General features: G+C 53.3%; 15 protein-coding genes and 2 pseudogenes across 16 annotated transcripts; 10 read left to right on the forward strand and 7 right to left on the reverse strand.

The window, feature by feature from the left end:
* Nucleotides 1–12,289: 12,289 nt before the first annotated feature.
* UBE2D2 (ubiquitin conjugating enzyme E2 D2) lies at nt 12,290–40,814 on the reverse strand. The gene is made up of 7 exons (XM_088522689.1): nt 40,693–40,814; nt 31,818–31,881; nt 27,064–27,095; nt 26,879–26,956; nt 26,685–26,790; nt 15,814–15,907; nt 12,290–13,918 (listed from the first exon to the last, which is right to left on the reverse strand). The coding sequence occupies exons 1-7, from the start codon at nt 40,714–40,716 to the stop codon at nt 13,873–13,875; spliced, it is 444 nt and encodes a 147-aa protein (XP_088378815.1). The 5' UTR covers nt 40,717–40,814; the 3' UTR covers nt 12,290–13,872.
* Nucleotides 40,815–53,638: 12,824 nt separating this feature from the next.
* On the forward strand, nt 53,639–58,016 carry STING1 (stimulator of interferon response cGAMP interactor 1). The gene is made up of 6 exons (XM_010220262.2): nt 53,639–53,883; nt 54,400–54,580; nt 55,355–55,463; nt 55,615–55,850; nt 56,808–56,994; nt 57,847–58,016. Exons 1-6 carry the CDS (start codon nt 53,639–53,641, stop codon nt 58,014–58,016), a joined length of 1,128 nt encoding a protein of 375 aa, XP_010218564.2.
* Nucleotides 58,017–65,576: 7,560 nt separating this feature from the next.
* LOC148595088 (SLC35A4 upstream open reading frame protein) lies at nt 65,577–66,089 on the forward strand. Of its 2 annotated transcripts, none has more exons than XM_088522525.1 (3): nt 65,577–65,606; nt 65,682–65,780; nt 65,885–66,089. In XM_088522525.1, exons 1-3 carry the CDS (start codon nt 65,592–65,594, stop codon nt 66,080–66,082), a joined length of 312 nt encoding a protein of 103 aa, XP_088378651.1. In that variant the 5' UTR covers nt 65,577–65,591; the 3' UTR covers nt 66,083–66,089. The 2 variants fall into 2 exon arrangements, with proteins under 2 accessions (XP_088378651.1, XP_088378652.1); XM_088522526.1 differs by having other exon boundaries at nt 65,587–65,606; nt 65,721–65,780.
* A 420-nt stretch (nt 66,090–66,509) lies between these two features.
* Nucleotides 66,510–67,618, forward strand: SLC35A4 (solute carrier family 35 member A4). Its single transcript, XM_088522527.1, has one exon. The coding sequence runs from the start codon at nt 66,615–66,617 to the stop codon at nt 67,584–67,586; it is 972 nt and encodes a 323-aa protein (XP_088378653.1). The 5' UTR covers nt 66,510–66,614; the 3' UTR covers nt 67,587–67,618.
* Nucleotides 67,619–69,330: 1,712 nt separating this feature from the next.
* Nucleotides 69,331–75,334, reverse strand: LOC148595089 (uncharacterized). The gene is given in 14 exon segments (XM_088522700.1): nt 69,331–69,504; nt 69,605–69,757; nt 70,532–70,669; nt 71,183–71,266; nt 71,492–71,709; nt 71,890–72,014; nt 72,199–72,397; nt 72,400–72,568; nt 73,370–73,447; nt 73,609–73,734; nt 74,260–74,307; nt 74,663–74,730; nt 75,036–75,087; nt 75,233–75,334. Coding segments are annotated over 14 exon segments (1,734 nt in total).
* Nucleotides 75,335–77,181: 1,847 nt separating this feature from the next.
* CD14 (CD14 molecule) lies at nt 77,182–78,580 on the reverse strand. Its single transcript, XM_010220263.2, has one exon. It carries the CDS (start codon nt 78,553–78,555, stop codon nt 77,182–77,184), a length of 1,374 nt encoding a protein of 457 aa, XP_010218565.2. The 5' UTR covers nt 78,556–78,580.
* Nucleotides 78,581–80,972: 2,392 nt separating this feature from the next.
* On the forward strand, nt 80,973–87,682 carry TMCO6 (transmembrane and coiled-coil domains 6). The gene is made up of 13 exons (XM_088522701.1): nt 80,973–81,105; nt 81,406–81,532; nt 81,842–81,980; nt 82,148–82,257; nt 82,403–82,586; nt 83,397–83,501; nt 84,051–84,136; nt 84,745–84,861; nt 85,452–85,563; nt 85,645–85,822; nt 86,248–86,342; nt 86,565–86,732; nt 87,551–87,682. Exons 1-13 carry the CDS (start codon nt 80,973–80,975, stop codon nt 87,680–87,682), a joined length of 1,686 nt encoding a protein of 561 aa, XP_088378827.1.
* Nucleotides 87,683–88,021: 339 nt separating this feature from the next.
* Nucleotides 88,022–89,127, reverse strand: NDUFA2 (NADH:ubiquinone oxidoreductase subunit A2). The gene is made up of 3 exons (XM_088522690.1): nt 89,036–89,127; nt 88,821–88,927; nt 88,022–88,218 (listed from the first exon to the last, which is right to left on the reverse strand). The coding sequence occupies exons 1-3, from the start codon at nt 89,125–89,127 to the stop codon at nt 88,127–88,129; spliced, it is 291 nt and encodes a 96-aa protein (XP_088378816.1). The 3' UTR covers nt 88,022–88,126.
* Nucleotides 89,128–89,251: 124 nt separating this feature from the next.
* Nucleotides 89,252–96,763, forward strand: IK (IK cytokine). The gene is made up of 20 exons (XM_088522679.1): nt 89,252–89,327; nt 89,533–89,599; nt 89,687–89,779; nt 90,160–90,219; nt 90,317–90,484; nt 90,567–90,681; nt 90,911–90,981; nt 91,064–91,110; nt 91,375–91,538; nt 91,634–91,742; nt 92,166–92,205; nt 92,564–92,741; nt 93,042–93,060; nt 93,574–93,649; nt 94,148–94,231; nt 94,762–94,819; nt 95,244–95,335; nt 95,645–95,753; nt 96,505–96,539; nt 96,633–96,763. Exons 1-20 carry the CDS (start codon nt 89,312–89,314, stop codon nt 96,658–96,660), a joined length of 1,629 nt encoding a protein of 542 aa, XP_088378805.1. The 5' UTR covers nt 89,252–89,311; the 3' UTR covers nt 96,661–96,763.
* A 477-nt stretch (nt 96,764–97,240) lies between these two features.
* On the forward strand, nt 97,241–99,717 carry WDR55 (WD repeat domain 55). The gene is made up of 8 exons (XM_088522702.1): nt 97,241–97,255; nt 98,019–98,212; nt 98,288–98,388; nt 98,463–98,550; nt 98,636–98,815; nt 98,927–99,026; nt 99,113–99,282; nt 99,411–99,717. Exons 1-8 carry the CDS (start codon nt 97,241–97,243, stop codon nt 99,715–99,717), a joined length of 1,155 nt encoding a protein of 384 aa, XP_088378828.1.
* Nucleotides 99,718–100,835: 1,118 nt separating this feature from the next.
* LOC104573075 (UDP-glucose 6-dehydrogenase) lies at nt 100,836–104,140 on the forward strand. Its single transcript, XM_010220256.2, has 11 exons — nt 100,836–101,012; nt 101,218–101,319; nt 101,471–101,671; nt 101,843–102,040; nt 102,111–102,258; nt 102,594–102,688; nt 102,818–102,948; nt 103,357–103,496; nt 103,618–103,709; nt 103,798–103,908; nt 104,016–104,140. The coding sequence occupies exons 1-11, from the start codon at nt 100,851–100,853 to the stop codon at nt 104,118–104,120; spliced, it is 1,485 nt and encodes a 494-aa protein (XP_010218558.2). The 5' UTR covers nt 100,836–100,850; the 3' UTR covers nt 104,121–104,140.
* A 2,955-nt stretch (nt 104,141–107,095) lies between these two features.
* DND1 (DND microRNA-mediated repression inhibitor 1) lies at nt 107,096–110,258 on the reverse strand. The gene is made up of 5 exons (XM_088522704.1): nt 110,127–110,258; nt 109,085–109,202; nt 108,513–108,974; nt 107,488–107,892; nt 107,096–107,164 (listed from the first exon to the last, which is right to left on the reverse strand). The coding sequence occupies exons 1-5, from the start codon at nt 110,256–110,258 to the stop codon at nt 107,148–107,150; spliced, it is 1,134 nt and encodes a 377-aa protein (XP_088378830.1). The 3' UTR covers nt 107,096–107,147.
* Nucleotides 110,259–111,178: 920 nt separating this feature from the next.
* Nucleotides 111,179–120,821, reverse strand: HARS1 (histidyl-tRNA synthetase 1). The gene is made up of 13 exons (XM_088522687.1): nt 120,732–120,821; nt 120,299–120,385; nt 118,528–118,647; nt 117,979–118,074; nt 117,621–117,746; nt 116,494–116,601; nt 115,310–115,408; nt 113,870–113,963; nt 113,585–113,712; nt 113,266–113,508; nt 112,232–112,348; nt 111,719–111,865; nt 111,179–111,238 (listed from the first exon to the last, which is right to left on the reverse strand). The coding sequence occupies exons 1-13, from the start codon at nt 120,807–120,809 to the stop codon at nt 111,179–111,181; spliced, it is 1,503 nt and encodes a 500-aa protein (XP_088378813.1). The 5' UTR covers nt 120,810–120,821.
* Nucleotides 120,822–121,237: 416 nt separating this feature from the next.
* LOC104573089 (histidine--tRNA ligase, cytoplasmic) lies at nt 121,238–125,989 on the reverse strand. The gene is made up of 11 exons (XM_088522692.1): nt 125,857–125,989; nt 125,652–125,747; nt 124,836–124,961; nt 124,477–124,584; nt 124,188–124,286; nt 123,658–123,751; nt 123,373–123,500; nt 123,054–123,296; nt 122,137–122,253; nt 121,726–121,872; nt 121,238–121,351 (listed from the first exon to the last, which is right to left on the reverse strand). The coding sequence occupies exons 1-11, from the start codon at nt 125,947–125,949 to the stop codon at nt 121,250–121,252; spliced, it is 1,353 nt and encodes a 450-aa protein (XP_088378818.1). The 5' UTR covers nt 125,950–125,989; the 3' UTR covers nt 121,238–121,249.
* Nucleotides 125,990–126,254: 265 nt separating this feature from the next.
* Nucleotides 126,255–132,753, forward strand: ZMAT2 (zinc finger matrin-type 2). Its single transcript, XM_088522693.1, has 6 exons — nt 126,255–126,383; nt 128,773–128,866; nt 129,365–129,488; nt 130,215–130,288; nt 130,705–130,850; nt 132,307–132,753. The coding sequence occupies exons 1-6, from the start codon at nt 126,366–126,368 to the stop codon at nt 132,448–132,450; spliced, it is 600 nt and encodes a 199-aa protein (XP_088378819.1). The 5' UTR covers nt 126,255–126,365; the 3' UTR covers nt 132,451–132,753.
* An 11,238-nt stretch (nt 132,754–143,991) lies between these two features.
* Nucleotides 143,992–146,529, forward strand: LOC104573091 (protocadherin-10 pseudogene; annotated as a pseudogene).
* An 18,691-nt stretch (nt 146,530–165,220) lies between these two features.
* Nucleotides 165,221–168,463, forward strand: LOC104573092 (protocadherin alpha-4-like; annotated as a pseudogene).
* Nucleotides 168,464–274,858: the final 106,395 nt, after the last annotated feature.

Here is a 274,858-nt window from a genome sequence, read left to right on the forward strand (position 1 = left end):
CGGGAGAGCCAGGGAGGCCCCGCGGAGGGAGGGAAGGAAAGAGGACGGGAGAGCAGGCAGCGCTGCACCGTGCCGGCGGCTCCCATTTCAGGGGCTGGCGGTCACGGAGCAGCTCTGGTTTCAGTGCCAAGCACGCAGCGCGGGGTCGGGGCTGGCCAGTGGCGGCGGGTAACGGGGCCAGGAGGCGGCCGCGTCACCAGGCTTTGTGCAGCCGTGTTTGTTTTACCGTCCTGCCCAGGGCTGGAGATGCAAAGCAGCTGGGGACAAGGACGTGAGCGGGCTGCGCAGAGTCCACCCAGCCACCCAGGAACGGCACGGCACTGCGTGGGCACAAGGCTGGTGACCCCATCTGCAGCGGGCACGTACACATGTCCCCCTACCCTGTGTCGCCCCATGTCGGGGCGCAGGGCACAGGGACGCAGATAGGTACTGCGCAGGCGCTCCGTGTGACCCGCAAGTCCCCGCTGTCACGACATGCCGTCAGGCACCCCAGCACGTGCTGGTATCACCACCAGTCGCCCCAGGGGCACAGGAGGCACCTCCAGCCCCTTGGCAGCGCCCCATCACTCGCTGCAGCCCAAAAACACGTGGCTAAGGGGCAGTGACAGGCAAGCGGGAGGCATGCAGGGATGCTTGGGCAGCTGCCGAGAGCAGGCTCGGCTGGAAAACGACCTTCGGCCGGGAGCAGCCAGGCTTTTTCCAGCCCTGCCCGGAAAAAAAAAAAAAAAATCCGTAACAAGCTGGCTGTAGCCGTAGTGAAGCGGAGAGGAACGGGCAGATAAGAGCCGGGTTCGGAGCGGCAGCTCCCTCGGCTGGAGCCTGCGTCAAGGCCTCCCGCAGATGAAAGGCGATTGCGAGAGAGCCTCGCCGTCCCCCGTGGCCAAAGAGCTCCTAAAATATTAACCAGGCCCTGCGCCGCCCAGTCCCCCGGCCCCGCAAGGCAGCGGGAGCCCTCAGCGGCCACGCTGCCGGCCCCACTACTCCTCGGGGGCCGGCGGCCCAGCGGGGCGCGGAGCAGGATGCTGGCTAATTACCTTCCCCGCGCGGTGCCGGGAAACGGCCCCCCCCGCCTTCCCGCGCCGCCCCGGCAAGCCGGCTGCAGCCGCGAACGCAGGGTGGGGAATTGCTGCCTTTCCACAAGATTAGCATTTAAAGAGCACGTACGGCTCCCGGCCGGCCCGCGGGGCCGCAGCCAGCGGCTGGGGTTGGCCAGGGCTTGGGGTCTGTCCCCCCGTCCACGAAACGCCCCAGCAACCCCCTGGGGTTGTGCCGGTGGGACGCTGATGACCTCATTGCAGCGATCCGGGGCCGCGGCTTCCAGGCTGCTGGCCCCAATGCCCTCCTGCGCTGCCCACCCCAGCACCAAGGGCTGCCACAGAGCCCCCTGTCCGGCTCCAGCACCTGCACCGCCCTCCCCACAGCTCGGTGGGGCAAAGGCCCCTTTCGCAACGGCTCTCGCGCTGGGGCGCACGGGCAAATGCCGCCCGGCGCCGGGCGAGCGAGGAGCGAGATAATAACGGCGGCTGTCGCCGGGTCCGGAAGCGGGTCTCGGCGCAGCCATCAAATGGGGGGATTTGCATAGCACAGATGGCAGCCCAGGAATTTCAAAGCGCCCCCCCTTCCCCCCGCCCCGCGCGGGAACAGCTGAAGGGCTCGTCGGCCGGCGCAGCTGCCACAGGCGACGCGCTGCCCCGGCAGCCGCGGGAGGCCGCGCAGCTCCAGCCCCCACAGGTACTGTGGCACCGGCCCCTTCCCAGCCTGTGGAGATGAGGGGCACCCGCATCCGTCGGGGCTCCTCCCGAGGGCCTGTCTGTCCATGCTCCCCGCGCGGGTGCCCTGGTCCCCCAGATCTATCAGGGCCAAGGTGGCTGGGGTGCTGCCAGCGGGGCGCCGGGCGGGAGGGCACCCGCCGGGACCCGAGGGCACGACATGTGAGAGACAGCAGGAGCTAAATTTACACAGCGGCGGAGCGAGCTGCCACCAAGGAGACGTGATCGCGGGCTATAAATACCTGCAAGGAAACAACGGGGACGCAGGGAGTGAATTATTCACAGGCGCGAGATGGCAGGACACGGAGGCAGCCAGGCTGGGGGAGGGGGAGCCGCAGGCGGCAGGGGGTCCGGGGAGGCAGGGCCGAGCCCCTGTGGGCATGAGGATGGACCAGGCCCCACACAGGGCGCCAGGACTGAGCCCCACGCGGTGCAGCCCGCCCCAGCCGGCGCCACGGCCGGCGACTCCTCAGCAGAGGCGCGAGGGCCTCGAGGGGCCACGCTGAGGCGCGAGGTGCCTCCTGCCAGCAGGAGCCTGCGCAGATGGCGTCAGCAGGGAGCAGGGCGCTCCGAAGGAGCCGCATCCCAGCCCGGGAGGAGTGAAGGCTCGAGGAAGAAGCAGGGGGATCAATGTGCACCATTAGGGCAGCGTGGAGACGCCTCAGCACCCGCTGCCTGGCTCGGGTGGCTGCAGCGCGCAGCAGCGCCCTGTCCCGCGCTCAGCCACGCTGCCCGCTCCCCTCGGCCCGAGAACGTTTCCCAGCAGCTGCCAGCTCCACCCCAGAGGCGGCCGCGTTTCAGCGGCAGTAAAACAAACCCTCGGCGTCGCTGCGCGACACCCCAGGGGACTATTCAGCGCACTGCAGCGTACAAAAACGTGGCTGCCCGCATGTGGGGAGGGGAGGAGGGAAAGAAAGCTCTCTTTAAAGAGAGGAAAAAAGAGCTTTCTGAAAAAGACCTCTCTGTACGCGGTCCCGCTCACTTCCAGGCCGCAGGAGAGAGGGAGACGAGGAAGGGAGGACCCCTGTTTCCTCGTTGGAGGCGATGGGGAGCAAGCTCTGGCCCCAGTCCAAGGAACCCAGCCGAGGCCTGAAAATGGACCCAGGCATTCGGGCCTCCCGCCTGCCTGTGGAGCAGCTGTTCCCTGGGCCTTTGCTGCCATCCCCTGGCAGCGCTGCAGATCGGTGGCCACCGCGGCTTCGCTCGCTGTGTAGGGACGCGCTGTGCCCACAGCAGCCTGGTGCTTGCACCTAGGGACACTTCCCACCCCCATGCTGCTGGGACCACATCCCTAGGGGTTGCCCCAGGGCCCCGTGCTGAGGGAACTCCCACCAGAGTATTTCCTATTTTTTTCGTAGGCCACTGGAGGATCCCACATCTGGGAGCACCCACGGGTGCCCCCATCTTTGCCCTCCTTTAACCTGCTTTTCTCCTTCCCATCGTATCTCGTCTGCCTCCAGGAGGGCAGGTCCCTGTTGATGGCTCAGCACAGATCCAGGAGCAGTCCCGTGGGAGATACTCATAGCTGGCATCTCCCAAGTTGGCAAGAGACCTTGCACTATCCCTCCCAGTGCAGGAGGCCCAGAGGAACAGCCTTTTGTGCAACTGCCTCCATGGGATGGTATGAGCAACCCAGAGATACAGCAGCCTCAGGGCAAGAAGGAAGGGGCTGCTGCCAGCCCCTTTGAAAGGAATTTGTGGATTGGGATGGCCAACAAATGCAGAAGCAGGAGATAAAACCCTTGTGTGAAGGCAAGGTCCTTAGGCTTCCTCTAAGAAAGATGGACAAAAGATTGAGCTAGGCCTCAAAGAAAGGGAGCAAGAAAGGGGCCATGACTTCAGTGATCACCTGTAAATGGCTGAGTGCTTAAGCCTGGAGGTGCTTCTCTTCACCTGCACTGGTGAAGAGACCCAAATCCAAGCTTCCCTCAAAGCCAGCCCAGCCTCTGGCTGCCCCTATACTTGGTGGAGGCCCACAGCACAAAGATGACTGGCTCCTCCTGTAGCCACCCACCCAAGGACTCCTCTCCCAGCAGAGGAAACTGGAAGAAGAGCCCACAGCTGGAATCCAGAGCTAGCAAAAATGAATTTAAGGGAAAAAAAAAAAAGTAGCTTTTATAGCACCTGTACAAGTGAGTCTCCCTCAGTCAAAACTGAGGAGCCTCCTCAGCATCAGCCAGAACCTGAGACCTCCAAAGCTGAGGGGGGATGAAAGCCCCAGGCTGGGTGGTTACCAGCCAGAGCAGTGCCTACTCCTGCTCCAGTGCCTTTGGGCCCCCAATGATTTCCCTGGCACCTGAAAACCTACTTGCAGAGCAGGTGCTCAGCATAGTCCCTCCCATTGCCTCTAAATGATTTAGGAATAAACAAATTTGGGAACATGACACACTCCTGACCTGAGGGGCAGGTCCGAGCTGGTCTCCATGGGGCTCAAGCCCCTTTCAAAAGCGCAGTTCTGCTGCTTCAGTGAAACGACACGTTCTCCACATTTTTAGCCTGCTGCATGTAAGTGGTTGCTCCAATGGCATCTCCCTTTGGTCCTCTCACCCACAGGGGTGACTCACCCAGGACCCTGAGTCCAAGCCAGAGCAACCCCAAAGCTGCATGTTGCAAATGCAGCTGCACTGGGACTCAGCCAGGGCAGGTCCAGGCCTAAGCATCAAAGCAGGGCCTCCACAGAGGGAGGCCAAAAACTTGCTTGGAAAATAAACTCGCAGAGAAGGTGTCCAGCCTGTGTTATGGGATACAAATGGGTGAATCCTAAGAAAAGAGAAGCTAGGGAGAACATCATATCCTACATAAAACACCCACAAGGCATTTATCCGGAGAGGCCTGGGGATACGGAGCTGCTGCTGAATAATATGACTCCGGCCTCCAGCTGGGGAGCAAAAGAGGAGACCTGCTGGAACCAGAAGCATCTTATCAGTCTGTTTCCCACTGCCCTGGGAAAGTGCAGGTACCAGCTGGGGCTGGACCAACAGCCTTGGTCTTGCATTTACTGCTGCTGCTGCTGCCCACCACAGGTTGGACCAGAGAACATGAATCCTCACAGAGGCCACCTCTAACACAAGCAAGGGTCCCTACTGCAGCTCAGAAAAGAGGCTAGTGCTGCTACAAACAGTCCAGCTGAACGTCAAGTTTGCTAGAAGGAAAACAGAGGTGGGGGAAAAAGCTACAGGAGGAAACTAGGAACAGTTCCTCCTGTAGGAACAGTTCCAAACAGGAGGAATGGGGCCAAGCATCCTTGAGTCTTAAGAATTTTATTCAGTTGGAAGGTAACGCACGACACTCCTGAAAGGCAGGACTGTGTAGTCACCTGGCATAATAGGAAGCCTGGTCAAGGAACGTGACATTGAAATCCCAGATCTGTCGAAGAGAAAAGCCCTCCAGTTTTGAAGCAGAGCTCCCCAAGGGCAGTGCGGCACCATTCCCATGTCACAGTGTTGGCTCCCACCCCTTCACGCCACAGCAGCTCCGCGCTGTCCTCGGGGTGCTCACGACATCGCTGCTGGGACATGCTGGGAGGTCTCCTCCATTCTGCTTCTGGCCTGATCCAAGCTGCAGCTCAGCAACCCCTCCAGTCTGTGGCCAAGGCCACGTTTTTTCTGGAGAAGCTGCTGACCAAGGGCACTTCCTTCCTACAAGTCCCTGAGCAACAAATTTCATTTCCCACTGGGGTGCTTTACGGAAGCCACGTGAACACATTACCTGACCAAAGAAAGATTTGACTCAAGCAAAGATGTTGACATTTAAATACGGGAGTGCCAGCAGTGTGTCTGTGCTTACCTTTTATATGTCACCTCAAATCACAGCATTTTACACCAGTTATCCCTTACCGACCCCAGAACTGTCCATTTGGCAAACACCCAGCCTCCCGCAAGGCATCTGGTGGGGCCCTGGAGGAGCTTTTTTTTCATCAGCAGTTTCCAACAAGAGGTTGCAGGCTGACACCCTGAATACTTTACATTGCTTGATAGGGTTACAGTGGGGAAAAAAAAGGGGGGCAGGGGTTAATGCAACATTGCTAAATCACCAGGGTCGATCCCAGTCACTGATTCAGCGAGATTAACATACGCAACATGTGCTGCTGACAGCCCACCACAGAGCATGGTGTCACGTATGGGCTGTGCACCCACTCCTTATCTTTGTAGCCGAGCTGCCTCTTGCACCTGCTTGGTTACAGCAAACAGTCCGAGCACCTCCACGGCCAGGCTGCCATCATGCAGTCCCTCGCCACCACACTCGCGCGTCTTCACACTGCGCTCCGCTCTGGCTGTTTTCCTGAAAGCCAGAGCCGTTACTCTGTGATGTGCCCAGCAAGGAGGAAGCTGGGCAGAGTATGGGGACCTGTGCACAGAACTAATGGGAGCAGAGCAGACGTTTCAGAGCACTGCTCCATGCAGACAGCTCGGCGGGAGGCAGGTCAACATGAAAGCAACATGCAACAGCAGAAGGCAACATCAAGACAAAGTCATAAGCTTTGATGATCTCTTCCTGTAGCTCTGATGACACAGTTATTCACGTGCTCACCATAACTCACAAACAGGACTACTGAATTTGCTGGGGCTGATCCGGAGCATGGCGTTAACGACGTGCATGACTCTGCAGAACTGAGGCTTTAATTACTGAATCATGTGTTGAAACAACATTAGCAAAGAGCCCATGAGCAGTCAGTCACAGTGTCACTGCTTCAACTCACAAACCCCTAGATCTAGATTGAAGGGAAAGAGATAATACTTCTGAGTTGCATGAGTTCTGATAAAACACACTAAAAACTGCCATAGGGGCAGATACAGTGCACAGATATTGCATCTCCCGAGCATCAGAGCTACCAAGGGCACCTCGGGACATGAGCCAGGAGAGGGTGTGGATGCTAAAAATCAGCTTCTCTTATTTAAGGGAAACAAATTCAGTCACTAGCAGCTGTAACTCCAGAGGATACCTTCAGAACCACTGCACCATACACGTATCCAGATGTACATATGCACATATTGCGTATTTAACATGTATAACACTTACTACCATTTTTCCTTGTCTTGCAGACGGCTTCACTCCAGGGTCTCTATCCTGCTCTTCCCCAATCCTTTCCCTCAAGGTAAACAGCCCAAATAGCCCCCAAAAGCTGAAGGAGCCCCAGGGAGCTGGCTGCTCCAGCTGAAATCATCTGCTGTCCCTCCCTTCAGCAGCTAGCACTGGGCAAGGGAGCAGAGGACCATCATCTGCTGGCTGGACACATGGGTCACGTACTCAAGACAAGAGGGGAAGTGGACATGTGGGGTTCGTGGCTTTAGAGCACCCCTCAGAGGCGCTTACGATTCGGATTTAGAGGAAACGGTTATAATCCCCAGCAGTCAAGGCTGAGACAGCTTGGAGAACTCCAGGGTGTCAGACAGCAGATGTGCTGCAAACAGGAGCCATCGGCGATGCCCAGCTCTGCAGTTGATCCCTGGCCACCTTCCCTTATTCCATCAGCTCGCCCAAGTGGGGTTGGGATTTGTTTGGTTCAAGTTGGGGAACCTCAAGGGTGGGACGCAAGCATCAATAATGCAGAGCTAGTGATCCACCCCACTTTGGGCTGAGCTCATCTCATCAGGAGGCTTTACACAGGATTGGTACTACTTTTTAAACAGGCTGAGAACACACAGCTCTGAGTTTACAACTGACACCTTCCTTAGTTTATTAGCCCCTCGTTTCAATACTACTTTATGAAGGATGTCACCATTTTCAAGTGTTACTAGGTTGTTTTCTGAAACCAAGATCCTGAAGACCATCAAGAAGAAAGCCTTCAAGAATTTCAGTCTTCACAGATGGTGCAAATTCACTGTTAGATTTAAGACCAAAGAGGTGGTCAAGCAGCAGATCTGGGGTACCTTAGCCAAGCCTTGGAAGCTGATCCCCCTTTTCTTGGTGAAGAAAGTCTTTCCTAATTACTGGTGGTTGATGTTTATAAAAGTTTAAGCCAGTTTACTGGAAGTTTGGTTTTAACATCAGCCCTAGCTGGTGATGCCACTTCAAACTCTCCAAATTCTCTCCATCGGCCTATTCCAAGCTCATCACATGAAGAACAGCCCCGGCTCCCAAGAAGTGCTGCAAATGCGGTCCACCTCATTAACCGACTTTTGGTTGACAAGATCAACTAAGAATAAACAATAAGGGATTACATACATTTAAAGATGAACAGGACTCATCTACAGAAGTCTACTTAAGATAACCGAAGATGTTACAGAGCCTGCATGACCCCTCACAAAGCTCTTCAGTGACTGCAGACGGAGCACCCTAGTTCTTGGGTTCTGTCCTGCCTTGCTGTGCACTAACAGTCACGCTGATCAGAGCCACAACTGCAACTCCTCCATATTCTTTCTTCGATAGCGAACAAAATCAATGGCCTACAAAAGCAAAAGGAACGAGGGAAACTAACACTGGTTACACAGCAACCAAATAAACCTACGTTCAGCTTTTTCAAAAAATGCTGGCTTGCATCTTTGTTCTTGATCTTTCAATCTCATCATTTATACTTCCATTCTGGGTCTCCTCTGCAGGCTCATCAGGACACACCATCTACAAGAACAAGTGCATCCAATCATGGGAAGAGTTGTCTTTTTCCCCATAGTTCAGGGGTCCAACAAGAAGAACGTGTGCAGTCACATCAACGACTTGCTAAGAGATGTGTCCATAGGAGATATTCATTGTAAGTATGCATATGGTCATCTTAAAAAAAGACTATTTGCTTACAGATGGGCAAGAAGAGTCAATACACTAGATCTATCTTCTCCCTGAGAAGTTCTCATCTCACCATATGACTGTAAAGCAAATGCTCAACTTCTCACAAAGGGAGTCAGGCTGAGAGAGGACCAGAACCAAAAGCTCTGTTGCCAAATTGGAGGAGGAACAGTAAAACATAGGGATAAGTCACTTGTGCCATGGGAGTCTCTGAACAGTCAAGATTCCTCTCATCTCCTTTGATGACAGATGCCTTGTGCTCTTGCACCCGAGCAGAGTCCAGCATGGCAAGACCAACAGACAGTACACACAGATGTTAGCAGCAGCTTACGTCTAAATCGGAGAGCTGAAACTTGCAAGAGCCAATTATAAAGACTGGTGATAGCCTATACATAGCTAAGACAAGTAGACAGAAGACCATCAGGGTTACTCACTATTGCTCACAGATTAATGCCCCTCTTTAGAGCGCAAGCCAAATATAGCAATAAATGAAGATTACGTAAAGTTGCTGGAGGTGATAGCAGAGGAAAGTTCAGAACTGAAGCATCAGGAACAAAGGAGACTCGTCACGAGGGAAGAGAGATAGAGGAAGAAACACAAACTCTAAAAGAGGGGGTAAAGGCACAGTTAGAGCAAAAAAATAAAAAGCAATCAAGCCACAATAAGTTTAACGGAATTATTTAATGGTGATCAAATTCCAACACATTACAACAGTACAGGTAGATAATGTTAGAATAGATCTATTCACACACACTTTCCAGATGAGGGTAAATGTAGGGGCAGCAAGATGGTAGTTGTAGGAATTTCTCCTAATACCTCTGATTGCTGTTACACATGCAGGGGTTGGTCTTCACAGATCCAGAACGCTGGACAGCAGGTTTTTCCTGTTTTTAACCCTGCATTGGGCTCCCTTCAAAGCACTTCTTGTCCCTGGGTATTCCCTGGAGTAAGCAGCTTCTGCCAAGCCCAAAACAACCAACATTTGCCACTTTGGTCATGAACTTGCTGTAGAGTTGAGCCTAGACAGAGGAGCCAAAAAATGTACAGAAAAAAAGAGCTTAAGGGGGTTGGGGTAGAGACTAAGTGTTTTTCAACCCTATGAGGACTCAGACAGAACTCCCTAGTGCTGAAGGAATGAGGGCGAAATCGCTCCAGGGGCAGGTAAGGAGTGGTTGTGTCAGAGGATGCCTTCCCTCTACTCCAGTATCTTCAGGGGCTTTTGTTCCAGCAGGAGGAGGGTTCTAGGCTGTGCGTGGGTAAGCAAGCCTGCCTCAAGCCAAAGGGCTCGCCAGGTCGAGCAGAAGTGCTGCTGAGCACGTTCTGCAAGGTCAACTTGTCCCGTTATTCTGACTCTTTAGAGCAAGACAACATGCTAATGGCAGCCGCATTGAGCAGAACCGCTCCACCCGCCGCGTGCATGGGTGTTGTGTCATGTTCTCTGCAGGCGCAAGAGCTGCTCCACACACAGGAGGAACACAGCCCGACACAGCAAAGCACTCATCCTGCCTTCAGGCTCCTGGTCGTTTACCACTTATAGGAAAGGAGATCAAAGAGAACAGCTCAAAAGCAGTTTTGCTGCTGTAAACAATGAAGACGATGACTAAAGAGGGTCAGAAAAAGTAGCCAGGCCTTCTGTCACTAGCTGCAGCTTCTGAAAACTAGGAAAGCTACCACTTGGCCTGAAATGGCAAGGGACAGGTTACTACTTGCTTTACTGAACACAGTAGGGACACACAATTGTATCTTAGTTTCACTGTGCTTAGCTACATCATTTGACATGTGCAGACAGCAAACAAAAGTCCGCAGACACTTCAGCACGCAGCTCGCTTCAGAGCATTGGTAGAGCAAAGTGACCCCAACGCAGAGTGACTCTTGCATTGCCAAAAGGCTACAACTACGAAACACTGCTAATACTTCCTGCCTAAGGATAAGCTAGAAACAGCACGTAGAGTCCACAAGCACCTCTAGGGTAAGCTTCATCCTGCCAGCTAGGAGGATTCTACCCAAAGGCAACAGCACCCGTTAAGCTCCCTGGCACTTCCCACATCCTGAGCTGGAGCATCACGGCGCCTCGTGCGCAAACACGATGGACGCACACGAGCAGCCCCCGCAAACTCACTTACAAACAACAGGCAGGAGAAGGGGGTAGATGTGTTGGCAAATAATGCCAGCTGCTCAATACAGGCAACGGTCCCAAAAGATCTACACGCCGTGTGGCCCACTGAGCTCCAAGTCTTTTGTCCTCTGCTTTATCCTGTTTTTGTAGATGGGTGTTGATGAGCGCATCAAATGCATCCAGTCCTGTGTTCCAGCTTTACATCGTTGCCAGTTAGAGGAATCTAAAGAGCAGAGGAGTAACTTTATAAAATGAGTCTCGCTTAGCACACAGCGAAAGGAGAACAGGGAACTGAACAAGCACTTACAGCTTACGCTCAGAGGAGTCTCAGTACAAAGAAAGCCATGCAAAGGGAAGGAATTAACCAAGTCAAAAAAAAGTTGGACAGTGACTGAAAAATGCTTCATCACTTGACAACTGGAGCTTCTAGAAAGGCAACAAACTACCTGTGGCTTCCTGTACTGTTTTGTGCTTTAAAGCACAGCTGGGCAATATAAGGTTTTCAAAAGAGCCACGGGACAGGCAGCCCTAGGAATGCCTGTGACAGTGGTGGCACTTGTGAGGTGACCGTGGTTGCAACACCACCCTCAACAAGGGGCCAAGCCCCAGGAGGGGCAGCACAGGACGCCCTGGGGCCATCCTGGCAGGCTGCTTTTGCCCAGAGCACGACATTGCGAAGCAAACCAGCAAAAAAAAAAAAAAAAAAAAAAAAAAAAAAAAAAAAGCCCTAACTGCTGCAGTATTTCATTCCAAAAGTGCCTGTCACTTCCACACAAGGAGGTGGTGACATGGCATTGAGCTGAGGTTGTCCAAGCACCCAGGACTTCACTGCTGCAGTTGATGTGCGGTTGCACTGCTGGCTCCTGGCATGTGCTGCTTCTGCACCTTCACAGCAAAGGAAGCCATCCCCCTCCGCTTCTGTTCTTGGTACTGTTCCTTCCTTTTGCTCTCCATCTTACAGCTCTTCTGTACGGGCCTCCTGATGTGCTCCGGGCCTCAGCAGGTGTAGTTACGAGACAGACCTGTCCCCAGAACGCTCTTGTAAAGCAGTGAAGGGAGCCCACCCTAAATACCCTGCTGCTAGGTCTGCAGCAGCCCCAGCCCAAACCTGTTTGTGCATCTCCAAGAAAATATGACCCTCCCTCCCTCAAGCCCTGGCCGGGTGTCTGCACTGCAGCTCACTCATGTTCTCTCCCCTATCGCCACGGGTCCAGCAGGAGCGCCAGCCTGCGCATTAAGATAGAGGTTTAGTGAGAAGTAAGGCTAGTTCACAATTAAAGGTTAACAAAAGACTAAATTCAGGCAAACTTGTAGCTATTGACCTACTTTCTAATTTTGCCGCTATAGCAAAAGTAGTTTTCATATTAGAGGCTACGTTTCCATGCAGGGCCACACTCCTCGTTTAGGAAACATTAAGTGGCCTAAGGGCAAAGAGACTTGTGGCCTAACACTGAGTGCTGAGTTTGAGAGGCCTCGAGGCAGCTCATGCCTCCGCACAGCACCTTCCTCCCAGTTCCCCAGGGGCTCCGCATCCTCCCTGCAGCCTTGGCGCCGGCAGAAGATGCTCCCACATCCAAGTCTCTCCTAGAGCGTGCTGCACAGAAGACTCCAAATAAACACTACTAACACTTATATCCAGAAGTGCATACACAAGGACATCGAGAGATGAGACGAGTGGAACAGATTTAGACCAAAAGCAGTGGACATTTATTCCTCGTTTGTGCAAGAGTGTAAAGATGCATTTGAAAATGGATGGGACAGACCCCTGCGGCCAGAGAGCTGGAGGCTACAGCCTCTCCTTTATAGTTGATGGCTTTGTTTACAATTATCTTAAGAGGAGATAAACTTGCAGACTCACCTATTTCACATGAATGATGCTGGCAAATACACTTGTATACAAAGAAAAAGTTTCAAACTACATTTTCACTAGATTCAAGTGAAGATTTTTGTTCAAAAAAAGACACATACAAGTACAATTTAAAACTGTATGAACATTTGCAAATGTTTAGTGCAAAGTAATTATGTAAAAGCTACATTTTATGAAAGTTTGTGCTGATGTGTTTGGTAAATTTTTTTTACCCTTTTACATCCATTATTTTAGTTACATAAGGTTTCACTTACCTACAGTACATATGCATTGTGTTAAGTCCCATGCAAGTGGGAATACCACCATTAGGCTTTGTAAAATGTCACTCAGATTCTCATTTAGTAAACTGCTTATTTGGTTTAACAGTCAAGTTCCTGGCACACTACACATCTTGATTTCATGTAAGTTTAAGCTGTCTGCCTTGTTCAGCTGCATAGCCTTGTGTGATGCAACCCAAATTCCTTCATGATTTTCAAATGCAACCATTTGTGAACGCTGAAGTTCTAAGGAAATCCACCATTAGTTTCAGCCTGTAACAAACTGCTCTTAAAATTAAAAGCCTATTCACACAAAGTTATATGTAATGACTGTAGTAATCAGTTTATTACACAGATTAATCATTCTTGAACGTACAAGCTCCAGGGGAGCAGCTGGGTCTTTAAATATACACAAGTTTTCTGTCAAATGAATTTTTACCCTTACATCCAGAAAGACCTAAGCAGTTAAAAAACTTAAGAAAAATAAGAGCTATTAGCTATGTATTAACTGAGAAACCACATACAAACCAAAAAAAGTATGAGGGAGGGGAGAGAGTTGAAACAAATCAACATCACTTGATGCACTAATAGCTCCAATCCATTTAAATGTTGACCAGTTAAACTTAGACCTTAAACACAGGATGTGGGTACAGTTTATCTCATTGGTCATAACATTTACCTAAGGTGTAGGTCCTTCAGAATAAAATGAATACAGAAACAGCTTCAAGTTCTTCACCTTGCTTTTCATAACTGTTGTGAGTTTAAAAGGATTCCACTTAAAATCCTTCATGGATAGGTAAAACTGTCCCTAGAAATATATAGCACCCACCAGAACTCTCCCATTCACACCGTATTACCCACTTAAGGAATGCTTTTAGGCTCACAAAGTTATGACTGAAGAACTAGCTTTTCACACACACACACTTCTTTGCTAGGAGTCAATATTGGTACGGGGAAATACAGTATTTCTATTTTGTTGTTCCAAGTATGTACAACACGCAGCACTGCTGTATCAGGTAAACATGTGCACAGGGGAAGATGAGGCGTGGGCTCATAGAAAGCAGTCAAATGGAAATCAAAAGGACTTTCTCTTTCAGAGTTCCCCTATCTTTATTTGTAGAGGTTATCCAATAATTTCTTTAATTACATCGCATACTTCTGAGTCCATTCCCGAGCTATTCTGTTGTACCTGCATGTATAAAAAGAGGATTTACTCAACATAATATCCAGACAGTGCACTTCAACTCCAGCAGTCTAGTCTATACATGGCACCAATTTACATTTCTCCAGTAATAGGGGTTTGTCAAATTTACGAGCAAACTGAGGTATGAGGCGAACAGGAGGGCGACTAATGATCCACAATGCTTCATGGAAAAGCAAATCCCCACACAAACTTGGCATGCTTTCAAAGGACCCGAAGACCTTGGGGACTAAACCCACAGAAAAGCCAGGGCATATTTCAGAGGCAAACATCTTCAGGAAGTTTTTTACCTGTTCTCTCCCTCCCCTGTGTATCTTTGGGGAAACTACTACCACATATATTCAAGTTGGTATCCTGGAAAAATTCCCAATTAGTATCTCCTTCCCACCCCAGTCTTCCACCCTAAGTGGTAAGGTTAAATCTAACTCCTAGTGTAGAGCAGGCACCAAAGCCCAACAGGCTCAACAGCCTTTCTGGCCTCTTTTTGCATGCCATCCAGCACACTTGGCTATTAGATGGCTATGGGGGCACAAAGCTTGTCCCCCTCAAGTCTTTACGCTGAAGCACAATATACTGCTCTCTGCAAGCCACCTCTTTTTGCACTAAAATGCCCTTTACAGCCAGTCACATCTAGAGGAGGCTCAGAATAGATATGTAAAGCAGAGCAATTACAGTGATTAAGAGCACTGATAAAAAGCTCTATTTCTGACAATACAAGCTGCTCTCATTCTACAGAATTTTTAGGAAAAAACACATAAGGCACCATGACTCTATAATGGCAAGAGGTTTTCTCGTCATATACATTTACTAATAATATGGATTGTAACTGTCTATAGAAGAAAGCTCTCTATGCCAAGAAAGTAAAGAAACTGCTCATGTGAAGCAGGAGAGCAGGTGCTGGAGTTTACTCAAAAGCAAGTCCAGTTACAGCATAGCAAAAACCTTTCATTCTGGGGAGGAAAAAAGTGCCCTGCACACATTAAGGGCCAGCCAGGCCCTGTTAACTGTGTCTCAAAAGAGGGACTGCTCCTCTTGCAGCTCTCCCATTAAAATCAGGCTGCATGCGTTTCCCAGCCCTCATTTTCCATCTTTCAGTATAAACAGCAAGTTTCTGGATTATTCCCCTTTCCTTCCCATCTTGTTTGCATTGGATGACCATGTAACTTCAGAAACTAATCCCACTGATCCAGTCTGGAAGGCAACAGGGAGATGGAGAAACATTCACAATGGTCATTGAATTGCTGCTTTCAAACAAGGCAGTTTAAAGCTTTTCATTAGTTCTGGGTCCTCTCCTCTTTGTATTTGTATTTTGCCTCACAATAAACTTGCAAGTCCTCCCACCCCATCTCTACATCATTTGTTCCCCCCTTGCATTATCAAATAAAAGCAAAACTTTTTGTTATTTCCTTGCTAGCTCAACTCCATCACCAACAGCTAGCATGGGAGTGTTTTCCCACTGAAGTAACTTGCTCTCCCTCTGCTGGTTGCAAGGAATTAAAGCACACAATGAGGCTTTGCATTATTGTGCACTGAGCACTTCCATTAAACTCCATCAAGCAAACCCATGATTAACACTAATGAAAAACTATTTTGTGAGGCAAGAACCTTCTTCTGTGCGTAACAAACCCACAGATCCCCACATACCTGCTTCCAACAGCAGATACACCTTGCTCCTACAAGCAGTGCTGTTAAAATAAGCGTACTAAAGCCCCAGGAATATCACTACAAAGACTAGGCTTTAAGGGTAAAGGCAAAAAAACAAACCAAAAAACACCCACACTCAAAGATTAGATGTTTCCCCAGAGCCCCTTTCCAGATCCCCTTTACTATTTAAATGTGGATTCTGCTCAAGGACATTACAAGCTCTTGGCTTCCATACTCACTTTTCTCTATCTGTTTTGTAGATCCGTGCAATCTCAGGCACTAAAGGATCATCTGGATTGGGATCACACAACAGAGAACAGATGGACAAAAGTACTAGGGAGAGAAAAAAACAAAAACAAAACAAAACAAAAAAAAAACACACTGCATTAGAGTTTACATGCAGCTAAAGACATCCGTAGAAGTAAATCCAGCCTCTGTTCTTCCCCCTTAGTCACAAGTATCCCTGTACAAACACCACGGAGCAGTCAGTCTCACACACTTGAACCAAGTGATTTTGCACGAGCGATTCTCACCGTTAAATTCGGCAGCTTTGCATGGCCACAAGCTTGATCAAGTATTACCACAACAAGCGGGAACCCCTGGGACAGGAGTACCCAATTACATCCTTAAACATCACAGCTCATAGAGAGCTCAGTTTGAAACATCATCTGGAGCCTTACAGAGTGTCCCTGCTTTTACATTTGAAATGCTGCTTTCACCAACCCAGATAATCCCCACCAATGACATGCAGAAGCGCTAATCAAAAGTCACAATGTGGAGAGGCCCAGGAATGAAGGAAGCCCAAACTGCTGGCAGCTGCTTTATTGCTGTTTTTTTAAAGTCTGCACAGAGAATTAAGGGGCTTTATCTAGTTATTTTCTCAGCATAACGTGGGTTGAGATAGCTTAATTATAAAATAGTGCTCGCCATGAATCAAGGAAGCCCAACCTACTGCACTCCTACCAGCCACAATGCCCTGAACTTTCGTGCTTTACTATAAATATGTACTGTATGTATTCTAGAAGCCCCATCTCGGTCAAACGCTGACGCTTTGTGTAGTACCGGCCTCTGGCCATATTAGGGGATGGAAGGCTGCTTGCAAAGCACATGCATGTTCCTACATTTGCAAAGGGGGCAAGAAAAGGCAGCAAGGCATAAGCAAAGCACACTGCAGCCCTCCATTGAGTGCGTATTGGGGCTCCTTGTCCCTTAAGGAGGGACAAAGCACCCTCCGATGGAAACACGTCGAGGACGAGCGGTGCAAACATCGCTCCACACATCCCTCCACTGCCAGCAGCAGAGCTGTCACAAGGCATCCTCAAAGGAAGCCAAAGACAACAGCAGTTCTCATTTTTAAAGCCTGAAGCTATAAACACTAAACTGATGAAACTTCCCTCGATTGCTACTGTTAAAGGGGAGCTGATGAGGCAGAAATACCAGAGTGCTGCAAGATGTCAGCTGGAAGTCAGAGACTAGCACACACTTAACCTGGCTTCACTCCTTACAGGTAGCTCTAAGCAGAGAGCACAGAACAAAGTGCAGAGATGTCGAGGAAGTCTGATGGTTGCTTAAGCTGGGCAAGTTCAAGTTAGGATAAAAAACTAGCTAAGATTCCGCTTAACTGAACTAGTTTCTAGCTAAGCTACACAAATGTGGTGGTGAAGAAGCCTAAGAACTCGCAGTAACCCCAATCAGTTCAGCTCTCCAGATAATTTGCACAGTTCATATGTGAACCACTTGAACCCAATCTAAGCAAACATGTTTCTTGCTCTGGAATTAAACATCCTTCTTCAAGCGTCCTGCTCCAGGGCTGAGCCAAGACGTCACTGCAACCTACAGGCAGTTCATGTTCTCCAGCTAGAAGGAACAGGTAATTCTTCAACACACAGGACATCAAGAAACAACCCTCCAAGACAGTCCTGATCAAATTATGAAGACAATATAATCATGTCCAGGTAGTTTTAATAGAGTTTTAGATACTTAAGAACTCAGTAGTATGTAAATACTTGGCCTTCTCTCACCAATTGTGCTTGTACAAGAGGTAAAAATCACCTCTGTGCTTGCATGAAAACTCTGCTCACACAAAATCCTCATAGCGAGTGGGCCATGCAGCCCAGAAAAGCAGCAAGGTCTCTGCTGCAAGCACCTCTAGGAAGAGCAGCAGCTTCCAGGCTTCAGCAGTGCTCCTCTTAAGAGGGCACAAAGACTTTCCCCTGCAAATGCCAAACCTCTGCAAATAACTTCTTAAAATAAAAAGATCCAGTTCTTTCAGGTCTCACGTCCTCTGGCGTCAGTCATCCCTTGCAGTTCCTAAACAGGCTACTCAAAGAAAAAGCAGGTTTTAAGTTTTTCAAGTGACTAATTTCCAGCGGCACTAGGTTCATTACTTGCGACTGTCTGCTTGTAAGTCACAGCTTATTGATTCTCTGCCATCAGTTGCCGCTTGGAACATTTATTCAAATCCTCCTTTGAACACGGCTTCACACGATGCCCTTCACAGGTAAAACCCAGTTTGGAGCCGCAGCAGCCTTCTGTGCCCAGCCACTGGGCATGGCTCCAGCTCGGTGCCCATGGCACAGGGCTGCTCCAGGACCGTTTTCCTGCTGCTCTGAAGCACGTTGCCCTTATGGGGAGAGAAAGGGGAGTTCATTTGTGTCCTAGCCCAGGAGTTCTCCGTCTTTGCTTACAAGTGAGGCGAGCAGCTCCGTGCTACTTCCTGGCCAGTGCAAACCCCCTGACATCGATATCCTCTTTTTCCTGAAATGGGCTGGGTTGTTTTAGAACTGAATCAGGAGCTAAATGCTTTCAGTTATGACTTCTGGGGACCTGGTAAATCAGAAAAGCCATTTCACAATTCAGTACTTTGTTTGCATTAGAGTAGCACTCCAGTCACCTAACACCAGCATTGCTGCTACACTTTTTTTAAAGCTATTCTCCATTATCCTTCCTCTAAAGGGGTTTATTAGCCTCCTGAACCCAGGTATTTGTCCAATATTAATTCAGGATGTCGTTCTGTTTAGGTTTCTCTTCAGAGTACTCCACAACTCCCATGTTTTCCACCAATATAAGCAACCTGCAGACCAGCCTTACAAGCTCTTAGAGGAAGTTTTCTCATGAAATTCAAGGAGTGAAATGCAAGGGGAAAGAGGGAGGAAATAATGAAGAACTGGCTAGTTATGAATGTGAATTCTTCCCTGATACCTAGAACAGCTGATGAAAGCAGCACTGTGCAGAAGAGCCTCTCCAGCCCGCCATGCTCTGCAGTGCAGCTCGGCATTATGGCATGGAAGCCACAGTAAGACTTGGATGTTTACTAGCCTTCTGACTACAAGACCAGCATGAGAAGGCACTGAAACACAAAGCATAAGCAAAGTTCACCAAACAAAACCTTGTGACCACAGAATTGGGTCGAGCAACTACACAAGAGGGGAGTCTGCAGTGATGCTGCCTTCCGCCGCACTCCGCTTTCAGGCGCCTCCTCGTCCCACTTACGACAGGCGAAGTCTGCTCCAGCGGTGCCAATGTGGCAGCATCCCTAACAGGGCCTTCCACAGAATGGAACACACAAGTTGTGAAGTTCTGAAGGGAAAATTGGATTTTTTACAATATTAGCAAAATAAAACTACACTTTCCTCCAATTTAAGGGGTTCTCAGATACAGAGCTGCTTTCTCACCTCTTCGGTTTTAACTGTCAGAGCAGTCCAGGCTGTAGGAAACACTAGGCTCAAACAGCCACATGGGAGTTTCAAGCTCCCTTGGATTCACAAATTGATTTTGCTCTTATCTTTCTTTGCCTGATTAACTCCTGATAACTTCAACTCTGCTCCCCATCTACCTACTGCAGACAGTGCAGAACAGCTTCTTCTTTAGCAGACTTACTGCTATAAACTAGTATGGAAAAAAGTGTTTCATGACACCTAAATGAGGACCTGGGGGCGGAAAAAAAGGGAAGAATTAACCAGAAAATGCTAATGTTCCTAAGTAATGTGCTTAGCTTTCCCTAGCACATTTACAAAAGGTCACGCATCAAGCCTGCTGACCATTTATTATTTAGCATCACGAATGCTCCAGCAATTAAGTTTTTTGAAACAGGCTAAAATCTACCAGAGTTACACTGCACATCTCCAGTTCTCTGAGACGGGTTTCCATTGCAAGACTTCCCTTGAAAGGGCACAGAGAATGATCTGAAGTTCAAGGACAGCTTTACTCAACGTGGACTTTACGTGCAGGGAGTTGCATCCCTCGGAGCTTGTCGACAAGCTGCAGTTTGTTGAATGAGGCTCCAGCTCATCTTCTCAGATGGCTTCAGCGCAGGGCTTGAGCCAGTAGCAGCAGTCATCGGTAGCAGTTATCAGTTTCTGATGAAGCATTTTGTCTTTCTGGTTCTTCCAAATTGCAGACTGAATCTGCACCTACCTGCAGCTTCCATGTGAACTCTGTGGCTGGGTCTCTTCAGCACACAGCACTGGAACCCGAGTGGGCTCAGCCATTTGTGGGGACACAATTCCTAAGATGAGCTCCCTGCGGACCTCCTGCCTCCCAGCACCAACTCAGCGAGCAACAAGGAGTACAGTTAATATCACATCTGCCCACCAGAACACATTACTGGCACACAGGAAGTCAAGAAGCCTGGAAAGCTCCTGGAACTCAGAGGCAAAGAGGCTCAGAAGCCCCAAGCTCCAGCTGGAAAGAGAGTTCCACAGTCAGAAAGAGCTTTTTCCCAGTGTCCCAAGAGGAACAAGAAGTAAAGCTGCCCGGTTATTCCCACGTGGCAATTCGCTTGGGCTCGTGGCAGGCAAGATTTGGTAACCCAGGGCAAATGTCACGCACCTAAGAGACAGCTTTGCACATGCCAGGTTTGCAGCCATGGCTCAGGGACCTCTTCAGATCCATATGTCCCAGCCCAGGAAGCTTCTGCATTTTAGAAGCAACTGGCCTAACTCTCCCGCTAGCCTGACAGGCAAGTCCAGACACAACTGAAAATTTCTATTTAAGTCTGGTTACAGCATGAGACTCTTCTAGATAGAAGACCCCAAAGCTGCATCTCCTGGATTCTTTGGATACCAGCACTAACAAGTGCCAGTATTAGGGCTTGTTGTGGCCTGTCACCCTACACGGTCCCGAGGCTGATTAACACAGACCCTTCTGAAAGAAGGCCGAGATTTCCTGCAAGGCAGGGATTCCAAGAGATTGCCAAAGGAACATGCTTATCGCTGTGTTCTCACTGGAGAAACAACCTTCAAAATTCAAAATGGAGCAATCGAGCCTTGTCTGCCAAGCCCAGCAATTCCAGCTGTCCCTGTAACACAAAATACTGATATGTACCTACACAAACTACTACTTAAGTCTATCTAGAACTGTGAGCATCAGGGTTTGCTCCAGTAATGCACTGGGCACTTAAAGAGTGACAGGGAGAAGCAACTGAGAAGCAACAGAATATCCAGCTGAATCACCACAAGGATCAATTCCTCCATGGGATGAGCTACCAGGAAGGAACATCCCAACTCATCATATTCTGACTCATTTCTTGGTAACTGTTTCCCTCCAGGGAAATACTAAGGGACCGATCTGAAATTCACCCAGGAGTAAAGGGATTTGAGGGATTCAGCTGGAGGGCACTAACAGTTTGGGTCAGGTAGGGAATATCAGGGGAAGTCCTGGTTCTCTCCCTGAAAACTCCTTTCTTAATATTTATGTTAAAGGCAAAGAACACAGAACTCTACATGCATTGGATAAGAAAAACAGACCTACTGCTTTTTAGAAAATGTATTCCTATTGAACCAAATCCTGCATAGGGCAAAAGGCCTCAGCGGTGACCAAGTCAGCCTCCTCCCACCCAGGGCCAGGGCACCTCTAAGCAGGTGTAAAGACTGCAACCAGGAAAATTCATCACAGCACTGAGGTGATGAGAGCAAGAGGTGGAGTTTGAGCAGCTCGTCAAGAAAGGGGGGCAGCCACCCACTACGAGCCCTGGCTGGAGTCACGCAGCAGTCTCAAGAACAACCTATAGTCAGTAGGTTGCACTGACACAGAGCAGCTGGGTAAAGCAGGGGGGCATCAACCCTTGCGCACGAGGCCAGCAGCTCGAGTTCACACCAGGGGAAGAAGCCTGTCCTTGCCTGTTCTGCTCCAGATACTGCTGTTAACATCTCCCACTTAAGCTCCTCCTGGGAGAGAGGAGTTGTCATCATCCTAGAAGACAGGCCACAGGCTCTGCCATGTAGTACTGGGCTTCCTGACCTGTCAACGAACACAAAAGCCAGTTTCTGGATAGGACAATAAGGAAACTTGTCAGCTGAAGCTCAATTCAGTTCGTTACTCTGGGGATTATGAAACACCCCTGCTAGCATAAGTTACAGTTGTGCATACACACCACTACTCAGCAATTAATTCTGTTTTGGAGGGTTTATTCAGCTGCCCCACTTCTCACAGCAGCCACAGCTCCTCCTGGTTAAGGTGCATCACTGAGGGACCTCAACATCAAAGTTATGGACTTCCTTTGGGGACAAGCACAGAGCAAGCATGTGATGGTTGAAGGACTAGCAAGATCCAAGTAGGTCTTCTCCAGCTGTTTGAGAACCGAGTGGAAAGGAAAATCCCTACCCTGCATGGATACATTCTCCTCACATGAGGGGCTAAGCTTGCCAGGGCTCCTGGGAGGACCACAGGGCCTGGAACCAGCACAGGCACAGCCACAAAGTGCATTAAAGCTCAAAGAGCCAGTGTGTCCTGGGAAACACATGAGTGGAAAGGGGTTGACTCAGATGAAACCATTTCACTGGAAGCAAGGGTGTCATATGAGTGATCAGCTGCCTAATGTGCTACCAAGCAGATTAAGAAATTTGACTTTATATTCTTTTTTCCCACTCATATTTTAATCTCGTATTTCAGTTAAGATGCTTTGTTTGATCATTTTTTGAGGTAACACTGACCCATTTTTCCCCACAGTTAAAAGCACGGAGTCTAAGAGCACCTCAAAGAGGCTCTTCTCCCAGAGACAACTTCAGATGTTAGCTCCTGAGCAACAGACTTGTGACTGTGAAGGGTCGGGATGCATCTGGGAGAACACTCAGAAAAACAGCCCTGGACTCTGCTCTGGACAGGTCCTACTGTGCCACATTCCCATTTCACACTTTCAGCCATCTTACCTAATCTTACAGAAGTGTAGCTTTAAATCTGAGTAGCTTCAACTTCTTGCTACAAAGTAACTTAAATTCCTGCTAAGCCAGTTGAATAATTTCTGGATGATAAGAGGAGAGAGGTTAAGTTTTGCCCAGTGCAACACACCTGGGCAGTTACACAAGCGATGACAAAGTTCACAGAAAAGTTGGGAGGGCTCCCATAAAGCTCAAACAATTTTGTGGCAAACCTGCGACTCCTCCTTCCCTCCCCCATATTTGGGGAAGCATTATGAACAGAAGCCAAGAGAATGATCAGTAACCAAGTTCCTCTTTTCTGAGGCTAGGACTTGAGAGATCTTGTGATCTGAGCTACAGAAATGCTGAGTCTTCACCCATGCAACTGAGGATGGAAGATGAAGTTCATTTAAAGAGAGCTCAGCACTTGAGATGTCCCAAAGCTGAAGAACAGCAACTGTTAAATACCCGCACCTTTAAGAACAGCAACACAGAAAATCATATTGCACTGTGCATGCGACAGCAAATGGTGTCAATCTGAGCTCACCGGGGGACACTCAAGTTACTCACAGACACTCTGTGCACAGAATTTCCCAGCACACTGAATAAGCTCCACGGGGTTCCTCAAAACACTACTTGTCAAGACACACTGGGGAGAAGTGTGAGGGGAAGGGCAAGTTGTCCCGACCTTTTCTAAAGGGCTACTATGGTTAATATTCAACTCTAGCACATCGCTTGCCAAAAAAAAAAAAGAGAGAGAAAAAGAAAAAGCGAGATATTTCCCAAAATGGTTAAAAACTTATAATCGGTTTAAGACATTTTGCTCACCCCTGATTTTCAGAGAGCAGTAATTCTTATGTGTGAATACGGTAAGAGAACATTTATACTCTCAGCCTATGGCTTCTGCTTCATCTTTGACATTTGAATCAGCTACCAAGGTGCACGCTTGAGACAGTATTTTAAGATAAAAATATTCACTGAGGAGTAGAATATTCACAGTAGAATATTATAGCATAACTATAGCAGCAATTTAGCTTTTACTATTTCATGAGATATTGGGGTCATTCTCCAAACCCTTCAAATCCCATTTTAACAAGTTTAGGAGGGGCAATCATTAAAAAATGAAAGCAAATCCAAGCTGGTAAGTCACCTCTACAGTCAGATCCAAGATACTTTAAGAAATTAGATATAAACATCTCTATCCTTTGATAGGTAGTGACCTTGCTAACCTAGCCAAGACGACAGGGACAGGCTCCCAAACTAGATGTTCCAAATGCCCTCTGGAGTCCCCTACCTTCCTCTGGAGCTCAAGGAACCGATATCCCTAAATAAAACATACATTGGATAGTTAAGTAGCACTGACACAGTCTTTTCCCACTATTTCCACCAAATAAAGCTACAGATTTAAACCAAGCTACTGCATTCCCCTTAACGTCCCTGCTGGCAGGATGGGGCAGGGGAAAATGATGTTCAAGAAGTATGGGCTACTCCACAGTAATTGCAAAAGACTATCCAGTCACACGAGCAGCTGACTGATCTCTCCCACACGCCTCAGAAGAAAGTGGCTTGTGATGAACTGGTTCCTAGAGGACAGTTTCTAGCCCTCCCTGTATGATTTCAGCGTAAATACTCCTTTCTGAGCTATGTTTCAGCCAAAGTTTTTCAACAGCTTGCTCCCACTGCTACTCCCTTGTAAAGGTACCACAAGCCAGGAAATATTTAATGAAATTCCTGCTACCAATATGAAGCTATTGCTTTTGAAGGAACAGCAACACAAGTTTCAAGCTTAACTACTAATATTTCTAATCTTGCTGTTCACCTAAATTACCTAATCTTACCGCTTTTCCTATCACAGGACACTTGCTCTTTGCCAGTGCTGTGATCAGGCGTCCTGAAGAGCTTGAACTTGATGGAAAAAGCTGCCTGCCCTAAAAGACTCAGGCTGCCTTTGCAGAAAAATATTGATGCTTGTTCAAGATAACATCTGTAGAGCAAATAGTTGGTCTTCCCCCGTAACAGGCTGTGTCGTGTTTTCCGACGAGCACCTCTGTTATTTTGGGGAGCAATGCTCCTGATTTCTATAAAGTGATCCATAAGAATTCCTCTTGCTGCTTTTAATTCTTCCGTGAAACAAATGCCAATAGGAAAGACCTTTCTCAACCTCTAAGTCATGCCACAAAGCAGTTTGTGGGCTCATACAAGTGAACGAGGAACAGTAATAAAGGCACCGGAGAAGAAGAAGTAATAAAGGCTCCGGAGCGCGTGGGCTCCACAGCACCACATGGCTGCGCTGCTGCTGGGGGTGCTCTAGCCGAGGCCCGAGGATGCAGTTTGAAGCAGACCCAGGAGGTGACAGAGGGAAAAAAGGACTTCAGGGCAGAGAGGGAAGCAGCTCGAGAGCACAGAGCGCTTTGCAACGCACATACAGTTAACACCAAGACTGGACTTTTTATGACTCTGCCAACTTACTAGGACAGCCATGGTGAGAAAGCGCATTCATTTCTTGAATTCTTGTAATATGCTTTTAACTCTCCTACTAACAGTGTTCTTGGAAGTACTAGAAAATACCCTATTTACCAGCCTCTTAGATAATGCCACTTTGGAAGCTCTGAAATGAATAAAGAGATACTACTGTCACCTATTCTCCAACCACAGCGTTACAAACAGACAACAATTTAATCCCACAAAGGCATCTTTCTGTCTCCAACAGAAGCCAGCACTTGACTGCCAGCACTGAGAAGGGAAGTGGTGCCAACCTCACAACCCTTTGCCCCTTACTACTATCATTTCTTCAGCTCTTTCAACTCACAGTGAAGACTCAGAGCTTCATGCACTGGCGGATTCCCTTGTGGCAAGGGCCAGGGCAGATACTGTTTTTGCCTTCCCACCTGCTTCTACAAATGCAGAAGCCTCTCTGGACACAGAAGGTAGGAACTTGCCTGGTTCACTTAGAGGGAGACAGCTGTAAGGAAGAGAAGGCCAATAGGAGCCACCTGGCTGAACCAAAAGAAACTGTCCTAGGAATAATAGCACATGTAGTTGGAGGGAAGTATTATGGGCAACAGGAGAACCTGCTAGAGCCAGGAAAGATGTGAAGGGTCCTCTAATACCCTTAGAGGTAATAACTTTAAGTCAGATACTTAAAAGTATTTCCCAAAAGTTGTGGTACTTGGCAGCAGTTTTAGTAACAGAGCTAATGTGCAGCTATAGAAGGGAATGATCAAGACATCATCCACTTGCAGAAAAGATCTAAAGTTTTTTTTCTGAATTGCTGTGCCTGCAAGGCAACAGCTAGAAGGCCAAGTCTTCTTTCAAGCAGTTTAGAATACCACTGACTTGCATTAAACAATGTGACTACTGCTTTAATAGGCAAGAGAGCTTCCAGGGAGACCTAAAACTCTTTGGCTAAAAGCAGCACTAAAAATACTGCAAGCCAATTACTTTTAAGAAATCTTCCAGTATTACAGACTCGTAAATCATTTTTCAAAACTAAGCAACAAATTCCTGATGTTCTCGAAGAGAGAGATCCATCTTCAGTGACCAAAAAAGTAGGTTTCAGATATTCTTTAAGACGCTTTAAGAACACACCTGTTTTCCTACATGGTCTCTCACGTGGCTTTTTAGACCCTGAAGAAGCCGTGTTCTCGCGCACGAGTTTCAAGCTATTTCTTAGTTCAAGTGTTTGGACTCAAGTGCAGTCAATCTGCTCCCCTCCCCATGGGGAGACCATTAGCCAGACCTACCTGCTCCGGGGGCAGAGCTAAACGGCCTCCCTATGGAGACAGGGAGGCAGACGGAATGCAGAGCATTCAGCACTCACGAGCCAGGCAGGAGGCAGATGTGGGGCCACAGAACCAAAGCTGTGGCCACAAGGGCAGGGAAGGGTAGAAACACAGCAGTTTTTCCAAACTCAATACCCAGATCAGCAAGTAATTCACTTCAGCAGTGTAAAATTAAATAAGTATAGGAGGTACCTTTTGAAATAGTTAGTGCTGGAGACCACTGTGACCGTAGAATATCAAGACAAATGCTGCCATTACTGTTAATATTTGGATGATAGATTCTTGTTGTAAATGCAACCTGGAGAAGAAGGGGAAGTTCAGTACAGGCTCACAAATGTACATTGCAACATATGGTGCTACAGGGATTCACAGCACAAGCCACTCACCTTAGGTGGTTTGAAGGGATAATCTGTTGGGAAGTGAATTGTCAAGAAAAATACGCCACCCTGATAGGGACTGTCGTTCTGTAAATGAAGAAGAATCAATATTGAGTTGGAGGAGTTGTTTACGAGAGAACTAGTCTTAAAAAGACAGTTAAAAAGTCTGTGAACATCAATTCTTTCATACTTACAGGTCCCATTATTGTAGCTTGCCAATGGAACACTGAAAAAGAGAAAAAGTGATTTACTACAGTTTCAGCCCAGAGAAGCTCAAGCAATGAGCCACTTCCTTGCAGACAAAGCGCTACAATGCAGGAGTCTATTTGTAAAACAAAACCTTCTGAAAGGCTGCAGGGAGGCGAGCCAAAGAGCCGAACAGAGACAGGATGAAGCGCCCGATGCTCCACTCGCACTTGATTTACACTTGCAGCGCCTGCCGTGGCGGTTTACACCCATCACCCGGCCCCAGACATCCCCTCCCGACAAAAACCCGGGCAGTCAGAGTCACTGTTTTAAACCTCCTACAGACTGGTACATTCAATTTTGTAGTTTCCCGTGGGTTTCTGCAAGAACCTGAACCAAAGGCCAGTTTCCAGTGCCTGCAGCGCCCTCTTAGAGCCACTTACAGCCAAGCACAAGCACATCCTTCCCTAGGCAGCATATCTCCCATATGGGCTCTTCGTTGAAGGGCCAACCCAAGGGCAAGACCAAGCCTTAGCCTAGAGACGACCTAAACCCAGCATTGCATCTATTTTAGCTAAGTCTCCACCCTGCCTCTATTTCAGAGGAACAGAAACCAAGATCATTTTTAGGAGGTAAGAATGACAAAGGAATACAGCAAAGCCAGCTAAGTATTTGAAAGCAGGATGTACTAGCCCATGCTGTAGGTTAAATCAATTTAATATTAAGTTTCATTCACATGTTCAAGAGAATACATAAGGCTGGTAATAGAGGACTGTGGAGAATGCCTTTACGGTGCAGAAAACAAGCAAGATCAGTGCTGTTAGAAAGGAAAAAAAGGGAATTCTCATGCAGACCAACATCGCCCTGGGATTCCTCTGCTTCCTCTGCAGGGTGCAGTGAGGGCCCACTCGAGCTGCAGCGCTTTAGCAGGTGCTCAGCAGTATTACAGGAGCTCTCCCTCTGCACAGACATCAGCTACGTATTTACGGTACCTTCGGAGCAGGGCAGCTGTACAGAAGATTGCCTGGCTGCTACCAACAGGTCTTCTCAATTCCTACTTACAATATAGGAGTTGAAACCATCCATGTCATAAATATAACCTGCAACTCCTGTCTGCTGCTTTTAAGGCTGCTACCTGTGTCAGAGTAATCTGGGCCTGTAGGGGCACTACTTGTTCTAGCACGAGTGGTTTTTAATCCCACAGTACAGGCCTCACTGCCGAGTAAGCTACCATACAAGGGCAAAAAAAGTGGACTAGAAACAGCCAAGGCTAAGGGAGAACAGAGGTTAGTATTAACAGGTTTGTAACAGGAGGCATTTTAAACACCACCAGCCAGCAAAGAAAAACTAAACTGATGCCGAGCTGCAAAATCAAGGTAATGGCTTGTGTACTCAACCAAAGGTAGTGTTTGACCACCTTAAAATACTGCAGTCAGCTGCAGAGCTGGCCGGCGCGACCTGAGGAACAGGCCGGAGCAAGGGGACAGAGGGGGTGGCCAAGGAGAGGAGAACAGCAAGGGGGCTGCAAGTATGGAACAAGAGCTAGGAATTTCCCAGGCACAAGGAGATGCTGCAGATGAATCCATAACCCTCTAGAAAATACAGGTAACAGTGGATGTTAACGTGCACACGGCCTGCACGCTTCAAAACAGACAAGCTGTTGCAACCAGTACGGCCCTACAGAAGCCACAAAGGGCTGGGAGGGCTCTGCCAGGGAGCCTTCGACTTCTACAGATTAGATGGCTGCTTCTTTCTGACACCCGTCCCGGAGCTGGGAAAAACAAAATGCTTTAATTTGACTTTTGATTCTCACAACATCCAGGACAAGTTTGAGGAACTTTAAGATGTAAAAAGCAAAACTTAAATCAATTATTTACTTGAAAGGAACCATTCCAAAAGGTTTAAAACAAATAAAAAAGGAAGCCTGACATTCAACAGCTCAGCAGAGGTAGCTGCTTGGGAGTGAACTAAGGCACTGGGTAGTGTTTGGGAACTGTATTAAAGCTTTGGCAGTGCAACCTCTTCAGAAGGGTCTTTCCAAAGCAAATGGGGCTGGGGAGAAGGAAAGAGGGAAATAAAGCAGCATTACTGAGAGAAAGAAGATCTACCCCTGAACGAAGCTAACAGGGTGCCAGCAGCTTTCCTCTCTTTACAAGATTTATGAAATATAGGGGCAAAAAGTTGGTAAAAGGGAAGAAATTAATCAGCTGGACTAGAAAAAGCAGCACCTGGTGCAGGGGGCTCCAGGCCTTGGGGAACTGCACTGGGGCAAGGGAGCCAGGTCGGAATCAGCACCCTGGGCTGCCTATGGAAGCAGGGCCGTTTCCAGTTCTGCTCAGCTCCTCACACCTCAACACGTCAGTTCTCAGCAAAACCCTTTCAGCAGCTCTCCCAGAAGGAAAGGTGCATGAAGACACATGAATTTACCAGCACTGCTGAACACAGGAAGCAACTTTCCATGACATTTATCAATTCATCTTCCCGCCTCCCCCAGCCGATCGTCCCCAGCACCTTTGATGAACTGTTTCACAATCGAGCAGAGCTGTTCCCCTTCAATAAGCAGTTTCCAAAGCCCAGAGCACGGCTCGAGCCGCCCCTGCAAGTGCACGGGACGAGCAGCATCCGGGCGGCTCCGTCTCTCACTCGTTTCCCTATGCAGTTGCACAGCTGCCCGCCCTCAAGTACATTTTGAAAACAAAAATTACCAAGTAACAAAAGGAGCTTGAAACAACTGTTAGAATCCTCAAAAATAAATGCAGCTTTGACTTGACCGAAAGCATTGCTAAAAAAAGGCTGCATTTTCGAATATTTTTCATTCTCGAATCTGTCTTTAACTTAGTCCTAGATTTTTTTAATAGCTTTGAGTGTCTATATACTTCAGCACTCAGGTAGTTCAAAATTGACTCAATCTCAGTAGTTCATTTTTTCCCCTTTTAGAAAAGGATACACAAACGTCACATCTTAAAACACAAAAACACCTTGATTTTGAAGTAGGAAACTTGAATTTTCATTATTTCCTACTCTTGGGGCAGCCACCAGGCTGAACAGCGCATTTGTCAGATACATGAATTTGTAACTTCTTGTTGTGCAGTTTAACAGCATGGCAGTCAGAACTGAAGTGGCTGAAGCATTCATTATATGGAATTTCCTATATGGCAGAGCTGCTAAATGAAAAATATGGATTTATTTCTACTTATGTGTTTCATATATTAAGTATTGATGCAAAGGTATTTGCAGTGCAAACACACGCATTTGCCCAGGAGCCCTTGCTAAAAACAGAACAAAAAAGCAAATTCAAAGCAAAAGTCATAGAGTTACTACAAAAAAAAAAAAAAAAGCTTACCAAAAATAAGTGTAAGCCTAGTTAGAGAAAAGTCTGCTTCCAAGTGTGAAGATGTAGCAGTTCAGTTTAAAATTACGTTATCCTATGAAAAAAATTCTGAGGGCCAGGCCAACAGCTCACTCGGGAGACCTATTCACAGCTAATGAGACAGGGAACATCACCTAGCGCTGATTTACAGCAGCATCCAGATAAAGACCACTTAGTTAACAACACAACAACTTCCTCTCCCCAGCCCAAGGCATGCCGAGATAGCAGCAGGTTTTCTTCCACTGTAAATGGGTGTACTTGAGAAGAAAATGCAGAGTAGGGCTTTGTAAGCAACACACATTTTTTCCTGCTTCAACATTTCTTGATTTTTAGGAGCTTCAAAAAGGAGAAAACAAGTTCAAAGCACGCACATCAGGAGAGCAACTTTCCATACGAATGAAACAGGAAAGACCACCAGCTGACGCGCATGCCAAACATTCCCAGGCATATGGAATCAGGCTGTGCCAACTGATTTGAGCACTATTTTTAACGCAGCAGGGCCATCTGATTTACGGACGTGCTACCTGCACTTCCTTATCTCATTTGAGGCTGGGTCCACATCAAGTGACAAGCCAGTTGATTACAGCAGGATTTAAACATCCTAATTTTGCTTAGCAAGCAATCCAGAAGCAGTAAGCCAGGATGGGCAGACTCCTGCTTAAAACTGGAGAAGAGCCAAGCCTGATTTTCAGTTCTTACACTCAGATGTGCCCTACAATAACGCAAAACACATTAAAGAACAAGGGATGTTTCAATGTTCCTATAACTCACTGACCATGGTAACTATTACAAACTACAAAAACACTAAAATTACTGCATGATTCAAGCTTTAATTTGCTAATTAGTTTCCCTTGCATTCACATTTTGCCCTGCTATCCCTCAGGATTACATGTAACCCTTTCACAAAAAGCAGTGGCAACTTCAGTTTCTGTGTTAAATACTGTTAACCCTGACCTCCCTGTACTAATGTGAGGACTAGACCGATTTCCTTACAGGATCCTAAGGAAATTATATGGACTAATCTCCATATAATTTAGATACCAAACCAACTTGAAAGCTGTAGGGAGCTGGTTTGCTGCTTTGCCCAGAAAGCTACTGCAGTTTAAAAGCTTCTAGAGAGAGCACACAGTGTGAAAATAGCAGACTCACTTAAAACCAAGCCACTTAAAGATGCATGTAGTGCCCACAGCTCCCAAACTGAAGAGTGATCTTCAGTGATTTATGAGGAATGTATTAAGGGACACGGAAGGGCAGGAGTATCAGGTTTATATGTAAAGTATTATTTAGCACATTTTTAACCAAAACACTGGAAGGGTTCTCCTAGATGAGGAAAGAGGAGAGTTAGTGACTCAAGTGTTTGGTGGGTTAATATTCAGATCCTGGAGTACTCACTGTCATCACCAACAGGCCCTGCTGAACACTGTGCTGGAGGATCACGTGCCAGATCATTCAACTCCTGAAAGAAAAAACAAGAACAATGTTTTTAATACCAAAGCCAAACACATACTAACTCCAAAAGCACCACTGGTGATGCTTCAGCTACCATGGCTATGACAAGATATGTTTTTCTGATACTGTAAGGGAATTAACCCTACAAAACCATTGCCAGTAGCCCAGAAAGCAAAGCTGTACCTTAACAGTAAAATATTTAGAAATATTTAGCATGCATCTCTGGTGCAATTTAATAGTTTGAAAGACTATGTGAATATTCCTCAAGAGCCAGTCACATCAACTTTGTCTTCATTAAGGCTAAAATACAGAATTTAAGAAACCCCAGCATTATCAGGGGGTTATATACACCATTATCTGCAGGCCACAGAAAGATAAGCCAGCTTCAATCCAGACACACTCTGTGTTAGACTTCTTTTTAACCCTTGTATTCCTGCAGCTCCCCAGTTGCTCCTGCTGTGCTGAATTTATCTGTTTCAAGGAGGCGGCTGCGTCTTTGCAGTGCAGGAAATTTCAGTAGCCCAGCTGCCTTTATCACCAAATCCACGTGTCAGCAAACTGAACAAAATGCAAGGCCTCATGCAGCTATGCAAGCGCTAGCCCATGAAAACTGTCACAATTCAAGTAAAACTATTTTTAAGAAGTATTTCTATTATGCAAATATTATTCTGAAGAGAGCCTATTAAAAACCTCAAAAATTCTCTAGCTGGATGTACCAAGTAATTCAGAATGCTTTGAGCCATACCATATTTCAGTTTAAAAGTACATTTTCACCCAAGTCACAAGAAAAAAAGCGCCGCGAACCACATTTCATGCAGAAAAGTTGACACTGCCACTAGTAATTCCCGTTAGCAAACTGCTCCTCCTAAATACATCAGGTATAAGCTGGTTTTCCTGCTCCTCTTGCTCAGGAAGTGAAGCTTTAATGGGAAGTGGAAATAGAAGTAAAGCTCTGAAATCAAGCTTAGCTGCTCTAATTCTGGCTCAGCCACTGACCTGCTTTGCGTGACTTTGTTAAAGAGGTAAAAACGCTGGGCCCGGCAGGCTGGGCTTTTGCTCGCGCTGGCTCAGTCTGGGAAGCTAAATATAAACAGCAGGGAACTATGACGAGAGCTGAATCCAGCAGCCAGGCAACACTCCCGTGTTCTCCCCAGCCTGCCGGCTGCTCGCGCTTATCCGCAGGGAGAGGGGTTATCTGGAGCCCGCGGAAGACAACTCGCTGAAGGACAACCATGGGGACAAAGGCTGCCGGGGGCGGGGGGAGACCCGCTCCCAGCCTGGCCTCCTCCTGGCCTTCACAGGCTGCAGTTCGGCCCTTGAAGAGGCGACGGCCTCTAGATGTTTCAACTTCCAAAGCTGGCCAACCCTGCACACAAGCAGTCAGACACCACAACACGGGGTGAAGCCCCACTGCAGATTTACCAGAGCCCTGGAACAGGCTGCCCAGAGAGGCTGTGGAGGCTCCTTCTCTGGAGATCTTCATGCCCACCTGGATGCCACCCTGTGCCCCATGCCCTGGGTGTCACTGCTGGAGCAGGGCATTAGACTATATGATCCCTAGAGGTCCTTTCCCACCGCAACCACTCTGTGATTCTAACAGCAAGTTTGGTTTCCGTCTCAGCGAAGGCTCCCAACTCTTAAAGACTCCAGGTGGGAACTTCCTTCCCTGCCATCATGGACACCTGAAGGTTTCTGGTGCTCCCACTGAGCCTCCTGCACAGCTGATAGGAGCAAACCCTGCTTATCAGCCTTGGGGTCCCACATGGGCGCAGGAACATGCAGTCAGTCACACACTGCTTCACCAACACCTCTACAGTCACCTGAAAGCCACGCACCTTCTTTGTGGTCACTCGAGTCACGGCTGGAGAGAATGAAGCAACTCTGCACATGCACAAAGTCAGGGTGGGCATGGAAGGTTATACATACATTTTCCATTTTCAAACACTGTTGGCCTCAAATCTTCTGGAGAAGACCAATGCTACAAGTACTCAACACTTTGCTTAATTGCATCCATTAAAAAACAAAATAAAAAAAAGCCAAAGTCTCTCCACCTTGTCACTTGTATCTCTAAGTCCCAGTATTATATATATGTGTATATATATATATATATATATATACACACACACACACACATATACACGGGATGCAAAAAAAACCACTAAACTTTGGTAGGGCAAGTAGAACTATAAGGAGATGGATTTTACTCACAAGACCACAACCTACTATTCGTCTTTCCTATGCAAGGGAAAATAGCTACACACTCTGGCCACAGCTTGAATAAGTTTATTATCTAATTGGACTCCGACAACCCCTTGTGTTTACCCTACAGCTCAAGGGCAGTAGGGCAGCAGGGCTCCCACATAGGGATGGGAAGAGCAGCCTTGATGCAGCGTCACGGGAAGAGGAGCTCATGACAAAAGTCGCCCAGCTCCTCAAAAATCCTACTCAAATATACTATTTCCCTTCAATCCTCAGTCCCAGTTAGAAGTACCTGTAGGTTTTGAAGCTTTGCATTGCATCTCACCAGAAAGAGGAGGTATGAGGAACACTCACACACACAGGGCTGGATTTCAGGTTCTGCTCTAAGAGTTGGCACCAGGTTTAAGCATCACAAACTAAAAGGCCTTTGCGTGGAGCGGTAGCACCGACAAGAGCAGCAGGTCTCAGCCCAGGCCTCGGAGTGTGGCAGAGCTCTGGACAGCAGCTCCGATGCCAAGGAGCAAGTCGCGCTCCCACAGCACACCTCTAAGAATCATTAGGGTTGCAAAAGACCTTTAAGATCATCAAGTCCAACCACAAGATCCAGCAGCCACCCCAAACGTGCTACAGGACAAGGCCCAAGTGACATTTTTCACCCTCTTTAAGCTGCCTCCATGCTATTAAGACTTCCACTAGTCCTTTCTCTGATTTGCAGAACCAAATTTAAGAGAATGATAATTGCACACAGCTGCCCTCCCCGTATGAACGCAGAGGAGCGCACGCAGCACGGCCCACGTCGGCACCCACCCAAGACGCTGTCTCGTCTTCTGGGAACACCGGGGCCCTTTCCGAAGGGCTCCCAACCAGCGCCCAGCAAAGCGGCTGTTTCCAGATGTTACTTGGGTAGACTGAGCAGCAGTTTATAACCCAAAAGGAATTACTTGAGTTAAGGAACACTTGAATTCAGCCTACACGCACAATTCAAGGGCGTTTTGGTATCCTCTAGAAGCCAGTCCTACCACATGTATCAGATCCCAAGTTCCAAGGGCTGCTAATATTTCCTAGCAGTAAGGAAGAGCTTTTTGCTCAATATGAACTCAAAACTCAACACCACTGATTTTTAACTAAAACCAGCAGCAAGCTGAAACTGATTACTGTTCCAGATTGCTTCTGATCTTTAGGCAAATGGAGGTTTTGCTTTTTAAAAAGAGTGAGGGATTAGGTACCCTTTATGTTAAATTCTTCATTTTCAGCTCGTGGAAGGCTACCTCACAGCAAGCTCTTTGCAGGAGCAAAGCTGAGTTACCTGGTTTTGATTCCTGTCTTCTCCCCTGCCCTTGGAGCTGTGCCCACAGCTGAGGGCACCAACTGGACCCATCTTTATAGGCTGAAGGCACCAGCTGGTTCCCCAGTAGCAGCGAGCAGGCTGGAGCACGCTGCAAAGCAGAGCAACACTCACAAAGTCTTGCCCAAAGACCAAGCGCTGTCACACACTCCTGAACTAGTTGTCCTAATTAAAAGGCACCAAACTCCCAACAACAAGTTAGCTGCACAGCTCCAAAAAGCAGATTTGTACTTCTAAGTTCCCAGGAAAGTATTTTAGGGACAAGGGGATACGGTTGTGCCACAGGCTCATGGCTATGCTACCCGTCACGAACACCCTCAGCTAGCAGGGAGGATTTTGGGCATACCAAAGAGCAGGGGCCACAAATCTCATGAGGATCGAGGTCAACTGCCACCCTTCTCCCATGACCCATCTACCAACTAACACTTTGTAATTAAATTTGCTGTATCAAGCAGTCCAAACTGCACAGGAAGTTTTTAAAGCATTGTCAAACACAAGTTTAATTCTAAATTTTAATCCTGTAATGTTTTTCAAGTTCCAAAAGGCTCTGTTAGAGAGGTTCAAAGCTGCTCTTGTACAGAGCAAGCACCCCACATACCGCAATCCTGACAACGCTGGAAGATCAGACCAGTTTTAAAGATTTTAAGTTAATGCTGATACAGCCTTCAGCACAAATAACAACAGGAAAATTAATTATGAAGTGAACCTAGCAAGCAGTAAACACCACTGTGCTGTAGCAGTCATTGCAATTTTAGGGAATTTTAGCAAAGTTTGTTTAAATACAACAGATACTCTTAACTATCTCGAAGCAAAATCCTCTTTTTAGGACTCTGTGGTGTTCTGTCTTTCCTCCTTATTTCCTCCTTATGGAGTTTGAGTACTAAAAATTACTCAGAGACACCGATTAGCCTCATAAACCTTTTTTTTTTTTTTACAGCAGTAACTCAATAAAGTCAGATTAAAAGCTGCTTTCCTGTCAAGTTCCTTTGCCTGAAAACGCTGGAGCCTTCCTGAAAAGCCGTTTAAGACTGTGGCGGGGCGGGGGGAGTAAAATTGTAATTTAGCTGAAATAACATTTGGAGCCTCCTGAGCACTGTCTGGCAGCAGCTGGCAGAGCGCTCGGAGCCATGCAGAACAGGGTGACAGTCAAGCTGGTGGCACCTCTTCCTCACCTCAACGTGAGCACCAAGATCCCGGCTCAGCTGAGCTCCTGGCCACCTGAACAGGTCAGACACAGAAGTTAAATGTCCTAAAAGGCTGCTGAGCATTTCTTAGGCCAGGGGGTTCTACATTTATGTGTTACAGAAGTCCCTACGTGGGATGGAGCGTAGTGGCCTGTCCTCACAATGCGTTTTGCACCGCTCTACAGATGTGTTACTGCTCACGAAGCAGCACCTGCCTGCAAAGCAGTACTCGCACACACCAAGGTCAGGTGAGCACGGTCAGCAGCTCGCTGGTCTCGTGTGACTCCACAGCACCTGCCACGCTAGGGCTATGTCCTCCTGTCAACAGAATAACGGTCTTCAGCGAGGCCAAATCTGCTTTTTTGATGCTTGAAATGACTCATTTGACTGCCTCGGACTTCTTACGAGTCTCTGCAGAGCTGTCAGAAGTCGATCAGTTAACTGAGTAACCTAAGAGCCAAGCTGCAATGAGTGCAAGGGAACGAGGCTCTAGCAGTGCCACGAACGCAGCAAAACGCCAGGCCTGGGCTCTCCCTACGAGCTCAAGTCCAGAGCAAGCGCTTGCTCAACGCGGGCAGCACGCTCACCACACACTTTATACTCCAATATCACTCAAATAACTGATAATAAACCTGATGGAAGCCATCTGTCAGCAGGCTTCATTTTGACAGAAGGGGACACTTAGGACCTGGGCGTTTTACAGGGTCAAGCAGCTCTGGAGCGCAAGGGAGCCGCGCTGGGGCCGGGCATGCCACAGACCATGCTGGCTCTGCACAGCAGGGCTGCAAAAGAGGTAACAAGCTTCTAAATTCTAAGGAGTGCCCTAGGTATAGGCAATATTCCCCCAAAATAAGTAGCGCAGACAGGAATGTAGCTGAATGCAAAGTATTTTGGTTTACATTGTAAAGAGAAATCATGCATTACAGCCCTTCACTATATATCTTATCCCATTTCTGGTTATATTTAAAATAAATAAGCATGAAGATAAGAGGAACATTAATTATCCATACACTTCACAGCTACTCTGCAGTTGTTATTATTACATGCAATCCAATTTGTCCAAAGTTGAATGCTTCTTAGAACAAGAGAGGCTCAAACTTCTTTGACCAGGGAGCACTCAGGCAAGAATTAAGAAAGTTATTGCCAAAAAGACCCTGCATAGCATATAATATACATCATCTACATAATATACGCGCAGCCAGCCGGATGTTTGAGACTTTCAGGAGCACATGCTTCAAGAACAGCTGCTGCTTCTTAACACGGACACGTTACACCCGCCCGCGGCTCTGGAGAAGTCCCAGGACAACTGCGTGCCCCGACGAGGTGGCCAGGACTAGGGCTGAGCACGGGGCAGGTTATGCCGACTCCAGCACCAGGGACAACATCGTGCCAGACCCTCAGCACAGCTGCTCTGCCCCCCATGCCACCCAGAGGGGATCACCACACAAGAGGCCATTTTAAGAGCCTCGGATGTGGTGCAAATGGTGCTGTTACTCCTCAAAGTTTCTGCTTTGGTTACTTCTCGAGTTGTCACCCCCCTTCTACCAAAGCGTAGAAGAACTCTGGAGGAAATATCACAGCCCATGCTAGAAAACAACTCAAGCTGCCAAGTATTTGTAAAGCCGGGGGCAAAACTGAGAACTGGACCCTAAATATACGGAGTATAACAATACCCTCCAAAAGCACCGGAGTATCAGCTTTGGTTGTCCTTTCTTGGACTCAGGGCCGTTTCGACTTAAGCCATGTTCCCCAGCTGTCTGTTCTTGGCACACAGTGCGGGAGCAAAGATGGGAAACTTGCTGTTCTGCTGCTCCCTCCAACAAGGATGGCCACTGCGGGTGAAATGCTGCTGCCTTCCTTAAAGGCCAGAAATAAATATATATACACACACACAGCCACGTCAATATACACACACTCTGTGCAGGATTTAAAATAGCTGGAGTACATACGACCAGCGATTACCCAAGTAGGAGTGAAATACAGCCACAGTAACTCAAGTCTGAGTCCTCTTTTCCATCTGTAGCCTGACTCCCAGATAACTTTAAAAGCAGCGACAGGACAAGCAGTCGTGTTTCTCTTCGCGAACTTGGTTTTGGTCAGAGATTTTGCCTGCTGCTCCCCTCAGTAATCACTCAGTCTGCTAAAATGCATCCTACTTGCTAGAGCCCCAAACACACCAGTGCTTTAACAGTCATTTTCTCATCCCCCACCCCTTCCCAGCTGTCACATTTAGTCCCTTCTACCATTCACACAGTTTAATGCCTGGCACAGGGGTCTTTTCAAAACACCTTTAAGTCCACAAACATTTTGCTACAAGAATTCAGAAGAGACTTCACACTGAAGAATTCACACACCAACACCAGATTAAAGCGTAACTTGTTTAAGAGCAAGCCCAGCTCAACAATATCTGAAGTCTATGGGGATTTTCTGCCAAACCTATGGGTGAATTAGCTTCTCCCTTATCTGTACTTTTTGATGACCAATTAAGTAAAGAACACTTAACTTATTATTATAGACTTGATAGGAAATTTAAGTTTCTTAAAAATTATACTCTAAATCCTTCCCTTTTATACTCTCCCTATACCTCCAAGCTCTTTTCAGTTTACTTCTAGGACTTAGCCTTGATTTGATCACTACCATACATTACTTAAATAGTACGTTGTCCAACAACATACACCACAGAACTATCAGGAGATCTGGAATATTTGCCATCAGGTTCACATTTATTTCTCAGTAAATGAGACCCACACGGATAATTCAGAGCAGAAACTGCAAGGGAGGACTAGCCTGTAGATCCCAACCTCGCAGGCGGATCCCGGCCTGGCAGCTACTCCTTTCAGGGACAGGGCACCACTTCCATGCCCAACTCACCACAGCAGGGGAAAAAGTGCTTGAACACTCCTCTGAGGGAGAAAGGACCTTTTTTGTGTGTCTAAAAGCTACTTTGATGAGCAAGCCATAGCTTCAAGATCAGAGGAGAGGTTCAGAAGCAGCATTTCATCCAGAAAACTGCCTATAGAGCATGGGACACCTTTTCCAGAAGGAAGATGCCCACATCCCCTATGAGCATACGAGGGTGCTTCATCAAACAGGCTAAGCCAACGCTGCTCTGCCATGTGCCACACTATTTTGACTGGCTGAACACAGTAAACTCACTATGTGTCTTTACGCTCCGCCATGCAGCGCTCAAGACCTTCCTCTTCCTCGCGGCGCCGCGACAGAGCAGCTCCACGCGAAGCTCGGCAGCAAGCGATGCCGAGGCCTCGCGTGGAAGCGGCGGTGCTGCGCGGGCAGCCCCCACGCAGCCAAACACCCAGGGGGCCCGCGGCTCCGCGACGGCACCGGGGCCCAGTGGAGCCCCCGCGGCTGCAGCCCCCTGGCGGCAGCGCCGCCCGCGGCCCCGGCCGAGGAGGAACCGGCCGGGCCCTGCTCGGCCCCGGGCTCGGGCCTCCTTCCTGAGGGCGTCGAGCGCTGGAAAAGGACGAGCCAGGAAGGCCAAAAGCGGCTCCCTGGGAGCGCTCGGCGGCGCAGAGCGGGATTTGAGGAGCGCGGCGAGAGCTTCCACTCCGGAGGAGAAAGGAATTAGCAGGAACAAGCGCCACCTCATCCCGGCTCCCGGGGCCTTCCGCCCCTGCGGGCCGCGGCGGCGCCAGCGCAGCGGGGCCTGCGCCGGAGCCGGCCCGCTGGGCCGCCGCGCTCCCCGCCCGCAGCCCCCGGCGCCGCGGCCGCTGGAACGTGCGCGAGGAAGGCCGCGCCAACCGAAAAATATAAATAAATAGATAAAGGAAAACAAAAAAAATCACGGAAATATTTACTTCAGTATAAAAAAAAAAAAGAGGAAAATAAATAAAGGAAGGAAGAAGAGATAGAGGTTAGCGCAGCCCCCGAGCGCTCCGGGCCCTGAGCGCCGCGCACCGGGCAGGGCCCTCCGTGCCGCGGGGCCCACGGCCGCGCAGCCCCGTCCCGCGGAGGCCGTGCGGGACCGGGGGGTCCGGCCGGGTTACGTAAGGCGAGCGCTAGGCCGGGCCGGGGCGGTGGCGGCGCGGGGCCCGCGGGGCGGCGGCAGGGCGGCGCGCGGCCCTGCCCTTACCTTGTGGATTCTCTTGAGCGCCATTGTGTGCGCGAGCGGCGAGGAGGGGCGCGCGGGCGGGAGGGGAGGGGAGGGGGCACCGCGGGGACTACTTTCCGAGGGGGAGGGGAGCGGGAGGCGGAGTGCGGAGGTGGCGGCCGCGGGCGCGCCGAGAAGGGGGCGGGGCCGGGAGCGCGGGAGGCGGCGGCGCGGGGCGGGCCCGGCTCTCCCGGGGGCCCCGGGCGCTCTCGCTCGCGGCCACGGCTCGGCGCGTCCCTCCGCGGGGCCTGTATGCGCCACCGCCTCCCCCCGCCCCGCCGCGTATCACTCCGCCGCGGCCTCCCTGCTCGCCGGCGCCGCGGCCGGAGTGCGCGGGGCGGTAACGCGGCGGCGCCGCCGGGCCCTGGAGCGACGCGGGGGGCGAGGGGGGCTGGGCCGGGCTGGGGCAAGGGGTAGGCGGCGGGACTATTTGTCGCGCCGCGAGTACAGAACTCTCCAGAAGGGGGAGGGGGAGAGCGGAGGGATACAGCGCGCGGAGCGGTTGGTGGCTCGGCCCGTGACGCCGTCTTCTCGCGAGACGGAAGAAGTTCCGGCTGCGCCGCCGGGTTGCCGCCTTGGCCATGAGGTGGCGGCGGTGGGGCTGGGGCGGCAGCGCGGGGCGGCCGCGAGCCGCGCAGGGCCTCAGCAGGGCGCCCCAGCGCCGCGTCCGGCGGCGCTAAAGGCCGTTTTTTAGGCGTTTCGTGCGGCTGCTGTCAAAAGTGGTGCCGTGGCGCTGCTGGCGGCTGCCGCTCAGCGTCTGTGAACGGATCTCAGAGTGCTTCACCCTCCCTCCGTGCCGTGTAACCCCTTCCAGCGTGCACAGCCGAGGCAGGAACGGATAGAGCTGCAAACTGCAATCCCGAAACAAAAGGACAGTGCTCTTCAAATAGCGAGAAACAGTGGACTAGGCCGGGAGGTGTCCCTAGGGCACAGCTGCTGGGCACTGCGTGCACCAACACCTGAACAAGCCGCGTTCTGCGCTCTGAAGTGGAGCGTGCGCTGCTGGCCTGCACCTCCTCCCTCTGCCTCCGGGCCCTTTGCCTGGGTGGTCGCTCCATGGGGATGGCGCTGGGCGAAGCTGCCGGCTGTGTGCATCCAAGCCAGCAGCTCCAATACTGAGTTTCTAGTCAACAAAATGCCCAGAATGTTTTTATTCCCTCTCAGAACAGCTAAGACTTAAAAGGAGGAAAGAGTTTGTGCTCCTCTGCAGGCACCCTTAGCAAAGCCTGGTCTCCTGTAGATTCCTGTCTTATGCAATTGGAGTTTATAGTGGGTTGTACTAAGATTTTCTGTTCCTGCCCCTCTTCCTTCTACTTTTCCAGTGCTGTGGTGCAGATATTTTCTCTCAGGCATTAGGTTTCTCCCCACAGAAATCCAGTTCTCCTGCTTTTCTCCCTCTGCCATCTCACAAACTCCTCTGACATAGCAGAGAAGATATATCACATACTCTTTTTTAATGTGTTTTTTCAGCAACTTTAATTTGTTTTTTTTTTTTTTTTTTTTTTGGGGGGGGGGATTCTTTTCTGTAGTTGTTGCTCCTCTTGGCTTGCCAGACACCATTCACTCAACGAAGCAGCGGTTCTTCCCCAACCCATCCCACTGTCGAGGGCACCCCCTTGGGGCTCCACTCAACCTGCTCTCCCACCTCAACGTGGATGGGGAGGGGATGAACTGCAAATTCCTCTTTCCTCGGATGCTCCTCGGGCTCTGCGAGCACCGTAGTCGTGAGAGCTTTGCCCACAGTTCTGCTCCAGCTCATGCGCAGGTAGAGCAAACATCTGAGGCAATTTTCAAACTATCTTTAAGTCACATCCTCTAAGAGCTGCACCTGCAACTTTCAGAACTCTGCACACTAGCTAGGATTAATGTCATTTGTTTTCTTTCCACGATTCTAATAATAGTTAAAAAAAAAAAAAAAGGGTTGGAATTTCTCCCCTAATTAGAAAACTACTTTTGGTTCTCAATAGTAGCAGCAACAATCTCGATTGCTGTTTGTTTCCTCACCAAGCTTTGAAAAATCTTTTCTGAGTAGTAAAGCAAATTCAATCCAGAGATCATAGATTTTGAAAGAGATAGGAGAATAGATAGATTGTGATTTTAGTACCAGGGATGACTATGATTCGCCCTCTCTTTCTAGAGTTGTGAACTCCTCTAAGAGATAGATGAATATATATCTCATTATTCACAAGGTCAATTCCCATAGATTGACTGAAAGGCCTTAATTTTCGTCTGTGACTTCAGAGGTTTGGCCTATGGCTTTAAAAAAGCTTGGAACTCCTTAGAGTCTGCAGAGGATTGAAGACAGGAATATGGTACAACCGGAGGGGTAATTTCCCCTGTGCTTCACAGATCTTCGCCTGGCCTGTCAATAGTTCAAACACTTTCCACTGGAAGTAGAAAGTGTTTTAAAAATCATCAAGAGCATCAAGAAACACTGGGCACAAACACATGAACCGAGAGCACAGGGAGCGGAGACTGCGGGGCATCCCTGGCCACACTCCCCTCTCATTTCCCGTTTTGCTCCAGAGTTTGCGCATGGCACAGGGGCACATCCAGCTGTCTTAGTGGTATCTCTAGAGGAGACTGCACACCTCTGGGCAGCCTGCTGCAGTGCTCTGTCACCCTCATTGGCAATGAGCTTTTCCTCAAGTTCACGTGGAACTCCCTGTGCTTTAGGCTGTGGCTGCTGCCTCACTGAAAATATGGTGGCCCCGTCCTCTTGGCACCCTTCCTTAAGCTGCCTGTAGATGCTGATGAGATTCCCCCTCAGGCTTCTCCTGCGAACCAGGCCCAGCCCTGAGAGAGAGTCTCTTCTCGCAGGAGAACCCTTCGAGTCCCATAACTGTCCTCATAGTCCTGCGCTGGACTCTCCAGTGCTTCCATATCCCTCCTGTGCTGGGGAGCCCAGAACTGGACACGGCTCCAGAGCTGAGTGGAGGGGGAGGATCAGCAGCCTCTAGCTGCTGGCAACGCTCCTAACGCAGGCCAGGAGCCCCTTGGCCTTCTTGGCTGCCCCATGGGGAACCTGTTGTCCACCGGGTTTCTCAGGTTCTTCTCCACAGAGCTGATTTACAGCACATGACCTCTAGCTGGTCCTGGTCCATGGGGCTGCTCCTCCCCAGGTGCACGACCCTGCACGCACTTTTGTTGAACCTCATGAGGTTCCTCTGTGCCCATCTCCAGCCTGTCCAGCTCCCTCTGGATGCAGCCCAGCCCTCAGGGGTATCAGCCACTCCTCCCAGTTTGGTGGCATCAGCCCCGTGCCGGGGGACACTCCGTCCCTTCATGCAGGTCACTGATGAATAAATCAAACGGGATTCTCTTGGGTATCCACACTGCTCCTGTTCCCCCAGAGCACCCTGGCTGCAGGTGAACCTTTCTGGTCAACCAGACACTGTTTCCTGCGTGCTTTGCTGCCTGTCTCTTGTGCAGGATCCCTCCAGTGCATTTCCAGGGATGTTCTACCTGCCGCTTTCTGCCATCTCACCCGCTGAGGGGGGCACGGATGGCCGTGGAAGTGTCCTGCACAGCCAGGTCCTGCACACCTAGGATGCTGTGGGATGTTGCAGTCCCTCACACCAGGAGCACCTCTGCACTCTTACCTTCTCTTCCCAAGGAGAGCATTTGTGTGACCGTCCCACACAGGAAGGCCTGGGAGCTGGTGCAAAACAACACGGCTTCCCTAGAGGAATGAGCTGGGCCCTGCCTTATCCTGGGGTGATTCCTGCCTCAATACGTCTTTCCTTCACCACCTTCTTCTGATCAGCTCTGTTCAACAGAGTTGCACTGCAGTGCGGTATTCAGGGGAAAGCTTGACATGCTTAGAAAAAAGGCACAGAAAGTTTAAAATGTGCTAACTTCCAGCCTACACAGCCAAATCCTTTTTTTTTTTTTTCCCTAGGTTTTAATAAGTATTGGGGCCCTGGTTAGAAGGTGAAAAAAAGGTTATTTCGAAGGAGCTGAGACACAGTTAGAAAATGGAAAAACCTCACACTTGAGCAGTGTTAGGCACACACTAGAGGATAAGCATCCACGAAAACTCCCAAAACCAGGGACCTGAAGCATTGGACAAAGCAGAGCTACGGGTTGAGGGGAAAAAAAAAAGCTGTCTGAGCCCTAGGGGCAAACAGCAATGGACCTGCATTTCTTTCTGTAGCCAGAAACTCAGGACAGTTACTTGCCTATGTAGCTGCTAAAAGATTAGTTTTTGAAAGCCAGGCACGGAGACCATTTCTTTCCCCCCTCTTCATCTTTGTTTCCTCTGGGGCATCCGAAGTCCTCTTGGCTGATCTGTCTGACCAGAAAGGTCAGCCGCCACAGCAGCAATTACCAAGGAGCTAATTCTGGTTTGATTTTCTTTCTCTTTTCCTCACGTGTAGAGCTGTAGAGATGCTCTTTGTAGTCTTGATCCAAGTCTGAAGAGCACACAGCCAAGATGGCGTGTAACGAAACATGTAAAAATTTGCAGAGTCCTTCCCATGGAACCTTTCAAGACCGTTGTCTGAGTGAAAATTTGAACTAGAGGCTTGGGGACAGCCAAGAAGCCACTGAGTTTATTGTGGTATACGACAGGAAGGTAAAATTAGCCTCCTGAGCCCAATGGATTTGCCATCCATCATCCACTAAGGCAACAGAGCAGCAGGACCCCAGTGTGATTCTCCCTAGAAAAAGGACAGTGTCCATCTTCTTTCCATGAGGCAGGACACAACTAAAGCAGGAGGAGTTCAGCGGGGGTTTGGCCATGCCATCCAAGCCCCTGGGACAATTTCCACACTGTAGTTCTTTGTCCTCTGGATATCCTGGACCTGTTGTAGCAAGTTTCTAGCAGGATGGAGCCCTTCTCTTTTTCACTGTTGTGCACAATCGTCTCTGGCGGTGGAAGCAGCAGGTCAGTATGAGAACCGCCTTACAAAGATCCAACTGCAAATTGTTGCTGAGTCCAACCACAGCTACACCCTCTTTGAAGTGCAGAACTGCTTAAATCAGATCTTCTAATCCAAAAGTCACTTTTACATTTGATTGTCATCCAGGGCTGAGAGCCGAGCTGGTTCTGCACATAATTCCTCATGTCGCTGCAAGGAAAGTGGCTGAAGAAAAGGCCAAGAGGAGTAAAACCAATATCCTTCATTGGCTGCCTATATTGCATTCAGCTTAAGCTCAGCATAGTCAGGACAGGATTTTCAGCAATCCTGTGGCAGATTCCTCCGAAACGATATTCCTGACACCAAAGAGCAGCCCTTGCCAGCAAACCATGGGCAGCCTCTTCAACAAGAACAGGACCTGCACTGCCATGAACCCCCAAAGGGATTTTCCATTTTCAAAGTGCTTTTGCCCCGTGCTGAATGATCTGCAACCAGAATCGTCACTGTTAGAATTCTCTCAAGGTGATTTCCTCTTGTCTCCGTTAAATGTGCTTAAAACTACAGATAGTCCAAGAAAGGGAGATTTTTTTTTCTTTAAGTAAAATAGGCTTTAGTTCTTTGTTTGTTTGTTTTATTTTAATGTTTTTTCACAAAAAAAGAGGTATAAATGGGAATTTCAGAGAAAAAAAATAACCAAAGCTTAAAAAGTATTGCCAATTTTTACAAATTGAAAGTGTTTGTCATGCTGTTTTGTTACAATTTTCATTTTCAGACAGAGTGACCCAAGGCCACCAAAGGCTTTGCAGTCGCTCCAGATCGGACGTGTGCTCTGCAGCTCATCTCCTCCAGGCCCATGTCTTCAGAAGGAAGGAGCACAGCGTCTAGCACCACCACAAGCTCGTGACCACGCTGATCTCAGCACCGGGTTTGAGAGTCGCCGTATGAGGAACAGAGTAAGAGAAGGGGATGTGGACCCAGAGCTTTAGGCTCAGTCCTGGGTTGGGAAGCTGCTGAGCTTAGGAAGCATTGAGGAATCCCCCATGAGACACTGAGGACAACAACAGGACAATTATGTAATGGTTAAATTGGGAGCATGGTTGAAGAGAAACAACAGGAGCTTTGAGGGCAGAAATACAGACAGTAGTGACACTTTTAGTCCCTAAATTACTAATTTCCACACTCCCAGCTTGCTGCAAACCTCCTGGGCAGCTGGGGTTGCCATGCGTGGTTGAGCGAATAGGCCGCCCACACGAGTCAGCCTGCCTCTATCTGCACCAGTTCCCACAATAAATCTGTCCCCACCTTTTTATTTTTTTGCCCTGAGTTTACCCGTCTGTGTTGCAGACCAAGCAGGTGACAAGAAACATCTTGTAAGTGTCTGAGAGAAGAGGAAGTTGGAAAGCTAAGATATTCACAGAGGGAATTGTATTTATTTCCATGAGAAGTGTGGCACCCCCTTCCAGCACGCATATTCTGTCTCCGTTTTCCACCTGGACATTGCTCCTTCCTGCAACCCTGTAGCCTGCCCTGCTCGGCCATCCCATATCCAGACGCTGCCATGCTGGAGCTCCCCGCTCTTCCACACATCTCCTCCCTGTACAGCAGCTCCCTCTGTATCTGACTCCTTTGCAGAGCTTGCAGTGAAGATCACTAGTCACTTTAAGCACTGTTCTTACGGCACTCCCAGCTCTTTTTTCTCCTTCCTCTCCCCACACTTCTTCTCCTCTCCTCATCCCCAAGTTCTTTTACCCACCTTTCATCCTCCTTAGCTGTGTGAATAGCCCTATTCCAGGATCTCTTGTTGCATCTCAGCAGGCTTTGGCCTTGCTTGGGGTTTTTGTGGCTCCAAGGCACCCCAGCAAAGGTGATGAGCCCACTGCTCATTAGCAGGAGGAGAGGGGACACAGGCACTGGAAGAAAATGGGTTAAAACAAGAGCCACTAGTTTTGAAGATGCCCTCGTGGCTCCTCTGGCTCCTCGGCTGTGGGGTCCCATCTTTGCAGATGATGTCCCCTCCCTTGCTGCAGAGACTGGACTCGAAGCGATGTGGTGAGACTGGGTTTCCTGCTGGCCCGCAGGCTGCAGGACTGACCAGCTGTCAGGAGGGTCTTGGTGGCTTCATCCCAGAGGCCAATTGTGCCTTTGCCTCTGAAAAGCAGGCCAGTCATAAGCTGTCCAAAGAAAGCTGGTCACACCCGAGCAGTACAGCCCATGGAGGAAAACAAACGCACTACACAGCAGACTCAGGTGGAATGAAAAGCACTTCTCATTCCCCCAGAACAAGCTGTTCCTTCACTTTTCAGGTCGTTGACCAACACTGCCTAAGACCATTTCACTTTTTCTCAAGTTGATACCGTCAGGTGCCCAGAGGACACAGGCCAAGAGATAAGAGAAGACCTAAAGATAACCACTTCCCTGTTTTCAGTGGCAGTGCCAGGGCAACTGGTGACAAAGGGTAGGAAACAAAGAGAAAGAGTTGCTGAAAGAGGGCAGGAGGACACATGTGTGCAGGGGTGCCCTCCAAGAGCCCCCCAGGGATCTCTGCCAAGACCTGGGCTGTTTAATACACATGACGTGGACGGGGAGAAGGGAGGCAAGGGGAGATCTGGAGCAACTTTGAGCATTTTGGCAGATGACTTCTTTTCACAGAACTAGTGAGGGCCTGAAGTGCTTCGGCTTGGCAAAGAGATGGTGAATTGTGAAACCAGGGGGACAGGGGCTGGTTAACTGTCCTTGTGTCTCTCAGGACAAGGAGAAGGGCATCCCAGACAAGGCTCTCCTGGCACCGCTTCCAAACAAGCAGAAGGAGCTTCCCCACATAATGTGCAATTGGGGGCTCTTTGCCACACCATACTGCCAGCGCTGGCAGTTTACAGGCAATTCAGAAGACTTAGTAAATCACAGGTAAGAAATCCACTGATGTTTATTAGAGGAATAAAACCCATCAGAAAGGATGGAGGAGCCTTAGTGGATGAGGGCCGCACGGCAGGCAGAGCAGCCCGAGCCGGGGGCACCGTCTGTGCTGCCATCAGCACGGTGAGCTCCTCACTGCTGAAGGATAAATACCCGCAGGGGAGAGTGTCAAGAGGATGAGGCCAAACTCTTCTCGGTGGTGGCCAGTAATGGGTACAAATTGAAACCCGGGAAGTTCCATCTCCGCATGGGGAAGAATTTATTTCCTGTGAGAGTGCCAGAGCCCTGGCACAGGCTGCCTGGAGAGACTGTGGAGGCTCCTTCTCTGGAGATCTTCAAACCCGCCTGGATGCGACCGGGTGCCCATGCTCTGGGTGTCCCTGTTGGAGCAGGGGTTGGACTGGATGGTGTCTAGAGCTCCCTGCCAACCTCAACCACTCTGTGATTCCATGATTCTGTGATCTCCACCTGAGGTCAGGATGGGACAACAGGTCCCTCAGGCTGCTCGCATTCCTGGATAGGTGTCCCATGCCCCACTACTCTTTGTGAGTGGAGATCAGGCACCCACACAATCTGGGGGCAGATTCACCAATCGCTTTGGTCACTAGAACTCTGTGGCTCATGGGACAGAGTGCTCTTGCTCTGCAGCAAAAGTGCTGGCTGAGGAGGTGGGACGCTCCTGTCTCTGCAAGATTGAGGGCAGCGCAGGGAGGGCTCCGCAGCGCGTCGCAGGGATCAATCCCGTGCACAGCCCAGCACAGAACTGAGTGCTGTGCTTTTTTGCTAGGGGGGCTATACAGCAGCCCCCAGGGACAAGTGGGATCCCCGAGAGTCCATCGGCATCGCAGCTGCGCTGTTAAAGCACCAGGCCCAGCTGCAGCGCTTCGGAGCCAAAGGACCAGAAGCTGCTCGGAGCAGCAGCTTAGCACCTGGCTCCTGTCCCGCAAGCATCCCCCGGCTGAGGCTGTCACGCGGATGAAGCCAGCAGCTCCCTTGGCTTTTTCAGGGCAGCAGCCCATGACACACACACACAAAACAGGGAGTGAGCAAGCTGACCCACAGAGCCTGTTCTGCAGCAGGAGGGCTGTGCTAGCCTCGGGAGCTGCGGGGAGGGCATCGTGCTCCCAGGCTGCTTCTCGCCGGGGAGGCACCGCAGACACCCAGGACCTTCTCTCAACAGCTCTTCGCCCCTCAAGACTGCAACCTTCCATGCACAGAGCAGCCCCACAGAAGGCAGCAGCTCGCTCCTCCACATTTTTCAAGGCAGCTTTACTTTAAGGGCAAAGCCAGAAAACCCTTTCCTTGTCTTCTGCAGGTCACTGCTGACCGGGGCCGATATGCTGAAGCTTGGCGCTGCGGAAGCAGCTAAGCCACCTCATGCCACGGATCCACCAAAAAAGGCCACACAGATGCAAAGGCACTGCCCTGGCCTAGATGTGAGCTGAGACACTTCACCAGCCAGGGTCACAGGGCATGGGGACAGCCAGGATACTCTATGTGTGCCCCTCTGCACACATGGTGGTGTTTACGGGCAAGCACATGCAGCTTCACACTTAGTAAAGTGCTCCGGCCCATGGCATGTGAAGGGTTGGCACTGCCTGTCACACTATTTGAAAATAAAATCCCTCTGGGGTACAAAATTCTAATCTCAGTGGGCTCTGCAGTGTGGGTGCATTTTATAGATTGATTTCTTTGCCCAGCTGAGTCTCAAGCAGAGCTCTCAGCAGCACCCGTTTCGGAAGCACCATTGCATTGATGTGGGGAGATTGCTTGCTGCTTTTTTCTTTATATATATACCTCAGAAAAAAATGTTGGCATGATATGGGACTTCCTCTTTCTTCTCTTGAAAGAATAACAGCAAGTACCGAAAGAGGGAACCAGAATCAACTCCCAGGCTTAAGGAAAGACACCCTTAGGAGGAGGCCAGCCTGCCACTTGCTGCCAAGCCAGGCACAATCTGGAAACACCTTCCAGCTGAGGCAAAGCCCAGGGAGGGCAACACAGGCACCTGCAGCGCTCCCTCCTCGCCGATCGTGCCGAGGTGCTGGGCGGCACTGGGCTCTCCCTGTTCGGAGCCGAGAGGTGACTCACAGCCCTTCCTGGGTGTCCCGGGGAGCTGGCAGGTGCCAGTGAGCTCCGCAATGGAGGCGAGGAGGGAGGTTGCCACCTGCCTTACGGGGAGATGGCTCGAAGGTCATGGTCTCCTCTGAAAACATCAAGCCCTGTGCATAGAGCCCAGACTTGGCTCTTGGGCCCAACTCCACAGCTCTGCTCCAAGCTGGGCACCACAGAGAGCCTCCAAAGGTCTAGGTGGCCAAGGGAACATGGCTTGTTGGGTGATGCCAGGTGGGTCGAGACCCCAGGAGCCTGGCTGGGAGAAGAGCTGTGAATGCATCCGAAGGGCCTTTCAAGGTCCAAATTCCCAAAAAAAGCACCAAGATAGTCCTTTATGTTGCAAACAGCAGCCTCTCCCTGCTGTCTCAGGAGCCAGACATGGCTCACAGAGCTTTCATCCATACCTGTGGCTGGCCTGCCTGCTGCGGACGCGATCACCCTTCACCGGGACCGTCTTCCCTCCCTAGGCCTGTCGTCTCCTGCAGCCCGTAGCAGCCCAATGGCTCTCCGTGCTGAGGCCTGCAGTTGGCACCCTGGCAACCGCACTGCAGGCCTGGGGCTGCGGGGCAGCATCCAGCTCGAAGCAGAAGTGAGAGAGACGGAAACAGCCCATGCCTTCACGCTCCAGAGGTACAACGGAAAGCAGCTGCCCAGCTGCCCCACACGGGAGCACAGGCAGCTGCCAAGGACCCCGCTGGATGGGAAGTTGTGGGATGCAGGGCAGCCTGCTCGGCACAGCGGGAGAGCCTGCCCGGCCCCGTGCACGCGGGGACGGTGCAGCGCCCGAGGAGGCAGTGATACGTCGTGATATTCTAGCCAGCTTCTATGACGAAGGGGAAAACTGGACTTGGGCTAGAGCAGTGAGGCGTGCCCAGACCAGGAAAACAAGTCAATGTCCCATAGAACAGGTTTGTTGGGCAGTAAAACAAGACTCCAAGACCTTCAGACAGGCGCAGGTGGCCTTTATTCTGGCTTCCCAGCCTTCTGTTTTGCAAACGCATGAATCAAACGTGACCCGTAGGCATGGCTGAATCGGGATCCTGTGCTGTGTGCCTCCTGCAGTCCGTCTAGACCTCCTGGCAAGGGATGTGCGGGTCTTTGGCTCTGCAAGGGCTCCTTGGCCATCTTGGTGTCCCATGGGCTTACGTGGAACGTTCACTTATGTAGTCCACGTTCCCCAGTCTGGCTATGGGGTGAATATTGGAGGCCACGCAGAAGGCTTTGCTGGCATCAGCCTAAGCCACTGTTCAACCCCATAGAATCATTAGGGCTGGAAAAGACCCTCAAGATGATTGAGCCCAACCGCAAGCCCTTCAGCACCATCCTGCCAAACCATGTCCCTAAGCACCTCAAATAGGAGGTGTGCCCGATAACACTCGCCTACCAAAGACCCCATGGCCATGCAGGAGAAAATTCTAAGCCAGTAATAATTTCCAAGTAAAATAGATGGATGTTAAAGGAAATCACATAAACCGCTTGTGTGCAGTGTCTGAATCCCAAGTGCTGCAGCACTATGCGCCCAAATCAACTGCACCCAAATCAACTGCACCACTGCCTGGGCTGGTGCGAAGGGGGCAGCTAGGGAGACGCGAGATGAATGTTTATAGTTTCATCTGTTCTAATGGTTTATGGTGTTGTTAGCAGCAGATGCAAAGAAATGTGAGTGCCCATCTATCTTCTTGTAGAGGGCAAACTGGTTGGCCAGGCACAGTTTGCCCCTGGTAAATCCCTGCTGGCTGTTCCCAATGCCATTTGGTCCTGCAGGCACTTGGACTGCCGGGAGGATTCACTGGCTTCCCTGGGGCTGCCGCTTGCTCAGCCTCGATGTGGAGGGTGACACTTGCCCCTTCCCATTCGCCAGGTTTCTGTGACCTGCCCGAGCGATGGCTGAGCAGCCCCGCGATGGCCTCGGCCAACTCCCGGCCAGGTGCCATGGACCTGCGCGTGTGTCCCACTAGCTGAGGTACCCCCTAAGTCAGGCAAGGTCTCCTGCGCACTGAGACCAGAGGCCGGGGAGGTTTGAGGGGGAACCTCAGCAGCACGGAGCGAGTCAAGGAAGGCCCTGAGAACCCCAGGTGCCAACACGTACCGCTGCCCACCCAGGCGACATCCCTCCAAGGGACAGTAGCAGAGCTGGCAGCGAGGCCGGTGGGCAGCAACCCCGGCCGGGCCACAGCCATTCCCTGCTGTGCTGCTGCTCGTCCCCGTGTGCAGGTCCAGGCTGCCGCGCGTCACCCTCCTTCCCAGCTCTTTGCCAGGAGGAATCTGCTTCTGCCCAGCTCCAGCTCACCCCTGGGAGCCTGTGCGCTGAACAGAGCCAGGGTTTCTGCTTTCCTTTTCCATTCCAACCTGCTTTTCCTCATGATGAGCTCACTGCCCTGCTAAGACATTCAGCGGGGGTAAACATCCTGGATGTTGAAACCTGGTTAAGTCCCTCTGCCCTGCCCAGCGCCTGGATTGCCTGTGGGCACACAGAGCTTGTGAGTGCCTGACGTGGGAGGGCTGCAGCACTCCCGCGCTGCCTGCAGCTGTGGGCAGCTCCTTCCATTTTCATTTTCATTTTGTCAGGCACTTGATTGCTGAGACTCCTGCAACTCCCACCTAGGTGTCTGGGAGCTCGGCAGTGCAGCGGCCCTGGGCCTCCACCAAGAACCAGAGGCTGCATTTGGCCAGGCCGGGACGCAGAGCTCGTTAACGGCAGCGTCTGCTGTCGCGGCTTTAATTGCTCAGGCGAGTGCGGCACTGGGAGTGGCAGCCCTGCAGGTACCGAGCAGGCGAGCGGTTGTGGATGCTTTGGGAGTGGGGTGGCCAGCCAGGATCTGGCTTGCTGGCCCGCTTGGGCGTGCGGCAGGCACCAGGTAGGGGTCGACATTAGCTCTGGGCAGCTCGGGTGCTGTCTCTGCTGATGCCAGCAAAGCAGGGGGGGGTTAGTGCTGCTGGTGGGAGTTTATCCCTCTTTGGGTTGCACCTGCTCACCAGGGTGCTGCTGGGGGGCCCGGAGCACAACGGGCACAGCTGACACCCCCTCTCTGCTGCAGATGGCCTCGGAGTCAGGGACGCTGAGCGCCACTGCTGCCTCACTCATCCCCAAGGCCAGGGCAGGGCGGGCGCAGCGGGCTGCGGGCCTCCTCCTGGCCCTGTGCGCTGCGGCGCTCTGCCTGGCCGAGGAGCCCCTGGCGCACACCGCGCGTGTCCTCACCTCCTACTTCGTGACCCTCCAGATCGGGGCATTGCTCAAGGGCGCCTGCTACTTGGCGGAGGAGATTTTCCACCTGGAGACCAGGTGAGCCAGCACAGAGCGGGGCTGCATCTGCAGAGCATGGCCCACCGCAGCCTGCGTGGTGCCCTGCAGAGAGCCACTCCTGCGCTGTCCCTACCTGTCCTTTCATGCCGCCACCCTGCAGCAGCTCAGGCTGCTTCCTTCAGCCTCACCCATCTCACAGCTCCTCCTCCTCCTCTCCTGCCCTCCCAGTCCCTCCAGCAGTCTATGAGCCTCTCCATCCCTTCTAGACCACAGTCCCCAGCTTGCCTGTAACGCCCAGGAAATAGATCTCAGCTCCCAGGTGTCTCTCAGCTTCAAGGCCCCGGAGGGTGCAGGGATCTGGGAGGTGATGAGTTTGTTGCTATCCAGGGCAGTGTCACATCCTCTTTCAGACCCCCAACCCGTCCAAGCTGAGGGCACCCCGGGGTGCTCCAAGCAGCAGCCGCCTGCTCTGGGGCTCCCCAGCGCTCGCAGAGGTGAGCGGCGCAGGCAGCGAGGTGGGAGCTTGTGTGGGACCCACGGCCCTCTCCCACGCAGGCACCGCGGCAGCTTCTGGAGGGCCCTGGGCGCCTGCCTGCACCTGCGCTGGCATGTGACCCTGCTGCTCGTCAGCGGCTCGGCCTATGCGGCCCTCCTCGACGGAGACAGATGCTCACTCGGCCTCCACCTCATCCTCTCCTGCTTCTGCCAGCTCCTCTTCCTCGCCCTCGGGCTCCATGTAAGGCCCCAAGATGGGCAGCCCGGCCCCGCTGCCCAGGCGCGGGACGGGGCGCGTGGGCAATGCCACAGGGCAGAGGGCCGTGCACATCCCGTGTGCCTGGAGCAGCTCCCTGCCAGCCAGTTCGGGCCACGCTGCTGCAGAGACCTTGGGATGAACTCAGCACTCAGGAGCCTGTCGCCTCAGCCCCGCATGGCCACGCGGCCTGGAGAGAGGCTGCCTGCGCTCACGCAGAGGTCAAACGAGCACAGATGCCCCGGGGCACTGGCAGCAGCCCCTGCACGCACAGAGCTCGGCTGAGCTGAAAACATGGGTGTTTTTAAACCTGTCAATTGAGCGAGCGCTCAGAGGGGAGAGCGCAGCTCGCATGGTCTCCATAGGGTTAATTAAGCACCAGGCACGCGGCAGAGCCGGGCTCGTGCCCTCAGCCCAGCTGCGGTCTCTCGGGGAAGGCTCTGCTTGATCCTGGTAGAGCCAGAGGGGGAAAGAGAGCACCCTGGTGCTGCAGGGAGGGAGAGGCTGTTGGGCGCCTGTGGGTTCTGAACACCGTGTTCCTGTGACACCAGCACGCGGTGCTGGTAACAGCCATCAATGGCCCTGGAAAGGTCACCGTGCCCTCCCTCCTACAGGAGCAACCCAGTAGACACTTGGGTGCCTCCTCCGGAGCATTCTGGAGATGGCAGCGTCTCTCTAGCCCTCGTAGGGAAGCCAGCTGTTGTGGAAGAGCCAAAGCAGCCACCCTCACCGCCAGCGTCTCTTTTCTTCCCTCCACAGAAGCCCTCAGCTGTGGAAATATCCGAGATGTCTGAGCGGTCCAAGCAGAACGTCGCTCATGGGCTCGCCTGGTCTTATTATGTTGGGTACCTAAAAATAGTTCTGCCACGTACGTAGCTATTTCCCTGCATTCCCTCTCCTCCAGATAGAAATAGCTCCTAATAACAATTCTCCCACTTTTACAGTGTTATCAGGGAAATGGGGAGCAAACTAGAGCTGTTCTCACCTCAGCACCTCTTCCCAATGCCCTCTTCCACCAGGCCTGAAAGAGTCAATGGAGAAATTCAGCAGAGCCAACCCCAACGTGCTGGCACACAGGGAGACCTGGAAGCTCCACATCCTGGTCCCTCTGAGCTGCAGCATCTGTGACGACCTGGAGAAAGCTGACAGCAACATCCAGTACCTGATGGACCTCCCAGAAACAACTCTGACTCGAGCTGGTACGAAAAGAAGGGTCTACAAGCACAGCCTCTACGTAATCAGGGATAAAGACAAGGTACGTGGAGGGAAGCATCAGGGGAGCAGTGGCCATTGGGCAGGACAGTGACCCCTCTCCCGTTAGATGGTCACAGCTCCCAGCAGTCTTCCATAAGATGGGGAGCTCCCGTCCATGCCTGCCATCCTCCCTGCTTCCTCCTGCCTCTGCAGCCTTTACAGCGGGGCTGGGGTCATTTAACCTTTCCAGGAATTGTCTTCAGTCAGGAAAATGGCAGAAAATCTCTTCTCCAGGGAAGGCTTCCCTGTTCCTGGAAGCATCCACTGGATTTTTCCCATTACAGTGCAGGCACTCATACCATATTCAACCTGACAGTCCCTGCTGGCCCCCTTGGTACCGAGCAAGCTGCAGCAGCTCTGAAGCCCAGAGCTGTAACCCACTCCAGCCACTTGACCCACTGTGTTGTTGGTAAAATCAGCCACCTCCTTTGGCTACCTGCTCACTTGTGAAGAGGCCACATAGCCCAGCTCCCACCCTGGGACCTGTTTGCAATGACAAAGCACGGTTGTCCCTTCTCTTTTCCCTTTGGGAAAGGTCTATGTGCTCCTTGATCATCCGTCAGCCCTCTTAACTCCTCAGCAAGCTTCGGCCTCTGATGTATCGACACTGATTTTCTGAGGAATTTTTATGGCTTTAACAAATCTCCCCCTTTTTTCTTTCTTTATTCTTTGGGCTAACCTCCTTCTGGCTTTGCATCTATCTTGTTTTTTTGCTCTCCGTGGGATGCTCAAGCATCCCCCTCTCTAGCAAAAGAGCTACCCAGAAGGTGTGATCAGAAATGAGCCCAAAAAGGGAGGTGTCCACAAGGACCCAAACTCCACGGGGAAAATCTGCCCCCCTCGGCTGGACCAGCCGGAAGAGGCTGGTCCAGGGCTGCCCCAGGGGCTTTGCCCAGGGCTGGGCTTTGCCCAGGGCTCAGCCCCTCCCCTCCAGTGCCTTCCTCTTGCACCCCTGCAGCTCAGGACATGTGCGGTGGAGTTTGCCACCCCACTGCAGTCTCTCTACGCCATGTCCCAGGACGAGGCTGCAGGCTTCAGCCGGGAGGACCGCGTGGAGCAGGCCAAGCTTTTCTACAGGACCTTGGAGGAGATCCTGCAAGGGGCCAAGGAGTGTGCGGGCACCTACCGCCTCATTGCGTACGAGGGTGAGCGAGCAGGGCAGGAGGGCAGGGGCACCCAGCACTGCGCCGGTGCTTTTGGGTCTCTAAAGTGACCTCGGATTGGAGCAAAGGAGGGGAAATGTGCAGGAGACGGGCAGCGCTTGCCCGATATCCCGGCTCCCCGGGCATGGCGAGGCCTGCCACGGCAGAGGAGGGAACGATCCCCCCGGCACATGAGGATGTTTCGCTGGTGGTGTCCTCACAGCAAGGAGGATGCAGACAGGGCTGGCCCCTTCCGAATTCCCCAGGGGCACCCGAGAGTGGCAGGCGACACCGCTGGGGCGGCAGGGATGCCTGCCAAGCACTAAACCCAGCAGCAGCTAAACCCAGCAGCAGAGCCTCCGCGGAAGGGCTGCCTCCCGGAAGCACTGCATCTCCCAGGAGAAACGGCTGCCACGGGAAAGCCCTTCTTGGCAGCGGGCAGGATGTGCACATGGTGCCTTGGGGCTTCGCTCCCTTCTTTCCTTTCTCACCTCCCCAGCTCTGCCAGGGCTTGAAAACAGCCCCCGGGATTCTCACGCAAATGAAGCTCATTGTTTTTCAAAGCAAATTCCGTGCACTCCCTGATAGAGAGAAGCTTTTCCACGCAGTAGCGAGGTGGTTCCCATCACAACAAGCACTGCTGGGAATTCAGCACACGACGCTTGCATTTTACCCCTGTTCTGGCGTTTCATGCTTATTTTCCTTTCTCTGGCGTGGGGAGCAGGAAGGCAAGCCCTGTATTTCGGCTTCGCAGGCAATTGTGCCAGTGTTGAGGAACCCTGCAGAGCTTGTGCTCCCCGCACAGAGCCATCCCTAGGCCACAGTGGTCACACAGGGTTTTGTCTCCTGCTGCAGGGTCGGGCGAAGCTGAAACCCACTTCTTGTCCCAAGAGATCCTGCGGCACCTGCAGCAGCAGTGTCGGGAGGAGTATGCAGTGTGTCCCGGCTCCTCCTGCTCCACCGACCTCAGCCTCCAGATCAGCGGGTCAGACCTGCCACAGCCTCTGCAAAGTGACTGCCCCTGAGCCCCTCTCCACAGCCTCAAGCCTTCGCTCCTCCTTCTCCCGGCCTCAGCCCTTTGCAGCAGTGGACGCGCATGGCCGCCTTCCCCGTCGTCTCGCGAGAGCTGTGACTACCACGACCTCCCCGGGACCAAGTTTGCCGACTCCAACCACAGTCCTGTGACCTGCTTCCCATTTTATTTGCCCTTTATGTTACGTATTTCTCATGTGTATAAATTCACCCGGGCCTTTTTAATTTGCTTTGACCGGTAGCGGGTCAGACATTTTCCCCTGGGGGATGTTGTGCTATTGCAAGTGTGGGGCGCACTGCCCCCACAGGCCAATGCCACCCCCACGCGCTCGTATGCCTCCATCCCCAGCAACTCCCGGCTGAGCGGCAGCAGCCGCCCCCCCGCCCACGCGCCAGTTGGGCTGGGGAAGGCACCGCGCGGCAGCGCTGCAGCGGGAGGATCTCGCGGCATGTGCAGCTCGCGGCAGCTCTGCGCTGAGCGCTGCCTGCGGCAGCCGCCCTCGCCACTGCCGTGCCCTCTGGAAGCATTCCCACAGCCCTCGGTCATGTGCCGGGCGCCCCGGCCCTGCTTTGTGGTTTCCTCTAGCGCTGTTGGCCTGACCCTCCGAGGGGCTGGACAGATTCCTCCCCACAGCTCAATCCACCTGGTGCCAGAGGACGGGGGCCCTCGAGAAGCCCAGCCAGGCAGGGCCCCTCTGGGCACTCAGGCCACGAGCCTGCAGGGAGCCTCGCCGGGAGAAGCCTCGGGAAGCAGGGAAGGCTCCTCAGGAGCTGCCATGCAGGGGGATGCTCTGAAGAGGCTCAGGGTGCTGGAGATGGCCCGGAGGCCCCTGCACCCAGGTAACTCCATCAGCAGCAGCTTCCTTGTCTCTCCAGGAAGCCACCTGTGAACCAGCCCCAGCTCCTTCCTTCGCTCCCCACTCTCCTTCCCAGGAAGAGCTGCTCTTCCCCAGCAGCTGCCGCTCAGCAAACAAGCCCGGGCGAAAACCTGGGTCCCCTCCCTCGTGCCCGGGGAGAGCAGGCGGCGGGAAGTGCCTCTCGCTGCCGCGGCCTGGCAAGCACACGGGGGAGGTTTGGCCGCACATTAGTGCCGCCAGGCCTGGGAATCGGAGCCTGTTTCAGGATTCAGTAAAACCTTAATCCGCAGCATAATCTCCGGGTGCCGTGTCTGTGCGGAAGACACAAGGGGCAAAGGAAAGGGCTGCAAAAGGAGGGGCTGGCACAGTGAAGGCTGCTGCAAAGAGCTGGCACCTCAGGGCCTGTGGCGGTTCCAGTGTCCTTGCTGAGGCCACCGGGATGTGCCGAGCGCGCGGTACTGCATGGGGCAGGGAAAGCGCAGGAGCTGCCAGTGGACACAGAGCTGGGCGCTCCTCAAACACCTCACAGCATGGAGCAAATCCCGCGGGAAAAGGCTGATAGTTGCACAGTGCTCGGGCTGAGCTCGGGAACGTGGCCGCAGTCAGGCCAGCGCCCAGAAGCTGAGCTCAGGTCAGCTCCGGGCTGCCAACCGCCAGCTCCCAGGTCCCGAGAGCTGAGACCGAGCACTGCAGCAGGGACGTGTTTGTGCAGAGCTGCTGAATGGGCCCCTGCACAACCCATCCTCGGCACCACTTTCCCCTGCAGCTGCTTTGAGCCACCCCCCACCATGTCCCTTGTCCTGCCCAGCAGGGTGGCTTTGCAGCAGGCCCAAAGCAGCCCTGGGACACCTCACGGGGACTTTCATCTCTGAAGGAAGATGTGTATTAAAGAGAAAGGACCTGAGAGACCAATATTCTGCTATGTCCTGTAACCCCCTGCCCAGGGGCATTCCCTGTGGGATCACACTGTTGGGAGCTGGAAATCCCAGCTCTTCCGGGAAACCACAGCCCATCTCTTGCAGGGCTGCAAAGGACATTGGCAGCTTGGCCAGGTTGGCATTGCTCAAACTCCAGAGCTGGAAGGCCAGAGAAGTTCACAGGGACGACTTGTGCCGCACAACAAAATGCTGCCGTCACGCAAAACAGTTCCCTTCATCTGGTGGCTTCTCTTGGCCCGGGCTGAGCTCTCCTCTGTCACAGCTTTTGAACACGTCCACATATCAATCCCCAGTTATCCGGCACCGCTTAAAGCCTTTTGGGGTGAGCGCTATAACTCAGCTTGGGGAATTGACCCTTTTCATCTCCGGATTTCTAGAGTGACCCTGTTTGTCCCCAGAATGTTGCACAGTTCTCTGGCCCCAAGCTATGGATATATCAAGGCTCTGCTTAAAATTGGAAGAGCTTAATTTTGAAGCATGTAAGTGAATTCAGTTCATGGTGGGAACTGGACCTCGGCTGGACTCACAGCTCATTTTGAGCAGCATAAGAAAGACCCACGGTCTAAAAGGGGAGTGAGGGACAATGTTGCAGCATTCCTTGCTCTTGGCTATACTGTCATTTGTTTACAAATTGAACTGATCCTGATGCTGGTCTTTCTCCCTCTTGCCCACGGGACCTTGTCCTTGCAAAGGCCACTAAAAGGACTCTGATTGTTAGCGAACGGATCACGAAAAATGGGTAGCAGTTCCCATTTCTGCCTTCACTCTTAGTAACTTCTGCCTGCTGTGCCTTGAAGTCTGTGCCAAGTAGATGTCTTGGCTTTAACATTTCCTTCTAACAGAAGAGCCAGAGCGACTTTCAAAGCTTTGAAGATGTTACGCAGTGGCTTGGAAACAAATGTTGGCATTAATAACAGATCTTCTGGAAGACCCCAAAACCTGACTCACTGTAAAACCATCTCCAAGTGGCCCCAAGTTTCCCCACACTTGCTAGTGCACCCGCCCACCTTGTCCTCACTTGGGTATTGGAGCATTTGGGCAGGAACTTCCTGATTTTTATTTGCTTTTTAAGTATCAAACTGGGGAGTTTGTGAACTCAGGCTGCTGCTTTACCTGGGCGGGCAGGTGAAGGTGCTGGGCGCAGTGGCGGGGCTGCGTTCGTGCAGTGCTCTGCTGCCCTCACGTGCTGCTTTCGGCCTCATCCCACTTCCCGGAGCCGGCTGTGCTGCTGGCGCTTCTGGAGCTCCAAGCAGTGCTCCAAGGTCCCTCGCGCGCAGCTTCTTTTTTTACCTTTGTGGAGTCAAACTCTGCTATAAAAGTGGGTTTATTGGAAGCGATCAGGGAGGACAATGCGTTCCCCAAGGGCCATCTCCTGCCTATGGTTAAATTTTGCATCCTGTGATTTTTCTACTTAAAAAAAACAGGGCTTTAATTCCCAAATGGCATGGAGCTGAAAGGACCAGAATGTGGAGTACAGCTCTTTCTCTATGCAAAAATGGACAAAGCATTTCAGTGAGGACCCTCAAATGGGCAAATCAGGCAGACAGAAAACCACACTCTGCCCTTGTACGTGATGCTGGTGGGTAACTGATACCTCGTATCTCTTGCCCATCCTTCGACCAGCTGTTTAGGACCATCTTGTGAACTGGCAAGGAGAGCTGCAAAGGGTAAGTGAGCTCATTTTCCAGACAGGCCCGTGCAAGGAGCAGTAACCAGATTTTGCATCATTGGCCCATGGATAAAACACTGCAGAAGGGAAGCAGACAGGGCGGCTGCGGTTACGAGGAGGCAGCTGAGAGCCATCTCCGTGTCCCTACTGCTGTCTGCCCTCTGCATCTCTTATTTCCACAGGCCATTGGGGAGGAAGGAAGTGTTCTCCTAGGATTCCTTCTCTCCTTCCCCATTACATTTGCTTTTCTTGTCCCGCCTTGTTCTTTCTCTCTTTTCTATGAAGGCAGGGAAACTAAAACTTCTGCTACTTCTTTACTCACATTTTATTTACAAGGCTGTAAAGCACTGTCATAAGAGACCCTGTCTACTCATGTTCCTTGGGTGGGTAAAAAAAATAGCTTCTGCTCTAGAAACTCTATCAGACACAGGAATCACACTCCCACACGCCGTCTTTGGAGCTACTGGAGACCCTACTTCTGGCAGTGCCCAAGAACTGTCCCGCCTGTGACTCTCTTTCTCAGAAACAGCCGATTGAGCCTCCCACTGTGCCCCCAAAAGAGCTAAGTGGAGCAAAATGCCTCAGTCCTTGTGTGGCCCAGTCCCTTGTGTCCCTGGCAGAGCTCAGTCCCAAGCTCCAGGAAGAAAAGCCACAGCAGTTTGTGCAGGATCCCCTGCCAGCTCTAGCCTGGCTCATTTTCGTTCTTTCCTCACCTCTTTCCTCACCGATTTCTAACCGGCTGGATAGACGAGGGGAGAGCGGTGGATGTCGTCTATCTCGACTTCACCAAGGCTTTTGACACCGTCCCTCACAACATCCTCCTGGGCAAGCTCCGGAAGTGTGGGATAGATGAGTGCACAGTGAGATGGATTAGGAACTGGCTGGATGGCAGGGCCCAGAGAGTGGTGATCAGCGGTGCAGAGTCTAGTTGGAGGCCTGTGGCTAGTGGGGTCCCCCAGGGGTCAGTCCTTGGTCCAGTCCTGTTCAATTTATTCATCAATGACCTGGATGAAGGCACAGAGTGCTCCCTCAGCAAGTTTGCTGATGATACCAAACTGGGAGGAGTAGCCGATACCCTAGAGGGCTGTGCTGCCATCCAGAGGGACCTGGACAGACTGGACAACTGGGCGGTGAAAAACCTCATGCAATTCAACAAGGCCAAGTGCAAGGTCCTGCACCTGGGGAGGAATAACCCCAGACACCAGTACAGGCTGGGGACCGAGCTTGTGGAGAGCAGCTCTGCGGAGAAAGACCTGGGTGTCATGGTGGATGACAAGTTGACCATGAGGCAGCAGTGTGCCCTCGTGGCCAAAAAGGCCAATGGGATCCTGGGCTGCATTAAGAAGAGCGTCTCCAGCAGGTCGAGGGAGGTGATCCTGCCCCTCTACTCAGCCCTGGTGAGGCCGCATCTGGAGTACTGTGTCCAGTTCTGGGCTCCACAGTACAAGAGGGATGTGGAGCTGCTGGAGAGAGTCCAGCGCAGGGCTACAAGGATGATCAGGGGCCTGGAACATCTGCCCTATGAGGAGAGGCTGAGGGAGCTGGGCCTGTTCAGCCTGGAGAAGAGAAGGCTGAGAGGGGATCTAATCAGTGTATATAAATACCTCAAGGGAGGGAGTGCAGAGGACGGTCATGGTCTCTTTTCAGTGGTGGCCACTGATAGGACTAGAGGAAATGGCCGGAAACTGAAACATCAAAAATTCCATAGGAACTTAAGGAAAAATTTCTTAACAGTGAGGGTGACAGAGCACTGGAACAGGCTGCCCAGAGAGGTTGTGGAGTCTCCTTCTCTGGAGATCTTCAAAACCCGCTTGGATGCAGTCCTGTGCCACGTGCTTTAGGTGTCCCTGCGTATGCAGTGGGGTTGGACTAGATGATCTCTAGAGGTCCCTTCCAACCCTAAGCATTCTATGATTCTATGATTCTATGATTTTGTCTCCAGTAAAAGAGAGAGCCAACCAAGCTGCTACTCCTGTTGTACCTAGGCACTGCCCCAAGTCTGGGGGAGCGTGAAGCTGTTCAGGGCAAGAAGGATGATCTGAGGAATCAGGGCAGATGTGGATACGGGGGAGATGCCTTCTATCCTCAGGAAAAGCAGCACTAGCTTTTAATCCACTTTGGTTGGTGAGGAAAGAACCCACAGCATCATCTGCACAAACACAGGTATCATGTTCCTGGAAAAAAAAGGCAGGGGGAAAGGGTTTAATAAGGATGGGAAAGGTTCTGCCTCTCGTTCCTGCTGCTGGCACTGAGCAAACGTGTTGCCAGAGAGCAGCTACTGGTTACAGGGGCTGCACCTGCGTGGGCACCCACAGCTCTCCCCGTATCCTCTGCTGGGCTCCAGGCACTGCCACAGCTGGGTGACAGGGGTCCCCACCCGCCCCCTTCCCAAGCTCTCCTTCGGGGGGATGTGGGTCTGCTGCCCAAGTAGTATAAATCACTGTTTACCTTCAGGAAGATCGAGGCAGAGCTAAAATTTATTAAAATGCCTTTCAGTCATTAAGCTGTATCTATTAATAGACTGGAGCGGGTATCACCAGCAGCAGACAAGCAGTCCCGCAACGCGGGGGCTTGCGCGGGTCGCTCACATTCACCCTGCCGCCACCTGGGCACCCACCCCGGGCCCGAGCCCAGCTGCCACCTGCAGCGGCCCGGCCGGAGGGTGCCTGCAGCATCAAGGGACTCTCCGCTCGGGAGGCACTTGCGTAACCCTGTAGTCGCTGTGTGCACACAGCAGCCTCCGCATTCCTGGGACGGCTCCAAGTCACACAAGCCACAGCTGCCGCCTCCCTGCATGAGCGGCCACGCGGGACCCGGCAGCCCCGCGGCAGCCCCCGTCTTGGCGGTTCAACCCCATGGCCAGACTCCAAACCTCATCAGTTTGGGGGAGACATTCGCAATCCTTCTCTCTCAGCATGGCCTCTTCCTCTCTCCAGCCTCAGGGAGCTATATCTCCCTCCCCACTGGCAGTATCTGCTCACACGGACTGGTTGCCCCGTGGCTAGGAGCACATTCCCCTGCCCGCAGTGCGACCACAGCATCCTCGGGAGACTGCAGGTAGAGGCATAAAGTACAAGGCTTAGGAAAGGACTGGGGGTCTATAAGCCGGGTGCCTGTATATGTACTCTTAAGGTCCACTGGTTAAGAGGGCAGGGAAGACAGAGACCCCAGGGCTGGGCCTATCTGCTCCGGTATCTCCGTCCCTCACTGCGGAGCCGATCCCAGGCTGCTGCGGAAGTTCCTGCTCCTTGTGACAGCACCGTCCCCGCGGAGCGGGCAGGGAGAAGGGGCCCGCGGAGCGGGCAGGGAGAAGGGGCCCGGCGCCATGAGGGGGCTTCTCTTCCTGCAGCAGGCCAGGAAGCACAGGCGGCTCCCTGTCTCCACCTCTTTCCTCGTCTCCTTTGCCTCCTTCTCCGTTCTCTGAGCTCCTTCCTTCTCCGTTCTCTGAGCTCCTTCCCCAGCCCCGCACCAAGGGAGGCTATGGGGCTGCAGGTGATGCAGCCCCCAGGGGCCAACGGGGATCCCCAAACCCGCAAGCCCGAGGCCGAGTTTGCCAGAGCGGAAAGTGGCGCAGAGGGGCAGGAACGCAGGGCTACTCCGTCCCTGCAGCCCAGCACCAGGGCAGAGTCCCCAGGACAGGGCCACGGTGGCTCTGCGAGGGCCCGACACGGCCGGGGGACGTCATCCTGCTGCTTCGGCAGCCGGCAAGGGGACACCCCTCGTGGCAGCCGGGGGAGCTGCTGGCGTGGGGGGACATTCCCGCAGCGCTGCCGTGTCCCCAGACCCTGCCCGTTGCCCAGACCCGCTCGTGCGCCCCGTCGGCGCCGGGGCCGAACGCGGCCCCCTTCCAACAGCCGCCCGACCCCGAGGCCTCCCCGCACAGCGGCCTGGCCCGCGCTGGATCCGGGACTCTGCGGCGGTACCGCGGGGGGAGGGGGTAGCGGGGGAGCAACCGCCCGCCCGGGGCGGGCGGTACCGGGGCGGTACCAGGGCAGGGGGCGGGCGGTACCTCGGCAGGGAGGGGAAGGGGGGATGCCCGGCCGCGCTCCCTGCGCCCGCCTCGAGATGGCGCCGGGCGGGCTGTGAGCGCGCGGCGGCGGGAAGATGGCGGACGACAAGGTGAGCGGGGCGCGTGGGGCCGCGGGCGCGGGGCCGCCGTGGGGTCGCCGCTTGCAGCGCGTGTGTCTGGCGCAGGGCTCGGCGGCACCGCTCAAGGACCTGGCCTGCCTCAAGGAGCAGCTGGAGAGTCTGCAGCGGCGCGTGGAGGGCGAGGTGCGCGCGGGCGTAGCGCAGGTGAGCGCGGCCCCGCCGCCCCGGTCCGGCCCCTGGGTCCCCGGGGCGCAGCTCGGCTCCGTCCCGCCGCGAGGCGGGCGCTCAGGGCTGCTCTCCCGGCGCAGGACGGCTCTCTGCTCGCCTCCCCCTTCCTTAAGGGCTTCCTGGCCGGCTACGTGGTGGCCAAGCTCCGCTTCTCGGCCGTGCTGGGCTTCGCCGTGGGCACCTGCGCAGGCATTTATGCGGCGCAGAACTACGCTGTGCCTGATGTGGAGAAGACGATCCGCGACTACCTCAGCTCGCTGAAGAAAGGCCGGGACTAAGCGAGGTGCCCCGTGGCCGAGGTGACCCCAGGAGGTGCTTAGGCTTCTGGGGACAGCTGACACATGCACTGGGATTTTCCATTAGAAAAATGCTTTCTATGAGGTACTGATGGGACATCAGCAGGTCTGATGTTGGGGTGTTTACTAGAGTATCACGGGAGAGGTGATGGCTATGATAGCACTTCATAACTTGGAAGTGTTGGCAGCCAAGTGCTTCCCAGATGCTTTTTCCCCTCATCCGTCTCCCCAAATGAGGGAAAAGCTGTTGGTGACCTGTCACCCCATGTGCCCTGCCACCTGCTGTGCCTGAGGAACAGGCCTGGGGGCGCTTCTTGAGGGGCAGGGCCCTCTCCTGAATGAAGAACAAAACTGATCCTGTCCCCTGCAGCAGAAGTGTAATGAGTAATGTGTCTTGAAATAACTCATTAAATTAATGGTATCCAATCTTTTCTTGAATGTTGCAGAGTGCGAGTGTGTCTGGCCTCCCTGCCCTTGTAGGTAGCTGCTTGCCCTTGCTGGTGGCCACCCGAAAATGGGACTGCTCTCTGGTGATGCTGCTGGCTTTCTGCTCAGGCCTGCAAGCTGGGTGCTTCACAGGGGGCTGTGGGCACTGATGCTGGTCCTGTCTGTAGCCGTGTATGGCTCTCACGCTCCCCTGTTAACCCTGTGCAAGGTGGATGGGAAGATCCCCTTCAGCTCCTCGTCTGTTGTGGTTCTTATCGAGCTGACGAAGCTGGTGTTCTCCCTTCTGATCATGCTGATCCGGGACCGAAAGCTGCTGGGAGTCACGGTGTCGTGGTACCATGTTTTCCCCTTTGCCCTCTCTGCCCTGCTCTATGCCGCAAACAACAACCTGGTGGTTCACATGCAGCTCTTCATGGATCCCAGCACTTACCAGGTCTTGAGTAACTTAAAGATCGTCAGCACCGCTCTCCTCTACAGCTTCTTCCTGCGCCAAAGACTCTGCCTGCGCAAGTGGCTGGCTCTCCTCCTGCTGACAGCTGCTGGGGTGAGCTACAGCTGTGGAGGCCTGCAGGACCCCCACGATCCCGGCAGCCCCTCCAAGATGCAGCTGCATGTCACGCCAGTGGGTCTGCTGCTCATCTCTGTGTACTGCTTCATATCAGGCCTGTCTGCTGTCTACACAGAAGCTATCCTGAAAGCCCAGGCTCTACCTCTCAGCCTCCAGAACCTCTTCCTTTACTTCTTTGGGGTCCTGCTCAATGTGACTGGCCACTTCTGGAGCAGCACAGAGGCAAGTTTCCTGGAAGGCTTCTCCTCCTGGGTGCTGGTCATCGTGGTCAGCCAGGCTTTGAATGGCTTGATCATGTCTGTGGTCATGAAGCACAGCAGTAACATCACCAGGCTCTTTGTGATCTCCTGCTCCATCTTGGTCAACGCCCTCCTCTCCGTCACCCTCTTTGACCTGCAGCTCACCCTCTTCTTCTTCATTGCTGTTGCAAGTATCGCCCTTGCTGTTCACTTGTACTATGGGGTCACGTAGCTGCTGCCTCCTGCCCTTCATGCAGTACCAGGGCAGCCTTTAGTTGTTATTTAGGGGTGTCATGGCCATCCGGGGGCTGGCTCAGCCCGTCAGCCTCCCTGCCTCTGTATGTGCATCTGGTAAGGCAGGATGGCCGAGTAAGACTTATTGCTGAGCTGGAGCAGAGGCATGTGAGGGTTTTGGGCAGTGCATGTAAGATGAGCAAGCATGCCAGGAGGAGTGCTGAAGGCGAGTGCCCTGTCCCTATTTCCAAGGGACTGGAGCCAAAAATGGCTTGGCACTTTCCTCTTGTGCCCTGCTCTTTGCAGGATCAGGTCCTTCTTGAAGGGGTGCTTCAGCCTATAAAAGATGGGCCCAGACCTCTCTGCCCCTGTGTTAGCTGTGCACTGTGTGTGCAAAGCAGCAGTGACCCCAGGCTGTGTCACAGTGACCCCAGCCTGGCACGCGCTCCAGCCTGGCCTACCCCAAGCCGGGCTCCAAGTGCCTTTGGAAGCAGGGACGGCTCCGTGTCCTGGGGTTCCTGTGCCACTGCGGGGGGCCCAGCCTCCGGAACAGATCCCGGCATGTGGCATCAACCAGCTGCTCCTGCCCGTCTGCTGCTCACCGAAGAGCGTGCTCTGCCCCGTGCCACGCGGCGCCATGCACGTTTAACAAGCTCTGCACCCCACATTGCTCTGGGGCCCTTGTGATTCCTGTGACACTGTGGGCTCCTCTCCAGAGGAGCCTGGCACTGTGCTCCTCACGTACGAGGTGCCCTGCGCTGGTCTGTGCCGCCTCTGAGCACCCAGGCATGCGAGGAAGAGGCTTTTCTCCCGCTAGGCTTTTAGAGGTAGGAATCCTCTACACGGGGCTGCGTGTTGCTCTCTGGAGAGTCTCATGCCCTAACCTGAGGTCTCTTCCCCCACCTCCTCCCAACACGTTTCCAGCCCGTGCCTCTCTCCAGGTCCCGGCCAAAGCCTCCAGTCCCTGGGGGCCATTTTGCCCTTCCTGGGTGCCATGAGGCTGCCTGCCACCTTGCTCGATGTTGAGCAGAGGGGCAGTGTGAGGACACGGGGACCATTTTGTCCACTCCCCACAGGGGAGATGGCACCTGGATTTGCACGGACTCTGCTGCTGGCAAGTTCCTGGCAGGCAGGGGTTGGTGCTGGCTTTGCTGGGGTTATTAAAGTTGCTATTAAACAGCACAGTGTGTTTGTGCTCCTTGCAGGACAGCATCTGCTTTGCTTGGCAGAGCCCTTCGCTGTGGCCATTCAAGGGGCCAGTGGTGCAGCTGTGGGGGAAGGGCACCCACTTTATTCCACATGGCAGCACCCCCAGGGCAGTGAAAGGTTCCTTGGTGCCTGTCCAGCTCCCCCTGCTTTGCTCATCTGCATCAGCGCGGGGCCTGCGGGCACCTGTCTCGATACCTTGGCTGCCTTCGAGGTCTGGGCTGCAGGTGGAGCCTGAGCTCCTGCAGCCGCCTGCCCCACCGCAGGGCAGGGCTGTCCCAGGCTGGGGGAGAGGGATGAAAAACCCTCATGCGTGGAAGAGCCCCGTCCCGACACCCCCGCAGGACTCCTGCCTTCTCCGGAGCCAGAGCAGGTTGGGTTGGAGGACGTGCCATGGGAGGCTGTTCCCACCAGGGCCTTCCCTCCGCTTGGCTTCAGGGCTGGCAGGTCGTGGGGTGCAGGCCCAGGTGGCAGGGACCTGGGGATGTCGCCGCCTCCCTGTGGAGTGGCTGTGCCCACCGCCCCGGGCTCTTGGCTCAGGGTGTCTGCGTGGCAGTGGTGGCCGAGCTGCGTGACCCGGCTGCCTGCAGCTGCTGGTTCTGTGTGGAGAGCTCCGCGGTGTCCTGGAGCACCTCCTGCAGCAGCATCTGGTACCGGCGATCCAGGGCCTCTGTGCGTTCCTCTGCTGAGCGCTGCTGGGCCTGAAGCACCTGGGGGGACAACCAGGGCTGCCTATGGCGGCCCCAGAGCTGCCCCTGTGCCCTGCAAGCAGGGTCGTGTTGGCAGCGTGGACACGTGGCCCAGGCCCACCCGCAGTGCGTGCTGCCTCCAGGCCTGCCTCTCCTGCTGGTGGCTGTGCAGCAGGGCTTCCAGGTCCTGCTCGTCCGCCTCGTGCTCTCTCCGTGCTGCCTCCAGGCTCTGGCCCAACACGGCCACCTCCCGCTGCCGGCGAGCCGTGTCCCACTGCAGGACAGAGACGAGGACAAGGACAGAGCTGCTTGAGGCTCTGGCCTGCTGCCTTGCTGCAGGAGAGTGGTTCCGGGCAGGCGAGGGAGCTGGCCAAGAGAGCCAAGGGCCTCCTGGCTGGTATCAGGAACGGTGTAGCCAGCAGGAGCAGGGGAGTGATCATCGCCCTGTACTTGGCGCTGCTGAGGCCGCCCCTTGAATCTTGTGTTCAGTTTTGGGCCCCTCACTGCGAGAAGGACATTGAGGTGCTAGAGCATGTCCAAAGCAGGGCAACTGAGCTGGGGAAGAGGCTGGAGCACAGAACTTATGAGGGACGGCTGCAGGAGCTGGGGCTATTTAGTGTGGAGAGAGGGATGCTCAGGGGAGACCTTGTCGCTCTCTGCAACTACCTGAAAGGAGGGTGTAGTGAGGCGGCGGGGGGTGATCTCCTCTCCAGAGTAACTATCGAGAGGACAAGAGGAAATGGCCTCAAGTTGGGCTAGGGGAGATTCTGGTTAGATATTAAGAAAAAATTCTACACGGAAAGAGCAGTCAAGCATTGGGACAGGCTGCCCAGGGAAGTAGTAGAGTCCCCATCCCTGACAGTGTTCAAGAAGCATGTAGATGAGGCACTTAGGGACATGGTTTGGCAGGATGGTGTTGAAGGGCTTATGGTTGGACTCAGTCTCAAAGGTCTTTTCCAACCTAATGATTCTATGCTAAGGGTTTAGTTCAGCTCCAGTCTCTCCCCAGTTCTGCTCAGGCCTCCACTGTGCCCACCTTCCTGCTCACCTCGTGGCTGGTCGCTGCCTCGTCCTCGAGCTCCTGCTGGAGCAGCAGGCGGCGCTGGGCCTGCAGGCGCTGCCTCCGGACCTTGGCCAGGGAGAACTGGACCTCGAGGGGCAGGCACGGCTGCCACAGGCTCCGGGCCTGGCAGAGAGCAGTGAGGGTTCAGGCCAAGGCTTGCGACAAGGCTGCCAGGGCAGCAGCCCCTCGCCCAGCCCCAGGCAGGGACCTCGCTTGGTGGCCACGGTGCTTCGCCCTGTGAAGGTGCTTCTGGCAGGCCCTGTCCGGCGATCCCAGGGACCTGGCTGTTCCCTCCGCAGCAGCTCTTGGCAGCACTGGCTTCTTGTTGGGAAGAGGGACATGGGGAGCTGGAGAACCAGGCTAAGGAAAGCCGTGAGCCTCTCTCCCAGCCCCTTGCCCGTGCCCCAGCCACCAGGGCACAGTGGCACACCTCTGTCCCCATACTCTGTACCTCCCTGCTGCTGCCTGGCTCCATCCAGGGGCTCTTGGGTCCCCGCGTGTTTGCCTGGTGCTCGTTTCCCTGCAGGGACTAGGTCCTGTGGGAGTAGGAGGGATCATTATGGGAATGTCACCAAGTTGGAGGGTTTCTCCTGTGCCCAGGTTGTTCCCACAGAGGATAACTTGTTCTGTGCCCACCTCAGCACCAAACTGATGCATCTGGTTTGGCTTGAATGCCTGAGTTGCCATCTGTTTCTTCTCCCACCTCTGGCTCTTCAGCACCTGGAAAAAGGGTGCTGGAGAGACCTCCAGGCACAGCACAGATGCATGGGCACATCCCACCCCACTGCACCCTCCACCAGGCAGGTCACCCCTGGCTCCCTCACATGCCCACGATGCCAGACAAGGGTTGTGACACCAGGAAACAGCCAGGAGCTCATCCACGTGGGCCGACGGTGCTACCCTCGGTCCTAGCTGAGGCACGTGGTGCCCAGGGCATCTCCCTACCCGCAGCTCCCGCAGGGCTCTCTGCAGCTGGGCCACAGCTCTTTCCTGCTCCAGGCGGCCGGCTCCAGCCAGGAGCTCAGCTCGCAGCCCTCGGATCTCTGCCCGCCGTGCTGCAGCCTCCCGCGCCGGGTCCCAGTGGGTGGGTGAGACCGTCTTGGCCAGCCCCTTCACCCACTCGGCCAGTGCCAGGGCTGCCAGGATCTCTTCTCCTGAAGTGCCTGCAAGAGAAGCCAGTCCTGGATGCCTGGGTGGGGGCCACAGTATCCGTGGGCACCAGGAAATCCCAAGGCCTGGCCTGTTGGTCACCACAGGCATCCCCAGGCAGCCCGAGAGCAGAGTCCAGGTGCCAGGAGGCCCAGGGCAGGCCCTCCTGAGGCACTCGGGCCCTTCCCGGGTACCTGGCAGCGTCATGCACAGCAGCAGGAACGTGAGGCTGTTCCCCTCCAGCAGCCGCTCGATGATCCAGGGCAGGGAGCCGGCACTGGCCGGCGGGAGTTCCGTTGCCAGCACCCCAAGAGGGAGCCTGCAGAGCGGGCAGTGTGGGACACCCTTGCAGTGCCAGCTCCCTCCTGCCCTTCTGAAGCCCAAACAGTCTCTCCTCCAGGTCCCAAATCCCGTCCTCCACCTCCCGCCCAGCTCCATGGGAGTCCCTGGCACAGGACCATGTGCAGCCCCGAGGCCGTGGCAGTCACGGCTCCTGCACTTACAGCTCAGGGCCCCCGGGCACTGCCAGGATCCTGAGAGCCGAGCGCTGGCGCCCGCCTCCCTGCAGCTCCCGCTCCAGCGTGAGCGTGAAGAGGCTGCCGGGCCTGGGGAGGGCAGGCAGGTGAGGCAGAGCCCTGTGCACCACCCCGCCGAGCCGCAGAGCCCCCCGCGGCGCCCCTGCCTGCACCAGCCAGGCCCTCACCCTGGCGCAGCCGAGCACTCCTCTGCCACAGGCTGCTGCCTACCACCCAGGCCCCATGCATAGACGCGCATGGCGGCTTGGGCGTCGGGCACGGCGATTTCTGTCACCTCCTCCACCATCCTGGAAGCAGAGAGAGCCTCGAGCGAGCGAGCAAGAGGGACCACGTTCACCTGTGCCCAAGGGTCACCCCACGCTTCCCCTGGCTGGGCGCTGCACGCTGTGCCCAGTCTCATCCCCATTGCTGTCTGGCAGCGCCCACGTGCAGACGCAGGGAGCATTGGGTACCTACAGGCCCAGGGGTGCCACATCCATCACCTGCAGGGCTTGGCCGCCGGGATGGAGCAGGTCTCGTGCTCCTCCCCGCGCACAGACCTGCAACGGACAACACTGGGCACAGAGCTGTGGTCACTGGAGCCCCCGTTTGCTCATGCCCATGCAGCCGTGACAGCTGGGAGGGGATACGTCTTGGAGCATCTCCAGTATTTCCAAGACCAGGAATGGGGACAGTCACTGCCCTGGGACATGCAAGTGCAGGCAGAGCCTGGCAGGTCCTGGCTGCTTCTCAGAGCCAAAAACAAGGGCCTGGCCTGGCCTGGCAGGGGAAGTTGGCATCACCTTGGTGCCAGCTGGGCACAGGTGGGAGGGTCTTCCAGGCCACCAAGAGGGGTCAGCGCCAGCAGAAGTCCAACCACATGGTGGGAAAGTTGGCATTAGAGGGCTCCCCGTTCCCACTGTGCTGCTGGAACAGGGCAGGTGACAGCCCCTGCGGAAGGTGGGAGACACCCCCCGGGCAGCCCCGGCCTCCCTCACCTACAGCGTCCTCCGAGGAGGTAAGGAAACCCAAAATTGTGATGTCTCCAGCCTCTGGGCTTGGGTACTAGTGCTGTACCAGCCACAGAGCAGAGCAGGGGCCAGCTGGTGGCAGCGGGGGACTGGGGCTCTCTGCCCGGCCAGCCCGGCTCCTGCCATACCTGGACCAGGCTGACAGTTTGCAGGCGCTGCGTGTCGCCCTCCGCAGACTCCAGCTCTTGGAAAATGCTGTCGAGCACCTGAGGACAAGCCAGCCACACTGGGAGCTATGTGGCCCTGGCACGTGCGGCTGGGTCTTGGTGCCAGTTGGATGAGCCTGGCACCCCCAGCCAGCATGGGAGCCTGGAGCCCAGCAGGGCATGTTGGACACACTGGCACATCCCCACAGCTCTGCCTTTACCTGCCAGACAATGTCCTGGAGTGGCAGCTGCGTCCCAGGACCATGGGGATCCCACAGCAGCAGGGACATGCTATAGCCAAGGGGCACCAGGGCCAACTGGGGTCTTGCCAGCTCCAAAACCTTCTCCTGGAAGGAGAGACATAGATGGCATAGCAGGAAGGGCATGGCCCAACTGGCATGGCCTGACGCAGATGGTACAGCATAAATGGCACGGGCACAGCATAGATGGTGTGGCATGGATGGCACAGCACAGATAACATGGCACAGGAGACATGGCACAGCATGGCACAGACAGCAGGGCACCCATGGCATGGTACAGATGGCGTGTCACAGATACCATGGCACAGATGACGTGGCACAGGTAACATGGAGCAGATGGTGTGGCAGAGATGGTAGCCACATCTCAGCACCCAAGAGGAGACAGGAGATGGTAAAAAACAGCAGCAGAGCCACACGGAGGACTAAGCCCCAAGTGCCAAGCACTGCCCGCAACCCCTGAGAAGATGGCAGTGGCACCGGATCCGTCTGGAGAGGAGTCAGGTGAGCGGCAGAGCCCCTGGCCCTTGCTTGGGACCAGATGGCCCTGCAGCACCCAGCTGGGGAGGGACATGGGCGTTGGTGTGCAGAAAGAGGACCCAGGGCCCACAGTACCTGTCCTGCATCCAGGTGAAAGACGCCATCGATGGTCAAGCCGCTCTCCTTGCATGAAGGAATGAGCACGTTAAGGGTCAGTTCTCCCTCACCCCAGGGTGACCAGCACAGGCTACAGGAGGGACTTGGATGTGGGCAGGGTCCAGAGGGCCGGGCACAGGCCTGGAGCCTGGCAGAGACCCCCTTCTTCTCCTGATGTCCCTCAGGAACCCCCCACTACAAAGCGCCCCAGGGAGGCATACAGCAGATCAACCAAACCCTTCAGCACCCACTGGCATCCCGAGTGCGACAGGCCTCTGCTGGGGCTCCTGCTCTGGCAGGCGGTTGGGATGGGGACCCCTGCTCCCATCTCATCCCTCAGGAACCTTCATCCCCTGAGCGCTTTTGTCCCTGCTGCTCTCACCTGGACCCCCGTCTCCACAAAGAGAAGCTGCTTGGGGTCTTCGCTGGTGGCCTGGCTCTCCCCTGGGCCTGTAACACCAAACACGGTGACGTGGGGAGGAGGACACCCCCATCAGGCCCCCTAGCTACCCCACGCAGCCAGGCCCAAGAGGGTTCCCCTCTCCCGTCGCCCCGAGCCCTCCCGCTGTGCCCATGGCACACGACACTGCTGCATGGTGCAGGATGCCCTCTCCCCACCACCGCCCCCAGGCCAGTGCCACCAGTACAACCACTGCTCCCAGTGCCACCACAGTTGCTGCTGTCCCCAGGGTGGCAGCACTCAAACCTAGTTCCCTGGGGAGGGTTTGTGGCAGGGTCCCACGCCCTGGCCCTACCTGGTCCCTGCTGCAGTCCAACATCTGCTCGTACGTGCATGTCCCACTTGGCCTGGAGGGACACACAGTGGAAGTGGAATGGGTCCTGCCCCACCTGGACGAGCGCCTCGGGCCTGGGCAGCATCAGAGCACCCCGAAGGCAGAGGACAGCCCCCCTGCCCCGCACCAGCCTGCACCGTGCCTCTGTGAACACTCACCTCCTCAGCGTCCATGGGCAGCTCGGTATGAGCAGAGCCGGAGCTGGCGTTTGGGCCAGGGCAGGCGATGAGGTTATGAGGGGCGATCGCGTTTCCGTGCATTATTGATGGGTGTCAGGCACGGCTGCGCAGGCAGAGCCACGCAGGGACAGAGCCCAGCCTGGCGGTGTCATCTCCTGCAATGCTGAGCCCAGCGATGCCAGAGATTATCTAACATGGGGCTCTTTGGTGGCAATGACCTCCATGGGACTCCTCCAGACCCTCAGACAAAGAGGACAGGGAGGGTAGTTGTAGCCAGGGCTCTTGCGGGGGTGTGAGGCCAGATGTCCCCATGTCACTTGTGCATAGTCGATGCTGGATTGGCAAAGTGTCCTGGGGCACCTGTGCCCTGTGGTCCAGCTGCCCCTGGCACTGCCCCCAGCTCCAGAGGCCGGTAGGACCATGAAGGCCAGCACGCACCCGGCTCCGCGAGTGACATCGTTGCAGGCTGGGAGCAGAGACAGAGGAACTTGGGACCATCATGGAGGTTTTCTAGGCACAAGGAGCAACCACAAACCATGGAATCATGTTTATTTGAAATCAGTCACCCCAAGAAAGCACGAAAGGAAGTGCTGAAGCCAGGGTCTCCACGGTGCATGGAAATGCAGAGTGAAGGATGCAACAGAGAGGTCCCAGGACAGCCCCTGCATTTGGGTGGGACCAGGCCCCACAGGTAGACACACACATTTGTCTCATGTCTGCCACTTTTCTTTTGCAGAAGGAGATTATGGAGCTGCTCCTGCTTCCCTGAACCTCTGCTTCCCTGAACGCCTTCAGCTATGAGGGTAATGTCAGGTCGTGCATGAGCCATCACTATAAAGGGGTCAAATGGCACCTTGGTCTCTGTCAGCAGGAGCATGGACAGTGAAATGGGGGTTCAGATCACCCCCTTTCCTTGGCAGAGGCTTCATCTGAGTGCTGCCAGGGGAAGGCAAGTCTTGGGGTTTTAAGACACAAGGATTTCTCCTTCCCGGTTCACTAGATGGAAGGTGCTGCTCCCCATTCCCAGGCGAAGCCAGTGGGGAGGCCGAGTGCCAATTCAAAAAGTGCAAATATTGACCTGAGGTGTGGACATAGCCAGTCCCATGGATCAAACATACCTTAGCCAGCACCACCTAAACACCTATAGCATTCACAGGAACACAGTCACCCTCACTCCATCCTTTCCCTCCAGCTGATCGGAACTGGAACTTGCTGGTGTCACGTACCCTGTGTCCCCAGACACGTCCACACCTGCTGGCCCTCGAAACCTTCAACAGACCTCGGAAACCATGAAGTATCCATGCCTGGTCCTTGGGCCCGATTTATCCAGTCTCCTGCTCTGACCTTGGGTCTTTCTAGACTCTGATTTCCTCCTCCATGGATCATCCAGTTGGGGTTTGCTAGCAGGTAACACGCAGCCAACACACATGCACAGAGGCACAAAGCGTGAAGAAGCAGTTCCCACCGAAAATGTGGGCACTGGGTACAAGGGTTAACAGGGCTGGGATCATCTGCACAAGAGGAGTCTCAGGGGGATCCAAGAGGAGCTACTTGGAGGGAAGTGCAAGCATGAGGGAGCCAAACTCCTCTTGTTTGGGACAGACAACATCAAGGGGCAATGGGCAAAAAATGGGACTCGTGAAGTTCCCTCACCCTCTCGGGGAGGCTGCAGCCCTGGACAGAGCACATAGAGGACAAAGTCCACGCTTGAGGCTTTCCAAGACTTGACTAGAAAAAAGCTATGGCCACCCTGAGCTAATATCTAGCCCTGCTCCATGGGGGAGGCTGGACTGGGGACCCCAAAGAGTTTCCCACCAGCACATTAGGGGCCTGTGAGATTTCCCCTGGACAGCTCCCGGCCTTGCAGCCCCTGGAGCTGAATGTGCCGAGGTCGAGGGGCTCTGAAGGATGCGCTGATGGGGATGGTCCTATGGCCCCTTCACAGCCCTGCGGCAGGCCTGGAACAGCCTGTACTTGGATCTGGCCAGGCAGACCACTCCCGCCACGCAGAGTATGCCAAGGATCACACAGATGGGAGCGATCACCGCAGCCCTGTTGCACTGCAGTACTGAGACAGACACATCCTTCACCAGAATGTCCCGGTAGCGAGGGGGCGAATGACACATGTAGTCCTGGGGCCAAGCTGGTCCAAGGTGCCCCGTTGCTGCCAGCCTCTGGATCCCCGCAGCCCCAGAGCACGAGCAGTTGTAGGGGTTGCCAGCGGCACCTATGTCCCTGAGGTGCCCCAGGAGCCGCAGCTCATCCCATGGCAGTTCCGAGACCAAATTGTCATCTAGATAGAGGACTTCCAACATGGGGCAATTCCTGAGGAAGGAGATGTCTTGCAGCATGTTTTGGCTGACGAGGAGCGTTTTCAGAGAGCCAAGAGAGATGTCTAAAGTACGGAGGTGGTTGCAGCTGATGTCCAGCACCTCTAGATTGGGAGGCAGAGGCGTGAGCATTTCATCCAAGCCTGTGTGAGACAGGTTCAAGGACTGGAGGGACATTGGCCACTGGCAGGAGGAGGTCGGGTGGGCAGTGAGCCTGAGCCTGTTCTGGCTGATGTCTAAGCGCTGAAGCTGGTGCAGCAGCTGCAGGCTCTCGCACACGCCGTGGTAGGACGTCAGGTTGTTGCGCTGCAGGCTCAGCACCCGGAGCTGAGGGAAGGCACCCTCACAGAAGGCTACCGCCAAGCCGCTGTCCGCGAGGCCGTTGTGTGCCACGTCCAGGGAGCGCAGCGCACCGAACACCCTGCCGACGGCGCAGGGCAGCGCGGTGACGCGCGAGCCGGTGACCGCCAGCTCCTGCAGGCTCTCCAGCCAGCGGCTCAAGCTGGAGAAGCCCTGCTCGTGGCCCGTCACCGGTGCCGCTGTCACGTTGCGGAAGCGCAGTGTCGTTATGGGCAAGTTTCGCCCAGCCATTTCGTCCCAGTTGCTGCTCCCCATGAAGGTGCAGCTCTCAAACACCAGCTCCTGCACCTGGGTGTAGGAGAATAACTTCAAGACTCGGGCGAGGAGGACCTCAGGCACCAGGAGGTCCCCAAAGACGAGTTTCCTGATGCTGAGGCTTTCCAGTATCTCGATGGCGGAGGGCTGCAGGTCGCCAATGGGCAGGGCTGCGTATCTCTCCAGGTCCCCTCCCCAGAACTCCACAACGGAGGCCGGGAGGCACTGGACAATGCTGCCCACGCTCTCCTCAGACAGCTCGCGGCACACGCAGTGCTCCTCGGTGCGGTTCAAGATGCACCGGCCTCCCCCTTCCACCAGGCCCAGCGCCAGCAGGAGGAGGACGGCCCCAGTCATGGCGAGCGGCCTAGGAGGGAGGAGAGCAATGGGGAAGGGCTGTTGCAGTGGCTGCCGAAGGGCTATAGCTCAGCCTGGCAGAACCTGGGCCCAGCATCCTCCGCCGGCACCCAGGGCCTCCCCAGAGGCTCCCCAGCTGTGGGATCCAGGTCTGTAGCACCTGAGAGCTACGCGAGGGCTCCTCAAGGGCCCTCCCCTGGCCCAATCCCCCAGATCCTCCAAAATGGCACTGAGACACCAACTTCGTGCCTGAGCCACCCTCCCTGTTACTAAGCACCCGGCAAAGCTTGCAGATCGGGAAAAACTCAAACGGCCCAGCAAGGTGGAGCGAAGCCAGAGCTGTCAGCGCAAGAGGCAGGAGAGCCACAGCTCTGAGCTCCTGCCCGGCCTGGTGCCGTCCGGGACAGGAAATTGCAGAAGAGTGCTTCATATTTTCCATTTTTCTTTTTCCGTCTCAAGCAGGAATTTGATTCATAGGCAGCTGCCCCGGGGACAGTTGGAAATTCTTTCCAAGGCTCCCTAACAGCCCTGTCCAATGCATATCGCGTCTCTGCCCAGCAGAAAGGAGAGTCTTAGTAACAGCTTAAGAAAAAGCCACAGTCAAAGATGAAAATTCCTAAGGCTGAGCTGCCCCAGCCCACAGAGGAGCCCTGGGAGAGGGGAAGGATCTTTGGTCCAGCGCAGGCCTCCAGCTTGGAGCAGGTCTGCGGCTGGCACCAGCCCAGGGTGGCCCCCAGGGTGTTGTGTGGCTGAGCCTCCAAAACCTCCGCGGACGGTGATTTCCCCACCTCCCTCATCATGGTCCATCACGGGGCTGCACCACCCTCCAAGGGAGAATCCTACCGTCCCGGTGCTGAGCAGCCCTTGCACGAAGCCTCCCCGTGCCAAGGAAGCAGCGCGGAGCCAGGCTGGCTTTGCAGGGACTCACCAGCCAGGTGGCTCTCTGGAGCGGTTCTCGCACGGCGGCTACTTCCTCCTGCCGCTGCCAGCACCTCAGAGCAGGTGCCAGCGGCTCCAGGAGCGCTCTGCTCTCCAGAGCCAGCCCTCCCGTTGCCGCTTCCTTCCCACCGTCCTGCTTGCGTTTAGTGACCCCCCCGCACCGTCCTGCTGCACTGCCTGTCTTTATTCACGTGCCGGGGCTGGCAGGCGCCTGGCAGCTCCCGTTGAGGAACTTCCTGAGCATGTGGAGCCTCCCAAGCCTGCAGAAGCAACCGCCCCAAGTTGCTTCTGCTCCACTTCCCTGTGGCAAAGGGCTCCCAGGTCAGCACAGCGGTCCCGGGCTGCAGCAGGGGGTTGTGCTGTGGATGCCAGCAGTGCCAGCCTTGCCAGGAGGGAGTGGGAACAAGCGGAGTTGGGGCACCCTGAATGCAGCTCAGCCCCTGCCTCCAAACGCTCCCCACATCCCCATGTCCCACCTAGGACAGGGACAGTTAGTGACAAGATGTTCTTTGTCCCTGTCTGCCCCTCGCGCAACCCTCTTGATGCTACAAAGGGCACTTCAAGGCTGGGCGTCCCCGGCCAGGCAGGCTCCTCAGGTTGGCCAAGGCAAGCATGACACCGTGCTCCAGATGTCGTTACTGCCGGTGGTGCCTGCTCCGAATGGAGCTGCTGGCTGTTGCTGAGCCGAGGTCATTTTGCAAGATTCAGCTTTTCCTCCCCAAGGATTTCTCTGCATCGCTGGAAGATTTCAGAATGAAGATGAAGTGGCACTGCTGGAAGATGCAATCCCTGCTTGGCTGCCGTTGTGACCCAGCAGGAAGAAGCCGAGGGCTCAGCACAAGAACTTGCGGATGCCAGTTGCCTGGTCGCTGTTCTCCGGCATTATGTAGGGCAGGCGAAGGAAAGAGCTCTTTCCGCTGGTTACGTGCATGGCAGTTCCTCTTCTTGCTCTCAGTGCTGTGGGCTCGAAGTTGCACTAATTTCATTTCCTTTTTGTGAGCAATCCAGTGATCCTCCTTCTCTGGCCTCTGGTTATGTGAAACCACTTTCGTGCAAATTGCTGAAAAGTCGTAGCAGCATTTTTGAGTTCTCCTTGCTACTTCCCTTGCGGAAATCAGTGTTTCTAAATCGCGGGGTCTGACACTTTTTAACTCTCTTCTCATGCTACCTGCTACAGATTTGCCCAAACAGCTGTTTCTGGGGAAGACGGAGCTCCTCTGTCTCCTCAGCATCAAAGACATTTAATTTTGCACCCGCCCTTTGGATGACATCCTCCTGGAGATCATTTCAATCGTGGAAGCTGCCAGGGACACTTGAGATCTGTTGTCCTACATCTTTAGTCCTGCAAGGCTGGTGTCCATCCTGCCAGGAGTCTCCATCACCCGCGTGCGCTCAGCCCTGCATTCCCATGGGAGGCCCCAGTACCTCACGTACGGAGGCCAGGGCAGAGAGTGATCTCACACTCACATGCACCGGCCATGGAGGCCATGGCCATGCGTGCCATGGGCAGGGATGTCGTGGCCATGGATGCCATGGGGAGAGATGCCATGGCCCTGGATGCTGTGGGAAGGGATGATGTAACCATGGATGCAGTGGATGGCAGCAGCCCAGGCTGGATGTCCCCGGTGGCAGTGGGGGGCAGACGTTCACGGGCACTTCCAGTGCCACACGAGCCCGTAGGGAAACGGGATCCCGGGAAGGGGGTTCGGGTTGCCGGGACACGGGGCGCCGTGGGGGCCGCGGCGCGCCCGGCCACGCCCCTGGACAGGCCCCGCCCCATGATGACCACGCCCCTCCTCCCCGGCTCTCCCGCCCGCGGCCCTGCCCCCGCCCCTCCTCCCCGCCCCCAGCCCAGGTCCCATCTCTCCGCCCTCCCTCAGGCCCCGCCCCCAGCCCAGGCCCCGCCCCCAGCTCAGGCCCCGCCCCCGGCGCCATGTGGGGCTGGAGGCGGCGCCGCGCTCCGGGCGGAGGTGGCCGCGGCCTGGATGAGCTACGCGCGCGGCGGCGGGAGCGGGAGGCAGGTCGGGACCAGCGAGATGTGAGGGCGCCCGTGGGGCCGAGAGGGCGGCGTGAAGGGCCCGGTGGGGTCCCTGCAGCGCCGGCGGGGAGCAGGGTGGACGGCGGGGGCGGGAGGGCACGGAACAGCGCGAGGGTCCCGGTCCCGCCCCGTGTCCCCAGCTGGGCCCTGGCGTCCCCACGGCATGTGCAGCCCCGGAGGCCCCACTGGGCTCTCCCCGTGCCGGGCTGCGAGGTCGGAGCTCTCTCTGCGCCTCCCCCGTAAGCTCCTTGGCCGGGGCCTTCTCCCTCTTACGAGACCGGGGCTGCTTGGGGCTGGCGCGCGTGGTAGTGACGCTCCCGGCCGGGTGTCAGCCCTCAGGAAGGCCCGGCGGCAGGAGCAACTGGTCAGCAAGCGGCTGCTGCGGGAAGAGGCACCGGGCGGGCAGGATGGAGCTGAGTGCAGCCCGGGCGCCCTCGTCGAGGAGGAGGTGACAGGGGAGCGAAGGGTGACGGGAAGTGGGGCGGGGGGACACGGGGATCACCAGGAGGCAGCGGGGGTGTTCTGAGTGGTGGGAGGACACGGTAGCGGGATGGAGTGGGATGACGCCTCCAACCTGGCACTGCTGGAGATCCCCTGTCTCTCGGTCCCTGGCAGGTTGTGGAGCTGCTCAGGGGCGTGCAGAGAGGCTCGGGGGACAGGAAGATGTCGCTGTGCCGCCTCCGCTGGGCTCTGCAGAACAAGGAGACGCAGCAGAAGTTTGTCAGGTCGGCCTGGGTGGCTGCTGGCTGGAGCAGCGCTACCGAGGCTGTGCCCAGGGTGCTCTCCGAGCCCCGCTCTTCTCACAGATGCGGTGGCAGGTGGTTGAGGCCGGGAAGGCAGGAGGTGATGGCACGGTTTGGGTTCCTGCAGGCTGGATGGCAGCGTGCGGGTGCTCACGGGGCTGTTCACCAGCAGCCTGGCCGACGTGCAGCTGGAGGCAGCTCGCTGCCTCCACGAGCTCTCCCACTCCAGCGACCCTGCTGTGGCTGAGGCTTGTCTGCCCGTCACCCCGTATCTCCTTACCTACCTCTCAGGACACAGCATTGAGTTCATGGTAAGATCCAGGCCCACGTTTGCCAGGGCTCTCGCTCCTCATGCTCCTTGGGTAGCCATTGGGTTTCCCTAGGCCCTGTTTTGGCCTGCTGCTCCGGCAGCCTCCACCTCTGCTGGCCTGGAGGCTCCAGACTGGGTTTCCCCAGTGCTGAGCAGAGGGGATAACCCCATTTCTCACTCTGCTGGCCACACTCCTGGTGTGCTTCATGAGAGGGGAGCGGGGGTGGTGGCACTTGGACTCTATCAAGTCCTTGGGCTTCGTGTCTGTGCACCAAGAACCAGGTGATGCAGGTTGCTTCAGATGTTTAAAGGACCTTGGAGTTAGCTTTCCAAGAGCTGCTGAAGGATATGAGCAGTTGCAGCCCGCAATGAGAGAACAAACACTGTGTTGGCCGCCCTGTCAGGAGAGAAAAAAAAAAAAAAAAAAAAACACCAGACAACTTTCATCCAGGTGGGAAAGAGCAGGGTGCTTGTGTCTCTGACCCGTGGAGCTTGATCCACGAAGGTGTGAAAGGTTGGACCAGCTTTGGGACTAGCTGGACTAGCTGGGTGTTGGCCAGGTGGGTTACCCAGTGCCTGCCAAAGACAGGGATATGGGATGGGAGTAAGAGAATTCCCATCCTGAAATGGGAATGATCGGATGTTCCGCTAGTCCCAGCCTAAGCTGGAGAACGAGGATAAGCTGAAGGCAGTCTAGCTGGGAACGTGGGAAGCTGGGAGAGTCCTCTCCCTCTGCAGCCAGATCCTGTTCTGGGCAAACATGGCCCAGGGGGCGGGTGCTGAGGCTCGGGAGCGGTGACCTGTGTTTCAGGAGCTGTGTTTGTACACGCTGGGGAACCTGGTGGTAGAAAGTGAGGCCGTGAGGAAACAGCTTCTGCCCCAGGGCATTATTCCAGCACTGGCATCCTGCATCCAGGTGGGTGAAATAGCTCTGCCAAGGCTCTTCCCATGCTGTATTCCAAAGGAGGCATCCCCTTGTGCCCCGTAGACACTGCCTGACGTTACCACGCTGCGTGTGGAGACCGCTCGGAGCAGGGCTGCCTCTTCCCAGGCGATGGGGGGCTCGCGTGGGCCTGCCAGGATGCCACGTTAGGGACTTGGAGCCGCCTTGCCCTCGGTTCCAGCTGACTCTCTCGCACATGTAACTGCCGTGCGGATGAGCTGTCCCCTGTACAATGACCTGTGTTGGAGAGGCTTCTCCCCACTGCATGGGCCAGCGCAGAGCAGGCAGAGCTGCCGCCTGCAGATGTGAGTGTGCAGAGCAGCGCGGCTGTTTTGGCCTCTTTGTGCAGGGCCTGGGCTGGCTCCGTCGCTGCCAGCCCCCAGTGTTGCCCCTTCTTCCCTGACTGTGCCCCTTAGCTGCTGGCATCACGTAGGGGTATTGCCCTTGCCCCCCGTGCTGCCCGGCGCCCTGTGTTCCCCCGGATCTGTTTTGTGGCATTAGCTTCATTCTCTTTAATTGCAGTCCCCGCACGAGGCGGTGCTTGAAGGCCTTGGCTACGTCCTGTCGCAGCTGCTCCAAGCCAAGGAAGCCCCCACGGAGATTGTACCGTGAGTCTGAGCCCCTTCCCGCCCGGCAGGATGGGCCCTGGGGCCCAGCGTGGCATTTGCACGCAGTGCTGCACCTCCCATCCTGGTGATACTAATAGTTCAGAGCAGAAGCCTACCAGAAATATGGAGATTTGATGCAGATGAAGGTGTGGGGCTTGGCTCTCTCCCTTCAGCCTCATCCAAGCAGACAGCCTTGATATTTCAGTAAAGGCCAGCGATGAGCCCACAGGGCTAATTGGGGGACTCTGGCCACGTGCTTCCTGCCAGGAGAAAGATCAGCATGACAGTGCCCAGCGCCGGAGACATGTCCCCAGCCAAGGTGTCCTTGAGGCGCTGCCGTGGATGGGGATGTTAGTGCCAGGCTTGGTATTTGCTGTGACAGGCATGACCGAGCAGTCTGGATTCGTTAATCGAGGGGCTATCAGCAGGCAGCGGGTGTTTGGGGAGCACTGCCTTCCAGCGCACCTCAGTGCGCCCCTGTTGGAGCGTGTGTCTCACCCAAGGGAGAGCAACTCCCCGCCTGCCAGCGGGGCTGATCTCTGCCTGTCCTCTATCTGTCCTGCCTGTGCTGCAGCCGTGGCTCCGCTAACTCTGCCCTCTGCCCCCAGCTTGGTGCTGGATGCAGGTCTCCCCCAGCACATGCTCCGCCTGGTCTGCGCCGGCCTCACATCTGGCATTGGAGCCGCAGTGGAGTTCGCCTGGGGTCTCCACTACATCATTTGTGGGTAAAAATGCTTTTCAGCTTATTTCAACCCCCCTGGGGCAGCTGAAAACGGAAATGCAAAAGCTCTGCTGGCTGGAGCGCAGGCCTGTGCATCTCAGTGTACATTTGCTGTTTGCAGGATGGCCGAGTTTGTTTCAGGTTTAGGCTGTTGACGGGAACGCAAGGCTGCTCCTCATCCTCTGAAAACCCCTTCCTGCCTCCCCGGGTCTGGCCCTGTCCTCCCCAAGCTCCCTGAATGCTCAAGGTTGTGGGGCTGACTCGGTGGCCACTGGGCAGGTTGGCTTCGGCCAGCAACCAGACAGGCTGAGGCAGACACACTTTTGGTGCCACGTCTATCCCTGAAACAGAGGGAGGGAGAGTCTGCAGGTTCTGGGAAGAGGGCCAGGCTGGTTGGCACCAGAGGCACTTTGAGGATTCATCTAGTTTTCCATGGGATTTTAAACTTTCTCAAAGCACCTGCCCTGAGACCTGCTCCTCTTGGAACATGGAATGAACCCGTGGCAGTTCGGGAGGGCAGGAAGCAATTCCAGGCCTGGGTGTTTGGTGAGGGATGGGTGCAGAGAGCAACTGCGTTGTCCCTTCCCGTTGCAGCCACATGGCCAACGCGGCATTGCTGGCGCTGGGGGCCGTGCCAGCTCTTGCCTCGCTCCTGCTCAATGTGGCCTCCCAAATCTCCCCAGGTGCTGCCGAGGGCCTGGAACTGGTAAGAGCCGGGCAGGGCTCCTGCCATCCTCAGCAGCGCTGTGGGGTCCAGCTTGAGGACGTGGCGTTTTCGCTCTCGCAGCTCGTGTGCCCGGTGCTGCGGTGCCTAAGCAACCTGCTCGCCGAGGAGAGCGCGGGCCGTGACGTGCGAATCCAGGATGAGCGCCTGCTTGTGGCCCTGTTTGTGATCCTGCAGTGCCTCTTCCAGGAGCACCCATTCCTCGTGCAGGAGAGTCTCTGGCTGCTGAACAACCTCACGGGTGAGTGTCCCTGCATGGCCATGAGCAGAGCTGGGGCTGCTGCTGCTGGGACCTGCTCTGATGGATGGGAGACACGGGGAGCCAGCAGAGCCAGCGCGGGGGGACTGCCACGAGGGGCCTCAAGTCCAGCATGTGGCAGTGCCTGCGGGATGAAAAAATTCTCCCTTCTGAGATGTGAGAGCACAAACACTCAGAAATCCGTCAGGCCTTTCCCCTTAGCCCTCGATCCAGGCCCCGGGAGAGGTTTTGAATGTGGTTGGATGTTGCAGGCAGGGATGGCCTGTGCCCTGGCGCTGCGTATTTGAGCGTGCCAGCCCCTTCTGTTGGCCACACACAGCTGGCACCAGCCGTCTCTGTCCCTTCTCTGCCACCTCCTGCCCTGAGGCCAGGGCTTCACTAACATGTTCGTCCCGTCCCTCTCCTAGCGGACGAGCCCTTCTTCTGCTCCGCTCTGCTCGCTCTGGACCTGCTGCCGGCCCTGCTGCAGCTCCTGCCACATTCCCAGACCGCGAGTGTCTTGGTGAGAACTCGTCCTGCACCTGGATGTGGGGAAAAAGCCCTCAGCTTCCAGGGACGTGAATCCTGCACATGCAGTGCTCGGGTTGGAGGCTGGCTTGGGACAGGGAGAACAGGGGATGGGATGGGATGGGATGGGATGGGATGGTTGTTTGCGACCCTCCAAAACCTGTCCTAAATGCCGTGTCCTTTTAACAGTCCTGCTGGTCACGGCTTTTTCCTCCAGGTCCTGACCGTGCTGTGCAATATCGCAGAGAAGGGCCCGGCCTATTGTCAGGAGCTGCACCGGCGCGCCGGGACGGCCCCGCTGCTGGGCGCGCTGGCGCTCGCCGACACGGCCGCCCTGGGGCAGTGCCTGGAGCTGCTGCACCTGCTCTTCCTGCACTGCCCTCAGGTGAGACATGGAAACGAACCATCTAGTTTCAGCCCGTGCAGCCCTGGCCCCTGCACGCGGGGCACTGCCTGAGGAGGGACTGGGGCCAGCCCTGTGACAAAGACAGAAGTCCTTGTCCTGGCTCTGGGATCCTTTCTGGCTGATGGGGGTTTTGTGGGCAGTTTTTTTTTCTGCCCTTAAGGAGTCGCAGGTTATTATGGGGCTCTGCTTCGCTCGCTCCAGGCCTCTCTCTTCCCTCTCTTTTTTCCTCATTCTCTCAGGCTACATGGGAGGGGAAGGGCACGCGCCCTGTTACTGGGCCCTTCCTGCCACCCTCCTGCCACCGGACAGGTGGATTCCTGGAGCGTGTCCAAAGGAGGGCAATGAGGCTGGGGAAGGGGCTGGAGCACAGAACTTGATGAGGGGCGGCTGCAGGAGCTGGGGCTGTTTAGTGTGGAGAAGGGGATGCTCAGAGGAGACCTTGTTGCTCTCTGCAACTACCTGAAAGGAGGGTGTAGTGAGGGCGAGGTTGATCTCTTTTCCAGAGTAACTATCAATAGGACAAGAGGAAATGGGCTCAGGTTGCACCAGGGGAGGTTCTGGTTGGATATTAGGAAAAATTCTCCCCAGAGGAGGTCAAGCATTGGGACAGGCTGCCCAGGGAAGTAGTAGAGTCCCCATCCCTAGCAGTGTTCAAGAACCATGTAAATGAGGCACTTGGGGACATGGTTTGGCAGGGTGGTGTTGAAGGGCTTACGGTTGGACTCGATGATTCCAAGAGTCCCACTTCCATGTGAGGCCTTGGCTCGCAGCCACCACTTACACCTCTCTCCTCACAGGCTGCTGTCGACTTCATCCATCACGGAGGGTGCCAGGCCCTGGAGCAGCACCAGGGCCACGCGGAGCTGGCGGAGCGAGCGCGGGCGCTGCTGCACGTGGCCTCGCGCACTGCCCAGCCCGCGCTGCCCTAGGCGCTACCCTGGCACCACGAGGAGGAGGCTGCCTCTTGCAGGGCGCTCTGCTTCGCCCTCCGCCCGCCTTGGCACGGGAGCAGGGCTCCCCTGTGACGGGCCATGGCAAGGCTTGCCTGCTCCCCACTCTCCCTCCCCAAGATCCCTACCACCACCCCGTCGGAACCAGCTCCAGCAGCTCCTCCCCGCCTCGCCATGCATGGCCAGCCCAGAGCTCTGCAGCAGCCGCTGCACAAAGACTCCCATTCCTGGGAACATGGCGCATAAACCCCGCTGGACTTGCCGGCTCCCTGCAGTGTCTCCTTTGGGCACTGCAGCTCTAAGCCCAACACACAACACTCAGGGTCAGCATATGCCTTTATGTGATTAATAACTTAATGAGAGACATGTTTCACATTAAAGCTCATCAGAAAAGTTTTCAGCCCATACAGATGCATTTTATCTTCACGTCTTGTTTTTCATAACGTTCTCTAAGGCCTTGGCTACCTCATCCACGCTCAGGTTGTTCAGCGACACCCTCCTCTCCTTGCCAAACTCTGTAAGACAGAGAGAAGGTGAGAGCGGAACCAGGCACCCTGCTCCTGTCCAGGGGCCTGGCCTTGCCCAGGCGCCAGCTCTGGCTGCCGCTGCTCTCCTTTGTCACCCAGAGCCCTGCAGGGTCCCCGGCCATGCCCGGGTGATCGCTCCCGCCTCCCTTTCTGGTGGGACAGAGCCTCCCCGTGGGACAGCCTGTGCGGAGCCCATCTTGGCAGCTCCCGGGGCTTGAGGAGGTGGCAGTGCCGTCCCCCGCGGCTCCCGAACCCCCCGAGGCCCGGCTGCTCCCGCAGCAACTCCCGCCTTGCATGGGGGCTCCCCGCATGTCACAGCTGGGCCGAGGGGACGCGAGGGCTTCCCCGACCCTTCTGCTCGCGGGACGGCGCTCAGTAACCTCCGACGTTGTTCGGTAACCTCTGCCTAACGCAGAAGCCTTTGAGAGGAAATCAGGGGCTCCTCTTCGCGGGCTGCCCTACTCCTTCCCTTCTCTGAAGCAGGGACACAACAACGAGCAGGGGAGGCTCCGGGCAGCGCCCGCGGCCGGGAGCCGCCGCCACCGCCCTGGGGGTTTCCCGGCCCGGCGCGCCCGTCCCGCCGCGCTCACCGTAGCGCGCCCAGAGCGCAGGCTGCACTCCGGAGCACTCGCGGACCAGCACGGGCAGCTCGGGGTTCGCCGCCTTGAGCGCCACGTAGCGCTGCTCGATGAAGTCCCTACCGAGAAAGGCACTGTCAGGGCGGCGGCAGCGCGGCCGAGCGCCCCCGCCGGGATGGCGGCGCCCCGCCGCGGGCCCTGGCCGCCCCCCGCCGCCCCCGCCGCACCGAGCGCCGCGGCTGCCCGCCGAGCGCGGACACAGGTGGACGCGCAGCTCGCGCAGGCCGCAGCCCAGGCCCCGCGCGGCGCCCGCCGCCATCTTCCGCCCGCCCTTCTGCCGGTAACGCCGCGGCGGAGAGGGCGTGGCTCCCGTGCCCGCTAATCACCGCCGCCACCACCCCCCAGAACGGCCAATGGGAGAGCGCGCAGAGGCTGGGCGGAAGGGCGGTCGGTGAGGGTGGGCGGTGCTTCCTGCGCCGGGCTGTTGTGCGCAGTGGGACAAGATGCCGGAGCGGGATAGTGAGCGGCGACGGCGGGGCCGGGGCCGGGGCCGGGGCCGGGGGAGCCCGGGGGCGGCGGAGGGAATGCAGGAGCGGGCGGGGATCGGGGCGCCGGCGGGGGGGAGGCCGCGCGGCGGCAGGGGAGGGACACGCGGACGGGGCCGTAGCCGCCGCGCAGGGGTGACCGCGGGCGATTCCGAGCGCTCTCCTCCCTCCTCTTCCAGGCGAGCCGTTCTCCAACCCCTTGGCCCCCGACGGGCACGATGTGGACGACGCCCATCCCTTCCACCAGTGAGTACCGGGACTGACCCCTCCTGTGTCCCCTCCGGGTTCCCCCTATGGCTGGTGACTGTCGCTTTTCTTTTGCCCCCGCCGCAGGTCCAAGCTCACCAATGAAGACTTCCGAAAGCTGCTCATGACCCCGCGGGCTGCGCCCACCTCTGCGCCCCCCTCCAAGTCTCGCCACCATGAGTGAGTAGCTGCGGCCCCTGGGGCGGCCCAGCCCTCTCGCCCGTCGCTTTCTGTCCGTCTCTCCACGTCTGCGCTCCGTAATGGGGCACTTGAAGGCTTGTGCAGGCAGGGTGTGAGGGGAGGGCTTTGCCCCTACTTCGTGCTCCGTACAAGCTGCCTACGCATTGATGCAGCTAACTGGATAAATAAGCTAGAACTATTAGGATTGACAGAGTGGAATTTGATGTGTTTTAACCTCTGTGGAGGATCTCCAGAGGCAGCCTGGGCTTTCTGTGCTGTGGAAGCCTTTGGGTACCTCAGTGCCCTGTTGTGGCCGTTCTCTGTCACCACCTTTGTGGCGGCGCAGCTCATGGCACGCGTGGCTTCTTGCCCCTCTCCAGGATGCCCCGGGAGTACAACGAAGATGAGGATCCGGCTGCTCGCAGAAGGAAAAAGAAAAGGTAAAGGGGGAAATCGATGTGTCGGGAGATGCTTTCCCATTTCATCCCCTTCCCTGGAATGCCATCGCTCTAACACCGAGGTCTTTCTCCAACCTAGCTACTATGCAAAGCTGCGGCAGCAGGAGATAGAGCGCGAGAGGGAGCTGGCCGAGAAGTACAGGGACCGAGCCAAGGAGAGGAGAGATGGCGTCAACAAGGACTACGAGGAGACGGAGCTCATCAGCACAACTGCCAACTACAGAGCTGTGGGGCCCACCGCAGAGGCGTACGTGAGCCCGGAGCCTGGCCTCGTCCTGCTCGTCTGCTCCGGTGCAATGCTCCTAACTGGCTTCCTTCTTCTTGCACAGGGATAAGTCAGCGGCAGAGAAAAGGAGGCAGCTGATCCAGGAGTCCAAGTTCTTGGGTGGTGACATGGAGCACACTCACTTAGTGAAGGGGCTGGATTTTGCACTGCTGCAGAAGGTGGGCCCGGGTGTTGCGCTTGGCAGTTTCACTTGTATTTCCCTGCCCATCCTCTTCTCTAGTGGCAGAGGGTGGGGAGAAAGTGATGGTCGCTGCTCACAGGCTCTTTGCTCCAGCGTGTTCCTGGAAGAGCTTGTTTTTTTGGTAGAGGATTTAGAGGGGCTGGGGATCTGGAGGAGGAACTTCTGGTGCTTCATGTGAGCGTTGGTCTTTAATGCTTGGTGGCCAGGTACGAGCTGAGATTGCCAGCAAAGAGAAGGAGGAGGAGGAAATGATGGAGAAGCCCCAGAAGGAAACCAAGTAAGTGGCTGAGGGCACTCAACCCCCTAGAGAGGAGGAGGAGGCAGACAAACACTCACTCTACGCTGCTCTTTCTTTTCAGGAAGGATGAAGATCCTGAAAACAAAATTGAATTTAAGACTCGGTTAGGTAAGACTGTGTGCACGTGGCTGCTCACCACCTTGCGTGGGTTGTGCCATGAAGGGTGGGAGAAATCTTGTGGGGTGGGTGAACAACTGAAAATCTTAGCTTGTTGGATGGGAGGCTCTGGCAAACAGGAATGTCTTTGTTGTGTAGAAACTGTGATTTTTGAGGGCTGGAGGAAGTATCTCTCCTAGCAGCTGATCTCTGGTCCGCTACAGATGCCTCAGCCTGGGCTTGTCCATGGCTCTCTGACCTGTTGCCTTCCCCCAGGACGGAACATCTACCGCATCCTGTTCAAGAGCAAGGCCTATGAGCGGAACGAGCTGTTCCTGCCGGGGAGGATGGCCTACGTGGTAGATCTGGATGACGAGTACGCTGATACCGATATCCCAACCACGCTGATCCGCAGCAAGGCTGACTGCCCCACCATGGAGGTACCCAGCTCGCATCCAGCTTTCCCGACTGCTCTGGATTAAATTGGCCAGGGTCTGGCTAGAGAATCAGCTGCTTCCTTGGGGGTTTCTTCCAGGCACAAACTACGCTGACCACGAATGATATCGTCATCAGCAAACTGACACAGATCCTCTCCTATCTCAGGCAGGGGACCCGCAACAAGAAGCTCAAGAAGAAAGACAAAGGTAGGAGCTCCCCTAGCAGGATGTTTTGGTTGAGGTGCAGCTCAAAAGAGCAGGGTGTGTTTTGGTGGCATCGGACTTCCCTGCATCATGAGGTGGAGGACGGTCACTTCCTGGAGACCCCAAGCACCAGCTCCTGAAGAGACTAGAAGGGACTGACTGCAGGGAGCTCGGAGCTGCAGCAGTTGCAGCTGCTGCTGTCTCTCTCATGGTTAGGTCACAGTTCCTTGGGGAAGTGTCCCTTGGCAGGGAGGGAGGACCATGGTAGCTGGCTGGGAGAGTCTCATGTGATGTAGGAACCTCAGGAGCTCACAAGGGCCTTGTAGGGGCTTAGGAAGCAGGGTGGGGGCAGTGAAATAGTCAACGAGTCTATGGGGTCTATAGGAAGTGAACAAGCTGCTTCCAACCCTTGCTGTGTCTTTGCAGGGAAGCTGGATGAGAAGAAACCCCCTGAAGCTGATATGAAGTAAGTGACTCCCCTAGGGCTGTTGGGTTGTAGCTTTCTGCTCTTTGGAATCTCTCTTTGGATTGGGAGAGGACTGGATTTAAGAGCAAGATGCCTCTTTGGATGTCATTCCTTTGAGCTGTTTTTAGGACAAAGCTTGGGGCAAGCCTTGGTTTTAGTTCAGATTTGAAGTATGCAAAGGCTCTGTTACAGGAAGCAAGTCCAGGCAGTAGGACTGGCCTGGACTATGGAAAGCCATGGGCATCCTTGGCTATCTGCTCATGTTCCCTCCTTCTTGGTTAGGCTCCAGTTCAGGGGGAGGTGGTTTTGGCCCCTCCTGCTGCACCACTCCTAACTGGAGGCTCTTTTCTCTCTCTAGCATCTTTGAAGACATTGGGGATTACGTTCCCTCCACTGCGAAGGTGCCGCGAGAGAAGGAGCGGGAGAGGTACCGGGAGAGAGAGCGGGACCGGGAGCGGGACCGCGAGCGAGAGCGCGACCGGGAGGAGGAAAAGAAGAGGCACAGCTACTTCGAGAAACCTAAAGCTGATGATGAGGTGAGTCCCTGCTTACAAAGCTTGGGCTTTCTGGGCATTAGTGCTCTAGAGGCTCTGGGTGTCTCCCTGGTCGTGTCACCACAGGTGGCCCTGTTGAGCAGTCACTGAGCCCTATGCCACAGGCTGGGGGTGGCTGGATAATTGTCCTCTTCAGCAGTAAGGCTGGACTGGAACGAGCTGCTGACTCTTGTGGCTTGTCCACTTACCGTGGACAGTCTCAGGTGGAGCTGCACATCCTGCAGCACTCGCCTGCCTCCAGCTACCCTGGGTAATGCTGATGTCTCTTCCTTTTCTTTCCAGCCTGCAGACGTCGATAAAGGTGAGTCGAGTCATGTGGATGTCTGAGTGACGCTGGATGTCTGAGCAAGCTGCAGGAGTGCTAATTAGCTCCATCTCTTTAGCCTGCATGAGCTCTCTGTGCTCTCACAGGCCAGTGCATTAGGAGGGACTGCCTGCCCTGAGGGATGGGGATGGGAGTAGAGAGCCTTGTGCCTCTAGGCTGGTGCATGCCTGAATGTGTGTGCAGATATTTTTCTGCTAGTAGACCAGCTTGTGCAGGCTGTAAATAAGGAAGTTTTAGGGTAAATAAGGAAGCCTTGGGATCAGTCTTGCAAAAATTGCCCCTCACTAGTCCTGCTTTGTCATCAGTCTGGAGTTTGTTGCTCCTCATTTTCTGCCTTGTGTGAAGCCTGTCCCTGCTGCCTGTTCCATCTTAGGATGGTCCATCCTGCATGGATTGGTGCTGCAGAAGGGAGTTCCTGGCAGCCTTGCATGTGCATCAAGAGGGGCTGTTCCCCCAGGAAAACTCACTCTGCTGCTCTCTCTACCCCAGGACCTGGCTCAGCCAAGGAGCTCATTAAATCCATCAACGAGAAGTTTGCTGGGGCTGCTGGCTGGGAAGGAACAGAGACATATCCTTTAGCAGCCTGCTGGACCGCAGGGCTGGGCATCCTTTGAGGCGAGCCTCGTGTGAGCACAGCTCCGTGCCTGCCCTCCCCCAGGCTCCTTTTGCTTTAGTGATGAAATGTCACCCTGACCTTGTTGCGTCTCTGACGCTACGTACGAATCTTGCAGCCTCCAAGTTCTTTGTGGCAGAGGAAGCGTACGGTTGTGGGGGCCCATCTCCATGTGAGGAAGAACTTCTTTCCTGTGAGGGTGCCAGAGCCCTGGAACAGGCTGCCCAGAGAGGCTGTGGAGGCTCCTTCCCTGGAGATCTTCAAGCCCACCTGGATGCCACCCTGTGCTCTGGGTGTCCCTGCTGGAGCAGGGGTTTGGACTAGGTGATCTCTAGAGGTCCCTTCCAATCTCAACCACTCTGTGATTCTGTGAATTGCTCTTTTCCTGGCTGTGCCCTTTGCTGTGGGGTTCCGGGGTGTTTCCCTGCTGTCGTTTTCCTTAACCAGTGTCACGCTAAAGAAGCCAGAAGACAAGAAGCAACTGGGCGACTTCTTTGGCATGTCCAACAGCTACGCCGAGTGCTACCCCGCCACGTAAGGGAGCCCCGGGGTGGGAGTGGGACATGCCACGGGGCTACTGCTCTCTGGCAGCAGCAGCTGGCGCGTCAGCCCCACTGGCACGTGCTGTCCCTGTTTGGAGGGGTTTGCCACCCTGTGCAACTAATGAAGTGCTCCCAGGTACAGGGGACTTCTCAGCAGGTCTTTGATAGAAACCTGCAGCCTCTTGCCTGTTCCAGTCCTTTCCCAGGTGGAGGGGGCTTGGAGTCTGCTCCGTGTCCTGGTAAAGGACGTTCTCGTTGAGCTCTGGGCACACTTTTCAGCCTGCAGAGTTATCTTGGCATAAGATAACTTAGTCTCACCTTGGATGCTCTTGTGTTCCGGGTTTACCCTTAGGGCTTGCAGGTGGAGTAGGGTCCCTGGAGCCTGTGTGTGGCCTGGGGCTCCGCACGGAGGGACGGCTCCCACCAGCTTGCTGCCTCGAGAGTTTTGTAGCTGCATCAGAAGGTCCTCGCCTGCATCCCAAGGAGCTCTCTCCAAGCACTCTCCTTGCTTTCCTTTTGCAGAATGGATGATATGGCTGTGGACAGTGATGAAGAAGTGGACTACAGCAAAATGGATCAGGTATACTATTTTTTGGACCTGGGAAGTGAGCTAGGCCACAGCGCAGGCTCAGAGGAGCCTGCAGGAGAGGGACTTTTTTGTGCAGAGGGGTTGGATGCTCTGGAGCTGAATGCTGACCGTGTTTCAGGGCTTGCTGAAGTGCTGTGTGCCTGGACTGTGAAGGAGCTATTGCCTTGGGAGCAAATAGGCTTTCTGCCAGTCAGCTCCTGGGGTGTGAAATAGTCTCTTGACTCTGTGTTCCACAGCATCTCTTCTTTGGGATTCCTCAGGGAAGGGATATTGGAACCAAATCCAGGCTTGGTGCTAGAGTCCTCTGTAGCATTGAACTGGAGCTGATGGGAGGTTGAGATCTCTCCTGGGTCTCCAGGGCTTCCCTGGAGAACACTGAGGAGCGACACGGGACTCTCTTTTTTCTTTGCTGCAGGGTAACAAGAAAGGGCCCCTGGGCCGCTGGGATTTCGACACGCAGGAGGAGTACAGTGAATACATGAACAACAAAGAGGCTCTGCCAAGTGAGTGCAGCACTTGCAAAAGGCAGGAGGATGGAGCTGGAGGAGGGGCATAGGTGGCAACCCGCCAAGGCTGTGCCCTGAGAGAGGTTAAATCAAGGCAGGACCCCTGGTGAGGGCTAGAGGAAGATACCCCAAATGTGGTGCCTGGTGGTTTGTCTCTGCTCTTGGTGTCTCCCTTTGGGATGTCAGCCCAGCCACTGTTCTAAGGGATCCCAGCCAGCTCTGTAACTGGAGCAGACCTGAGCGTCCATCCCGCTGTCAGCCCAGCGTGTCCGCTCTGCTTATTGAGTTCTCTGTCTCCCTCCTTCCTCAGAGCGGCGTTTCAGTACGGAATCAAGATGTCTGAGGGGCGCAAAACCCGTCGCTTCAAGGAGACGAATGACAAGGCGGAGCTGGACCGGCAGTGGAAGAAGATCAGTGCGGTGAGTGCCGCGAGCTGGGTGCTGTCTGCCTGGGCAATGGCCTGCTAACGACTCCAGGTTCAGAAGCGTCCTCACTGAGCTCTGTGTTTGCTGGCGTCTCTCTCTGGTCCAGCCTGTGTCCCTGCAGCAGGTCTGGCTCTCCAGAAACTGGGTCTGCCCCTTTGCCAGGTTGTCATCCAGACACAACTACTTGGGGCTCCAGGAACAAGGAGGTAGCCAGAGGCTCCATTCTCTTGCAGCTCCTGGTCTGGGAGCAGCCCTGATCGGGGGCCTTTGCTCAGGGCCCTGGAGCTCTGCAGCAGATGAGGGTTTCTGAGCCATCTGGTTGGGCTTGGAGGGGACGGTGTGTGTTACTGGTTCCCTGTTTCCCAGCTGGCAGTGCTGGGAGCTCTGAGAGGAGGGTGTCATGGCAGGATGAGCTGCCTGGGAGAAACTTGATGGGACAAGATGGCCTAGGAGAAGGCAAAACCAAGAAGGCTAAGAAAACAGAGCCTGTCCTTGCTGGCCTGGGTGGAGCAAAGAGGAAACAGGCTGGGCCTCTCTAGGGCAGCTCATGGCACAGCTTTCCCTTCCCCCAGCTGGCTCTTGCCCAGTGCTGCAAGACCTGAGCCCCATCCTGCCTTTCCCTTGAAGGTGCCTTGCCCTCTGGAAGGGAGTTGCCCCTGGGTGGTTGCAGGCAGATGTCGGCACTCAGGGTAACAGGAGCTTGTGTTTATTTTTTATTTACTTTATTTTTTATTTTTTTCTGCAGATCATTGAGAAGAGAAAGAAGCTGGAGGCTGATGGGTTAGTATATTTGCCTTTGCTGTTAGCTCAGTAGGTGGTCAGCTCTGAGGCCTCTGTCCCCCTCACCAGCATTGCTTCCTCATCTTGTTTCAGGGTGGAGGTAAAAAGGCCGAAGTACTGAGGCCCTGTCTGCCTTCCCACGTCCCATCCTCCAGCTCCTGGTGCCCTAGCTCCCTGGATGCTGTTTCTAGAGCTCACTGATGTGCTGCAGGCTGCCTTCTCCTCCTTGCTCTTTGCTCCAGCCTGCTGTGCTGGGGGCCTGCCTGCCCAGTTTCTTCCCCACTTGGGAGCAGCTGTGCAGCCTGTGATTTGTACCCCTTGTACCTGCAATAAAAGTGTACTAACTTTGAGGGAATGTCAGGGGGGCGGGTGGGTGCCTGGGTGAACTGAGAGCTCGTGTTCCTTTCCTCACCTAGGAGGGCTGTGCCTGTCCCCAGCTTGTGCCCATCCCCTTAGGGCTGCTGCTGCCCTGGACAGGGCAGAGCCACCTCTGCTCCCTTGTCCCAGGTAAGGACATCCTGTGGGAGAGCCACCTGGGGCCGAGCAAAGAGAGATGCAAGTTTGACCCAGTCTGGTGCATCTCAAATACAAGCCTAAATACAAATAATTTTGGGTTCCAGTATGTAATTGCTGCTGGCCCTGCAGAGAAGGTGGAAACGAAGGAGAAATGATCTTTTTACCCTTTCTATGAAGCGGGGAGCATGGGGGCGCTAACTGTGAGAGCCTGGGGAGGAGTGGAAGTAGATCCAGCTGTCCTAGTGCTTGGAGAAGTAAATCCTCTTTTAGGGGCATTTTTGAGCCATATCCAAAGAAAAACAGCTGCTGAGCCTACCCCAGCCCTTACCCCAGGCCCCTGTGTTATCAGGCATCCATTACCAAGGTCTTCTGCAAGGGGGTGCTGGGCAGCACCTTTGGGTGCCCCCAGGGCTGTCCTGGCCCTCGGTTGCTACCTGGCCCTGGCTCCTCCATTCCTGGACAAGGGGCAGCTGTGGAAAACGCAGCTCCCAGGGCTTTCCGGCCTGGCCCGGCTGCCCTAGCTGTGCTGCCAGCTGCTCCTAGCCGCCTCCGGCAGCAGGAGCCTCCTGCTGTACAAAGCAGGAATTAAGGAGAATCGAATTAAAGGAGGGACGGGCGCCCGCGGAATCGAGCCGCAGTCGGGGCGAGTCGGGGCGACACTGCGAGAAATTTGCAATCAGCCGAAGTGAGCGCTGGGCTATAGCCGGTCCCGGCGGCCAGCGGTGCCGCGCGGCCTGAGAGGCCGCGTGGCTCATGCAAAGAGCCCGTGACGCAAGGGGGCGGGGCCCAGGGAGAGAGACCGGAATGCACATTAGTGCGATTGTATGCAAATGAGAAGGCGTGACATGCAAATGAGGAGACGCGCATGCGCAGAGTGTGGCGCGTGCCGGCATGGCGGCGCCGAGCGCGGCGCGGAGGGAGGCGGCGGGCGGCGGCCCCAGCCCCGGCCCCGGGCTGCCCCAGGACTGCCCGACCGGCGGCGACAGCGACGGCGAGGAGGAAGCGGCGGGTGAGGAGGAGGAGGCGGAGGCGGCGAGGGAGCCGCGACTGCGAGACACCCCTGAGGACATCGTGCTGGAGGCGGCGGCAAACGCCATAGCCCTGCACCCCGCGCGGGCCCTGCTGGCGGCGGGCGACGTGGACGGCGACGTTTACCTGTGAGCGCCCGGGCGGGCGGGACGGGGTTCCTCGGCTCGGGCCGGCCCTCCTGAGTGGTAACGCGCTGCTCGCAGGTTCTCATACTCGTGCATGGAGGGGGACACCCGGGAGCTCTGGTCCTCGGGCCACCACCTCAAATCGTGCCGGGATGTGGCCTTCTCGCTGGACGGGCACAGTGAGTGCACAGCGCCGCAGGGCGCCCGTGGGAGCCCCAGGGGACCCAGGTGACCCTGGCACCGGCCCCTTCAGAGCTCTTCACGGTGTCCAAGGACAAGTCCATCCACGTGCTGACGGTGGAGGAGGGCCGCCTGGAGACGCGCTTCGCCAAGGCTCACAGGTGCGTTTGCGCCATGGGCCACCGCGTCCCCCAGGGAGGGAGGGCTCATCCCGGCGACCCTGCACGACCAGGCTGTTCTCCGCAGTGCGGCCCTCAACTGTGTGCTGCCCGTCACCGATCACGTCTTCGCAACGGGCGACGAGGGCGGCGCGCTCAAGGTGTGGGATGTGCGGAAGGGAGCCCCGGTCCTGGAGGCGCGGGAGCATGAGGAGTACATCAGCGCCATGGCAGTGGATGCGAACGGGAAGCTCCTGCTCACGGCCAGGTACCACCGGGCCCGGGTGGGCTCCCTGCGCTCCTGTTAGCCCTTTCCCTGTGCCAGGGCTCCTGTTGTCTACACCTGCCACCCAGGAGGCTCCCACTCTGTCTCCTGCAGCGGCGATGGCACTTTGGGTGTCTTCAACATCAAGAGGCGGCGCTTCGAGCTGCTCTCAGAGCCACAGAACGGGGACCTGACGTCTGTTGTGCTCCTCAAGGTAGGTCCTGTGTCCTGAGGGCCACAGCCCCATGGCTTGATCTCCATGTCCCTAGTCTCCACCCTATGTTCCTCTACTGTGCTCAGAGAGGGAAGAAAGTGGCTTGTGGCTCCAGCGAGGGGACAATCTACCTCTTCAACTGGGATGGCTTTGGTGCCGCCAGTGACCGCTTTGCCTTGAGGGCTGAGTCCATCGACTGCATGGTGCCCATCACGGAGAACATCGTGTGCACGGGGTCCCTGGATGGAGTCATTAGGTCAGAGAGGGCTGGGCTGGGATGAGGGGAGGCTCAGGGATGCATAGGGGACATGATGGGCCTGATGCCGCAGGGATGGGCTGGCAAGGTTGTGGCTGTCCCAGCTCAGCACTCCCGCTCATCCCCAGGGCGGTGAACGTGCTGCCGAACCGGGTGCTGGGCTGCGTGGGGCAGCACGCAGGGGAGCCCATCGAGCAGCTGGCTGTGGCACCGGGCGGGCGGCTCCTCGTCAGCTGTGCCCACGACCAGAAGGTCAAATTCTGGGACATCTCCTCCCTCGCCGCCATCGTGGTGGACGACTACCGCAAGAAGAAGAAGAAGGGCGGGCCGCTGCGGGCGCTGAGCAGCAAGGCGGCGGGCGGCGGCGAGGACTTCTTCGCCGACCTGCGCGACGAGCCCGAGGGGGCGCCGGGCGACAGCGACGACAGTGACTGAGGCGGGCGGGGCGGGCCGGGGGCGGGGTCGGCGCTGGCCAATAAAGCTCCTCTGCGTGCCCCTGGCTCCACCTCCTGCTGCGCGGGGCGGGGCGCCCGCCCGGCGGGGGGCGGTGGCCGCGCCGAGGTAGGACGCGAGCGGTGGCGCTCGGTGCGCCCGGCCCGTGCACCCCATTGGGCCGCGGCACGGCTAGGCCGCGTGCTCATTGGCTGGTGGCGGCGCCGCTCACGTCGAGGCGGGGGCGGGCCGCTGAAGGGAGCGGGTGGGGGCGGGGGAGCGTGGGGGTACTGGGGGCTCCCGGGGCGCCGGGGGCTGCTGCGGCTGGAGGCGCCCGCGGGGGGTTGCCCGACCTTGGGCACCAAGCCCAGAGTGCGGGTCTCCGGGCGGGGGCAAACGCGGGGGTCACCCCGCTGGGGGCGGGGGTGGCGCGGCTGGGTGCCGCTCATGAGGGGGGCGGAGGGAAATGGTGCTGGGGACACCGGTGTGGGAGCCTGGGCTCGGGGCTGTGGGACACGGCGTGTCCGGGTGCCTGGATCCAGCCCGTCCCCAGGGTCCTGCTCACCAGTGCCCCGCCCTGAGGCGCGCAGGGTGACAGGTGCCCCCTACCCCTGCCCAGAGCAGCCGTGGCAAATGTCACTCATTCGTTAGTGTCACACGTTGATTAGTGTCGCTCATTAACGTTACACGGCCCCCGCGGGCTGAGGTTGCCCGGTGTGCTGGTGCTCCACAGTACCCGAGGCCCCGCAGACTCGGTGCAGGGCTGGAAGTGCAGGCCGCACGCGCTGCCCGCACGCGCTGCCCTTTGCCACCAGCGGTGGCTGCAGGCGCAAGGGGGACTGGCAGCCTGCCCCGAGGCAGGGAGGGGACCGCTGCGCCAGGGGTGCCATGTGATGCGGAAGAGCCTCCATCCTGCATTCACATCCCATAAATCCACAGACTTGCTTGGCATGGAGCTCCCTGGAGCCCGGCAACCCCCTTGCACTCACCTCTGTCTCCTGCCTTGGTCGTGGCCGGAGTGGGATGTTGGCGCTGCCAGGACGGTTGTCCTGGGCTAATCCATGCGCTGGTTCCCAGGCTGTTTCCGACAGGCGCTGGTGAGTCCGGCTCTGCCGGCTCCGGCCAGCCCAGGGAGCATGGGGCCGGTGAGGCGCATTTGCTGCATCGGGGCTGGCTACGTGGGGGGGCCCACGTGCAGCGTCATTGCCCAGATGTGCCCAGAAATCACCGTCACCGTGGTGGACATCAACGAGGAGCGCATTCAGGCCTGGAACTCAGAGCAGCTGCCCATCTTCGAGGTGAGGCCCTGCCAGGTCGAAAGGCTTCGGTCTGCATGGGATGACCGGGTGTTCCTGGCTGCTGGGGAGCTGCTGTACCTCTTCCTCAGCACTTCCTTCCCCAAATTCCAGCTCTGGCTGCTGCTGGGTGCTCTGCAGGTGGTGCCCACCTCTCCGCCCTGCATCAACGGTATCAGGGGCCCACGCTCGTTCCTCTCCTTTGCAGCCTGGCCTGCAGGAGGTGGTGGAGGCCCAGCGTGGCGTCAACCTCTTCTTCTCAACTGACATTGACCAGGCAGTGAGAGAGGCTGATATCATCTTCATATCAGTGAGTGGGGAGGGCAGCCCATGGCTGAGTCCTGCCACAGGCTGTGCCCCTCTGCAGGGCTTGGTGGCACGGATAGCACCCCCCCCCCCTTTTCTTTCTTTCCAACCGCTGTGACCACTCAACTCTTCTGACGTGTTGGCTCCTCTGTCAGGTGAACACTCCCACCAAGACCTTTGGGCTTGGCAAGGGCCGGGCGGCTGATCTGAAGTACATCGAGGCTTGTGCCCGGCGTATCGCCCAGGTAGCCACGGGCTACAAGATCGTGGTGGAAAAGAGCACAGTGCCTGTGCGGGCAGCTGAGAGCATCCAGCGCATCTTCAGCGCCAATACCAAATCCAACCTGTCCTTCCAGGTACAGCAGGGTCTGGCAGAGTGCTCCCTCCCACTGCCACTGGCTGGGGAGTACAGGAAGATGTGACTTCAGCAGAGAGATCCTATTGCTAGATATAGGGACAGCAAGAGCTGGGAGAAAGAGACGCTGTGAGTAGCATCATCCCACACCCATGTGGCCTCATCTCCACAGGTCTTGTCCAACCCTGAGTTTTTGGCTGAAGGAACGGCCATCTCCGACCTGAAGAACCCCGACCGCGTCCTCATTGGTGGTGATGAGACACCTGAAGGGCAGAGGGCAATCGAAACCCTCAGCAGCATATACATGCGCTGGGTGCCCCAAACGCGCATCATCACCACCAACACATGGTCTTCAGAGCTCTCCAAGCTGGTATGTGCTGCTGTCCCCAGACTGGCCTAGTTGATGGCAACAAGGGTCCCATGTGTCCTCTTTTGCCCAGGCTGCCAACGCATTCCTGGCCCAGAGGATCAGCAGCATTAACTCCATCAGCGCCCTGTGCGAGGTGACGGGGGCTGATGTGGAAGAAGTTGCCCATGCCATTGGCACAGACCAGCGCATCGGCAATCGCTTCCTCAAGGCCAGCGTGGGTGAGTCCTGTGCCCTCTGTGCCAGGGGGGTGATTGCAGCCCCCTGGCCCCCACCGTTCTGTGCCCAGGAAGTTTGTGCTCCTCTGCCCCAGGAAGCATGAGCCTGAGCATGCACTGGCATCCAGGCTGGGACATCTTGTCTAGACTGATGAGACACATCTTCCTGTTAGCTCACTTGTCCCTTACCAGCCCTAGTGTCCCCCTGGCCTGTCCCAGCTTGTCATCTGCCCTTCCCAGTGCAGGGGTGGAGGAGGAGGTTTGGAGCTTCCCCTTTCCAAGGCAACCTTTAAGGTCTCCAATTAGCACTCCCTGACTATAGTGATCTGTCAGAGCAGGTTTTGGGGGCAGCTGTTTCCAAAAAGATGTCCTCAACCTGGTCTATCTCTGTGAGGCTCTCAACTTGCCCGAAGTGGCTCGATACTGGCAGCAGGTAAGGCCAGGCCAGGCTCCTGTTCCAGCCAGCGCGAGGGCTGGAGTCCTGCTCAAGGAGTGGGTCTCACCACAGCCCCTGGGCTGGGGCTCAGTGCCTGGCCTGACCCGTCACAACTCGTCCCACCAGGTGATTGAGATCAACGAGTACCAGCGGCGGCGATTCGCCGCCCGTATCGTCAGCTGCCTCTTCAACACTGTCACGGACAAGAAGATTGCACTGTTGGGCTTCGCCTTCAAAAAGGACACGGGGGACACAAGGTACCAGCTGGGATAGGGGTGGCGGGTCACAGGTTACAGGTGTGATGAGTGTGTTGCTCCAGCTCCACCTCAGAGCGGCAGCAAAAGGACTTTCTTGATGTCCCCATGATGTCCTGGTGATAGTGAGCCCTTTGGAGCCACCGTGGGAGGTGGGATTGGCCCAGCAAGTCCCCGGGCTGGTGATGGCTGAACTTGGAGCTAGAGAGAGGCTGGTCAAGCCATGGACCCTGTGGGGAAAGTCAAAGGCAGCGTTTAAAGGAAATGTGAGGGCCAGGCACAGGGAGGAACTGGGGCTGGCAAGCAAGGGCTGCTCCCCAACCCTGGGCCCCAGCTCCATCAGACGACTGATCACTACGAGGAGGGCGTGCAGGGCCTCTGCAGGGCTCAGCTCTGCCTCTCTCGGCCCAGGGAGTCATCCAGCATCTACATCAGCAAGTACCTGATGGACGAGGGCGCCCGCCTGCACATCTATGACCCCAAGGTGAAGAAGGAGCAGATCGTGCAGGACCTGTCGCACTCCACTGCCTCAGCTGAGGAGCCTGAGCGGGGTAGGGCCAGTGGCTTGCAGGCCGCTCTCCAGCCCCAAAGCCTGGCAGAGATCTCAGGCCCCGGCAGTTGTGTCCCAGCAGGCAGCATCCTGCTGTGCTTATGTTGGTTCTTGTCTTGCAGGGCTCAGCCTGGTCTCCATTGCCTCAGACCCTTATGAAGCCTGTGACAATGCCCATGCCATTGTCATCTGCACTGAATGGGACATCTTCAAGGTAAGGGGTCCCAATCTGGGCCAACTTGCTGCTCAACTTCCAGCCCTCGTTCTCACCAGCAGGAAGCTCCCCCTGTGTGTTATTCCAGGAGCTGGACTACGAGCGAATCTACCAGGCCATGCTCAAGCCGGCCTTCATCTTTGACGGCAGGAGGATCCTGGACAGCCTGCATGGCCGGCTGCAGCAGCTGGGCTTCCAGGTATGGCCTTGGTGCCCACAGGGCTGCAGCTGCTGGCTGTGGTGCCCAGGGTACTGTCAGGCCTGGGGTGCGCTCAGGGCTGGCACCCATGGGCTCTTGTGCTCCAGGTGGAGACCATTGGCAAGAGGATCAGCCAGCGTATCCCCTTTGCGGCCAGCACCATTGCCCAGCTGGACCTCCAGGCTCCCCCTTTGAAGAAGTTGAAGCTCTGATGTATCTGCAGGTGCATGATAAGATAAAGCTGAAGATGATGTATCTGTTCTGGTGTGCACTACTGGCCATGAATAAGGGGTGGTCTTCCTGGGTACAGGCACTGCTCCTCTCAGGGGTCTCTCTGAGGCTGAACTGATCTCTCTCCTCCCAGATCGTTGTAATAGAGAGACTTGGCAGCTGTATAAGCTGGAGTGAGCTGCCTCCAGCTCTGCTCCTGAGGACTCGTGGCTTCTTCCATAGTCCTGAGCCACACCAAAGCAGGACACAGCCCCGTGGCCCCTGTGCCAAGTGCAGCTGTGCGAGGTGAGGGAGTCCCCTGCTCCTGCACAGGGGGAGGGCCCCACGCTCATGGGAGCACTCTATGGCCAGCCCCATGAGCCAGGGGCTCATCCTATCTTCTGCTGGCCTGAGGTAGGAGGTGTTGGCTCAGGCCATTGGGTTTGGGGGTTTGTTCCTTCCTCTGAAACACCTCCCAGGGGCTATCCAGCAAGTAGCCACAGGCCCCTGGCCAAACAGGGGCTTGGGGCAGACGGGGAAGTTGCTGAGCCCTCCCTGTGCTTCACATGGAACCCAAGGAGACCAGATTCTCAGGCTTGAACTCCAATTCCTGAAGGATCTTGCTTCAGGAAGCCGTGGGGGAGTAGACCTGTACCTTCTGCTGCTCTGGTTCTGCTCTTGAGGGAAGCGGTCAGGCTCCTAGCAGGGCTGGGTGCCTTGTTAGAGGCAAGACTGAGGGAGGAGCTGGCGGTGGATGTAGAGATCCAGATGGACCTGCCTGTGAGGCTCTGGTGCCCCGGACACAGATGCTCCGAAGAGCTCCCACGGTCCCGTTGGTGGTGCAGCCTCTGCTCCGGCATCTCTTAGGCCTCCCTGGCTGACTGGAGGTGGGTGCAGCAGCATGGAGGGGGCAGGGGGTGGGACGGACACCACCTTGCAGACAGACTCCTTGCAGGGTGACCGCTCCAAGAGAGTCCCTGAGGGGGTCACTCCTGGTAGCAGAGACAGAGCCAGGGAAGCCCAGAGAAACTCAGCCCTTCGACCGGGGAACATGGGGCTGGGGCAGGGAGTCACCAAAAGGCTGGGGCTGGGGACAAGAAGGTGCTCCAGAAAGCAATTTGGGAGCCCTGGGATGCAAGCAAAGAGAAAACAAGGCCTCTAGGGAAATCTAAAAAGCATCTTGAGGGCTCTGGGTTGCACTTGAGGGCACAGGGATCTTCTCTGGCAGGCAAACAGGAGCTCTGTAGGGCTCAGTGAAGCATTCAAAGGGCTCCGGCAGCCAAACAGGGAGCCTTGGTGCACTCAAAGGCAACCTAGAGCATGGCACCTTGCAAGGCAGGGCCCGGAGGGTGCTGCAAAAGCAAAGAGAGGGTTCCGAGAGGCTCTTGGTTACAGGGAGGTGGTGGTATGTGCCAAAAGGCAGAGCTGCCTAGGGAGAGTAGAAGCCCTGCAGCGCTCCGGCTCCTGCTGAAAGCACAGGGAGAAGATCAGCCGCATCCACAGCTCTGGAAAGTCCCAAAGGCCCCAAGGTGGCATGGAGAGCTTATGAGTAGCAAGCAGACACTCTAGAGAGGCCTCAGGGATGCAATGAAAGGCAATGGAAGGGTTCTGGGATCACATGGATGGCTTTCAGCAGGGACATGGATGGTCTGGATAGCAGCAAGAGTAAACTGAAGAGCTCCTCTTGGACACCAAAAGCAAAACAGGACAACAGTGAACAGGGAAAAGGAGGCGGAGAGGCTTTAGGGAAACCAAAGGGCAGGTGGAGGGTGGTGGCTGGCACCAGGAGTGCAAGGCCTTCGTGTCAGGGCCTTTGCACAGTGTAGGGCATCACGACACCTCAGAGGGCGAGAGGGCCAAGGAAATAGAGTGCTCTGGAGCGCACAGAAAGCCGTGTAGAGGGACAGAGGGTGCACTGAAAGGTACACGGAGAGCTCCAGCATCACCAGAAGCCCCATCATGAGCCTTGGGGCTCAACCAAGAACATCACAGTTGCATGCCCAGTGATCCAGAAAGCACAGAAAGCTCTGGGTCTCACTGAGACATGGGGTTAAGCTTCTTGCGTGTTTTGTGGCAGCCGAGCCCACCAGTGATGCTGCCAGTATTGCTCCAGCTCCGTCCCTGGCATCCCAGTTCACGCCATCCTACCTACCTAGGAGGCCATGTCCAACTTCCCCTGTGGACCTGAGTCCTCACAGTACCCGGGAGCCCAGGGACAAGCTGTCACCCTGGCTCAGAGCCTGGGCAGACACGGAGCTCAGGCCCCCACATGCAGAGCTGCCCCTTGGGGCCACAGGAACGGCGGGAGCAAAAGACAACACGACACAGTGGGCACCATCCAGGCTGCTTTAATGCCAAGGGGCTGGCATGCAGCCTGTCCTCCTGGTGCTGAGGACTCATTCATAGATGGCTGATAGTCCCACAGCTGCCTCCTCCCAGCCCACAGATCCACACAGCCCCTCATCCCCCACAGCCTGCAGGCGCTCTCCTAATTAAAAACCAGCTCTGCGGCACATCGGACATGCTCCCTTTAGCAGGACAGTGCCCACGCATGGCCCCATCCCCATCTTGGCCATCGGCCCCGTGCCAGGTACCAAGCATGCCAGTGAGGAGAGCCACGGCCACGCACGGTGTCTGTGATCCCAGGCCAGCCCCTGCCATCCCCTCAGCCTTTCTGGCCTTCACCTGCTGCCAGGGGTCCCTTCAAGCAGGTTCCGCTTCTCCCAGGACCTAAATCCGGCTTCCTCACCGGAGCAGAGCAACACAAACCAGTTAAAGAAAAGCAAAATCAGGTGGGGAACAACACCCCCCCCAGGAAGAGAACAGAACCAAGTGCTGGCTGGGGATAGGGCAGTCATCACGGACTGTGACAGCACCTCCATCCTCTGGAGCCAGCTCTCAAACTCAAACAAACTCAAACCCAAACAAACAGGACCACATCCACGGCTGGGCCTGCGTCCCGCTCCTGTGGACTGGCGACGAGCAGCCTAGTGCTTCAGGCCTGGCCCATGGTTCGGTGGGACACCTGCCTAGGCCACCTCGCACCCTGTGACAGAGAGAACATCAAGATCTGTGTGGCTCTGCAGGAAGCCAGGATCTCAACATCCCAAGGCCTCCTCCCAGCTTCTCATGCACCCTCTGCATCCAGCCTGGAGCCCGCCCCACACTCCCAGCTCCTGGAGTTACGTAGGCCTGGGCTTTGGCAGCGTTTCTCAACTGGGATCCCTGCCTGAGCCACCAAGCTGGGCTGGTTCGTTCCCAGGTTGTATCCCAACCTGCCCTATGGAGCGCCAAACTCCCACAGTTCCGGGAGATGCTCCAGGATGTGGGGAGAGCTGGGGTTTGGGCTGGTTCTGCATGAGGACTCACCCAGTATCCTGAGCACCTGCATCGCCAGCATGTCCTTTGCCTTGTCGTGCCCACTGGCACCTGACACATCCTGCTGGACCCACGTGAACCCACTCATGGGCAGCGGGTACCCCGGGATCACCACTTGGCACCAGAAGCGCAGCCACCCGTCAGGGTTGGCCTGGACACACTTTGTGAAAAACAAGGGGGTACCCAGGTGCCGCCTCCAGCACAGGGTGTCCAGGAGGTCCAGCGCCTTGCCCTGCACTGGAGAGAGGGGCACATGCGCCTGCTTGGGGCTCCCTGGACACTTGCCATGGGATACCCAGGTGGCAGAGGACGTCTCCTCGCTGCATCGCAGTTTCTGCTTCAGGTCAGGTTTCAGCCACTCCACCCTCAGCTCCTCCTCCGAGATCCTCCTGTTCCCTGCATGAGAGGCAGACCCCAGGCTGCAGGAGACACTTGGCCACCAGCCCTCTCCCTCACAGGCACTGCAGACTGGGCAGCCCCCATCATACGGTCCCCTCCTGCTTCCCAGCATCTGGCAGGATGACCCAAGGGCTGGCCTAACTGCACTCTAACAGAGCCAAATGTTTCTCATTTGGGGCAGATGAAACTTGGGGACATGGATGCAAATTTGGACTTGAGAGGTTCAGGTTGGACTTTTGGGAAACGCGTCCCTTAGGAGGGCAGTGGAGCCTTGGGGCAGGGCACTGAGAGGGCTGATGCCTCCACCAAGGGTGTTTGCAGAACTTGGCCAAAGCCCCACCCAGCCCTCTCTTGTATTGGTGCCGTTCCTGCTCTGAGCAGGCAGTTACACTGAGCACCTCTGGGTGCCCCCAGCACTGTTCGATTCGCATGAGGACGGCCAGGGATCTGCCTCATGGAGGACTACCGGCCGCAGAGGGAACATGGGGAGAGGGCAGAAGCTGCCCCAGAGCTAAAGTCACTTCTCCACTGAGCCTGGAGCTGTGGCCAGTTCTTGCCTAGAGACCCCAGGAAGGCAAGGCCCCGCTCCATCCCACGCCACCCAAGTGTCCCAGTACCTTCCATGAGGCTTTTCTTGGCCATGGCAGCAGCCTGGTGCGAGCTGTACTTCAGCACAGCAAGCTGGGCCTGTTTCCGGTATGGGCTGGGATACAGGGTGATGCTGAGGATGCCCTCAGCAGCCTCCTGCAGCAGGATCTTCAGGTGCTTCTGGCTCAGTGAGGTGGCCAGGCCATCCATGCTCAGCTCACACTTCTCTGTGCTCTTGCACACCAGGATGGAGTAGCCTTTCTGCACCTCAAAGTTGTTGAGGGCAGTGACGGCCATCTTGGCACTGCGCCGATTGCTGTACTTGGCGTAGGCAAAGCCCCGGTTGAGCCCGCTGAACGTCATCATGAGCCGAAACTCGTAGAGCTTTCCCACGCTCTGGAAGAGGGGGATCAGCGTGTTCTCATACATATCTTGCGGCAACTTCCCGATGAACACCTCTGAGCCTGTTGGTGGGGGGTCACCCACCCAGCCTGTAGGGTGACAGTGACATGGTGCATGTGGGCAAGATCCGCTTGGCCACCAGGCACCTGGGCATGCTGAGCTCCCAGGGCACGGCAGGACCGGAGCACCCTTCATGTACCTGGTGGCGGGCCGCCGTATCGCCTCTGCCCGTTGATCTGCACCAGGTTGATGCCAGTCTCTTTCACCCAGGTGAGCAGGGCTATCTTATTGACTTGGTTGACGCTGTCAGGCCAGGTCTGCAAAGGCAGATATTGCCCATACAGCTCTGGGCAAAAAGTTTCCAGCCTCCCAACTGGGGGCATCCCAACCCCAACTTTGGAAACAGAGACACGGGCACCTGCTTGATAGCCTGCAATACTGCAAGAAAGGCTAGAGCCAAGATGGCCTATCTTAATGTAGAACTGCAGCATGGCTGGGATCCCCCACCAGCCAACTCTCTTTTCTGCCAGCATCTTCCCAAGCTTTGGGATCACAAGATTGTCAAGAAGGGACTGAAAACTCCACCTGTGTGCCCACCTTACATTTTAGCTCATTAATTGTTGCAAGGTCCCACTTGGGCCTCTGAATACCATGAACAGAGCAGAATTAAAGTTATCATTATCGGGTTTTAACCTGAGGCATTTTTGTGCCATCAGGCAAGAGCTACTTTCTCTCTCCAAGGCATCCGCCCTTCCTGGAGGGCAGCAAACTCTTTTGTCTCGAGATGGGGCCCTTGATGAGGGTCATTTCTGCTGAGCAGAAAGAGCAGCTCCGCACCCAGAGCCCCTGCAACCAGACCTGCCCGCCCCGCCGGGGCCTGTGTCCCCTCTCCCGGTGTCGGGCGGTGTTCCCGGGCAAGGGCAGTGCAGCCTCAGCCCGTTAGGTGCTAAGAGCACCTCCATGGTCCGCGAGCACGGCCCGTGCACGGAACCACCCGCTCCCCCGAGGGGGCTGCGCTCCCGGGGAGGATCCCGGCGCTCGACGGCGGGTGCGCCGCGGCGCCGTTTGCCGGCGCGGAGCACGAGAGGCCCCGGGGGCTCCCGCGCAGCCTCAGCGCCTCCCACGGAGCCCCAGCACCGACGGCGCCGAAATCGACGGCCGCGCGCGCCCGAGCGGAGCCGGTGGCAGCTCCGGAGCCCCGACCGCCCCACGGGGACCCCCCTCTCCCGCCTCGGTGAGACCATCAGGGGGCCCTTCCGCCCGTCGAAGGGACGAGCGGCGGCCTCGGAGCTGCCCCAGAACCTCGGGCTCGCCGAGGCGCCACCCGGTTCCCGTCGGGGCCGCTCCCCGACAGCTCCTACCACCTCCTCCATCGCCGGTCGCCGTCGTCGTCGCCTCTCCGCCCTCGCCAGGCCTGGAAGCTTCCAGCGCCGCCACCGCCCATTGGGCCGCAGCCTCCCCGCCCCGGGGCGGGAGGGACGGAAAGTCCCACCTCCCCCCGCCTCCTCCCCGCCCCGGGGGCCGCCCCGCGGGACACGGGGTTCCCCGCGCAGGGTCGGGGCGACCCGAACCCCCCGGCGGCTCCACAGTCCCAGGCGAGTGGGGAAGGGGGAAAAGGGGTATGTTACAACACACCCGCCGTGCAGAGCAGGGGGGAGCGCCGTGGGGGCGGGCAGGGCGTCAGGGGGCACAGAAACCAAGGCCAGAGCAGCGGCAGCCCTGCGGCAGGAGGCACCATCGGAGCCATAGGTGGCCACTGGAAGCCCTCCCTGTTGTGGGGCCCGGGGAACAAGCGCAGCTTAAGGAAGAGCCAAGCCGGCCTCAAACATCGGCTCCCTCGCTGAGGAGGTAACTCCCTTAGCACCAGCCCAAAGCAGGAGAAAACCGGAGAAAGCGACCGGCCAGACAAGATTTATTCTGTCTCTTGGAATGGGCTTTACACGTGGCTCTGGAGAAGGTCACCTCCCCACAGCCAGAGCGGAGATGCGAGGCTGGACGTTTATTCACAATGAAGGGAACAAGAAGCTGCAGCCAAGGCCCCGGGGGTTGGAGCAGAGCATAGGGCTCCATGTGTCACCTTAACCATCATGGACAGGCGGTGACTCTTTGCCAGGGCCTCTCACAAAGCAAATCACTCCGAGCCAGTGTTTTGTAGAGGGTAACGCAGCCTCTCTGCTCCCGTGGGGGAAGGGAGGGCACAAGACAGGAATAAATATAACTTTCCGAGACTCCCCAACCCTGCGCGCGCTGCCGCAGCTGTGACCCACGATCCAGTGAACAAGCAGACAGAGCCTCAAGACTGGCTCGTTCGTGTCTTGATCTCCTCAGCAAGGTTCTCCCTGCGAACATCAACCTACAAAGGGAGAGCAGAGAGTTCCAGAACACAGAGTGAGGGGCCTGATGTGCTGCGATGTCCCCAGGTCCCAGGGAACGGCCCACCCTGCATGCGCTGCTCTCCGTCTCCAGAGACCCCAGCGCAAGGCGCTCTGGTCCTTGCTCCTCCCCACAGATCCAGCAGCAAAGGCAGCTCTGGCTTCTAACAACCAGGTGCTCACAGGGCGATTCCTGCTGGTCCCAGAGCCAGACAGCCAGTGCACGGATCACTGCTGTCCCCGCTCATCCGAACGCAGCAAACCCCGAACGATCCATGATGTCCTCTGTGAGGGGGACATGAGCAAACGCTACCCAGGGAGATCCCTCCTACGCTCCAGACCCTGAACTGAGGAGGAACTGGGAATTCCAGGAAACTACGGCCACGTCCTCAGGGCTGCCCTGAGCTGTGGTGACGGGTTAAGGAGCTGCCAGTCCCACACCGAGGTACCGCTGGCCTCACCTCCTCCCTTGTGGCCACAACCCGCAGCTTCACAACTCCGTCCTTGAGTTCCTGCTCTCCCACAATGGCAACAAGGGGGACGCCCGTGTCCTCGCAGTACTGCAGCTGATTCAGTAGCTTGGGGTTCTTCTTGTAGAGCATCTCTGCCTGGAAGAAACCTCAGGTACAACACTGTGCTTGGCCCTGGCCTATTTCTTTGCACCCCCAGCACCATTCCTGCCACTGGGCAGGAGCTGGAGCAGTGCCTGACTTGGGAATCCAGCCTAAGCTGAAGACACAGCCAGAGCAGCCCCCGCTGTGCTGAGGGGTAACCCCACTGCATCCAGTCCTTCCCAGGGAACGTCCTATTTAGGATGCAGAGAAGAGGCAGGCTGCTGGCAGCAAGGAAATTTGCTGCCACCTTCTCCCCACAACTCCCTTCTCTCCAGGCAGAACGAGCTCTGGTCTCTTCCTGGCACAGGGAACAGGAGGGAGGAGCAGGCAGCTCCTCACTTGGCCACCAGTGGTTTGTACCTTGATTCCAGCGTCCCACAGCTCGGAGATGAGCTTCAGCCGCTCTTCGAGGAGCTTCTTCTGGGCAGAGGCCACAAGCACCTGTGTCTCTGTTGTCCGAATCTTCTCTGCAGAGGACTGGAGGAGAGGCAGACTCCATAAATGCCAGGCACACACAGAGATATCCCAGGCCCTATGAGCAGGGAGGGTCCATGTCCCAGGTTCATGTGTTCAGCAGAAGACCAGGCTCAGAGGGAGGAGGTCACAGACTCAGAGAGCTCCAGAGACCCCATCCTGCAGCCAAATCCAATCTTCTGGCATTGCCCTGTGTCCTTAACACAGCCTCCCTTCTACACCACAAACATGTGCAGGCTGCTGAGGATGAGCAAATACCTCTTACCTCTTCTCTAGAGGCTGTTCCTCTGCACCCAAGTTTGCAGCCTCAGAGGAACCTGCTTTGAGTGGCTTCAGAGCAGCCTGGCAGGAATGGGACAGAGCCAGTGTCTGCTCCACAGCTGGGCTCGATGTAACAGCAGCAAGAGGAAAAGCTTTGGCAGCATCAGGAATAATCATGAGCCACCTGCTCCCAAGCAAGACACTGGATACTCAAAGTGGCACTGCCCTCCCTCTGCCTTTTCTGGAGATGGAAACCTTTAAAGGTCAACTGCAGAAGGACAAACCTGCCCAGGATTTGTTTTCCATTCAGAAATCCAGATTTTGGCTGGCTGCCAGGAGCAGAGCTCCTCAGAGCTGGGCTCTGGGGGATGCAAATGGGAACCTGTGGGTTGGGAACCTACAAAGACAAGCTTGGCACTCATTGAATAGGATGGAAGATGAGGAATGAGCAGAGAAATGAGAAAAAGGGAACAGAAAAAAGAGGCTGGAAGCCCCTAGACGCACTGTGCTCCTCCATCTGGAAGATCCAACGCCTTTCTGGTATCCATAGTACCATGTGTGTGATGAGGACACATGCAGGGCTGCTGTCACCTTGTCAGCCTTGCACGTCAGTGCTGACTTGCCAAGAAGGGTCCCATGTCAAGCACCGAGGCACTTACCTCCACTTTCTGCTCCATGATGGAGAAGATGCGCTCAATCCCAATGCTGACTCCCACACAGGGCACCTTCCGCCCCTTGGGATCAAACATCCCCACCAGCCCATCGTAGCGGCCACCTCCGGCTACGCTCCCGACGCTGACTGGCTCCTCCACGTGGTCGTTCTCCTGCTGCACCAGGACAGCCTCAAAGATCACCCCTGTGTAATAGTCCAGGCCTCGCGCCAGGCTCAGGTCAAAGCAGATCTGCAGGACACAGAACCCCGTCAGTGGGCGCAGCTGGGCAGCCCAGGGCTCCCTCCTGCCCCCAGCACCTCCTCACCTTCCCCGTGATGCCAAAGAGTGTCAGGTACTCAAAGAGCAGCTTCATGTCCCCCAGCCCCTCCTTGGCGAGCTTGTTCTGAGACAGCTTGGGGTCCTGCAGGAGCTGCTCGATCAGCTTCAGGCCACCTGTGAGAACAGGGCATGTGTGGGCTCTGCTGTGGGGCAGCAGCTGGGCAGCACCAGCCTCTGCCTGACCTGGCCGAGGGTTGTCGCACTTGTAGGGACAGTGCGGGGCAGGGTGTAGGGTGGCTTTTCAGGAGAAGGGATCCACCCCAGAGCTCACCGTGGAGCCGCACGTATTCCCCGATGCGATCTGCAGCCTCGGGAGAGAGCCCCTTCTCCCCCACCATCTCGCTCCTCACGTCCTCCCACGGCATCTGCAGGGGGAGACAAGAACATCAGGGATCCAGCCTCTCCTGGGGACTCTGTGTCAGCCCCCTGTCCTCCCTCCTGCACAGGAACCAGCTCATCTGCCCTTGAGGACTGCATTAGAGAAGCAGAAAATCAAACGTAGCCAAAGCTGAGGCCTCTGAGGCATCCATGAATTTTTCTTAGTAGCACATTATTAATATATGTCCTTTGAACCTCCACAGAAACATGACATAACAACTGACACTGTAGGAGCACTTTGTAACAGTGTGACACTACTAATCGCATTGCCAGCAACAATGTAATAACCTTCTGTTACAGAACTTGGAAAAATATATAACAAACAAGTAACCACAAAGCAGGGAACAAACCAGTGGCAGTAGCACAGAGAGGTGAAGGCAGGCTGAGGCACGGTGCAGGATCTCTGCAGCACGGGATGCAGGATGCAGGCACACGGGACAGCGGGAGCAGAACAAGTGCTCGGGTTAGAAACAGGACAAACTATGCTGGGAGCAGACAAAGCCCCTCTGTTTTTGGGGGGATGGACTCAGGAGCCTAAGAACACCAATAACTAGTGATGAAAACCAGGAAGAAATGGGGCTGGCTTCTTTAGCTTCATCTTCCCTTCGTGGGAAGTTCGAGTTGCTTCCAGCCAAGCTGCTGGGATCATCAAGGATGGAGCCATCAGTGCATCCGTGTTGCTGGATGAGACATTGCCAAGCAGGAACAGCACTTGCTCAGCAGCCAGCACAAGCATTTCGGCAGCCAGTACAACAGTTTCAGTTTGACTTGGCCCTGGCCCCTGCACGGTTAACTGCCTTCACATGTGGCAGCTCCGCAGCTCTCTACTTCTAGACTACCACAGCAGTTTGCCAACACACCAGAACCTCTTCTCTGAAGTCCTGAAATTTCAGAAACAATTCCAGAACATAAATACAAATTTTTTAACCCACCATCCTAAAACTACATTAGAAAAGGCTTCTAGATGTTGTGGCTCATTCTGGAAGGTGAGATCCCAAGTTCTAGGTACATCAGCAGTGCCAGCTTAAGGTGCCTGGAATTTGGGATATTAATTTGAAAGGTCTGCAGAGCCTCTAAGGAGAGGGACACCCTTCCCTACCTCCCTCCTCCCCATTTGTCAGCTCCATGTGGAATGTTGGAGGAGAAAGCACAGAACCCAGTTGTGCAAAGTGCCTGCAGTGCACAACAGGCCTGGTCCTCAGCATTTGTGTGGGAAAAGAAAGGAAGCAACAGTAACAACTCAATTATTGGCATATTCCAGCCAATTTCCATGGTCAGAGACCCGCCAAAAGCCCAGTAGCAACTGCCACAGCCTAGGAGCTCCAGCCAGTACCTTATCCAGTTTGTCCACGCTGGAGCAGATTGTCCGGAACTTGCTGTCTGGGACACCACAAACTGCAAACATCCCATCCAGGATGCGGCGGTCGTTGACCTGAGGGACAGAGAACAGGTTGTTTGCTATGAATCCAAAGATGTGCATCACCTGAATCCAGTTTCCCTCCTCTCTGATTTTAGATATGGAAGAGAAAGGTTTAGGTATGGTGGAAAAGAAACAACACAGGCAACCTGCAGCACAGGTAGGTTTTACTGCTTATAACTCCTGGGCAATTTTTCCTCAATTCTGGGGGAGCAAAACTGCATCTCTCCCCACAGTAGGTCAACCAGTACAGCTGATTCTGACCAAGCCTGAGTAGAGCCATCAGCTTCTCCTTCTAGAGCCACAGGCACCTCCAGCACCTCCACTCAACAGAGAAAAAAGCTGAAGAAACTGGTGGGACCTACAAGGCCCCTTATACAGGGTGCAGGTTAAAAAACAGCTCAGGAACAGACCACGAACTGCGATAAATTCAGCATACTACCCTGTCCTCTCGAAGTGAGGACAAAGTGATATCTGGTTATGTTATAACCTTGCTGAGGGATTCTTTCTTTGATAGCACAGTAAATTCTATGGTTTAATTATGCTCTGCAAGCGGAGGTACTTAAGGACGAAGGCTTAGCTGGATTTAGTGTTTCTACGGCCAGCGAGAACATCTGCAGTTAAATCAGACAGAAGCAGAGACTGTTCCAAGGTTATAAACACTCCTGCATCGACAGGAACCAGATGGTCACTCCTGGAAGACATGGAGCTCTTCCCACCACAGGCAGCCTATTCTGCCATTCCCCGGTGTGTGCCTGGCCTCGAAGGGATCTGCTGGTGCCACTGACTAAAACACCTGTGTATGTCTTCTAAAAGAGGTCTCAGCTGTACACAGGAGCTGCTGGGAAGGCACCAATTTGTTTGTGCAAGAGTTGTCCCTACTAAGACCATATCAGAAGCGAGCACAATGGCAAGGATCCTGGGTTAGAGCCTATATTTTACTGCAGGCAGTTTATATGACAGCCACGTTGTTATTCCACCCGAAAACAGAGACAGCAAAAGAGCAGGGAGAGGCAGGGAAGGAACAGGCACTCTGGGCAGCGGCCACTGCTTTTTACTGCAGCAAAGAGTCCTGCCTGGGGACCTGCCTCTGCTCTCACCTTAATGAGAAAGTCTCCAAGCTGCAGCTCGCTCAGGATCTCGTGCACTATTTTCAGGCACTCGGCATCAGGAATCATAGGATCAAACTGGCCGGCGATGTCAAAATCCTGGGGACAGGAAAAGGCAGTGAGGACTTTGGCATCGCTACTATGGCTGCAGCAGCAGCAGTTCCCTAGGAAAAAAAAAAAAAAAAAAAAAAAAAAAAACCAGCCAAGGGCTGGTCAACTGTATTTAACAAATGATACAGAAAAAGCTGCTAGGCTGGGCAGAGATGAAAAGCACATCATGAGAGAAAGGGGGTGTCACGCTTTATTTACTCAGTTTTAGGAAGGTTTCTCTAAGGGAAAACTTGAGAAGAGGACAGATAGGAAAGGATGAAAGCTACTGTTTAAACAACTGCACTGGCACAACGGAAAAAAAAAACCTGTAATTTCATCTTGGATACTTAAAGATCACTTCTAATTAGCCTAGGAATAACATCTTGGAATGATCTTTCCAATGAGACAAATGAGGCAAATTCCAGGTATTTCGGAAATGGAAATTTGGCGGCACTGGGAGTTCGAAGATATCAACAGAGACTGTACGAAGAAACAGCAATATTCTCAATTAAGAATTAGTTTGTGAAACGAGGCCCTGTGGACTGTGTCAATGCAGTGGCACAAACCCACTCCTCGATGCTCCACAAAGGGAGCTGCCTTCTAACCTGTTCTGTAAGGAGGCGTCTGGGTTTTTCTGCACCTTCCTTTGAAGCAGAGGATGGACCAAGCACAGGATGGAAGCCTAAGTGCTGGGCTTGCCTGCCTGATCCACATGTCCTGCTGGCACACCCTGATGTTAACCTGGCAACAGGCTCAGCATCACGGGAGGAAATTCTTTCCCTAGGCCAGGCTGGCAGACACCGTGGGATGGAGTAAGGAGCTGCTCTCCTCTACAGTGTGAGGCACAGCCTGCTCCTGCGGCACTGGGCCTTTAGTGCCTGTGTTATGGCTGTTGTTTTCAGTCTCTCCGAGCATCTCACAGCCATGGGGACACGACTAAGCTCAGAGTAGCACAGACTCTGGGGTTATGTCCCCACAGCCACTGCCCAGCCCTGCTCAGCAACACCCCTGCCGACAGCCGAACTCACACACTGGTAGAACTCCCTGTAGCGGCCCCTGGTCATGGCCGGGTTGTCCCTCCTGTAGACCTTGGCAATGTGGTAGCGCTTAATGTTGGTGATTTTGTTCATCGCCAAGTAGCGAGCGAAGGGCACCTGATGACGAAGGGTTAAGGATAGACATGGAGAGGAATCAACCCACCCAGGAATTACCCACAGTGCAGAACCACCCCATCTGCTCATGCTCTCTGTGCCACTACAGGGCTGAGAACCAAGAGTGTCCTCCCTCCTCCTCCTCCCTTGCCCCCGGTCGAAGCTGTCCCAAAAGGAGGATCCCAAAGACAACAAGACCCCTCAGCACTGCAGGAATGGGGCTGTGGCAGGATACAGTCAAGTCGTAGCGCAGGGATAGCAGCTCTCCCCCCTGATCTTTCAGATCATAGATGAGTTTTGAGTCTTCTCCGTACTTCCCTGTCAATGTTTCCTGCAAAACAAGCACACATCAACCAACGACGTCTTCAGTGCCAGGGGATCACAGGATCACATAACGACTGAGGTCAGAAAGGACCTCTGCAGATCATTTAGTCCAACCCTCTGCTCAAGTAGCGTCACCTAGAGCAGGTTGCCCAGGATTGAGTCCACGTGGCTTATGAGTATTACCAACGTTGGACAGTCCACAACCTCCCTGGGCTACCTAAAAGCTCATCTAGCCCTAAAGTACACAGAGAACAAGAACATAAAGCAACGACACTCCAGGAAGTGGAAGAAAATACTCCTTGGTCCTCCAGTTTACTAGAGAGAATCCACTGCTTCCTGAGATCACAGGTTCCTTATGATCAGTGTTGATGAATTTCCCAGCCCGTAAGGGCCACCCAAGTAAGTGCTTTCAACTGCAGCATCTGAAAGGGCTCAGCCAACTTGCTGCACCCTTGCTCACCTTCAGCTCAAACACTGGCGTGTCAATAACCTCTGCCCCGTGGCGCTTAAAGCAGGTAATGATGGCACTGAAGACTCTCTCCCGAATGGCCATTTGCTTGGGGCTGTAGTCCCGCGTGCCCTTGGCAGACAAGGAAAAGAAGAGCAAACAGCACATCAGGTTAGAGGCAGAACATCCCTGGCAACTCTGTGTTGAGGACCACGGCAGCAGAGAGGAGAGGAGTGAGGTGCAGGATCTACTACAACCATGTCCAGAAACCGGGTGTCAGCACAGCTGGCAAAAAGCAGCACCAAGAATATCAGGACTCAGCGCATATGTGGACTGTCACGGTCAGCAGGGCTAAACATGAGATGGGTGTTTCAAAAAGCAGGAGCCAAAGGAGCTAATGTGGACCTAGGACTCAGAGAGCTCAGTGCTCTTAAAGCAGAGGCTACAGTCAGGATGCGCCTTTAGTTACACACTTTGATTTGGATGCACCAACCCGATCCATACAATAACCCATGTTAACTGCTGGGCTTAAAGGGGAGACAGCCTGTTAAACAAGCAGTAGCTTTATATTTTCCAAAGAAGTCACATAGAGAGGTCAGACACTTTCAAAGGATGCAAACTTCCCATTTATTGTTCAACTGGGGTGGGCTCCCTCCTAATTCTGTCACTATTAAGAGTCAGTGAATCACACTGATCACCCCCTTTGGGCTTTCAGCAACACATAATTGGCTGTTACTTAACAAAATATGTTTTCTAGGGACAGTCAGATAGGAGAAAGCAGGGAGGTCAGGCATATTACACTCAGAACACCCTCCTTGCAGGTCACACAGTGAAGAGTGGCTTTCAGTATTGCCCTGACATGGCTAAGACAGGAAGGAGACCGCAGCTGTGTTTCCCCTGGAACTCACAGGGCTGGGAATCCCCTCTCCAAACCTTTAAATAGTGAGATACTCATCCTCTTTCCAGGTTTCGGATCACAATTACATTTATCAAAGCATATGATAAAGGAAATGGAATAATCAAGTGAGAAAGTTCTTAGTTTCCCCTAAGTCATGGATGTTGGCATAAGCTGCTTTATTAGTGAATACTAATAGCTGTCTACAGGTCACAGTGTGGCAGAGCAGTTTGCTCAACTGCTAGTGAAGAAACACCCGGAATACAAAACTTTCAGCATAAGCTGTGTTGCAGACACTGTTCTCTGAGGCCTAAAGACTAGAAGGCTGTGAGAGAAGGGCTAGAGGACAGCGATGGTGGCAGCAGGCCAGACTCTGGAAACAGGGTGGCTCCACTCGCACAGACTGATGCAAGACCAGAAGCCATGAGAAAAAAGGCACCTTTTCTCCGAGCCACACAGTAGCTCACCAGAGGTAACACAAATCATACTCCAAACAGGGAAAAAATACTGTGTCAGAGAATTACATAATGGCTGAGGTTGGAAAGGACCTCTAGAGATCATCTAGTCCAATCTCCCTGTTCAAGAGCCAGGCAGATGCAAGACCTGCAGCTATGAAATAACTCGCTTGAACAGGGCCATATTTCCTTAGCTGCATGAGTTTGTGGTTGGCTTGTGGCAGATGCAACAGAAACCTTTAAGTTTTAGTAGAAATATCTGGGTTGGATGCTGAGGGCTATTTCCATCTTTGTCTCTTCTTGCACCTAGCCATTAGGAGCGCAGAGGAAACAGAAATGGCAGCAAAGACAGGCTGAGATTCTGCACATGTAGTGAGGGGCTGCTCCTGCAAGGAGGCTGTGTGTACAGAGCACACGCGCGTGGAGATGTCACCTTTGGGGTCTTGAGCACGAACTTGGACTTGCCCTCGTCACCCAGCTGCGCCTTCATCTCCAGCAGCTTGGCCACCTCCTTGGAGATCTGGGCCGGGAACAAGGAGGGAATGCAGGGGTAAAGCGGCCAGGTGGGCCCCGGCCCTGCAGTCACCTCATCTCAGCGCACCCAGGCCCTGCCGCCCCCGCAGGCCCTGCAGCCTCCCCAGCTCCAGAACATCGGGTCCCCCCCCTCGTGTGCCCCGAGCCCAGCACACCTCAACCCAGTGTCCCCAGCCCCCTCCACCCTCTCCCCCTCGTGCTCTGTCCCCATCTCGCCTCATCCCAGCGCTCGCAGTCCCCTCAGTCACCTCACCCCGGTGCGCCCAGCTCCCCCCTCACCCCGGCGCTCCTTGTCCCCGCAGCCTCCCCAGCTCCGGCACCCCGCACCGCACCTCGCCGGGCTCGGCCTTCTCCTGCTTGAGCCGCCGCACAGCGTCCGCCTGCGCCCGCACAGCCGCCTCGTCCGCCATGGCGCCGCCACCCCGCGCGCCTGCGCACTGCGGAGGCACCGCCTCCCGCCCGCCCGCGCCGAAAGGAGCGGCAGCTGCCGCCGCCGGTTTGAGAGCTTCGTCCGTTTATTCGGTCGTTCTCAGAAAACACCGCGCACAGCAGCGCTCCCTGCGCACCCCGGCAGCCCAACGCGGGAGGAACAGTCAAACCAGGCCCGGCGCTGGCCCTGGGCGGCCCCGGCCCTACGGGAGCAGCCGCGGTGCCCTCCCCTGCCCCAGTGCAGGGCACCCCCATCCTCCTGCCCCCGAGCTCCGTTCAGCCGAGGCCATCGCAGGCCTCGCACCCTTGTAGAGCTGCTGGCTCCTCCGAGCGGCTGCCCCGCTTCAGCGCCGCCTTGGCCGGGCTCTGGAGTGACCGTGGTCCGAGGGCGGCTGGTGGCTCCGCACTTGGTGGTTTCTGGCTAAACAGCAGCTCCCGGCGTGCAGCAGTGCTGCAGGGGTGGGCTGCAGGGCTCCAGCCTCCTCCTGATTTCATCCGCGAGCTTCTCTCGGGGGATATTAACCTGCAAAGCGAACAGCAAGGAAGAGGCAGCAGTGGAGACTGGCTCCTCCTGGCCAACCCCCGGCCTAACAGGACCCACTAATCAGGCTCTCGCCCTCCTGTACAGGTTAGGCTGTCCAAGAGGGACAGTGAAGAATGAAAGGGCTCATTGCCGCCCTCCTCTTGAGGGGACAAACGTACACAAGGCTGCTAAGCAGAGCGCACTTTGATCCAGCCCTTTGCGGCGAGGCTTTTCTGGACACATCTGTCCAGAAAAGATTTGTGATGCCGCTACCAAAAGCAACACCATGTACAAGGGAAAGACCGGAGTCTTTTGGTGACCGTTCCTAGGTTTTGGAAGCACTTTTGAACCCTGGTGTAAAAGGTTGTTCTCACCTCTTCTCTTGTTGTGACAACCCGCAGTTTGACAACTCCATCTGTCAACTCTTGCTCTCCTATGATGGCTACAAGGGGAATCCCTGTGTCCTCACAGTAGTGCAGCTGTTTCAGCAGTTTAGGGTCCTTCCTGTAGAGCATCTCTGCCTAGACGGGAGCAGAGCAGCTACTTCGAATCATTAATGCAAAATTGGCTCTGACATATCACGGAGCAAAACAGCCAGCATCGAAACCCTACAGAAAACTGCCTCATTACTCCTGCAACAAGTGGTTGCCTGTGGTGCTCACAGTTGCTTTCCCCCTCCGTCTGCTATATTTGCCAGGCTCGGGTCTGGACAGGCAGCGAGGTCGATCCCCTGGTCCTGTTACTGCAGTTGATGTAACAGGGCCAAGCCAACCTCCCTGCTTTACCTTGATGCCTGCATCCCATAGCTCGGAGATGAGCTTCAGTCTCGCCCCAAGTAAGTGTTTCTGCGGCGTAGCCACCAGCACTTGCGTCTCGGTCGCACGAACCTTCTCCCCGGAGGCCTGCAGGGACAGACACTTTGTGACTGGCTTTGAGGGAACCCACAGCTCTGCACAGGAGCTCACGGCATCCCTCCTCATCTCAGACCTTTAATGCTGGCTCACTCACACGAGTGGATTTAAAGCAAATCATTACTGTTCAGTGAAAGTTCCCGAGCACGGCCAACCTTGCAGAAGCCAAGAGAGTCCACAGTTAAGACAGGCTGGGCAAGTTTAATGATCCCCACAGCGAGTCTGCATGGTGACAGACTACTGTGCGCTGCTGTTTCTGTGGGATGTTGGCCTTCCTCTTTCCCAAATGGGACTTGGACAACCTTCCAACGTTTCTTCTGATTCTTCATGTACAAACGGATCGCCTTGGCCTCATTTACTATCAGTCATGAGCTCAGAACTAAATGCAAAGTGATTACTTTCCTCACGGGTTTTTTTGGCAATCATTACAAAGTGACTTTCACAGCTGTTACTGAATTTATAATTTCACAACCCCTAGGGGAAAACCTTCACGCGGGAGAGACAAGAGTGAAGTGACTTGGGCCAAGCCATGAAAGAATCACAGAACTTGAGGCCCCTCTCTGACACTTCTTAAGTGTCTGCTGTGAAATGTCTGCCTTGAGATGCCAAGGACTGCCAGGCAGCAGAAGAGAGGAGGAAAGGGCTCTGTCCTTCACAGTGGTATTTGGGTTAGTGTCCTGTCCTCAAAGGCCCTTTCTTGGGCACTACGGAGCTAAGTGTTTCCTATTGTGTGCAACAAATACTGGCTGTTCCTAAGAGCTCTCATATCAAGCACTGCCTGCCACACTTACCTTCACCCTTCGCTCCATGATGGAGAAGATGCGCTCGATCCCAATGCTGACTCCCACACAGGGCACCTTCCGCCCCTTGGGATCAAACATCCCCACCAGCCCATCGTAGCGGCCACCTCCGGCTACGCTCCCGACGCTGACTGGCTCCTCCACGTGGTCGTTCTCCTGCTGCACCAGGACAGCCTCAAAGATCACCCCTGTGTAATAGTCCAGGCCTCGCGCCAGGCTCAGGTCAAAGCAGATCTGCAGGACACAGAACCCCGTCAGTGGGCGCAGCTGGGCAGCCCAGGGCTCCCTCCTGCCCCCAGCACCTCCTCACCTTCCCCGTGATGCCAAAGAGTGTCAGGTACTCAAAGAGCAGCTTCATGTCCCCCAGCCCCTCCTTGGCGAGCTTGTTCTGAGACAGCTTGGGGTCCTGCAGGAGCTGCTCGATCAGCTTCAGGCCACCTGTGAGAACAGGGCATGTGTGGGCTCTGCTGTGGGGCAGCAGCTGGGCAGCACCGGCCTCTGCCTGACCTGGCCGAGGGTTGTCGCACTTGTAGGGACAGTGCGGGGCAGGGTGTAGGGTGGCTTTTCAGGAGAAGGGATCCACCCCAGAGCTCACCGTGGAGCCGCACGTATTCCCCGATGCGATCTGCAGCCTCGGGAGAGAGCCCCTTCTCCCCCACCATCTCGCTCCTCACGTCCTCCCACGGCATCTGCAGGGGGAGACAGGGACATCCGTCACTGCAGGCCACCCTCCTCTGTGCTCTCCACTAGGCCATGGATTCAGGGCACGTGTGGGAGGAGAGTAGATGCTTCACACCAGCATTTTCGCTAATCATCTGCATCCATGTCACAGGAATCCTGCACGGAAATCCCAGGCAGCGCTAGGCTTGATTCTTGGATGCTGCTACCAGCCCCAGAGCTCCCAGAATCTCTCACGAACATTAATGAGTTAAATGCTGTGATACTTCAGAACGACATTTTTCTTTCCTTCTCCCAGCCCAGACATCCAGACCCTGAGACTGCGGGTGAAGTGACCTGCCCAAATTGCAGAACGCTCATTTTACAACTTCAGGGCTACTTCCAGGCACTTGCTGCTATCCCATGCAGTCCTGGAGGCAGGTGGCAGAGCCCCCAGAGCCCCCTTACCTTGTCCAGTTTGTCCACGGAAGAGCACGTAGATATGAACTTGCTCTCGGGGACGCCGCAGACGGCAAAGACGCCATGCAAAATGCGTCGGTCATTGACCTAGGCGAAGCAAGCAGGATGTTCACGCTAGCAGCCATCACCTCCTTGCAGCTTCTCCCAGCCCCTGCCCAGGAGGTGCTGGAAGATACGGCTGTTGGAATCTCCTTACACCTTTCCAGTGGTCTCCAAGACCCGAAGCTGGAAAAGGGAATGGAAGACACACGTGAAAGTCCCTTGGTTCTCGTCTCACCTTAATGAGAAAGTCCCCAAGCCTCAGTTCGTTCAGGATCTCATGCACTATTTTCAGGCATTCAGCATCAGGAATCATTGGGTCAAAGTGGCCAGCAATGTCAAAGTCCTGGGGCACAAGAAAAAGCAGAGAAATTCCTGGCATAGCTCCTGAAATCCATCCCATCTTCCATCATCCACAACTTCAGGACTGCTGCGCAGGGCATCTGCTCCAGCTGCGGAGCTCAAGGGCGCACAAAACCACAGAACTGCAGGGCAGCTGAACGCAACCAGCCCGCCTTCCATTCCCAGCTCTCCCTCTCCCCGGATTCCTGGCTGGAACGGGCCCAGTGGCTCTCGCACAGCAGCTACAACACTCACGCACTGGTAGAACTCCCTGTAGCGGCCCCGGCTTGTGGCCGGGCTGTCCCTCCTGTAGACCTTGGCGATGTGATAGCGCTTCATGGTGGTGATTTTGTTCATCGCTAAGTAGCGAGCAAAGGGCACCTGGCCCCAAGGGGTTAAGGAAGAAGCCAGCGATTCCCCGAGGGACAACCAGATCCCAAAGCCACCCGTGTCCTCCTGTCACTGTGCAAGCTGCTCCCTGTGTAACTGGTCTCCAAAGCACAGGCTAATGCACAGGAACTGCGTTTGGCTCTTCTAATTCAGGGACAATTTCATTTCCTTTCTAACTGCAGCACGTTAATACCTTGCCGTACATCAAAAACTGACCTTTCCTGGGTTGTTTTAGTTTCCTGAGCTGCAATACAGAAAATTCAGCGTATAGTGCAGGACATATTAAAGAAAACAGCTTTTAGAGACACGTGGAAATGGAGAGGGCACAGGAGGGATCCTTGTTCCGAATCTGCAGCCATTGCAGATTGACCCCCAAGCTCTGCAGGGGCCTGGGAAGGTGGCAGGGAAAAAGAAGTTCTTACAGGTGGGAATCTTGGTCAGTCAGCAATAAACCCAGTGTCGTGGTGGACACGGGGGGCCGAGAGAGCGCATCCACTGCAGAATTTGCGGGAGGCAACTAGAGACAGGAGCTGCACAGAGAGAGTCAGACTGGCTGGGATCTCACCCACTTTGAGCCAAGGAATGAGAGTTCCGACAGGGACGTGGGAATGGGTCGGGGCAACGGCCCACAGGCACAGAGGGCTCCTGCTGCCACCGGTCAGCACCGCGGGTGCAGGATACGGTGAGATCGTAGCGCAGCGCCAGCAGCTCCCCGCCCTGGTCCCGGAGCTCATAGATGAGCTTGCCGCCCTCTCCGTACTTGCCCGTCAGCGTGTCCTAGGGAGAGCCGAGGCGGCCGCTGCAGATGCGGCACGGGAGCCGCCGCGGGGGCGCTCGGGGCCCTGCGCCCGGCCGGCTCCCGCTGCCGGAGCCGCCGCCGCCTCACCCGCAGCTCCAGCGCCGGCGTGTCCATGGCGGCCGCCCCGTGCCGCTTGAAGCAGGCCACGACGGCGGCGAAAAGGCGCTCGCGGAGCGCCATGTGCGCGGGCTGCTGGTCGCGGGTGCCCTGCGGGGGAGAGCGGCCCTCAGGCGAGGAGGTCCCGGCCCGGCCCGGCCGCCCCTTCGCCCTCGCCCGCATCCGTTACCTTGGGCGTCTTCAGAGCCGGCCCGGTCCCCGCAGCGCGGCACGGGGGGCCGCGCAGCGCGGCGCGGAGCAGCCGCAGCATGGCCGCCCGCGTCGCCATAGAGCTCCCCGGCGCTGCGGCGGGAGCGCCGCGCGCCAACCATAGAGACGAGGGACGGGCGGCCGAGGCGCGGCCTGCCGCCCTCCCGCGACGCTCTAGGGCAGAGCGGCGGCGCCTCGGTGGTGCCTGGGCGGACTGCCTCGCTTTACGGCCCGGGGCGGGGCGGGGGAAGCGCGACAGTCTCCGTTCCGCGGTCGCCTGCAGCGGCAACATGGCGTCGGGCAGCGGGGTAGGTGCCGGCGACGGCAGCCGCCCCCGCCTCGGTTCCCGCGGCCTCCTTGCGCGTCCGGGGCCCCTCGTCGCAGCCCCAGAGGAGGCGGCGAGGCCGAAACGCGGCGGGCGCTGCGCTGGGAGCCTCGGGGCCTTCGCGCGGGGAGCCCGTCCCGGCCGCTGGGGCACCCCGAGCCGAGGGGAGGGGGAGGCGGCTCCTTCCGCGCGCCGGCCTGGCGGCCTCTTGGGCCTTCCCGCCGGGGCTGCCCATCCCCCGGCCGCCCCCTGCCCTCCTGCCCCGCGCGCGGCCTCTCGCCGCCTGTCCCGGCCCGCGGGGACTCCCCTCGTCCCGGTGGCTTCAGCGGCCCCAGGGCTTTCTGCCCGCGCGCGTCCTGCAGGACGGCCATGGGGCCGGTCGAGTTTGGGTGCTGCTGCTGCCGCCGCGTTTGTAAAACCCAAGCGCAGAGCCAGGCCGCTGGGCACAACCCCAGCAGTGCCCGGGGTGGCTGTCAGGGCTGCTTGTTCTCAAATATTTGAATCCCTTGGGGCCCCTTGAGCCACGCTGAGTGAGGGCAAGAGGGGGAATGTCCCTTGGGAGGTGCTTTGGAGCACGGACTTTGTGTTCAGCCGCTTGTCTTCCTGCTGCTCAGCACCAAACTGGAGCCTGGTGAATTCTTTTACAGGCTCTGGTACTGAGCAGATCGTTCCGTGGCTACGTCTGCAGCAAACGGGAGGCTTTGGAGCCCTGCTCAGGCTTTAGTTGTTATTGCATATTTGGGAAATACTGAATGCCCCTCCCAAGTAGTTGTCAGATGAGGATTTGGCGCCTTGCAGCCACCCTTGCTCCCGCTGTGCCAGTTAAGGGAAGCTCCTTTGGATAAGGAACAGCTCAAATGGTGCTACCGATCGCTCGTGGTCGCGTTTGATTTGTTTCATTGTGTCTGGCCTGGGGAGGCTGGTAAAGATCTATGAAAGACGATTATCCTTTTGTTATAACCAGAGAGGGAAGCAGCGAGCAAATTTTTTCCTCTGTGGGCTCCAACCAGCTTTGATTTGTGGTAATAAGTGAATTCATGGGAGAATCTCGATTCTGAAAAACACCCTGAAACACTAATTTACACTGTATGATAATTTCTTTCGCCTTCATGCAGGGTGCTTAATAAAACCTGTTATGATACATTTAAAGCGCCTAAGCTCTGGGAGTAAATGAGAATCTCTCTCCGTTTCTCCAAGGCGTTTTTATTCTTATCGGTAGTTGTTCGTTCCATTCGAAGGAGTGCCAGAGGAGAAAACCTTCAATGATTGCGCTGCAGCAGCTTCAAATGGGATTTATTTTCCCTGGCTTGTGGTTGGATTCCTGGTTCGGCTGCCCTGGAGAAGGTGGTGGGTGTTTGTGGGTCCTTTTCTTCCCAGAGGTGGTTTAAAGCAGAACCGTCTTCATGCTCAGTGTGAAACTGGGGACTTAGTGCAGCGAGTGAAACGCAGCTTTCTAATCACCTGAGAATTCTCTTTTTTAGAAAGTAAAGAAGTATTGGAGCTGTGAGGTTGGACCTTTTCTTTGCAGCTTTTACTGCAGGAAGCGCAGGCCTCAAGAAGAGGCTCTAGCAGGTGGAAAAGGGGTTGTTTTCAGGCTGCTTTGGCCCTCGAGCATTGGTAAAATCCCCATGTGATGGGTGGTGACAGAGCTCCCTGCACAAAGAAGAGTCTTCGCACATCTCCATTGCCAGCCTCAACTGAATGTTGCTTCATCCCTGCAGTTTGTCCCCTCATTCCCTGTTTTGACAGCTGGTTAGAGACAGTCTTACGGAATTTCTTCCTTCCTCTGCTTGCCTGGAATTTGGAATTGGGGAAGTTTCCTAGGAGTTTAGCAGCAAACTCAGTGCTGGAATTCCTGTAATACCCACACATACTGCCAGTGTCCTTAAGAACAGATGTATGCGTCCCTTTGTACTTCTGCATATATTTTAATCAAACAGATTAATTTTTTTTTCTTTCTTTCTTTTTGGAACTCGCGTTGAATTGACTTTGGAAAGAGTAGGGGTAATGGCTTTGCTGTGTTTTGTCAGGTGGCACGTCCAGGTCCTTAGATCAGATGTTTTAAATCTCGTTTGTGCCTGGTTTTCAAATGTGAAACACAAATGATCTTGGAAACTTTCAAGATAAACTCATGACTTTGCTCATTGCTTTGAAATTCTTCTGAAAGAAGCAGATAGAAGTGTGCTGAGGATTATGCTCTTAAGCTGTATCCTTAGTTTCTGGGTATGAAAACAGAGGAGATAGGAATATAATGTAGCACCTCAATATATTTCTGTGGCATCACAGGCAAATGATTCTGTTTCTCCCACCAGTCTCTCATAGCTAGTCAAACTGCACAACAAAAGTTAATCCACATTTTATTTCCTTCCCAGACTAAGAATTTGGACTTCCGCCGAAAGTGGGACAAAGACGAATATGAGAAACTTGCAGAGAAGCGACTCACAGAAGAGAGAGAAAAGAAGGATGGTGGGTAACGTACTGACCCTGGGCAAGCTCTGCTTGTTGGCAGAGAGTCACCCAAACCCTCTGAGGTTGAGCAGGAGATAGCAGCAAAAAATGAAGTCCCAAAGGGAAATAGCAGCAGCGCAAGGCTGGCTTGCTCTGATCCTTGCTGTTGAAAATAATTGTTCCAAGAGCAATTACTGAGAACCTTTGCCTCTGTCTGCCTGTTTTGTGTGGAGGGAGGGAAATGATCAGCCTCTGGAAACAGGAAAATTCTAGAGGGTGACCCAAATGTGAGCAGAGGATGCCTTACTGATATGTTTATAAGAATCTTAATTCTGGTCAGCACAACAAAGAGGAAAGGGAACTTTTTGCTTGACAAAAAAAAAAAAGTAATTCCTGAATAAATCATCTAGTTCTCAGGTTTATCATGGGTCTTTTCTTCGCGAGGGCAACACGAAATCCGATGTGTAAAGCTGGACCTTTCCTGGTGAGAACTTGGGTTTTCTGCTTATGTTGCAGGCAAACCGGCCCAGCCTGTCAAAAGGGAGCTCCTGCGGCACCGGGACTACAAGGTGGACCTGGAATCCAAGCTGGGCAAGACCATCGTCATCACCAAAACCACCCCGCAGTCAGAGATGGGAGGGTAGGTTGTGGTCTGGGCGTTGGAATTGGTGTTGGATTGGGAAGATGTGGGAGTGATTTCCCCCTGGCTGTTGAGCCTGCTGAGCTGCTGCTTTGTGGACCTCCCCAAAATTGAGGCTTTTGGGGTGACGCACGGGAGCGAGGCAGCGGGATGAGCTCCTGCTTGTGTTGCTGCTCGCTACCAGTGCTGCGTAACCCTCCTGTGAAAATGCAACCGAGACGGATCCCAGGGGTTTCTTGGCCAGGGGAGAGACTCCCTGCTGCTGAACTGAGTCTGGGATTCCGATATCCTTGTGCTGGGAATGAGAGAATCAGCCAGAGGCCTCGTTGCACGAACAGCGTTTGGTTGCTGCTCATGAGGCTTATGCTTGGCCAAGTGCTGCAAGCGTTTTGAGCTCGTTCTGAGCCACTGAGCAGCTAAAAATCTGCTTTAAGGTTGTGCTATTCTAAGAATAAGCCTGGGAGTGACTCACTGGCACAGCCAAGTAGCCAGCAATGCCCAATGGCCCCATGCAGAGCACAGGGATGGAAGCGCTTACTTGTGTAATGGAGAGGGGAATTTTGGCTTTGGGCCATTGCTCTGTCCCTAGAGCAGCAGTCTGGGTTAGAAGCAGTGGGTCCAAAAAGCGTGTGGATTTTACATTTCAGAGGTTCTTAATCAGTTGCTTGTCCCCAGCAAAGTTTGTCCTATGTTTTGGAGCTGATGCCTCTCCCTTTCTCCTTTCAGGTACTACTGCAACGTGTGCGACTGTGTGGTGAAAGACTCCATTAACTTCTTGGATCACATCAATGGCAAAAAACGTAAGGACAATTTTTATGGGTGCTTATTGGGGGGTTGATTGATGTAGAGGGTTTCTCCGGGCTGTTCATACATGTTGTGGATCTGCATACCAAAGGTTGGGTGGTTGTAGAGTGTTGTGCTAGTGCCACACAGAAACATGAGTGATGAAACTGCTGCCTGCACTTTTGGTGGTTGTTTGCTTGCCCTTTGGCCTGGGATCCAGTGCAGGTAGGTCGAGTTGGCAGGAGCAGCTTCTGGGCTGAATGAACCATGAGCAACCTGTGCCTGAGCTTAGTGTGTCAAGAGAGGCTGTTTTAAGGGGATGGGAGGCAAGCAGCAGGATGATGCCATGTCAAGGTACCAAACTGGAGTCGAGGGAGAGACTGTGCACCAAATTTCAGGCTGAATGTGGCTGGCTCCGTTCCTTTCCCTCTAGACCAGAGGAACCTGGGCATGTCCATGAGGGTGGAGCGCTCCACGCTGGACCAGGTGAAAAAACGCTTTGAGGTGAATAAGAAGAAGATGGAGGAGAAGCAGAAGGACTATGACTTTGAGGAGAGGATGAAGGAGCTCCGCGAGGAGGTGAGTCTGCATGACAACACACTACTCACCCAGGGGCCCCCAAAAAACAGGTTTCCTAAAGAAAGCAGCGCCATTTCCTAACTGTTCAATGGAAATCTTGTTCTTGATAGCATGGGCCTCTGGTATGCGGCTTTCAGTTTGGTTGGTTGGGTTGTTCTGGTTTTCTTTAATTTTCTGCCAGTCTCCTTGGGGATCCTCTTCCCTCTTCATGTACAAGAGTTGCTTTTGATGCTTCTGCCCCCCACTGAGAGCAGTGCAGCTCTGACAGGGCCCTGGGTTTTCTCTCCCATCCCTCACGTTTGAGCTTAGATTCCCGGATCTGTGTGTTTGTCCCCTGTTGTCCGGAAGCTCCTCACGATCTCTGGGCTTATTGGGGTTGCTTCTGCATGTGGCCTCCCAAAACGGGGCAGAGGCTTGTGAGGGATGTGGGAGATGCCAAAGCTCTCCCAAATCTGGGCTTAAAGGGCAGCTTCATGAAACGAAGATTGAATTCATTGGGAAGGCAGCTGACAATGTTCTCCTGGGCACTGGGGAGCTTCTGGGGATGCTTCTCTTTGATCAGCGGTCATTTAAAAGCCAAATATTAAAACTGCTGCCTGTTTGAGCCTCTCTGCCTGAGCCCTGGGCTTTGCTGCACAGCTGGCGGCCCCGTTAGGGCTGCTGCTGCTGGAGGCCTAGTACAAAAAGCAGCCCTGGGCTCTGTCTGCAGCAGCCTTTGGTCTAATCCGTTTGGAGGAGGTAGGAGACGGGTGTCCCAGCGGTGCAGGGAGGGCTGAAAAGCCACTGCCAGTCGGTGGCAGCGAGGAAATCAGCAGCAGCTTTGGGCTGTAGCTCTCTGCACGGCTGCCGTCCGCGGACTGCGATGGGAATGATGCTAAATTGGGAGCCGGAGCTGACCTTCGACCTGGTGCAAGGCGGGTGCCGTTTCCCGGCCCGCGATCCCATCGTGGGAACGGTGCAAATGCTTCGATGGCAAAACCCCCGCAGCCGCTGGGTGCTCGGTGCCTGCTCCAGCTGTCACTCCGCCACTCAGGAAGGTGTCAGGCAGCGACACTGGGCACCGCAGCCATTGGGACAGGGCGTGGGTACCAGGGAATCACCTGCTGCTTTACAAGGCTCCTTCCTGCCTCTATGTTGACTCCAATGAAGCCTCTGACATCTGTTGTGAGGCAGGAGCTGACAATTTCATGGCACTTCTCTCTGACCACATCTGCTGTGTGTGTGATTTCACTCTCATGGTCTAGAGATGCTGGGAGACCTCCCAGGAGACTGCAGCCCGTGGTTTCCTCTGGCTGTTATGTTTCCTTGGATACATTTTGGGTTCTGGGTAGGTCTTGGGATACCTGTGCAGTTCCCAGAGTCCCAAAAGCTTGGTCACCTAAGGAGGTTCCCATTACTTGGAATTTCATCTCTCTCTCTCTTTCTCTCTCTTTTTTTTTTTTTTTGGTCACTGCAGGAGGAAAAGGCCAAAGCCTACAAAAAGGAGAAGCAGAGAGAGAAGAAACGAAGGGCAGAGGAAGACTTGACGTTTGAAGAGGACGATGAAATGGCAGCTGTGATGGGTTTCTCTGGTTTTGGTTCAACCAAAAAGAATCATTGAGCAGCTCTGGACTCTCCTCTTTTTTTGAAACAGATTGTTTTTAACCAGGGGATTCTGGATAACTCCTTAAAAGACTTGGTTGAGGACTTGTATGTAAATCTCCCAGTAGGAGGGGGCTGGAGGAATTGGAAACCAATCCCACGCTCAACCTGTGCTACAGAACACGCTGCGCCTGCCATTAGCTTCCCATTTTCTTCTGTGTCCTAGATCTGGCCTCCTGTCACTGTGCTCTGTGGCCTTGTATGTGCAGGGAACTGTTCTGCCGGGTGTGTTTTGGGGTCAATAAAGTACTGCGGTTCTGTACACACAGCATCACTCAGAATTATTTTGCTTGTCACATGGGTCCGGTTGCTTTGGGCCTGTGTGTCCAGGTTGCAGGGAGCGACTCGGTTTCTTCTGGGATCGTGTAGCTGAGGTGCCACACTGAGCGGTGCTGATTTGTACAGCCTGAGCCCCTACGGCTGCTGCTGAGCAGACCTGGTGGCCACTTGGAATCTGAGTTGCTGAAATTCCCTGTGTATTTTATCAGTAAGGAATCTGTTTTACTTTTCTGTTTTTCCTTGCATTTCATGGCGTAACTCTGGCGTCTTTAATCCAAGGGAGAAGTTCCTCCCCAGGACTGAGCTAGGATAGAGCAAATGGCAAAAAAAAAGTGTGTGCAACTCGCCAAAAAGTCAATAAATTGATAGTTTTAATTGGCCCGTTGATGGGAGTTTGATTGCTTTTCTGCTTGATTTTGGTTTGGGAGCTTCCGCACGTCACCGAGAAGAGGGGCTGGCGTCTCCCGAGATCTGCAGAGCTGGCGCTGCTCCCCTGGGGCGCTTGATGCAGGCGAAGGCAGCGCTTGTCGCCCGCCCCAGCCCTCGGCGGATCCTTGCTCAGTTGCAAACTGCCCTGTGCACGCGGTTGCCCTTGTTCTTTGCTTTCTGAAGCAGTGCTGGAGCTGTGTGTAAAACTGGGAGAGGGGGGGGACGCAGCTGGGGATCTCCGTTTCCATTAGGGAATCCCAGCACGGACCAGGTTGTGTGCCAGAATTTACTGTCCCCTATATGAAGGCCCGTTTCTTTCCCATCTTTTGAGCGTCATTTTGCCTCTGCCCTCGCCTAAATCCCCTTCATTGCTACATTTTCTTTACCTCAGTTCAACCTTGTGTGAATTACTTCATCTCCAGTCGAGCTTTGCGTTTTGTGCGGCTGGGTCTTCGTAGCTCTGAGTCTCCCTTTCTGCTCCTGCTCTTTCATGTATATTGATGGGATCCTTGTTCTTGCCCTTCTCTGTACCTTTATGAAATCTGCTACCTGAGAAAGGCTGAAGTGTTTTGAGCCACCTCTTTACAATATGCCAAAAACAAATCCTATAATGCTTTGCTGCTGTTTTAATTCCTTAATCTTAGACTGCTGACAGCTTCATTGCCTCGGGTCTTTCCACTTCAATTCAGATTATAATCCCCATTGAAGATGCCATTGAAATGATATATAGCCAGTCAGATACAACTGTCCTTGGAGATTTGACCCTTTCAACTCGGCAAGTCTTTGACTTCGGCAACCCCTCCCTCAGCACCCGGGCTCGAGAGGCGACTTTCATTCCAGCCACGTACCTGGCGCTGCTCAGACTGCACGTGGCTCGGGCTGAATGGGAGAGAGGAGCCGCTTGCGCTTTTGTGCCCTCCGGGGTGCGGAAGGCAGGCTGCCGCGGCGCCGTTTCACGCACATTAAAAACTTTGGGCTGTTTCAGATGAGATTTAACAGCAGTCATTTTACCCCGGGCCCCAAATCTGCAGCCAAACGGGCCCACGCTGCAGCCTGAATGAATTCGCTTTGGGCTGGGAGCTGCCATGCAACAGAGGCTGCTTTGCACCCTTCAGCTTCCCTGCTTTGTGACCGTGGAGCAGTGTTCAGGGCTGCTGCCTCAGTTTCCCCGGGGAGCAGCTCCTTCCTTCCCGTACACCCAAGGGGAGAGGTGCAAAAGGGGCAGCCCAGCTTCCCCTGCTTCCAAATATCCTTCCATCCTTTCCAGAGGGAGATGGACAAAATGGAGCAGCTTCATGTTGATGAGCTCAGGCCTATATGGGGCGACCTCAGCCTTTTGGAAGTCCCATTCCCTCTCTGCCTGCTGCTCTCCATTGCTCTGTGCCCTGATGAAGACGAGGAGGAGTAGGAGGAAATCCACGCAGAGCGGGCTGGGAACAGGGCTTTCATTACCACGCTTCTTCCCCAGCCTTCACTAAAAGCCTTTTATCCAACCCCAAGCCCAAGGCCATCAGCATCTGCTGGGCCGGAGCCGCCTCCACGCACCAGCACCCCACGCGCGGCTGGGGCCGCTCGCTCTCGGGGCGCTGAGCTTTGTCTCGGCCACTCGCTGGGAGCAGCAGCGTGTGCAGGAGCAGCGATACAAGCTGGATTCCCAGCAGCGGGAGCTGCCTCTAGCCAAGGATGAAAAGCTGGTTTCATGGGAGGAAATAATATTTAGAGAAGAGGCAGATAAGGGTCCCCGCACACTCTGCATTAACCCTTCACTCCCAGGGCTGCTTACTCCTACAGCTTAAACCCATTGCTTGCTACCCGGGTACTGCAGCAGTGACTGTTTGTGACTCCTCACAAGCTCTCCTGGATTCATGCTGAGCTGGGGAGGGGAGTTGGGCCTTCATGGGCTTTGGGTTTTATCTGGGAGGTGGCTGGGTCCAGTTTTGCACCTCTGCTGGTTATTTCTCCTTGCCATTAAATACCCGGCATGCTCTGTGCCCGCTCCTTCCGCCTTCCCTCTTCCCGGGGTTGTGTCCTGTTTGGTGCAGCTCTTTCCCTGGTTTGGACTGGGCCAAAGGGGGGTTGGTGGAGCAAGGAGGGACATTTCTCCTTCTCCCACATCCAGGCCAGGGTCTTATCTCGCCAGAAATGGATGTGGCCTGGAGCCACCTTGGTGCTCAGTCTCAGTGCAGGGTCCACTGCCTGGCCGTGGAATGGTTCTTCGCAGCGTGCAGCTCCTCAACCCCATAAGGATGACATCAGACCTCTATGTATGTTGTACAGCCCCAGTCAAGCTGGGGACTCTGGTCACCCTGAGGGAGTCTATCCCCACTCCGTGAAATTAAATATTGATGGTGGTGCTTGGGGAAGCGCTCAAGCATCACCGCAAACCCCAGAGAAAGCACAAATCTCTTTTACTCATGCCACTTCTTCTCTCCCAGACATTCCCTGTACTCATCCCTGGGGGAGGGAAGACGTGAGTCCCGCCACATGCAGCATCAGAGGGTTGCTCTGAGCCCCCTGCCCTCTGTTGCTGTCCTGCCTGGGCCTGTCCCACTTCTCCGACCGCACTCATGACCAGAGCAGTGGCAGCCGGATCCAGCGCAGTTCTCACCGTAGCAACAAATAATCGGGTTTGATGCTGCACCAGAGACCTACAGAGATGTAGGAGATGGGGGGGTCCCATCCTGGTCCCCTGCATCCCTGGGTAGAGTGGAAGGGAGCTGCTACAAGGACCTTATTTGCAGTGTTGACACTGGAAGACCAGCTTGGAGAGCAATTTGCACCCATTTCCTGCCCACCGCCCCCCCTGCCTTTCTCCCCGACTAAACTGCCATTCAGAGGCTTAGGTCTTCCCAGCACTCAGGCCCTACGCTCACGCTGCCCCACTTAGGTGGCAGGCAGCTCTTGTTATTCACCCTCATTAAGCTAAATCACCTCCATGGGAGACATCCTCATAAAACCACCCTCCTGCTCTACTTTGACCCATTAACATGATGCTGGGTGGATCTACCAACAAACCCTGGCTCTGGAGAGGGAGGAAGAGGATGGAGGCAGGGCCAGGCTATGGGGGCTCCCATCAGTCAACTCTCCACTGCTCCCATCTCTGCATCCTCCCAGCACGAGCTGAGCCCCACTGCAAGCCTTGCAGGGTGGTCCTCAACCCAACCAGCTCCAGGGATGTGACCTGTCCTGATTTTCCTCCCCCAGGAGAGGAACTTGTTCCTGGGGGAGAACCCGCCAAGTAACAGCAAGGGCAACAGCCCAAGTGCCATCTGGAATCTGCATCCCCAAGAAAGGAAGAGCAGAGGGCAGCAAAGGAGCTGAGAGGGAAGTGATGGTCCCTGTGAGTGCTCTGAATGGGGAGGACTCAGGCCCCAGTGGAGATCCTGCCTTGGCAGAGCTGTTCAGCTGGTGGGTTGCTGGAAGGAGCTTTTCTCCTGGGCCTGGTGCAAGGGCTCATGAGTGTGGGAGACTGGTGGCAGGATACACGAGCAGGATGGAGGCAGTTTCTTTGTTCTGATGAAAGTAAAAACCAGCAGCAGCCAGAGAACAAACAGCTTTGGGCTGGAGAAGGATGAGGGCAAGGGTAAGAATGGGGAGGGTGACGGGGAGAAGAAGGGAGGGAGGGAGCAGGGGAGAGGGGACATGGGGACAGCGTGTCCATGGGAGCCCTCTCGGAGAGTCGTGATCTCAGGGCACGTTGCTGCTGCCGGCTGCGCACCAGGGCAATCATTTGACCAAATCACATGCGCGTTCCCGCTGCCTCTGCTGCGGCACGGGGAGCCAGGGGGGGATCAGGGCACCGCTGCAGAGCGCCATGCATCCAGAGCAGGAATACACTCCCTGCCCTGGAGAGTGTGCGAGCTCGCAGGCAGCTGGAAGCCCAGGGGCACTGCCTGGCCTTTGTTCCCCCTCTTGCTTTTCCACCTTCACATTTTCCCCACCTCCTCTTCCAACCCACTGTGGGAACATCCCCCTCTTCTCCTCCCTACCCACATTTCCTGCCTGATTTTCTTTCCCCTCCACAAATACCGGTTCCTCAACACTGTTCTTTCTCCACATGCTCCTTCTCCCTATCCCTTTGCCCCCATCAGCAGGGCCTCCCCAAACTCATGCCTTCCTCCCTTGCCTCCACTTCCCCGTAGGACCTCCTCCTCCTCTCCCTGCTCCTCTTCCCTTTCCTCCCGTCACTCTGCCTCCCTCGCTGCTCCCTCCTCATCTCCCTTTTGCTGACAGTTTGGGGGGAATCTGTCTGTGTCAACGCGCCAGTTCCATTATTTATTGGCTGAGCGAAGCGGGGTCCGACACTCGTCTGTAATTGTCTGCAGATCAAAGCGGCTGCTCGTGGCAGCTTTGCCTCCTTGCAGCACAACAACACCCCCAGCTCCGCGCTCCCCATCCTCCCTGGAGAGTTGGACGTGTCGACACCCTCTGTGACTGATCTCCCAGACAGAGAGGAAAGAAGTAGGGCTGGTGAGGGGGAAAGGGATACTTGGAGGATGTGCCGAACTCCCGGGAGCAGGCAGTGATGTGGAGAGGTGTCGTGGAGGGCTGCAGGGTCCCCAGCAGGCATTCAGGGAAGGGGCGGTGGGGTGGTAGAAAGGGTCTCTAGCCTAGGAATGATGGTGGGAAAGGAAATGGAAGGGGAACTGGGAAGAGGAAACATTCCCATAGCTGCCCAGTACTGGAAGCACTGGGATTTTTGCTCCAGAGGGGCATCCCCAAAGACCCAGGATGGGTCCATGGGAATACAGCTAAAGAGGATGAATGGGAACAAAGGAAAACATGCATTTTTCTCCCTTTCCCTCCTGAGACTCAACAACCCAGCCCAGAGACATGGAAACTGGAAGCGAGATGCATGCACAAATCTGTCGTTCAGTCATCAACGCAGGAAGATGTGTGGGGAGAGACACAAAGAACACCAACTGCAACTGTCACCTCTCTGCCTTCTCACCTAGGTCCTTTTACCTCCTTTCACCTGGCTGCCATCTAGCACTGAGACATCTTTCTAAGTTCACCTGAAAGTGCTCTGCAGCCACCAGAGTTTAGTGTGTTAATTCCATCTCCTGCCCTTGTGGTCTTTTTTAGTGGGTCCCCTGAGGGGAGCTTCTTTATGCATACATGTCCACACCACACTGTGCAGCAGGTTGGTGGGTGGACACACCTCCTTCATAATCCCAAACGAGGAGAAACCTTGCTGCTGCCCACATCTGTGTCCTTCCCTAGTGCTTTATACCAGGAAGGTGAGTACGTTCTTCAGAAGTGTGTCCATCTTCCATGGAGAGTGGAGCATTCAGCCAAATACTCTCAAGGGCAGAGCCTGGGAAAGAGGAGAGAATAAGAGATTTCAGAGTCTAGGGACAGGACCATGGAGGCCTTTTGCCAAAAGAGATTGCCAGGGTTGCCTTCCCTGGAGCACTTTAGGAGCTAACAGGAGACTTTCTTGTGAATACAGGACCTGCTTCTAATATGAGAGAGCAAGTCAAGTGTCTTATGGGATCACCAATACAGAGGGGATGGCTACAACAGTTTCTCTGATGAAGAATGTGAGATCAAACTGAACCTTCCTCAATCTTCTCCCCAGGGGACATCTTCCCATTTCATCCAGGTACTCCGGGAAAAATGAGTTTGATGAAACCCAGTCTTCTGCCCCAAGTGGGTCTGCAGAACCGAAAGACAGGGAGCTATCAGCCATTCCAATAGTTTTGTCCCCTCTCGCTGTTCGATGCATGAATATGTCCAAGGCTCTAACCTCAAGCATTGGTTCTTATGCCTTTAAACGTCTCGTTGTTCCCAGCATTTCCTCCTAGTGACATCTCTCTGACCTTACAGTCAAACTACCCCCAGCTTCTTTTGAATAAAATGTTCAGCCTGTTTCATTTAAGTATATCCCTTTAAGGTATTTTTTTTCCAAGTCTTTCAAATCTGCAGGCAGAGATATGGTGTGCAATATTCCAAGATGAGTCACATGGTGCCTGACAGAGGAGCCACATCACCTTCTCTCTTCCAAAGCTGCTTCTTTTCTCCCATGCAAGGATCACAGCTTTGCTCAGCCTGGCTTTCCTGTCCATTGAACCCCACATACTACCTCTCATAGTTCCAGGCATGGAGATTAACTCACAGGACATTGAAGGAGTGCTAAGGAGGTGCCTGGAAGAGTCCATTATACTGAGATGGACAAGTCCCATCTCTTAGGATAATGGACACTAAACCCTTCTTCACATCTGAGATCTCTTCTTTCAAGAAGAGTGAGACAGCAGCCGTGGAACCAGCTCCCCTTGCAGCCTTGGGCTGGCAAGAAATTCTCCCCAGACCTGAGCAGGAATGGAGATATCTTTACGAGTTGCCAATGAAGTCTGTGTCCTATAGGGAGTAAAAGGAGCTAGGTCACCCATAGATGAAGATGGCCCATCCCCACATGTTGTACAAATGCCCCAAAGTAGAGAGGATTGTTCTGAATTGAGCCTGTGCCTCAACCTCCATCCATCCCAGGCAGAAGTGTTTGGGAGATTCATTCCTATGTACAGATGGCTAAGAGAATCTAATTTATCCTATCAATAGGAGCTTTTGATTTGGCTTCCTCAGCTTACTCCCACCTACAAAACATCTGGAACTTCAGGGAAACCTTACAAATGTACCCTGGGTCTGATCCGATCTGGTGTGAAAGGTCTACTTACACCACTGTCCCTTGTCATAGCATATAAGGATGCTGAGCAACTTCAGCACATTGCAGAATGGAGCCTGTGGGCTGCGATTTCTAGTCATTCAGGTGGAATGGATTCCCAGTATCCCCCAGAGCTCCACATCCTACCTTTGGGCCAGGCACCTGCAAAAAATAATGTCTCCTTGCCCATAAAAGCTGAACTCTCTTGAAACTAAGGCCTCTGGGCATCAGCTCCCTTCACCTTTAGGGCCACTTCTGGATTGTAACAGACTGGGACTTTCAGGATCACAGAATAATTTTGGTCAGGGGTGACTTTTCTGGAGGTCTCTGGTTCAACAACTTGTCACAGCATGGCCAGTAAATTAAGTTGTTTGGTGTCTCATCCAGGTGAGGTTTGAATATCCCCAAGGATGGCAGTTCCCATCCCTCTCTGGTCCCTGTTTCAGGGTATAACCCTTCTGATGGTGAATATTTTTGAGTTTCCCACTATCTAACACAAATTTCCTTTTCATCCTGTACTTACAGTCAAAGAGGATGCTGGCTCCCTCTTTTCTCCAAGAAGCCACTTAGATGCCCCTTCACCTTCTCTTCTCTAGGTTGACCCATCTCTCTCAGCCTCTGCTCATACCTCATTTGTTCCATCTCGATGGTCTCTGTTGGACTTGTTCCATCTTGTCCATGTCTTCCATGTACTAGGGAGACCAACATGATGTTAGCTTGGTTTGATGAACATCTAATGCTTTGCATTTTAGCAATCAAAGCACGACCAGCTGCCATCTAGCACTGGTAAAAACACCAGGACAGCCACTCTCCTCTTTGAGCTGCTGCTTTTGTCTTCTCCAGTAAATGCAGGGAGCCAGAGCCTCTCAGAAAGGAGCAATCGTCAAGGAAGCCTCTTGGCTCCATAGAGCCAAGTCCCCTGCACAAGCAGTGCAGGAGATACTCACCAGCTGACCTTCAAATGGGAGTCCCTCATTCTGGTGTCCCCCAAATTACAACTGCTCTAACTCCTAGCAGGAAGGGAGCCACAGATCCACATGGCTGGGCCCCTTGGGGAACCTGGAGGAAGCAGCACATGCTCAGAAAGGTTCATCTTTTGCTTGCAGACCCCTCTTCTGCCTCAGGGTGCAGAGGGCAGGGAAGCAGCATGACTGGTGGCTGAGCAAGGCTCTGTGCCAGCAGGCAGCTGGATGACACCTCCCCCCTTTCTGTGCTGTTTTTCCGTGGCAAGTCAGTCCTAACCCGCAGCATCTCCTGCTCCATCCCACTCTGAGCTTCCCTGCTGGCCTGCCAAGGCTCGTCAGCACTGACCTGCAGCACCCAGCCTCGCACTTGCCTCTGCCAAGACATCTCAGAGCAAAGATGTTGTGTCCCCCTCCTTTTCTTCTTTTCTAGCCTCCAGCCTCTTCCAAAAACAGGCATCTAGTTGCACACAGATTTCCCACCCTGGCAGAACTGGGGTGACAGCTGAATGCTCCCCAGGTGACCCAATCACAGGAGAAGAGTTAAAATTTATAGGATGCCAAGTGGGTGTCAGCCCCCATCCCACCACAGCACCCCCTGGTCACCCCCTATCTTAGGATTCTTTCCCTGCTGTTCCTTTTATCACCAGGAAAGGGATCTTTGGAACAATTCTACACCCTTACACTCCCAAACCCATCACTTTTCACCTAGGTGCTCCGAAATGCTGGACATGGGGGAGAGGATGACCAGGAAGGATTGAACAGGCAGATGCAGTGGTTGATAAAATGCATGTGGACGGGTGGCTTGGTGTCTGACGAGGTTGGGGCACAGATGGGAACTGTGGGGGTCAGTAAGGACCCCCCCCAAGGTTTGGAGGTGTAAAGAAGAGGAATAGGAATGGGCTAGAGGGCCCCCCTGGGAGGAAACCAAAGCGGAGGGGAGGGGAGATGGGCAGATTCCTCCTACTCGGAGAAGCGACAATGAGCCTGGGGAGCATCAGAATGATATGCGGGGTGCGGGGGGAGGGAGGAAAGGTGCGGGGGCACCAGCAGCAGAGCCGGGAAAGGGCAGGCGGGAAAGGCAGGCAGGAACGGGCGGGAGGCGGCAGGGGCTGCGGCTCCGCGGGGCGCGCGAAGGGGCTGCGGGGGGGCGGAGTGGGAGGGGGGGGTAGGTTCCCTCTGGGAGCAGATTGCGGGGGTGGTAGAGGGTGGAATTAATATTTTAATCTGAATCAGACAAAGAGGCGAGAGCAGCTCGGGGAATTTCCCGGCATGTGCTGGGTCGGAGATGAGAGAGGACTGGAGCAGAGAAAACGAGACCCCCGCCACGTTCCGCCCCCTTTTCCATAAATTCCTCGTGCCCCAAATGCCCCCTCTTGCCTGGACAGAGGCGGGCGGAGGTGCAGATCGGGGGCAGACAGTGGTGTCAGATCAAGGATGACGTGGGAGAAGGTCGCTTTTTGTGGGGGCTGAGGGGAGAAGACGGGGATGGCTCTGGTTTAGGAGATGCTTTGGGGAGTGGGATCTCAGAAATCAGAGCTTGCGACACTCTCCGGGCTTCACTTACCGAGCTTCACTTACCGGGCATCATCTACTGCTCTGCCGGGAGCCCTGAGCCCAGTTCCACGCGTGACGCGGGCTAGCTGCCCTTGCCCACCCTGCATAGCCACACTACACTCACGCCACCTCCCCCCCGCCCCACTTCTTCCTAACGCTCAGCCCCACGCGTGACACGTCCTACGTATGGCCGGTTGGCTTCCCCAGGGACAAATTCCCTTTCCGCAGCCTCTTGCCCCTTGGCAGCCCTTTCTGCCCCTCACCGCAGCCCCGCACTCTCCCCGGGCCCCCGCTAGCGCCCGCGCTCCGCTTCATACGCAGGTCTTTCGGGGGCGGAGGGTGGGGGAGTGGTTTGGGGGCAGGCAGTTCTTTTCTCCGGGAGTCCACGGGGGATCGGGAGGCAGAGACAAAAGCGGTAAAATATCACTGCACAGCTAAAGCCCCTGCGAGCTCTGCCGATCCCTTAACTAGATCGTTAGGGGATTATCCAGGCCCTAATCAGCCGCGGGCGGGCGTCCCCGGGGCTCGGGGCGGCCGCTCCGTCCCGCTAACGAGCGCCCGGGGACGGCGCCGCCGTCGCGGAGCGAAGCGCAGAGCTGCCCGGGCACCTGGAGAGCGGGACCGCAGCGGGAACTGATCACCCGAGGAAAACACCGCGATCGGTACCGAGGTGCAGGGGTTGTCACCGGCTCCGTCCCTCGCCCTTCGGGGCACCGAGGCTCTGTCCTCACCCACCTCCCTCCTTCCTTTTCCGCCCCCGGCGGAAAGTTTGTGCTCGCGCTTCCCGCGGGGCCACCAGCCCCAGGGGCGCGGGAGGACCGGGCCTCGGGTCTCCAAGGCTGGTGCGATCGTGGCCCGACGGAGGAGCGGGGCTGTCGCTCGGGGTGCCCGGTGGGGGCGGGTGAGTTGGCGGCAGGCTTAGGGCCGGAGGGCTCTGGGCACGCAAGGTGTCGGGGATGGAAGCGAGCAGGGAAAGGGGGTAGGGGTGTCTCTCAATGCCTCCGCGCTGATGGGCTCAGCTTTATCCAGGGCTGTAATCCCCCTGCTCCGGTAATTAAAAACTCCGCATTACAAGCCAAACGGTGTGTAGGGAAATGTAATCAAGTCTGGAGGGGCTTAACCATCTGGTAAAGGTTAGGGCCAGCACGGCAGGGGACGCGGCCGGGGGATTTGGCAGCCGCCGCGTTCCGGGCTCCTCTTAATCTACGCAGGCACGAGCGCAGCAGCTGTGGAGGATTCCCGGGGCCCGGGTGCGGGGCCACCGGCCCCTCTCGCCGCGGCTCCCAGAGCCTTTAACAGGACGTCGCCTCCAGCCCAGGGCTAATCCTGCCCCCGGTCCGGGCTAGTCCGGTTCCCGTGCATCGGGTTTTGGTGGGGGGAAAGAGAAGGGGGCAAAGCGTGGGACTGCAGCCTCAGGGGCTCCCGGGCCCGCAGGGAAAGGGTTAAGGCGCCAGTGGCCACGGCTCGGCCCACCAATGCGGTGCTAAAGCGGCGGGCGGGGCCCTCTCCTGCTGCCCTCGGAGTCCGAAACTACTTGAAAGTGCAAGTGGCGAAAGGAGGCGACGGAGGACACGGCTGGAGCGGGTCACCCCCGCCACAGCGGAGTGGTACCATGGGGGCCGGCGTTAGGCAGGGGCAGGTCTTCCTTCGCAGCTTCGTCATCCTCCTCCTCCTCCTCCTCCTGAGTGGGATCCCGGCCCCGCGCCGCGCCGCCGGGCAACTACGCTACTCGGTGCCGGAAGAGCTGGAGCATGGCGCCTTCGTGGCCAACCTCGGGGAGGACCTGGGGCTCGACGTGTCCACCCTGTCAGCGCGGCGGTTCCGCATCGTGTCGCGGGCCGGTGCCCGGCAGCACCTGGAGGTGAACCTGGAGAATGGGATCCTCTTCGTGAACGAGCGTATTGACCGGGAGGAGGTGTGTGAGGTGGGGGGGACCTGTCTGCTCCACCTACAGCTCCTCGTGGAGAGCCCTCTGGAGCTTTACCGTGTCGAGGTGGAAGTGGAAGACATCAATGACCATGCACCCACCTTCCCCTGGATGGAGTATGTGCTGGAGGTGGCTGAATCTGCTGTGCCTGGTGCCCGCTTTCCACTTGAGAGTGCCCAGGACCCTGACGTAGGCACCAACTCTGTGCGCACCTACCAGCTCAGTCCGAATGGTTTCTTCTCCCTCGAAGTGCAGACACGCAGTGACGCCAGCAAGTTTGCAGAGCTGGTGCTGGAGCATGCCCTGGATCGTGAGCAGCAACGCACGCACCGGGTGCTGCTCACCGCCTTTGATGGTGGTGTTCCTGAGCGCTCAGGCGCAGCCCACATCCTTGTCACTGTGCTGGACGCCAACGACAACGTGCCTGCCTTTGAGCAGCCTTCGTACAGAGTGAGCCTGCCTGAGGATGCTCCTGCTGGCACTCTGGTCATCCAGCTCAATGCCACTGACCTGGATGAGGGCTCCAATGGAGAGATCGAGTACTCGTTCAGTGGGCATGCACCACCGCGTGTCCGTGATCTCTTCCGTGTGGAACCCCGCAGTGGCCAAGTGTTGTTGAAGGGCCCTCTGGACTATGAGCGTGCCAGCCTCCATGAGCTCTACGTGCAAGCTAAGGACCGTGGGCCCTCAGCTGTTGCTGTGCACTGTCGGGTCCTTGTGCACCTCCTTGATGTGAATGACAATGCACCAGAGGTGACCCTCACCTCTGTGTCCACACCGGTAGTGGAGGATGCCCCACCGGGCACTGTCATCGCTGTCATCAGTGTCCTTGACAGGGACTCTGGGGAGAACGGGCGAGTGAGCTGTGAGGTGAACCCTGATGTGCCCTTTGAGCTCCGATCCTCCTTCCGCAACTACTACACTCTAGTCACCACAGAGGCACTAGATCGAGAGACTGTACCCGAATACAATGTGAGTATCACAGCCCGGGACATGGGCTCACCTGCCTTGCTGACCCGCAGCACCCTCACTGTGCCAGTGTCCGATGTGAATGACAATGCACCGCGCTTCATCCAGCCCTCATACAGCGTCTACGTGATGGAGAACAATGCACCAGGAGCCTCCATCTGCTCTGTCAGTGCGCTGGACCCTGACTGCCAGCAGAATGCCTACCTGTCCTACTCCATTGCTGACGGGCACATCCACGGCATGCCTGTGGGCACCTACGTGTCTATCAACTCGGACAGCGGTCACATGTATGCCCTGCGCTCCCTTGATTATGAGCAGATCCGCAGCTTTCAGATCCAGGTGCAAGCGCAGGATGCAGGTTTTCCCCCACTCAGCGCCAATGTCACTGTCCATGTCTTTGTGCTGGACCAGAATGACAATGCGCCTGTCATCATCTCACCCATGCCACGCAATGGCTCGGTGGCCACTGAGCTGGTGCCGAGATCAGCCGGGCCTGGCTACCTGGTGGGCACAGTGTCAGCAGTGGATGCAGATGCGGGACTGAACTCCCGCCTCTCCTACCAGCTCCTCCAGGCCACTGACTTCACGCTCTTCAGTGTGGCACCGGACACAGGTGAGCTGCGCACCCTCCGCTCCTTTCTGGAGCAGGATGGGACCCGACAGAGACTGGTGGTGCAGGTGAGAGACAGTGGACAGCCAGCCCTCTCAGCGACGGTCTCCATCCTGCTCTCAGTGGTGGAGAACATGCCCCAGACCCTCTCTGACTTCAGCGACTTCAGCCTCCCCCCGGAGGCCTCCTCCTCCTCACCACTCACCCTCTACCTCCTCGTCTCCCTGGGCTCAGTCTCCCTCACCTTCCTCCTTGCCATCCTCATCCTCATGGCCATCCGATGCCGCAGGGAGGGACACTCCTGGCAAGGCAGTGGCTGCTCACCACCCCACTGCCGCTGCTGCCCTGGGCCCAACGCCTCCTCTGATGGCCTCAAGACGTCGAACTTTGCCGTGCAGCTCCCCACGGGTGCAGCGCCTGCTGCCTGCCTGGACATGCCTGCTGGTGGCCCCCCAGGCTACTGCTACAAGGTTTGTCTCAGCCCAGAGTCCGCCCAAAGCGACTTCATGTTCCTCAAACCCTGCAGCCCTCCCCGCAACAACGAGAAGGATGCCAGGCACCTCCCGGCTCCTGGCAAGAGGGCCCGATCTGGCCAGCAGCTCCAGATCTCCAAGCAGGTAAAGCTGGGGCATGGGGCTTGTTGATGCCTAAGGGGCTCTGGCAGATTCCACCCACCTGTCCCTCTCCCCAAAAGACCTCTGCCCTCAGCCTTTGGTGTGGGAGACACTGGATGCAACTTTTTCCAAGAAAATAACCCCAGCCTTTGATCAGTTCAGGAACTAGCAGCCACCAGACAGTGAGAAATTCTCTGCCAAATTCCCCTGCGGCTCTAATTACTGGGGGAAATGGCAGGCTCCATTGAGACGGGTGGAAATATCCCCCCCACCGCCCTCCGCACACATTAGAGGCAGCAGAGATGCTCCTGTGGCCCGGGGGAATGCGGGAGTGGCGGAGGTGTATTCTCCTCTGTCTCAGTTTGGCAATTCTTGGCGGGACCCCACCTCTCTCCCTCAGCACTTCTCCGCTCCGGGAATGCGGGGGCTGGAGGGGTGAGTGGGTAGTTCACAGCGCCATGGAGCCTCTGCGGGGTCCCCGGGCGCAGGGCTGCCGCGTCCCACTGCGCAATGCGGGACTGGCCTGCAGCCCCGGCCCCGCTCGGATGAGTCCCCGGTCCTGCCCCCTCTGCCGCTCCTCTGAGCCTCGGTCCAGCCACAGAGACTGCAGCTTCTCCCACCATGGCCGCTGTGCAGCGCAGGCCAAGCCCCCGGGGAGGGCATCGGGAAGCCGGGGGTGGTGGGGAGGTGTTGCTGTCCACAGTTGTTAATATTGAAACGAGATGTCTAATTTCTGCGATGGACGAGTCTTTTGGAAACACCATTACAGGGATAGAGAGGGCTGAGGCATCTAATCCAATTACAATATTTGACTTTTAATAAAAAAAAACCCTTCCAAGAGGGGCCCGACTCCCTCTCGGGCCAACAGACCCTCCTGGTCCATCACCTGCATTTCTTAATGCGTAAAACTTCCCCCAGTCACTTACAACTCTCCTATTTTTACTCCACTCCCTCTTCCCCCAGCCACTTTCTGCACCTCTCACATTTGCTTCAGACCTGGGCTAAACTGCCGTTACTTGTGGGGAAAACAAACAAACAAACAAAAAAAACTGTCCAAAATGAACAGAATTAGGAAAAGTGTCCCTCATTCAAAAGGACAGAATTGACGATTACACCTCATAGACAGAGCCTAAGCCCCAGGCCACCTGAATGTCTGAAAGGGTGGGAAAGGTCTGTAAGGGAATGGGCTGGTTGAGCTCTTCCTCAGTTTCCCTATGGAAATGGGTATGGACTGCTTGCCTCCCTGCAAGGGGAATGAGAAGAGTGGGCGATGCAGGCTGCCTACCCTGGTTTCCAGAGCCTGATGTGGTCAAAGCTGGACTGATCAACAGAGACCCTGTTAAGCAGCCTTTCCTTTCCGTGTGTTTTCCAGATTAAACAGCCGAATACAGACTGGCTGCCTCCAAGTATGCAGCGACCTGCCCTCAAGAGGTATTTGATCTGGCAGGTTGGGAATGGAAGGGGCAGGTGGAAGAGGTGTGTGAAGGCAGAGAAGTTTGAATCACTCTTTTGCCTTTAGTTCCCAGAGCCTGGAAGACATGGGGGAAATTCGCAGAGCCCTTCAGAAGGAACATGAGAGGTTGTGCACGCTGATGACTCCTGTCTCTGGTTAGTACTGGGGTACTGGGGCTGGAGAGCTTCTTGTCACCTAGTGGAGATGTGAAGGGGGACAAACCTTTGCTTGTGGCAGTAGTTGGGTAGTGTGTATGTCTCAAGGGGAAAAGATGTGTGTACCCCAGAAGGGAAGGATGATGGCATGTGACCATGGGTGCAAGGGACATGGATCTGATCACTCCCCCCACATTGAACAGTGGAATGTGACCTCCTCTGAGCTGGTTTCACACATATCTTTCCTCCAGAATTTCAGAAAGCCTCAGCAGGCACCAACAGCATCTGGACACCTCAGTATGGCCCTCTGTACCCAGGACAAATACAGGCCCTGGATTATCAACACAATGTCTACATACCTGGCACCCCCACCCTGATTTCCAGCAAAGATGGGCCCCTCTTCCTGGGCCGGGAGGACAAGAACAGCTTTTCCACCTTTGGCAAGAAAAAGAAAATGACAACCTATTGTGACATGCATGACAACATGGTTATCAACAATGATCTGAAATAGTGGCTGGGGTTGAGTCTGAATGGCTCCGCTCAAGGTCTTGGAGGTTGCTTACTTTATTTCAGCTACAAAGTCCATCCAGAGCAAGTAAACTCACATATGAACCACTTGGGATCCCACAGGGCTGCCAAGACTGTGGTTCACCAGGGCGTACTGAAAGGTTTTCAGGAGCAAGAGACTAGGGGTGGAGTGGGGAGATGGTCCTCCTATCTCATTCTACAGGACAGTGTTGGCAGTGGGTGGTGCTGGGGGTCTGCTGACCTGTTCAGCAAATCTGCCTTGAGTTTATCCATTGCCATGTCCTTCTAGGGACAGTCCTCTGTAAACATTATTGTCTCTTTGTCTTGTCTGGCTATGTGAATGTACTGAGCTGCACGCATGTATTTCTGCCCCAGAAGGCATGGGAAGGGGATCTCCACACAAAGACTAAGCCTGATCCAGTCCAGCCTGGCCCTACACATGTATTTTGATATAGCACCAAGACCTATTGGGATGTACTGCCTGCTCAGAGCAGCCACCAGTGCCTGGTTTCTCCAGGAAGTGAGGGCAAACCCCATCCATCATGGGTGCTTCCCTTTTGACTGTGATCCAACACTTTCAGGGCTGGAGATCTGGAGCCCAGGACAAAACTGGGGTCCAGGTCACCACCAGTTTCTGTTCTCTGCGCAGTATGGGATGGAGCAAAACCACACTTGATATCCAGAATATCTATTAGCTTAAGAGGCTGGGCGATGCACAGCAAGAGGCAGGCCCTCCTGGGGTTCTCTTTAGGCCAAAGTGACATCATTTGGAAATTTCCAGATATCAGAAGCAGCCCCAAATGGGTGATATTCCCCTTCCCTGCTCTTTCCACCCACCCTCACCCGGATCTCTGCCTTCCTCAAGCCCAGAAGCCCTGGAGAGAACCTCTGCCTTGGGGGCTCCTCACATTTTCTTATATGCATGAGGCAGACATCTCCCTCTGTGCCCTGCTTCTTTCTGAGGACTTTTAGCAAGCCATCAGGGGCCCTTAACGGCAGAACTCCATCCCTAGAAGAATATCTTCTGCTGCTCCACTCACCCTGGGGAGCAGAGAGAGCCGAAGAACCCTATGAAGGGATGAGCCAAACTGGAAGCCTGCTAAGTTCATTTTCAGGTTATCTTGTCCATCAGTTCTGTCCCTGTCCAGGTCAAGGGCAGAAGGAGGGAGAGGAGGAAATGGTGGGAACCTGATGGTGTGTCTGTTCACCCAGTCTGTCTGCCAACACTGCCAATTGCTGGCATGTCATTGGGCAGTTCATTTCCAACCCATTTGTGCAGAGCATAACGGCTCTTTCTAGACCAAGTTTGTTTCACAATGTCTGATTTGTACCAATAAAAATGTATTTTAATAGCTCATCCTGGCACCTCACTGTCTCTGAGCCACCAGCTACATCTGACGGAAGAAATTGCTGCTGGGCTATGGAGCATGGCCATCAGCTCCAGTAGTCATGCATGTCCCTCTGGCCTCTTCCACTATTGGAGCAGCCCAGAGGAGCTCATTTTACTCATTTTGCCAGAGTCCTCAAGGTCTCTTTTCCTCCCTTCCTGAATTCAGGGACATTCTGGGGACATGGTCAGGAGGGTCTGTGTGCTGGAAGCATTACATATCTCCTTACTCCAGCTTGCAGTGATTTGTTCCAAGGCATGAGTGTAACAGACCTTGGACTGCTGCGGACAGGGTCTGGATCTAAAAATAATGCCATAATATTTTATGTTTGTTCTTGCATTGTTTTTATGACTCATTTAAGCTTCCCTCTAGATCCTTGCTAGAGTGCTTGGTGCTTCCCACCAGCTTGCTAGGATTATAGCGGGAGGATATAATCCAGATGTGTGCCAGGAACAGGGACTACCTGCTTGAGATCTGGGGGAGGAACAAGGAAGGGGAAAGGGAAGATGGATGCTTTTCAGCTTGGCTGGGGCAAGGGGTATGCCTTCAGATGGAGTCCTGAGTTGGCCACAACATGGCTATTGTTCCCTTACCAAGCAAACAACTTGGGGGACTGCAATGCAGCATTTGAGATTAATCCATCAAGTCCTTGTCTACAAGCACGTAATGGGTCCTTTCCTGAAGGTACATTGTGTGTATTGGGAGGCAGTCAAAGAGGTCCATGAGGGTCAGGAGCCCCAGGAGGACACTGCTTTGGACATGAAAGGGACCTGGCTGCTTCTGGTGACTTCAGTCCCTGCTTGTGTCTGAGCAGATGAAAGACTCTCTGTCCTGATCTGGCAGTAGAATGAAGGATGTTATTCTGGGAAGTAGATTGCTCAGTGGCCTCTTCAGAGTGCTGAAAGTTTTTTTTTAAAAAAGATCCAAACAGCTGCAGCCTTAGACCCCCCTGTACAACATTAGCCTGTTTCATTGCTTCAGAAGAAAAAAAAAAGAATTATGCAAATTGATACAATAAAGGTATTAACAGCCTTAAGAAGCAATAAAAGCACTAAGTGGACTCAGCTCCCTGAGGGGACTGTGACCACCCCCTCTCCCACGTCAGCTCTGGTAATATCTTCCCTTCTGTTTTCAGGTGCTGCTGGGCAGCACTAGGAGATGTCACTGCATCCCCTCTCCAGCAAGCCAGGAGGGACTCAGTCTCATTCCCTCTGCATATCCCAGTATGTGGCATCCAGGACCAGCATGAAAAACAGGACTTCTTAGCAATGGAGCTGTTGCTTTCTAGCAGCTATCTAGTTGTTTCTCCTCAGAGGACTCAGAAATGAACATCTAAAACACAGGCATATGAAAACGACAACTTGTCCCCCTGTCTTTGGTAATTTATGCAGTTAAGCAACCCAGCAGCCAGCTGTTGTCACCTCCCCAGAAATATGTCTCACTGTCTAGTGCTTTTTATCAGCATTTTTCTCCCCTATTGTTAAGACTAAATCAGGCTTGAGCAAACTGCTGTCTTCTCCTTTCCATCACTCCTGGCCATCCTCAGATCAGGAGGTGTGATAGGCACATACACATAGTTGTGCTTCTTGTTAATCACCAGGTCACTTGTTAATCACCACAGTGCAGATCAGGCCACTTCCAGGAAGTGTTTGCAGGTCAACAGACAGCCCACCCCAGTCCCAGCTCCTTGCAGACCCTGAGCATCTCCTGCTTTGTTAAGGGAAATCCAACTCTACTGACAAGAGCTCCACTAAAATCTCTCCTCCGTACTGGCATATCAACAAAAAAAGATCATAAAAGGGACTTGTCTTAGGAAGATAGCACTTGCTTAAACCTTAATACAACCATAATACTGTCCTGTATTCAAAGGGCATGCCTGTTCAAATACATTGGTCTAATAGATCTTCTTTCTTTAAAGGTCTCCCAGAGGGACAGAATGTGATTAAAAATGCAAGGTCTTAGCCCTACAGCCAGTTATTTTTACAACTCTTCCTGTGCTTACTCTCTTGCACAGTTCATGAGCATTAGCTGGTTTCTCTAGTCTGGTAATGCACAGGGCATGAGAGTCACTTTGGAGATGCACTCATCAGACAGCTCTCTCTCTGTTCTCCTCATATAGCCCTCCAGTTCTTGCTGAGATCCAGAGGCAAATCCAGCTTTCAGGGACCTGCCAAACAGCCCAAGATTTGCTTCTACAGCAGTGGGAAGGCTGCCATGTGGTGTAAAATGCTGCAGGCCATGTTAGGCAGGCGTATAGTGCTTCTGGGCACCAGCACAAATAGGGACTGTTTTCATGCTCCTGCTGTTGCTGAATAGGCTTTTTGGATAGAAACATTACTTACATCTCTATAATGACTGGGAAGCCTATACCAGAGAGGTAAAATGAATCCAAAGTTAGAGAGAAAAGAGGACAGAGCACCCAGAGGAGCTTGTGCTCAGATCTGCCCCTTATTTCTCTCTGCATCTAGTAGCAAGCAGGAAAGCCAGGCCCCCAGAAATCCCTAGTGAAGACATAGTCCTTCTTCAGCATGCAGCTATGCTGGGTTGGGTAGAGCTATTGATCTGACTGAGCACTTGTGGTCTCAGCTACATAGAGCAATCAGTATCAATATCCCACATCTAAAATCCCTGAGGAACCGTGAGAGTCCTTGCATGGACCTTGGCAGACTCTGGATACAGCCTGAGGTCTGTAGCACTCAGTGGTTAACTACAGTCTTCTGTGATGCTTGGCCTTCAACTTCTCTTCCTCTCACATGAAGATTCTCCCAGGATGAACAGACCTTAATTTAGTCATGGCTCAGTCCAGATACATCCTGACTTCTTTTCAAATAGCCGTAGCATTTTAAACATCTCCTTGGACTCATCCTATAGAACTGCCTCCTGTTCTCAGCTAGATTCTCTCTGCCTGCTTCCTTCTTGATCTCAGTACATATTTTGCAGAAATAAATACTCTTTCATTTATGTCCTCGTAATTTAGCCTCTGCTGCACTGAAAAACTGTCTGTGTGATTGTCATGTTTTGTTTTCCTCTGTTCCTTTGCTCCTTTTATTTTACTTTTCTACTGCTCTGAAAACATCAGTTGCTAACTCCCCCACAGAGATCAGATGAAGAAATGGGCCTGTGCTGAGAGGCTCTTGCCTCCCAGTTTGCCTATAATGTGTTTTCAATCTAAGTGGTGGAAATGTCACCGACTCTGTTTGCCGCATTCACTCTAGTGGACTGAATGTTTCTTGTTAGTGATAATGCAACTTAATCAGCTAATTATTGTGAGACATAAGTAGACACCTTTGTGTATTGAGTAACTTACGACATCATGGACCAAAGAGCAGGAATGAAGGCTTTGAAAATAAATTAAATATGACCCCTAGTGCAGTCTGCACTTTGACTAATGACTCATCTCCCATGAAATTCAATGATTTACAAATCTTGCATTTAAATAAGTGATACATTTTTGCACATTTCAGAAAAAACAGGATTTTTTTATTTCAGCATCCAGAATTCAGCGTGTTCTCCTAATGCCAGGAAGCAGTACAAACAAGTTCATGTTAAATGTATTGAAAAAATAAAACATTTGTGCAGCCAGCCATCAGAAATACATGCCAAGGATCTGGACCCATTTGTGATGAGATAGTCTTCTTAATTCAGTGCTAGGAATATCTGCAACAACCGGTGAAAAGAATACATTAGAAGAAATGAAGAGAGAGTGCAGATTCCCAGAAGGGTCACTAAGGTCTTCATATCAAATCCGCTCATTTCAATAATGTCTACAACAGTGAATATCATTAAATAGCTCCAGAAATTTCTTATCATACATTTTGCCTGCACAGAAATAAGTCATATTTATATGAAGGAAAGATAAGCAGGAAAAGCAGCCATCAACTGAGAAAATCATTATAAGCATTAGTAGGATTTTAGATAGGCCAAGATGTAGAGCGTGTGTGATAGGAGTCCATATCTGAAAGAGAAAAATTGGGGTTAAATTGCTAATGTGAACCCAGAGAAAGGATGAGCTGTCTGAACGTGTTCTGTTTCATTATAATGATTTATTGCATTTCTGTAACCAAATCATCTCCTGAAATAACACTGAAGTTCTGCATTTTTGTAATGGTGCAAACAATACAGCAGGATCTGGAAATCCTTTACAGAAGGTCTTCAGCCCAAGTCTATCTGAAATTCAGAGTTTAGTTTTTGCTCTGAGAGTACAGAGAAGTGAGGTGGGAGTAGTTACATTCCTCTAAGAAGTGAGTTGCTGAATAGGGAGGGGTTGCCCTAACAAACTGCTATTTGGGCCAGATTCAGTTCATTGTCAAGGGAAGTTTGTAATGCCTCATTGGTTGAAGCAGGCTAAGAATTGTCCCATTTTTGCAGCCTTTCTTCACCACATACATGTGGGTGATCTCTCCTATTCAGGTCACTGATCAGGGTTGCAACCACAGTGCTCCTGCTGTGTCCCATGTCACCATTTTTTTTCTCTATGCCTCCCTGCATATCTTTCCATTTCTTCTGCAGATTGTAAGTAAGTCTGTGGACTATCCCATCTTTCCTGAGCTCACATCAGCCTACAGGCCTTACAATTTGGTGAGTCTACTCTCATCTTCCGTATCCATATTTCTGAGTGTTTCTGTTAAGAGAAATGTGTCTTCAAACTGGCAGGTGTGAGCCCTGAGGACTTGAGGTCTCATTTTCCATCAAGGAAAAGCTCTCCATTCAGTTTATCACTGCTATTGCTCTGCAGTCACTCACTCTGTCTTTTGACTAATTCTTCTCCAAGTATCTAAAAATAGGAGGCTTGCTCTGAAGTTGAATCCTTTCTGTCTCCCACTTGCCCTCAGTCTCTTCCTTGCTCTTCCTCTAATATCATCTTCCAGGAGCAGAAGAAAAACGTGTGCTTTCAGCACCTATCTTTCAATGAGAGTTTATCAGAGACCAGAAGAACTGGTTTGCTATTTGCTCGCATTCTCCCCTAGAAGACCCAACTCCAGGGATGCAGTCCTGCAGTCAGCTCCCAAACCTATAGCTTAATTATTCTGATGGCAGAAAATACAATATCATATTGAGATTGCTTCTTCTTTTTTTTTCTTTTTTTTTTTCTTTTTTTTCTTTTTTCAGCTTTAATTCTTCTTTCCATTGCTTCAGGGTCAAATGAGTTATACAGATGGACCAATTCCCTTTCCTGAGTGCTGGCATGTTCCCCCAGGGGTCCTCCTGGCTGTTTATGTCAAATAATATGAACAATATGACTTCCTGAATATCTATCAAGTGCCTCTCATTTGATGGTGATGCTCTTTCAATGTCTGAATAGACTTCAAGATGCTTCTGTCTCCACTGCTGCATCCACACTTGTCCCTTCTTTTCTTCTCCTCCTTTCTTGCATCTTCCATTTTATACCTGCACTACTTCCCTGCTGAGGCTGGGTCAAATCTGACCCTGTTCAGGGCAGAAGGCTGCCCCAATGACTTCCATGAATTCTATCAATTCGTGAAGATCCCAAGATATAAATTGCCAAATCCCTGTTGAAACTGTGGCCCCTTCATTTTGTCCACATGCTCCCCAATGCTGCCAGAATCCAACCATCACATCTGCTGTGTGTGTGTTTACTGAGCCATCGTGTGTTCAGCATCACAGTGCCTGAGCACCTTGTTAGGGTCAAGGAGAATGGGAGGGAGGATGGTGTGTCTTCTTGTGTGTCCTTTGCGGTTTCACACCATTTCTTTAGCATTTTGATGCTTTATGTGGGAGGAGCTGGCGGGACCTGACTACCCTGGTTCTGAGCCACACACTGAGGATGGACCATTGGTGCTCGCCAGCAAGATGCTTCCAGGCTTGGAAGAGAAGAGCTAGAAGTCTGTGTTTGCTCCTCCTATCTCCTCTGTCAGCAGAGGGAAGTCAGAGATTTGCCCCCCCTGCCCCCCCCCCGCCCCCAAAAAAAAGAGAGAGAAAGAAGATAAAAAAAAAATAAGAAAAATAAACAACCACATCACAGACCTTGGGAACGTGCTCATCCTGCAAACACAGGAGGGATCCTCATATCTTCTCCCAAAGCTGTGTGTCCCCAAACAAACAGGGAAGGCAAGAGTAGCCTGGCATCTGCTTGGGAATGGCCTGATTCCTTTGTCATTTAAGAGTCACAGGGAAGTGTCTATGGAATAGATGTCATAGACAGAGAGGAAATTGAAACAGAGTGGGAAATGGGTCCCACAACAAATCATAAAAGGTTTGTACCGCCCATAGGTGGAATTCAAATGAACAAGGAAGAAAAAAAAAAAAGAAAAAGAAAAGAGAAAACCCCAGAAAAAATGAAACAATTGCCTCACCATGTTCATTGTGTTGCTGTGGAAACTCCGAATCCTTTAAGACACAACAGTTGTCTGCTCAGAAGTTTTCCCCAGGGCCTTTGCCTGAGATGGTGCTGTTCATTTATCCCTGGCTCCTGACATCTCCATAGCACACTTGCAAAGAGAGTTATTAGTTTAATTTTCTTATGAATTACAACAAGGGCAGAGAGAATTAGAAAATACTTATTATTATTATTATGGTTATTATTATTTGTTTTCCAGTTGAGAGACTGTAAATGAGGCTATTTATCCTGCTAACATCAGGATATTTATCCCTGCTAACATCAGCAGGGACCTAAACACAAGCCTTTCCAGAGTGGTGGTTTCTAAAAAGCAAAAACCCAGTATCAAGGACTGAAAGGGAAATATAAATTCTGTCTTTCCTTTTGTGTGTCTGTTTTCTTCCTGGAATTCAGTAAAAATGCCAAAAAAAAAAAAAAGGTAAACAAGTCAGTGGACTAGGCCCTGACAAGGAGTTTGTTCTAGCAAAATATCATGTGTGAGACTTTTCCAGGCCAGTATTTCCTAGGCTGGCCTACAGGAACAGATAAAGCAGCTGCAGAATCTCTCAGGCTTCAGCTTTCTAAAGGCTATGGGAAGGAGCTGAAGACAGAAGATCTTTTTGTAGGTGCCTGTTTTCCTATGCCCTGGAGAGACCAAACAAAGGCAAAACAGAGACCACAAACTGCTGTCATTTTACAAATCTAACATGGGACTGGTGGATGTAACACTCTGAAGTTTGCAAAATACAGTGGACCTTGTTATTTGGATTTTTTCCATCCTTTTTATTTGGAGTGAGACTGTGTGCCAGGCTTCAGTTATCGCTCTCTCTTTTTTTTTTTTCCTGCTTCCAAGTGAGGAGGCTGATAATCTGCACTAGCTGCTGTTTCCTTGATAGGTGGTATGGCTTGACTTGCTTGTTTATTTTGATGGCAAATTAAGTATCAATCTAGATGTAGCTATCCAAGTTTTCTAGGTTAGGGTCATGGGACTCTCATTCATTGGCTTAACTAGATTGCTTGCTGCTTTATTATATTTCAGTAAAACCTTTTGGCACACATACAGCTGGTTACAGCCTTATGAATGAGAACAGCAGGGCTGACGCAGACAGCATTTCTAAGTTCATGAACACAAAAAGATCTCCAGAAATAAGGGCAGTGCAGCTCCCTCTCAAATAAAATAAACAAAACAAACATGCTTTTCCAGCTTACAAATACTGAAAGCTGATTGCAAGGAAACTAATGTGGAGGTCTTAACTACTGCTGGGGAATTAACGCATGTATCGACCAATAATGCCATATCCAGACTTTTTTTATCCTTTTCTTTGGCCTTTCCTAAAGTTTCTCCTTGTGAATCCCCTGATAGTTCATTATTTATAAAAAGAGAGAGATTTTTTTAGAAATGAATGTCAGACAAAAGTGACCATACTCAGTTTTAGGAGGGACACTAGAAAACCGCAGTGTTTTTCTCAGCCCAAAAGAAATGTGCTGCAGTCTAAAGGAGACAATTCAGATATTTCCATGCTCACTTCACTGTTACAAGGTACATCCTGATGCAAAATTCTGCAGAGCTGTCAACAGCCTGAAAAATGGTTTCTCTTTCTTTCATTTGGAACGATGTTCTGCAGATCTGCAACACTCAGACATGCCCTGTACTAAACACATCTTGCTACAGGGTTACACACCAGCTAGGCTCTACTGGCTGTCCTGGCTTCCTGACCTCCCTCCTTAAGCAACCTTTTAATTTTGCTACTGCTTGAACAAAAGCAAGTGCTCTCCTACAACAATGTGCAGGGTCATGGACCTTACCTGAAATATTGGCAGTTTGGGGAATATGAGGTGTTGACAAGCTAAGGAGTTTTACCGAGAATGTGGTGTGACGTAGGAGAAGTGAAACAGTTCCTGAACTACTCATGTCCCTGAAGGATCAATCAACTGTTTCTGCCTGCAGTGCGAGCAGGAGCTTGTACAAATGTGTACCCTGGAGAGACACTTGTGTGTGGTGAAGCTTCTGCTTGTCTATGAAACTGAACAAGGACAGCCCAGGGGCCTGACCCTGCACCGTCATCGTTGTCCATCTAGAACCCACAGGAGCATGATCTGTGGGTGATGAAGCCTTGTCCCCCTGCTTTGAATAACTGGCCAATGAGCCCTGATTCTCCCTCTCATTCGCTCTTCCCCAAACATCTATAGGCATCCTTTTGACGTCCTAAATGACTTATCTGCAGACTGATCTTTATAATTTTGATTTTGCCTTAACTGTGGTATATCTGTCTTCAGAGCGATAGACAGGATAGCTGATCATTCCATCTCAAAATACCTGTGATACAAAAAAAAGAGAGAAGAAATACAGGAAATGAAACATTTATTGTTGCTCTTAGAAGGCACTCGCAATTTTCATTATTTTGGGTTTGTCTCATATTTCCCTTTTCCAAATTCAGCAGTGAAGAAGTCAGAACTGAAAAAAAAAAATGGCAAGACAACAGACCATAAAGTTTTTCCAACTTTATATGTTATTTAAAAAGCTTTACTGACTGTGGTGAAAGTTTGTCAGAGGCATTGTGATACATGATCCCAGAACTTCTTTTATCAACCTAAACCATGTTTTTGGTGCTGTTGCTCTATTTCTCCTTCTGTTTCTCATTCTGTAACCTGGTCTGGGCAACTCATTGAGGATCTATACGTTCTGGAGGGCTGTGGAAGAAAAAGAGGGATGATGTTCAGTACCTGCACATCAGGCAAATTCCCCATGGGGGAGATATAGGAAAGTCTGGCATGCTGTAGTAGAAAGAAATGGAAAAAATATGTGGTGGGAAATTTGTCTATTTTAAAGCCTACAGGAATTCCTGCTGTGGGAAAAAAATTTCAATCATTGTCCCAGAAAGAAGGCAGAAAGTTGAGAAGAACATTGACAACCTGATAAAATAACTATGATATGAGTGGGAACCCTATACCAGCCTTGAAAACTCCTTTCACTCCCTTTTTAGTGGATATTTCAGGGGATGAGAAATTTTAGAGAAACTTATTAATAGGAAGTGAAATTGTAAGCAGAATGCAAGGCCCTGCATGACTTCCACATGAAACTGGACCAGCTCAGGCTCTTGATAGCCCACTCCTCCCTTTCACACTATATTCACTTGACACCTTAGCACAGTATCCCTAACCTTTATGTCCTGATTTCCCTTAAAACCACAGCAAGATGTGCTGACATCATTTGGTGCAGTTCTCCCGTGTTTCTGTAGAAGGGAAGAAAGAGGTAAGAATTCTTTTTTTTTTTTTTTTCCCTACAGTTATTTAGATCTCTCACTGTATTTATGCAGACTGAAATGAAGAACACTCTTCCCTGCACTAAATATTTTGAGTGAGAGGGTGAAAGCAAGGAAGTGAATTATACTTCAAATGTCAGGAGTTATAAAAAATGCAGCGGACTAACGCTCTTCTGCTATTATCGCTGAGAGTGTCTCTCACCTGCAATCATGGTAAGCGAAGTGCCTTTTACTGAGCCAAACCTCCACTGAGCAGGAAAAGATTTCCATGCTTTGTACTTTTATTTTAAAGTTGCGCTGTGACATGCATTACTGATGATGAATGCACTTTACCTCCGAATTCCCTCTTTACTACTTAACCTCCAACTTTAAGACTCAATATAAGTCTTAGCCTTAGTGGCTAACCCCTATATCTTGCTCATCCTACTATAAACTTCAGTCCAGAGAGCCCTGGTGTTTATTCCTTACGAGTGACCTCTACATGCCAGATCATAAATGCAGCTCCTACTGTCAGTGATACCTAATGATAACTGGTGCTGAGCCCGCCCCTTGGATACCTCTCTGAAGATGTAGTGCATTAACTATGCATCTCTCCATAGCTCACATCCCCACAGGGTTACGCTTCAAGGTAAGTGGTTGGCATACTGTCCCTCGGAGACTACATTTATTTTATTCAGTAGTATAAACAACTGGCTGCTTTTGTGCTTCTCCCTGCAGAGCAAGGAAAAGCCCATTTTATGCATTAAAATTGAACATACAGTTGCTGAAAGGCCTGTGATGACTTTTTCTGGAGCTTGGAGTGCCTTGCCTAGCTCAGGGAGGGCTCTCATGGGACCAAACCAGTCTCTCCCAGTAGCTCCTCCTCCTCTCTTAAGACTCTCTTCCACGGAAGAAGAGGGGAGTAACAAGCCCTCAGCTCTGGCTGCTTCGTCTGGGGCTGAGGAGGTCGTATCGGGGGTAGTATCGTTTTATTTGATGAACTGCTTTAATTTTACTTAAATATATCATCCATGTCATCTCCCTTCCTCTGCCCTCAGTTTGGAAAACAGTTCCAAGAGGGAGAATCCTACAATTCAGCTAGCACAACCCCCTGGGGAAATAAAAACGGGCATAAATCCCGATTCCTGACATTTTAACTGGAGTCCCGGAGTGTCGCTGCCTGCCAGGCACTGCCAGGACAGGCTTCCACAGGGACTCCTTCACTTCCCATGCCCCTGTTGGGACACAGCAGCACGCTCCCATGCCTGATGGGGAGTGGGCCAGCCCCAGCAGCAGCAGCTGTGGCTCTCCTAGCATGAGGGCCAAAAGCCAGGCTGATTTCACACCCTTATAGCCAGGATGCAGACAGGGTGTGTGGGATGCACAAATTTCCCCCTTTTCCTCTTTCCTCTCCAGGTCAGGGCTGGTCAGGGACAAAGAGCAGCAGAGGAAGGTAAATGAGCAGCTCCCACCCCTGCCATTTCCCATTCCAGCCCTCGCTGGGATTTGAGCAATCAGGAAATATAATCTGAGTTGGAAAGTGCCCAAGCATCTGGTGGGTTATTAATAAATTGTATACAATCTGTCTGGGATGAACCTCGGGACGGAGGGGAACCATCTGCTCCCCAGCAGTAGCTCTAATGGTGTCTGGGGAATGAACTTAGCAAATGAAAGAGATGGGATCGGCCAGCAGGCATGGAGGTACCCAAGCTGGCTCCTGGAGCTTCCAGCAGCGAGGTGCCTTCCCGAGGCCACTGGCAGTGGGGCTGGTGCTAGCCACCAATGGCAGTGGCTGACTTGGATTTGGGCCAGTTTGGAGCATCCTCTCCTAAATGCTGCAGCACTGAAGTTCCCTTGGGGAATTTGCTCTCTCTTTAGAGACACTTTGCAGACGTCAAAGGGTCCTGGCCCAGGGAGAGCCCTGCTTCCAGGCAGTGTTGGGACCTGCGGGCTCCGCTCTGTGCACTGCCATGTGACCCCCCACTCCCTGCTGCCAGCTTGAGTGGGTTGCTACAACACCGGCGGCTTGTCTACCTTTAATCTCCATGCGTGCTAACTGCTGACCTGCAGGTAGCATCCTCCAGGGTTTATTCTCTGTCTCCAATGATGCCTCATGTTTTCTGCCTCTCGCAGCAGCTGCCGAGGGAGTCCAATTCAGCTCTTCCAAATTTTTGGCTGGATGAAGGGGCGCGCTGCCCTGACGGAGTGATTATAACACCATGCAGATGTCTGCACCCATGCATGGAAGTGTAAGCAATGCAAATAATAGTGTCTCCCCTGCTCCCAGTGCCTGCTTCCACCTGGGAAAATGGGTGCATCACTTATGCAATCTGGAGAGGACTAGTGCCATGAAAAAGCTATTATCTGAGCTCTTGCCAAGGCACAAAGAGCCAAAATTCTTATTGATGAAGGAGGTCTTTATATGGCTGCAGGTGTCTTCAGAGAGTGGGTTTCGTGGTGAGAGATAAGGCCCTGAAGGACAGGGAAAGAGGGAAGTTTTCCCACAGAAGAAGCATATAAACCTGGGCAGTCTGAGCACCCGGGCTCTAAAATCCAGATGGGTGTAAAAATCCCTGCTTCGATAACTCCCACTCGGGCAGGTGAGGAATACTGAAGGGGCGACTTGTTCTGAATCTGCCTGAAACCGCCGTGGCCCCGGGCATCGAGCAGGGCGGCAGCCGAGCGGGGGCTCGGGCTTAGGGGCGGGGGTCGCACAGCCGGGCCGGGGCCACCGCGGCGAGACCAGACCTGCCGGTCCCGCTGTCCTCCGAGGGCTGCAATGACCGCTCCGTGCTCACGATGCCGCTGTTGCCCGCTGCCAGATGTTGCCGCTGTCGCCTATCGGGGCGCTGCGGCGGGAGCAAACGCTGTCGGGATGTTTCCTGCGCCAGGAGGAAGAGGAGAGGAAGAGAGCAGCGGGATTTTCGCCTGCTCTATAGCGGGCCGCTGCCAGCACCGCGGAACCCAGCGAGTGCCAAGAAGCGGCTCCGGGCACACCCAGCGAGGGCAAGGTGCTGCCTTGGGTGTTAGTTTGGAGGTGGCTGGGTTTTCATGCCCGCTCCGACCTCGACCATCTCTGCTTTTTCCAGGCTGGCAGCTTGGGAGGCTGAGCCGAGGCGGCGTTGAGGGCTGCCCACCGTGCGGGCGGCAGATCATGGCGGTGAGGCCCGGAGCAGAGGCTGGATGCCGGTGGCACCCATCCAAAGGCAAATGCAAGCAGGGGATATTGCCAACCGCTTCCCAGGAAACAGTGGGAACGTCACAGTTCTGACAGCGCCCTGAATGCAGAAGGACAGATTCTTTCTCCATTCCCAGCTCTCTAATCCTGCCTATGTTATCCTCTCTGGCTGCTAAAAGTAAAATGAAGAAGCGAAGACTAGACCCCGCGGAGGCGGGTGCTTCAGCTGCCAAGTGATGAAGTTATCGTCCTTCCCCAGCCTCTCCTCCGGCATGGCCCTTTGCAGAGAGTCCCGCAGAAGGGCTGGTGCGGCCCCATACGGACAGTCTCCTTTCCTGTGATTACGGCACTCTCAGATGATGGGAGAAGCACTTGTAGGACCTACAAACCTTGTAGGTCCCATTCTCTTTGAAATCTGATCTCACCTTCTCTGCGCCAAGCTCTAACCATTAGGCTCTATTAAGAGGCAATAAGGACCCGCTTTGTAGGAAGACGAATACAATAGAGCAAGCTTGGAGCTCTCCTGCCCTTTAGAAGGGGACAGTCTTCCTTTCAGATGCCCATCAATTGCCCTGAGCTGGCTGATATGGAGCTGCTGGTCAGCACTTTCTCATTTCGGTGATGAGAAAGCTGGAAATGCTCCGTATTCCCTGGCTGCACCTCACAGCGCAGCAATTTTGCTGAGACTGCTGCTTCTCTCCCCCTTGTTAGTTCTCCGTTTTTTTTTCAACACATTTCAACCTATAATTAAAGTCATACTTGGAGTTCAGTGGAGGAAATAAAGATTCCCTAATTTCCCCGGGAAGAAAAAAAAAAAAAAAAAAAGTCTGCCTGTCTGTTTTTTTTGTATTCCCTAAACATTGCGAGACTGGTCAGAGCTTCTATAAGTTCCTTGCATTATGTAGTGGGAAAACATCCAAAAATGGCTCTTCTAAGAACCCAGCGTCCAAGCGCATGTTCTCTGGTGATGGAAAAACTAAACTCGGGATGACAAGAAGCACCAATATTTTGTAACAGTTTATTTTAATTACTCGGTCACCCTTTTTATCTAATACAGGAGGCTAGCAGAGTAACACACAGGTACTTGTGCCATCCGGCCTGCCTGGCAAGAACCTTTAACTGATTGTCTGTACAGATTCTCTAGCTTTCTTGATAATGGATCACTTCTTCGTAGCTCTTGCTTCTTGGTCAGAGGCACAGGGCATACACTGAAGCTGACCAAAGACGGTGAAGTTGAACTAAGCCTTTTTATCAATAGAAACTGCACCAACTGGTGTGTCTTTTGCATAATCCTGTATCCTATGGTTTTCACAGCTTCTCAGTACAGATATACGTGGTAGAATAGGCAAGTTAGTTATACAACTTTGTTAGCAGTGCAATTTTTGTGTGCTTCAGGATTTATAGTGTGTGGTGTTCTCTACATCTGGCAAAGAGTAGAAATAGCCAAATTTCTTCAGAACTTAGAATGAGGTGAATCTGCTGCTTGAAAACTGGACCTGGATAAGCAAGAAATAATTATTCCAAATGATAGGTTTCTTATTTAGCTGCTTCTTGGTGTACAGAAACAGCTTCAGTTGCATTTAAGATCAGGTCTGTCACCTTTTGGAACCATTCATTGCATTTGCAGCTCGATGGATATGGAAATGGTGCAAGGAACTATTCAGAGCATAGGAAAAGGGACATCATATTGCTCTGTCCTGTACACTTGACAACAATACTTGCCTTTTTTTTTTTTAATTAAACAAACGCTTTACTGATTAAAATGTCCCAGTCCATTTTACACCATGCTTAATGTGGACCTGCAAGCATCTTTTCATTGTTTTGAATATGTTCTGAAATGATTGCTCCAGAAAAGCTATATTATTCCGGGTAAGTGTATATTTTGTAAAAATGAAAGTAGGAAAAAAAATCCATTCAATCACCTCTTTTCCCAGATTAGTGTGGATATGCATGATGGCTATGCACATAGAAGACCTAATGCAGTACCTCTTTGCATTCACGAATGAAAACAGTGGTCTCCATTCATTCCTTTTGCTACACAAATAAGTTGTCAAGAAATTTCATGTGGATCATATTCTCTGGTTAGGAAAAGGTCACTACATTAATTTTGCAAGTTCGAGCCTTGTTGACTTACTCATTGAATCCCTCTTCTTGGTAACAGAAGCATAAAGAATGAAATGAAAAATCCTGTACTGAAGTTTTGAATGTGACAGGAATGTGCTAATGCCCTTAGTATGTCCCACTCATTGGCAGCAGCAGAACCAGCCCAGAGGTGCAGTTGGACACAGGGAGTCCCTGTAACTGTGTCTGGTGAGCTGCTTCACTCAGGAGTTGTGCTGGAAGGAAATGGTTTCCAAACCCCAGCTTCAAAGGCTCTACCTGCACTGTTGAAGGATTTGGAACAGGAAACATGGTCTCTTTGAAAGCTCTAGTCGGAGACATGAGCCTCTACTTGTTTGGAACAAGGAAAAGGAGGTAAGATTGCAGAGATAAAGTACACAGAAAAATTTGCCTTTGTGCATGTGCTTTACCCTTGGTAAATTCAGATGTCATAGGCTATACAAAAGTGGCAGCAGTGGGCAAATGTGGATCTGGACTCAAGCCATTGCTTCTGTCCACCTAAAATTTGACTTCCTTCAGCATCAGATTTTCATAATGGAGGTGACGAGAATGAAGCAGCAGCTCTGTGGAGGTAAGTTGAATTGCCAAAGGGATGTAATTCGAGTCAGTGGAACATGATCGTGTTTCAATGCTCTTTTGAACTCAAGTCAGTAAAAAAATGAGCTGCAACTCATTTGCAACTTGAGTTGCTGTAAACTCAACTATTGCTGCGGGGAGGCAGAGCGGCAGAGGGCATGGGCAGAAGAGAGGGGCAGTGTGTGAAGGTGGATGCAACGGTGGATAGTGAACAGCTGTGTAGGCAGGAGCTGGATTGTGACCTCATTGCACTGTGAAGGTAGAAAATGTGGTCGAAAATCTTCCCACAGCCCTGCACTGACTTTTTCAGGGCGAGTGGGTGGGGAGGTGGGATGCCTTTAGCATCAGTTTCAGGCGAAATCAATGTGCGGATCCCGTGCATGACTCGAGCAGGTGGTGAGCACAAATGGAGAACAGAGATGCTGGCAAAGCCTAGGCGCTCTGTCTTGTATCTTTTAAAGAGATGACCTTGCCAAGACTCTTGACTCTAGTTTTTCCTATTTCCTCCCACGGAGCCTGAGTTACCAGGTGTGTTGAATGCACCTCTTCTCACTGCTGTCCTCCTATGACTTTGAATAGGAGGGAATGTGGCTTGACTTGCATTTCTGAGCATTTGCACTCTCTTCACGTCCGCTTTCTACTGCCTGTTTCAGGGTCACACTGCTTTGGTTGTCACTGTGAGCTTACAATATCAGCTGAGCGGGTGGGTAACAGGGAATATTGCCTGTGAATTAATTATTGCCTGAAGCGTCTGTCCCTTGTGCACCCTGATTGGGTGCACAGTACATTGACCACGAATGGCAGATGGGAATCTGTATCCTGGCTTTCCATTTAACCCTCAGGCTTGTAAAAACTTACAACACTTTCCTGTGAACCCCTTTTCCCTGCAGAACAGGGTGTCTTGGGCAGAAGCATCGTTAAATTTATTTTGTTGTAAGAAATTTGTAGATTCCATGTAAAACATGCACAAGAAAAAAAGCTTGATGTAAACCTCAGCATTTCTTTTAGAGGGACTCCAATCAGGATAATCTCCGAAACTTTCATGTTAACTGACAAACACATTCAATGTATTTCATGACAAGTCCATTGCACTTCTCCTCCAGCTCAAAAAGTATCAAAGATCACTTTTAGGCAACGTATACTGACAATGACAGCAAGAAAGGAAGATAAGCAGCAGCGACAGTAAAATCACTTCAAGAGAAAATATTTTCTCTGAGTATAAATAAAAGCTCGATGGGAATTTGTGTTTGCTTTATTCTAACATACTGTACAAGAAAGATGAAAAAAATAACAGTAGGACAGGGCATGAGCCCGTTACGAAAAATAAATGTACGTCTCTGATACTGTGAAAATGATGGCAGTAAGAACTTGGCACTAAAGTGAAGCAGAAGTGAAGAATATGAAATGAAAAATGCAACGACGGAGCCAATCCAACAAGACATGGGGAAAAAGAGGCAATTGGTATAAAATGCCACACGATGCTGCTCTGACCTAAAAAAAAAAAAAAAAAAAAAGGAGGGTGGGATTATGAAATGACTTCCGGCACCGGTAAAAAAATAATATGGATTGGGGGGAAAAAAGCCACAGGGAAATGGATGTTCAGCAACTGAGAGAGGATTATCATGCTATGGACATCCAAATTCATTTTCCTACAGAGGTCACTAAACGCAGAAGAAGAAAACACCGATTTTGATGGGATTTGGAAGGTCATGAAGGCTCCGCTTGGGGGCGTGGTGCTGGTGCTGGTGTCGTAGGTGGCGTGGGCACTGATCAGCGGTCAGGTGCGCTACTCGGTGCTGGAGGAAGTGAAGGGTGGCATGGTGGTGGGCCGGCTGGCGCAGGACCTAGGTGTGGAGGCGGGCGAGGTGGAGGCGCGTCGGCTGCGTCTGGTGGCGAAGGGTCGTCTGGCGAGCGTGGAGGTGAGCGGGGCGAGCGGAGCGCTGGTGCTGAGCTCGCGGCTGGACCGGGAGGAGCTGTGCGGCAAGAGCGCGCCGTGCACGCTGCGCCTGGAGGTGTTGGTGGAGCGGCCACTGCGCCTCTTTCACGTGGAGCTGGAGGTCACTGACATCAATGACAACATCCCGCTCTTCCCCGCCACCCAAGAAAATCTCAGTGTGGCAGAACCAAGTCTGCTGGGTTTGCATTTCCTACTGGAGATATATTTAGGAATATTGGAGCAAACTTGCAGCTGTCCTACAAACTCAGCCCCAGCGAGCGTTTCACTTTGGAGATGCAAAAAAAAAAGAGCAATACAATGAGTCGTTGTTTCTGGTTCTGTTGAAGTCACTAGACCAGGAGGTGATGCCTTTGTATTATTTGCTGCTGATGGTGAGTGATGGGGACAGATCCTCACTATTGGGCACGATGGAGCTGGTGATCTTGGTGCTGCATGCAAACGACAATGCGGCCAAGTTCAACCACTTGATTTATAAAGTGCGTTTGTCTGAAGACACCTCTGAGGAGGTGCTGGTTGTGCACGTGAATGCCATGGGTCCAGACAAGGGAATGAACATGCAAGTGTCCTACAGAGTGAAAAAGGTAATTCCTCCCACTGGAATAGACCTTTTAGTGCTGGACTGAAACACAGGGCAGATGAGACCCAGCAAGCCCCTAGATTTTGAAGATGCTCGCCTTTGTGAGATACAAGTGGAAGCAACAGACAGAGGGTCTGTCAGTGCCAGTGGGCAAGGATGCACTGCTGGGGATGGTGCTGGCACTGCTGAGCACGTTGGACCATGATTTGGGGTTGAACAGGTACGTGCGGTGTGTGGTGTAGCTGCCGTCCCCGTTCAGTCTGGTGTCGATGTTTGAGGGCTCGTACTTGCTGGTGCTGCATGAGGCGCTGGATTGGGAGTGTGTGTCAGAGTACAAGTTGCAGGTGCATGTGGAGGACGGTGGGGTGCCACTAATGCGCGCCAGGTGCGCCCTGTGGGTGCCGATGTCAGACGTGAATGACTTCAGGGTCATTTGTGATGGTTCGACGTGAACGGTTCGTGCTGTGGGGGTTCGACATGAACTGTTCGTGCTTCATGACGTGAACGGTGCTGCGGAGGTTGGCATCGGGTGTCGAGGACAGCACGTAGGCATCGGCGACGCCGAACACGTGGCTGGTGGTGGCCATCTGCGTGGTGTTGAGCATGTTCCTGCTGGTGGTAGTGTTGTACGGGGCGTCATGGTGGTTGCTACGGGAGTCCGTGCTGTTGGGGCCCGGTCCGATGAAGCTAGTGTGCTCCAGTGAAGTGAGGAGCTGGTTGTACTTGCAGCAGCAGAGGTGGAGCGTGTGCGTGGCAGAGGGCGCGGGTGAGAGCGACCTCATGGTTTTCAGCCCCAACTTCCCACCGCCCGCGGGCTCCACGCCCAAAGAGATGCCGCAGGATCCCACCGTTCTCCTGGACATCGTCAGTGGCACTCTCTTTTCTCCGCCCTTCCCCTCCCCAACCTTCTGCTCCCCTGAGATTCCTTGCTCTCTTTTGCCTCTGCCTTTCTTGGTGTCTTCTTGATCTGGGCTCTTCCTTTGGCTCCTTTTGGGGGGCCGGTACTTGTCACATCTTTGATGTCTGCCCGTAGGCAGTGCTGTCTGTTGTGCCTCCTTTTGCTTACAAATGCTCCCCACTTTCAGAGTGGATGTGTGTTTTGAGAACGAGTATAACTTCTGGAGGGGAATTCCCCACGGACTCGGAGTGAGCTTAGAGATCTGTTGTGGAAGCTGAGGAGAGCCTCTTTTAATGCACAGGTCTACGTGAACAGGAGGTTTGACCTTCTTTCAGCAGCTTCAAGTGATTAAGAATGTATAAAAACATCTTTGGCAAGGGAAAGAAGGACCACCCTAGAGCTGTGTTTCCTTATTTAATTGGTCCTTTTTTTCCCCCTTAGAATTCACTTTCCCCTTTCTTCTTTCGCCTTTCTTCTTTCACCTTTCTTCTTTCGCCTTTCTTCTTTCCCTGCGAGCGTTTCCCATTGAGCTTCTCCTCAGACATGCTTTCCAGTAAGGCTTAAGAGAAGGTCCTTCCCCTGTTCTTTTGAAAGCCAGTAGACCCAGTCTTCTGCCTAGCACATGTTGTTCACTCTTACAACCTTGGGTATTTGGCACGTAGAATAAAATCAGTGCTGTGTGTGATTGGAGCTGTTGCAGCATTTCCTCTACACTCTCTGTTGTTTTCTGATGTGTAGTATTTACAGGTGCATTTGATGCTTCCTTGCAAATCGTGAAGATTCTGTCTGAGGGAACCTTGCGGACACTGCCATTAGATGCATTCTGTACTTTTTTGTGACAATGCCACTGTTTGTTCTAGGATTTGTGGAAGCCTACATCAGCCTGGGAGTGGGAAGCAGAGCTTGAGATGCCCCTATTTCTTGGCATTGTGACAATGTCCCTGAGTGAGTCTTGGCTATGTCCTGATTTTAAGGTTGAACTTGATCAGTGAAGAGGTTTCCTGACAGCCATGGAGATTTCAGTAAGGACGAGGAATGTCTCATAATTCAGGAGGAAAATGCTTGCCTGTTGTGAAAACATGGCTTTTCCATTCCTTGGATTGCCTTCAGAAGAGTAAGAGTCAAGAGAGTTGCTCAGTGATGGTTATCCATCATCATTTTGCAGGTAGCATGAGCCTGGAGTTGGGAGCCTTGCTGTTCTTGAGAGGGTATTTAGAGTCAAATTATCCTATTCATCAGACATTGTCTGTGAGAACACTTCCTCTTCATTATTTGATGTATTTCCATCATTTGATAAAGTGAATGGTAAAGATTCATGTGATTAGATCTATCACAGCACTACTACAAAAGTTTTGTAGAGTTCTTTCCTGATCTTATCCAGAGAACACCTTCTCCTGAGTTTTCAAAGCAAATAGAACAAATTGCCTAGTAATTATTGTTCACTCTTCTGGAGTTGGGTAGTAGAATCAGTGCCACTTGTGGTTGAAGCTGTTGTACCATGCCTTTACATGTAATCGTTTTTGTAGATATGCAGTAGTTGCAGCCACATTTGGGGCTTGCTTGCAAAATGTTAATGAACCTGCTTGGAGAATCTTCCAAGGAGAGTACCTGAATCTTCTGAGCAGGAGGGAAGTCTTTGTGTATTTGTGGGGAACCATGAGCATGAATCCTTCTCAGGCAAACATGTTCATTGTGGAAGTTCAGTCTTTGCCAAGGAAACGAAAGAAAGGACGATTTAAGAGAAAGGAACTGGCATCGTTAATCAACACAACCTGCCTGTATGTAATGCTGTTATTCCGTAACTAACTAGGAACACTGCCAGTAAGGCAATGATGTCAGAGATTTCAGAAGATGTCCGTCATCTTTGCAAACCCCATTTCCATGGAAGTAATCCTTGGTCTCAATCCTTGGACATTTTGCTTATTCAGAACCTATTCTGAAAGAATGATCTATTTTAATTTTCTGAAGAAGGAGCCACTGACAGAACTTCCAGGAGCCTCGAACTGACCACAGAGGATGATGTACCTGACAGGCAGGTGCCTCTGTGTTCCTTTATAGTCTTGGGGTCTTTATTATATTGTTGCCTGGGTTAGCCCGACCAGCAGCAATTGTGAGTGATCTCATATCTTCTATGTTACTTCCCATCACAGTGTGAGGGATGAAGCACGTGTGATTGAATGTGGGAGGGTGTCTGTTGTGTTTCTTTTGGTGGATGTGGATGTTTGCTGTTCCAGAGTTGGGTTGTCCTCTAATAGAGTGAAATCAGTGCTGTTTGTCACAGAATCACAGAGGGGTTGAGGTTAGAAGACATCTGTGGACATTATATAGTGTAAGGCCACTTGCCCAAGCAGGGCCAGTTGGAGCACATTGACCAGGATCAAGTGCAGATGGCTTTTGAATATCCTAAGGAATGCAGAGTCCACACACTCTCTAGGCAACCTGTTCCAGTACTCACAGTAAACAAGTTTTTCCTCATGCCCAGAAGGAACTTCCTGTGTTTCAGTTTTGCCCATTGCCACTCGTCCTGTCTCTGGCCACCACTGAAAAGAGCCTGGCAATATCTTCTCTATCTCCTCCTTTCAAATGCTTATAAACATTAATATGACTCCCAGCCCTACCCAACCTCTTCTAGACTCTCTTCTCCACACTGAACAGGCCCAGGTGTCTCAGAGAGGCTGCAGTCCCTTAGTCATCTTAGTAGATCCTCCCAGGACTTCAGTAGCTCCACGTCTCTCTTGTATAGGGCAGCCCAGAATTGGACACAGCTTTTCAGAAGTGGACATGCTCTTCCTGATGCAGCCCAGGATACAATGAGCCTTCTTAACCAAAGGGCACATTGCTGGCTTTTGACCCCTCCAGCACTCCTGGGTCCATCTGTGCAGCTGCTCTCCAACCGGTCAGTCCCACGTTCCACTGGTGCAAGGGTTATTTCTTCTCAGCTACAGGACTTTACAACTGCCCTTATTGTGTTTAACAGAGTTCCCATTGGCCTATCTCTCCAGTTGACTGAGGTCCCTCTGAATGGCAGCAAAGCCTCCTGGTGTATCAGCCACTCCTCCCAGGTCTGTATCACCAGCAAACTCACTGAGGGTGCACTCTGTACCTTCATTTAAGCCATTGAAGAATAAGTTGAGGCTGGGCCCGGTTTTGACCTGGGGGACACCACTGGCTGTAGGTCTCCAACTAGACTTTGCACCACTTATCACTGGGGTTGAGCAAGTGGGGTATCTGCTTTACAAATTCTGTTAGTCGGTAAGCATTGTAGCTGTGTTTGCAGAAGACCATATCAGCCTGTGATTGACAAGATGAGGGTGCTGTTCGTTGTCCAGCAACTTCTTGGCACCGTGGCAAAGGTGTTGAATGAGGCCTGGGTGATCATGAGCAGTGTGAAGCCCTGCCTGAGGGACGTGGTGTCCCCACGTGGGGAGGACGTGGCATGTGTCATAACCTAAAAAGGGGATTATGTCTGCTTGTCTTGAGTACCCTTTTCCCAAAGTCGTATGTTGAGGATGCTTGTAGAAGAGCCCAAGAGAGTTGTTCAAGGAGGCTTGTCAGGATTTGTTTTGCAGTTACAAGAGCCTGGAGTTGGGAGGCCTTGCTGATCTTGAGAGGGTACATGGTGTTGAAAAGCACTCTCGTCCTTTCATTGTAATGTCCTTTCATTCAAGACAAAGAAGTTTTGAAGCGTCCCCCTCTGCTAGTACGTGTTCATGAAGCCGTGGAAGGACATCTGACATCCACAGCAGATGGAGAGGGAAAGCCTAGTAAGGGAAGTCCTCATTGACTCAGAGGTCCTTAAACTAACAGAGTTTGGAGAGGGCAGGAGGTGCTCTAAACTGGAGCCATGGAGACAGCCCCTTTTCATTTACAGGCCTGCCTGAAAAGCATCCTGACTGTCATGCTGTAGCTGTAAGTGGAAAAGGAGGTATAGAGTCTTACTTGAGGGAAAGAACACTGGAGAGTGGTGCCTCTAGGATTTAATGTCACCCTTCTCTGAGCATTTGCTTGCTAGGCTCTGTTGAATAAAAATTTCAAATTAAAGATTCCCTGGATTTGTCAGATCTGTTGAGTCTGTCCATCCTGACCATGTCTCAGGCTGGTGTCGTATTCCAAAAGATGGACCACTGTGTTGCAGTGTAACCAAGATATTGCTTGTGATATGATTTCCCTGCTGTATGGTATGTTCTTTGACAACCAAGGAGACTTTCTGAAACCACTGAGCTCTGTTACTGTCTCAAACGCAGTCTGCTCCAGTTCATACTGAAGCATGAGTGATGAATCCTTCCCATGCAAACATGTTCCATGTGGAAGCCTTGGACTTTTGCAAGGCTCAGTGGAAATCAGGAAGGAGTGCTCAGAGTTTTTGCCTAACTTCGACTCATGCTCCTTAGTCCCCACCTGTGAGAAGTGGGAGAAAAGCACAACTCTTTCCTATGCAGTCTGCTATTGTAATAGCCATATTTCACAGCCATTCTTTAATATTTTGTTCCTTGTACGTGTTTTCCTGTGTGGCGTTTGTGTGACAGTGCAACATGGCTTCCCTCTCTGGGGCTTAATATGGTTTTATATGCATGCTTAGTATGAAGCATGTTATTACATGGAAACTGGCAGGCCTCTTAAGCTAAGCTTTGTTGTAACAAAATGCTGACACAGTGTGTACTTTTTTCCATTGCCTCCATATTACTTGGACTTAGTGGGATGCCTGGAAAAGCTCCTGTTTGTCAAGGAAGAAGCAAGAGTTTCAATTACATTTCAGGAGGTGAAGCTTGTCTTTGGTAAGGCCTTGATTCCAGGACATTGCTAACATAACTAGTTCTTTACAGGTAGGTGCAAGACACAGGAGAGATTGGGAAGGGGAAAGTGTGTTGCTCTGTCATCTGGGGGACATTGGTTGAGGACTTGTGTTCAGTCTCCAGCAACACAACGAGGAAGCTCGTCGTTTGTGGCTCCTGACAGTGCCAGTTAATGTCTCCCCTGGTGAGTAAGCCTTGCTTAGTTTCTTGAGAGTACAGATGAATATGCTCTGATAATAGCTTGGTGGCCAGCTGGGACAACATTTCCCCCACTAGCACTAGCCCTGTTGCCAGCCTGATGTAAGAGATGTTTCAGTATTTGTGTGCAAGATGCAGACTCTTTTACTATGTTGTTAGTAAGATTTTGGAAGGCTTCAGGGACATGTGCCAGCAGTGTGGGCACTGTTTTGCTCCTGTATTGAAGTGTTCTGAACTCCAGGTTCTGAACTCCTGGCTCTGTTGTTCTGTGTGTATGTGCCTGCCTGGAATGCTAAACTGGAGTTGGAAATGAATCGTATCTTCCTGAAAATGAATTATTTGCACTTCCTCCTTGTTCAAAAGGAAGAATACTAGATCCTTGGTCTTCCCCTATATTTTCTTCACCGTTCTCTGAGGATTTCCTTATCAATGCCTGTCCAGGTTGATCTCCAGAAGCAATGAGGTCCTGGCATTGCTAGGACCTTCCATATGGACTGTGTGTGAGGCTGGTTGGTTAGTAAAGGGTGGATAATTCTGTTATGGCCTGTTACTTGTAGACATGTTCCTTGCGATATGCATTCCTTGCTCTCTGCTGTGCTTTCTGATGATGAAGGGGACTGCATGAAATCACATGCCACGTGTTTCTCAAAGCTGGCCTTGCAAGGAGCCTGCTGTTAGCAAGGTGCCTGCTGTTAGCAGTGATCGTTCAGAAATCGTTCTCCTGTGTCTATGTGTTGTGCAGGCCTTGGTCTTTGTTGTGGATGGAAGCTGAAGAGTACACCCATGTGTGCTCCAAGCTGCAGTGGCTCTTGAGTCCACTGACTCATGAAGAAAGAGACAGAGGTAGAGAGATCTTTCCTGTCAATCAGTTCCTGAGTATCCTTCAGAATCCTCAACACTCGGAACCTCGTGTATGACATAATGAGGAAGAGGCAGGAGAGGTTTTCCCTAAAGTCCTGCCCATGCTTCATGTCAAGAGCGGCATTTGCACTTAGAAAACACTTTGGAAAAGGGAAGAATAGGAGGAAAAGAAATGGCAAGAAGATAATGGAAGTGAAGAAGGATGAGAAGAGAATGGAAAGGAGACAGAAGGGAGTAGGAGATGAGGGAAAAGCAACATAGGGAAGAGAAAGAAAAGAACTCACCAGCAGGAACTGTGAGAGCTTTGCATGGAAGGATGACAAGACTGAAGAAAGAGGTCGATTTTTCACATGCTCTGTTTTCCTCCTGCATTTTGGCTCATTGTGCCCCTCTCACAGAGGAATTGGGCGGGAGGGGGAGCTCATTCCTTTTCTGCCACGTCAACCATACTGTATTAGAGCAAGATGAGGTACTGGATCTCTCATTTCTGTTCCCCCTTCATTCTTGGTTGTTATCATGCGGATTCTGCCCCTTCTCAGGGTTTTCCTGCACCCTGTTGGAGCAAGTACCACAGGACTTAAATCACTTCCCAGTCCTTCTGGATCAAATAAACAAAATAATATTAATATGATATGTTTTGTCTGAATTAGTGCAACAAGCGAATTCTCTGTCTTCATAAGGATCAAGAGCCCGATCTGTGTCATGAAGGGGAAGCTTGCGCTTAATTATCTCAGAAGAGGTCCTCGATCCATGGTGGTGTTTCCATGTGAAGCACTGAGCAGATAAATCCAAGTCGTCTGATCTGAGAGGGCAGCTGGAGCGGTGGTGCCAGAGTGGTGGTGCTGGGTCATGCTTCCTCTCACACCTCACACTGTGACACATGAGATTGAGTGTGGGAGGGTGTGATGGGACTGTTTGTCCCATCATTGGAGAACATTGGATGTTTTCCATGAAAATGCTGTAGGGTAACCTTCATGGCTTCTGTTTGGTTATGGGCTGGATGGATGATGCAATGGGTGTGAGCCAATGTGTGGGGTCTAATTCCCATACTGATACTTTGGACTGAAGTCCGTCTCTGTTGTTCTGGTAGTGGATGTCTGCCTGGAAAGACAAGAAGTGCATCGTACAGCTGCAAGTGGAAAACAAGGCACAGGTCTGCAGGCTTTGCAAGGCCTGCAGGAAGACATTGACTCTGGACCTTCACCCTGAACCTGACTCCAGACCTTGACCCCAGACGTGACTCTGGCCATTGACTCTGGACCTGACTCCAGACCGCATTCTGGACCTTGACTCCAGACATGTCTCCAGACCTGACCCCGGACCTTAACCCCGGACCTTGACTCTGGACTGGAGTCTGGAACTTGCATCTGGACTTTGACTCCAGACCTGATCCTAGACCTGATCCTGGATCAGAACCCGGACGATGGCATTGACTCCGGACATGACAGTGAACCTTGACCCCGGACCTTAACTCCAGACATGACCCCAGACCTAAACCCCAGACTTGACCCTGGACCTGACCCTGGCCCTTGAACCCGGATGTTGATCCCAGACCTGCCTCAGGACCTGAATCCGGACCTTGACTCCAGACCTGAATCCAGATCTGACTCTGGAGCTTGAGACCGGACCTGACTCCGAACCAGACCCCGGAGCTTGACCCCGGATCTTCATCCGGCCATTGATCCCAGACATGACCCCGGACATTCACCCTGGACCCAACTCCGGAGCTTAACTCCGGACATGACCCCGGACCTTGACACCAGACCTGACGCCGAACTGGACCCCGGACCTTGATGGCGGACATTGACTCCGGACCTTTACCCGGACCTGACTCCAGAGCTTGAACCTGTACCTGACTGCGGCCATCGACCCCAGACATGACTCTGGGTCTTGAACCCGGAACTGACTCTGGGCCTGAATACGGACCTTGTCCAAGGATCTTGACTCCGCACCTAGTTCTGGATCTGACTTGGACCTAGACCCCGGCCGTGATTCCAGACCTTGACCCCGGACCTTGATTCGGGACCTTTCCCTGGACCTGACTCCGGACCTTGACCATGGGTCTGAATCTGGACCTGACCCTGGAACATGACTCCGGACCTGACTCTGGCCACTGACTCCAGACATGACCCTGGACCTTGACACCGGATCTTGACTCTGGGCCTGGCTCCGGACCTTGACTCCGGACCTGGACCCCAGACCAAAAACCTGGACCTTAACTCCAGCCCTATCTCCGGACCTTGATTCCGGACCTTGACCTCAGACTGGACTGTGGACCTGAATCCGGACCTTGACCACGGACCTTGACTCCGGACCTGATTCTGGATCTGACCTTGGCCCTTGACCCCGGTGATTCCAGACATTGACCCTGGACCTTGAACCTGGACCTGACTGTGGACCTGACTCCAGACATGACCCTGGGCCTTGACCCCAGACCTGAATATGGACCTTGTTCAAGGACCTTAACTCCGCACCTAATTCCAGATCTGACCTTGGACCTAGAGCCTGGATGTGATTCCAGACATTGACCTCGGACCTGGATTCCGGACCTCACGCTGCACCTGACTCCGGAACTTGACCCCGGATCTGCTTATGGTCCTGACCCTGAACCTTGACTCCAGACCAGACTCCAGACCTGATCCCCAACCTGACTCTGGACATTCACGTGGACCTGACTCCGGACCTTGACCTGGGGCCTGACTCTGGCCATGGACCCCAGACATGACCCCGAATCATGACCCCAGACCTGACTCCGAACCTTGACTCAGGACGCTATCCCTGGATATGACCACGGACTTGGACTTTGGATCTTGACTCCGAACCTGATCCCCTACCTGTCTCTGGACCTTGACCCTGGACCTGACTCTGTCCCTGGACCCTGGACCTGACTCCAGACCTCATTCCAGACCTTGACCCCAGACATGACCCCGGACCTAACTCTGGACATTGACTGCTACATGACCCTGGACATTGACCCCAGGGCTGACTCCAGGCTTTGACTCTGAACCTGACTTCAGACCGCATTCCGGACCTTGACTCCAGACATGTGTCCAGACCTGACCCCGGACCTTAACCCCAGACTTGGATCCCAGACCTTGACTCCGGATCTTACCTCTGGACTTTGACTCTGGACCTGATCCCGGACCTGAACCCAGACGATGACCCTGGACATTGACTCTGTACCTGAACACCAGAGCTGATTCCGGCCATTGACCCCAGATATGGCCCCGGACATCTCTCCGGACCATGACCCTGGACCTTGGCTCCGGACCTGATTCCGGATCTGACCTTGGACGTTCACCCCGGTGCTGACTCCAGACATGACCCTGGACCTTGACACCGGACCTGACTCCAAAGCTTTACTCTGGACCTGACTCCAGACCTCATTCCGGACATTGACCCCAGGCATGACCCCGGACCTTGAACCCGGACATGGCACTGGACCTTGACCACAGACCTGACTCTGGACATTGACCCCAGACCTGACTCCAGACATTGGCCCCAAACATTGACACCGGACCTGACTCTAGGTCTGACTCCAGACATGAGCCGATACCTGGCTCCATACCTCATTCTGGAAATTGACCCCGAACATGACCCCAGACCTTGACCCTCGACCTGACTCTGGTCCTTAACTCTGCACCCTGACTCTGGACATGACCCTGGACTTGGACCCCAGATCTTGACTCCGGAACTGATTCCCAACCCCACTCCAGACCTTCAACCGGACCTGATTCTGGAACTTGACCCCGGACCTTAACTCCAGACACGACCCCAGACCTGTCTCCGGACCTTGACCCCGGACCCTAACCCTGGACATGACCCCTGACTTGCACCCGAACCTTGACTGTGGACCTGATCCCGATCCTGACTGTGGACCTTGACCCTGGACCTGACTCCGGACTTTGACCTCGGACATGACTCCGGACATTGACAGCTACATCACCCTGGACATTGACCCCAGAGCTGACTCCAGACCGCATTCTGGACCTTGACTCCGAACATGTCTCTAAACCTGACCCCGGACTTTAACCCCGGACTTGGATCCCGGACCTTGACTCTGGACCTGAGTCCAGACCTTGACTCTGGACCTGACTCTGGACCTTGACCCCAGACCTGGCTCTGCACCAGACCTCGGACCTTGACCCCGGACATTGACTCTGGGCCTGACCGTGGATCAAAACCCCGGACCTTGACTCTGGACGTGAGCCTGGACCTGACGCCGGACCTTGACCCCAGACCTGACTGCGGACCTGATTCCAGATTTGACCTTGGACATTCATCCCGGTGGTGATTCCAGACATTGACCCTGGACTTTGACTCCGGACCGGATCCCGGACCTTGACACCAGACATGACTCTGAACTTGACCCCGGACCTGACTCCGGGCCCTGACCCTGGACATGACCCCAGAACTGACCCCAGACCTTGACTCCGGACCTGATCCCCAGTCTGTCTCCGGACCTTCACCAGAACCTGACTCCGGACCATGACCCCAGACCTGACTCTGAACCTTGATACCAGACCTGACTCCAGACCTCATACCGGACATTGACTCCAGACATGACACCCGACCTTGACCATGTTCCTGACCCTGGATCTTGGCCCCAGACCTTGAACCCAGACATGGCTCCGGACCTTCACCCTAGACATGACCCTAGACCTTGACCCTGGACCTGACTCCAGACCTTGACTCCGGACCTGACTCCAGACCTGAGCCTGGATCCGATCCTGGAGCTTGACCCCGAACCTGACCCCAAAATTGTCACTGGACCTGACTCCGAACCTGACTCCGGACTTCCTGACTCCTAGCCCTTTAGACCTCAGTCTTAAGTCCTTTAGTCCTAAGTCCTTCAGCACTAGGAGCCCTTTAGCCTTAGCCCTTTAGGCATTCCTTACAGCCTTTTACCACTAGGCCTTTCTCCCTAAACATTACGCCTTTAGCCTTGAGGCTTTTAGATCTCAGCCCTGGCCCTTAAGCTCTAAGATCTAGCCCTTTAGCACTAAACCAGTTAGAGCTAGGCCCTTTTCCTTTTAACTAGAAGTCCTTTAGTCCCCTTTAGCCCCAAATGCTACAACTCTAGCACTTTATCTCTGAGCCTTAGCCCTTTGGAGCAGAAGCCCTAAATCCTAATCCTAGTCATTGAATCCTAGCTCTTTAACGCTAGCCTTACCCAGCACAGCCCTACATGGCAGACACCTAAGTGTCCCGATCCACTGTCGGGGGAGGTTTCGATACAATCCCGAGTGAGATTAATACACAAACGCGGTCAAATGCCATGCAACCTTGTAAGCTTTATTCTCATAACTGCGATAGGACAGAGAGAAGAAGGGAAAAAGAAGGATAAGCAAGCAAGCAAGAGAGATGCAGCAAGATTAGTTACCACCACCATCTGTGCAGCTAGGTGTTCTTGGCTCCACCTCAGTGCAGGTGATGATCTCTTGAAGGAGAGTTCAGAAAAAGAAGCCACGCATGTGTGTGTGTGTGGGGGAACACACAGTCCCTTTATGTCCCAGTTCCTGAAGAGTCCGCCCACTTTCATACGTGCCATATGCTCTGGTGCTCCTCTTTGCCCGACTCAAGCGTAAGCGCCGCTCAGTGCGCACCGCTGAGCATTATTTGGGTCTTGAACTGATCTTCCCAGAGACAGTATGCTGAGGCCAAGAAGTTGTAAACTGTATGGAGATAAAACACCTCGAGCTGATATCAGTCTTCCATCTTCCCAGAGACAGGGTGCCAAGGTCAAGATGTCTTAAATGGTTTGGCAACAATGTCGAGACAAACACAATCCAAAACAATGCTTTTACAATGCTTCTGCCAACTGAGGACAGCTCCTGAAGTCCTGTGGTGACCCCGCACACTGCAAAAGTTAGGTGGCGATGTAGAAAGTGTTGGGGCGGCTTGAGTGTGTGGCTTGATTGTGTGGCTTCACTGTGTCTCTGCTGCCAGACTGTCTAGTGTGGATGCCTCTTGGGGATGAGGTTTAGGGGATAGGGTTAGGAGTGAGGGGTGAGAGGGATGAGAGCTTTAGGATGAGCCATTTAGGGGGAAAGGGGGAGAGAAGTGAGGGGGGAGAACGATGAGAAAGTTAGGGCTTAGGTGTTCAGGTTAGAGGGTTAGGTTTAGGGTGAGCCATTTAGGGTTGGGGTGAGAGGGGTGAGACGGTTAGAGGATTAGGTGTTCGGGTTAGAGGGTTAGGTTTAGGGTGAACCATTTAGGTTTGGAGTGAGAAGGGTGAGAGCGGTAGGGTTTGGAGTATTAGATGGTTAAGGCTTAGGTGTTAGGGTTAGAGGTTAAGGGTTAGAGCATTAGAAGGTTAGAGGCTTTAGGGTTTATGGTTAGAGGTTTAGGGGTGGCATTAGAGATAGAGAGGTCAGAGGGGTCAGAGGGGTTAGGCTTAGGGTGAGGAATAGAGGGTTTGTGGTTAGGTTTAGAGGGTTAGAGTTTACAATTAGAGGGTTAGGCGTTAGGGGTGGGGTTAGAGGGGTTTAGGGTTAGGGTTACTGTTTACGGTTAGATGTTTAGAGTAGAGGGTTAGAGGTTTTAGAGGTAGAGAGTTAGAGGTGTTGGGGGTTAGAGGGTTTAGGGTTAGGAGTTTGGGTTAGAGTTTTGGGTTAGATGTTTAGGGTTTACAGTTATGGTTAGAGGGTAGGGTTAGATGGTTAGGGTGTAGGGTTAAGTTTAGTGTGTTTAGCATTTATGGTTAGAGGCTGGAGGGTCAGAAGGTTGTGCTAAAAGGATTGGGGTTAGTGGGTTAGGAGATTTAGGGTTAGGTCTTAGGGTTAGAGGGTTAGAGGGTTTAGGGGGTCAGGGTTAGAGGGTTAGATGGTTTAGATTTAGGGGGTTAGAGGGTTAGGGGTTAGGGTTAGAGTGTGTAGATGTTAGAGGCTGTAGGCTTTAGGGGTAGAGGGTTAGAGGGTTTAGAGTTAGAGGGTTAAAGGGTTTGGGTTTAGAGGGCTAAACTGCTTAAGGCTTAAGGTTTGGGTCAGAGGGTTAGAGAGTTTGGGGTTAGAAGGTTTAGAGTTTAGGGTTAGGGTACAGGGATTAGGCTTAGGCTAAGGGTTAGAGAGTTAGGGCTCAGAGTGAGGGTTAGAGGGTTCAGGGTTTACTGTTAGAAGATTAAGTGGGTTGAGAGTTAAGGGGGCTGAAGGTTTAGGTTTAAAGGGTATAGGAGTTAGAGTTTAGGTTTAAGAGTTAGGTTTAGGGCATTAGGTGGTTAGAGTTAGGAGGTTATGGGGTTAGGGGTTTAGAGCTCAGCGTGTTAGTGGGTTTAGTGTTAGTGGGTTAGAGGATTTGGGATTAGGGTTTAGAGAGTTTGGGGTTGTGATAGAGGGTTAAGAGGATTTAGGGCTAAGGAGGTTAGAGGAGTTAGGGGTAAGAGTTAGGATTATGGGGTTAGGTTTAGAGGGCTGAGGGGGTTAGAGGGTTGAGGGTTAGTGGGTTAGGGTGTTTAAGGGTAGAGGGTTAGAGGGTTTAGTCTTAGGGTTAGACTCTTAGGGTTTAGCGTTAGGGTTAGCGGGTTTAGGATTAGGGTTAGAGGTGTTAGGGGGTTTAGGGTTATAGGTTAGAGGGATTAAGGATTAGGATGATGGGTTCGAAGTTTTAGTGTTTAGGGGTAGGGTTAGAGGATTTAGGATTACAGTGTAAGGGTTTAGGGTTAGATATCTTGGGGTTAGGGTTAGAGGCATTAGGGTTAGCTTTTAGGTTTAGCTGCTTAGGGGTTAGGTTAGATGGTTAGGATGTAGGGTTAAGGTTAGTGCATTTAGGGTTAGAGAGGTTAGGAGTTAGAGGGGTTAGGGGTTTTAGGGTTGGGGTTTTAGAGTTATGCGTTTTAGAGTTCGGGGATTTAGAGTTAGAGGGTTTAAATTCAGAGGGTTAGAGGGTCTGGGGTTAGGATTAAAGGCTTAGGTTGGAAGGGTAAGAGGGGTTAGGGCTTAGAGAGTTTAGGGGTTGGGGTAGAGGGATAGATGTTTTAGGGTTAGAGAGTTTAGGGTTTAGCATTCAGGTTAGAGAGTTAGAGAGTTTAGAGTTAGAGGGTTTAGGTTTTAGGGTTAGGGTTAGAGGGTTTAGTCTTAAGGTTTGAGGGTTGGGGTCAGGGTTAGGGTTGGTGGTTTAGGGTTTAGTGTTAGAAGTTTCGAGGTTAGAGGGTTTGGGGTTAGAGGGTTTAAGGAGTTAGAGGGTTTAAGGTTAGAGTGTTTAGGGTTTAGGGTTTAGGGTTTGGGGCTAGGATTAGAAGGGTCAGGGCTTAGAGTGTTTAGGGTTAGGGTTAGAGTGTTAGGGTTTAGTGTTAAGGTTAGAGGGTTTAGGATTAGGATTAGAGGATTTAGAGGGGTTAGAGGGTTTAGGGTTTAAAGTTAGAGGGTTAGAGGGATTAGGGTTAGAGTGTTTAGAAGTCTTAAGATTTAGGATTATGGGGTAGAAGGATTAATGTTTAGGGTTATGAGATAGAAGGATTAGGGTTTAGGGTTAGGATTATTGATTTAGAGGTTTTAGGATTAAAGGGTTAGGGTTAGAGTGGTTAGGATTTAGGCTTAAATGTTTAGGGTTTAGGGTTATGATTAGAGGATAGGGTTAAATGGTTAGGGTATAGGTTGAAGATTAGTGTGTTTATGGTTTAGGGTTAGAGTTTGTAGGGTTAGAAGGTTGGATAAAAGGGTTGGGATTAGGGGGTTAGAGGGTTTAGGGTTAGAGGGGTTACGGTTTAAGGGTTAGAGGGTTTCAGAGGTAGAGGGTTTAGGGTTAAAGGGTTAGAGAGTTCAGGGTTAGGGTTAGAGGGTTAGAGAATGTAGGGTTAGTCTGCTTAGTGTTTAAGGTTTGGGTTAGAGGGTTTGAGAGTTTAGGGTTTAGGGCTAGCGAGTTAGGGTTCAGGGTTAGGATTAGAGGGTTTAAGGATTTAGGGTTTGGGTTTAGGGGGTGGAGGGTTTAGAGGGTTAGAGGGTTTAGATGTAAGGGTTTAGGTTTAAGGGCTAGGTTTGGGGTGTTAGGTGGTTGAAGTTAGAGGATTAAGGGGTTAAGGATTTAGGGTTAGAGGGTTTAGGGTTAGAATGTTATTGCTAGAGGGTTAGGGTTTAAGGTTAATGTTAGAGTGTTTAGGAGTAGAGGCTTAGGTTTAGAGTTAACGTTAGAGAGTGTAGAGTTAGAGCATTTAGGGGTAGAGGTTTAGAGGCTTTAGGGGGTTTAAAGTTAAGGAGGTTAGAGGGATTACGGGTAAGGCCTGGGTTTAGGGGTTAGTGGATTGGGATTAGAGGGCTGAGGACGTTAGAGGGTTGAGGGTTAGCGGCTTAGGGTGTTTAATGGTAGAGGGTTATCAGTTTTAGGATTAGGGTTACAGGGGTTAGGGTTATGCGTTAGAGGGTTTAAAGACTAGGGTTATGGGTTAGAAGGGTTAACTTTTAAGGTCAGAGGTTTTAGAGTTAGGGTTAGAGAGTTAGAGGGTTTAGTGGTAGAGGTTTTAGGGTTAGGGGGAGTTTGAGTTAGAGGGAAGGAGGGTTAGCTTTAGAGAGAAGGAGGGTTTAGGGGTAGAGGGTTTAGGGGTAGGGTTAGAAGGTTGGAGGATTTAGGGTTCGAGGGTTTAGGACTAGGGTTAGAGCGTTTAGTGTTAGTGGATTTAGGGTTAGCAGGTTAGAGTTTGCGGGGTTAGTGTTAGGGATAGAGGGTTTAGGGTTAGAGGGTTTAGGGTTTACTGTTAGAAGGTTAGAGAGTTGAGGGGTAGAGGGTTTAGGGTTACCGTTAGAGGGGTTAGAGGTTTTAGGGTTGGAAGGGTTAGGGTTAGAGTGTTAGGGTTTAGTTTTAGGGTTAGAGTGTTAGGGTTTAGTTTTAGTTTACTGTTATAGGGTTAGGAGGGTTTAGAATTAGAGGGTTTAGGGTTAGACAGTTTAGGGTTAGGTGTTTTAGGGTTAGACGGTAGGGAGTTAATGTTAGAGAGTTTAAGGTTAGGGTTAGAGAATTTAGGGTTAAAGAGTTAGGGTTAGGAGGTTACGGGTCAGGGTTGGGGGGTTAGGGTTAGGGTTTAGAGGGTTTGAGGACTTAGGCTTTGAGGATTTAGAGTTAGAAGATTAAGGGTTAGAGGGTTGAGGGTAAGGATTAGAGGGTTAGGGGTTTGGGTTAGGGTTAGATAGTTTAAGGTTGACTGTTAGAGGGTTACAGGTTAGGGATGAGGTTAGGATTAGAGTGTTTAGTGTTAGAGGATGAGAGGGTTTAAGGTGAGAGGGTTTGGGGTTAGGGGGTTTAGGGGTTGGAGGGTTTAGGCTTAGGGTTTTGGGCTTAGCGGGTTATGGTTAGTTGGGGTTTTAGGGTTGTGGTTAGGTTAGAAAGAACCGTTAGGGTCAGGGGTTAGGGTTTGAGGATAGGGTTAGGTTAGAAACAACATTTAGGGTTAGAGGTTAGAGGTTACGGTTAGAGTTTTAGGATTAAGGTTTTAGGGTTGGGGATTAGGTTTAATGTTAGGCCAGAGGAGAGTTGTGTGATAGCACAGATATGAAGGGAGGTGACTGCTTTGCAGGATGTGCAAGGACATGTTTCTTCTCCCTGCCTGGCTCTGCCATCACCATGGCAGTGAGCTGCTGAGCTCCCAGTGACACGATCTGAGGTCACAGTGAGATGTGCCTCATCACAAGGAGGTTTCCCTGGTGCCACAGCGTCTCCCACTTCTCCCTTCCCTGTGTGGCCCAGGCTCTGCTGGGCACTGCTCATATGCTCCCCAGTGCTGCCCTTTGGAGTCACATCCCAGAGCCAGGAGGAGCAGAGAGATTTCTCTTCACGTCCTGGAAAGCAGTCATCTCACTTCCCCCCAGCTATTTCCCAAAATCTACTGATAATTCCTCAGGAACATCTCCAGATGATGCCAAAAGCTGAAAAATGTCTTACAAGGAGTCCCATGGTGACTCCAAGACAGGATCAAAGTTGTGTGGGATGAAACAGTACAAAGTGTGGGCACAGGTTGAGATGTTTTGGGGAGCCTCAAATCTTATAATGGGGTGACTCTTTCAGTAGCAGCAGGATGTAGGACTGTACAGGACAGGACATAGCCTTCCTCCTGGAGGTACCAAGGGAGGATCTCTGCTTTTAAAACTCCTCAGCAGGATTTTTTACACTGTGATGCTTAAAATAGAGATGAGACAGCAGAAAAGAGCAAATGTCAATGGCAGAAACTGTGAGAAATTTTGGAAAGCAGGACTTTTTTTTTTCAGTGTTTGCATTGAAGATACTTTAGAGATTTCCTTAAAACCTTGTTTTAACAGGGGTGTAGTGAATTTGTTCAAAGTTGGCCAAACCAAAACAGAGCATTTCCTTGAAGCTCGTCCCCTACTTTCCTCACCAGTTGAGAGAGGATGACACCTCAGAGTGCGACGTGCTTGGTGCAAAGAGTGAGGGGTGGCAAGGACAGCTGTGGGCAGGGGTGGTTTTCTGAGCACTGGGCTCTGGGTGGGACACTGAAATATCATATTAATGGTGTTGACCTGTTTACAACACAAATGTTTAGAAAATGACTTAAAATAGAAAGAAATTAAGAGAAAGAATTTAAGTAAATAAATGCTTTGTTATACTTTCCACCTTTCTTCATTTGTTCTATTTTAGCACACTAGCCTTCTGCATGATCCTTTTTTCTTGAAAAGGAAAGTGATTTTCTGAACTGGGTGGGATGCAGTACAAGAGTCCCAGATGACTGGTGTCATTGCAGGTGACATGGTCTCCCAGCCTCCCTCTGCATCTCCGAGAGTCTCTGGTCTCCTGCAGGTCCCTATGAGAGCTGCTGGGCCCAGGCAGGTCCTTCAGAGACTGGGATGTCTCCAAGTGCTGCTGGGTGCTGTTGGTTGGAGACCTGAATTCTGCCTGCAGAGATGAAGGAATGTTTTCAGTGTTAGGGAAAATATGAGCATACTTTGGCTTGTCAAAGTTTTCCAGTGATGAAAGAGTGGAAATCTTCAGGAATTACCTGAATCTGGTGTGAAGAACTGTTGATCTTCTCTTCAGTTTCCACTGCTTTGTCTCTTAGACTGTCGATGATGTCTCTGTGATCTCTCACATATTTTACACGTCCTGAATACATTAATCATTTCTAAAGTCATATTTGTCCCTAGTCACTTAGACACATGCATTTCTGCCCCTCCCCCACCTCCTTTTTTTTTTTTTTTCCCTTGCTCATTTTTCTATCAGAAACCTCTCAAATCTCCAGTTGTCTCTCTCAGATTCTGGGAGTTTAAACCTTGCCTCCCCTTTCAGGGGTCTCACTGTGTCTTTTACTTTTCACAATTCTTTTACTTTGTTTCTAAGCTTTTCTGTTAACCTGTCAGAACTATCTCAAAGGAAGGTTATTCCTTGTGCACTTCATTGGAGGCAATTCAAACTTGACATACAGTTGAGGACTGCAAGACAAATCCTTCTGTGCCTGCTTGCAACTAGTTAACAAGGAAATCAGTGCACATGAGCTGTAACGTTCAGCTACTGCCTGGAGTAGAAACAGGTTCAATTTTAACCAGTGATCCAAGCAGCACCTGGTGACTGATGAGGGAAATGACAGGGTTGGGGAGCTGGGCAGGAAGGTTCTTCATACAGGTCTCCTCTCAAAAATCCTGCTTTTTTTGTGTATGTCCAGACATCATCGGGTGACACTGTAAGAAGTGGAGAATGTGGGGATGACTCCTTATGAAAACTGAGGAATAAAGAAGGCTTAAAAAGCAGCCTTCTGTCTTTTTTTCAGGTGCCTAATGAATTTTAACTTCAACACAGTCTTAAAAACTCTCCAGTGAGCCAAACAAGAACTGAAGCTCGAAGAACACTATGGCAAGAGGCGTTGGCTCCTGAGGGTTTTGCATCTTAATATCCCCTTGGGACATTTTTTGGTACTTTGCACATGGACCTCCAATTCTGGGAGGAACCTGAAGAAACCTCTCAAGAAGCTAAAGTCAGAAGCAAATCTTCAAGTTTCTAGGAGGGTTAATGAGCTGATTCGAGCAGAAAGCTGGAGGCCCTGATTGCAGGTAGGCAAAGGCAATGTGCAGGTGCCTCTGATGCCAGGTAAACCCTTCTTGTGTGTTATCAAGCAGATGGGCCAGGCACAGGTGCCCAGTTCCTGAGCAGGTGGATCCTATCCATCATACTTTGCCCAGGGCTCTTGGTGGGGACAGTGTTCCAGGGCAGGACACCAATAAAGCACATCGTGTTTCTCTGAGGGAAAGCAGGCAAGGAGGACCTCTTGCCATCAGGAAGAAGCTTCTGCTCTGAGGCCTCAGTGGCAGAGCCACTAGCCATGGCTAAGATAACAAAGACCTGGTTCTTTTGGAGGTTTTCAGCTGTGCCAGTGCCCTCTGCCGTCTCCTCTTCAGATTGTTCTGCACTTTCCCATGCCTGTACTTGTTTTCCTGCAGCTTGTAGATAACCAAGCTGCTTTCCTACCTTGTCCTCACTGCACGATCTCTTCATCTTCCCCAATGTCTCTCTGCCCTCCCTGGCTGTTCTTTGAAACAGAAGGCCCTGTGCTGATCTCGGGTCTCCTCTGGGTGACCTGTATGACCTGATATAGTCCTATTTCTGTCAGAAATACACCCATGGTCGCAGAGAAGCTGAAGTTTTTCCCTAAGGTGAACAAGGGAAGACCTGGAGTGAAGAAAGTAGAATGCAAGAATCATTCCGGCTGTGAGAGTCCTCAGGGCAGCCTGGCTCCATCTTCTTGGTTCCATCCTGGTAGGAATGGGGAGACTGTTATTAGGTCGGCCCACAGCCTTCTCTTCTCCAGACTGAAGAAATCCAGCTCCCTCAGCTTCCCATAGTGACAAAGACAGACCTGTGTGTGCCCTGGATGTTAATGCCTCTTCCAGCCTTGGAATCTTTTTTTGTCTACAAAAGACCTTAAGAGTGCCAGAGTGAAGTTGCTCAGGACTGATTCAAGTCCTTGCTGCCTGCTTCAGGCATATTCACAGAACCATAGAATCACAGAATGGTTGAGGTTGGAAGAGATCTCTAGAGGATCTCTGGATCATCTAGTCCAACACTCCTGCTCAAACAGGGACGCCTAAATTACACTGCACTAGGTTGTATCCAGCCGGATTTTGAACATCTCCGGAGAAGAGACTCCACAACCTCTCTGGGCAGCCTGTTCTCGTGTTCTGTCACCCCCACAGTAAAGAAATTCTTCCTCATATGGAGATGAAACTTCCTGTATTTCAGTTTGTACCCATTACTCTTTGTCTTATTGCTGGACACCACTTAAAACAGTTTGTCCCCATCCTCTTTACATTCTCCCCTCAGGTATTTGTACATGCTGATGAGATCTCCTCTCAATCTTCTCCAGGCTGAACAGGCCTGACTTGCTTAGTCTTTCCTTATAAATTAGATGCACGTTATTCATGTGCCCAGAAAGGGAGGACTTTCCTGACGGACTATGGACTGAGCCATGAGCCAGCAATGTGCTTTTGTGATCTGCAGAAGAGAAGGCAGAGAGAGGATCTTAGCAGTGTTCCCAAATACCTGAAGGGAGTGTGCTGAGAGAATGGGTTCAGACGCTTTCAGTGGTGGGCAGTGATGTGATAAGAGGCAACAGTCACAAATTCAAGCACAGGAAGTTCTGTCTGAATTTCAGGGAAAACCTCTTGAGTGTGAGGGTGACAGAGCATTGGCAGAGATTGTCCAGAGAAGTTGTGGAGTCTCCTTCCCTGGAGATATTCCAACCAATCTGGATGTGATTCTATGCAACATGGTCTATGTCACCCTGCTTGTATAGCGTGGTGGGGTGCCTTCCAACCTCAAGCATTCTGGGATTCTGTGGGCTCTCCTAAGGTCCTAGCGTCCCTCATCGAGGCTTTCTTGACTGCAGTGGGGTGGCAGGTACAAGGCAGAGACGGGCAGTGAGGTCAGCTGGTCAGAATTTGAGAGGTACAGGGCCAGGCTCTGCCATGCCCATAGCACGATCAGGCCAAGGACAAAGGCAGCAGCTCCCTGGTAAGGGGGATGAGGCCCAGCAATGGGGCTGATCACTCTCTCTTCCCTGCTCTTGTGCACAGCAGCTCCCTTCCCTGTCTGCCTGCAGCCTGTCCAAGCCCACCACACTGCCCAGCCCAGCAGAGGACCCCCGGTCCTGCAGGCCCTCCAGCAGCTCCTGTCCCAAGCTGGGGCACAGAGAAACCTGGCTCTCCTTCGCATTTTCTATCTCGGGATGTTGCCCTGCTTCTCTCCTGGGACATCTCTGCTCCCCAGAGAGCCTTTTCCCAGATCAATGTCCCCGTTGCTGGCTGGGCTGTTCCTGCACCTGCCCTGTGCTGGTGGTGCTGCTTTGCAGAGTGAGCAGCTGTGGGACTATGGTCCCTGGTAGTCAGAGAGAGAAGCAGAGCCAGTTTGGCTGGGACTGCCACCGCCAATACTGGTGACACACGACCCCAGAGTGTTTGCAATAGCAGGAGATGTGTTTGGGTGGGCACTAGCTCCCACCTCTGGTGTTTCACGGAAGGATTCACCCTTCAGTGCCGCCTCCCTTGCCCTCTTGGGTTCCCACTGCCTCTCCAAGGACTGATAGCCCTCCTTTTCCCATGTGCACCTTGATTTAAAGCTCTGCCTTCTGGTTACTCCATAGTGGACCATCCCTCATTTTGTGAGGTTCCACTCACAGCCCTCACCTGGGCTGTGGAGCTCTTCTAGGCTCTCCTGGGGATCTCCTGGAGATTCTCTTCCAAAAGGATGGAAGACAACTCCCATCAGCACTGTCACCTATGAGACAGCCTGCTGAAGGTGATTCAGAAACCATTTCCCATCTCCATTGGCACTGGTCACTGAGAGATGAACTCCGAGTGCTGCCCTTGGTCTCTAGGAGATCACACAGATCAAACATCCTTGAAGCTCGTCCCCTAGAGCCTATGTGGTTCACAAGCAGAACACGAGACCTCTTTGAGATCCATCTGTGAAGAAAGGCTGAACTTGAGGCAAATCACAGGGGAGATGTGTGGGAGGATATCTAAGTAACAGAGGCTTACCGATAGAAGATGGATATGATGACCTGGACTAGGACCAAGGCGAAAAGATCGTGGGAAAGTCACCAGCTGGAAGAACAGAGAAGTAGGAGAGGAAGAACCTGTAAACAAGATTATCAGTGCAGAATAGAGGACTGTGTGCGGGCCAATTATGTAAATGCATGCCCCAATATCTACAGCCAACCAAGTATGGTAGAAGACGCGTGGACAGTAGTGTGTAACCAATCGCAATGTAAGCATACGCATGGCTAGATGATTTAGCAGAAATGTATTAGATAAATAGAGTGCTGTAAAGTGAATAAAGCGATTTCTGTGTGACTCATAGTAAAGCCTTCAGGAGTCGTGTCTGGCCTCCTGCAGAGATGCTCTTTAGTTATGGGAAATGTTCTTGTGGAGGCCAGATCTGGCATAAGGGTGCCCAGGACCCAGTCCTGCCTGACATCACAGAAACGCACCAGGAAGCACCATGTTACAAGAGCACTTAGAGCAAATAGACACAAGAGAGCACATCAGGACAGTGTGGAAATGAGGAGAAGAGCCTTGAAAAGAGAGAGAAGAAAAAAGTCCTGTTGGTGGTGGTGGATATTTTGCCAGGAAAGCTGCATCCCCCATTGAAGGGTCCGCCAGGAAATGCCTGCTGTGGCAGTGTGGGGATGGCCCTGAGCAGCAGAGCTCTGTCCCCACAGGCTGCATCCAGCCTCTCCTCCCCTCCACTCATGCTCCACTTGGAGTGTTGGAGCAGTGCAGAGGGAAGGGACCAGTGCAGGGCAACAGGTGGCTATGAACTCCAGGGGAGAGCAGGTAAAATCACCCCCTGACTATGGCTAGGGGAGCTGAGTTCTCCTTATAGACACAGGAGCCAAGGTCTCACGCTGTCTGTACTCGTGGGAGCCTGACTCTGTGCCCCTGAGTTCCCTTGGAGTCAGTGCTGCAAGAGACACTGCAAAGGGAAGCTCTCCTCACTGCATGGGAGGCATCTGAGGTTGCTCAGAGCAGCGGGCTCTGACTTTCCCTCCTCTTTGCTGGTGAAAGGGGAAGCCTGGCATCCTGCTTCAACATGGTCCCTGTGGCAGATTCAAACAAAACATTCCTGCGGAGAAATGGCATGAACCAGAATATATATTTTTCCTTTACTGGAATATAAGAGAAAAAAGGCAATAAAGAAATAAATGAACAACACATATCCTTAAAGCCAAACCCTCTGGGACAGATCTTGTTGCTGGCACTAGACCTGCTGGACAAGTTTCCTTAGGGCATTCTTGAGCTCCTCATTCCTTAGGCTGTAGATGAGGGTGTTCAGTGTTGGAGGCACCAGAGAGTACAGAACGGCCACAACCAGATCCAGAATTGGGGAGGAGATGGAGGGGGGCTTCAGGAAGGCAACCAGGATATTGCTGACAAAGAAGGAGACCACGACCAGGTGCGGGAGGCACATGAAAAAGGCTTTGTGCTGGCCCTGCTCAGAAGGGATCCTCAGCACAGCTCTGAATATCTGCACATAGGACAGCACAATGAAAATGAAACGCCCAACGCCTAAACAGACACTAATCGCAAGAAGCCCTGCTTCCCTGAGGTAGGAGAATCATAAAAGAACTGCTCCACCACGTTGCCTTGTCAAAGCGGAATGGAAAATGTGTTCGCAGTGTGCAGGAGAGCAAGGAGAAACCCACAGGCCCAGGCAGTTGCTGCCATTTTGACACAAGCTCTGCTGCCCAGGAGGGTCCCAAAGTACAGAGGTCTGCAGATGGCAACAAAGTGGTCATAGACCATGACTATGAGGAGAGAAAACTTTGCTGAAAACAAGATTGCTAACAGGAACATCTGGGCAGCACATCTCGAATAGGAAATGGTCCTGTTGTTCCGAAGGGAATTGCTCATGGATCTGGTGGAGATGTTGCCAAGGTCGAGGAGGGAGAGGACAAGGAGGAAGACGTACATGGGGGTGTGGAGGTAGTGGTTATAGGCTACCGCTGTGATGATGAGGCCATTGGCCAGGAGGGCAGCCAGGTAGATTCTCAGAAAGAGTGAGAAGTGCAAGAGCTGCAGCTCCCGCCTGTCTGTGAATGCCAAAAGGAGGAACTCATTGAAGGAACTGCTGTTGGACATTAGTTCCTTAGGGGCACAGGAGTGCTGTCCAAGGAAGGAAAGAAAGCCAAAAGATAAAGCAGGCTTCTCTGAGCTAAACTATTTCAGTTTCTCAAGGAACTCCCCATATTTCCTCTCTCCCTTACTTCAGCTCCCATTCTGGTGCTCCACTTTGAACTGGCTGAGTGTGAGACGTGCAGCAGGGAGCCCTGCTCATGGCTCCAAAGGAGTTGTTTCTGCTGTGCTGCAGGTGGAAATAGATACATGAATCTTTGACTGGTATTTGTGGAGATGCCTTGGAAAGGCATATTGTATTGCTTGGAATGGACTTAGTCCAGATACCAAGTGGGAATATTCTCCATTCACCAGCACAAGAGCTGAATACAGCTCTCACACCAGTTGTGTCTGAAGGAGAAGAGCTTTGTGAGGGATTTGTCCCCATCAATCTTGCCCTCCTCAACAGAGATATTTGTATCTGAATCTGCCGCACCAGATCTCACTCAACAAGGGAGAACAACAGTCAAAAGGAAACAAGGATAGACCTTACCCTTTCTACGTGTCGAGATGTCTAGAGATAGACGTTGTCCTCATGCCTCTTTTAACCATCTGCACCCTTATTCCAGGCACTGCAGAGTGAAGAAGTACCTTTGATGCACACAACCTGCAGGAGACGATGTCCACCCCTTCTATGGCAGGGCTCTTCAACATTTGCAAATCGAGTCTTCTCTGCAAAAGGATAAGTGGAAAAGTCTGTTGATATATGTGTGCATATAAATAATATATATGGTGGTGCACACACAAACACACAAAGGTGCCTCCTCATTGTGGTAGAGCAGAAATCTTTGGCGTTTCAATCGTTCTCAGCATGAACTCTTGTTCATCCCAACAGGAAAAAAAAAAGACTTGCTATGACTTTGTCATGGGACCTGCTTCATCACTGAGCCTTGCCTCTCACTGCTGTGTACTTGCACCTCACTCAGATGAAAGAACAAGGACACTCACAAGTGAGCTCCGTTCTCCCTGCAGAAACCTCCCAGGAGCAGGGGAGTGTCCGGGGGCACCCCCATGTCTGCATGTGCTAAGGAGCAGCTCAGATAAACCCTGATGCAGCAGCCCAGGAGAAGCTGGTGCTGTCTATGAACTAAGGGAAGGCTGAGGGCAAAGTCAGAAGTCCCTGGCAGACTCGTTGGCTGTCCTTGAAACTGTTAATGAGTCTCAATCTGCTGTCCAAATATGACAGTTTCATTTCCATTTTCCTCTTACCAGGTGGAAGGAAATTCTAAGAATCACCTTTCTGGCTTCTCTTTCAGGAAATGCCTGCCCTGCCTTTCCTTTTTGCAAAGTGCCCTCTGAAATGGGCTCACAGCTAGACCTGTGAGCAGATCTGAGCCCTGCACCACCCTCCCAGCAGGAGAAGGAGCCTGTCCTGGTAGAGTATGCTCCCACCCAGAACTTCTCCCCTCAGTGCTGTGAGGAGCAACTTGGGCAGGCTGAGTGCTGACCTTTGCAGGCAACAGAGTCACTGCTTTGGACACACAGCACCTTTAGGTGCAGGGGCCCTACTCTGAAGTGCAGACCTCTAACCCTGTCTGCACACCCCAGCTTCACATCACTGCTGTTTCTGTGGGTGAAGGCAGCAGGATGCCTTGCCCATAGGTGGTATGTTAGAGAATCCCTCCTCAGAAGCAGCTCTTCTTCCTCTGCACTGTAAAAGCCAGCAGAAAGAAGCAAAAAATGCTGCCAGCCATGGGGTGGGATGAGTTTTTATGTCCCCTTCAAGAAGCTCTGTAGCATTGTCCTGTAAGCAAAAACTCACCATGTCAAGAGCTGTGAATGTCTCCTCTGTCCTCTCACTCCACACTGCCATTCACCTCTCGCTGCCTTCTCTCCTCTCCTGTCTGCAGCAGCAGGCAGTGCCCGCAGCCTTGCTGCTCTTGGCACAGGACCTGCTCCTGCACACGGCTGTCTCTGGGCAGTGCTGCCAGGCTGCCACGAGCTGCCTCCATCCCAAGAGCCTGGCCCTGCTCAAGAGCAGAGGCCCATCTGAACTCATGGATTTTCCTGTCCCTTGTGTTCCCACCTCCTGGGAAATGTTCACTGGACTAGATTGAAGTAATCACCTGTTGTCTCTTCCCATTGAGTGGAGAGCAACTATTTCCAACATTGCAAGTTCTTTCATCAGAGGATCACTGCCTATAAGAGCTGGAAATGTGCTCCTGTGGAACACCCGATTCTCATCTCTGAACTAGGCAGGACACCTACTTAGGACAAGAAGGGAGCTCCTTGACACATGGTTCGGGGATTGACTCAGATGAGTCAGTCTGGACATCTCATGCTGGTCTAGAAGCCACTGGTGTTCAGAAAACTCCTGTGAACTCCACAAGCAGGTTGTGTGATTCCCCTTGCCACAACTGAAGTGAGCACAACATAGAGGTCTGCAAGAGAACTCATTGTCTAAGCTGCAGTTTTAATCACTGGAGATGGAGGCTGGGAGTCACTTGATCACACACAAACACTCCCTGGTGACAGACTGGGGAGGTCCAAGGCATGTGCCAGTGCCCACTTGCTCTGATGCAGCTCCTGGGAGACCTGCATCATCCTAGAGGATCAGGGTGGGAGCCTCTGAGGAATTGCATTGCCCATCTGAAATGACCCCAGATGCCAAATACAATGGGAGCCCCAGGAAATATGAAGATGAGGCATAGAAAGATTCTAGCATTAAGCAGCAGCTCTGGTAATTTAGTGCAGATACTGGATTTGATGGCGTAGAAAAGTGCTGGCAGGGCTTTGTCAGATGCCTGGGGTGTCCAGCACAACCTCAGGTGTCTAGCAAATACAGCAGGGGACCTGCAGGAAAACCATGTACCCTTGGAGTGATTGCTGGGCAAGTGCCCCAGGGCATCCTGCATTTCTGTCCTGTACCCAAACAAAGACATTCCAGCACTGGCTGTAGGGAAAGCCCATCCCGTCTATATCCAGTGTGCTGCATAAATGGGAGGCATCCCCACCCCACCATATCTCTGCTCCAGTCTCTGCCCTCTCAAGTCCTTCTAGCTCTCCTCCCCTGAATTTCTGCTTATGCCCCAGATGATATGAACAAGGACTAGGCTAATGAGGGCCTCAGGGTGGATGGAGCACTGTCTGCCCAGGCCTAGGAACTTCAGTAACACCTTTGTTTTCCTAGAGGTTGCTTCAATAAATCTGCCGTCCCTCAGGCTAGGCAGGTGTGACAGTCACAAGTTCTCCGTGTGCCAAGCTACAACCCCCGCACACACACATCCATGGTCCCTATGGCACTGGCATGGCCTTTGGATGTCTGGCACCACTTGCGTATCCCCTTTCCCCTGCTTATTGGCCTGATGGGACCAGCAAAGGTACTGCTGGCTCTGCCAACAGGCAGAGTGGGCAAAGACACTTTTGGAGCTTCCTTATAACCTGCTGGTCTGTCCATGGGCTTTGGAGTCTTCAGCCAGTGCCGTTGTGTTGGCCTTTGCTCTGGAACAGGCACAGTGATGCACAGATTCTGCCTTTAGCAGCAGCATCCCTGCACATCTGGGCATGCACTGATGCAAGAAGGAGAAACATGTTCTAAGGATTCATGATTTAATTGTGCATTTCATATACTATAATTCATATTGTTTTCATGTAACCTCATACCACCTCATTACAAGATGAAATTGGAGAGGACAAATAACAAAGGTCTTCCCCCTCTCCCCTTTTTTTTTCTCTTCTTTTTTATTTTATTTTTTCAGTGAGAGTTGGAGGAGGACTTGGAGCTGATTCCACAGCAGGACAGCAAGGCTGCAGGTTGTCGCATTTCATTTGGAAGAAGACTCTTCCCATCTGCTGACCTGATGGTCATCAACCAGCTGGCCAAGCTGGTAAGGACAACCTTAAATTGGGAGTGACTCAGGGCAGAGGAAGACTCCAGCAAGAGTGAGGAAGTGATGGCCTGGGATGGCAGGAAAGGTGGTGTGGATAAAGGAGGTAACTCTCTCTGAAGAGGGCAGTGGGATACAGGAAGCTCTGCTTAGGGATGGACAGAGATCCAGTCCGGTAAATAGGAATGAGGATTAGTGGGCAGAGCAAGAGCACTGGCCTTGTGTAGATCTCTGCTATGGATCTCTATAAAGGCATCATGATGGGATCCCCATGGTTTTCACCAAGACATAGTGATGGCATTTTTCTCCATGGTCTCCACCAAGGCATCATGATGGGGTTTGCCATGGTGTCCAGCAGGGCATGATGATAGGGTCCCCATGGAAACCACCAGGGCTTTGTGATGGCAGTGACATCATGCCCATAAGGCCATTGTGAAGGGGTGGTCCCCATGGTGACCATGCCCTTGTTGGGGACAAAGATCCCAGGCTCCCCACTCTGAGGAGCATGGCTCCATCAGGAGGGAGTGGTTCCCCTTGGTGCCACTGTCACATCCCCATGAGAGAATCCTGAACATGGACAAGGAGTGGCAGGCAAATGCCTGCTCCCAGCCCACAGACAGGCTCTCAGGCTTGCAGGAGAGCAGGAGCAAGGTGAGCAGTGGGGCTGAAGGGAGAGGCAGGCAGCAGGGATGGCACCAACATGGAGAGCACAAGGATGGTGTCAAAGGGGAGCTGGGATGAGGGGAGTGTTACGAGCTCTTCTGGGGAGGGCTCATTTATTCTTGGCCTCTTAATTGAGGTAGATTTAGTTTGTGCAAAGTTGGCCCCACCAAAACAGAGCATTTCCTTGAAGCTGGTCCCCAACTTTCCATACCAGTTAAGAGAGGATGACACCTCTGAATTCGATGTGCAGAGAGTGAGGGGTGGCAGGGGCAGCTGTGGGCAAGGGGGCTTTTCTGAGCGCTGGGCTCTCAGTGGGACAAAGAAACCTCCTGCTTACTGGTATAGGTCTGATTATAACAGAAAAGTTTAGAAATTGTCTTTAAAAACAATGCTAGAGAAAAATTAAGGAATAGAATAAAAGCAAATAAATGCTTTGTTATACTTTTCTACCTTTTTTCATTGTTCCATGCCACATGTTCATGCCACACTAGACTTTGGCATGAACTTTTGTTCTTGAAAAGGGAAATGATTTTTGAGAAATCTTATGAAATACAACAAAGACAAGTGCAAGGTCCTGCACCTGGGGAGGAATAACCCCAGACACCAGTACAGGCTGGGGACTGACCTTCTGGAGAGCAGTTCTGCAGAGAAAGACCTGGGCATCATGGTGGACAACAAGTTGACCATGAGGCAGCAGTGTACCCTTGTGGCCAAGAAGGCCAATGGGATCCTGAGGTGCATTAAGAATAGCGTTTCCAGCAGGTCAAGGGAGGTGATCCTGCCCCTCTACTCAGCCCTGGTGAGGCCACATCTGGACTATTGTGTCCAGTTCTGGGCTCCACAGTGCAAGAGGAATGTGGATCTACTGGAGAGAGTCCAGCGCAGGGCTGCGAGGATGATCAGGGGCCTGAAACATCTGCCCTATGAGGAGACACTGAAAGAGCTGGGCCTGTTCAGTCTGGGGAAAAGAAGGCTGAAAGGATACCTGATCAGTATCCGTAAGTACCTCAGGGGAGGCAGTGAGGAGGATGGTGCTGGCCTCTTTTCAGTGGTGGCCACTGATAGAACTAGGGGAAACGGCCAGAAACTGAAGCACCAAAATTTCCACAGGAACTTAAGGAAAAATTTCTTAACAGTGAGGGTGACAGAGCACTGGAACAGGTTGCCAAGAGAGGTTGTGCAGTCTCCTTCTCTGGAGATCTTCAAGGCTCGCTTGGACGCAGTCCTGTGCCACATGCTCTACGTGACCCTGCGTGTGCAGAGGGGGTTGGACTAGATGACCTCTAGAGGTCCCTTCCAACCTTAAGCATTCTATGATTCTATGGTGGCTCCATATCGCCTTCCAGAAGGAAGGGCGTCTGTCCCAGCCCTGCAATTAGTGGGACTGTCCTCAGCAGATGCCTCCTGAGCGCTCGCCCCTCCAGGGGCCTGGGCACCCACAAGTGACAGCTCAATCCAGTCCTCTTTCCCTAACACATCACTCCATGAGCTGTTGACCTTTGGCCCATGCAAAATCTGGACCTGTTCAGAGGGTATTTTTGACTGCTATTCCCTGATCTCATTCTTACATTCAGCTTTGAAAGAGGAGCGCAGTCTTCGAGCACAGGAGAGAGAGAATCCTCTTTTACTCCGAGGGAAGTCAGTTCTGACCTAGTGTGGGGCAGATTGACAGAAGGGCTCTGGATCAGACAAAGTGGGTTTGTGCCTGGAGGAGAGAGATGAATTCAGATTTTTTGTGTACAAATACGCATATGAAACATAGAACAGCCAAACCACCAGTGTTAGCTGAAACAGCTGTGAAATCGCTTTCAGAGAGTGATGTGCTACGTACTGCTGCTGAAATATCCCCAAGTTCACCCGCTTCCTCAGTGCACCTTGAGCTCCTTGTTCCTCGTGCTATAGATGAGGGAGTTCAGTGCTGGAGGCTCCGAATATAAAACAGCCAGTGCTCGATCAAGAGTGGGGGAGGAGATGGAGGGGGCTTCAAGTAGGCAAAGGTGCCAATGCTGACAAAGAGGGAGACCATGGTCAGGTGTGGGGGGCGCATGGAAAAGCCTCCTGCATTGCCTAGGACACAGCTGGGTGCAAAATAAAATGCACGAGGTGCCACAGGAGCGCCATGTAGTTAGAAGAAGGGAGATGTAGTGAGATCATTTGAATCGCTATATTCCTTCAATGGCAGCATGGAATTCTTGAGGAGAGACCACCAGGGAGGAGGAGGAGGAGGAAGTGCTATGTAGAATGGACAGCTTGGATACATGAGCTCTTCCATAGGACAGACCAAGAAAAGCAGCTCCGAAGGGTGCAGGACCTCAGGAAAGGGAGCCATTAATTAAGCACCTGTCAAGCAGAGGAATGCTCCATACAAACAGTTTGTAAAATTAGGAAACATCTCTGGAGCCCAGCTTGACTAAACAGAGAACTGGCATGTGGCCCTCCAGTCAATAAGGCAGCATGTCGAAAGGGGAAGAAGGGAGAGGCTGCAAAGAAGAAAGTCAGAAATATTGTCCAGTAAAGTAAGGATGGTTTGGGGAAAGCCAAATCTCCCTGCTCCTGCTTCAGTAAGCGTAAAAGAATAAAGCATGAAAATGTGGGCTCACTGCTGAATGGGACTGGGATTCTAGGAAGTGCAGCCCTGCTTAGCTTCAGTCAACATTCACCAACAAGGTGAAGCCGAAGAAATGTCTGAAAGGGGCAACCGGAGAGGTCAATTCTCTGTCCCTGCCCTGGCAAGTGTGTGCCCTGGGCAGACCTATGGGGTTGTCTGGGCTTGAGGTTTGGTTTGGGAGTTTGGCATTTGGTAAGACAGGATCAAAGTCCTGTGGGATGAAAGAGCACAAAATATGAGCACAGGCTGAGATGAGGGTGAGCTCCATGATAACTGCTGTGTGCTGCTCTTTGGGTAGAAGTGGGATGGAGGATGGTCTGTGGCAGAAGACAGTCTTCCTCCTGGAGGCACCAGCAGGGTGTCTCAGCAGGGTTTCATGCACTGTGCTGCTTAGGATAGAGATGATAGACCACAAAAGAGCAAAGGTGCCTTTAACACAGATCCTCCTGATAACTTTATCTTGGAATCTGCTTCCTGCCTTACTTCATTGCCATGGTCAACGTTGTGCACCAACATGGTGCTGCCAAATAAGAAGAATGAAAACATATTTCATAATGTTAAAAATGGCCAGAAGTTTTGGAAAGGGCAATTTTTGTTATTCTATGAGAATGTTCTGACTTATGACTAAAATCTGCTGTAGGGGATGGATTCAATTTGATCACATAGAGAGCCTGGTGTTGCTGGAGATTCCCTGGGGCAGTTGTGTTCCCCTGTGGTGCTGAAATTTTTGGAGGTGCCTTCTGCAGGGCCTTAGCTTGTCGTTAGTAAATATAGCTGAAATCAAAAGTCTGTTAAGAGCACTTATTTCCCTCCATTGACTAGAAAGGGAAGTCCAGACAACTGCATTTGGCAGAGACAACTAGATGGATGGGGTCTGACATAGGGTGGAATCCACTTTCTCACAGACATAATGTCACCAATTCCTCACATATCTCTATATGCTTGATTAATTTTATCACTTTGAAAGTCAGCTTTGATTCAGATGATCTGCACATCTGCACTTTCCATGGCTTGAGTCTTCCTTCTCTCCTTGGTCTTTTTCATTCATACACCTCTCAACTCTTCCCTTGCTGCTTTGAGGTTCAGGGAGTCAGGAGTCTCTTAACCAGCTCCTTCACTCTGTGTCTATGCAGCCTTTTCTATCTATTTGTGGAAAACAGTTCAAGGAAGGTTATTCCTTGTAGGCTGTGGAGCTCCTTGGAGGCAACTCATGACTCCACCTCTAGTTTAGGGGTGTATTTTGTTTTCTATGACATAGGATCAAGATTATTTTGTTTCATCACACTTAACACTTCTGTCTGTTTGCAGCTAGTTCAGGTGGGAATTGGTGCACATGAGTTGTAACCTTCAGCTACTGGAGTGGAAAAACAGTTTGATTTTAAGCAGAGTGATCCGAGTCCCCACTGGCTAATGAGGGAAGTGGCAGGGCTGGGGAGCTGGGCAGGAAGGTTCTGCCTACAGGTTTCCCCTCAGAAATACTGCTTTTCACACATGTCCAGACTTCATGTAACACTTCAGCAGGCTAAAGAAGCTCATGGCCATCAGCTTCTCCTTGCAGGCCATGTGCTTACCAGGCCTGAAAAAGCAACGTCGCACCAGTAGAATGGCCTGTCTCTGTGGAGGCCATGTCATGTGCTGACACGCAGGCAAACAAACAAACCAAAATTAAAAAAGAAAACAAAAATTCAGGAGAAACTGGGAAACAGAGAAACCATGGGAAAATGTGGGAAGCTGTGGGAACGGTGAAAGTTAGGAGTGAGAAACTGTGAAAGTTAGGAATAACAGATTAGCAGATAGAGAAACCTAAAACACAGGCTGGACACACCGATCTCTTGTTGGTTACCTGTTTTCCATTAGCAGGATTGGACCAGGATGGCAATAGAGTCAAGGAATTGGCTGGAGGCATGGGGAGGGAATGCATAGACAGCACGTGGACAGTATATGCTCACATACTTGGAGAATAGATAAATTTGGTCTGATGCTCCATAAAATGGCTTCTGGTCCTAAACCTTAAGCCCCTGCTCCTTTCGATGATTCCCACAAATGGTGCCCGAACAGGAATTGAGATAGGTGAATGGGGAAGATTGTGAGGTGGAGAAAACTCGACAGGACGGACGAAGGACAACATCTACATGGCCTCAAGTGATAAATGGTAATGAAGCTCTGAACCACGGGGGAGTGCGAGCCTCGGAAGCTCCGCCACTGGGAATTGTGGGCCTTGGAAGCTCTAACATGGGGGAGTGCGAGCCTCGGAAGCTCTGGCACTCGGGAGTGTGAGCCTCGGAAACTCCGACACTCAGGAGTGCGAGCCTTTCGAAGCTCCGGCACTGGGAATTGCGGGCCTTGGAAGCTCTGGCTCTGGGAAGTGGGAGCCTAGCTGTTGAGGAAAATGGGGGGATCCATGCCAAAGAGCAGCAAAAGTTGCTGCAGACTATGCAGCAAGTTTTACATAGATCCGGGAGAGGTCAGGATATCCAAACCGGGGATTTGATTTGTCTTTTAAAATAGGGTTTAGATAATTGTGACACTTTAAGTGAGACTGTGGGAAGCTGCGGCATCATCACTGTTGCACTCGTGGCGCAACATCTCTTAAGGCATCTCTTAAGCCCCTGCTCCTTTCGATGATTCCCACAAGAAACCATAACTTCTTTGCACTGAACAAACCCAAACCCTCTCCTCACAGGGGGCAAGTGGTGCTCCAGCCACCAACCTCCTTGGAGGCCTGACACTGAACTCACTTCATGTGATGAGCAGAGTTCTTCTACAGAGAGCCCCAAATGGATGCAGAGGTACTGCAGCTAAAGGTACTCTAGTGAGTAGAGAGTAGGGGGGCTCCTGTTCAGGCAGTCCAGGACACTGTGACCTCCAGAGCATGTTGCTGGATCACATGCTGCCCAGAGAGGTCCTTCTCCAAAGAGCTGCTGCCCAGCTGGACATGCCCCAGGGTTGGTCTGTCCCAAGGGCAGGACCTGGTTTTTGTCCTTATTGGAACACCATCCCTACAAAATAGAAAATGCTATCCTGTGTATCCAAGCTGCTCTCCCAAGGCATCTTCTAGTTTTAATGAGCATCAGTATGGACCATCCTTGTGCTGCGTGGCCATGGTCCTTAAAGACCTGCTGGCTTTCCTAAGCTCCCCTGCCCTTCAGATTGTCGGATTCCCCCATCAGGAGGGAGCCTATGCAAGCTCCCACCCAGACCTTGATCCATCCTGTGCAAGAGCTCCTTCCATCTGAGCTGTCCATTCACATAAGGACATCCACCCCACACTGCTCGTCCCCCACCAACCATCCTGCCTGCGGAGCTTGTCCTCTGCCATCACAGCCCTCTAGTCATGTGAGTGATCTCAAAGCATCTCCATTATTCCAACCATGGTTCAGTGCTGTGACAGCTTGTGCCTCTTAATGCGCTCCCCTCTGCCCCCCGGGCTGCATGCCTTTGTGTGGAGTACTGGGGTTAGAGAGCCTCAGCTGTGGCAGAGAAGACATCTGCAATGGTGCAACCTGTTACCAAGAGCCAAGGACATCGTGTGAGCAATGGTCCCACTTGGCAGCAGTGACATGCTTGTGTAGATAGCATTTGTCAGGGTTATGCTGAAAGGAGTTTCCCACAAAAAGAGCACAAGCTGTAATGTCCAGGGGCAGGGAGAAACAAGAGAGGGATTTGCCTCCTAGGGGTAATTAATGGCAACTTGGGCCTGGGACAGAGGTGAATCCCTCTCCAAGAAGGACAAAGTGCCACTCAAGAAGTGCCTGGACCTGGACAGCCTGTCATTTGCCACGCTGAGGTCATCATTAGCACATTTCCCTCATCTAAGGGTGGGAAGAGTCTCTAGAGAGGGAGAGCTACAAGAGTTTAAGGGTGCAGCAACTAGAGCAGAGACCTTGGTGTGATGTGGCTCTCCCATTTATGAAGCATGCTTGGCTGGAGATAAGGAGGACTTGGCCTTAGGCAGTGATGGCATCAAGCTGATTGGGTAACTCAGAAGAAACCTGAGTCACTGTAGGTCTCCCACCAGCAACCACTCCAAAGGGACATGGCTTTCCTAAAGGTCCGATGCTGTATCTGCTAGAGACATGTTGTGCAGGATACCCCAGATGACCCATTCTGCTAAAGCAGCGCTCACTATGAAGCTAGGATACAAGTAGGTCCCTACGATGCAAAATCATAATGCCATCCCCTCAGACTCTTCATCTAATGACATAAAAATAGACCTGAAGGGCCATGTCAGATGCCTGGGGCATCCTGCACAACTGCATGTTTCTAGCACATAGAGCCTGGCATGCCCAGGAAAGCCATGTCCTTTTGGAGTGCTGCTGGGCAAGTTCACCAGGGCATCCCAGGTGTCCCACCTGTGCCCAAACAAATGAGTTCATCCCAGTGTCCCACCTGTGCCCAAACAAATAAGTCCCACCTCTGCCTTTAGGCACAGTCTGCGTTGTCCACATCCAAGCGTGCTGCTTTAATGGGACACACATCACACAAAGGTCTCCACTTGTATCCCTGGGCTCTTGAAACCTTCTAGTTCTCTTCTCCTTTACCCTCTTTTCATTACCAGATCATAGAATCATAGAATGCTTAGGGTTGGAAGGGACCTCCAGAGATCATCTAGTCCAACCCCCTGCATACACAAGGTCACCTAAAGCACGTGGCACAGGACTGCATCCAAGTGGGTTTTGAAGATCTCCAGAGAAGGAGACTCCATAACCTCTCTGGGCAGCCTGTTCCAGTGCTCTGTCACCCTCACAGTTAAGAAATTTTTCCTTAAGTTCCTATGGAATTTTTGGTGCTTCAGTTTCCGGCCATTTCCTCTAGTCCTATCAGTGGCCACCACTGAAAAGAGACCAGCACCGTCCTCTGCACTCCCTCCCTTGAGGTATTTATATACACTGATTAGATCCCCTCTCAGCCTTCTCTTCTCCAAGCTGAACAGGCCCAGCTCCCTCAGCCTCTCCTCATAGGGCAGATGTTCCAGGCCCCTGATCATCCTTGTGGCCCTGTGCTGGACTCTCTCCAGCAGCTCCACATCCCTCTTGTAATGTGGAGCCCAGAACTGGACACAATAGTCCAGATGCGGCCTCACTAGGGCTGAGTAGAGGGGCAGGATCACCTCCCTTGACCTAGTGGAGACGCTCTTCTTAATGCACCCCAGGATCCCATTGGCCTTCTTGACCACAAGAGCACACTGCTGCCTCATGGTCAACTTATCATCCACCATGACACCCAGGTCTTTCTCCGCAGAGCTGCTCTCCAGAAGGTTGGTCCCCAGCCTGTACTGGTGTCTGGGGTTATTCCTCCCCAGGTGCAGGACCTTGCACTTGGCCTTGTTGAATTGCATGAGGTTTTTCACCACCCAGTTGTCCAGTCTGTCCATGTCCCTCTGGATGGCAGCGCAGCCCTCTGGGGTATCGGCTACTCCTCCCAGTTTCGTGTCATCAGCAAACTTGCTGAGGGAGCACTCTGTGCCTTCATCCAGGTCATTGATGAATAAATTGAACAGGACTGGACCAAGGACTGACCCCTGGGGGACCCCGCTAGCTATAGGCCTCCAACTAGACTCTGCACTGCTGATCACCACTCTCTGGGCCCTGCCATCCAGCCAGTTCCTAATCCACCTCACTGTCCACTCATCTATCCCACACTTCCGGAGCTTGCCCACGAGGATGTTGTGAGGGACAGTGTTAAAAGCCTTGGTAAAGTTGAGATAGACGACATCCACCGCTCTCCCCTTGTCTATCCAGCCGGTCATTTCATCATAGAAGGCTATCAGGTTAGTCAGGCAAGATTTCCCCTTGGTGAATCCATGCTGACTACTTTTGAGCACCTTCTTGTCCTCCATGTGCCTGGAGACAATGGCCAGTATGAGCCGTTCCATCACTTTTCCGGGGATGGAGGTGAGGCTCACTGGCCTGTAGATGCCTGGGTCCTCCTTCTTGCCTATTTTGAAGACTGACGTGACATGGGCCTTCTTCAAGTCTTCCGGCACCTCCCCTGTTCTCCAGGATCTTTCAAAGATGATGGAGAGCGGCTTAGCTATGGCATCTGCCAGCTCACGCAGCGCTCTGGGGTGCATCCCATCAGGGCCCATGGATTTGTGGGTATCGAGGTTCCTTAGGTGCTCTCTGACCCAATCTTCCTCTACCCAGGGCAAGTCTTCCTCTCCACCAGCTTCTTCTCTTGTCCCTAGGGCCTGGGGCTCTAATGGGCTGCCCTTGGTAAACACCGAAGCAAAGAAGGCATTGAGCAACTCTGCTTTTTCTGTGTTATTTGTAACCAGGGTGCCCATCCCGTCCGCCAGCGGACCCACGTTTTCCCTGATTTTCCTTTTGCTGTTAATGTATTTGAAGAATTTTTTTTTTGTTATTTTTAACGTCCCTTGCCAGATTGCCTTCCAGCCGTGCCTTAGCTTTCCTTGTCGCATCTCTGCATTCCCTGACTACATTCCTGTATTTCTCCCAGGGGACTTGTCCTTTTTTCCACATTCCGTATACTGCTGCCTTCTGCTTGAGCATTGCCACAAGCTCCCGGCTCATCCACGCAGGTCTCCTGCCCCCTCTGCCTGACTTCTTACACACAGGGATGCACTGCTGCTGGGCGTGGAGGAAGTGCCGCTTGAAAACTAACCAGCTCTCTTGGACCCCCCTGCCTTCTAGAGCACTAGCCCATGGGATTCTACCGAGGAGGTCTCTGAAGAGACTAAAGTTGGCCCTCCTGAAGTCCATCGTCGCAAGGCTACTTATAGCCCTGCCTCCTCCTCGTTGAATCCTGAACTCCACCAAATCATGGTCACTGCAGCCGAGGCTACCCCCCACCTTCACATCTCCTACTAGGCCCTCCCTATTTGATAGCACGAGGTCCAGCAGCCCACCTCTCCTCGTCGGCTCCTCCACAACCTGCGTCAAAAAGTTATCGTCGACGCTCTGCAGGAACCTCCAGGACTGCTTGTGCCTGGCTGTGTTGTCCTCCCAGTTGATGTCGGGGTAGTTGAAGTCCCTCATGAGAACCAGGGCCTATGACCGTGAGGCAATATCCAGCTGCCTATAGAAGGCCTCATCAACCTCCTCGTCTTGGTCAGGTGGCCTGTAGCAGACACCCACCACAGTGTCTCCCACATTAGCCTGCCCTCTAATCCTTACCCACAAGCTCTCAACACGCTCATCCTCCACTCCCAGGTTGAGCTCCATGCATTCCAGTTGCTCTCTCACATAAGGAGCAACTCCACCACCTCGCCTTCCCAGCCTGTCCTTCCTAAAGAGCACATAGCCTTCCATGGCAGCGCTCCAGTCGTGCGAGCTATCCCACCATGTCTCTGTGATTCCAATGAGATCATGATGCTGGGACTGCACACAGATCTCCAGTTCATCCTGCTTATTCCGCGTGCTTCACGCATTGGTGTACAGGCATTTCAGGGAAGCAACAGAGGCCACAGGTTTCCCAGGAGGGGTGGAAGAGGACCCTCCGTGATCATTTCCTATCCTCACTTCCCCACTAGCATACTCCCGCTGGACGCCATCTGACCTGGGCTATGCGGTACTGCTTGCCGTGTCAGTGTGCCACTCCCCTTCCCCCTTCTTGCCTAGTTTAAAGCCCTCCTAACCAGGTTGGCCAGCCTTTTGGCAAAGAGACGTGTGCCCCTCTTGCTAAGATGGGTCCCATCATTCCCCACTAGCTGGTGGTCATCAAACAGAGTCCCACGGTCATAGAAGCCAAAACCCTGTTGCCAAGCCCAGCGGCGCAGACAGTTGTTAAGCTGCCATATCCGCCTTCTCCTCCTTGAATCCATTCCCCTCGTTGACAGAATAGAGGAGAACACTACCTGGGCACCTGTACCTTTGATGGCCATCCCTAGGGCTCTGAAGTCTTGCTTGACATCCCTCATTTTCCCCATGGCATCATTAGTGCCCACATGAAACAATACTAGAGGATAATAGTCAGACTCTTGAACAATTCTTGGGAGCCTTTCTGTAACATCCTTTATTTTGGCCCCTGGCAAGCAGCAGACCTCTCTGGATGAGGGGTCCGGTCTACATATCGGTGCCTCCGTGCCCTGTAGCGTGGAGTCACCCACGACGATCACCCGCCGCTTCTTCTGGGTGCTCCTTTTCACTTTAGGGGGAGCAGCCTTGCAGCATGGATCAGACTGCCTCTCTGGAGAGAGCCCCCTAGACGGGCCTTGGTTCAAGGCCTTCTCTACCTGATCTGCATGTTCCAGGGCCTCGTACCTGTTGAATGTGGATACAGGTGGAGGTGAGGTGGGCCGCGGAGGGGATCTTCTGCCACTTCGAGTTGGGACCCGTTTCCATTGTTGATTGTCCCTGGATACTGTTAATTCCACCCCCTCTGTCCTAGGGCAAGAGGGCACTGGATTTTCTGACTGAATTGGGGGGTTCTCAGGGTGGCTTTCCTGGGAAGACTGCAAGATGCGGCTCCACCAGTCTATTTCTCTTTCACATTCCCTGATGGCCCTCAGTCGTTCTACCTCCTCCTTTAGCTCCGCCACCAGGTTGAGCAGGTCGTCCACCTGCTCACACCTAAGGCAGGCTGTGCTTTTGCCACTCCCCGGTAACGTGGAGAGGCTCAGGCATTCCCCGCAGCCAGAAACCTGGACCGCTGCGTGTTTCTGTGGCGGTTCAGTCTGGGTCGCCACAGTCTTCCTGGCGGAAGCTCTCTGCCGAGTGGAGACCATGGCTTTACCTGATCTCCCGCAGCTAGAAGACAGGAATAAGAACAGTGTTAATGATATCCACAGGGACACTGGATTGCGGACCAAGGCAGGACCTTCTTCACTGGTGCATTGTCCTTCCTAGGGATTAGTTCAGCACTCTCCCAGGCCCCAGATACTGCAGAGTGAGCTCAGGTAGCAAAATCGTCTCCAGCCAGGGCGGAGCGGCCCGGCTCTCTTTCCCCCTGGCCCTGGCCTCTGCAGGCTTTTCTCTCTTAGTGGGAGCCTCCTGTCACCATCACATTAACACTTCCTCTCCAGGACAGCATGCCTGTGCTCTGAAGTGCAGTTGCCATAAATGCTGTGTCCTGGCCCTTAGTAGAACAAGTTTTACCATCACCAATCTGTTCCCTGTGTCACAGCGGAGGCTCTGCAATGGAAACATGCACAAGTGCATAAAGCCTGGGGCTGAGAGAGGAGCAGATGGAGGTGCCTATCTGACTCAGGCATTCTTGATAGAATAGATGGGATGTGGTGGAATCTCACACGTGATTATAGAGCCCATACAGTGGCAGGGTCTGAGATCTTCAGGAGAGAGTGGAGGAAGATGAGCAAGGGGGCTGCCCTTGGTCTGAATGGGCAGCTCAGCTGTGTGGAGCTCTTTGAACACGAAGGCCAGGGTTTGGATGCGAGCTTGTAGGTGACAAGGGTGAGATCACAGTGGGAGTTACCAGCCACCCAAGCAGGATGAGGAGGTGGGTACAGTCCCCTTTAAGCAATGTGAGCAAGACTGCGACTCAAAGGGCACCCCATGTGCACACAGCCTCCCTGCATTCGCTCCCAGGTTGTAGGGACAGTTGTTCTCCGGGGGAACTGGAAGAGGGTGTAGAAAGCAGCAGTGCCCTGGTCCTCGGCACACGTCAGCACCTTCACCTTGCAAACCGCAGGAGGACTCATGTCCCTCCTCCCCGCAGTCCTCTGAGTGACCAACTCCTCCCCAACAGGCTGAGGGAAGCCTGAGGCCTCCTTGTCCACCCAGAGGGCTTGTCCTGGATGGACTCCTATCAACGCTGCCAGCTGCTTGTTCCCAAGTGCCTGTCCCAGGAACCGTTCTCTGCAGGGGACTGCTAGCTTGTCACAGCCACAGGCAGTACAGGGCTAAGAGGATGGCGTGCCAGGCCTGTTCTACCAGCATTGCCTTGAACAAGTGGCCTGTGAGGAGCAGGAATGGCCAGGCCTCATGGGTGTCCCTGCAGCCAGCTGTAGGTAGCGGCTTGGGGATGCGGTTGAGTTGAGCATGGAGAAACTGTGGCTGCAGTAGCAGGGCCGTCACTGACACTGGTGGGTCTGGGCTGGGAGAGCTCTTGGCAATTTCCCTTCTCCCAAGCGGAACATGGAGGCTTCCAGCTGTCCCCATCCCTGCACCCACACATGGCTCCGCAGCTCCACTGTGGAGACAGCACCCAGGGCAGGGTGGTAAGCAGTGGGGAAACATCCCTCTGCCATGGTCCCCCATGACAGCCCGCACTGCCCTGTCCTCCCACAAACCCTGCTGGCCCCAACCTTGTACCACGTTGGGGTTGATGCAGAGTCGTCTGTGGTGTCTGAGCTGGGAGAGAGGGCTACAGGGCTGGCTGGTCCTCTGGCTACAGGCACGGAGGCCAGCAGGAAGGAGCTGCCAAGGCAGCCAAACACTGACACTGAAGGCGACCTCAGTGACTCTCCAGGCTCCCTTCCCCGGGCCTCCTGGGTCCCCACTGCCTTTTGTGGGACTGCATAGCTCTCACTAGCCTGCACATTCATTGCTTTTGCCCTTTCCATTTGGGTGGCTCCCCTTGAGTTACTGAAGCTCCATTCACTCCTAGGAACATGATGCCCTTGGAGATGCCCTGTGCTCTCCTGGAGGCTCCATATCCATCTCCAGCCCTGTCATATGGGAGATATGGCCTGACCATTCACCACCCACAGGAGCTCTGAGCACCCACATGTGAGAACTGAATCCAACCCTCATTCCTTAACACATCATCTATGAGACCATTGCCTGGAGGCCCTGGCGAACCCCAAAAGAGCAACAGACTCTGCGAGGGTTAAAGTCCTTGAGCACATTATGGACTCCAGCTTTGGAAGGAGAGGCCAACCTTCAAATACTGCCCTGAGGAAATCCGCTTTTATTTGAGTGAAGCCAGTACTGACACAGGGACATAGGACATGACTGTGAGAAGAGAATACTCAGCCAAAATGAAAATGGATAGAAAAAAATATCTGTGCAGCACATCCCGAGTAAGAAATGGTCCTGTTGTTCCACAGGGAATTGGCCATGGATGTGAGGACAGTGGATCCAAGGTCGAGGAGGGAGAGGTTGAGGAGGAAGAAATACATGGGGTTGTGGAGATGATGGTCACAGGCTACGGCTGTGATGATGAGGTCGTTGGCCAGCAGGGCAACCAGGTAGATGGTCAGGAAGAGTGAGAAGTGCAAGAGCTGCAGCTCCCGCCTTTCTGCAAAAGCCAGAAGGAGGAACTCATTGACGGAGCTGCTGTTCGACATTTGCTCCCCACGGACATGGTTAGCTGACCAAAGAGGAAAAGACAGAGACAAGTTAGGAGACACAAGTTAGTCTTTTAGCTGGAGGATGATGTTATCCAAAAAGAGTATAGCCTATCGGGCTCTTTTCTGATGTTCATTTACAGTCTATCACCACCACTTCCATACCTTCAGCATCTCTACAGCTTCCTCATGGGTTGCTCAGGTACCACAGACATGCCATGAGACAGCAGAGCCTTTCTGGAAGGCAGGTGGCAGCCTGGCAGGACACCACGGGACAACTGCCAGAGGTCTGTGAGGACTTAGGATGGCCTTAAGAGAGAATCAGCTTATTTCCCTGTACTGCATTTCATGAACTACTCCAGGAAAGAAGGGGGCTGGGGCAACCTCACTGCTTTGGTAATCCCTCTGTTACACTACTTGTAGCATCAGTATCTGAATTGCAGCTGAATACTCCGAAGCCCAGAAAGTAGAGAGCAAGAACAAGAGCAGGATGAACCGGAGGGTTTGCCAATGGAGGCAAGGAGAGGGACAGAAAGGCATTCTGGAAAGCCTTCATCCTACCAGCTGAGCATGACACCTCGCAGAGGGTGTCATAACAGGACAGTTGCTCTCAGTCCCTGGAGAGGCAGGAAATGAGTCCGTGAGCCCCTCTCCTCTGCTGTAGGTCTGGCTGCAGAGGAGGTGGTTGCTGTTCTGCAGTTTCTTCCCCTTCCCTGCCCATATCTGATGCCCACAGCTGTCCCTGCCGCCAGCTCTTCCTATGTCCCTGTGTCTTGTCTCTGCCATTGCTCACAGATCCAACATCTCCCTCTCTGCTCAGCTCTGCCCTACAAAAATCTCCCAGGCCTGACCACTGTCCACAGGCAGCTTTGTTTCAGGTCAGAATGAGCAGGTCACAAATTTCATGAGGTGATGTTAGTGCTGCCTGTAGGTTAATGTGGGGATGAAGCAGCTTGCTGAGGTTTCTCACAGATCCATTAATCTCCCAGCTCCTTGCCAAAACAAAAGAGTTGTTCCTTCATTCTTCCTGCAAAAAGTAGGAAACTGAAAGTTCACAGACCCAAAAGAAAGCTCCTATCCCTTTCAATCAGTCCTTCTAGTGATCTTCCTCTTGAAAGGTCCCCTCAGACATGCCTTGTGCATGAGCTGTAGCTGTGACCACCCTTGGCACATGCAGCACTTCTTCATAGAAGAAAGGAGATGCCCTGCTGGCTATTGCTTCTGCCGCTCAGAACTTCTCAATGGAGATGTGAGGTGGGCTCACTGCATAGGCTGAGCGCGAACCCTCACAGGCAGCAGAGGCACTGCCCCAGGCACAGAGCAGTTATAGGGAGACTGCCCCAAAATACATTCCTGCACAGATCTGGGTGTGCTCCTTGCCTTCCCATCCTGGGAGAAGGGAGCAGGAAGAATGCAACAGGATTCTCTCTCTGTTCCTGTCACAGTATGGCAGGGAATCCCTGCTCTGGAGCATGTCCTTCACGTGTTATGCCCTGGATACTCCAGGAGAGAGATCATTAAAAATCCAATCCATAATAGCACGGATTGAGTTCAGAAGACCCCTCCAGGAACCACTGCCCTGTGGCCAGAAACTCACTATGACAAGCTCTCCCCTGTGCTCCCACTCCACACTGTCATTCCCCTCTCGCTGCCTTCTCTCCCCTCCTGTCCAGAGCAGCAGGCAGTGCCCACAGCCCTGCTGCTCTTGGTACAGGAGCTGCTCCTGCACATCGCTGTCTCTGGGCAGTGCTGCCAGGCTGCCACAAGCTACCTCTGTCCCAGGAGCCTGGCCCCGCTCAGGAGCAGAGGCCCATCTGAACTCATCAATTTCTCTGTCCCTTATGCTCCCTCCTCCTGGGAACAGTTCACTCCAATAAACTGAAATAATCACCTGTTGTAAGCTGCTGGTGAGTGCGGAGAGATGGATACCAACATTGCAATTTATTGCATCAAAGGATGACTATCTATGAAAGTTGGAAATGTCCCACTCTGGAAGCGTCATCTCACATCCCTTAATTAGACAGAAGACAGAGGAGTGGACAAGTGGGGAGTTCATTGACACGGGGTTCAGATGTTGATTCAGAAATATCAATCTGAGCAGTACCTGCTTAGGTCTGAGTCTGAAGTCATATTCAGATTCCTCCTGTAAACTCCACAAACATGAGTGGTGTGATTCCCCTTGCTAAACTGAAGTGAGCAGAGCACAGAGATCTGCACAAAAGCTCCTTGTCAAAGCTCTACTACACTCACTGGAGATTGAGGATGAGAGTCAGTTGTTCCCACAGAAACACTGGAAGAGACTGAGGACGTGCGAGGCATGTGTCAGCGCCTGCTTGCTCTGATGGAGCTACTGGGAGATGTGCATCATCCCAGAGCATGAGTTGGAGTCCAGGTGGGGAATTGCCTTGGCTGTCTGAAATGACCCCAGATACCAAATACAATGAGAGCCCCAGGAAATATGAAGATGAGGCACAGAAAGATTCTAGCATTAAGCAGCAGCTCTGGTAATTTAGTGCAGATACTGGATTTGATGGCGTAGAAAAGTGCTGGCAGGGCTTTGTCAGATGCCTGGGGTGTCCAGCACAACCTCAGGTGTCTAGCAAATACAGCAGGGGACCTGCAGGAAAACCATGTACCCTTGGAGTGATTGCTGGGCAAATGCCCCAGGGCATCCTGCATTTCTGTCCTGTACCCAAACAAAGACATTCCAGCACTGGCTGTAGGGAAAGCCCATCCCATCTACATCCAGTGTGCTGCATAAATGGGAGGCACCCCCGCCCCACAATGTCTTTGCTTCAGACTCTGCACTCGCAAACCCTTCTAAGCCTCCTCCCCAGAACTTCTCTTCATCCCACCACATTATATGAACAGGCAATGGGCTAATGAGGACCTCTGGCTGGCTACATCAAAGGCTGTCAAGGCCCATGGACATCTTCAGTGGCACTTTGTTCTTCCTGAACCAGTGCCAGGTACAGGAGAGAGTGTCCATTGGTCTGCTTTGTGTGAGAGGAAATACCCATGGCCAGGAATACGTGTCCCCTCGCTGGAGAAGCTCCAGCCTGGCTATCTTGGCCCTGGTCTCCTTCCCCACCATCCTTGTGCTCTCCGTGCGGGTCCCATCCTTGATGCCCCCCTCTCCCTCCAGCCCCTCACCTTCCTCATGCACTCCTGCGATCCAGGGATCCCGTCCACGAATGAGGAGCAGCCGTTCACCTGCTGCTCCTTCTCCATCTCCAGGACTCGCTCTGGGGACAGTCCTGCACGGCCAGCGTGTTTCTGGCCTGGCCTCTGCACAGACAGACGCAGCCTCAGAGTCTATGTCACAGCCCTGTCCTCTGATCAGCTGCTCACACTGAGGGGACCTCACAGGCCCTTGGCTGGTGCTGGTCCTGCTGCTGGCCAATCCCACATGGGAGCAGCAATGACCTCACAATGTGCCCTGGAACTGTCAACTGTCTCTGGCAGCAGGGAGAGAGGTGATGTCACAAGAAACCTCAGCAACCCAGAGCCTGCTGATGGCCTCAGGTCTACAGAGAAGGATGTGACCTCACAGTCACCATCAGAGCCATATCCCTGCTTTTGGCCTATCAGGAACAGGCACAGCAGTGACCTCACTACCAACCATCATGCCATGTGCCTGCTGCTGGACTATCAAGGTCCGGCACAGCAGTGACCTCACTATCAACATCCAGGCCATGTGCCGGCTGCTGGCCTGCCACGTCCTGAGGCACAAGCGCCAACACAACCAACATCCAAACCACAGGCCTTGTCTTGCTTGTCACCACCACACACTGAGGTGACATCACAACAGCCTGTTGGAGCTAAGAGTCCCCTCTGACCTATCCAGAGCAATAAGTGTCCTCAGAGTCAAAAATGTGGGACTATCAGGTCCTCAAGCAGAAATGACTTCAGAGTATGAAGGGCAGCCATGCCATGGCCCTGCTGTTGACATGTCACGTTCTTACACAGAAGGGACCTTGTCATTGGTGCCAGGAACATGGGCAAGGATGTTCTCCAGGGTCTGCTTGCTCCTGCAGTGCTTTCCCAGGAGAGGGTCTAGGAAAAAGCGGTGCTCAGGCCCTAGACACACGTCACCACCTGTGGAGGTAGGCCTAAGGTCAGTAGCAAAGAATGTCCCCTTGGCAGATATGGGACTGAGCAGGAGAGGCAGGGAGCTGCAACAACATGGCCAGCGCATGATCAAGAAGCTCACTGAGCTTCTTGATCGTGCATAATCAACACAAGATAATCTGGTTGACTGGTTGGTTGGGTTGCGGAGCTTTGCATGCTGCCAGGCAGGGCCAGGGCTGTCTCTGGGGTTGGAAGTTCTATAAGTTGTGCTTAAATAAAGGTCTTTGGTTTCACAACACCGAAGTCCATGATTGCTTCAGATGCTGCAAATGGCGCCCAACATTGAGGCAAGAACATAGAGGAAGCTCACGAAGCGGCACCTGGCAGCACAGCCCAGCTGAACCAGGAACGGAGCAGGAAGAACTCCGGTGTGCACCCATCACCTAATTAGAGGTGAACGGCTTGGGAACCATGGGAGGTGGAATCTCTTAAGAGCAGAAACGCAGCCTGGACGAGCTGCAGCGCATGTTGCACAAACAGAACCGGCAGGTTTCCGGGAAGGATTTAGTCACTCTACCAGAGTAGATTTGGGAGAAGGTACCTCCTTTCCTGAAGGAAGGCACACCCCAGCGAGAGATGTAGGAAGAACTCGGAATGCACCTTAAGGAGGAGGTGCCGAATGGTGATACAGCTGCGTTAAAACATGTGACAACCTTGTGGCAGATCATGGTCGCCTTAAAAACGGCCTGGGATCTTCAGAGGGGACAAAAGCAACCAGCCACATGCAGCAGCACCGTCAGCACCACCGTACAGTGGGGAGCAGGTCCTCCGTGCGACCATCCATTTGACTCAGGCCCCGTGGACCCGGAGAAGGAACCCGATTTGCATCCCCCAGACCCACATAACAGGGTTACAAAAGGGTCAGATTGCTGAGTCGGATCGCTGGGAAATGTTTAGGAGAGAGGCAGTTCGGCGGAGGAACTTATAAATGTTAATAGCTATGCCGGTCGACTATGTGTTGGTGGCACATTTGACTGTGAAAAAACAAATCCCACTTCAAAAGGGAGGGGCAGAGAAGTGTTTTCAATGTGGATAGAATGGCTATCTCAAGAAAAACTGTCCCAAAGGGCCGGGAGGCAGAGGCAAGCCAGCTCCAGCTCGCTTATGCCCGCACTGTATGTGTCATTGACAGATCCACTTCGAGTGCTGGAATGGATCTTTTCACTCCATGGACAGTCAAAAACAATTATCACCGTGACAGAACAATATGCACAGTTAATTCAGAAAGCAAGAATGCACTTAAGAACATTAAACGGCGGTGATCCAAGATTGATTTATCTTCCTGCAACAAAGGAAAATTTGCAATGGTTACTAGCAGAAAATCTACCCATGGAGGTGGCTTTAGCAGACTTTGCAGGACAGATAGACATTCACTATCCCCTGCATAGGTTGTGGCCAGAACTTCCTAACATTCCCTTACTAGCAAGGTCTCTTTGACAGCAAACTCCCCTTTCAGGTATTACTTCTTCGTAGACGGATCAGGGTGAACTATAAAGGCTGCCATTGCCTGGAAAACATCAGCAGACACAGAGTGGCAAGCTGAGGTTCAAGCTGAAGTACCAGGATCCACACAGGTGGTGGAGCTGATAGCTGCAACCATGGCTTTTCAAAAATTTGCCACTGTAAATCTTAATGTTGTAACGGATTCCTTATATGTCCAAGGCCTGGTGAAGCACTTGGAGGGGGCTACGCTTCGAGAGGTTGCCAATACTTTGCTGATGGCCCACTTGCAAAATCTATGGACTTTGTTAAATTGACGAGCTAATCCCTACTTTGTTACTCACATACAGTCACATACTAGGGAGAAAAGTCGGGGTATGTGTAAGCACTGGTTAAGATGTTTTGCGGTCATGGGTGTTCCAAAAACAATAAAAACAGACAATGGGCCTGCGTACGGTGCTATGCGAACCCAGGAATCCTTAAACATAGGCACATTCAACATATCTTGGGTATTCCTCATTCTTCTACTGGGCAGGCAGTTATTGAGCGCATGCACCAGATCCTAAAAAATGTGTTAATTAAACAGAAAGGGGGAGCTCAGGGAGATGGCCCCCAATAAAGATTGGATAAAGCCTTTTATGTATTTAATTTTTTAAATAGTAACATAGCAGGTGAGAGCCGAGTTACTCAACACTTTGGCCAATGGTCAGAAAATTTACAGCCGAGACACCAAGTTACCATAAAAGATCTAGTTACTGGGAAGTGGGAAGGCCCAAAAGACTCAGTAACTTGGGGAAGGGGTTATGCTTGTGTTTTGAGAGACGGGAAACCAAGATGGGTCCCTTCGTGATGTGTACGACCCTGTCTTCCTCAGCAGCTGTGGAGCCTTTGTCCCAGACTGGGTCAAACAGCCAAGAAATGTATGGGTAACGTTAGCCATGTCAACACCAGACAATCCCTTTCAAACATGTTTAATAGGAGTGTTTTCTTGGTTAAGACAGTTTGGGCTTTGGACAACGCAAATTGTAAAGCATTTGATTATTGTGTTAATTGTATTTAGCTTGTTGATAATTTGTCTACCTTGTCTGTTATCATGTGTACAATGGTTAATTGACTGATCAATCAATCAAGTGATGATGCTCAAATAAAAACTAAATAAGGAAGGGGGAGATGTGGAGGTCAGTCTAAGGTCAGTAGCAAAGAATGTCTCGTGGGCAGGTGGGGGGCTGAACGGGAGAGGTGGGAGCTGTAGCCACATGGCCAGCGCATGATCAAGAAGCTCATTGGACGGCCTTGTGCGTGACTAGGCGGTGATCATCTGGTTGATTGGTTGGTTGGGTGGTGGGGCTTTGCGTGTTGCTGGGCAGGGCGGGGCTCTCTCCGGAGTCAGGAGCTCTATAAGTTGCATTTAAATAAAGGTGTTTCTTTGGTTTCACAACAGCGAAGTCTGTGAATTGTTCACACGCTGCAAATTTCCCATTGTCCATCTTTTCCCTACTGCCTGCCATGCAATTAGTGTGACCTTCCAAGATCTGCACCCTCCACAAGGTATTTCTGCACAGTGTGAAGATCCCTCCTGGCCTTCTCTGGTCTAGGCTGAACAAACACCCCTCTTCCAGCCTCTCCTTACCTGTCCCATGGTTCCCCTGTGCTGAATTCCCTCCCATTTGCTCATTTCCTTGCAGAACTGGAAAGCCCGAATGGGATCTGGTATAAAAGAGTGATAGAACATGCATGTGGCATGTTCTGGCTGTGCACTCCCAAATACAAATTCATGAGAGTGGCCAAACTATGGCACAGGGACCCAAAGGGCCTCCCCTTGGTGACCACTGAGGCACTGAGATGAGATGTGGGTGCCCTGTGCCACCACCAGGACATACCCCTGGGAGTCCCTATGGCAAAGGCCAGGGCTTTGTGATGGGGGTGGCATCATGTTCCCAAGGCCATTGTGATGGGGTGATGCCCACGGCAACCAAGGCTGTCTTGGGCCAGAGCGCCACCCTCGGGCTCGCACTCTGAGGAGAGCAGCTCCCGCAGAAGGAGCAGCTCCAATTTGTTCCCAGAGCAGCAAGTCCCCAGGTGCAGCAAGTGCCCTGGAGATAGAGAAGGAGAGGCAGGTGAATGCCTGCTTCCAGCCCAGCAATGGGCATCCTGTGAGGTGCAAGCGTACAAGGAAGGTGAGTGCTGGGGCTGGAGGGGGAGGCTGGCAGCAGGGATGGGAGCTGCATGGAGAGCACAAGCATGGTGGGGCAAGCCAGCCAGGCCTGACCTCCTCTTGCCAGGGGCTACTTCTTGCTGGCTGCGGGGATTTTCTTGAACACAAAGCATGACTGGGATGCTCCAAGGCCCATATGGATCCTGGGAGCCCTGTGCAGAGGCTCAGAGACCCTCTTTGGACGTGTAGCTGGGCTGTGCTCAACCTTGAGCTTCCCTTTGACATGGGGCTGCGGCTTCCTGTGCCTCAGGGGCTGCTTGTAGCAACACAACCCTCTCCATCATGTGCCTCTGTAGGGAAATACTGTGCTGAGAGTCTGCACCACCTGCGCCTTGCTGATAATGTACAGGGGAGTGTTAGCGAATTGTCCTTGGCGGGCGGGGAGTGAGGAGCTAACCGCTTCGGGCAAACAACTTTGCAGAACTGCGAAGAGCCTATGCGGTCGGGTCCTAGCAACCCTCCTAGCAACCAATCATAATGAGCGTGGAAATCCCTCAGATGCTTGTAGGTATAAATATACGCACACTTCGGCTAATAAACGGAGCAAGATTCTTAACTCACCTTGAGTGTTGTCTTGTAATCCGGATCGATCTCCTTCATCTGGTGCCCGAACAGGGACCTGGCACAACAGTGCGGGTATTCGTCGGACCTGGCACAACAGTACGGGAACGGTCGGTCTCGGAACATCACGCCGAGTGGTGTGTGGAGACCAGGGGATCGACAAGCGACGGTGAGTGCAACGGCACGGTGGGACTAGGTGCAAGGGCACAGGTCCGGGGGCGAAAGTAAGGGGGCCCCTCCGCGAAGACTGCCTTAACCATGGATAGGGAGGTGGCAATGCAGCTGCTACTGCAGATTCTCGCTGAGCGAGAGGCGGCTGTGAGTACGAAGAAACTCTATGAGTTGTTAAAATGGGCCAGAGAACAAGGGCACCTTTTGGATCCTGCCAGTGTATTTAGTGTTACAGAATGGCGGGAGATCAGGGATTCGTTATGGGAATCCCCGCTCAGCGGGAGAAAATCTGCTAAGGAGATGGGGTCCACCTGGAAAGAAGTCATGAATCACCTTCATCAGATGGCCGCGGAGAAAAAGAAGATGGCCATGGCGGCTTCAGAAATGTTGGGATCTGAATCAGAGGTTTCGCCATTTAGCTAAGGTGTCAATGCCACTCCAAGGGGCATCGTTGCCAGATCCCGAAAGACTGCAGCAGAGATTGCCGAGGAAGAAGCAGTGATTAAGCTCCTCCAACATATTCTCTATATGAAAGGAATTAAGTGTGATGAACAGACCCTCTGCAAGCTTTTGATCTGGTGCAGAGAGAATGGGTTCAAAGCCGAGCCCCCACCTAGTATTCGATGTGGAGACGTGGGAGAACGTAGGGCGGCAGCTCTGGGATCATATCGCTGATGGAGATAAGCAGGCCAGGGACCTTGCTACTACATGGCAGCTGGCCCTATCTATCTTATCCGATGTGAAAGCTAAAAGGAAAGTGGCTGCCGGAGCCACGTCCGCCTTTGCGAGCACTTCAGGACCGGGACCGCCACGCCACCGAAAATCGCTGGTGTTTGGAGATCCATTGCCAACCCCCCCCCTACCCGTGCCTGCCTCTGTGCCTGCACCTGCGGCGCCTACACTGTCTGTGTCCCCGCTTCTGGACCCACCCCATTGCGCCTGAAGAACGGCCCGGCTGGGTCCAGGACTTGTTAGATCGCCTTGAAAAAAAAAAGGAGAAGGGGGGCCGGGGAAGAGAAGGCAAATGAGATCAAGGAGACTTACATTGCTGAGGGCTTGACGAAAGCCAGGAAGGAGGTGCAGGGGGATTTGATCTGTCTTTTAAAGTGGAAGTTGAAAAATTGTAATGCTTTAAGTGAGGACGGAGACCGTTATTAGGGCTATTATTTCTATTTGCTATATTCATCTCTATTATGTGTTGTATCCTTTGTATATTGATGCTGACACGAGGTATGGTTGAAAGCTGGAAATTTGTATGATCTGTAGAGCCACAAAACTATTGTGCGAAGTAGAATCCAGACCTTGAGAAAGAAGATGTTTGCCTGCCCGGGCTGAGCGATAAGGAGCATGGAGGCAGCTGCTCAGCCAGGCTCACAGCCGACCTCCTCCAAAAGCAGTTGAAGGCGGCTGCTCGAATGGGCTTGTAGCCAGCATAACTGCAAACATCCTCTAAACTAATTTGAAGGTCAAACACCCGAGAGGGAGGGAGATGAGAAAGGCAGGACCCTCAGACTGACGGCTGGGACCACTTACTGATATGCGCACCTGCGCAGCCAGGAGGGAAGGTTATGTGACTGATGGTGGAGTTTGTCCGCCTCCCGGTCTGCCTGCTGGCACGTACGGGCCCTACGTGGCAGGATGCACCGGACATAAACAGACAGTGCAGAGAGAAAGCGGGGGGGGTGAGACTCCTAACACTGAGGCCCACGTTGTCTCTGCGGGGACGCCCGCCAAGTTGGGAGCCTGTCAGCAACCCTCTAATCTGCCAACTCAAGAGAATGTTCAGTCTCAGTGTCCTGCCAGCCACCAGTGGAACTCACTAGTGGAGTGCACAGCTACGCGAGGTCATGCCACTGGACAGAAATTGTGGTTGTGCTGTTTGTGTCTGTGGTCTTTAGATGTTTATTGTGTAATATATATCAGTAGAGAGGCCTGAATAAGCACAACAAGTAAGGGCAGAACTTGAAAGCGGGAAAGCCAGGAATAACTCAGACTGCGGCACCCCTCCCACCTCCCCCGCCCACCCCCCCCACCGGTGGAGGACTGGGAGCCATATTCTGACTTGTATCCTTGGAAAAGAGATTAGGGAAATACTTCAGCATAGAGCAGTATATGTTTTAAATTTTTTGAGATTACCCCAGGATAGCCTAGTCCCTCTGATGGTCAAACACAGGGCTGGGCTAAAGGGAGCCCTGACAGAAGTAAAGTCGGGTCCGTGTAAGGTGATGCTGAGAGACTGGAACATGGGAAAACGGATGGGACCTTTGGACTTGATAACCTGGGGAAAAGGGTATGCTTATGTCGTTACAGATACTGGAACCATATGAGTGCCAGAAAAACGGGTGAGACCTTGGCTGGAAGCAAACACATCAGATGTAGCAGGCAAGCAGCTGGTACCCTAGCTGTGGAAAGTGTGAGCCTGCAGAAGAACAACATGGGAGGAAGAAGTGTTACTGTTATTATTAGCTGTATATTGTGGCTTTTAGGAGATAATGTTGCTTTTAACGCTATTATAGAAGCTGATGCTACTTTTAACACTAATGGATATGTTATGCTTCTTAGGCGTATTGTTAATTATACCCAAATTAAGTGTTGTTGGCTTTGTGGGACAGCAGATCAATTTGATGCACTCGTGTCAGGTATTCCTCTAAGCAACTGGACAGAACTGAATCCATACAGCCTACTGAATCCATATAGCCTACTCAATACATCATATCAGTGTAAAAAAAGAAAAGGGGGGGGGGGGAAATTGTGGGAGCATATCTAAGTAATGGAGGCTTCCTGATAGAAGACGGATACAATGAGCCGGACTAAGACCAAGGCGAAAAGATCGTGGGAAAGTCACCAGCTGCAAGAACACAGAAGTAGGAGAGGAAGAACCTGTAAACAAGCTTATCAGTGCAGGATAGAGGACTGTGGGCGGGCCAATCATGTAAACGTGTGCCCCAATATCCAGAACAATGCATCCATTGCCTAGGACAGCTCATCTCCACCCGGTGGGCAGGACGGCGATGCTCTGAGCTTCCAATACACCTCACGGTCGTCTTCAACCCAATCTCAGTGTTTGCCCTCATCATGCAGTGGCAAAAGAAAAAAGGGGGAGAAGACGATTATCATTACACTCATCGCTTTATCATTCTGGAATGGGTATTTTTAGCAATGCAGCCAAAAAAGAGTGTTCACACTCGAATGGAAGTGCTCGGTGAAGCAATCAAAAAGGGTAGAGTTGTGGCAAATGGACGTCATGCATGTGCCTGAATTTGAACACCTCAGGTATGTCCACATGTCCATAGACACCTACTCTAACTTTGTGGGGGCCATGGCGCGGACTGGTGAAAGGGCCCTACATGTCTGCAGGCATCTAACTACATGTTTTGCGGTCATGGGCTTGCCCGAGCACATCAAGACAGATAACAGTCCGGCCTATGTCAGTGAGTCTGTCCAATGCTTTCTGATGACCTGGGGAGTGAAGCACACCACCAGGCTCCCAAACTTTCCAACTGATCAGGCTATAGTGGAGCGCACAAACAGGATGCTCAAGGACTATTTGCAAAAGTTCAATTCAAGAGTGGACCCAAGAGAGCGTTTGGATAAGGTTCTATTTGTATTAAATCATCTCTGTCTCTTCGGGGACAGTGTTGATCTGCTCGTAATCCATGCCACCTGTGTTAATGCAGGCACTCCCACTAAGGAAATGATGGTTAATTATTGTAACCCTAGAACAGGGATCTGGGAGGGCCCCGCCACTGTCATGTTTAATGGTCGAGGGCATATGTGTGTTTCCACCTGAACAGGTCAGGTGGACCCGAGCCTTACCAGAGCAGAACGACCATCCCGAAGCCTGCCACCCCTTGACAGAGACCACGCCATGCGTTGCGAATGAGGAAGCAGAGAATGGACTGCAAGGCAGGGAGTCGGGTTTGGAGGGATCTGGGGGTTCTGGTTGATCCTTGTGGAATTGACTTTAGCTAGCAATCCTGGAGTGAAGGTACAACATGCGGTGCTACAAAATAGAGCGGCTATTGACTTCCTGCTACTGGCCCACGGACATGAATGTGAAGACTTTGAAGGTATGTGCTGTATGGACTTGCAGGACCACTCAAAAGAGATCCACTGACAGACTGATCAACTAATGAAGCACACAAACGTTGTGCAGTGCTGTCCCTTTGCAGTAGCCAAAGGCGCAGGGCTGCCATGCCCTCTGTCCCCTGCATCCTGGGGCACGGATGCGGAGCCAGGAGGGAAGGGACAGGCCCAGCAGCAGCCCTTTCCCACACCCACCTGCCCGGCCTCCTTGTGCCACAAATCGGCCGCGCCCGCTCCTGCTGCCATCGGGGCCCGCACTGCAGCCCTGCTGCTACAGCCCCAAGGGTGTACTGCAGCCCTGCTGCTACAGCCCCAAGACGACCTTGTCCCCTTGCTGGAACAGCCGCCACTCCCTCCCTTGGGGACTGGCGGCTGTTCGCAGCACAACCTGCACCAAACCCTTCCCCCGGACATCCTGAACAGCAGCACCCTGAGCATGGCCAGCGCATATCACATGGCTCTGTGTCCTTGCTCTCCCCACACAGGTTGCCTCCGAGCCCCAGGCGCAGGAGATGCCAGTGTCTTCCTTCAGGCACTCACCAGAGGTAGAGGCAGGTATGGAGACGAGGGCAGAGCCCTCCTGGCCATGGCAAGCCTGTGCCGGGATGGCGACTGGCACTGAGGCCGGCAGCAGGCAGTACCCCAGGGCTGCCATGCCCAGGCCAGGAACCTTGGGAAAGCCCTGGGTGGGGGGACAGGCAGGTGCTTGCCCTGCCCGGCGCAGCCCCTTGCCCACGGCTCTCCTTCTTCGACAGGCACCAGCGCCCTCCCACCTGCTGTGGTTCCCACGCGATGGCCGGGGCGGCTCAGGACAGCGCTGCGAGTTCTGCACAGAGCCTTCTGCTGCTGCCAAGCCTCAGGGCACTGAGAGCTGCCCTGAGATGGGGCTGGCGCCAAGCAGAGAGGCAGAGCAATGGGGATGCTCTGTGGGCTGCTACAGCTGCGCTGCCGCACCATGTCTCACTCTAAAATGGGAGTAAATAAAAGCTTGCAGGCATATTTTGGAGAGTTGAAACAGTACTACTAAACATGCCTGTTGTTTAGTCTGTGTGTGTTAAATATGCTTTGTCCTTTGGCCCAGAGCACTGTTCACTGAGGATCCTTGTGAGGTCCCATAAACACCCTTCTGCAGGTGACATTATTCACTGGAGTCAGTAGAGGGATCCTATGACTGAAAATACCTGGTCCCAAGGGACCTGAACTCTCCTGTTAGCTCTTCCCAGAGAGCTCCTGGATCCTCAGGTTTCTGAGCAGGAGGAGGCATGCAGACAAAGACACATTCCAGACAGTCTCCATGACAACTTCAGCTCCACAAAATGTCAGAGCTTCACATGTCCTCCCCAAACCAATGTTTCCCATGGCTTTGGGGAATGCTGAAGACCTTGGGTAGACACACAGGAGATAGGAGAGAAAGAGCCAAGGCCCCAGGATGCAGAGCTGGGCTCACAGCATCATGAATGAGGTGCCACAGACTTAAACAAGCAACCCAAATAAGTCCTTCCTTTGGCAGTGACTTGGAAAGTCACATCTCTGATGGAATTCCAGGCGGATGGGTCTTCTATTCCGTAAGATTGTCCCCAGGATTCTGCAGAGATGAGGAAGAGCACAAAGGACTTGTGGGCATGTTCTCCAACTTCATCAGCTGCAGCGCATGGAGCTGGTAATCTCACAAAATGCTGGTTGAATCAAAATGTGGATCCCGTGGCATTGCACCACATTACAGGCTTTGCACCAAGGCCAGACAGCAGCACTGCAGTGTGTGGTCATGTCCTGAGATGTCCAGGGTCAAAAATGCAGGAGATCACAGAATGGTTGAGGTTGGAAGGGACCTCTAGAGATCATACAGTCCACCGAGATCCAGGGTCCCAGGGCTGTGCAGCCCTCCAGGAGAGGATCCCAGGTCCCAGGGAAAAATACACTGAAAAGTGCAAGGAGCACTTAAGGTCCAAGATAAGGTACAGCAGTTTTGGAAAATATCAACTGGCGGGAGGTGACTGCTTCCAGGAGACAGAGGGAAATGTCTCGGCACTCCCCCTGCCTCATCCGTCTCCATGGCAGTGACCTACTGAGTCCCAGAGGACACACTGGGACATGCCCCACCACAGGGAAGTCTCCCTGGTGACATGGGTGCAGACCCTCATTTTCTGATGGGTCCTTGTTGCTCCTGAGCACTGCTCCCACACATCCCATGGCTGCTCTTTGCAGCAGCTCTATGGCATGGAGTAGGGACAGGAGGCAGCGGGGCCACACTGGGAGCCCCTTTCAGCAGGGCGAGGAACGGGGGCATGTTGGAAAAGGAAGAACATTCCTCCCCTCCAGCTGCAGAAGTGATCCAAGAGCAAGGAGGCAAGTGAGATGGGGACTGCTGGATGAACACCCACAGCGTGGACCTCAGTTCTTGTCCCCTGTGATCCTGCTGCTCTCCACCAAGGATCAGAGCTTCAGGAGCTCCTTCCTAAGCTGCCACACAGAAACTGTCACTGCAAAGACCCCTGTGGATCCCCGGCTGTGGTAGTGGCTGCACAGGGCTGGGGGCTGCCGCAGGCGTCCTGCCTGAGGGGCCCACCTTGCTCGGGAGACAACGTGGCAGCCAGAAATCCTGGGGCTTCCCTGAGCCCCAAGGCTCCTGTGGGGCAGCTCCAACTCTTCTGTGGGTGCTGAGGGGCAGAAGGAGAGAATCCAGGGTAGGTATCCCTGGCAGTGGCTGCCCCTTTTCTCCCCCATGCCAGGGTGGGCATTGCTGGCTGAGCCCAACAAAGCAGCTCACACAGCCCTCACAGCTCCCGCACCAGCACCCCCAGCACTAGCAGCCCACAGCTGGGCTCCCCTTCCTGCCTCATCCCTGCGCAGCCCCCAGCACAGCCGGGAGCCCCACAGGGCCCCTGCAGCAGAGCCCAGGCCCGCCGGGGCAGCCAACAACCGTGCAGAGAAGGACCTGTACATCCTGGTGGGCAAGAAGTTGACCATGAGCCAGCAATGTGCCTGCGTGGCCGAGAAGGCCAATGGCATCCTGGGCGGGGAGGGGATCTTAGCAATGTTTATAAATACCTTAAGAGAGGATGTTCAAAGGAGGGGGGTACCTCGTGTTGTAGGGGGCTCTGTATGTCACTGCCATGGAGATGGCCCAGGCAGGCAGAGAACAGTCCTGGAAAGCAGTGCTCTCCACTCACCTCTGTTGTTGTCCAGAACTTGCTGATAAATCCTTCAGGAATGTCTGCCAATGGTACCAAAGGATGTGAAGTATTTCCAGTGGGGCACTGGAGAAGTCCTTGCTTCTCCCCTGCAAGAACAGGCCTCTGCACTGGGCACAGCTGTGCAGGAAGCCAGGATCTTGGGGTTGTTTGCGAATTCAGCGTTTTGTGAGGTAACCAGGGTTTCAGGGCTGCTTTCAGGCTGGGCATTTTTCAAAGCCAGGATGCAAGTCATGTGGGATGAAACAGCACAAAGCATGGCCATTTGAGTAGATACTCTGGTGAGCCTCAATAACCGTTTCTCCCGTGCGTTGCTCTTTTTGTGCAAGTCAGATGTAGGACAATCTGGGACAGGTTAGAGGTTTCCTTCTTTAGGCACCAGAGCAGTTTTTAAGCAGCAGGAATCATGTTTCTTAGTTGCTACAGATGATTACTAGGAAGAAGGTGCCTCTTGGCTAAGAGCACAAGAGGGATCCTGAGCACTTTTCTGTCTAACTTTTAAGCAGGAGTAAATTTTTACATAGACATTAGTTTACATGATGAATCAGATCTATCCACCATACTTAGTACTACTTATCCCTTTACTGTGTTACAGTGTGAGTTAGTTCTGTGTGGACCTGAAATGGGCCATTGGGGGTGATTTTTCGCTTCTAGTGTAACCTTTGAACAACCTTTGTACCTCTGGCTGGATTATACAGCTTTCTTTGCAGTACTTCTATTCTCTAAGAAGAGCGGGGCTGCGGAAGGTCAGGTAAGATGTTCTGCTCACAGGGCACACGGCCTTGCATGTTGTTTCCTGTAAAACTAGAGTATAATATAAATTTCCTTCACAACTGGCCAATGAATTGCTGCAATGGAAGGAGGTTCCGGGAAGAACATAGGGTGTGATGGACCAAGTTCTTGCAAGGAAAGCTGAAGGGTGGGACTGTAGGGTGGCCCTTGTTTTAGATAAGCTGCAATACCACTTGAGTGGATCAGGTGACCATCTTGCAGCTGGGCAGATCAAGTGGTTGCACAAATGCCTTTCACCATGTTAATCAAAAGAGACTGAATGTCTCCCTGAGTGAGCCAGACTAGTGTGCGCTGGATAGGGGCAGTTTGGATGAGACTCAGCTCAACATAGGATATAAAAAACAAAATGTAACAAAGAAATAAAAAAGGGGTCTGGAGCTGTTTTCAAAGAATTCCTTTCTGGCAGCTGGGGATGCTCAGTGGGGTGGCAAGGAGCATGTTGTAAAGACGGGTTAATGGGAATCCCATTTGTACTGTCACACAACTGAGTTCTCAGGCAGCTGTGGCGGAGTCCGTGACCAGCTCTATACTCCTGCAGGTCTCCATATCCCAGGGGAGAGCAAAAGGCCAGGCTTGCACAACCTCTCTTGTGCAGCAGAACCCGGCAGATCCTGGAGCCCAGCTGCCTGTGGAGCCCTGCGTGGGTCACAGCCCGGGGTGGGCAGGGACCAGCTCCTCGGCTGCCTCAGACCTGACCCCGCTGAGCAGCAGCCCACATTTCCCTCCCTCCTTCCTTGTGCTGTGGATGCGCTGGCAGGAGGCCTCCTCGTTGCCCTCCCCTTCCCTTGCTCTTTCCAGCTCCAGCCGAGCTCTGGATTTCCTCTCTCCATCCCTGCATGCACAGAGCAGGTCTCGATGCTCCCCGGGGGCAGCCCGTCCCCTCCTGCCCTCTGTGCCCTCCCATCCCGGCACCCTGAGCACTGGTGCTGCTGCCAGGGCAGAGGTGGAGCATCCCCTGGAGCGGCTCCGTGGGGAGCTCCCAGGGAAAAGCTGTGCCCAGCCCCAGCATGGCAGAGGAGGCTGCCCTCTGCCACCCACCCTGTGCCAGCCCCACCTCAGCCCAATCCTGAACGGTTCCAGCACAGCCCTGGAGGAGCCAGAGCTGCCTCGGGCCCTGAGGTCATCTGGCAGCAGGAGAGCTTGACATGGGCACAGCAGCAGCGGTGCTGGGAGCAACAGACCCTGCAATTGCTTGCATGGCCAAAGCACTGGACGGGTGATGCCTCTTTGTGGCCAGATGGACTCTGTGTGTGGGGTGGATTCCTGCTCAAGGGTAGGTGCAGCAGGACCTTCTTGGACTTCCAGTGCAGAGTGAGCTTCCAGTGCTTCTGGATCTGTGGCTAAGGAGTAAGAAATCATGGAGTAACAGAGAAGTTGCTGTGGGAAGGGACCCCTGGACCTCCTACACAAAGCAGGGCTGGTTGGAGCTCTGCAGTCTTGTCTGGCCACTGCTGGACTCTGCCTGGCCCCAATTACCATTCACAAACCTGCTCTGCTCCTATTGCCTGGGTGCTGGAAGATGGCATCTTCTGTTGGTAGATTCCTGCCCTGCTGGCCTTGCCTGCACCCTGGACATTGTAAGCTCAGACCCGAGTGGCTGCTCTTGCACTTCATGCCTATAAGACTCTGCATGCGGCCTTCTGGGGTGGGTGGCCCGAATCTGAAGCTCTTCTCATGCTTTTAGTTTGTCCTGTCAGGAAATTTTCTGCCTTGTACATATGGACAGCTTTTGTACCTAGAGGCCTGTCTGGGACCTGCTCAGTCCCAGCTTCCCTTGCCAAGACTTTCCACACTATAAGGAGGGCCATGTCTGGGCTGGAGGTGGGAATGGTGACAAGACCAGGTCAGGATCCCATGCTATTGCAAGAGCTCTGGGGTCACTCTGAGAACCATTCAAGAGCACAGACATGTGCCAGCAATATCAGTGACGAGGAGCCCTGTTTCACTGGGTCTGCTACCCACTGCAACCACCAAGACCAGTGCAGAGTCAGGAGTCACTCCATGGCCTTATGGCCTCACAGCCCCACTTGTCTTCCTGGAGGTTTTCTGACACCAATTGACACCAATTGATGTGGGAAGAAGTAGCTATCAAAGGGGTTTATTTGAAGCAGGCGATGGCTTTAGCGAGTATGGTTTGTCTGGGCACATGGGTGCTATGGGACGCAACAGGGCAGCATCTCCATAGCCCCCAGGACACAGCGTCTGTCACTCTGTCTCTTGGCTCTGTGCCAGCCCCCATCTTAGCGCCATCTTAGGCCGCGAGCACCATTGCCGGGGAGCCACAATGTCCGTGAGGGTGGCAATGCCTGCAGTGGGAAGCAATGGGCTGCACAGGTGCAGAGCTGCACCTGCCTGTCCCTGCCACCAACGGCTTCCTGAGGCGTTCTGTCCTTGGCACAGCAGCCCCCAAGCGCTTCCTGCTGCCGGCCTCAGTGCTGCTGTGCCAGGACAGGCCCACTGTCCCCAGAAGGGCTCTGCACAGGGGTACATACCTGGCTCAACGTAGGGTGTGGTGCTGCAGGAGGACGACGACTCCTCCTCTTGGGGCTCTGAGGCCGCCTGCATGGGCAGAGAAAAAACATGCACCTCTCAGCCATCAGCTGGCCCTGCTGAGGGTCCCAGTGCCCCAGGTTGCACAATGGCAAAGGGTTTGGGATCAGGAGAGGCTGCCCATGGCTGCATATCCCAAGGGAAGGGACCTGCAGCTGGCACGGCAATGGGACAAGGCTCGTTATGGGGCTGTAGCAGCAGGGCTGGGCAGGGGGAATGGAGGCAGCCAGGGGTGTGCGTGGCACAAGGAGGCTCGTGCCCTGGTGTGGAGGGGGCTGCTGCTGGGGCTGCCCCTTCCCTCCTTGATCAGCATCCAGGCCCCAGGGCTGAACACAACGCGGGCTGGAGGAGACTTCCTCCCTGTGCCTTTGGCACTTGGAAACGGAGAGGAGCCAGCATCTCCTCATGGCAGACATGGCAGAGGGCAAATGCGTGCGGGTGCCAGTGGGATGCCATGGGCAGGGGGGCTGCAATGAGATGGGGCTACTCAGGGCACACCCCACACACAGCTCCCATGGCAGCTCCCTGGGATGGTGCAGACAGGGGAGGTGCTGCTTGCTCACCTAGGGAGCAGGGCTTGCAGCCAGCGGAGAAGCTGCTGCTGTCATTTCCTGAAGCAGGGTTTCCTTGGGAGACAGGCTGCTGCTCATCTCATCCCAAGGGTTTTCAGCCAAGGGAGAGGCCTCTGGTGCAGTTTCAAAAGTAATGGATGGGGAGGAAGGAGCATTTTCCCCTGCATCCGGAGAGTTGCTGGATGCTGGGGAAGCCTCTGGTTCTGCTCCTGAACTTGCTGCTGACGGGAGAGACATGCTATCCTCTGTGTCCACAAAGCTTTTGGCCAAAGCACGTGCTCCTGGCTCACCGCCTCTGGACACTGCTGGCTCAAGAGAGGGTCTCTCCACATCACCAGGTGCCTCGCTCACAGCCTCTGTGGTGCTGACATGGGGCGAGCAGGGCACCTTCTCATGGTCCCTCTCCTTGTCCACAGCCAGGCTGCAGAGGCTGGCTCTGACCCAGGGCAAGGAGTTAATTTCCTCCACCTCCTCCCCTTGCGAAAGCTCTTCCCCAGCCTTCTCCTCCTCCTGCAGTGCTCCCAGGCCTCTCTTGCCTCTCCGTGCCTCCCATGTGGGGGTGTGAGCCTAGGGCCGCTCCAGCACCTCCCACTTGCAGCTTGCTTCTTTAAGGAGCTCCACTCGCATGATCTCTGGTTTCCAGAGGTCATAGGAGTTTCTGGCGAGGAGCTAGAAGGAGAGAGGGAGGTTTGTGAAGGGAGGAAAGGCCTCATGGGGCTCCGCCAGTACTATGACAAGCCGGCTGTCCCGTACGGCGCGGCATAGCTGCTGGCCACAGCACTGGGAGGGTTCCCCCGTGGCCCAGCACTCCCTTGCACTCACCTCCTTGGGTTTGGCATTGAGTGATCCTGCCAGCATCAGGAAGAAACAGTTGCCATGGCTCTCCTCTTGCTCGCCCTGGCGCTCTCTCAGGTTCTGCTCCCTCCTTGGAAAAGCTCCTTCTCTGAGCTGGGCAACACACAATCCTTCTCTGTCCAGTGTGGTGCAGGCAGCTCCTCTCGAGCCTCCTCCAGAGGCTCTGTTTTGATGCTGAGCACAGCCAGGTAGTGCGCAGTGTTGTCTTCGTGCACGTACACTGGCCTTCTTTGGAGGTGGCACGTGATCTCCAAAGGCTGCTGCCGTGCCTGTGCTTTCCGTGCTCTCACTGGCCCACTCAGCTGGCTTGAGCAGCCTAGTCTACTAGGCCAGCTAGGCCAGCTAGGAATGCTGCACTGGCATTCTCCCCGATGATTGTAGGGATTGGGCCCTGTCTGAGGTGCAGAGGATGATGTGCTTGGGCCCCACTCTATGTTCTGGAGCTGCCATAATCTTGCCCATGCGCCTTGATCAACGGTGTGTGCCAGTGCATGTGGTGGCACAGGTGCAGCGAGCTCCATCCGAGCTCTGTTGGCATCAGGCTGTGCTGGCTCCTGTGGAGAGGGCGATGTCCTTTCCTGAGGCCTTCCAAGACTGGTGGAGGGCTCTTGCACGATGGAGGGTACATCTCTGGCCATCTCCTCCACAACCTGCAATGGAAGGCCACCACAAAGGCAGTCCTTACTGCCATCCTTGGCCCCTCCCTCCATCCTTCCCAACGGGAAACTTCCTGCAGCCTCTGACACCACTGATGATAGCTCTGCCATGCAGGTGGCTGCTGCCCTACTCCCAATGACTGCCTGGGGAGAGGGCTCGTGCCTATGGGCAAGACCTGGGCAAAGGTAGCTCCTCAGAGAGCCTGAAGCAGGTGGTTGCAGGCTGCCGTGCAGAGTAGCGCTACGCCTGGCGGGCACAGAGACCTCCTAGTGTCTCCCAGCCCATCCCGCCTGCTTCTTGCCCCCATGGGGAGTCAGGCAGAGGCTCGGCCAGCCCCGCCGCTCAGCTCTGTACCTGTCCAATGGCATGTCCAGAAGTGCGTGAGCCCTGAGGGCTGGGTAGTGGCAACAGCCAGTCCCTTTGGTGGGATGAAGCTGGGGTCCTACTGCGCTGCACTGCTGCGGACAGCTCCTGCTGCCCCACCTGTGGGGAGGAGGCCCATGATGGGGGCACTTGTGTTGGTGCAAGCAGTTCCTAAGCACAGGAAGCCCCAGCCTCATGTTGAAGGGAACTTCCTGGCTGAGTGCGGCCTGGCTGCGCTTGGCCCAGACCTTCTCTCTGCCTTCAGCACAGACTTCTTGGGATCTATATGGGCTTTGGAGCATCCAGGTCATAGAATCATAGAGTCATTATGGTTGGGAAAGATCTTCTAAACCATGAGTCCAACTGTAAACCCTTCAACACCATGCTTGCTAAACCATAGCTCTAAAGTGCCTTATCTGCATGTTTCTAGAACACTACCAGGGTCTCCACCACTTTCCTGGGCAGCCTCTTCCAATGCTTCACTACTCTTGCCACTTGGAAAGTTTTCTTGATATCTACCTGGAGCCTTTCCTGGCACAACTTGAAGACATTTCTTCTACTTGTTCTAGTATTTAAATGATCAACCCCACCTCATTGCAACCTTCTTTCAGGTAGTTGTATAGAGCGATAAAGTCACCCCTGAGCCCCTTCTTCTCCACACTAAATAATCCCAGCTCCCTCAGCCATTCTAAGACAGAAGGAGCTGGGCCTGTTCAGCCTGGAGAAGAGAAGGCTGAGAGGAGACCTGATCAGTGTATATAAGTACCTCAGGGGAGACAGTGAGGAGGATGGTGGTGGCCTCTCTTCAGTGGTGGCCACTGATAGAACTAGGGGAAATGGCCAGAAACTGAAGCATCAAAAGTTCCACAGGAACTTAAGGAAAAATTTCTCACCAGTGAGGGTGACAGAGCACTGGAACAGGCTGCCCAGAGAGGTTGTGGAGTCTCCTTCTCTGGAGATCTTCAAAACCCACCTTGGATGCAGTCCTGTGCCACGTGCTCTAGGTGACCCTGCGTGTGCAGGGAGGTTGGACTAGATGACCTCTAGAGGTCCCTTCCAACCTTAAGCATTCTCTGATTCTATGATTTCCCCCTCCTCATCTTCCCTTGAATCCTGTTAGAGATGTGACATTCCAAGCCACTGCCAAGGAAAACATGACCTTTACTCATTTCTTTAGGTTGCTTATTCAGCCTCTAGCATTCTGTCTATGGTACAGTGAGCCCCACTCTGCACCCTGAGTTCTCTCCCCTTTGCCTCCCTTGTCTTCTCTGTGTCTGCTCAGTCTGCTCTATGCACCAAGGTTATGGGAAGCATTAGTTTAGGGAGCTCCCTTGAAGCTATGACAAGTTATGGAGCTGAAGGCCTGATGGAGGAAGTCTGGGATGTGGCTGTTTCCCCTGCCCCCTCCTGTTCCCAACCTGAGGGTTCAGGAGGGTCCAGTGCTTTTGGTGGGCTGGGTTTCCTTTGACATCCCCAAGTCCTGCTTGGGTCTCTCTGAGCAGCCAGGAAAATCCCTCCTCTCTAGGAAATAGTATCAGAGGTTTTTCCCTGCTTTTGTTGAGAAGCGCAGGCAGGTCTGGGATCCCCAAGAACAGCAGGGCCCAGATCACAGCGCAGGATCCCCAGGAGCTGTATGGCTGTCCCATTCCCACATGTCCTGCTTAAACTGACAGTTTCTAACACGGTCTTTAAAGGACATGTGCTGGCCTTTGTAAAGGCGCAGTATTGAGACTCCTTTTACTCTGTTCACTCAGAGCCCCAGCCACTGGTTTGCGCTCCAGAGCGTTTAAAGCTTGCTCTGTTTTTTCAGTAAGGCTTTCCCTTGTGGACAGGGGACCTCATTGTTGACATCTTGGACTTAGCCTACAGCCAAAGAGCATAAATCTTATTTATGAAATTATTTCATGCTTTATTTCTGTTTCTTTGTAATTGAGAAAGATTTTGGGCTTGTATGCAGCAAGTTCTCTAAGGAAAGCAGTTGAGAGTGGGGTCAGATGAGCTGTAACCTTCAGTTTCAGACATCAGAGGAATAGGGAAGCTTCTAACAGAAGTGATGGAAGTCTCAGGGGAGTGATGAGAGAAATGTCAGGGTTGGGGAGGGGAAGGGAAGAGTGTCCATATAGTACCTGAGCTCTGGGACTGCCTGCTTTTCCTATATGTCCAGACTTCATTAGGAGTCACTCTGGATTGTTATGGATTGGAGGATGTGGCTTTCGCTTACTCTAAAAGCTGAATATTAGTAATAAAAATAAAAGCCTTTAAAGGCAGAAAGAGTTGTATATTAATGATGTCTCCAACTTTCAGCTACACTCCTGAAACCTCTCCGAATAGCCATGCAAGACTTGGTGAAAATTACAAGGAGAGACATTTTTGCTTTTTGCTTTTTAATGAGCCTCATGGTGTATTTGGTGCTGCGCCCATGAACCTCAGTTACTGAGAGGAGATTGAGCAAAATATTCAAGAATTCAAAGTCAGAAGCAACCTCCAAAGTTCTGTAGAGCATTAATGGGTCCCACTGAGAGGCAGTAGCAACAAAGATTCCCCAGGGGCTGCTTAGAGGAGAAAACTGTAATCACTGATAAAAGGTAGGCAGAGGAATCGTGCAGGTGGCTCTGATGCCACATTAACTCTTGCTGTGTTTTATCAGGCAAAATGGCCAAACTTGACCACTGAGCTTCTGGGAAGGGAGATCCTTTCTCCCATGTTTTCCACGCCCTCCTGGGGACAGTGTGTGGGTGGGGGTGTGCAGTGCTCAGTGCAGGACAATGATACAACACCCTTCAGGGTGTTGACAAGGGGGACAAAGAGGCCGCAGTGCCTCCTGGTAAGCCTTGGTGGCAGAGAGGCCAACAGCCATAGTCAAGAGGATGCCAACCTCATTTGGGGTCTTTGAGCTTTGGCAGAGCCTTTGGCTGTCTCCAGCAGAGCCTGTCCTTTGCTATCTCATACCTGTGGCTGTGCCCATGCAGCCTGTAAACGCCCAGCCTGCTTCCCCACTTTGCTCTCACACGGGATCTCCTTCCCTTTGCTGATGTCTCTCCATCCCCACTGGCTGTTCCTTTTAACAAAAAGCCAAGGGGTGATCCTTCGTCCTGCTGGGTGGCCTGTTGCACCATAGCACCAGCCTTCAAAAGACATTTCCTCATCCTAATGCCCAGTCTGAGATTCCCAAGTGGGGAATTTTTCAGGATATTTCATCTTTTCATGTTGCTTCCCACTGCCAAGCAAATCTCCTGGCAGCCCCACAATGTGGGGAAGAATATAACCCTGTCTATCAGGATGGAGTGGAACATGAAGAACTGAGGACTGGCCTGAAGAGAAGGACCTGCGCGTTACAAGGGATGCCATATGAGCCAGTGGTGCATGTTCATGTGAATAAGGCCAGATGCCTATGGGGCTGCATTAGTAGTAGCATGGCTAACCAGAGGAGGGGAGCTGTTATCCCTCTCCAAGGGGGTCTTTGCGTGTGAAAAAGGATACATCACCCCATGCATAATTCCTCACATGAAACCAGCTAACTGCAGTGAATTATGCAAGGTCTTTGCAATGCCTGGATCTGCAGAGGTCTGAGCGAGTGGATCTCTAGAGGGTAATAGGCACTGAGGTGTCAGATGGCCAAGAAGATTCTCCACCTGCCTGATGCACTAGATGGACATGCGTCTCCTAATTGCCCTCTAAGAGCAAGTAGACACTTGCACAAGTCTTGGACCACCTTTGTCCCTTCTGAAGTCCAAAGGAGTCAGTGTGCTCACTCTCTGCCACCACCTCCACTGACTACAATGGGAGATTGGACAAGAAACTCCCATTTACATAGCTGTTTTCTGCACCCCAAAAGGTAGATGAAGGGAATCCTCTTCTGAGACTATGGAGTATAAGATTTACTAGCACTAGGTGTCCTGCTGTACTCCTCCAAATGAGGCCATGAAGAATGAGGAGATGGACTTGTACTGTTCTTGCCCCTGTGCAGGTGTTCAATCCTATTAAGAGATGGGAGCAGGGTCTTGCAGAGCAGGACAGGTCCACCTCTCTTGGATAACCCTCCTCTGATGAGATGAAGTGCAATGTCTCAGTCTCTCTTCATGGCTAACAGAGAGACCATCGGTGACCATTTTGTGGACGTGAGTGGACATTTGCCAGGGGTGGCAGAGGTGACCTTTCAGTATGTATCAGGAACCATCAGTCCTGGAGCCCTGTCATCATCTTGGGAATGCACAAGGGACAGAAAACATCCCATCTGCAGCTGGGTCCCTGCTCCTGAGCTGGGCCTGGGACTGCAGGAGTCCATGGCAACCTGGCAGGTGCTTCAGGGAGACAGCTCTGCCCAGGAGCAGTTCCTCCTAAAGGAGCACCAAGACTCAGGGAACTGCCCACAAACAACAGGCTGGGATGAGTTACTCACAAGTGAAAGGCGGTCGGGAATGGGAGGATGGCTGAGAGCTCTCTGCAGGGACGAATCTTCCCAGCCCTTCCTTGACACAGTAAGTGTCTCCCTGAAGGGCAACACTGCTGTGGTTCCTGGAGGGATCTTCTGAATCTGGCACCTTCAGGCTAACAGGATGTGTCAGGGTGTCTCTCCCAGCTTCTCCGGTTTGGAGCAGGTGGTGCTTCAGAGCAGGAATTCCCAGGCACACATTTAGAGGGACAGGGCATGACGACTCCCCTCTCCTAGGGAAGGTGCAGCAGTAGGAAGCTGCAGAGGGCACCAAGGTGTGCACAGGCAGCAATTCTGAGCAGTGTCCCAGGGTGCCGTGTGGCCAGGGCAGTGATTCTGCCACCTGCGAGGGTTGGCACTCAGCCTGCGTGGGGAAATGCCCATGGTGCTGTGGGGAGAAGCTCTGGGTGGCAGGAGACACCTCCTTCAGGGGAGGTTTATTCCCCCACCATGAGAGTGTTATATGGGTTAGGGCTGCTTTCAGCCTCAGTTCATCCCCAGGGGTATCTGCTAGGGATCTTTTTAACAGGATAGTCATGATAGGGTTAACTTAAGGACTTTCCTTGAGTCTCTGCTTTCAGTTTCCTTCCTATTTGTTTATTTGTGGGGAGTGGTTTCTCTGTGCTGTCCTGCACACTGCTAATACATTTGCAATAGCGCTCTGCAAGAGCAAAGTCCTGGGCCAGTTCCTCTGTGAAATCCTCCCAGATCCTCAAACTCTCCTGCTCAAACTCCTGCCTTAGGGAAATTGGGATCCTGGTGGTTACTCTTTCTGTAGACTTTGTGTGATTTTCTTTCATTGTCCTGTCCTAAGTACAGATCTTCACAGCTGTGCTGAGGATCCCTTCCAAGCAGGGCCAGCACGAAGCCCTTTCCATGTGTCTCCCGCACCTGACCCTGTCTCCCTGTTTGTCAGCACTGCAGTGTTTGCCTACCTGAAGCCCTCCTCCATCTCCTCTCCAGCTCTGCTGGCCATTCTGTATGCTTTCTGTATGCATTGGTGCCTCCAGCAGTGAACCCCATCAACTACAGCATGAGGAACAAGGAGCTCAAGGAGGCCTCGAAGAAACTCATCCAGTGGGTACTAGTTCAGTTCAATAAGATGTCTATCTGTCCTTATAAGTGACTTCGATTTTGTCTCAAACTGCTCTTGTGCTTAGAGCATTCTCTCTGTGATAAGGATGTTCATGCAGACATGTTTGAATTCATCCCACTTCTCCAGGAGGAGGAATCCAGTCTCTCTGACTCGGAGGCCAACAGCCTATCCCTGTGTCTGAGTTGTCGTCCCTCTAATAAAAGGGGATGTTCTTGCAAGTTCATCTCTTCTTCCAAAACTAAAGGCAAGAATCTGCTCAAAGATTTCCACCCTGGCTTTCCATGGGCAGAAGGTGATGAGCTCATGGAGTGATGTGTGGGAGAATGAGGGCTGGATTCAGCTCTCCCGTGTGGGTGCCCAGTGCTCCTGATAGTGGTGAATAGTCAAGCAGTATCTACCTGGGACTGTTTCATGTATGAAATGACTGGTGGCAGATGGGAAGGGAGCCTGGAGAGTGGTTTCTGTCACTTTCAATGGAGAACCGTGGTCTGGATCTAGCAACACACCTGGACGCAGTCTGAGCCATTTGAAATGGCCTGTGATTGCTCAGAGCACCGTCCATGGCCACAGACTCCTTGGTAGGAGTTTGTCCAATTCAGTGACACCTGTCCAGCTGGGTCTGCTTCCCACGCAAGTCACCATGGTGGGTGTGGAGTTACCTTGTGGCCCTGGCCACCACAGCCCTCTTGCTCTGCAGAGCAGCCCCTCCAGCTCAGAACCCTGCAGGGAGCACAGTGGAAGCTCTAGGAACAGCCAGGCAGGCCAGCACTGGTGCACCAACTCAGGAGGGGCTCTCTGGGGAGCAGGGGTGTCTCCGGAGAAGAGGAAAAGAGCAATTGTGCGACTGCAAGCTGATGTCTTGAATGTTGATTGCAAGGCCACTTTTGCCTCAGTACCTGATAGGCCAGCAGCAGGCACCTGGCTTGGATCATGTTTATAAGGTCACTGCTGTGCCAGGATCTGAGAGGCCAGCAGCAGCCACATGACCTGGATGTTGGTGAGATCACTGCTGTGCCTGTTCCTGATAGGCCAGCAGCAGGGGCATGGCTCTGATGGTGCTTGTGAGGTCACATCCTTCTCTGTAGACCTGTGAGGACACATCTGTCTGTGCAGAGGCCAGGTCGGAAACGCGCTGGCCGTGCAGGGCTGTCCCCAGAGTGAGTCCTGGAGATGGAGAAGGAGCAGGAGGCGAACGGCTGCTCCTCGTCCGTGGACGGGATCCCTGGATCGCAGGAGCGCATGAGGGAGGTGAGCGGTGGGACTGCAGGGAGACGCAGGTGGCAGGGATGGGACCGCACGGAGAGCACGAGGATGGTGGGGAAGGAGACCGGGGCCAAGATAGCCAGGCAGGAGCTTCTCCGGCAAGGGGACATGTATTCTTGGCCACAGGCATTTCCTCTCACACAAAGCAGACCAAGGGGCACTCTCTCCCTCTGAACCTGACACTGGTTCAGGAAGAACAAGGTGCCACTGAAGATGTTTGAGGGCCTTGGCCACCTTCGATGCAGCCACCCAGAGGTCCTCATTAGCCCATTGCCTGTTCATACCATCTGGTGGGATGAAGAGAAGTTCTGGGGAGGAGAGCTAGAAGGGTCTGCGAGTGCAGAGCCTGGAGCAGAGACATGGTGGGGTGGGTGCCTCCCATTTATCAGCACACTGGATGTAGATGGGATGGGCTTTCCCTACAGCCAGTACTGGAATATCTTTGGGTACAGGACAGAAATGCAGGATGCCCTGGGGCACTTGCCTGTGAATCACTCCAAGGGGACATGGTTTTCCTGTAGGTGCCCTGATGTATCTACTAGAGACATGTGGTTCTGCTGGACACACCAGGAATCTGACAAAGCCCTGCCAGCACTTTTCTATGCCATCAAATCAAGGCTTTGCACTGAATTACAAGAGCCACTGGTTAATCCTGCAATCTCTCCATGCCTCAACTTCATAGGGAATGGGTTTCTCATTGTATTTGGCATCTGGGGTCATTTCAGACAGCCAAGGCAATTCCCCACCTGGACCCCAACTCGTGCTGTAGGATGATGCAGGTTTCCCAGTAGCTCCATCGGAGCAAGCAGGCACTGGCACCTGCCTTGCACCTCCTCAGTCTCTTCCACTGTCACCAGTACTTCTGTGGGAGCTACTAACTCTCACCCTACATCTCCAGGGATTGTAGTACAGCTTTACAAGGAGCTCATGTGCAGATCTCTGTGCTCTGCTCACTTCAGTTTTGGCAAGGGGAATGCCACCACAGATATGTTTGTGGAGTTTACAGGAGGGATCTGAATACAACTTCAGACTCAGATCTAGGCAGGTACTGCCCAGATTGATATTTCTGAATCAGCACCTCCTATCTCCTGTCTAGTTTAGGGATGTGAACTCAGGCTTCCAGAGTGAGATATTTCCAACTTCCATAGATAGTCATCCTTTTCAGGATCCTTTTCAGGAATGTTTCCAAACAGTCTCCCTGTTTGTCTGCTTTGCATTTTTTGCCTACCTGAAGCCCTCGTCCATCTCCTCCCCAGCTCTGGGTTTCTCACTGACCGTTCTGTATGCATTGGTGCCTTCAGCAGTGAACCCCTTCATCTACAGCATGAGGAACAGGGAGCTCAAGGAAGCTCTGAAAAAACTCATCCACTTCATAGAATCATAGAATCATTATGGTTGGAAAAGAAAACATCAGCTACTGAAACTGAGTTCCTGGGATTCCCAATTGGTGCTAGAGGGAAATGGTGTGCTGGCAATAACCATCTTCTTTCTGACCTGGGACTCTCTAGCAGCCGTTCTGTGCCCTCTCCCGGAGGGCCCTCCTATCATTGGTCAACATAATACACGTTTGTTTCACACAGTAGGAAGACCCAATCGTCTGATATATAGGGGGCTTGGCATTTCCCATTGCCTGTTCCTGAAGGACGCGGGTCGTCTGTTGTCTGTCTACCTACACCTCTCCTAGACTTGTTACATCTATTCTGACCTCAAGAACAAAATTCTTCGCATAGATGACCATGTGGAGTCTCTTTCTCTGGAGATTCTCACAACCCAGCCACATGCAACCCTGTGCCATGTGCTCTAGGTGTCCCTGCTTGAGCAGGGGGGTTGGACTAGATGATTTCTAGAGGTCTCTTCTGATCTTAACCATTCTGTGATTTGGTGATTCTGGGAAGCCTCAGTTCCTGGAACAGGTGGGAGGGCCCCATGGGCACCTACCCCAGCACTGCACTCAGAACTTCATTCTACTCAAATAAAGCAAGTCTCCCGTGTGCTCCCTGCAGTTGTCTGAATGGGAAAAGGTGGGGCCTGGCCCTTCCTCTTCCTCCTAAACATGTCATTTGAGGAAGCACAGGAAGAACAGGCCTGGAGGCATCCTCATGGCATGGCAATGTCTGTGGCTGTGGTAACTGATAGTACCCCTCCTGCAAATGCTTCCTGAGTCAGACGCTTGGGGACCAGTGGCTGGCAGTGATTGTGGGATGTGTAAGGGCCTTGCCCTCTGGGTGGGCAAGAAATCCTCAGGCTCTTGTTACACTGGTGCAGAGCACCTGGCTGCTCAGAAGCCTGTGGAAGAAGAGGGACAGAGCTCAGGGCTCATGGAGTGAAGATGGTGACAGGTATCTGGGACCAGGACACTGCTCTCTCCTAGACCCTCTCCTGGGAAAGCAATGCAAGAGCAAGCACACCCTGGAGAACATCCTTGCCCATGTTCCTGGCACCAACGACAGGGTGTGAGAATGTGACATGCCAGCAGCAGGGGCATAGCTGATGTTTGTACTCTGAGGTCGTTTCTGCCTGAGTAGCTGATAGCCCCGAACTGAGGACACTTATTGCTCTGGATAGGTCAGAGGGGAGTCTTAGCTCCAACAGGCTGTTGCGATGTCACCTCAGTGTGTGGTGGTGACAAGGCAGAAAAGGCCCATGGTTTGGATGTTGGTCGTGTTGGTGCTTGTGCCTCAGGATGTGGCAGGCCAGCAGCAGACACATGGCCTGGATGTTGATAGTGAGGTCACTGCTGTGCCAGTCCCTGATAGAACAAAAACAGAGATGTGGCTCTGATGGTGACTGTGGGGTCACATCCTTCTCTGTAGAGCTGATGCCATCAGCAGGCTCTGGGTTGCTGAGGTTTCTTGTGACGTCACCTCCCCCTCACCAGGGATTTCCCTGGGTCCCCAATGCCTTTTGTGGGACTGCAGAGCGCTCACTAGCCTGCACATTCATTGCTTTTGCCCTTTCCATTTGGGTGGCTCCCCTTGAGTTTCTGAATCTCCATTCACTCCTGGGAACACGGTGCCCTTGGAGATGCCCTGTGCTCTCCTAGAGGCTCCATATCCACCTCCAGCTTTGTCATATGGGACATATGGCTTGATCATTCACCATCTGCTGGAGCTCTGAGCACCCACATGTGAGAACTGAATCCAACCCTCCTTCCCTAATACCTCATCTATGAGACCATCGCTTGGAGCCCCTGCAGAGCCCCAGAAAAGCAACTCTTTGAGGGTGAAAGTCCTTTTGGAAGGAGAGCCCAACCTTCAAGCACTGTACTGAGGAAATCCCCTTTCATTTGAGTGAAGCCCAGGAATGACACAGAGACTCAAGGACAGACATACATTTACAGCAGGTATGGCAATTAGACAGACTGGGTTTGTGCCTCTGACAAAGTAGGATGAATTCTAAAACTTATGTAAATAAAAATCATTATAAACACAGAGAGATTGCTGGAAGCACAGAACTATAATCTGAAATGCATTAGAAACCACTTGTTAGGAAGGACGTGTAGCTTATTTTTAGCACCGACTGAAACAGTTTCTTCAAGGCATTCCTGAGATCCTTGTTCCTCATGCTGTAGATGAGGGGGTTGACTGTTGGAGGCACCACTGAGTACAGAATGGAGAGAACCAGATCATGAGCTGGGGAGGAGATGGAGGGGAGCTTCAGGTAGGCAAACATGCCAGTATTGAGAAAGAGGGAGACCACGGCCAAGTGCAGAACACAAACGGAAAAGACTTTGTGCTGACCCTGCTCAGAGGGGATCCTCATTACAGCAGTCAAGATGTCATCACATAGGACACAAAAATAAAAGTGAAACCGACATCTCTCTCTGGGACCTATTCCAACCCTGCTTCCCTTGGCAAGATTTTCCAGACTGCAAAGAGTGCCAAGTGCAAGCTGGAGTTGGGAAGTCATCTCCATTGGATGCTGACAAGACCAGGTCAGCACCCAGCTCAGCCATGGTTACTGCATCATTCAGGGCAAGCCCAAGGATAAGGGCAGAAACTCCCTGACAAGGGGCAGGAGACCGTGCAATGAAGCTGATCCCTGTCTTTCACCCTTGTTCCCAGCAGATCTGCTCCCTGTCTGCCTGCAGTCCCTCCATGCCCACCCTGCTGCCCAGCACAGCATGAGAGTCCTGGCTCTGCAGCAACTGCTGCTTGCCCAACTGGGAAACAGACTCAGCTGGCTCAGCTGGACTTCAGAATGCCTAAGAATTAGATTCAAATGACAGATTCTTGAGCACAAGTGACATGAACCAGAACATTTATTTTCCTTTATATGAATGCTACATGGAAAAAAAAAAGAACAAGAAAGTAGAGAAATAAATAACTGAACAACACAAATCCCTGATGCCAAGTCTCCCAGCACGGATATTTTTGTTGAGGTTAGACCTATTGGATGAGATTCCTCAGGGCATCCTTGAGCTCCTTGTTCCTCATGCTGCAGATGAGGGGGTTGACTGTTGCAGGCACCACTGAGTAGAAAATAGAGAGCACCAGATCCAGAGCTGCAGAGGAAAAGGAGCCAAAGGAAGTGTTCTGCTGTGCCAAGACTCGTGCTGCGCACGCTTTGTGCTTGGAGTGAGAAACAGGTTCCTTGGTGTTTTCTGCGAAACGCTTTAGCAGCCCGTTGGTGCTAGTATGGAGTCAGGGGATGGATGAAGCGGAGAGCCCCGTTTGGAGTGAGGCTGCAAAGGGCATGCCAAAGGAAGTGTTCTGCTGTGCCAAGACCCGTGCTGCGCACGCTTTGTGCTTGGAGTGAGAAACAGGTTCCTTGGTGTTTTCTGCGAAACCCTTTAGCAGCCCGTTGGTGCTAGTATGGAGTCAGGGCATGGATGAAGCGGAGAGCCCCGTTTGGAGTGAGGCTGCAAAGGGCATGCCAAAGGAAGTGTTTTGCTGTGCCAAGACTCGTGCTGCGCACGCTTTGTGGTTGGAGTGAGAAACAGGTTCCTTGGTGTTTTCTGCGAAACGCTTTAGCAGCCCGTTGGTGCTAGTATGGAGTCAGGGGATGGATGAAGCGGAGAGCCCCGTTTGGAGTGAGGCTGCAAAGGGCATGCCAAAGGAAGTGTTCTGCTGTGCCAAGACTCGTGCTGCGCACGCTTTGTGGTTGGAGTGAGAAACAGGTTCCTCGGTGTTTTCTGCGAAATGCTTTAGCAGGCCGTTGGTGCTAGTATGGAGTCAGGGGATGGATGAAGCGGAGAGCCCCGTTTGGAGTGAGGCTGCAAAGGGCATGCCAAAGGATGTGTTCTGCTGTGCCAAGACTCGTGCTGCGCACGCTTTGTGGTTGGAGTGAGAAACAGGTTCCTCGGTGTTTTCTGCGAAACGCTTTAGCAGGCCGTTGGTGCTAGTATGGAGTCAGGGGATGGATGAAGCGGAGAGCCCCGTTTGGAGTGAGGCTGCAAAGGGCATGCCAAAGGAAGTGTTTTGCTGTGCCAAGACTCGTGCTGCGCACGCCTTGTGGTTGGAGTGAGAAACAGGTTCCTTGGTGTTTTCTGCGAAACCCTTTAGCAGGCCGTTGGTGCTAGTATGGAGTCAGGGGATGGATGAAGCGGAGAGCCCCGTTTGGAGTGAGGCTGCAAAGGGCATGCCAAAGGAAGTGTTCTGCTGTGCCAAGACTCGTGCTGCGCACGCTTTGTGGTTGGAGTGAGAAACAGGTTCCTTGGTGTTTTCTGCGAAACCCTTTAGCAGCTCGTTGGTGCTAGTATGGAGTCAGGGGATGGATGAAGCGGAGAGCCCCGTTTGGAGTGAGGCTGCAAAGGGCATGCCGAAGGATGTGTTCTGCTGTGCCAAGACTCGTGCTGCGCACGCTTTGTGGTTGGAGTGAGAAACAGGTTCCATGGTGTTTTCTGCGAAACCCTTTAGCAGCCCGTTGGTGCTAGTATGGAGTCAGGGGATGGATGAAGCGGAGAGCCCCGTTTGGAGTGAGGCTGCAAAGGGCATGCCGAAGGATGTGTTCTGCTGTGCCAAGACTCGTGCTGCGCACGCTTTGTGGTTGGAGTGAGAAACAGGTTCCTCGGTGTTTTCTGCGAAACGCTTTAGCAGCCCGTTGGTGCTAGTATGGAGTCAGGGGATGGATGAAGCGGAGAGCCCCGTTTGGAGTGAGGCTGCAAAGGGCATGCCAAAGGAAGTGTTCTGCTGTGCCAAGACTCGTGCTGCGCACGCTTTGTGGTTGGAGTGAGAAACAGGTTCCTCGGTGTTTTCTGCAAAACGCTTTAGCAGCTCGTTGGTGCTAGTATGGAGTCAGGGGATGGATGAAGCGGAGAGCCCCGTTTGGAGTGAGGCTGCAAAGGGCATGCCAAAGGAAGTGTTCTGCTGTGCCAAGACTCGTGCTGCGCACGCTTTGTGGTTGGAGTGAGAAACAGGTTCCTCGGTGTTTTCTGCGAAACCCTTTAGCAGGCCGTTGGTGCTAGTATGGAGTCAGGGGATGGATGAAGCGGAGAGCCCCGTTTGGAGTGAGGCTGCAAAGGGCATGCCAAAGGAAGTGTTCTGCTGTGCCAAGACTCGTGCTGCGCACGCTTTGTGGTTGGAGTGAGAAACAGGTTCCTCGGTGTTTTCTGCGAAACGCTTTAGCAGGCCGTTGGTGCTAGTATGGAGTCAGGGGATGGATGAAGCGGAGAGCCCCGTTTGGAGTGAGGCTGCAAAGGGCATGCCAAAGGAAGTGTTCTGCTGTGCCAAGACTCGTGCTGCGCACGCTTTGTGCTTGGAGTGAGAAACAGGTTCCTTGGTGTTTTCTGCGAAACGCTTTAGCAGCCCGTTGGTGCTAGTATGGAGTCAGGGGATGGATGAAGCGGAGAGCCCCGTTTGGAGTGAGGCTGCAAAGGGCATGCCAAAGGAAGTGTTCTGCTGTGCCAAGACCCGTGCTGCGCACGCTTTGTGCTTGGAGTGAGAAACAGGTTCCTTGGTGTTTTCTGCGAAACCCTTTAGCAGCCCGTTGGTGCTAGTATGGAGTCAGGGCATGGATGAAGCGGAGAGCCCCGTTTGGAGTGAGGCTGCAAAGGGCATGCCAAAGGAAGTGTTTTGCTGTGCCAAGACTCGTGCTGCGCACGCTTTGTGGTTGGAGTGAGAAACAGGTTCCTTGGTGTTTTCTGCGAAACGCTTTAGCAGCCCGTTGGTGCTAGTATGGAGTCAGGGGATGGATGAAGCGGAGAGCCCCGTTTGGAGTGAGGCTGCAAAGGGCATGCCAAAGGAAGTGTTCTGCTGTGCCAAGACTCGTGCTGCGCACGCTTTGTGGTTGGAGTGAGAAACAGGTTCCTCGGTGTTTTCTGCGAAATGCTTTAGCAGGCCGTTGGTGCTAGTATGGAGTCAGGGGATGGATGAAGCGGAGAGCCCCGTTTGGAGTGAGGCTGCAAAGGGCATGCCAAAGGATGTGTTCTGCTGTGCCAAGACTCGTGCTGCGCACGCTTTGTGGTTGGAGTGAGAAACAGGTTCCTCGGTGTTTTCTGCGAAACGCTTTAGCAGGCCGTTGGTGCTAGTATGGAGTCAGGGGATGGATGAAGCGGAGAGCCCCGTTTGGAGTGAGGCTGCAAAGGGCATGCCAAAGGAAGTGTTTTGCTGTGCCAAGACTCGTGCTGCGCACGCTTTGTGGTTGGAGTGAGAAACAGGTTCCTTGGTGTTTTCTGCAAAACCCTTTAGCAGGCCGTTGGTGCTAGTATGGAGTCAGGGGATGGATGAAGCGGAGAGCCCCGTTTGGAGTGAGGCTGCAAAGGGCATGCCAAAGGAAGTGTTCTGCTGTGCCAAGACTCGTGCTGCGCACGCTTTGTGGTTGGAGTGAGAAACAGGTTCCTTGGTGTTTTCTGCGAAACCCTTTAGCAGCTCGTTGATGCTAGTATGGAGTCAGGGGATGGATGAAGCGGAGAGCCCCGTTTGGAGTGAGGCTGCAAAGGGCATGCCGAAGGATGTGTTCTGCTGTGCCAAGACTCGTGCTGCGCACGCTTTGTGGTTGGAGTGAGAAACAGGTTCCATGGTGTTTTCTGCGAAACCCTTTAGCAGCCCGTTGGTGCTAGTATGGAGTCAGGGGATGGATGAAGCGGAGAGCCCCGTTTGGAGTGAGGCTGCAAAGGGCATGCCGAAGGATGTGTTCTGCTGTGCCAAGACTCGTGCTGCGCACGCTTTGTGGTTGGAGTGAGAAACAGGTTCCTCGGTGTTTTCTGCGAAACGCTTTAGCAGGCCGTTGGTGCTAGTATGGAGTCAGGGGATGGATGAAGCGGAGAGCCCCGTTTGGAGTGAGGCTGCAAAGGGCATGCCAAAGGAAGTGTTCTGCTGTGCCAAGACTCGTGCTGCGCACGCTTTGTGGTTGGAGTGAGAAACAGGTTCCTCGGTGTTTTCTGCAAAATGCTTTAGCAGCTCGTTGGTGCTAGTATGGAGTCAGGGGATGGATGAAGCGGAGAGCCCCGTTTGGAGTGAGGCTGCAAAGGGCATGCCAAAGGAAGTGTTCTGCTGTGCCAAGACCCGTGCTGCACACGCTTTGTGGTTGGAGTGAGAAACAGGTTCCTTGGTGTTTTCTGCGAAACGCTTTAGCAGCCCGTTGGTGCTAGTATGGAGTCAGGGGATGGATGAAGCGGAGAGCCCCGTTTGGAGTGAGGCTGCAAAGGGCATGCCAAGGAAAGTGTTTTACTGTGCCAAGACTAGTGCTGCGCACGCTTTGTGGTTGGAGTGAGAAACAGGTTCCTCGGTGTTTTCTGCGAAACGCTTTAGCAGCCCATTGGTGCTAGTATGGAGTCAGGGGATGGATGAAGCGGAGAGCCCCGTTTGGAGTGAGGCTGCAAAGGGCATGCCAAAGGAAGTGTTCTGCTGTGCCAAGACTCGTGCTGCGCACGCTTTGTGGTTGGAGTGAGAAACAGGTTCCTTGGTGTTTTCTGCGAAACGCTTTAGCAGGCCGTTGGTGCTAGTATGGAGTCAGGGGATGGATGAAGCGGAGAGCCCCGTTTGGAGTGAGGCTGCAAAGGGCATGCCAAAGGAAGTGTTTTGCTGTGCCAAGACTCGTGCTGCGCACACTTTGTGGTTGGAGTGAGAAACAGGTTCCTTGGTGTTTTCTGCGAAACGCTTTAGCAGCCCGTTGGTGCTAGTATGGAGTCAGGGGATGGATGAAGCGGAGAGCCCCGTTTGGAGTGAGGCTGCAAAGGGCATGCCAAAGGATGTGTTCTGCTGTGCCAAGACTCGTGCTGCGCACGCTTTGTGGTTGGAGTGAGAAACAGGTTCCTTGGTGTTTTCTGCAAAACCCTTTAGCAGGCCGTTGGTGCTAGTATGGAGTCAGGGGATGGATGAAGCGGAGAGCCCCGTTTGGAGTGAGGCTGCAAAGGGCATGCCAAAGGAAGTGTTCTGCTGTGCCAAGACTCGTGCTGCGCACGCTTTGTGGTTGGAGTGAGAAACAGGTTCCTTGGTGTTTTCTGCGAAACCCTTTAGCAGGCCGTTGGTGCTAGTATGGAGTCAGGGGATGGATGAAGCGGAGAGCCCCGTTTGGAGTGAGGCTGCAAAGGGCATGCCAAAGGAAGTGTTCTGCTGTGCCAAGACTCATGCTGCGCACGCTTTGTGGTTGGAGTGAGAAACAGGTTCCTCGGTGTTTTCTGCGAAACGCTTTAGCAGGCCGTTGGTGCTAGTATGGAGTCAGGGGATGGATGAAGCGGAGAGCCCCGTTTGGAGTGAGGCTGCAAAGGGCATGCCAAAGGAAGTGTTCTGCTGTGCCAAGACTCGTGCTGCGCACGCTTTGTGGTTGGAGTGAGAAACAGGTTCCTTGGTGTTTTCTGCGAAACGCTTTAGCAGCCCGTTGGTGCTAGTATGGAGTCAGGGGATGGATGAAGCGGAGAGCCCCGTTTGGAGTGAGGCTGCAAAGGGCATGCCAAAGGAAGTGTTCTGCTGTGCCAAGACCCGTGCTGCGCACGCTTTGTGGTTGGAGTGAGAAACAGGTTCCTTGGTGTTTTCTGCGAAACCCTTTAGCAGCCCGTTGGTGCTAGTATGGAGTCAGGGCATGGATGAAGCGGAGAGCCCCGTTTGGAGTGAGGCTGCAAAGGGCATGCCAAAGGAAGTGTTTTGCTGTGCCAAGACTCGTGCTGCGCACGCTTTGTGGTTGGAGTGAGAAACAGGTTCCTTGGTGTTTTCTGCGAAACGCTTTAGCAGCCCGTTGGTGCTAGTATGGAGTCAGGGGATGGATGAAGCGGAGAGCCCCGTTTGGAGTGAGGCTGCAAAGGGCATGCCAAAGGAAGTGTTCTGCTGTGCCAAGACTCGTGCTGCGCACGCTTTGTGGTTGGAGTGAGAAACAGGTTCCTTGGTGTTTTCTGCGAAACCCTTTAGCAGGCCGTTGGTGCTAGTATGGAGTCAGGGGATGGATGAAGCGGAGAGCCCCGTTTGGAGTGAGGCTGCAAAGGGCATGCCAAAGGATGTGTTCTGCTGTGCCAAGACTCGTGCTGCGCACGCTTTGTGGTTGGAGTGAGAAACAGGTTCCTCGGTGTTTTCTGCGAAACGCTTTAGCAGCCCGTTGGTGCTAGTATGGAGTCAGGGGATGGATGAAGCGGAGAGCCCCGTTTGGAGTGAGGCTGCAAAGGGCATGCCAAAGGAAGTGTTCTGCTGTGCCAAGACTCGTGCTGCGCACGCTTTGTGCTTGGAGTGAGAAACAGGATCCTCGGTGTTTTCTGCAAAATGCTTTAGCAGCTCATTGGTGCTAGTATGGAGTCAGGGGATGGATGAAGCGGAGAGCCCCGTTTGGAGTGAGGCTGCAAAGGGCATGCCAAAGGAAGTGTTCTGCTGTGCCAAGACTCGTGCTGCACACGCTTTGTGGTTGGAGTGAGAAACAGGTTCCTCGGTGTTTTCTGCGAAACGCTTTAGCAGGCCGTTGGTGCTAGTATGGAGTCAGGGGATGGATGAAGCGGAGAGCCCCGTTTGGAGTGAGGCTGCAAAGGGCATGCCAAGGAAAGTGTTTTACTGTGCCAAGACTAGTGCTGCGCACGCTTTGTGGTTGGAGTGAGAAACAGGTTCCTCGGTGTTTTCTGCGAAACGCTTTAGCAGGCCGTTGGTGCTAGTATGGAGTCAGGGGATGGATGAAGCGGAGAGCCCCGTTTGGAGTGAGGCTGCAAAGGGCATGCCAAAGGAAGTATTCTGCTGTGTCAAGACTCGTGCTGCACACGCTTTGTGGTTGGAGTGAGAAACAGGTTCCTTGGTGTTTTCTGCGAAACGCTTTAGCAGCCCGTTGGTGCTAGTATGGAGTCAGGGGATGGATGAAGCGGAGAGCCCCGTTTGGAGTGAGGCTGCAAAGGGCATGCCAAAGGAAGTGTTCTGCTGTGTCAAGACTCGTGCTGCGCACGCTTTGTGGTTGGAGTGAGAAACAGGTTCCTTGGTGTTTTCTGCGAAACCCTTTAGCAGGCCGTTGGTGCTAGTATGGAGTCAGGGGATGGATGAAGCGGAGAGCCCCGTTTGGAGTGAGGCTGCAAAGGGCATGCCAAAGGAAGTGTTCTGCTGTGCCAAGACTCGTGCTGCGCACTCTTTGTGGTTGGAGTGAGAAACAGGTTTGTTGGTGTTTTCTGCGAAACCCTTTAGCAGCCCGTTGGTGCTAGTATGGAGTCAGGGGTTGGATGAAGCGGAGAGCCCCGTTTGGAGTGAGGCTGCAAAGGGCATGCCAAAGGAAGTGTTTTGCTGTGCCAAGACTCGTGCTGCGCACGCTTTGTGGTTGGAGTGAGAAACAGGTTCCTCGGTGTTTTCTGCGAAACGCTTTAGCAGCCCGTTGGTGCTAGTATGGAGTCAGGGGATGGATGAAGCGGAGAGCCCCGTTTGGAGTGAGGCTGCAAAGGGCATGCCAAAGGAAGTGTTCTGCTGTGTCAAGACTCGTGCTGTGCACGCTTTGTGGTTGGAGTGAGAAACAGGTTCCTTGGTGTTTTCTGCGAAACGCTTTAGCAGCCCGTTGGTGCTAGTATGGAGTCAGGGGATGGATGAAGCGGAGAGCCCCGTTTGGAGTGAGGCTGCAAAGGGCATGCCAAAGGAAGTGTTCTGCTGTGTCAAGACTCGTGCTGCGCACGCTTTGTGGTTGGAGTGAGAAACAGGTTCCTTGGTGTTTTCTGCGAAACCCTTTAGCAGGCCGTTGGTGCTAGTATGGAGTCAGGGGATGGATGAAGCGGAGAGCCCCGTTTGGAGTGAGGCTGCAAAGGGCATGCCAAAGGAAGTGTTCTGCTGTGCCAAGACTCGTGCTGCGCACTCTTTGTGGTTGGAGTGAGAAACAGGTTTGTTGGTGTTTTCTGCGAAACCCTTTAGCAGCCCGTTGGTGCTAGCATGGAGTCAGGGGTTGGATGAAGCGGAGAGCCCCGTTTGGAGTGAGGCTGCAAAGGGCATGCCAAAGGAAGTGTTTTGCTGTGCCAAGACTCGTGCTTCGCACGCTTTGTGCTTGGAGTGAGAAACAGGTTCCTCGGTGTTTTCTGCGAAACGCTTTAGCAGCCCGTTGGTGCTAGTATGGAGTCAGGGGATGGATGAAGCGGAGAGCCCCGTTTGGAGTGAGGCTGCAAAGGGCATGCCAAAGGAAGTGTTCTGCTGTGTCAAGACTCGTGCTGTGCACGCTTTGTGGTTGGAGTGAGAAACAGGTTCCTTGGTGTTTTCTGCGAAACGCTTTAGCAGGCCGTTGGTGCTAGTATGGAGTCAGGGGATAGATGAAGCGGAGAGCCCCGTTTGGAGTGAGGCTGCAAAGGGCATGCCAAAGGATGTGTTCTGCTGTGCCAAGACTCGTGCTGCGCACGCTTTGTGGTTGGAGTGAGAAACAGGTTCCTCGGTGTTTTCTGCGAAACGCTTTAGCAGCACGTTGGTGCTAGTATGGAGTCAGGGGATGGATGAAGCGGAGAGCCCCGTTTGGAGTGAGGCTGCAAAGGGCATGCCAAAGGATGTGTTCTGCTATGCCAAGACTCGTGCTGCGCACGCTTTGTGGTTGGAGTGAGAAAGAGGTTCCTTGGTGTTTTCTGCGAAACGCTTTAGCAGCCCGTTGGTGCTAGTATGGAGTCAGGGGATGGATGAAGCGGAGAGCCCCGTTTGGAGTGAGGCTGCAAAGGGCATGCCAAAGGAAGTGTTCTGCTGTGCCAAGACTCGTGCTGCGCACGCTTTGTGCTTGGAGTGAGAAACAGGTTCCTTGGTGTTTTCTGCGAAACCCTTTAGCAGCACGTTGGTGCTAGTATGGAGTCAGGGGATGGATGAAGCGGAGAGCCCCGTTTGGAGTGAGGCTGCAAAGGGCATGCCAAAGGAAGTGTTCTGCTGTGTCAAGACTCGTGCTGCGCACGCTTTGTGGTTGGAGTGAGAAACAGGTTCCTCGGTGTTTTCTGCGAAACGCTTTAGCAGCCCGTTGGTGCTAGTATGGAGTCAGGGGATGGATGAAGCGGAGAGCCCCGTTTGGAGTGAGGCTGCAAAGGGCATGCCAAAGGAAGTGTTCTGCTGTGCCAAGACTCGTGCTGCGCACGCTTTGTGGTTGGAGTGAGAAACAGGTTCCTTGGTGTTTTCTGCGAAACGCTTTAGGAGGCCGTTGGTGCTAGTATGGAGTCAGGGGATGGATGAAGCGGAGAGCCCCGTTTGGAGTGAGGCTGCAAAGGGCATGCCAAAGGAAGTGTTCTGCTGTGCCAAGACTCGTGCTGCGCACGCTTTGTGGTTGGCGAGAGAAACAGGTTCCTCGGTGTTTTCTGCGAAACGCTTTAGCAGCCCGTTGGTGCTAGTATGGAGTCAGGGGATGGATGAAGTGGAGAGCCCCGTTTGGAGTGAGGCTGCAAAGGGCATGCCAAAGGAAGTGTTTTGCTGTGCCAAGACTCGTGCTGCGCACGCTTTGTGGTTGGCGTGAGAAACAGGTTCCTCGGTGTTTTCTGCGAAACGCTTTAGCAGCCCGTTGGTGCTAGTATGGAGTCAGGGGATGGATGAAGCGGAGAGCCCCGTTTGGAGTGAGGCTGCAAAGGGCATGCCAAAGGAAGTGTTCTGCTGTGCCAAGACTCGTGCTGCGCACGCTTTGTGGTTGGAGTGAGAAACAGGTTCCTCGGTGTTTTCTGCGAAACGCTTTAGCAGCCCGTTGGTGCTAGTATGGAGTCAGGGGATGGATGAAGCGGAGAGCCCCGTTTGGAGTGAGGCTGCAAAGGGCATGCCAAAGGAAGTGTTCTGCTGTGCCAAGACTCGTGCTGCGCACGCTTTGTGGTTGGCGTGAGAAACAGGTTCCTCGGTGTTTTCTGCGAAACGCTTTAGCAGCCCGTTGGTGCTAGTATGGAGTCAGGGGATGGATGAAGTGGAGAGCCCCGTTTGGAGTGAGGCTGCAAAGGGCATGCCAAAGGAAGTGTTCTGCTGTGCCAAGACTCGTGCTGCGCACGCTTTGTGGTTGGAGTGAGAAACAGGTTCCTCGGTGTTTTCTGCGAAACGCTTTAGCAGGCCGTTGGTGCTAGTATGGAGTCAGGGGATGGATGAAGCGGAGAGCCCCGTTTGGAGTGAGGCTGCAAAGGGCATGCCAAAGGATGTGTTCTGCTGTGCCAAGACTCGTGCTGTGCACGCTTTGTGCTTGGAGTGAGAAACAGGTTCCTCGGTGTTTTCTGCGAAACGCTTTAGCAGGCCGTTGGTGCTAGTATGGAGTCAGGGGATGGATGAAGCGGAGAGCCCCGTTTGGAGTGAGGCTGCAAAGGGCATGCCAAAGGAAGTGTTTTGCTGTGCCAAGACTCGTGCTGCGCACGCTTTGTGGTTGGAGTGAGAAACAGGTTCCTTGGTGTTTTCTGCGAAACGCTTTAGCAGCCCATTGGTGCTAGTGTGGAGTCAGGGGATGGATGAAGCGGAGAGCCCCGTTTGGAGTGAGGCTGCAAAGGGCATGCCAAAGGATGTGTTCTGCTGTGTCCAGACTCGTGCTGCGCACGCTTTGTGGTTGGAGTGAGAAACAGGTTCCTTGGTGTTTTCTGCGAAACGCTTTAGCAGCCCGTTGGTGCTAGTATGGAGTCAGGGGATGGATGAAGCGGAGAGCCCCGTTTGGAGTGAGGCTGCAAAGGGCATGCCAAAGGATGTGTTCTGCTGTGCCAAGACTCGTGCTGCGCACGCTTCGTGGTTGGAGTGAGAAATAGGTTCCTTGGTGTTTTCTGCGAAACCGTTTAGCAGCCCGTTGGTGCTAGTATGGAGTCAGGGGATGGATGAAGCGGAGAGCCCCGTTTGGAGTGAGGCTGCAAAGGGCATGCCAAAGGATGTGTTCTGCTGTGCCAAGACTCGTGCTTCGCACGCTTTGTGGTTGGAGTGAGAAACAGGTTCCTTGGTGTTTTCTGCGAAACCCTTTAGCAGCCCGTTGCTGCTAGTATGGAGTCAGGGGATGGATGAAGCGGAGAGCCCCGTTTGGAGTGAGGCTGCAAAGGGCATGCCAAAGGATGTGTTCTGCTGTGCCAAGACTCGTGCTGCGCACGCTTTGTGGTTGGAGTGAGAAACAGGTTCCTCGGTGTTTTATGCGAAACGCTTTAGCAGCCCGTTGCTGCTAGTATGGAGTCAGGACATGGATGAAGCTAAGAGCCCCGTTTGGACTGAGGCTGCAAAGGGCATGCCAAGAGAAGTGTTTTGCTGTGCCAAGACTCGTGCTGCGCACGCTTTGTGCTTGGAGTGAGAAACAGGTTCCTTGGTGTTTTCTGCGAAACGCTTTAGCAGCCCGTTGGTGCTAGTATGGAGTCAGGGGATGGATGAAGCGGAGAGCCCCGTTTGGAGTGAGGCTGCAAAGGGCATGCCAAAGGAAGTGTTCTGCTGTGCCAAGACTCGTGCTGCGCACGCTTTGTGGTTGGCGTGAGAAACAGGTTCCTCGGTGTTTTCTGCGAAACGCTTTAGCAGCCCGTTGGTGCTAGTATGGAGTCAGGGGATGGATGAAGCGGAGAGCCCCGTTTGGAGTGAGGCTGCAAAGGGCATGCCAAAGGAAGTGTTCTGCTGTGCCAAGACTCGTGCTGCGCACGCTTTGTGGTTGGAGTGAGAAACGGGTTCCTTGGTGTTTTCTGCGAAACGCTTTAGCAGCCCGTTGGTGCTAGTATGGAGTCAGGGGATGGATGAAGCGGAGAGCCCCGTTTGGAGTGAGGCTGCAAAGGGCATGCCAAAGGAAGTGTTTTGCTGTGCCAAGACTCGTGCTGCGCACGCTTTGTGGTTGGAGTGAGAAACAGGTTCCTCGGTGTTTTCTGCGAAACGCTATAGCAGCCCGTTGGTGCTAGTATGGAGTCAGGGGATGGATGAAGCGGAGAGCCCCGTTTGGAGTGAGGCTGCAAAGGGCATGCCAAAGGAAGTGTTTTGCTGTGCCAAGACTCGTGCTGCGCACGCTTTGTGGTTGGAGTGAGAAACAGGTTCCTCGGTGTTTTCTGCAAAACGCTTTAGCAGGCCGTTGGTGCTAGTATGGAGTCAGGGGATGGATGAAGCGGAGAGCCCCGTTTGGAGTGAGGCTGCAAAGGGCATGCCAAAGGAAGTGTTCTGCTGTGCCAAGACTCGTGCTGCGCACGCTTTGTGGTTGGAGTGAGAAACAGGTTCCTTGGTGTTTTCTGCGAAACGCTTTAGGAGGCCGTTGGTGCTAGTATGGAGTCAGGGGATGGATGAAGCGGAGAGCCCCGTTTGGAGTGAGGCTGCAAAGGGCATGCCAAAGGAAGTGTTCTGCTGTGCCAAGACTCGTGCTGCGCACGCTTTGTGGTTGGCGAGAGAAACAGGTTCCTCGGTATTTTCTGCGAAACGCTTTAGCAGCCCGTTGGTGCTAGTATGGAGTCAGGGGATGGATGAAGTGGAGAGCCCCGTTTGGAGTGAGGCTGCAAAGGGCATGCCAAAGGAAGTGTTCTGCTGCGCCAAGACTCGTGCTGCGCACGCTTTGTGGTTGGCGTGAGAAACAGGTTCCTCGGTGTTTTCTGCGAAACGCTTTAGCAGCCCGTTGGTGCTAGTATGGAGTCAGGGGATGGATGAAGCGGAGAGCCCCGTTTGGAGTGAGGCTGCAAAGGGCATGCCAAAGGAAGTGTTCTGCTGTGCCAAGACTCGTGCTGCGCACGCTTTGTGGTTGGCGTGAGAAACAGGTTCCTCGGTGTTTTCTGCGAAACGCTTTAGCAGCCCGTTGGTGCTAGTATGGAGTCAGGGGATGGATGAAGTGGAGAGCCCCGTTTGGAGTGAGGCTGCAAAGGGCATGCCAAAGGAAGTGTTCTGCTGTGCCAAGACTCGTGCTGCGCACGCTTTGTGGTTGGCGTGAGAAACAGGTTCCTCGGTGTTTTCTGCGAAACGCTTTAGCAGCCCGTTGGTGCTAGTATGGAGTCAGGGGATGGATGAAGCGGAGAGCCCCGTTTGGAGTGAGGCTGCAAAGGGCATGCCAAAGGATGTGTTCTGCTGTGCCAAGACTCGCGCTGCGCACGCTTTGTGGTTGGCGTGAGAAACAGGTTCCTCGGTGTTTTCTGCGAAACGCTTTAGCAGCCCTTTGGTGCTAGTATGGAGTCAGGGGATGGATGAAGTGGAGAGCCCCGTTTGGAGTGAGGCTGCAAAGGGCATGCCAAAGGAAGTGTTTTGCTGTGCCAAGACTCGTGCTGCGCACGCTTTGTGGTTGGAGTGAGAAACAGGTTCCTCGGTGTTTTCTGCGAAACGCTATAGCAGCCCGTTGGTGCTAGTATGGAGTCAGGGGATGGATGAAGCGGAGAGCCCCGTTTGGAGTGAGGCTGCAAAGGGCATGCCAAAGGAAGTGTTTTGCTGTGCCAAGACTCGTGCTGCGCACGCTTTGTGCTTGGAGTGAGAAACAGGTTCCTCGGTGTTTTCTGCAAAACGCTTTAGCAGGCCGTTGGTGCTAGTATGGAGTCAGGGGATGGATGAAGCGGAGAGCCCCGTTTGGAGTGAGGCTGCAAAGGGCATGCCAATGGAAGTGTTCTGCTGTGCCAAGACTCGTGCTGCGCACGCTTTGTGGTTGGAGTGAGAAACAGGTTCCTCGGTGTTTTCTGCGAAACGCTTTAGCAGCCCGTTGGTGCTAGTATGGAGTCAGGGGATGGATGAAGCGGAGAGCCCCGTTTGGACTGAGGCTGCAAAGGGCATGCCAAGAGAAGTGTTTTGCTGTGCCAAGACTCGTGCTGCGCACGCTTTGTGGTTGGAGTGAGAAACAGGTTCCTTGGTGTTTTCTGCGAAACCCTTTAGCAGCACGTTGGTGCTAGTATGGAGTCAGGGGATGGATGAAGCGGAGAGCCCCGTTTGGAGTGAGGCTGCAAAGGGCATGCCAAAGGAAGTGTTCTGCTGTGTCAAGACTCGTGCTGCGCACGCTTTGTGGTTGGAGTGAGAAACAGGTTCCTTGGTGTTTTCTGCGAAACGCTTTAGCAGGCCGTTGGTGCTAGTATGGAGTCAGGAGATGGATGAAGCGGAGAGCCCCGTTTGGAGTGAGGCTGCAAAGGGCATGCCAAAGGATGTGTTCTGCTGTGCCAAGACTCGTGCTGCGCACGCTTTGTGGTTGGAGTGAGAAACAGGTTCCTCGGTGTTTTCTGCGAAACGCTTTAGCAGGCCGTTGGTGCTAGTATGGAGTCAGGGGATGGATGAAGCGGAGAGCCCCGTTTGGAGTGAGGCTGCAAAGGGCATGCCAAAGGATGTGTTCTGCTGTGCCAAGACTCGTGCTGCGCATGCTTTGTGGTTGGAGTGAGAAACAGGTTCCTCGGTGTTTTCTGCGAAACGCTTTAGCAGCCCGTTGGTGCTAGTATGGAGTCAGGGGATGGATGAAGCGGAGAGCCCCGTTTGGAGTGAGGCTGCAAAGGGCATGCCAAAGGAAGTGTTCTGCTGTGCCAAGACTCTTGCTGCGCACGCTTTGTGGTTGGAGTGAGAAACAGGTTCCTTGGTGTTTGCTGCGAAACGCTTTAGCAGCCCGTTGGTGCTAGTATGGAGTCAGGGGATGGATGAAGCGGAGAGCCCCGTTTGGAGTGAGGCTGCAAAGGGCATGCCAAAGGATGTGTTCTGCTGTGCCAAGACTCGTGCTGCGCACGCTTTGTGGTTGGAGTGAGAAACAGGTTCCTCGGTGTTTTCTGCGAAACGCTTTAGCAGCCCGTTGGTGCTAGTATGGAGTCAGGGGATGGATGAAGCGGAGAGCCCCGTTTGGAGTGAGGCTGCAAAGGGCATGCCAAAGGAAGTGTTCTGCTGTGCCAAGACTCGTGCTGCGCACGCTTTGTGGTTGGAGTGAGAAACAGGTTCCTCGGTGTTTTCTGCAAAACGCTTTAGCAGCTCGTTGGTGCTAGTATGGAGTCAGGGGATGGATGAAGCGGAGAGCCCCGTTTGGAGTGAGGCTGCAAAGGGCATGCCAAAGGAAGTGTTCTGCTGTGCCAAGACTCGTGCTGCGCACGCTTTGTGGTTGGAGTGAGAAACAGGTTCCTTGGTGTTTTCTGCGAAACGCTTTAGCAGCCCGTTGGTGCTAGTATGGAGTCAGGGGATGGATGAAGCGGAGAGCCCCGTTTGGAGTGAGGCTGCAAAGGGCATGCCAAAGGAAGTGTTTTGCTGTGCCAAGACTCGTGCTGCGCACGCTTTGTGGTTGGAGTGAGAAACAGGTTCCTTGGTGTTTTCTGCGAAACGCTTTAGCAGGCCGTTGGTGCTAGTATGGAGTCAGGGGATGGATGAAGCGGAGAGCCCCGTTTGGAGTGAGGCTGCAAAGGGCATGCCAAAGGAAGTGTTCTGCTGTGCCAAGACTCGTGCTGCGCACTCTTTGTGGTTGGAGTGAGAAACAGGTTTGTTGGTGTTTTCTGCGAAACCCTTTAGCAGCCCGTTGGTGCTAGTATGGAGTCAGGGGATGGATGAAGCGGAGAGCCCCGTTTGGAGTGAGGCTGCAAAGGGCATGCCAAAGGAAGTGTTTTGCTGTGCCAAGACTCGTGCTGCGCACGCTTTGTGGTTGGAGTGAGAAACAGGTTCCTCGGTGTTTTCTGCGAAACGCTTTAGCAGCCCGTTGGTGCTAGTATGGAGTCAGGGGATGGATGAAGCGGAGAGCCCCGTTTGGAGTGAGGCTGCAAAGGGCATGCCAAAGGAAGTGTTCTGCTGTGTCAAGACTCGTGCTGTGCACGCTTTGTGGTTGGAGTTAGAAACAGGTTCCTTGGTGTTTTCTGCGAAACGCTTTAGCAGCCCGTTGGTGCTAGTATGGAGTCAGGGGATGGATGAAGCGGAGAGCCCCGTTTGGAGTGAGGCTGCAAAGGGCATGCCAAAGGATGTGTTCTGCTGTGCCAAGACTCGTGCTGCGCACGCTTTGTGGTTGGAGTGAGAAACAGGTTCCTCGGTGTTTTCTGCGAAACGCTTTAGGAGGCCGTTGGTGCTAGTATGGAGTCAGGGGATGGATGAAGCGGAGAGCCCCGTTTGGAGTGAGGCTGCAAAGGGCATGCCAAAGGATGTGTTCTGCTATGCCAAGACTCGTGCTGCGCACGCTTTGTGGTTGGAGTGAGAAACAGGTTCCTTGGTGTTTTCTGCGAAACGCTTTAGCAGCCCGTTGGTGCTAGTATGGAGTCAGGGGATGGATGAAGCGGAGAGCCCCGTTTGGAGTGAGGCTGCAAAGGGCATGCCAAAGGAAGTGTTCTGCTGTGCCAAGACTCGTGCTGCGCACGCTTTGTGGTTGGCGAGAGAAACAGGTTCCTCGGTGTTTTCTGCGAAACGCTTTAGCAGCCCGTTGGTGCTAGTATGGAGTCAGGGGATGGATGAAGTGGAGAGCCCCGTTTGGAGTGAGGCTGCAAAGGGCATGCCAAAGGAAGTGTTTTGCTGTGCCAAGACTCGTGCTGCGCACGCTTTGTGGTTGGCGTGAGAAACAGGTTCCTCGGTGTTTTCTGCGAAACGCTTTAGCAGCCCGTTGGTGCTAGTATGGAGTCAGGGGATGGATGAAGCGGAGAGCCCCGTTTGGAGTGAGGCTGCAAAGGGCATGCCAAAGGAAGTGTTCTGCTGTGCCAAGACTCGTGCTGCGCACGCTTTGTGGTTGGAGTGAGAAACAGGTTCCTCGGTGTTTTCTGCGAAACGCTTTAGCAGCCCGTTGGTGCTAGTATGGAGTCAGGGGATGGATGAAGCGGAGAGCCCCGTTTGGAGTGAGGCTGCAAAGGGCATGCCAAAGGAAGTGTTCTGCTGTGCCAAGACTCGTGCTGCGCACGCTTTGTGGTTGGAGTGAGAAACAGGTTCCTTGGTGTTTTCTGCGAAACGCTTTAGGAGGCCGTTGGTGCTAGTATGGAGTCAGGGGATGGATGAAGCGGAGAGCCCCGTTTGGAGTGAGGCTGCAAAGGGCATGCCAAAGGAAGTGTTCTGCTGTGCCAAGACTCGTGCTGCGCACGCTTTGTGGTTGGCGAGAGAAACAGGTTCCTCGGTGTTTTCTGCGAAACGCTTTAGCAGCCCGTTGGTGCTAGTATGGAGTCAGGGGATGGATGAAGTGGAGAGCCCCGTTTGGAGTGAGGCTGCAAAGGGCATGCCAAAGGAAGTGTTTTGCTGTGCCAAGACTCGTGCTGCGCACGCTTTGTGGTTGGCGTGAGAAACAGGTTCCTCGGTGTTTTCTGCGAAACGCTTTAGCAGCCCGTTGGTGCTAGTATGGAGTCAGGGGATGGATGAAGCGGAGAGCCCCGTTTGGAGTGAGGCTGCAAAGGGCATGCCAAAGGAAGTGTTCTGCTGTGCCAAGACTCGTGCTGCGCACGCTTTGTGGTTGGAGTGAGAAACAGGTTCCTCGGTGTTTTCTGCGAAACGCTTTAGCAGCCCGTTGGTGCTAGTATGGAGTCAGGGGATGGATGAAGCGGAGAGCCCCGTTTGGAGTGAGGCTGCAAAGGGCATGCCAAAGGAAGTGTTCTGCTGTGCCAAGACTCGTGCTGCGCACGCTTTGTGGTTGGAGTGAGAAACAGGTTCCTTGGTGTTTTCTGCGAAACGCTTTAGGAGGCCGTTGGTGCTAGTATGGAGTCAGGGGATGGATGAAGCGGAGAGCCCCGTTTGGAGTGAGGCTGCAAAGGGCATGCCAAAGGAAGTGTTTTGCTGTGCCAAGACTCGTGCTGCGCACGCTTTGTGGTTGGAGTGAGAAACAGGTTCCTTGGTGTTTTCTGCGAAACGCTTTAGCAGCCCATTGGTGCTAGTGTGGAGTCAGGGGATGGATGAAGCGGAGAGCCCTGTTTGGAGTGAGGCTGCAAAGGGCATGCCAAAGGATGTGTTCTGCTGTGTCCAGACTCGTGCTGCGCACGCTTTGTGGTTGGAGTGAGAAACAGGTTCCTTGGTGTTTTCTGCGAAACGCTTTAGCAGCCCGTTGGTGCTAGTATGGAGTCAGGGGATGGATGAAGCGGAGAGCCCCGTTTGGAGTGAGGCTGCAAAGGGCATGCCAAAGGAAGTGTTTTGCTGTGCCAAGACTCGTGCTGCGCACGCTTCGTGGTTGGAGTGAGAAATAGGTTCCTTGGTGTTTTCTGCGAAACCGTTTAGCAGCCCGTTGGTGCTAGTATGGAGTCAGGGGATGGATGAAGCGGAGAGCCCCGTTTGGAGTGAGGCTGCAAAGGGCATGCCAAAGGATGTGTTCTGCTGTGCCAAGACTCGTGCTTCGCACGCTTTGTGGTTGGAGTGAGAAACAGGTTCCTTGGTGTTTTCTGCGAAACCCTTTAGCAGCCCGTTGCTGCTAGTATGGAGTCAGGGGATGGATGAAGCGGAGAGCCCCGTTTGGAGTGAGGCTGCAAAGGGTATGCCAAAGGATGTGTTCTGCTGTGCCAAGACTCGTGCTGCGCACGCTTTGTGGTTGGAGTGAGAAACAGGTTCCTCGGTGTTTTATGCGAAACGCTTTAGCAGCCCGTTGGTGCTAGTATGGAGTCAGGGCATGGATGAAGCTAAGAGCCCCGTTTGGACTGAGGCTGCAAAGGGCATGCCAAGAGAAGTGTTTTGCTGTGCCAAGACTCGTGCTGCGCACGCTTTGTGGTTGGAGTGAGAAACAGGTTCCTTGGTGTTTTCTGCGAAACGCTTTAGCAGCCCGTTGGTGCTAGTATGGAGTCAGGGGATGGATGAAGCGGAGAGCCCCGTTTGGAGTGAGGCTGCAAAGGGCATGCCAAAGGAAGTGTTCTGCTGTGCCAAGACTCGTGCTGCGCACGCTTTGTGGTTGGAGTGAGAAACAGGTTCCTCGGTGTTTTCTGCGAAACGCTTTAGCAGCCCGTTGGTGCTACTATGGAGTCAGGGGATGGATGAAGCGGAGAGCCCCGTTTGGAGTGAGGCTGCAAAGGGCATGCCAAAGGAAGTGTTCTGCTGTGCGAAGACTCGTGCTGCGCACGCTTTGTGGTTGGAGTGAGAAACAGGTTCCTCGGTGTTTTCTGCGAAACGCTTTAGCAGCCCGTTGGTGCTAGTATGGAGTGAGGGGATGGAGGAAGCGGAGAGCCCCGTTTGGAGTGAGGCTGCAAAGGGCATGCCAAAGGAAGTGTTCTGCTGTGCCAAGACTCGTGCTGCGCACGCTTTGTGGTTGGAGTGAGAAACAGGTTCCTCGGTGTTTTCTGCGAAACGCTTTAGCAGCCCGTTGGTGCTAGTATGGAGTCAGGGGATGGATGAAGCGGAGAGCCCCGTTTGCAGTGAGGCTGCAAAGGGCATGCCAAAGGAAGTGTTCTGCTGTGCCAAGACTCGTGCTGCGCACGCTTTGTGGTTGGAGTGAGAAACAGGTTCCTTGGTGTTTTCTGCGAAACGCTTTAGGAGGCCGTTGGTGCTAGTATGGAGTCAGGGGATGGATGAAGCGGAGAGCCCCGTTTGGAGTGAGGCTGCAAAGGGCATGCCAAAGGAAGTGTTCTGCTGTGCCAAGACTCGTGCTGCGCACGCTTTGTGGTTGGCGAGAGAAACAGGTTCCTCGGTGTTTTCTGCGAAACGCTTTAGCAGCCCGTTGGGGCTAGTATGGAGTCAGGGGATGGATGAAGTGGAGAGCCCCGTTTGGAGTGAGGCTGCAAAGGGCATGCCAAAGGAAGTGTTTTGCTGTGCCAAGACTCGTGCTGCGCACGCTTTGTGGTTGGTGTGAGAAACAGGTTCCTCGGTGTTTTCTGCGAAACGCTTTAGCAGCCCGTTGGTGCTAGTATGGAGTCAGGGGATGGATGAAGCGGAGAGCCCCGTTTGGAGTGAGGCTGCAAAGGGCATGCCAAAGGAAGTGTTCTGCTGTGCCAAGACTCGTGCTGCGCACGCTTTGTGGTTGGAGTGAGAAACAGGTTCCTCGGTGTTTTCTGCGAAACGCTTTAGCAGCCCGTTGGTGCTAGTATGGAGTCAGGGGATGGATGAAGCGGAGAGCCCCGTTTGGAGTGAGGCTGCAAAGGGCATGCCAAAGGAAGTGTTCTGCTGTGCCAAGACTCGTGCTGCGCACGCTTTGTGGTTGGAGTGAGAAACAGGTTCCTTGGTGTTTTCTGCGAAACGCTTTAGGAGGCCGTTGGTGCTAGTATGGAGTCAGGGGATGGATGAAGCGGAGAGCCCCGTTTGGAGTGAGGCTGCAAAGGGCATGCCAAAGGAAGTGTTCTGCTGTGCCAAGACTCGTGCTGCGCACGCTTTGTGGTTGGAGTGAGAAACAGGTTCCTTGGTGTTTTCTGCGAAACGCTTTAGCAGCCCGTTGGTGCTAGTATGGAGTCAGGGGATGGATGAAGCGGAGAGCCCCGTTTGGAGTGAGGCTGCAAAGGGCATGCCAAAGGAAGTGTTCTGCTGTGCCAAGACTCGTGCTGCGCACGCTTTGTGGTTGGAGTGAGAAACAGGTTCCTTGGTGTTTTCTGCGAAACGCTTTAGGAGGCCGTTGGTGCTAGTATGGAGTCAGGGGATGGATGAAGCGGAGAGCCCCGTTTGGAGTGAGGCTGCAAAGGGCATGCCAAAGGAAGTGTTCTGCTGTGCCAAGACTCGTGCTGCGCACGCTTTGTGGTTGGCGAGAGAAACAGGTTCCTCGGTGTTTTCTGCGAAACGCTTTAGCAGCCCGTTGGTGCTAGTATGGAGTCAGGGGATGGATGAAGTGGAGAGCCCCGTTTGGAGTGAGGCTGCAAAGGGCATGCCAAAGGAAGTGTTTTGCTGTGCCAAGACTCGTGCTGCGCACGCTTTGTGGTTGGCGTGAGAAACAGGTTCCTCGGTGTTTTCTGCGAAACGCTTTAGCAGCCCGTTGGTGCTAGTATGGAGTCAGGGGATGGATGAAGCGGAGAGCCCCGTTTGGAGTGAGGCTGCAAAGGGCATGCCAAAGGAAGTGTTCTGCTGTGCCAAGACTCGTGCTGCGCACGCTTTGTGGTTGGAGTGAGAAACAGGTTCCTCGGTGTTTTCTGCGAAACGCTTTAGCAGCCCGTTGGTGCTAGTATGGAGTCAGGGGATGGATGAAGCGGAGAGCCCCGTTTGGAGTGAGGCTGCAAAGGGCATGCCAAAGGAAGTGTTCTGCTGTGCCAAGACTCGTGCTGCGCACGCTTTGTGGTTGGAGTGAGAAACAGGTTCCTTGGTGTTTTCTGCGAAACGCTTTAGGAGGCCGTTGGTGCTAGTATGGAGTCAGGGGATGGATGAAGCGGAGAGCCCCGTTTGGAGTGAGGCTGCAAAGGGCATGCCAAAGGAAGTGTTCTGCTGTGCCAAGACTCGTGCTGCGCACGCTTTGTGGTTGGCGAGAGAAACAGGTTCCTCGGTGTTTTCTGCGAAACGCTTTAGCAGCCCGTTGGTGCTAGTATGGAGTCAGGGGATGGATGAAGTGGAGAGCCCCGTTTGGAGTGAGGCTGCAAAGGGCATGCCAAAGGAAGTGTTCTGCTGTGCCAAGACTCGTGCTGCGCACGCTTTGTGGTTGGCGTGAGAAACAGGTTCCTCGGTGTTTTCTGCGAAACGCTTTAGCAGCCCGTTGGTGCTAGTATGGAGTCAGGGGATGGATGAAGCGGAGAGCCCCGTTTGGAGTGAGGCTGCAAAGGGCATGCCAAAGGATGTGTTCTGCTGTGCCAAGACTCGCGCTGCGCACGCTTTGTGGTTGGCGTGAGAAACAGGTTCCTTGGTGTTTTCTGCGAAACGCTTTAGCAGCCCGTTGGTGCTAGTATGGAGTCAGGGGATGGATGAAGTGGAGAGCCCCGTTTGGAGTGAGGCTGCAAAGGGCATGCCAAAGGAAGTGTTCTGCTGTGCCAAGACTCGTGCTGCGCACGCTTTGTGGTTGGAGTGAGAAACAGGTTCCTCGGTGTTTTCTGCGAAACGCTTTAGCAGGCCGTTGGTGCTAGTATGGAGTCAGGGGATGGATGAAGCGGAGAGCCCCGTTTGGAGTGAGGCTGCAAAGGGCATGCCAAAGGATGTGTTCTGCTGTGCCAAGACTCGTGCTGCGCACGCTTTGTGGTTGGAGTGAGAAACAGGTTCCTCGGTGTTTTCTGCGAAACGCTTTAGCAGGCCGTTGGGGCTAGTATGGAGTCAGGGGATGGATGAAGCGGAGAGCCCCGTTTGGAGTGAGGCTGCAAAGGGCATGCCAAAGGAAGTGTTTTGCTGTGCCAAGACTCGTGCTGCGCACGCTTTGTGGTTGGAGTGAGAAACAGGTTCCTTGGTGTTTTCTGCGAAACGCTTTAGCAGCCCATTGGTGCTAGTGTGGAGTCAGGGGATGGATGAAGCGGAGAGCCCTGTTTGGAGTGAGGCTGCAAAGGGCATGCCAAAGGATGTGTTCTGCTGTGTCCAGACTCGTGCTGCGCACGCTTTGTGGTTGGAGTGAGAAACAGGTTCCTTGGTGTTTTCTGCGAAACGCTTTAGCAGCCCGTTGGTGCTAGTATGGAGTCAGGGGATGGATGAAGCGGAGAGCCCCGTTTGGAGTGAGGCTGCAAAGGGCATGCCAAAGGAAGTGTTTTGCTGTGCCAAGACTCGTGCTGCGCACGCTTCGTGGTTGGAGTGAGAAATAGGTTCCTTGGTGTTTTCTGCGAAACCGTTTAGCAGCCCGTTGGTGCTAGTATGGAGTCAGGGGATGGATGAAGCGGAGAGCCCCGTTTGGAGTGAGGCTGCAAAGGGCATGCCAAAGGATGTGTTCTGCTGTGCCAAGACTCGTGCTTCGCACGCTTTGTGGTTGGAGTGAGAAACAGGTTCCTTGGTGTTTTCTGCGAAACCCTTTAGCAGCCCGTTGCTGCTAGTATGGAGTCAGGGGATGGATGAAGCGGAGAGCCCCGTTTGGAGTGAGGCTGCAAAGGGTATGCCAAAGGATGTGTTCTGCTGTGCCAAGACTCGTGCTGCGCACGCTTTGTGGTTGGAGTGAGAAACAGGTTCCTCGGTGTTTTATGCGAAACGCTTTAGCAGCCCGTTGGTGCTAGTATGGAGTCAGGGCATGGATGAAGCTAAGAGCCCCGTTTGGACTGAGGCTGCAAAGGGCATGCCAAGAGAAGTGTTTTGCTGTGCCAAGACTCGTGCTGCGCACGCTTTGTGGTTGGAGTGAGAAACAGGTTCCTTGGTGTTTTCTGCGAAACGCTTTAGCAGCCCGTTGGTGCTAGTATGGAGTCAGGGGATGGATGAAGCGGAGAGCCCCGTTTGGAGTGAGGCTGCAAAGGGCATGCCAAAGGAAGTGTTCTGCTGTGCCAAGACTCGTGCTGCGCACGCTTTGTGGTTGGAGTGAGAAACAGGTTCCTCGGTGTTTTCTGCGAAACGCTTTAGCAGCCCGTTGGTGCTACTATGGAGTCAGGGGATGGATGAAGCGGAGAGCCCCGTTTGGAGTGAGGCTGCAAAGGGCATGCCAAAGGAAGTGTTCTGCTGTGCGAAGACTCGTGCTGCGCACGCTTTGTGGTTGGAGTGAGAAACAGGTTCCTCGGTGTTTTCTGCGAAACGCTTTAGCAGCCCGTTGGTGCTAGTATGGAGTGAGGGGATGGAGGAAGCGGAGAGCCCCGTTTGGAGTGAGGCTGCAAAGGGCATGCCAAAGGAAGTGTTCTGCTGTGCCAAGACTCGTGCTGCGCACGCTTTGTGGTTGGAGTGAGAAACAGGTTCCTCGGTGTTTTCTGCGAAACGCTTTAGCAGCCCGTTGGTGCTAGTATGGAGTCAGGGGATGGATGAAGCGGAGAGCCCCGTTTGCAGTGAGGCTGCAAAGGGCATGCCAAAGGAAGTGTTCTGCTGTGCCAAGACTCGTGCTGCGCACGCTTTGTGGTTGGAGTGAGAAACAGGTTCCTCGGTGTTTTCTGCGAAACGCTTTAGCAGGCCGTTGGGGCTAGTATGGAGTCAGGGGATGGATGAAGCGGAGAGCCCCGTTTGGAGTGAGGCTGCAAAGGGCATGCCAAAGGAAGTGTTTTGCTGTGCCAAGACTCGTGCTGCGCACGCTTTGTGGTTGGAGTGAGAAACAGGTTCCTCGGTGTTTTCTGCGAAACGCTTTAGCAGCCCGTTGGTGCTAGTATGGAGTCAGGGGATGGATGAAGCGGAGAGCCCCGTTTGGAGTGAGGCTGCAAAGGGCATGCCAAAGGAAGTGTTCTGCTGTGCCAAGACTCGTGCTGCGCACGCTTTGTGGTTGGAGTGAGAGAGAGGTTCCTCGGTGTTTTCTGCGAAACGCTTTAGCAGCCCGTTGGTGCTAGTATGGAGTCAGGGGATGGATGAAGCGGAGAGCCCCGTTTGGAGTGAGGCTGCAAAGGGCATGCCAAAGGATGTGTTCTGCTGTGCCAAGACTCGTGCTGCGCACGCTTTGTGCTTGGAGTGAGAAACAGGTTCCTCGGTGTTTTCTGCGAAACGCTTTAGCAGCCCGTTGGTGCTAGTATGGAGTCAGGGGATGCATGAAGCGGAGAGCCCCGTTTGGAGTGAGGCTGCAAAGGGCATGCCAAAGGAAGTGTTTTGCTGTGTCAAGACTCGTGCTGCGCACGCTTTGTGGTTGGAGTGAGAAACAGGTTCCTTGGTGTTTTCTGCGAAACGCTTTAGCAGGCCGTTGGTGCTAGTATGGAGTCAGGGGATGGATGAAGCGGAGAGCCCCGTTTGGAGTGAGACTGCAAAGGGCATGCCAAAGGAAGTGTTCTGCTGTGCCAAGACTCGTGCTGCGCACGCTTTGTGGTTGGAGTGAGAAACAGGTTCCTCGGTGTTTTCTGCAAAACGCTTTAGCAGCCCGTTGGTGCTAGTGTGGAGTCAGGGGATGGATGAAGCGGAGAGCCCCGTTTGGAGTGAGGCTGCAAAGGGCATGCCAAAGGAAGTGTTCTGCTGTGCCAAGACTCGTGCTGCGCACGCTTTGTGGTTGGAGTGAGAAACAGGTTCCTCGGTGTTTTCTGCGAAACACTTTAGCAGCCCGTTGGTGCTAGTATGGAGTCAGGGGATGGATGAAGCGGAGAGCCCCGTTTGGAGTGAGGCTGCAAAGGGCATGCCAAAGGATGTGTTCTGCTGTGCCAAGACTCGTGCTGCGCACGCTTTGTGGTTGGAGTGAGAAACAGGTTCCTCGGTGTTTTCTGCGAAACGCTTTAGCAGGCCGTTGGTGCTAGTATGGAGTCAGGGGATGGATGAAGCGGAGAGCCCCGTTTGGAGTGAGGCTGCAAAGGGCATGCCAAAGGAAGTGTTCTGCTGTGCCAAGACTCGTGCTGCGCACGCTTTGTGGTTGGAGTGAGAAACAGGTTCCTCGGTGTTTTCTGCGAAACGCTTTAGCAGCCCGTTGGTGCTAGTATGGAGTCAGGGGATGGATGAAGCGGAGAGCCCCGTTTGGAGTGAGGCTGCAAAGGGCATGCCAAAGGAAGTGTTCTGCTGTGCCAAGACTCGTGCTGCGCACGCTTTGTGGTTGGAGTGAGAAACAGGTTCCTCGGTGTTTTCTGCGAAACGCTTTAGCAGCCCGTTGGTGCTAGTATGGAGTCAGGGGATGGATGAAGCGGAGAGCCCCGTTTGGAGTGAGGCTGCAAAGGGCATGCCAAAGGAAGTGTTCTGCTGTGCCAAGACTCTTGCTGCGCACGCTTTGTGGTTGGAGTGAGAAACAGGTTCCTTGGTGTTTTCTGCGAAACGCTTTAGCAGCCCGTTGGTGCTAGTATGGAGTCAGGGGATGGATGAAGCGGAGAGCCCCGTTTGGAGTGAGGCTGCAAAGGGCATGCCAAAGGAAGTGTTTTGCTGTGCCAAGACTCGTGCTGCGCACGCTTTGTGGTTGGAGTGAGAAACAGGTTCCTTGGTGTTTTCTGCGAAACGCTTTAGCAGGCCGTTGGTGCTAGTATGGAGTCAGGGGATGGATGAAGCGGAGAGCCCCGTTTGGAGTGAGACTGCAAAGGGCATGCCAAAGGAAGTGTTCTGCTGTGCCAAGACTCGTGCTGCGCACGCTTTGTGGTTGGAGTGAGAAACAGGTTCCTCGGTGTTTTCTGCAAAACGCTTTAGCAGCCCGTTGGTGCTAGTGTGGAGTCAGGGGATGGATGAAGCGGAGAGCCCCGTTTGGAGTGAGGCTGCAAAGGGCATGCCAAAGGAAGTGTTCTGCTGTGCCAAGACTCGTGCTGCGCACGCTTTGTGGTTGGAGTGAGAAACAGGTTCCTCGGTGTTTTCTGCGAAACACTTTAGCAGCCCGTTGGTGCTAGTATGGAGTCAGGGGATGGATGAAGCGGAGAGCCCCGTTTGGAGTGAGGCTGCAAAGGGCATGCCAAAGGATGTGTTCTGCTGTGCCAAGACTCGTGCTGCGCACGCTTTGTGGTTGGAGTGAGAAACAGGTTCCTCGGTGTTTTCTGCGAAACGCTTTAGCAGGCCGTTGGTGCTAGTATGGAGTCAGGGGATGGATGAAGCGGAGAGCCCCGTTTGGAGTGAGGCTGCAAAGGGCATGCCAAAGGAAGTGTTCTGCTGTGCCAAGACTCGTGCTGCGCACGCTTTGTGGTTGGAGTGAGAAACAGGTTCCTCGGTGTTTTCTGCGAAACGCTTTAGCAGCCCGTTGGTGCTAGTATGGAGTCAGGGGATGGATGAAGCGGAGAGCCCCGTTTGGAGTGAGGCTGCAAAGGGCATGCCAAAGGAAGTGTTCTGCTGTGCCAAGACTCGTGCTGCGCACGCTTTGTGGTTGGAGTGAGAAACAGGTTCCTCGGTGTTTTCTGCGAAACGCTTTAGCAGCCCGTTGGTGCTAGTATGGAGTCAGGGGATGGATGAAGCGGAGAGCCCCGTTTGGAGTGAGGCTGCAAAGGGCATGCCAAAGGAAGTGTTCTGCTGTGCCAAGACTCTTGCTGCGCACGCTTTGTGGTTGGAGTGAGAAACAGGTTCCTTGGTGTTTTCTGCGAAACGCTTTAGCAGCCCGTTGGTGCTAGTATGGAGTCAGGGGATGGATGAAGCGGAGAGCCCCGTTTGGAGTGAGGCTGCAAAGTGCATGCCAAAGGATGTGTTCTGCTGTGTCAAGACTCGTGCTGCGCACGCTTTGTGGTTGGAGTGAGAAACAGGTTCCTTGGTGTTTTCTGCGAAACGCTTTAGCAGGCCGTTGGTGCTAGTATGGAGTCAGGGGATGGATGAAGCGGAGAGCCCCGTTTGGAGTGAGACTGCAAAGGGCATGCCAAAGGATGTGTTCTGCTGTGCCAAGACTCGTGCTGCGCACGCTTTGTGGTTGGAGTGAGAAACAGGTTCCTCGGCGTTTTCTGCGAAACGCTTTAGCAGGCCGTTGGGGCTAGTATGGAGTCAGGGGATGGATGAAGCGGAGAGCCCCGTTTGGAGTGAGGCTGCAAAGGGCATGCCAAAGGATGTGTTCTGCTGTGCCAAGACTCGTGCTGCGCACGCTTTGTGGTTGGAGTGAGAAACAGGTTCCTCGGTGTTTTCTGCGAAACGCTTTAGCAGGCCGTTGGTGCTAGTATGGAGTCAGGGGATGGATGAAGCGGAGAGCCCCGTTTGGAGTGAGGCTGCAAAGGGCATGCCAAAGGAAGTGTTCTGCTGTGCCAAGACTCGTGCTGCGCACGCTTTGTGGTTGGAGTGAGAAACAGGTTCCTCGGTGTTTTCTGCGAAACGCTTTAGCAGCCCGTTGGTGCTAGTATGGAGTCAGGGGATGGATGAAGCGGAGAGCCCCGTTTGGAGTGAGGCTGCAAAGGGCATGCCAAAGGATGTGTTCTTCTCTGCCAAGACTCGTGCTGCGCACGCTTTGTGGTTGGAGTGAGAAACAGGTTCCTCGGTGTTTTCTGCGAAACGCTTTAGCAGCCCGTTGGTGCTAGTATGGAGTCAGGGGATGGATGAAGCGGAGAGCCCCGTTTGGAGTGAGGCTGCAAAGGGCATGCCAAAGGAAGTGTTTTGCTGTGTCAAGACTCGTGCTGCGCACGCTTTGTGGTTGGAGTGAGAAACAGGTTCCTTGGTGTTTTCTGCGAAACGCTTTAACAGCCCATTGGTGCTAGTATGGAGTCAGGGGATGGATGAAGCGGAGAGCCCCGTTTGGAGTGAGACTGCAAAGGGCATGCCAAAGGAAGTGTTCTGCTGTGCCAAGACTCGTGCTGCGCACGCTTTGTGGTTGGAGTGAGAAACAGGTTCCTTGGTGTTTTCTGCGAAACCCTTTAGCAGCCCGTTGGTGCTAGTGTGGAGTCAGGGGATGGATGAAGCGGAGAGCCCCGTTTGGAGTGAGGCTGCAAAGGGCATGCCAAAGGATGTGTTCTGCTGTGCCAAGACTCGTGCTGCGCACGCTTTGTGGTTGGAGTGAGAAACAGGTTCCTTGGTGTTTTCTGCGAAACGCTTTAGCAGCCCGTTGGTGCTAGTATGGAGTCAGGGGATGAATGAAGCGGAGAGCCCCGTTTGGAGTGAGGCTGCAAAGGGCATGCCAAAGGAAGTGTTCTGCTGTGCCAAGACTCGTGCTGCGCACGCTTTGTGGTTGGAGTGAGAAACAGGTTCCTCGGTGTTTTCTGCGAAACGCTTTAGCAGCCTGTTGGTGCTAGTATGGAGTCAGGGGATGGATGAAGCGGAGAGCCCCGTTCGGAGTGAGGCTGCAAAGGGCATGCCAAGGGAAGTGTTCTGCTGTGCCAAGACTCGTGCTGCGCACGCTTTGTGGTTGGAGTGAGAAACAGGTTCCTTGGTGTTTTCTGCGAAACGCTTTAGCAGCCCGTTGGTATTAGTATGGAGTCAGGGGATGGATGAAGCGGAGAGCCCCGTTTGGAGTGAGGCTGCAAAGGGCATGCCAAAGGAAGTGTTTTGCTGTGCCAAGACTCGTGCTGCGCACGCTTTGTGGTTGGAGTGAGAAACAGGGTCCTCGGTGTTTTCTGCGAAACCCTTTAGCAGCCCGTTGGTGCTAGTATGGAGTCAGGGGATGGATGAAGCGGAGAGCCCCGTTTGGACTGAGGCTGCAAAGGGCATGCCAAGGGATGTGTTCTGCTGTGCCAAGACTCGTGCTGCGCACGCTTTGTGGTTGGAGTGAGAAACAGGTTCCTTGGTGTTTTCTGCGAAACCCTTTAGCAGCCCGTTGGTGCTAGTATGGAGTCAGGGGATGGATGAAGCGGAGAGCCCCGTTTGGAGTGAGGCTGCAAAGGGCATGCCAAAGGAAGTGTTTTGCTGTGCCAAGACTCGTGCTGCGCACGCTTTGTGGTTGGAGTGAGAAACAGGTTCCTTGGTGTTTTCTGCGAAACGCTTTAGCAGCCCGTTGGTGCTAGTATGGTGTCAGGGGATGGATGAAGCGGAGAGCCCCGTTTGGAGTGAGACTGCAAAGGGCATGCCAAAGGAAGTGTTCTGCTGTGCCAAGACTCGTGCTGTGCACGCTTTGTGGTTGGAGTGAGAAACAGGTTCCTTGGTGTTTTCTGCGAAACGCTTTAGCAGCCCGTTGGTGCTAGTATGGAGTCAGGGCATGGATGAAGCGGAGAGCCCCGTTTGGAGTGAGGCTGCAAAGGGCATGCCAAAGGAATTGTTTTGCTGTGCCAAGACTCGTGCTGCGCACGCTTTGTGCTTGGAGTGAGAAACAGGTTCCTTGGTGTTTTCTGCGAAACGCTTTAGCAGCCTTGTTGGTGCTAGTATGGAGTCAGGGAATGGATGAAGCGGAGAGCCCCGTTTGGAGTGAGGCTGCAAAGGGCATGCCAAAGGAAGTGTTCTGCTGTGCCAAGACTCGTGCTGCGCACGCTTTGTGGTTGGAGTGAGAAACAGGTTCCTTGGTGTTTTCTGCGAAACCCTTTAGCAGCACGTTGGTACTAGTATGGAGTCAGGGGATGGATGAAGCGGAGAGCCCCGTTTGGAGTGAGGCTGCAAAGGGCATGCCAAAGGATGTGTTCTGCTGTGCCAAGACTCGTGCTGCGCACGCTTTGTGGTTGGAGTGAGAAACAGGTTCCTCGGTGTTTTCTGCGAAACGCTTTAGCAGCCCGTTGGTGCTAGTATGGAGTCAGGGGATGGATGAAGCGGAGAGCCCCGTTTGGAGTGAGGCTGCAAAGAGCATGCCAAAGGAAGTGTTCTGCTGTGCCAAGACTCGTGCTGCGCACGCTTTGTGGTTGGAGTGAGAAACAGGTTCCTTGGTGTTTTCTGCGAAACGCTTTAGCAGCCTTGTTGGTGCTAGAATGGAGTCTGGGAATGGATGAAGCGGAGAGCCCCGTTTGGAATGAGGCTGCAAAGGGCATGCCAAAGGAAGTGTTCTGCTGTGCCAAGACTCGTGCTGCGCACGCTTTGTGGTTGGAGTGAGAAACAGGTTCCTTGGTGTTTTCTGCGAAACCCTTTAGCAGCCCGTTGGTGCTAGTATGGAGTCAGGGGATGGATGAAGCGGAGAGCCCCGTTTGGAGTGAGGCTGCAAAGGGCATGCCAAAGGAAGTGTTCTGCTGTGCCAAGACTCGTGCTGCGCACGCTTTGTGGTTGGAGTGAGAAACAGGTTCCTCGGTGTTTTCTGCGAAACGCTTTAGCAGCCCGTTGGTGCTAGTATGGAGTCAGGGGATGGATGAAGGGGAGAGCCCTGTTTGGAGTGAGGCTGCAAAGGGCATGCCAAAGGATGTGTTCTGCTGTGCCAAGACTCGTGCTGCGCACGCTTTGTGGTTGGAGTGAGAAACAGGTTCCTTGGTGTTTTCTGCGAAATGCTTTAGCAGCCCGTTGGTGCTAGTATGGAGTCAGGGGATGGATGAAGCGGAGAGCCCCGTTTGGAGTGAGGCTGCAAAGGGCATGCCAAAGGAAGTGTTCTGCTGTGCCAAGACTCGTGCTGCGCACGCTTTGTGGTTGGAGTTAGAAACAGGTTCCTTGGTGTTTTCTGCGAAACGCTTTAGCAGCCTTGTTGGTGCTAGTATGGAGTCAGGGAATGGATGAAGCGGAGAGCCCCGTTTGGAGTGAGGCTGCAAAGGGCATGCCAAAGGAAGTGTTTTGCTGTGCCAAGACTCGTGCTGCGCACGCTTTGTGGTTGGAGTGAGAAACAGGTTCCTCGGTGTTTTCTGCGAAACGCTTTAGCAGGCCGTTGGTGCTAGTATGGAGTCAGGGGATGGATGAAGCGGAGAGCCCCGTTTGGAGTGAGGCTGCAAAGGGCATGCCAAAGGATGTGTTCTGCTGTGCCAAGACTCGTGCTGCGCACGCTTTGTGGTTGGAGTGAGAAACAGGTTCCTCGGTGTTTTCTGCGAAACCCTTTAGCAGCCCGTTGGTGCTAGTATGGAGTCAGGGCATGGATGAAGCGGAGAGCCCCGTTTGGAGTGAGGCTGCAAAGG

Source organism: Tinamus guttatus, unplaced genomic scaffold (genome assembly GCF_059628265.1).
Source record: "Tinamus guttatus ecotype Peru unplaced genomic scaffold, ASM5962826v1 Tinamus_guttatus_pri_ptg000155l, whole genome shotgun sequence".
Taxonomy (NCBI): domain Eukaryota; kingdom Metazoa; phylum Chordata; class Aves; order Tinamiformes; family Tinamidae; genus Tinamus; species Tinamus guttatus.

Coding starts and splice junctions, on each gene's coding strand:
- CD14 (XM_010220263.2), bottom strand. CDS start 78,555: ATGACTGGGGCCGTCCTCCTCCTGCTGGCGCTGGGCCTGGTGGAAGGG.
- DND1 (XM_088522704.1), bottom strand. CDS start 110,258: ATGGAGGAGGTGGTAGGAGCTGTCGGGGAGCGGCCCCGACGGGAACCG. Junction 109,203..110,126: donor GGCGGAAGGGCCCCCTGATG/GTCTCACCGAGG, acceptor CTGCCTTTGCAG/ACCTGGCCTGACAGCGTCAA. Junction 107,893..108,512: donor CAAGAAAAGCCTCATGGAAG/GTACTGGGACAC, acceptor CCTCTCATGCAG/GGAACAGGAGGATCTCGGAG.
- NDUFA2 (XM_088522690.1), bottom strand. CDS start 89,127: ATGGCGGCGGGCGCCGCGCGGGGCCTGGGCTGCGGCCTGCGCGAGCTG. Junction 88,928..89,035: donor GCGGGCAGCCGCGGCGCTCG/GTGCGGCGGGGG, acceptor CTTTCTCGGTAG/GGACTTCATCGAGCAGCGCT. Junction 88,219..88,820: donor TGCGCTCTGGGCGCGCTACG/GTGAGCGCGGCG, acceptor TCTGTCTTACAG/AGTTTGGCAAGGAGAGGAGG.
- UBE2D2 (XM_088522689.1), bottom strand. CDS start 40,716: ATGGCGCTCAAGAGAATCCACAAG. Junction 26,957..27,063: donor AAGCTACAATAATGGGACCT/GTAAGTATGAAA, acceptor CTTCATTTACAG/AACGACAGTCCCTATCAGGG. Junction 15,908..26,684: donor AGCACTAACTATTTCAAAAG/GTACCTCCTATA, acceptor TTCTCTCCCTAG/TACTTTTGTCCATCTGTTCT.
- LOC104573089 (XM_088522692.1), bottom strand. CDS start 125,949: ATGGCGCTCCGCGAGCGCCTTTTCGCCGCCGTCGTGGCCTGCTTCAAG. Junction 125,748..125,856: donor CGCCGGCGCTGGAGCTGCGG/GTGAGGCGGCGG, acceptor GGCTCTCCCTAG/GACACGCTGACGGGCAAGTA. Junction 124,585..124,835: donor ACAGGGAGTTCTACCAGTGC/GTGAGTGTTGTA, acceptor CTTGTGCCCCAG/GACTTTGACATTGCTGGCCA.
- IK (XM_088522679.1), top strand. Junction 89,600..89,686: donor GACGCCCATCCCTTCCACCA/GTGAGTACCGGG, acceptor CCCCCGCCGCAG/GTCCAAGCTCACCAATGAAG. Junction 94,232..94,761: donor GCCGAGTGCTACCCCGCCAC/GTAAGGGAGCCC, acceptor TTCCTTTTGCAG/AATGGATGATATGGCTGTGG.
- LOC148595088 (XM_088522525.1), top strand. Junction 65,781..65,884: donor TGCGCGCGGGCGTAGCGCAG/GTGAGCGCGGCC, acceptor CTCCCGGCGCAG/GACGGCTCTCTGCTCGCCTC.
- SLC35A4 (XM_088522527.1), top strand. CDS start 66,615: ATGGGACTGCTCTCTGGTGATGCTGCTGGCTTTCTGCTCAGGCCTGCA.
- LOC104573075 (XM_010220256.2), top strand. CDS start 100,851: ATGGGGCCGGTGAGGCGCATTTGCTGCATCGGGGCTGGCTACGTGGGG. Junction 101,672..101,842: donor AATCCAACCTGTCCTTCCAG/GTACAGCAGGGT, acceptor TCATCTCCACAG/GTCTTGTCCAACCCTGAGTT. Junction 102,041..102,110: donor CTTCAGAGCTCTCCAAGCTG/GTATGTGCTGCT, acceptor TCTTTTGCCCAG/GCTGCCAACGCATTCCTGGC.
- WDR55 (XM_088522702.1), top strand. Junction 98,213..98,287: donor GTGGACGGCGACGTTTACCT/GTGAGCGCCCGG, acceptor CGCTGCTCGCAG/GTTCTCATACTCGTGCATGG. Junction 98,551..98,635: donor CGCTTCGCCAAGGCTCACAG/GTGCGTTTGCGC, acceptor TGTTCTCCGCAG/TGCGGCCCTCAACTGTGTGC.
- HARS1 (XM_088522687.1), bottom strand. CDS start 120,809: ATGGCGGACGAGGCGGCTGTGCGGGCGCAGGCGGACGCTGTGCGGCGG. Junction 113,964..115,309: donor GCGTGGACAAACTGGATAAG/GTACTGGCTGGA, acceptor CTCCCCCTGCAG/ATGCCGTGGGAGGACGTGAG. Junction 113,509..113,584: donor TCTTTGGCATCACGGGGAAG/GTGAGGAGGTGC, acceptor TGTGTCCTGCAG/ATCTGCTTTGACCTGAGCCT.
- ZMAT2 (XM_088522693.1), top strand. Junction 128,867..129,364: donor AGAGAGAGAAAAGAAGGATG/GTGGGTAACGTA, acceptor CTTATGTTGCAG/GCAAACCGGCCCAGCCTGTC. Junction 129,489..130,214: donor CCGCAGTCAGAGATGGGAGG/GTAGGTTGTGGT, acceptor TTCTCCTTTCAG/GTACTACTGCAACGTGTGCG.
- STING1 (XM_010220262.2), top strand. CDS start 53,639: ATGGCCTCGGAGTCAGGGACGCTGAGCGCCACTGCTGCCTCACTCATC. Junction 55,464..55,614: donor CCTAAAAATAGTTCTGCCAC/GTACGTAGCTAT, acceptor CTCTTCCACCAG/GCCTGAAAGAGTCAATGGAG. Junction 56,995..57,846: donor CCGCCTCATTGCGTACGAGG/GTGAGCGAGCAG, acceptor CTCCTGCTGCAG/GGTCGGGCGAAGCTGAAACC.
- TMCO6 (XM_088522701.1), top strand. CDS start 80,973: ATGGAGGCCATGGCCATGCGTGCCATGGGCAGGGATGTCGTGGCCATG. Junction 83,502..84,050: donor CACTGGCATCCTGCATCCAG/GTGGGTGAAATA, acceptor CTTTAATTGCAG/TCCCCGCACGAGGCGGTGCT. Junction 86,343..86,564: donor CCCAGACCGCGAGTGTCTTG/GTGAGAACTCGT, acceptor TTTTTCCTCCAG/GTCCTGACCGTGCTGTGCAA.